At 43.0% G+C, this 288,358-nt stretch overlaps 1 protein-coding gene across 5 annotated transcripts; it reads right to left on the bottom strand.

Annotated features, from left to right (window-relative positions):
* Positions 1-86,887: 86,887 nt before the first annotated feature.
* SCN8A (sodium voltage-gated channel alpha subunit 8) lies at positions 86,888-209,454 on the bottom strand. Of its 5 annotated transcripts, none has more exons than XM_066584357.1 (26): positions 209,164-209,454; positions 187,900-188,018; positions 184,835-184,924; positions 178,534-178,662; positions 174,060-174,151; positions 161,706-161,927; positions 157,612-157,675; positions 156,454-156,595; positions 154,826-155,029; positions 154,336-154,626; positions 152,509-152,892; positions 148,808-148,943; positions 147,317-147,555; positions 144,814-144,987; positions 142,132-142,488; positions 140,077-140,541; positions 130,507-130,624; positions 128,696-128,850; positions 125,888-126,061; positions 119,434-119,556; positions 108,659-108,943; positions 106,963-107,016; positions 105,642-105,779; positions 104,703-104,807; positions 91,796-92,066; positions 86,888-89,491 (listed from the first exon to the last, which is right to left on the bottom strand). In XM_066584357.1, the coding sequence occupies exons 1-26, from the start codon at positions 209,437-209,439 to the stop codon at positions 88,344-88,346; spliced, it is 5,955 nt and encodes a 1,984-aa protein (XP_066440454.1). In that variant the 5' UTR covers positions 209,440-209,454; the 3' UTR covers positions 86,888-88,343. The 5 variants fall into 5 exon arrangements, with proteins under 5 accessions (XP_066440454.1, XP_066440452.1, XP_066440451.1 ...); XM_066584355.1 differs by having other exon boundaries at positions 152,542-152,892; XM_066584354.1 differs by lacking the exon at positions 174,060-174,151 and adding an exon at positions 173,855-173,946.
* Between the last annotated feature and the right edge of the window lie 78,904 nt (positions 209,455-288,358).

Raw genomic sequence — 288,358 nt, 5'->3', positions numbered from 1 at the left:
TAGAAAGGACCGTTGAGGTTCTTGAAGGCTACACTCACTCCTAACACTCTCCCTGCCTATGCAGCACTTCTGTCCCTAATGCCAGGTGCAACGCTCTGCAGAGCCGATTTTGAGAAAAAAAAAATGCCACTGCTAACAGCAGCCAACACACAGCTATCAGTGGCCCTAATAAGGACCTTTGGGGGGTCTTGAAGCCTACACTAACTACCAATTCTTTCCCTACAGCAGCTCCGGTATAAACAGCACTGTCCCTCATCTAACTCACCAGGCATCTGAGGCGAGCCGCGGGAGGGGCCGACTTTTATATTAGGCGAACACCTGATCTCGCCAGCCACTCACAGCAGGGGGGTGGTATAGGGCTTAAACGTTGCAGGGGGAAGTTGTAATGCCTTCCCTGTCTTTCAATTGGCCAGAAAAGCGCGCTAACGTCTCAGGGAAGGAAGTGAAAGTAACCAGAACACCGCATGGTGTTCGTCACGAATAACGAACATCCCGAACACCCTAATATTCGCACGAATATCAAGCTCGGACGAACGCGTTCGCTCATCTCTAAATACTATCCATTCTACAAACATTAAGACTGATCATATAATATGTGTATTAAAGAAATTAAGCTCTGTGTAAGAATGCGCCTATTTTTTAAACCAAACAAGAGGAGCTGTTTAGGTTTATTTCTCATTTTTGGTTTGTATGAGCAAAACTCAAGTGATCTTGAGATTTAAAAAAAACAAACAAAGATATTCAGGCAACATCAATGTCGACCAATAATAAAACATGCTAAGTACTGATTATCTAAAACATGAATTTCTGTAAACTGCTGATGTTTTTGAAAAGATTTTTGTTAATTATTTCAAGTGGCAAGGAACGTACCAAGGTAAATTATGGGTTAGCTTTTGCATTGTTGCTTGAAGAACAGGGATTCTGGAGTGATGACCATCTGTATCTCCCTGGTATAGAAGACTTGTGTTATAAATGGATGTCAATGTTGTCATTCTGGCTTTTTTCAGGTCTCTATTGCAGAACAAATTAGCAATGCTCATCTATTGAGCCTCAATCAGCCTTTCAATGATGTCATCAATAGAAAGAAAACCCCATAAAGTATATTTATTAGCAAGGGGGAGCTAGTAACTCATCCTAGTGTCTGTACATTGTTGTGTAGACTTAAATTATTACTCTCTGTGATTCCTCCCTTGTATTGGACAATAAAGGCCACTTATAAACAAAGTTGTGTCATTCTTCAAGTTAATAGGGCACCCTCTAAAGAGGAGTGAGAACTTTCATAGCGTTGTCAGAATAAATAACACACATAATAAAGACATTTTATAGATCTTTTATGTATAATTTACATATTTGAAGTCCTTTTTCATTATCGAGAGTAGTGATACGATTTTGGATTTCAATATGAATATATAGGATCCCCATCCATTAAAGATACTGAATTGAATGTAACAGATCACTGTCACATAGTCATTTGTAGGGAAGCTTACAAATCTAGAGTATACTTCATCTTTGTTAACATGTTATCTCTAGTTAGTGGGATGAGTATTATATTTATGTATTCATGTTACTTATACAGCGCCAGAGTATCGCATACACACACAGTAGAGTCTATTTCATGGGAAGCCAATTAACTTACCAGTAGGTTTTTGGAGTAGTGGGAGCGATTTGGAGTAACCCCATGTCAACAATTAAAAGTTCCATGCAGATTGGTCAGATTCAAACCCAGGGCCCCAGCATTATAAGACAACAGTGTGAATCCACTAAGCCACCATGCTGTGCTAACATATCATAATTACTGTGCCTAAAGAAAAACTCAAGTCATTACATATATTTTTGAAATCTTCTTTAAACACTGGTGGTCATTGACAACGATCACTGTAGAGTTGGAAACTGGAGCAGGATTCTTGCATAAGGATTAAATGAAGGGCTTGGGAAAAAAAAACCATCAACGTCCACTTTTTTGCTTCCTTAAGTAGAACTTGCCATTTTGTAGATTAATGTTATAGAATGCATTGGTGAAGGCAGATAAATGAAAAAATGAAAAAAATTACCATAGTCCATTTCAGAACCTTACAAAGAAAACATGGCTGATTGGAGAACAATGATGTAGGTAGGTACAAACACCACAATTTCCTCCAGTATCCGTATATAATATAAAAACTCAACCTTTATTGTATCTTCTTAAAACACATCTTTGCAGGACCAAAATGATAAAACAAGGAACGCTATTTACATGTTTCAAACCTCATATTCTGGGCTTTTCCTTCTTATGTCATTCCCAACCTCCTGCTCCAGGTTAAAAGCAACCACTCCTACACATGAGATGAATGATTAATAGAGATGAGCGAGTATACTTGCTAAGGCACATTACTCGAGCGAGTAGTGCCTTAGCCGAGTATCTCCCTGCTCCTCTCTAAAGATTCGGGGGACGGCGCGGGTGACAGGTGAGTTGCGGCGGTAAGTGGGGGGGAGCGGGGGGGAGAGAGGGAGAGAGAGATCTCCCCTCCGTTCCTCGCCGCTCCCCGCCCGCATCTTTAGAGACGAGCAGGGACATACGCGGCTAAGGCACTACCCGCTCGAGTAATATACCTTAGCGAGTATACTCGCTCATCTCTAATAATTAATTAATACATTACAGATGCAAATAATGTTCATCCTAAAATCGAGTCACATAAAGCATGTTGTCACAAAATATTAATATATTCAAAGCAAATCTGATCGATAATTCACACCTCTGAAATGGCGACTGGCCAAAATCATAAGCTAAAAGACTCCATAATTGTGCCTCCCAATCACAACTCTATGAGGTCTAGCAACCCTCTCAAGGACCAAAACTTGAAATGATGCAAAAATGACAATCTCTTTAGTAAAATATGCTTAAGTTTATCATCTGTATGTAAAATAGGTAAATACTTTTTGTTCTAAAGATTATTCTATTATATTCCTTAGAATATTGTGTTGTAAAAGAGAGAGTATTCCATTTCTCTTTGAAGTATGTATTAGATTACACTGGACAACAAAAATGCACTTTGAATTTTTTTCTTTTCTCAAAATAGTTAAACTACCCCAATTTTGGGTCGAGAAACACAAATATGACATTGGAGTTTGTCTATTAGCTCTGATTTTTAAGATATAGTAATCTAATATCCAAATACTTAAAATACTCTTTGAAGTTCTTTCTTTTCTCAAAATAACTAAACTACTCTTTCAGTTGAGGAAAATGTGACATTATATTTTGTTTAGTGGGCCTAACTCTGGTTTTATAGATACACTAACTTCAAATAAAAGGGCTTAATCACATGAATAGATTCTCTTTGTTTGCACTCCCTTTCTGGGGCGTCTCTTGTCACTGTCCAACAGTCGTCTGCAAGCGGAGAAGCTTCCATTTTCCCTGATACCTTCATTCCATTTTGGATATATCCTGATGGAATCGCTCTCCATGCTCGTCCCTCACGGCACCGCCGTTGTCAGGGAAGAAGTCTAGGTGAGAATGCGGGAAATGGATTTTGAGTGATGATGTGTTGTAACCCAATCGATGGTACTTTTCTAGAAGTTTATTCACAATCTCAACGTAGCTGTCAACTCTTGGATTTCCCACGAAGCCATGCACAACATCTTTACATGCCTCCCATGCTGTTTTCTCATGACCCTGAAGAACTTGCTCAAAGTTTTTATCTTTAAGAAGATTCTAAGATTTCTAAGAATTCTAAGATTTAAGCATTACAGTATCTGGTTTACATTTTAGTTATTCAACTATTTTACTATATATACTTTTTTTATTTAATGATTTCACTCATCTAACCTTGTGGATCTGAATACATATATTTAACTTTAGCCCTTTCCAATCGATTGTCTTACGTCTTCCTACATTCTGATTAAACCCTGTGCAGCTCCGATGTTGGAAGATGTCCAGCAGGGTATTCTTCCTAAATATTGCCGGTCACTCTGTTGTTGGGGGCCTCTCCGGCATGTCACATACTGCAGTACTGGCCCTAGCCAGCAGATGGCACCATTGTATAATGGCAGAAAGAGAAAGCCCCCTAGGAAACCCTGAATCCAAAATCGGATTGCAATGGGTTAATGGACTACATCTCAGAGCCAAGAGCTAGCTCAAAGTTCTCAATGTCATTTTCATTTCTTCCATGATGAAATAGTTAAAAACTACCTGTTTTCGAAAAGATTTTCACTATTGACCAGTGTTATCACTACATTTATTTGTGGCTACATACTGTCCTCGTTGAATCAACGTATCCCAATACCCTCTATTGCACAGACATCTCGTAACATACTAACATTGCTGCATGCAATCAATATCGTCACATAATCTCCTAGCTCTTATAAATTCCCCCCAATGTGGGATTCTTTACAACATGTGCCAATGACTGCGCTCTGCATGCAACAAAGAGTTGCTAGTAATTGGTTTCCTATATAATTTCATAGAAATTTCTCCCGACTGTGCATCGCCCACAAGCAATAAATCAAGAAAGCGAATATCCACATTTGATACATTATGGGTAGAGATGAGCGAGCATACTTGCTAAGGACAATTGCTCGATCAAGCATTCTCCTTAGCGAGTATCTCCCCGCTCGGGAGAAAAGGCTCGGCTGCCGGCGCGGGTGACAGGTGAGTTGCGGCAGTCAGCAGGGGGGAGCGGGGGGGAGAGAGGGAGAGAGAGAGATCTCCCCTCAGTTCCTCCCCGCTCTCCCCCGCAGCTCCCTGCCCACCACCGGCAGCCGAATCTTTGCTCCCAAGCGGGCAGGTACTCGCTAAGGGCAATGCTCGATCGAGCCATTGCCCTTAGCGAGTATACTCGCTCATCTCTAATTATAGGTGAAATGCAAATTCATGTTATTGCCGTTTGAGTGGGAGACAAAGTCCAGCATGGCAGACAAATGCTCTCCCCCAAATCAGTAGAAGGTCGTATATATACCTGCCATACAAGATCACATCCTCCACATGAACAGCATCATCAGAATTAAAAAAGTTCTTCTCATACTGCAATGTACAAATTAGTCAAAGATGTTAAAAAGAGGAGCGCATGGGACAGCCCCACACCTGGAGATAGAATTCCCTATCGAGAATGAAAAAAATATTCTGTAGCAAAAAAGACGTTACAGAAATTAGATACTCCTTCAATTGTAGTGTACCATGCAGGCTTACAACCCATTAATGACGCTGTATACAATTCAGCTCACCGGGTTCCCCTGCATCCTAAAATGAACCACACTGGACTGACAACCTGGGCTTCCCCGGCATCTAAAGCCTTACTTCTATATGCAAAAAGCAATGATAAATACTGATTAATATGAGGCATTAGCTAAGGACCTTGTACAAGCAAAGATAATCTTTCAAACGACTGAAACATTGAAAGATTTAGCGTTCTATTTGCATAAAGTATTATAGGGCATTAATGGCCATTAACACTCTATCATCTTCATTTGCATGTAAAAGGAAGTCCAGGAGCTGTTTTCACAGTCCAGGTTGTGTTGAAACATGCACACAGCTGTGTAAACAGCTGCCTGCACATTCCTTTTTTCTCCTCATGGCTGCCGGTAATTTGCATTGTTCTCCTCGTGGCTAGTGTAAACATACGGCGGGGAGAACATCTTGCAGTCTTTTGAAAGATGCGTGAAATACATTCAAATGTAGCGTATTTGCTCAGTCTTTCAGTGGCTGAATGATGGATTTTAAGTTTAACTAAAATCCATTGTTCAACTGAAAAGAGCGCAATGCCTGCATTTACATGTAATGATTAGCACTGATTTTTTGGACGTTTAGATGAATTTTGAGTTGTGTGTAAAAGGGCCTTTAAGCCCGCGTGGTGTATTACAAGTATCCATGGGACTTTGTATGCCTTATATATGTGCAGATATAATACTAAGCAGCCACTTCTCCCCAATATTTGGTTGGCGCCTCTCTTCACTCATTAGCAATTAACTAGAACAATATGGGAAGGGAAATGAAAGGCCAGATAAAAATATACATCTAGTTAATACATTTGAGAACCTCGCTATTAGACCTTAGTCACACGGGCGTTTTTTGCCGCGATTTGCGCATGCGTCGGCCGATTTTATAAAACCATTGCTTTGCAATGGTATCGGACACATGAGCGCGTTTATGCGCTCGTCCGATAAATTATAGAACAGAAATCGCAGATCGCACCTATCTGTGATCTGCGATTCCTGTTCTCTTCTGTATATGCGCTCAATGGGGTCGGCGGCAGCAGCGCCGACCCCATTGAGAACATATAGTAGACAAATCATTCTTCTCTGCCACAGCTGTAACAGCTGTGGCAGAGAAGAACGATGTTTGCCCATTGAATTCAATGGAGCCGGCAATACAGGCGGCTCCAATGAAAGCAATGGGCTGCCGGCGATCGCGGGATGAATTGTCGGGAAGGGCTTAAATATATAAGCCCTTCCCTGCAATTCATCCAGAAATGTGTAAAAATAAAAAAAATATATATACTCACCTTGTCTCGGCAGACGGAGTTCAGCCGCGGCCGGGGGCAGTTCTCCTGAACTGCTCTCTCTAGTATTCAGCAGCCGGGGATTTAAAATCCCCGCCTGCTGAATGAACTGCCTCTGATTGGTCACAGGGACCAATCAGAGGCAGCTCTCACTCACACCCATTCATGAATTCATGAATTCATGAATGGGTGTGAGTGAGAGCTGCCTCTGATTGGCTCAGCGCAGGGACCAATCAGGGGCAGCTCTCACTCACACCCATTCATGAATTCATGAATGGGTGTGAGTGAGAGCTGCCTCTGATTGGTCAGGCTGTGACCAATCAGAGGCAGCTCATTCAGCAGGCGGGGATTTTAAATCCCCGGCTGCTGAATACTAGAGAGAGCAGTTCAGGAGAACTGTCGCCGGCCGCAGCTGAACTCCGGCTGCCGGGACAAGGTGAGTATATATATATTTTTTTTTTTTACACATTTCTAGATGAATTGCAGGGAAGGGCTTATATATTTAAGCCCTTCCCAACAATTCATCCCGAGATTGCCCGCAGCGTATTGCTTTCAATGGAGCCAGCTGTATTGCCGGCTCCATTGAATTCAATGTGCTGGACAGCTCCGGGCCGTTTCTATTGAAACGCGGCTAGGAGCAGTATTTTCGGGCGATTTTTCGGCCCCGGTCATGCGATTTGCGGATGCGCATCCATCATGCGATCCGCAAATCGCAGGAAAGAACGCCCGTGTGACTAAGGCCTTAGAAGTAGAAAGAAAGTGCAAACACAAAAAAATCTGAAGGAAAGTACAGGAGCAAGAGACACCGATCACAAACTAAAACCTTTTTATACAAATGCACAGAGCATGGAAAAACATAGAGATTTGGAGTTCCTAACACAAAAAGAGAAATATGTCATATGCATCACGGAAACTTGGTGGAATGATACACATGATTGGAATATAAGGCTTGAAGAATACAACTTATTTATAAGGAACAGACCTTAAAAAAGGGGAGGAGGTACTGCGTTGTATGTTAGGAAAACATTCATCTCCACAGAGATTCAAGTTTCAGAGCATGGGAGTTCTGTAGAAACTGTTTGGGTAAGAATACAAGGAGAGATTAACAGAAAGGACAACATTGTAAGCATTTACTATAAGCTGCCTGTACAAGCAGAAGATATTGAGGAACTCTTTCTACATCAGATGGCCAAGCTCTCAAAAAAGCATGACATAGTGATCATGGGAGATTTTAACTATCCAGACATTTGTTGGGAATCTCTCTCAGGTAAAAGTAATGGATCCAACAAATTCTTGTCCGCTCTAGCTGACAACTTTATCTTCCAAAAGGTAGAAGAGAAAACAAGGGGATCTGCTATCTTGGACCTGATTCTTACCAACAGGGAGGGAATGGCTGAGGAAGTAAGGGTGGCTGGGACCTTAGGAGGAAGTGATCATGCTATCCTTGAATTTTGGATAAAAGAAGCAGGAAGACCTGAGAAGACTCAGATCTTAAAGGGGTTGTCCCGCAACAGCAAGTGGGGTTAAACACTTCTGTATGGCCATATTAATGCACTTTGTATTATACATCGTGCATTAAATATTGGCCATACAGAAGTTATATACTTACCCCCTCCGGCGTTGGCGTCCCCGTCTCCATGGCTCCGACCAAAGGCTTCTTCTGCTCCGATTAGACGCGCTTGCGCAGTCTTCCCTCTTCTGACCCGCTCCGGCGTGCTCGCGCCGCACAGGTCTTCTGCGCATGCCAATATTTAATGCACGATGTATATTACAAAGTGCATTAATATGGCCATACAGAAGTGTTTAACCCCACTTGCTGTTGCGGGACAACCCCTTTAAGGTTGGATTTCAGAAAGCCCGATTTTAATGAACTCAGAAAGAGAATAGCAAGAATACAATGGCTGGATATTCTTAAGGACAGAAATGTTGGGAAATATTGCGAAATGACATTCTCAAAGCACAATCGTTAACAATCCCTAAGAGAAGGAAGAATGGGAAGCATTTAAAGAGACCAGGATGGATGAACACAGAACTTGCACACATGTTAAAAATGAAGAAACATATGTTTATCAAATGGAAAGAGAGGGGAATATCTAAAGAAGAATATAATGTGGACTGCAGAAACTGTAGGACAAGTGTCAGAAAAGCTAAAGCTAATAATTATGAATTGAGGCTTGCAACAGAGGCAAAAAGCAATAAAAAAAATCAAAAGAAAAATCAAAGATGCTATTGGATGCTTACAGGATGAAAATGGTGAATTGGTTAAGAATGATATTGAGAAGGCCGAACTTTTAAATTCCTATTTTGTATCTGTTTTCTCTCAGAAAGTAAATAGAACAACTGATCTTCCCTGTGCTATTGGGGAAATAACAAAATGCTATCTATAACCAGAGAGATGGTGAGGGAACACATAGCTAACTTAAATGAATTCAAGTCTAAAGATTAAGATGAATTACATCCTAGGATACTCAAGGAAGCAGCAGAGGTAATTGCTGAGCCACTTGTCATAATCTTTGAAAATTCCTGGAGAACAGAAGTCCCAGAAGAGTCGAAAAGGGCAAATGTTGTCTCCCTCTTCAAAAAAGGGAAGAAGGTGGATCCAGGAAACTTTAGGCCTGTGAGCCTGACTTCTATACTGGGAAAGATCTTTGAACAAATTATTAAACAGCATGTATGCAAGTACTTGGATAAGAATGGAGTAATTAACCAGAGCCAGCATGGGTTTGTAACAAACAAGTTATGCCAGATGAATCTAATTTCCTTCTATGAGAGAATCACTGACTGGGTTGATCAGGGAAATGCGGTGGATATAGTATATCTTGACTTTAGTAAAGCATTTGACAAAGTATCTCATACTATACTTATTGAAAAAATGACCAAATATGGGCTTGACAAGGAAACTGTTAGGTGGATTCACAACTGGCTGAGTGATCGTACTTAAAGAGTGGTCATAAATGGCTGCACATCCAAGTGGAAGAATGTATCAAGTGGGGCTACCACAAGGCTCTGTCCTAGGCCCAGTGTTGTTAAACATTTTTATAAATGATCTGGAGGAGGGAATTGATAGGAAACTGATCAAATTTGTCGATGACACAAAGCTAGGAGGGATGGCTAACACTAGGGAAAAGAGAGAGAGTATTAAAAAAGATCTAGAAAAGCTTGACCAGTGGGCGGAAACTAACAGAATGGTATTTAACAAGGAGAAATGCAAAGTCCTACTTCTAGGCAAGAAAAATGAAAAAAGACCATACAGAATGACAGGAATTGGGCTAAGCAGCACATGTGAAAAGGATTTGGGTATACTAATAGATCATAGACTGAACATGAGTCAACAATGTGATGCAGCAGCTAAAAAGGCAAACACAATTCTGGGATATATTAAGAGAAGCATATAGTCTAGATCACGTGAGGTAATTATCCCCCTCTACTCTTCCTTAGTCAGACCTCATCTAGAATACTGTGTCCAGTTCTGGGCACCCCACTTTAAAAAAGACATAGACAAACTGGAGCAAGTTCAGAGAAGAGTTACCAAGATGGTGAGCGGTCAGCAAGTCATGTCCTATGAGGAACGGTTAAAGGATCTGGGAATGTTTAGCTTGCAAAAAATAAGGCTAAGAGGAGACGTAATAGCTGTCTCTACAAATATCTAAAGGGCTGTCACAGTGCAGAGGGATCAGCCCTATTCTCATTTGCACAAGTAAAGACTAGAAGCAATGGGATAAAACTGAAAGGGAGGAAACACAAACTAGATATTAGAAAAAAACTTTCTGACAGTGAGGGTGATCAATGAGTGGAACAGGTTGCCACAGGAGGTGGAGAGTTCTCCTTCAATGGAGGTGTGCAAACAAAGGCTGGACAACTATCTGTCTAGGATGATTTTGTGAATTCTGCACTGAGCAGGGGGTTGGACCAGATGACCCTGGAGGTCCCTTTCAACTCTACCATTCTATGAGTCTATGATTCTATGACCAATATGAGGTAGGTGTGTGAGTGGCTATTAATCAATATCTTGTGCACTGCTCCTCCGTATAGCAATCTGCTTGTGTGCATTCAGCTGGGAATTGATATATACCTGGCCCTGCATAGCTTTGTATTAGTATATAGGTAAATATGGTTGCTGGCAGTGATTATTGAATTGATTTTTCCTTTTGCAGTCATATGAGAACAATGATTTCCAGGCTCTAAAATACTTTGTACCAATGGAGTATCATAGTTAATATGACAATTTTCCACAATCGGGCAATGTTCCCGATGATAATTAAATGGGTTGTCCTGCGCCGAAACGTTTTTTTTTTTTTTCAATAGCCCCCCCGTTCGGCGCGAGACAAACCCGATGCAGGGGTTAAAAAAGAAAACCGCATAGTGCTTAACTGAATCCCCGCGCTCCGGTGACTTCTTACTTACCTGGTGAAGATGGCCGCCGGGATCTTCACCCTCGGTGGACCGCAGGGCTTCTGTGCGGTCCATTGCCGATTCCAGCCTCCTGATTGGCTGGAATCGGCACGTGACGGGGTGGAGCTACGAGAAGCCGCTCTCCGGCATGAGCGGCCCTATTCAGAAAAGAAGAAGACCGGACTGCGCAAGCGCGTCTAATCCGGCGATTAGACGCTGAAAATTAGACGGCACCATGGAGACGAGGACGCTAGCAACGGAGCAGGTAAGTGAAAAACTTCTGTATGGCTCATAATTAATGCACAATGTATATTACAAAGTGCATTAATATGGCCATACAGAAGTGTATACCCCCACTTGCTTTCGCGGGACAACCCCTTTAAGGGAAAGATAAAAACATTTTCTTTATATTATATAGCTTTCAGCCATGTGTTCAGCTTTACAAATGTTCATGCATGTATTACAGTGCCCAAATTTTCATTTCATTATATAGTTTAGGCTTGACGGGCTGTGAAACTTTCAAATTAAAATGAACAATTTTCAGTAAAAGTGGACCCTGAACATTCTTACGACGAGTCCTTCAAATTAGGTTTTTTTTCAGATAGACCCCTAAACTATGAATAATACATTGGGCAAATATAATTTAATTATTCATATTCTAGTCATGTCCCATGATGTGCAATTTCCAGCTTCCACTTTTCTAATCTTTTCTTCTTGGGCAGAGTTTAGTCACAAATCTACAGATAAGAGGCCTTTATACTGTGCCTATTGATTAGTATCTTTTGTCGGAACCTGTTGTCTAAGAAACTGGACCCATGATGTCTTCGTGTTTATTTCTACTATTTCCAGAGCACTCATCACTGGCAGTGGAGTGGGGCAATTGCATATTGATTCATGCCTCCATTCAATTAACATTAAGCAGAATAGATCTTGAATGGTGGTTGTATGCAGTTCATAAATAAATTGTGGCACGTTCTTCAAGTATGAGGGCAGACCGAGCACCAGCACCGGCACATGCAAATGGAAATGATGGAGATTGCAGGTAAGACACATGGAATGTCAAGAATATTACATGATGGAGGGTGGGCATTCTGATATCTAGATAAAGAATTTGTGGATATATTGTATCAGGTTATTTTATTAAGTAGACGGTGCAGTAATTAAAAAGTTGTGATGAAGTTGTAGAAATAGTTTTGGTAATAGAGTTTATAGTATTCCTTATCAGACAGGATTCCTTTGGCTTCTATGATTTAAAGGAAATCTTTTGCCAAGTTTTGGGAGCCCTAACGGAGAGGACCATAAGGTAGTGTCTGTCACACTGATTACAGTAATATGTCTGCTTTGAGTATCTGTGCAGTAGTTTTGGAGAAACTTGTATTTTATTAGTAGCAGCCAAAGCCAGAACTAGTCCCGCATATTTATGCGCTGTGAACTAGCCACACCCACCCTGCCCTCCAGCCAATGCTTGGCAACTCTGTCTAGGGTGGGTGTAGCTAGCCTACAGCTCATGAATATCCAGGGATACTTTAAGTACTCCTCTATGTATGTGCTGCCACTGATAAAAAGTAAGTTTCTCCAAAACTACTGCACTGATCCACACAGCAGACATATCACTGTAATCTGTGTGACTGTAACTATGCTATGCTGTGCTAAAAAAAAGGGTGCAAAAAGATTGAGAAAAGTCTCTACAATCATCCAAATTTTAAAAATAATAAAAACTTTGGCACAATTATGCTACTTTTAAAACTTCTTATTCATTTTTAGACAGGTTTATTTTTGGGAGGAATTTCATGTATCAATTTTCCTTTAGAGACCAGAAGATAAATAGACCACACCAAATGACATCTGGAAGATGGAAGGAATAAGAATGTATGACTTTAGGGGACAATGCAGGTTGTATATGTGTAGTGGTTTAATGTTTTTGTTTTTCAGACATAAAAATAGTTTTGAATTCAGTTTTCTAATGAAAGAATTAAGATTGAGAAAAATATCAAACTTGTTTACTTTAGTTGAGAGGCAAAAGGATGATCCCGTTTCAATAAGATTTTTTGTGTAAACCTAGAAGATAGCCAGATAGGTTAAACTTCTTAAATGTCTTGTTAATGCTCCTCTACTACATTCATTTTTTTCTTCCCGTTTTACTTTTTTACTCTTGCTTTTGTTTTCTTAATTCCACAAGGCTGAAATACAGAGTATTGCTGTTGGGGTTTGAGAGTCTTTTGAAATAAGGGAACACGGATGAAGCATTGGAGTAAGTCTGAAAGAACCCATGCATAAATTGACAGGGGTGAAGCTTAGAGTAGTTTTGGGTAAGAAGTATAGGCCCGAGTAGAGAAAAGAGATGTGAAGAACAAAGTTTGGGAAAATGAGCTTCTTCACAGAAGAGATTCTGCTAATGGTCGAGAGTAGAGATGAGCGAGCACCCAAATGCTTGGGTCCGCGTTATTGGAGTAGAGCTTTTCGTAAAATTCGAGAGCTCTACTCGAGTAACGAACCCCATTGACTACAATGGGAGACTCGAGCATTTTTGTATGTGGGACACCGGCTGCTGAGCTTTTTTTTTTCTTCCTAGGTTCATTCCCTCTCTCTCTCTCGCCAGCCCAAAAATTTGCCAATGACGCGCGCTGCGTCGTGGTGGGGCCAAAACAGGCACGTCACAGCGGGGAGGATCCAAAAACTGGGGCGGAGTCGAACACGGCTTGATGCTCGTTCGAGTAACGAGCACCATCGAGTACGCTTATGCTCGAACGAGCATCAAGCTCGGCAGAGTATGTTCGCTCAACTCTAGTATCTACCTGTTCTGTGTGATTGTTCTCAGTGAGAGAAACCAAGTAATTTTGTAGATATGATACCTTTTAATGGCTAACAAAAATGCATGATGTTACATCGAGCAAGCTTTCTGGGATATCTCGCCCCCTTTGTCAGGCTAATGAATGAAACTAGTTTGGATGGCACACAATTATAACATACAGATACAGAGGGGAGGGGGACACATTCCTCTCAATCTCAAAAAATGTTCACACACAGAAATTCGAACAATCACACATTGCTCTACAGGCTAACACGATACCAAACCTTTATTTTGTTTTACCTGTTCTGTATAACATTGGAAGTGTCTGCTCCTTTCATATGGGATGGAATATGCCGCACCACAGTAAATTCTAAATGCGGATTTCTGATACAAAATTGAAAATGGCTTAAAACCTGCTTGCAAAGCCGCATCAAAATCTGCAGGTAAACCGTAATTGTGTCCTATAGGAAAGGTCCCTTATACTAACCCTGTAATAAGGAATGTAAAATCACAATATATGTGAAAATTGTAGAATGGAAAGTACAGTAAAGTATATGTTACAATCTGGACTTCACAGAAGTTCTGAAAACGGACGTACCAAAACAACTTTTCTTAGCGTGAAAGTGAGAGGTTTGTTACTAGATTCCAAAAAGGTTATACTGTAATCCAATGGTGTCAGGACTCGGGGTCCGGGAAACTGGAATTCCCTGGAAATACCCACAACCCCTGTCCCTGCCTACTTGTCCCCCTGGGCTAAGCCCCAGGGCAACAACTGGGCGACGGTCCCTACACTCACTAAGGAAGGGGAACACTGGAACTAACAAACGGACAGACACTGGAACAAACAACAGCAAGGAGAGTCAGACTATCCGGGTCGGCAACGAGAGGGTACGCAGTACAAGAGGGTCGGGCGAAGGCAACGGCAGGTCCAAAAGCAGAGAGTCAATATCAGGAGTCAAAAACACGAAGTACGCTGGTGTAGTAGGAAGACCAAACTAACACTGGCACTGGTCGGCAGACAGAAGCAGGTTTAAATGCTGTCAGAGCTCCAGCCCCAGCAGCTGATTGGGGCGGGGAGCCTGACAGCAGCTGAGTGCACCCAGCAGCACTGGGGAATCCGCCACCAGCCTTGCAGCAGGCAGGAAAGGAGACACATGCCTGGTAGCTACGATACCGAGGACGCGACGCGCAGCAACACCCACTGCGTCTTTAGCAACCCAGCGGCGAGGAGGAGCTCGGCAGCCAGGGGAGGGGACGAGGACCGGGGCTCCCCTGCGCCGCACAGCAGCAGCTGTGTGACAGGACCGGCGGTGAGGGCACGAGGGACTTGCGAACCGCCGATCCTTACAAATGGATTATATTACAGCTATAAGTTTATATGGACTAGAAAGAACCCTATTTTATGTACCAAAATAGTGATTTTAGAAGAAGTTTTGCAAGTATCTTAAAAAAATTATATAGTATATTCCTAGTCCTAAAAAATTCTTAGACAATGATGGACCTTGTCATACCATCATGCAGTGATGAAATAATGTTCCTGTATATTTAGTATTAAAATAATAATATGATGTCCTTTGGTGGTTATTCGTAGCCACCAGCATCTCTTACCTCCTCTTGCTGTTGGTCACGGAAAGTGCTGTGCCTCCTTTGTTATCTGCAGCAGGCACAGTATCTCCTGTTTGTCTCTTGGTTTCCATTGGGTGTGCACATGTGGCCGGCCCACATCTTAAAGGGCCAACATGCACACCCATCATTTGGATATTTTAGGTACCCTCCTCTGCTAGCAGGTACCTGAGCAATTAGTTTAGTTTGGTTTGCAAACATGCTCACTTGTTCTGACTCCTAGTTAGACCTGTCCTTGTTCTAACGAGCTTTCCTGACTTCTCATGTATTGACCTGAGTTTGATATAGGACCACATTATCTCTGTTGTCTGCCCCAACCCTTGGACTCCTATATCATTATGCAAGAAGTCTGTTTGTCCTGGCCTCATCCCTTGTACAAAACCATGTCTATACCTGCTCCTCCAATACTGCGATACAGTTAGTATATCAGTGATCAGTTTGTATCAGCTGTTACAATACCAAACTACTTCTAGGATAACAGCTTGGGGGATCCTGCAGTGAAAACCAGATTCATTGAGCCCACACTTGCTTCTTGATACAATATCTAAACAATGCTGTTCTACAGTGTAAATACTGCCAAAAAGTGGCCAAATAAAACTTCTGCTGCTTGATTGGGCTGACTGGGTATGGACTTCCCCAGTTGTCCAATCCCCTGGATCTGCTGCTCATATATACCAGCTCCTCTGCTGTGTCTGCTGGTCTTTCTCCTGTTTGTTCAGCATGTTCAGTGGGAACAGTGTCATGTTCCTGCATGTCTGTGGAGGTTTCCATATATGTGGAGTGAACTGTGTCTTGCTGGTAATTATTTATTATCTAGGATTAGGTAGGTTCCTAGGTTGCAGCACTGGGGCCATCCCTATCAGGATGATCGCCCCACATGCAGGCAGGTTTCCTGGGGTTAGTTGTCTCGTTAGAGTAGGAACTCGTGGGACAACGAGGACCCTTGAAGTGCACTCACGGGCTTAAGTATCTTGGCCAAAATATGAACGAATACCTTGTACATTCTATAGTAATTTCATCTGCCTATGTATGCAGGTATGCAGGTGAGTGTTTTGAGTGCTTGTCAGTCATTGGTTTATGTATATCCGCAAGTGATTGAAGTTGGTTTCACAGGTCTGCAGTTCCATCTGAGTTTGCCTATTGGCATGTATGAAGTCTGTTTCGCAGTTCTGTTGTCCCTTCTGAGTTTGCCAGTTCATGGTTGTGAAAGACGTAACAGAATGTACACATCTCAGGTGGTGTGAAAGACAAGCTGTACACATACCACACTGAAGAAAATATTACTGCTCCCAACACTGCTCCAATGCCTATTAATGTTGGGGTCATCAGGGGAATAAAATAGGCAAAGGGGATGAGAGATTACCAGATTACTCTCCATTCCTAGGATGTGAACATCCAGAGAACCAGCAGAACCTACTTCTCCCAACATGAGATATTTAAGCATCCTGGGGTCCTTTCTCATCAATCAACCAATAACACTTCATCATCAAGCCCCATATATCAAAAGTGCCTATGCCAACTCAACGGACTTGCACACTGAGGTAGTGCTACTTCCTATTTACACTTTTAATTATAGAATTTTTAATTACGATTAATGATGAATAGAGATTAGCGAACCTACTTGGCCACGCCCCTTTTTGCCCAAGCGCCACGATTTTTGAGTACTTCCGTACTCGGGTGAAAAGATTCGAGGGGCGCCGTGGGTGAGTGGGGGGTTGCAGCGGGGAGTGGGGGGGGGAGAGGGAGAGAGAGAGGGCTCCCCCCTGTTCCCCGCTGCTACCCCCCGCTCCGCCACGCCTCCCCCCGCCCCCCGGCGCACCCGAATCTTTTCACCCCAGTACGGGGTGCTCGATCGAGTAGTTACTCGAAACGAGTACGTTCGCTCATCTCTAATGATGAAGTATTGCTTTTAAGGCCGTTTTCTTTTTTTGCAGTGTCATTTTGGTTGTGAACCTCCCATGTACATCATTCTTGAGCAGAGTTCCTCCCTGTTGAACAATTTCCAAAATATCTCAGTGGCATGTATTACATCCAACACCATTTCAGTTATCATATTCATTTGATGTGATTGCCCTTTTACTCTATCGTGTTTGATATTAAGTATTACAATGGTAACAATTCGTGGAACACAAATTATATCATACTAACAGCCTAATTACTTCCCACCTAATACACTATATTTTACCGGAAATTTTATAAACACTCAAGACATGTATTGTATGTTATTTCATAGAATAAACCTTAAAATTTGGTACGAAAGGACTTTTAGGGCATGATAAATTTATTCATCTGGCCATTGGTTAGATCTTGCCATTTATTTTTGATTGTGTACTCAGATGAAATCTAGGTCTTCTGATATTGGCTACCTCCCGTTCCACAACTTTATTGTGTGTCTTCTGGAAACTCATAAACTGCTTCATAATTTAAATGCTCTTTAAACATGGTCGCATAAAGCGTTGCCTAGAATATAATAAACATCTCCGTATTATAAAATGCCAGATGAAAGGAATTCATAATTTATTGTACCTTCGGGATACCTGGCCTTATAAAGCTTCTATTCTCCTCATTTCAGAAACGATGTGTGGAATTCTACAGACCTGCAAATAGCATGTTCTTATTCATAAATTCTTTATTGGTTTTCATCTAGATTTTGATGGGATGTTTGGCAGGTAGCATATCCGATAGATGAGAAATATGGCCTCGGTACTGTGGTGGCTTTAAAACGTCCCACCCTTAGTCCATAGAAGAAAGCTTTTGGTGTGTGAAGCTCTTTTAATTTACAAGGATGTGACAGGATGTTCACCACTATGATGAATAGGAAATTACATTGTCCCTTCTCCAGCTGGAGTCAGTTAGTGTTAGTGAAGTGAGAAAATGTCCTAGGCTATTTGTCTTACTCCAGTAGACCACGTGCCTTAGGGCAAAGCTCATAAACATAGGCATATAGGGTTTTAACCCTTACATCAGCAACAACTGCACCCAAACACATCTAGTCCTTTTTGTAAATGAAATGCAATTGAGTATGTTTGGATACTTGATAGAATAATTTAGACTTTCATAAACACCCAGAGTGTAGCAGATATCACTATCGTATGGATAAATCCTTACTTTTTGTATTTTAAATCAATATAGTTATACTACATTACATACTGCCAGTATTTATATAGGATAAATATATTTTCAGCACATGTACAGGTGCGTCCACCCTTACTTTAGCTTTAATTTGTTTGACGACTTCGATATCGCAACATGCTAGCAAAACTCTCGGTAGGCTGCAATTCATAACATAACCACTAGGTGGGCTGCATACACACATGCAGCATAGGCATCTTCGGACAGAATATAGCAAAATTGTGTACATTTTGAAAAGCTGATCATCTCACGCCGCACATTTACAGATTTGTTGAGCTAATAGGAAGGGTAAGGATGGACACATGTGGACCTCAGCAGTATATAGCCTTTTTACTGACTTATGTACAAACTAACCCCCACATTTCATACAGCCATAAAGACAGGCAAATACTTGTGCCTGGTAACTGAGACCTAAAATTATACTCTTTTTATACTTAGTACTAGTGAGGAGCAATGGTGGGCCCTGCAAACAGCTCCCGGAGGCCCTTTTACATGCAAATAAAGGTGATAAAGTGTTAATGGACATTACTGTCCATTAACACTTTATGCAAAACGATCGCTGAAAATGTCAATTGTTCAATCGTTGTAAAGACTGTCTTTGCGTGTAAACTGGCCTTAAGCTTCCATGGTCTATATACCTTGAGATACCCTGTCTTTTTCGACTACTCATCACTTAAATAGAGAATTCTGGGGGCTCACTTGCAGAATAGCAAAGTTGGCGGGCTCTGCCTGCTTATTCTCGAGGGTTTCTTCCCTTTTTTCTTCTCAATATTACACCTAACAAAATTATGTTTACCAAACATATTTTCGACACTGTGTGGATGTTGTGACTGATACTTACTATCTGCTATATACTGTTAAACCCCCTTTAAGAAGGAGGTTCATACTTTGCAACATTTTCCCGGCTGTGTGAAAATGGCCTTAAACAGATGGGCAGGATTTTGTTCCGCTATCTGGCTGTGAAAATCACGTCCACATAACGGGATCAAGCGAAACCATTGATTTTAATGGTTTTGTTTCCACTATCGAGATTCACGGGCTTAATATTAAAGGACTTGCCCTGTCTTTCTTGCATGTATTTAATACTACATACAAGGAAGATAGGGCAGGATCTATCTTCTCGATTTCTTCTCAAACTTGTGGAGTTTGAATGGTTTAAAAAAAAAAAAAACCTGTTTCATGCGCTACTATGCTTTGTAGTGGTGAGCATAGTTGCGCATAGGCCCATCTGTTTAAGCCCTTAGACTGTAATTGGATTGCACTAGGCTCTATTGGTCTGTACTTTATCTTTGAACATGGAGGTTATTTTATCTAAATCTGGATCCACACAAGCCTAACATTTACGAGACATTTCTTGGATTGGATCTCTAGGGTAGTTATCAGTGTTTGTTGGTAATAAATTTTGCCCACCTCCACCCAGTTGACAACGCAGTTTGACTGAATAAACCTCATGTAGCACATTTCCATTTGCCACATTTTATGTTACACAGAGCCCAAATGCTATCTTCCCACAGCCTCTACTTCTCTGCTTTTCCCAAATAAGTGCCATTCAATGCTCAGAGAATTATGCCATACTGTGTCCATGTTATAACACCGTATAGTGTCTAAATGCCAGTACCAAACAGTGCTCACTTTCCATTACCATTTAATGTAGTATAACTAGCGACCACAAATTATCTCTACACAGTTGTATATACAATGTAATACAGCTATACCTAGTCTTATATATTCACCAAGCAATGCCCCCAATATGTATTTTAGTAAAAGTTATTTCACATGACCAATTACCATAACAGAGCTATATTCCTTAACATCTCTGCTCATAAAACCAAGCATCCTGCCATTTTTGTAGGAATCGGCATTGTAAGTTCTCAAAGTTAAGCTCTTCCCCACCTCTCATTGGATGTTGTTCACTTTCCAACTTGATGAGTAAAAAGCTAGGAAGTATTTGCTCATTCACATATACACTGTAAGCATTAATGCATCTATATGGATAGATTAGATAGATAGAATATACCATAGCCAGATAGAATAGATCGATAGATAGACAGACAGACAGATAAATATGCCAAACGAGGGCCAATTGTATATGAAAACAACTTTAGGCTGGTTCTAGATGGGATGACTGTGTTGGGCAGTTGACCACCCAACAGCCATCGAATTCACATAGGAATGATAGTTTTTGGGTGAATAGAGATGGAGTGCGCTAGAGATCTCTTCCCACCACTCACCTCCATTCACTACAAACAATCATTCTGTCTATAATGAGTGAGAAGTCACTCAGTGACCTGAAACTGAATGACTAGTGACTACAGAGGAATGTCTCGCTTAGTATCTTGTCGAGTGCCATGTTTACATGGGCCAACAGTCGACTGTAATTGCTTGTTTGAGAGATTCTTTGAGTGATTATCGGCCATGTAAAAGTACCCTTAAGGCTTAGTCACACGGGCACATCGGCGCCCGTGTTATTGCAGCGAGAGGACGGCCGTACTTTAGGACGGACGTCTCTCTGCAGCGCCGGGAGAAAGAACATGTGACCGGCTTCATTGCCGGTCATGTGTTCTTTCTTTAGCGCTGCGGGGAGTCGTCCGTCTTGAAGTACGGCCGTCTTCTTCATGCAGTAAGGGCTCAGTCTCACGGGCGCATCGACGCTCGTGTACAGGTGCCGATGCGCCCATGTGACTAAGCCCTTAGGGTAGTCCATTACTGATTGGCAGTTGCCTCATATGGGTTTCTTCCTCCAGGACCTCAACGTCATCCTCTTGATTGCATCCCCGGATGGAGGCACCATCTTGAGCACATTGTTTCAAGCACGGTGGAAGGGGGAGTGAGGAGCAAGCTAGCGGCCGTTTTAGCAAGTGTCTTTATTACTAAAAGCAGATGTACATATAAAAGTATAAAAGAATAGACATTTTACTCGGTCCACTACAGGGTATGTTCACACAGGGTGAAAACGCTATGGAAGGTCCATTGCAGAATATTCCATGGGAAATTCTACAGCAATTCTGCATAAAAACCTGTGTCAAAATTCACAACATAAGTGCGGATTTTGACCAGAAATCAACTGTGTATCCACAAGTGACTTTAGGAGCTACATGACTGCCCTCATCTCGTAATTCATGGTGCTGTCAGCGTCGCAGAGCTCACTAGAGGGTGCCAGGGAGCCTGGGGGCTGACAGAGCCATATAATCCAACATAAGGGGAAGCAATGTATCTACTAAAATCAGCTGAAGATACACAACTGAGCCCTGGTCAAAATCCGCATCTACTGTACGGATTTTGATGCAGGGTTTTATGCGGGAATGCTGTGTAATTTCCCACAGAATTTTCATCCCCTATGAGCGTTTGGAATGTGAACAGAAATCCCAAAAATATGAAGAAAAAAAAAAGAAGAGTAAGGCTCTGCTCAAATCTGCCTCAGCCGTTCTGTTTTTATATCTTGTCATGGGAGCAGATCAAATGAAATCCAAGCCAGCGACGGACCCGTCACGGTCAGACAGACAGACAGATAGGTGGAGTATGAGATTGTGAGTTACACTTCCCCACGTCTATGGAACTCATAAATTGTTTGAAAATGTTTTTGAAAACATTTCAGTTTTCTCTGTAATCAGTTTTCGCTATAACACATCGGATCATATTTGGTTATGTCCAACACTCTTGACTTGTGGAATGCTGTTATAAATCATGTGAATCCATAAATATGAATTGCTTCTCCAGTATGCTGCTCTTAAAGTGTGGAGGAAAAAAATAACACCTTCTAGCTAATCAGTTCAGGCGCTGATCCTTCATGTTGGGAGCCAAGTTTAAGGCATACAATCGGCGTTTTCATGACATCCATTTTATCTCTCTATGCCGGAGGCATCATAAAATTAGATTGTAAAGTCCACTGAGAATGGGAGTCACAATACTTATAAATTGAGCTGTGTACATTGACCATTATGTAGTCACTGCTGTGACACATACCAGAGGTTGTCACATTAAGCTATGTACCTGAGGGATCTTTATTCAAGAGCAAACCTTCAAGTACTACTGGCTACAGACAGATTGGCCTTTCAAGGCCACAAAGGAAAGAATGATGGGATGTAGTATCTATTAGACATTTTTTTAAACGTGGAATTTGGATACTCTGACCAGAAGCCACCACCGTCTTCCTACACTTCAGTCTTCTTCTGGTCACACTATGTAGCAATGCTCCGAATAGTTACAAAAGTGGCAGTTTGTACAGTAAACTAACTTTCTAGAAAGCAAACTGACATCAGTGTGCTTTTGTGGTGTGGAAGGCATAACTTCATCAAGGTCAAAGATTCAGTTTGCTCCTCGGGTCCTATAGCTCTCTCTCTCTCTCTCTCTCTCCCCTCATCCCCTGTCACCTCTGTAACAGCACACAGTGTCTTTACGCACAGCTCGGACCTTACCAGCACGCATTATCAGCATGCATGTCCTATCTTTTGCTGATGCGAGTACTTTGCACCACTAACAAACGGACATGTGAACACTTCATAGTATGATTGTAATGGTAATGGTAATGGTAATGGTAATGTAATTGAGCACGCAGGCTTCATAGCTCAGCGGTTAGAACACTGGTCTTGTAAACCAGGGGTTGTGAGTTCAATTCTCAGTGTGGCCTTTTCTGCAACTCTAGGCTGATGCATACGAGAAGTACTTTGGAACCATGTTGGTAGTGCAACATGCTAATGCAAGTATATACTCTTTCTTCAATAGAAGTGTTCAGACCTGTCTGGGATGTTTTAGTGAATCCTGCTCTGAGCAGGGGGTCGGACCCGATGACCCTGGAGGTCCAATTCTATGATTCTAATAGATGCAATTTTTTATGAGCACATAGACGCACACAAAAAAAAAATCACTCGTCTGACAGCGGCCTAAGACACTACATGTTGCTCCTACTGGCCAATCCTGCTCACATGGGTAACACTAATCAATCAAAGTAGGTAAAGTGTCAAAGAGCTTATTTACACAAACACATTTGCACTGCGCATTACATGTGCAAAATTTGCACGTACAATATGCAGTAAATAAAACCCATTGATTTCAATGGGTTTCTTCACATGAGCATACTTTGCACATGCATTTTTTTCACGCCAAAAAAACACACAGAAAGTTCTATTTTCGTGCGTTTTGCACATGAAAATAACGCATATTAAACAAATAAAACTTAACTGTCCGTTGAAATCAATGGGAGCGTGCTTGCCTGATTTTTTCGGCGTGCAAATACTATAGCAAAATACACACGCACGCAAAAATGCAGCACCCATCACGTAAATATACATGCAATACGCTTACACCCATGTGTAGCCAGACGGAGTTTTCACAGCCGGTCGATATATGCTACCATCTGATGCATTGGAACTTGTGCGTCTCCCTTGACTTCTATGGGGACTTTTGGCGCAGGAAAATAGAGCATGCTGTTGGGGGCTGGGTTTGCATGACCTAAATGCGTAGGAAAATGCGCGCCTGTTACGAACCCATTAAAACCCATCAATGGTTTCTATTCACTATGTATTGCACACAGAAATACGTGCATACATACGCCCGTGTGAATCCGGCCTTAGTCTATCAGGTCGTCAGAGAAGCGGTTTGGCCAGCTTTGTCTGTCCATCCCCGGAGGATCGCATTAAAAGTGAAATGAAAATTGAGCATGGCTCACTGCCTGGTCAGGATTTAGAGACATGTATGAAAGGCAACTTTTTAAAAAGTTGCAGAATATCTGCTCAATCTCATTCCAGTTGATGGGTGGCATAAAAATTGTAGGAACATCTCTCGGCACATTTAAATTTGTGGCAGATTTATCAACATCATGCGACATTTTGATTAATGTATTGCAAATACTTTGCCTCCAGCAAGCCTGACATCAAAAATATCACGCATGATAAATCCCCCCTCCCCCCCGCCCGTTCGGTTTCAAGTCTCAGTGGTGGCTCGGTCTGCAATATTTTAATCAAAATCTTGAAATTCTAGAAGAGAATAACATAGTCCGGCTTGTATCTGTGTGGTGTTTGCTAGCACCATTCACCGTCGCACCTATGTTCCATGTAAAGCGAATGTAGTTGCAGCAGCCGTAATAGAATTATAAAACTCGCCAATAAAACGAACAATCAATTTTAATTTTTCGGTGAGCTAGGAATTAAACATCATAATTTCACACTTGTAATTAAATTATACATCAAAAGAGAGGTGCAGCTAAATGAGGCCCCATGTGTTCTTCCTGATTTAGTGTTAGGATGTAATGCGCTGGAAGAAATTCAGGCCCCTTCGCCTAGCAAGATAATTGTGTTTCTTAGTGCCGCAGATGGTCCAACTTCTTGAAATTCCCTATAAACAAGATGGATCACTGTCAGACGGAGGAGCAATCAGCAGAGCTGACAGAAAAGCCTCCCTCACTTTCATTATGGCCTGTATTCATCAAGCCACTTACCGCAAGACAGAAACTTAGCAGGCAAATATTCAAAACCTCCATGGCACCGTGCGCTCGCCCCTATTACGAATGCGCCATAGTTTGTATTATTACGATTTTCTTTACAATAAAAGGCCATAAATAGTTTCATGGAACGCCATAACAGCCGCAGCTCTCAGGGATGAGTTTTTATTAAAAATGGGCTGAGGTGGCTGGAGATAGCAAGAGAAATTTATGAGGCATAAATCCTTAGGCTCATGAGCGTTGTAACATGTCAAAGCTGTCTTTCTGTCAGTCGTCCAGCTTACACAACAGCCGTAATGGGAGGAGGGAAATGGGGAACTTCAGATCTTTTAACCCCAGCAGCAAATATTTATTAATATAAATACTCTTTCCAGTCATTCCTCCCTGTTAGGAAATATTGATACATTGATACAATGTTTGTTCATTCCAATACCAGTATATATATATATACACATATATATGTTGGGATGTTTGGGCAAAATTTTTTTTTCGGAAATCTACAATGAAGTACAGAAAATTGCAAATTAATGTGATTTTACAAGATCTGGTCACACAGGACTAATACACTCATTCTCCAGTTTCGTCATTCACTGCAATTGGATGTGACAGTGGGTGTTAAAGGCAGAATGGGTGCTGTGAGACCAAATGTCCTTCAGCCAAGTATCTGGAAATGGTGCCGACAGACGCAATGGCTGGTAATGGTGCTACCACCTGTCTCTGGACGGTGGACAACGAAAAAGTTGGAGCTTCTTGTGCTTGTCAGACAACCCTTTCTACTTGTAGTCTGTCGAGAGCATCCTGAGCCCGGTCGTCCTGTGTGTCCTCACACATCCACTGGTTCCAATACCTCCAAATAGCTAGTCAGAATCACCCAGGTGGCAGGCAATTCATTGATATGACCATCCAGCTTCTCATATTCCCATAATGCTCCCCCTCCAAACTCTGGTAACTGGGCGAAATCTCTTTCATTGAGTTGTACAGACAAGTGCAGTGGTCAACAAGCTCTACACAAGTGGAAAAAGTGGTCACTCCATGCAAGGAGCCTCTGAGAGCCTTTTTATAGGCCAAGGATAGAAGGGTAGTTTTAGGGCCTCAGATAGCAAGACCGACCATCTAATCACACCATTACCTGAAAGCGCTGTGGAATATGTTGGCTTTATACAAATAACAAGTCCCTTCCCTTTCCCCATAGTTGATTTTGCTGCAGAAATTCTGCAGCATTTAACATACAGAGCAATGTGGAGGAACCTTTAACATTTCCTTCGCATGGTGCATAAATTTTATGCTACAAATCAGCAGTGTCTTTAAAAAATGATGCGGATTCTAAAATCCTAGCCTGCCTATTAGTAACATAGTAGCATAGTAGTAACATAGTAGCATAGAATGTAAGGCCGGAAAGACACATGACCATCCAGTTTAGCCTATTACCTCCCAGGAAGGCAAAAAAATCCCAATGAGGTAGAAGCCAATTTTCCCCTATTAAGGTAAAAAATTCCTTCTTGACTCCAATCAGAATAATCCCCAGATCACTGACCCTTCAGAAGTTATGAATGATTATAGCGAGCATACTCGGTAAGGCGATAAACTCAAGAGACCATAACCTTTTTCAAGTACCTGCTGGATCGTCCCTGAGTATTCAGGGGGGGCGCGGGGTGAGTGGGGGGTTGTAGAGGGGATCGGGAGGGAGAGAGGGATCTCTCTTACTCTCCTCCCCGCTCCCCCTCGCTGCCCCGCGACGACCCCTGCGCTCCCCCCCGAATCTTCAGGGACGAGCCAGCAGGTACTCGAAAAAGGCGATGCTCTCTTGAGTATATCGCCTTACCGAGTATGCTCGCTCATCTCAAATTATAATTATTTAATATTGTATCGCTCAAGAAAGACATCCAGGCTCTTCTTGAACTCTTTTATCCAATTAATGCTGCGGGTTTCAACCCTTGAGATACAATAATTGAAATTCATAGCAGATCCACAACAAAAAGTGCTGCAAAATCTGCACCATTTAGTGGCAGATTTTGCCACTGTGGATTCCTTGCACATTTGCTGTAGAACATTTGTGTGCCAAAACAGCAAAATCTACGCCAGCTATGGGCTACAAAAGATTTCTGGTATCTTGGGCAAATTACAGTAAATCAAACACCACTGGTTGCCTCGCCCCCTATCACCCATCACTAAGCTCCACCAACTTTATAAAACTTGCCAAGGATAGTGGAAAAAAATAATGCCTCATTTTTCTGCAAATATGCTTTGCGTCAAAATGAGCAGCTAATTTACTCCAGAAACCTGGCACATTTGGAATGCTAAATTCGCCAATGTCTGCAGCAGAAACTATCTGCCACATTTCAACATGGTTGTGCAGCTGTTAATTATTAGCAACTATTAGCAAAATAGGGCATCAATAGTAAATCTGCAAAAGTCTGCTGCCTGGGATCCCTGTTGTCCAGCTGTTCAACAGGCCATTGTGCCCCAATGGAAGTAGACGGCTCCATTTCCACTGCAGTGGCCATGCTTGGTATTGCAGTTAAGGTTCCCACTGAAATGAATGGGAGCTTTGCCTGTAATACCAATACTGACCACTGCAGTGTGAACAGAGCTGTCTACTTCCTGCATACATCAACCCAGTGCACAAAGCACTGGCAAACAGCTGACCAGTGGGTTTACTGGGTGGCAGACCCCTGCCGATCTACTATTAATGTCTTAACCTGAATAGCTGACAGCTGCGCAACTATCAATAGCTGACAACTGTACAACCCCTTTAAATAATATATATAATAATAGCCACAATTTGCTCTTCACGGCTGATCTCAGGAACCACCATTACAAGAAAATGTTGGGTTGGGGGTAAGGAATAAATGTTATAATATAATGTCCATAATGCTAGGATGATAATAGCTTCATATGTTACATCTGATTCTTCTTGTTGCCAACAATCTCACTTGCAATTGCATTTTCCTCTGCTCATCATATAAAAAAACGTAGGTTCTAAGATAATTTGTACAAAGTACTCTGAGACACAACAAGTTAATTCAAAAGTCCCGAATTCTATAAACCAGTGCGAGGGAGTTGGGGTCATCCTAGCAGCTGAAGAGTATTTAAGTGTAATACTAAAACAAAGCTGTGGGGACGTCTCTGCAGGGTCTCGGGGTAGTAGGATGATTATTTCAGTGTATTCCCTCGCCTGCCATGTATCGCTGCAATAAAAGTCAGTGTTGTAAAGGTTAATATCATTTCTGCAGTTGGGGGATAAATTGAATAGTAGGAGGTAAGAGAACAATCCTCTAGAATTTGTTATGGCACTGGCAGCGGCTCCCGTATTTCTTGAATATCAATTTGAGACAAATTCTGTCACCTATTTTATTTTTCTTTCTCCCTATTATTTTTCCTTAAAGAAGAAAATCTGCATATTTATGAACAATCAACTACAGGGTGAAAATACTGAATTCTGATCCTGGGCCGTATGAATTGTATGCCTCCAACTGCAAATTTCAATTTATATGCACATGCTTTGTGCCTCCCAGTACCCTGCATATGTATTTTAAAGATGCATAAAGACACCATAAATGCCCTAATAGGAATCGGTTTCCCAGGGGAGATTCATCATATTAAAGGTGCGGTAATAGGTTTCTGTGCTGAGATTGGGTGCATTTATGGAAAAATAAGATATTCGATTATTATTTTCAGAATATTTATATGACATCTGTAGAGGGAAAAGTAACATTGTGCCACTGCTAAAGAGTGCCCATATGGAAGGAAGACGTATCTATAGACTACATGGTGGCATTGGAGTTGTGATTAAAACTGGGGGTGTCAATGCCTGTCATAGCCCATTGGACTGCAGAGACTACATTGTGACCTGGATTTGACCAGTAAGGACTGAGAAAGAGCTGACTTGTGGAGGAGCAGGGAAATACTTCAAAAATTGGAATATTGGTACATTGATCTTTCTAAGGCCTCATTCAAACTAGCGTGCATTTGTGCGCACTTATGTGTGTACTAATCAGCGATTCAACGGATGTCTTAAAAAACGGGTGAATGCAAATCCGTGCCCATTGCTTTCAATGGGGCTGCCGCTGCGGCCGGCAACCCCTACAGTGATTTTCGGGAAGGGCTTTAAATATAAGCCCTTCCCTGATAATCGTTCCTAGCATGTGTAAAAAAAATAAAAAATATATATATTCACCTCTCTGCCGCTGTCGGGGCTCAGGGGACTTTTGGTCCCCCTGCACTGCTCTGAAGCTCCTTCATCAGGCAGGGATTTACTCCTGGGGGGGAGTGCCATCCTTACTGAACACTGTGACAGTGCTGTCACAGTGTTCAGTGATGAAGGGACTCTCCGCAGGGAATATTTACACACAACATGGAGCATGCATGTCCTTTCTTTTACAGGTGCGCGCGTTTGGACGCCTGTAAAACACGGACATGTGAATAAATCATAGGAAATAAAATGGTTCTAATAGACGCACCGTTTTGTGCAGGATTGTATGCACATAAAAACACTTGTCTGAATGAGCCGTAAAGAAGAAAAACATGTGGTTGGTACATCCACATCCACAATCCAGATGTTTATGACCATTCAGACTGCAAAAGCAGTTTGATCCCCACCTAATATATCACAGGGGAAATATATATATATATATATATATATATATATATATATATATATATATATACACTACCGTTCAAAAGTTTGGGGTCACCCAAACAATTTTGTGCTTTCCATGAAAAGTCACACTTATTCACCACCATGCGTTGTGAAATGAATAGAAAATAGAGTCAAGACATTGACAAGGTTAGAAATAATGATTTGTATTTGAAATAACATTGTTTTTACATCAAACTTTGCTTTCGTCAAAGAATCCTCCTTTTGCAGCAATTACAGCATTGCACACCTTTGACATTCTAGCTGTTAATTTGTTGAGGTAAGCTTGTGAAATTGCACCCCACGCTTCTAGAAGCATCTCCCACAAGTTGGATTGGTTGGATGGGCACTTCTGGCGTACCATACGGTCAAGCTGCTCCCACAACAGCTCAATGGGGTTCAGATCTGGTGACTGCGCTGGCCACTCCATTACCGATAGAATACCAGCTGCCTGCTTCTGCTGTAAATAGTTCTTGCACAATTTGGAGGTGTGTTTAGGGTCATTGTCCTGTTGTAGGATGAAATTGGTTCCAATCAAGCGCTGTCCACTGGGTATGGCATGGCGTTGCAAAATGGAGTGATAGCCTTCCTTATTCAGAATCCCTTTTACCCTGTACAAATCTCCCACCTTACCAGCACCAAAGCAACCCCAGACCATCACATTACCTCCACCATGCTTAACAGATGGCGTCAGGCATTCTTCCAGCATCTTTTCATTTGTTCTGCGTCTCACAAATAATCTTCTTTGTGATCCAAACACCTCAAACTTGGATTCATCCGTCCACAACACTTTTTTCCAGTCTTCCTCTCTCCAATGTCTGTGTTCTTTTGCCCATCTTAATCTTTTTCTTTTATTGGCCAGTCTCAGATATGGCTTTTTCTTTGCCACTCTGCCCTGAAGCCCAAAATCCCGCAGCCGCCTCTTCACTGTAGATGTTGACACTGGTGTTTTGCGGGTACTATTTAATGAAGATGCCAGTTGGGTACCTGTGAGGCGTCTGTTTCTCAAACTAGAGACTCTAATGTGCTTATCTTCTTGCTTAGTTGTGCAACGCGGCCTCCCACTTCTTTTTCTACTCTGGTTAGAGCCTGTTTGTGCTGTCCTCTGAAGGGAGTAGTACACACCGTTGTAGGAAATCTTCAATTTCTTAGCAATTTCTCGCATGGAATAGCCTTCATTTCTAAGAACAAGAATAGACTGTCGAGTTTCAGATGAAAGTTCTCTTTTTCTGGCCATTTTGAGCGTTTAATTGACCCCACAAATGTGATGCTCCAGAAACTCAATCTGCTCACAGGAAGCTCAGTTTTGTAGCTTCTGTAACGAGCTAGACTGTTTTCAGATGTGTGAACATGATTGCACAAAGGTTTTCTAATCATCAATTAGCCTTCTGAGCCAATGAGCAAACACATTGTACCATTAGAACACTGGAGTGATAGTTGCTGGAAATGGGCCTCTATTCACCTTTGTAGATATTGCACAAAAAACCAGACATTTGCAGCTAGAATAGTCATTTACCACATTAGCAATGTATAGAGTGCATTTGTTTAAAGTTAGGACTAGTTTAAAGTTATCTTCATTGAAAAGTACAGTGCTTTTCCTTAAAAAATAAGGACATTTCAATGTGACCACAAACTTTTGAACGGTAGTGTATATATATATATTGAACCTGGACCATCAGGTTCAAAGCTTTCTCCATTAATTATGCATCAAGAATTGGTAGATTAGCTATAATTTCCAATACCATTTGCTAACAGAAGCATTTTGAATAAATCAAATTTAATGCAACTACAGAAGCAGGCCTACTTTTTCCAATACAGTGTTGAGTAATCTTTTCTGTGCTGTTGTACTAGAAAGCTCGTACTACTGTAAAGTTATATATGTCCCAATGTATCGCCAACAGAGAAAGTTACATTTACTTACAATTGTGACACATTTATAATAGTGAATGAGGATCAAAGCTAAACGCCCCAAAATAGAAAAGACTCCGCTGGAAAGTGGCGTGATCGAGCAGCTATCTGAGGCTGTTTGAGAGGCTCCTTTGAAGATAATGGGAGCCTCTGACAGCATTTAGCGCTGTCCTGAAAGTGCAGTGCTAAACGCTAAAAAAAGTCTGTGTGAGGGAGGCTTCGGCCATGTGGATTTTAGTGCAGAATTCCAGGACTGCATATTCTGTTGTGCAGGCTCAGTTATAGTTGCATAATAAAGTTGCTGTCTATTCTCAGTGTAAGGCCAGCTGTCCACGGGCGTAGCGATATCCCGCAGCAGATCTCCGCCGCGGAAGCCGCCGCCGGGGAGCAGGGGACAGCTGACAGTTCTCCGCACTGAGCCTATCTGACAGATATGTGTCCCTCACAGGTGTAATTAGCTCCCTCATTTGGTAGTCTGCTACCTGCATGCTGAAAGGATGCAGCTATCTGCTCTCCTTAGTCAGTAAGTATATGGCCATGTTCTGTGATTGTTTTTATGTCTTTATATTTTCCCTTCTGTGACTTAGGCCGCCTGCAGACGGCCGGGTGGGATCCCTTGCAAGAAATCTCGCAGCGGGACCCGACCCGCGCCCCTGCAGGGACCAGTGCAGCTCTCACCTTCTCCCGCGGCTCCGGCTCTGTGATGTGCCAGCTGCTGGCGCACTGTGAGTGACATTTCTGTGCGAGTCTCGCAGCCTTTTGTAGCGTCCCGTAGCGAGAGACATCGAACTGGCGGCAAGCCAAATTAGTTGGAAATCTTCCTCCAAGTATAATGGCGGCCTCCTGAGGGACGCTCCAGCTGCAGTCTCGGAGATAGGGCATTGTCTCAGGTGCCTGCACACTGGATCAATCTTGCTCAGGTGGAGGCTTGTGAGAATTTGTCTTAAGGAGTCTGCAGCCGCAGGTAACTCCTTCCCTTGGGGGTTGCATTCATTGAGTCCTCGTGGGGGTAGTCCTCCCCCCTACTTTGCGCCTGGCCAAAGTGCGGACTTTTTGGCACCAAATACTTGGCGGGAAAGTTTTGGCGGGAGTGAGCTGGGGAGAGGAGAGCGTTAAAGTTTGGGCAGCATTTTAAATAGTCCCAGTCGGAACATGCAGTTCAAACATTTGTCAACTGTTAGCATTCTTTTTTTGGGGGGCGTCATACCTCCGCATTACTGCAAGCATGACGGTGTGGTATATAGGATTCAATCCTGTTCATAGTGATGTCAAGAAGAAGTAGGGTCCTGCAGCGTCCCATAGGGTGACCCCGGACACATGGCATACGCTAAGGAGATTGGAGGGCAAGATGCTGGCCTGACACGGCGGCACTTACCACACTCCTTTCCGGAATGATGCATACAGCCAAGGCCAGGTTATCGCTGGGCCTCTTCCGGCCCCCGGGCATGGGGATGCCCAATAGATGGTAGAACAGGTGATGAGGTTTCCACGGGTGATGCCACCATTTCAGCACCCACTGACATGAACATCAGTGGCAAAATAATTCAGCAACAGACATTAATATAGTACCTTAGGTCCCCGGGAACGGTCAGGGCCTGGAAAAACTTTACTTGATGAACTCCAAACAATACAAGGCAAGACAGTCAATTTCCCAAGTGCAGACTCAATAGACTTGAGTAAGAGTACCTCCACACAGTGATCCTAGACTTCAGGATGTTTGGGTGTGAACAAGTAGAAGTAGAGTACCTCTGCACTGGGTTTAGGAAAGCAACACTCACATTTTCTCTCTCGCTTGGGGCTCACTCCATTAGCAGAACAGGCACATCCAGATTGGGAAACCTCACTTTCTCTTCCATACTTCACTACATGGAGGCTGAAAATGTCCCCATGTAGCTGGCACTCTTTAGCAGGAACCCAGAAGATATGGAACTGAAAAAACCTCAACCCGCTCTCAAGCACTCACTTTTTTAACCTCTCTCATACCACGTGACAGGACATAAACTGATACATTTACAGACAATCAGCTCACACTTTGCAAACATTAATCTTTCATTTGCTGCCGCTGTGCAATATACATGACAGAATGACAAGACAGTTTTGCATAGAGCATCTACATAAGACATACAAGAATGGCATTATAGAGGGGGCCAGGAAACGCATGTACTGGGCCACTACACTTTGGTTCAGGTACCATCATAGGGTCCTGATTGGTTTAGCTTCTGGTGATGTCATCAGAGTGACAGCTACTCAAACCACTCCCAGCGGTGGCCAGGAAAGTTTCTTACAATAACAAACTTTTCTGGCCTTTCAGCAATGGGAAATCCTTTCTCTCCTGTCAGTTTAAGATCAGAGGAGAAAGAGGCTGAGCCTAATGCAAAGTGGCAGACATTAACCCCAAATTCACCCCTCGTTTTAAAATCAGCTATACTTTTCAATTAGTATAGGTGATTGTATAGTGTAGGGTTCATTTTTAATAAATTTATAAGAGAACGTTCACACATAGTAGATTTTGGTGGAAATCTATACCAAAATCCTCATCATATTTTGCAGTGCTGATTTTTGTGTGGACTCACCCCACAATCCACATCAAATTTCACTTTACATCATTGTTACAAATTTTGACATGGTTTTTGAGGTGGAACATCTTTGGGACAAACTGGAAAGTTGAGTCAGGAAATATGAGCAGCATACATCTTGAAAAAACTCACCAGATGTTTGCAGGATGAATGGAGGGAAATACATGCTGAAGTGTATCAGACATTAGTAGAAAGCATGCCACAGAGATTATCCGATATCATTAGGGCCAATATTACTTCTGAGTCTTGCTCAAGTGTCTAAATACTTTTTGTAGAATAGTGTATCTTAAGGATATTAAATATATTTTACTTTATGAAACATATAGTAACTTTAAAAAAATCATTTATGCACAATCTATTATACTGCTATCCAACTGCCTTATTTTCCGTTTGTCTGCCTTCATACCATGTGAACAGACAGAATTTTATCAAATTTAGGCTTCCTCTATCTGCATCAGCTTCTCCTTCATGAGGTTACTCCTCTGATTAACTTAAAATGCAGATTTCTGCACAGTGTCCCTTTGACCTTGGATCTATTCTTCCTGCATTTGACAAACTGCAATTTTTTTCAATCACTACCGTTCTTGTTTGACATCTTTGGGACTCTTTATCACATAGGCAGATGTAAGAAAAACACTATCCCTTATTGGAAATTGCATATTTAACAGCAAACGAAAATCACAATTCTTGCCCTTCTGTTCTGTCATGGACCTTTTTCGAATAATTCAAGAAGGGTTGGTTCAGACAACTGCTCTAAAGCCTTAGAAAGTTTTTCTTTCCTTTTCAGAATCGAAAATTTATAGGAGGTCACCTTGTTGTCTACAAAGAAGTACTGTATAGCTAGTATACTCGTGGAAAATGCTGTCAGACTCATTAAAAAGATAGATCTCTTCTGCCTTACAAGGACCACCATGCTCTATTAGCCTCAATAAATCTATTGACCACAGCAGCCACTTCTCTTTCCTTTCACCGTTCAAGTACATTGACTTGTCAGAGTTTTGTCTCGGCCCCTTTCCTACTCTAGAGCCCCATATACTGACAGAGCGCTTTTTCCAAAGTTCTTAAGGTGGTTTGATTCCACATCTTGATGGATGCAGTCACGCTAAGCTTCCTATTGTTTACAAGGAGCTCTTTTTCATTACAGATGCAGATGCAAGGACCTGAGATTAAAGGGAGACAATGTGACAGAGCAGCATTCACAAATAATCCCTAGTGAAAATGCCTCTAAATTCTTTGACCACGCACCAAAAATTAAGCAATCTCTTTTTTTATAGGAATCGGGCATATAGAATAAATGGCATCTATATCGAACTGCTTTATGTCTTATTGTCATATTTTATTACTGCAATATTAATGATTCTTCTTCTTTTACTCTAAAAACTAGAAGGTTAAGAAGTTGTCTAAAGTTGAATGAAGAAGAACCCGTTGAGAGAAGACTTGAAAAATCCGTTATTGAGTGGAAAGTACAAGGAAATGCTCAAATTATTATTGCTCTCGGGAAGAACAATAACTGTATTTCTATAGGCTAATATGGCGCCAGACTATTTTTTGTAAGAAATGCTTAGAAATAGTTGTAGAGGTAAAACTTAAAGGGGTTTTCTGAGTTAGTCTTTTTTTTTAATACACTTCTAACATAGTAACATAATATGTTAGGCCAAAAGTAGACATATGTCCATCCAGTTCAGCTTATTACCCCCCAATGCTGATCCAGAGAAAGGCAAAAAAAAAGCCCAATGAGGTAGAAGCCAATTTTCCCTATTTAACGGAAAAAAATTTCCTCCTGACTCCAATCTTATTGTATAAAAAAAATCAAGCACCTAGAAGATATCACTTGTCCAAAACTGGGCATGCAGTTACATCTTAAACAGATATACAAATTATAGAGTTGTGGTATAATTAGATAAATGGTCTTGGCTAAAATTGGTTCCACTCTTGACCTGAAAAAAGGCTCTCAGAGCTACCTCTGTGTAGTGGACCTGTTGCATCTATGATGCCATTGAAGAGATTTTGGCCAGTTATCAGATTTTGAGAGGGGCGCATTATTGGAAAGCTCAAAGCTGGATGGTCGTAATGATGAATGGGCCATTCTCACCCGATTGTTAGGAGGTGTTGGGACCAGTGGATATGTGAGAGCACATACACAAGGCGACCGGGCTCAGGACTGCCTCAACAGACCACCAGTAGATAGGATCATCCTACAGTCTGACAAACACGAGCAGCTCCAACTGTTTCCTTGTCTGCAATACAGATACAGGTAGCACCATTGTTACAGGCCCCTGTGTCTGTTTGAACCATTTCCAAATGCTTGGCTGAAGTAAATGTACATGTACTACTTTTGACACCCACCATCGTCTCTGTTTGTTGTGGTGTCATGACCAACAAAACTGGGTTGTATTCACTGACTAATCCAGGTTTAGTTTGGGCACTGACGACCGTGTTCACGTCTGGAGACCTCGGGGTGAGCGCCTCAATCCTGCTTTTGCTGTGGAGTGGCAGACTGCCCCCATTGCCGGTGTGATGGTCTGGGGGGCACGGCATCTCCGTCCACACTGTAGAGACCTCAGTAGACAATAATTTGGTCTATGATTGACTGTAGTAGCCTCTGACATTCCATCAAAAGGCTGACTACAGTCTGTAAACATGGCCCCAGCGGGGAGAACAGAGATGTGGCGCTGGGGTGTGAAGACCTGAGTCAGGTGAGCATAAGCTTAGAAAACCACTTTTAAATCCAGTCTGGGCTTTTTTAGATCATAATTACATTTTCGTTGTGTGAATATTGTCAGTTTGTCAAAATCCGCAGTATCGGTAGTTTTTCTTACGGGTTTTCTTTTTTGCTATTTTTTATTGATATTGTTAATCAGGCCTTATTTATCAAAATAGTCTAAAAAATGCCATAGCTTTGCTTTCCTTTCTCCAAGGCATTTTCACAAATGAAACTTGAACTGTGATTGGTTGTTATGGTTGTTATGGACAACAAAGACATTTTTTCTTTTAGGTAATTCTGATAAATGAGGCATATGTTTTTATGTTTTTTTGCTATGACATAAGAGACCTAAACAATAGTGTTACAGCAATCAACAAAAATAATGAATAGGAGGCTAAAAGCTGAACAAGCATGCTGTAGCTACAGGAACGTCTAATTTGCAACACTGTCCCAAAACAGCATGAAGACCTTTAAAAAAAGATCTATCTATCTATCTCATATCTATGTATCTATCTAATATCTATCTATCTATCCATCCTATCCATCTTACCTTCAATCTTGGATATTTAGTTCCCCAATCACATCATCTATAAAGGGTAATCTAATGGAGGGGACTCCCTTTGTTACCTATTTGGGCACACTGGTAAGGGAGTTGCAGGGTACCCCCATACTTGGGTAGATAGAACAATGTTGTTTTACTTCATACTTGTTACATAACTATTTTTAAGTAATACTTTGTACTTTGGGTGTGCAGGATGAAGCCCCTTTTAAAGGGGTTGTCCCGCGGGAGCAAGTGGGTCTATACACTTCTGTATGGCCATATTAATGCCCTTTGTAATGTACATTGTGCATTAATTATGAGCCATACAGAAGTTATAAGAAGTTATTCACTTACCTGCTCCGTTGCTAGCGTCCTCGTTTCCATGGAGCCGACTAATTTTCGCCGTCTAATGGCCAAATTAGCCGCGCTTGCGCAGTCCGGGTCTTCTTCTTTTCTCAATGGGGCTCCGTGTAGCTCCGTGTAGCTCCGCCCCGTCACGTGCCGATTCCAGCCAATCAGGAGGCTGGAATCGGCAATGGACCGCACAGAAGCCCTGCGGTCCACCGAGGGAGAGGATCCCGGCGGCCATCTTCAGCAGGTAAGTAAGAAGTCACCGGAGCGCGGGGATTCAGGTAAGCACTCTCCGGTGTTCTTTTTTAACCCCTGCATCGGGGTTGTCTCGCGCCGAAAGGGGGGGGGGGGTTGAAAAAAAACAAACCCCGTTTCGGCGCGGGACAACCCCTTTAAGGGGCAGAGCCCCGTTATGGGTTTTGTCCGATGCTGCACCAGAAGACGGTGTAGTGTGATACAACATTGATAGTGAGAGGAGGTCTGAGAAGACTGGGCTTGACTACGTGCATCTGCAGGCCTGCATTGACCTACAAGCCCATCAAGCTTAGGCATCTGGGGTAAGACGTTAGAACAAAATTTCAACTCTCGTCTGCTGTGGGAGAGGACTGGGGCCATGACTCTCAACTGTCCTGCGCTAACTGGCCATGATGTAGGACAGCGAGAGACTGCTACCATATATGTTATCCAATTTGGTCCTGTACCAATAAACGGTTCATACTGTTTTGAGCAAGCAACATGGTGTGAGGTAGACCTTGTGATAGGGCATTTGCACAGTGATTTCCTGTGCCAGAGCAGCAGTTCAAGGGAGCAGACTATACCTTGTGCCCCTCTACGGTAATTCAAGAAAAGCACCCGTGGGTCTCTCTGCTAGGGGTATCCACACATTTTTATACAAATAGTCAAATCAGTGTTAGGTCCCCAGCACTTTCCAATGCGAATACCTATTAGGGCACACTTTAGGTATGCCCTAGCATGCACTTTGTATATTATTGTTTACATGTATGTTATTATGCACAGATGTAGAATACTGGCATACAAAGATTCATTCAGGGGCATAACTAAAGGCTCAGGGGCTTGCGTGCAAAAGGTCAGCTTCCCCCCCCCCCCCCCCCCCACACACACCTGTACCCATACCCATAGCTAAACCGTGCTGCATACAGCTGCAAAACAAATTTACATACAAGATCTAGCCACTTGGCATGAGCTTTCCAAACATGACTAATTTCTGGACTACATTTAATCTTTAGTCTGTGTTCATGTTTTTTGTTGCATTTTTGATCCACAATGAGGGCGAGCACCCACTGGCGTTTTTTTACCTGCGTTTTGCGTTTTTCCTGCACAGGCATAGAGATAACATGTGTTCCTGTCCACTGGCGTTTTTTTTGCGTTGCGTTTGCGTTTTTAACATAGGAACTGTCAGTTGCATATGTGTCCCTATTTTTCTCCTAATGCACCCATGAATGTCAATGGAAATTAACGCAAAACGCTGCGAAAACCGCGCGGAAAAACGCGCGGAAAAAACGCGAGAAACGCGGCGAAAACGCTGCATTTTTTTCCCGCGGAGAACGCAAACGCCAGTGGGTGCTCCCCCTTAAAAGTAAAAAAAAAATGCATGCAGTATTCAAAAACTATGTGGATTTTTTAAAAAAAACTGCATACATTAAAATATGTGGATTTAAACAATACATGTAGGTTTTTAATGCGCTTTTTTAATTGTGTGAAAAGTGTGCAATCATATACAGGAAATACCCAGGTTATACCAGCATGGTTCATATCACTATGTACAGAGAGATGTATAACTTATACCAGCTGTATATATATATATATATTATATATATATATATATATATATATATATATATATATAAAATCATATACGAGAGATACCCAGGTTACACCAGCATGGTCCAGATCACTATATACAGGAAGAAGTACATCTCCCAGTATATAGTAATATGCAGCATGCTGGTGTAACCTGGGTATCTCCTGTATATAATTATATATGTACAGCTGCTATAAGTTATATAGTATAACTTATACCAGCTATACATTAATGTTTATATGCAGTACATACCAGGTTACACCACATGGTCCGCTTTCCTCCGCTATCGGCCACCGCCGGACGGACTAATCACACAGCCGGTAGTGCATTGATCTCAGTGGAAGGGAGGACAGCGCTAGAAGAGTCTACAGTATGGAATTGGCTGCTGGGTAATACAATATATGACAGGATCCCCCCTAGCCAAGGGGCCAAGTCACAAATGCGATCCCTGCGACCCCAAGCGGTACACCAGTGAATTTATTTATAATAAAAAAAAGGTAATATTCTCAAATCCCCCCAAATTTAAAGGGGTTATCCAAGCGAATATATTCATCACCTATCCACAGGATAAATGTATTTGGTGGGATAACCCTTTTAAATAAATAAAAGTCTCAAAAACACATGCACACAATGAAACACACTCATGTATGCACTTCACAAGACAATCACAGTAATTTATGAACATAGGAGAACGGCATACATTTCTCTCTATATGTTGGACCGTAATATGCCAGATGGGACTATGATCTGACATTGCATTTCACCAGTTTGCTATCTATAACCCATTTAAAGGACCTTGTCAATAGTTTGTGCCTGTCTTATAAAAATGATGTTTCCTCCTCTAAGGCTCTGTGCACAAAGCTGTATTTGCATTGCAAAGTTCTACAGTATAATGACTGCCATATTATAGTAACAGTTGGCGACTCCAAAGCCACATGGCCAAGTATCATAGAACATTACGCAGCACATATATCACTTCTGAGAAATACAGATATTATTCTAAGATTCTAAGATTGGCGCATTCCCATTATTTTAGACAGAGGAGGCTGAGATGAAATTGAATTGCTCTGTAGTAACAGAAGAATGAGGGGATGACCTTCTCCAAGGATGACTTTCAATTAGCTTCAAATCCAACACAAATCTAAGGAATAAACGGAGAGGAGGATAGCAAAATCCCAAAGAATAAAGATGACAAGTTTATACATTGTTACGGTTAAGAAAAAAAATGATTAAAAAGTCAAATGGTTTCTTGACCTCAAGTCGAACAATAAAAGTTCAGGTCCGGGTCATGTTCAGATCTTGTACTCCGCTGTGTTATATGAACCTTGTCTAAAAAATGGCCGTGAGCACGCCGCACATAAAGACCACCACTGGTCTAGTGGCTGATTAACTGGAAGTGCGTACATTCACTCTATTGTACTACATTATACAAGGAAGACTGATTGCAACTGCGGCCTCGAAAGTACAATATATTACTAGCCACTTCATTCAGATTTTAGTTGTTAACAGCACGGACGAAACCTAAGAAATTACTGGTCTCATTTGATTTATGAATTTGCACATAACAGCAGTTCCCAAACTTTTTTGGCCCAGGGAGCCCCATACCAGCTAGGCATCCTACTAAGTAACTTTAATCAGTCCATTGGCATAACATTATATATATAGATATATATCTATATATATAGATCTATATAGATATATATATATATACATATCTATATAGATAGATAGATAGATAGATAGATAGATAGATATATCTATATAGATATGTATATATATATATATATATATAAATATATATATACTGTTAACTGGAGAAATTGTATTAGTACACTCTATAACTCAAAGTTGCTGTCCTTATATATATTAGCCTGCTGGTGAAACGTTTTATTTTGCTTGTAATTTTTTTTTTATTTTGTAGAGTTTTTTAAGTTGCTTTAGGATTTTTTTTTCTGATCCCATTATGTGAAAATCTGTAATGTGTAAATGGCAATTTAATGACTTTTGATTCCCTGATTTTAGAGCTCCTTCACACGGCCGTATTTGTGATACAAGGAGTGGGTCCAAAATATGGAAGAAATAGAAATCTTTTCATTAATTTTTTCTCTGTACGTTCAACTTCTGGTTTTGGCTTACAAAATATTGATGAAAAACACGCCCCAACACATAGTTGCAGTAGTAAAAAATGCAGCAGTAATAATACCAAAAGAGTATCTTCACAAATGGCGTATTTGCTGCAGGCTTTCCACAGCAGAAAACCCACAGCAAATGTGCAACAAAGCCGCAGTAGCCAAATCTACACCTAAAGGGCAGTTTCAGGCGAGTGTAGGCCCAATTACGCTTGCCAGTATGAAGCATAGTTGTCCCAGAACAAGAGGAATTTCTTCCCCTTCGCCCACCATTGAAACTCCGCACCAGAGCGCAAGAGTTTGAAAAAAGCCACGGGAAGATAGGTGTTGCTCGATCTTTTCCGTACGTAGTATTCACTACAAGCGGAAAAGATAGGACAGGTCCTAACTTTTCTCGGCTGTACAATTGACATTGAGAAAAGAGCTAGTGAAAGCAAAACCACTGAAATCCTATTGAAATCAGTGGTTTCATTTTGTCGCTATTTCGCTATGCGACCTATTGTATAAATTAAGTTTTTATATTAAACATCTTCAAGAATTTTTGGTGAATTGTTTTGAATTTTCAATGTCACAAGCTATATTTTTAAATAAAGTGATCCCTCAGGTTACAATGGTCTCCAGATATAATATTTTCAACATGCAATGGTCTTTCCCGGACCATTGTAAGTTAAAACCAGATTTAAAATACAATGTTACAGACAGTCCACATCTGTGAAACTTAAACTTTGCCGGGGAAACCACATGAACATTTCACTGTCAAAAGCCCTGCATTACTCGTGTAGCAATCAGGTCCCTAATCATAACTGGTATGGGTGGGTAGTGTAGTCAGGGACATGTCAGAAGTCGGTACACTGGTAGTATTGGTTGTGGTACAAAAGGAGCAGGCAGGTAGCGTAGTCAGGAAGAAGCCAGAGGTCAGTACAAAGAAGCAGCAATTGTAGTGAGAGGAGCAGTTGGTAGCGGAGCTTGACTATGGGCTGAGAGCACAATTATCATGCAGGAAGGGCCAGGACCAGGTTTATATAGTGTGAGCAATATAGGAAACAGGGTGGAGCAATCAGGAGCTGGGTTGCAGGAGCAAGAAACTGGGGAAGGTTAGGCAGGGATGCTATCCAGCAGGTGGAATAGCTCACCAGGGAGAGATGCCGTGAGGAGCACAGGAGTTCCCAGGTTTGAATCCTGACAACTCGAATACATGCATGGATTGGTAGCCTAGTAATGCCTCTTTACAGTACTGTATGGTGCTACATGTTATGTACTGCTCTTTACCTGTAGCAACATGGGCTGTTCCTAGTGACACCAAGTGAAGGCAGCTCCATTTTATTTTTCTGGTACACTGTGTACTTTAGAAGACCCTGAAGAAGCTCCTATCCTTTAAATAGATAGTGACTTTCAGCTTCCAGCAGCTCTTTTTGTTATATGTAAGTATTTGCTTTACGTATATTAGTTATATGCTTAATTTTCATTTAGATCTTCATTATGTATTACTTTTGGTTTACATTTTGGACCCGTCAGAACCATTGACCAGTTTTCCATAGAATTAGGGTTTCAACATACAATATTTTCAACATACGCTGGTTGTCACAGAAACAATTACTACTGTATGTTGAAGGAATCACTGTAAAAAAGGCTACACGTTTCAACCTTGGAATGGGTCTTCTTCAGGCTTGCCAGGATTGAAACATGTAGCCTTCGTAAATAAATAAAGTCCAAGTGTTGTTGAATTATACTGACATTGTGTGTGTAAGTTTCTTCTGAGCAGCGCCTTTTACTAGCTAGTTTCTTTTACTTTTTATTATAGAAATTAATAGTACACCTTGAAAAAATTCAAATTATGTTGCCATTGATCTGCAATCTTTACTGCTGTAGCATTGCAACAGGCAGAAGAGCGAAAATTAAATTTTAACTGAATATATTATTTATTAGAACATTGTCTGATAGTGAATAATATCTTCAATTTCTATGCATTTAAGTAAAAAAAAAACTTATTGGTAAAATCAAGAGCAAAAATGAGGCTGATTCACCAAAATAACACTGTATTTATTTATTGCTCCCATTTATCAGCCATGTGATTTTCTAAAGTGAGACTGAACCCAGTGCTTCTCTGAGCTGTCAATCACAGGATATTTTTGGTGAGAAGAGGACTGATTGTCTGTCACGCTCGGCTGGAGAATAAGGACTGGGTTCCACAACACTGCTCATCTTTACAAAGGGCATTATATTTTTGTGCATCGATACTACAGTCCTCTTTTAGTTTGACTTTCCCATGCAAAGTTAATTTACCTGTGCTCATTGTTGGCAACATGAAGGAAAACAAGAGTAGGGAGTAATTGGAAGAGCACTGTGGAGTTATGGGTTGCACATTATATTGCATGTGGTCAGCATATTAAGTTATTATTATATGCTTTGATTTAGGAGAATATTGTAGGATAACAATCACATAGTTGGTAATTAGAGGCATAACTGGACCCCATTGTCAAATCTGTGCTTACATAAAATTTACTAGCTTCCTCTTGTTTGGTAGTGGAATAGTTGGACTTCCTCAGGCATTAGTTCCATGTGTGAAGGCATCCTCTGCGCCCCATATACTTATGCCCCTAAAATATGCTTATTGATGGCACTGTACAAGAATACTTCTAACAGTGATGCCCCAAAGCTATAAAGGGGCAGTGCACAAAGTATTGTCACACAATAATAAACAAACACAATGATGTCACAGTATGTAAGAGGGGTACGGTTTGTGCTATACTGTGTTCATGTGCTTGGTACATGGTTGGAACTATGACTTTAAGAGGGGCGGGAATGAGGAGTATCTGTCTGAGTCGGAAGACACAGTAAGTGAGGCGCTCTGTGCAGCTACGCTGTTGAGTGAGGGGCATGCAATGCTCTCTGGCGTGAGGGAAACTGCAGTGGGTATAAACAGCACTATGGGCTTACGCTCCCTCACAGGACAGAGTCATTTAGAGAAAGTCCAGTGTATTTTCCAGAGCCACAAAGAGAGACTGCTTACTTCTTCCTCGCTTCCTTCCCCTTTCCATTTGCCTGACAATGTCAGTTGGATACTTTGCAGCTGCAAACAGTTAGACCCAGTACCTGGTTTAGACTGTTCTGAAGAACCCAATAAGTGGACATATAATGCATGTGATTGTTGGGCTCCACCCGACAGCCAAGTTAAGACTTTACAGTTTGTGCTTTTTCTGCTCCAAAACGGGAGTTTGCCGTATCGTTTGTAACTAGAGATGAGCGAGCACCAAAATGCTCGGGTGCTCGTTACTCGGGACGAAATTTTCGCAATGCTCGAGGGTTCGTTTCGAGTAATGAACCCCATTGAAGTCAATGGGCGACCCGAGCATTTTTGTATATCGCCGATGCTCGCTAAGGTTTTTGTTTGTGAAAATCTGGGCAATTCAAGAAAGTGATGGGAACGACACAGCAACGGATAGGGCAGGCGAGGGGCTACATGTTGGGCTGCATCTCAAGTTCACAGGTCCCACTATTAAGCCACAATACCGGCAAGAGTGCCCCCCCCCCCCCCCCCGCACTGTCAGCGTAAAGATCGTTCTCCTCTGCCATAGCTGTAACAGCTGTGGCAGAGAAGAACGATGTTTGCCCATTGAATTCAATGGAGCCAGCAATACAGCAGGTTCCACTGAAAGCAATGGGCTGCCGGCGATCGCAGGATGAATTGTCGGGAAGGGGTTAAATATATAAGCCCTTCCCTGCAATTCATCCAGAAATGTGTTACAATAAAAATATATACCGGCGTATAAGGCGACGGGGCGTATAAGACGACCCCCCAACTGTCACCTTATACGCCGGCAATACAGTGGAGCAAAGAATAAAAATCATTACTCACTTCTTCTGACGTTCTGCGGTGCTGCTGCAGGCTGTCGCTCCCTCCTGGTTCCCGGCAGAGCATTGCTTTCTGGACGCAGGGCTTGAAATCCCCGCCTCCAGAAACACAGCCAATCACAGCCATTCAATGACATCATTGTCATTGGCTGTGATTGGCTGAAGGCACGTGTGTTTCTGGAGGCGGGGATTTAAAGCCCTTCGTAGAGAAATCAATGCTCTGTCGGGAACCAGGAGGGAGCGACAGCCTGCAGCAGCGCCACAGAACGTCAGAAGAAGTAAGTAATGATTTTTATTCTTTGCTCCACTGTATTGCCGGCGTATAAGGTGACAGTTGGGGGGTCGTCTTATACGTCCCGTCGCCTTATACGCCGGTATATATTTTTATTGTAACACATTTCTGGATGAATTGCAGGGAAGGGCTTATATATTTAACCCCTTCCCGACAATTCATCCCGCGATCGCCGGCAGCCCATTGCTTTCAGTGGAACCTGCTGTATTGCTGGCTCCATTGAATTCAATGGGCAAACATCGTTCTTCTCTGCCACAGCTGTAACAGCTGTGGCAGAGAAGAAGGATTTGTCTTCTATATGTTCTCAATGGGGTCGGCGCTGCTGCCGCCGGCCCCATTGAGCGCATATAGAGAAGATTTATGGCCTTAAGAAGGACCGTTGGGGTTCTTGAAACCTAAAATCACTCCTAACACTCTCCCTATAGCAGCTCCACCAAGATACCACTTTCCCTGAACTAATGTCAGAATGCATCTGTGGCGAGCCGCGGGAGGGGCAGATTTTAATACTCGGGTGACACCTAATCTCGCCAGCCACTCACTGCAGGGGGGTGGTATAGGGCTTGAACGTTGCAGGGGGAAGTTGTAATGCCTTCCCTGTCTTTCTATTGGCCAGAAAAGCGCGCAAATTTCTCAGGGAAGAAAATGAAAGTAACCCGAACACCGCGTGGTGCTCGTTACGAGTAACGAGCATCTCGAACACCCTAATACTCGAACGAGTATCAAGCTCGGACGAGTATGCTTGCTCATCTCTATTTGTAACCACTTTACTTATTAAAGTTCCATGCATCCATGTTGGTGTTCAGAGGTTAGGAAAGCTATCTATGATAACTCCAGGCTACTACAACTTCAAGAGCCCACTTACGAACTCAGCCTTCCATCGAATCGGTCTGCCTGCAGCCTGTGCATGAGGCCTTGCTGATATCTGTACCCTTGTATGTTGACTGGGAGTCAATGGCCACCCTACAGGAATTGAGCTTAGCACTTCCAATCATGTCTCCCACCTCTAATGCTTCCCTCCTCCGAAGGATAGGGCAGATGCCGGACCTGATCCCGTTGCCTATTTACAAGGACATGGACAATAAACACTGTGATATGAAAGGATTATTGCACACAGTGGCATCACAGAACAGGGATAATAAACATGCTTATGTCACACAACAGGAGTAATAGTGTAGTGATGTCACAGAATGGATAAGGGCCGCGGTTATTTCACTGTAGAAGGATAATGGACCTGGTAATAAAGTTACATTATAATATACAAAATTTTGTAACATCACATAAGAGAAATATCGGTATTTCCTTATGTGGCAAAGTGTCTCAGGCCTCTCTGCTCAATGAGAATGATAGGAAGGGAAAAAGTTAATATTGACAAGCTGGGAGACCAAGGGGACAGAGGGAGGGTCTCTCTGGGTAACAAAGAGATAGATGACTTCCAGTAGAGTACTGTATACATGACTGACAATGGTACAGTAGCTGCGTGAAAGCCTCTGCCTGTCCTAAAAACCAAAAACGAAAATCTGGAGCAGAAATGGCTGATTATACAAGACGGAGACTACACTCAGCTACTTCACATTAAGAGTACAGTTGAAGGGGTTCTAAAGAAGGGAAGTTGGGTTAGAAAGTCGCACTATAATATATTCTGCATTAAAAATGGAGAATCATGATGGCTATTTATATTGTTGTCTTGCAGGTCTGGGTTTTGAAATTCAACCACAGGTAACATCGGCAGGGAGTCTTTATGTTCTCCTCATGCTGGGTTACCTCCAGGCACTGCGGTTTTCTCCTCCATTTCAAAAACATGCGGATAGGTTAATTAGTTTCTAATAAAATTAGCGCTCGCGTGCATGTGTGTATCTGCAAAACAGAAAATAAGTCACATCGGGAACAGGAGCAGATGTGTGATGCACGTTACTGCAAAATGTGTTGGTGCTGTACAAGTAACAGTAAAATGAATATTTATTGCCAAGAGCCAATATAGATTTTTTTGGGTGTCAGGAAGAAGCAATATAAGGGCTATAGGCTCATTCTTGTAGACACTTACAGACTAGCCTACACACTGTGTCAACGACACCAACAGGTTCTGGGTGTAGGCACAGGTCCAATGTGATGTTACAACATTAATGCTGGACCACGTGATACACCTGCCGACATGAGAACGATGTCATTCAGTGCTGGACACCAAGGGAGAAACATCTCTCTTCTGTCTTTGAGCTGATTTGCTGGTTGGCCTATCTATTTTCCCAGCCAGCCTATCAGTAACTTGTTTTGAGTATTTATTCCTGCTCCTCTGAACAGAGGATACCAGTAATATTCTTGCTATATTTTTGTAATATATATTCATATTCTGGTATTGTTAGTAGTTTTGTGTATTTGCCTTGGAGCTTTGGATTACTTCTCTTTTGTCTTTGTTTTTGGCCTTCTGTCAGTATTGTTTCTCGCTCTGACCTTTATGAATTTGTTATTCCTTTTTCTGTCTTGCTCATGTCTTTTGTATTACTTTTCCTCTATATATTACTTAAAGATATGTTAGGGAATCAAGTCAGATTCCAGCCGCAGGGTTGCCCTTTTTGGGGTGGGTGCTCTGCTTTACTGCCAGGGCCAGTTATGGCTGATATAGAGAAAGAACTCAGGCTTTGTTTCTGCTTCTACCTCAGTCTGTTACTTTATTTCACGTCTTCAGCATCACTCTTGTCCAATGCTTTACATGTTGTTTGCACTGGTAATCATTTACACTGACTGGACTGAATGATTGTGACAGTGCCCTCCTTATTACTGTATGTTGTAGCTGCTCTCAGTGGTTATATATTACATTACCATTATGGACTGGCAAAGACTAGTGGTCTGAAAAAACAACACCACTTTACTTTCCTGCATTTTAAATTTCATTATTGGGGGCAACTCTTTTTTAAAGATCCTCATACATAGGAGGAACTATGGCAAAGGGATTACAGATGAGTGAGCGTACTCGCTAAGGCAAACTACTCGAGCGAGCAGTGCCATATGCGAGTACCTGCCCGGCGGGGGGTGGGGGAGAGCAGGGAGGAATGGTGGGGAGATCTCTCTCTCACTCTCTCCCCCTCGCTCCTCCCTGCTCACTGCCGCAACTCACCGCTCTTCCCCGCTGGCACCCGAATCTTTAGAGATGAGCGGGCAGGTACTCGCATAAGGCCCTACTCGCTCGAGTAGTTTGCCTTAGCGAGTACGCTCGCTCATCTCTAATAGGGATGATCCTATAGGGGGTGCAGCGGTAGCAATTACCCCTGCAGCATGGTGCATAAGCAGATGCCACAAAAGAAGACATCAGTATAATACATGGCACGTGGTAGTTGAGGGCCCCGTTACATATTTTTCATTGACACTCAGGAGCTTCAGTGCTAGGACACAGTGCGCTGGAAGGATCTTAGAATATGGTATTACTATGAACGTTCACTAGTACTGTCACAGTTTCCAGAATTTGTATATTGGAAACACTCTTAGGCCGCTTCCACACGGGCGACACGTTATCGTTGCGCAAAAATTGCAGCGATATCGCGTCCAGTTTGTACAGTCTGCAGTAAGATGTTATTTTGCTTGAGCTGCTCACTTTTGTATGCAATGAATGCAAATGCTTCTACAAAAGGGGCAAAATCTGCAACATCTTCTTAGCAATCAATAATACTCAGTCAGTCTGTGCTCCTCCTGATAGCAGCATCTGCCGCCCAGTACATTACTCTCTGGATCATATTGCTTGTATATTGGCTGGGAGTCTCCAGATACTATGACAAGACATCTTCTGTATTCCTTATTTTCCTAGTAGAACTACTGTCCACAAAGACATTCTAACAGCTAAAGGACACTTGATCCACACTTTAATTGATTAGAAGGACAGATGGTATACAATATATGATCAATCAGAACATAATAAGCTTATTCCAGTAATGTGATATACCCCATCAAGCCATTTGTATACTGTCTGTTCCCTTGTAATCAGTCTTGTCCTCTGCGTCATGTTTACAGGGTGTAGGCTAAACAGATATCTGTACTAAATTCATGAACTTAACAGAAGAGGCAATAAAGCGATATAGGTTGGGCAGTAATAACATATTGATCTTCATGCTGTACACTGATCCACATACATCCTTGATTAATTGATTTGTATGGCCCATTATTATGTGATACATGGATGGAATTATTGTATTGTTGTGCTATTCCAATTTTCCATCATCACTTAAAGGGGTTTTCTGGGCAAAAACTATTGATGACCTATCCTCAGCATATGCTCAAGATCCCCGGCAATTAGCTGATTGCCCGCCTCGCTGTCTGTGCAGCGGACATCGTCATTGGGGATGGCAGTAGAAGTGCCATAGCTGATCTCATTCCCATTGAAATCAATGAGAGCTGAAGCTTCCTTTAACACTTCCATGTCCAACCGTGGTGTCAGAGGCGGGAGTGACGGAAGTGTTATAATTGGCTTCAAGGCACTTACGCTCTCATTCCTGATGACAACGTCCGGCACTACTGCACTGACAGCAAGCTGGCTGATCAGCCGATCACTGGATATCCCAACAGTGGGTTCCTGGCAATTAACTATTGATTAACTATCCTATGAAAATCCCTTTACTATCTAAGTTTACGTTTTTTTTTATTCTGCCTTCTCCTCTGTGGTTGATCTCGTTTGGTCTTATTATTGACATTTACGATCGGTGCTTAAAAAGTGCAACATTATCGGCATAGGCTGAAAAGAGGTTAGAGATAGATACCATTTTCATCAACTCCTTCTGTTTCTTTTTGATTAACTCCTTCAGGATCAGAGATTTTTCCTTTTGTTTAATTTTCATTTTTTCATTCCCTCTTTCCAAATTTTCCATTGACATAGCCATGTAAGGCTTGTTTTTGTGGGACAACTTGTATTTTGTAATAGCACCATTTAATGTACCATATAATGTATCGAAAGACTTTTATAAAAAATTTTAAGTTGGGAGAACTTTTTAAAAAAGCAATAGCGCCATTTTGGAGGGATTTCGTTTTGACAGCATTTACAGTTCAGTCAAAATAATATATGAACTATGTTCTATGGGTCAGTATGATTACAGTGATACCAAAAGTATAGAGGTTTTTAATGTTTTTCTATTTTTAAAAAGTAAATACAGTTTTTCCTTAAAAATAGCATTTCGTCGCCATATTCTGAGACCCATAACTTTTTAATTTTTGCATCGATAGGGCTGTATGAGGGCTCAATTTTTGTGTGGTGAACTGTAGTTTTTATTAGTATCATTTTAGGAAGCATATGTCTTTTTGATCAGTTTTTTGTTCAATTTTTGGGGGATCCAGGATACCAAAAAATATCACACTTCTGGCATTTCGTCCTTTTTTTATGGCCTTCACTGTGCAGGATAACTATTGTAATATTTTAATAGTTTGGACTTTTATGTACATGGCTATACCAAATATGTGGGGTTTTTAATTGTATAGATTTTTATGGAGAAAATGGGAATAGGTTTTTTTTATTACCGTATATACCGGCGTATAAGGCGACGGGGCGTATAAGACGACCCCCCAAATGTCACCTTATACGCCGGTATTCAGTGGAGAAAAAAAAAAAAATTTTATTACTCACCTCCCACGGCGTTCTGTCGCGCTCCGGCAGGATGTCGCTCGCTCCGGCAGGCTGTCGCTCGCTCCTTGTCCCCGCCGCAGCATAGCTTTCTGAATGTGGGGCTTGAAATCCCCGCTTCCAGAAAGCTAATACACACGCCGGCAGCCATGACATCATTGAATGGCTGTGATTGGCTAAAGCACACGTGGCTTCAGCCAATCACACTATTCAATGACATCATTGAATGGGTGTGATTGCTAACACGTGCGCCTTCAGCCAATCACAGCCATTCAATGATGTCATTGAATAGTGTGATTGGCTGAAGCCACGTGTGCTTTAGCCAATCACAGCCATTCAATGCTGTCATGGCTGCCGGCGTGTGTATTAGCTTTCTGGAAGCGGGGATTTCAAGCCCCGCATTCAGAAAGCTATGCTGCGGCGGGGACGAGGAGCGAGCGACAGCCTGCCGGAGCGAGCGACATCCTGCCGGAGCGCGACAGAACGCCGTGGGAGGTGAGTAATAAATTTTTTTTTTTTTACACTTTTTTTTTTTTGTATTACCGGCGCATAAGACGACCCCCGACTGCAGAGCAGATTTTTCGGGGTTCAAAAGTCGTCTTATACGCCGGTATATACGGTAACTTTCAATATTTTTTGCATTTTTTAACTGTTAAAAAAACTTTATTAAATCTTTTTTTTATTTAATCCCCACAGGGGACTAGAACTTGTGATCATTTGTACTATGTACTGCAATACTTCAGTGTATAGTGATTCTGGATGTTGAATAATTAGGCCTGCCATCGATAGGCTCCAGTCTGACAGCATCTGCTGACGATGGAGCACAGGGAGGGGTCCCCCACTCCCACTGACTCTGATCATGTCACTTAGCATCAGCTGTCAGAATCAGCTCATAGCGACTGGGTAAAGAGTGAACTCGGCTCTTGAGTCTTCTCCATACAGCCTTCACGACTGTCCAATGTAAATTTACATTAAGTGGTCGTGCAGAGACTTAGGCCTCATGTCCACGGGCAAAAGAAGAATTAAAATCCGCAGTGGATTTTAACTCTTTTCCTGCACGCGGATCCGCATCCCATAGGGATGCATTGACCACCCGTGGATAGATAAATACCCGCGGATGGTCAATAAAAGTGATTTTTTTTAAAATGGAGCATGAAAAAATCTGGACCATGCTCCATTTTCGTGCGGGTCTCCCGCGGGGACGGCTCCCGCGGGCTTCTATTGAAGCCTATGGAAGCCGTCCGGATCCGCGGGAGACAAAAATCGGAATTTACTCACCTGCTCCGGATCTTCCCTTCGCAGCGGCTCCATCTTCTCTCCGTCACGGCCGGATCTTTTTTCTTCGGGCCGACGTGCCCTGCGCATCCTCCGGGCCCAAGAAAGAAGATCCGGCCGCAACGCAGAAAAGATGACGCCGCGGCGAAGGGAAGATCCAGAGCGGGCGAGAGGTGAGTTAATTCTTATTTTTGTGCTTCATGTTCTCGGGGCAGGAGGGGCCGCTACGGATTCTCCATAGAGAATCCGTAGCGGGCCTGATTTTCCCCATGGACATGAGGCCTAAAGTGTCTTATCACTAGGTAGATGGGCTGGAGCACTGTGCAGTTGTCTTCATTCCTCTACGAATGTGACATTGCTCCTATCACGCAAAGCCCTGTCTGTACACAGAGAACTTCAGACCTGCTCTCTAAATGTTGGTAACACACACAGTGACATAAAATAGCCATATAGTATAATGTACAGCAAGAGCGAGCAGTGGAAAGTGTAGCTAAAACAGATATAAAAGTGACTTACTGTATGAGCATCTGTGTGAATCTTTGCTTCTCTCCTCTCCTGTCCTCTCCCCTCTGTCCTCTATACATTTCAATGAGCACAATGACTCATCCCCACCCTCCACTTCCTGTTCTGCCCTGGCTAGGTTTCCGCTAATGGCTTTTTTACACTGAATGAATCTTTCAGATTCTCGTTGGATCATGGGAACCTAATCATTCAGTGTAAATGTCGACAGCGATCGTTCATCCTCTGTTGTGGTGTACATGATACGGTATACAAGGTGCCCTGATGGTATATATATTGGAGAAATAATACAGAAGCTACAGTGCAGGATGAATCTACACAGACACACAATTATGAAGAAGCTGCACCCCCATAGGCAGAGGCGTAACTCTAGTGGATATAGAGGATGCGGTTGCACCCGGGCCCAGGAGCCTTAAGGGGCCCATAAGGCCTCTCTCCTCCATATAAGGAGCCCAGTACTATGAATAAAGCATTATAATTGGGGACCTGTTACAGATTTTGCATTGGGGCCCAGAAGCTTCCAGTTATGCCTCTGCCCCTAGGGATCTATTTCTCTGAGCCAGATCACAGTTTAATGGATCTAAAAGTCTTAATGCTCAAAGGAATTTTTAAGAATGACAGAAGAAGAAAAATATGGGAATTTAAATTATAAAGACTTTCCAGACATTAACACACGGTCTTATCATAGCCGGGGTATATGTCAATCACAGCCGGCGCTCGATAAACCAATCACAGCCATTCAGAATTACATCACTGGCTGTGATTGGTTTATCGAGCGCCGACTGTGATTGGCCGGCGCTCGATCCAATCACATCCCTGATGGCGGGGATTTTAAAAGCGAGCCAGGGAGAAGACAGCAGGGAGAAGAATGCAGCAGCTGGCCGCACCACCGGGGGGAGCATCGCGCTGGGGACACAAACGCCAGCTGATAGGTGAGTATTGATTTTTTATTTTTTTTTATAATTATCTTTTTATTAACAGTTTTCCATTATAATCAACAATAAAGGGGGAAAAAAAACAACAACAAATGGGGGGGGAATAACATTAGCATATTGTGAAAAACATACTGTGATAAGCTGTTACTGGAACAAACAAAAAAAAACAGAATAAAGAATAATAATAATAATAGTAATAGTAAATTCAGGAGGTACATTTGTGGGTGTGAATTATGCCTTATTTAAATCTGGTGTTACTCAAATATTATAGTACTACCGTATGTTTTGGGAGTTGGATGAGGGGGATGTTGAAGCTGAATGGAGGGGTTAAAACCCGTGAGATCTATTTAATCATTACTGGTTGGATTTAATAGGTTAGCTAGGTGTTTTTGCACTTTCGTACTTTTAGTCTGTCTCGGTTTTTAAGCGGTTTCCTCCGTTAACCTCTCAGGCCTCCATCCCTCTCATAAGGGGTTTTTGGTCGTATAATCTAACCAGGTTGCCCAGAAGGTCGTTCGTGGGACCCTAGAGGCAAATCTTCTTGAGTAGGCCTCTTCCAGGTGAAAGGTGCGGTTCACTGAGTTCCTTACTTCTAATATAGTGGGGGCCTCTTTTGATTTCCAATGTTTGGCAATTGCCATACGTGATGTTAGGAGGATGTGCGAGGTGAGAGCCGAGTAGAAGGGGGATAGCCTATTCGTGTTCAAGAAGCATAGTGCCAGCGTCAGGTCAGGAGTCACATATTGGTGGGTAACTGAATATATAAAGTTAAATACTGCATTCCAGAACGATCTTATAACTGGGCAGAGCCACCACATGTGAAAGTATGTGCCTTTTGCCCCACATTCTCTCCAGCAGGACTCTGGGGCTGAGTTGCTCATTTTGGATATTCTTGCTGGGGTAAGGTACCAGCGAAGGAATATCTTCTGGGAGGTTTCCCAGTGAGTGATGCCATGCGAGACCTTTTTCGTCCACGCAAGAGCCCTACTACAGTCCCCCAGACCAAATGTTTGTTTAAAATCTAGTTCCCATAGTATCATATGAGCCGATTTAGTCTGTGAGAACTGGGAGAACGAGCTCTCATAAAAAGTAGATATGCCTCCGGAGACCTCTGTGGAGAGCGAGAAGAAAGTGAAGGCCGTTTTGGGGAATATCGGTTTATCAATGTCTAAAGATTGTAGTGCGTATCTTAGTCTGAGATGTGAGAAACCTAGTTTACTAGGTAGGTTAAATTTTCCACTTAGTGTAGGGAAGTCCATCATGACTCTTTCTCTACATAGGTCCCCAACCTTCTTTACTCCGGCTCTCTCCCAAGTCCCGTATTCAAAATCTGGAAGTATGGATGAAAGGAATCTCAAAGGGAGGGATAAGACCGTGGTCTTTTCCAAATCGGAAGAAACTAGTTGGTTCCATATCTGAACCGACACTCGTATACTTGGTAAAGTATGGGCCGGGAGCGGGGGAGGTCTGACTCCGAGGAGGGAGATCAGAGGGGCTCCCAGGGCCGCTGTTTCTATGCTCACTCTGTTTTTGGGAGAAGGGGTGACCCACCAGTGTTTAATTTGGTCCAGTATGGTGGCTGCGAAATATCTTTTGATATCGGGCTTTCATATCTCCTAATTCATATGGTTTTGCCAAAGTGGAAAATTTTATTCTGGCATGGGCTCCTCCCCAGATGAACTGGTTAATAAGGGCTTGGAGTTTAGATATAAAATGAGACGAAATTGGGATTATTACCGTTCTGAAGACATATAAGATGTGGGGTAAAATCATCATTTTGACCGCTGCTATCCTGCCTGCGGAATTTGCCTAGGATACTAGGTATGCGATTAAGGAGTGGGAGGTAGTTTTTGGAGAAGGTGAGGGAGCTTGGGTATGTTATGTTAATGCCCAAATATGGAAGGGACCCGCTGCACCAGGTGAAGGGAAAAGATTTCGTTATAGTCTTGGTCGTCGTGGCGTCCAATCCCAAGTTTAACATTTGAGATTTCGCATTGTTAATTTTATAATATGAGACGTCTCCAAATTGTTCTAGGGTAGATTGGGCGTGTGGCAAGGAGGAAATTGGGTTAGTGATAGTCAGTATGACATCGTCCACGTATAGAACGATCTTGTGCTCTTGTGATGTTACTTTGATCCCTTGTATGCTTGGGTTAGCTCTAAACTTTTCGGCCAGTGGCTCCATTACCAGGGCAAATATTAGGGGTGAAAGAGGGCACCCCTGTCTTGTGCCGTTGGAGATGGTAAATGGAGAGGAGAGGCATCCTGAGGAGAATACTCTTACCCTCCGGTGCCTGTCTTTGGGGGACGAAACCCACTTGGTCCGCCGCTACCAGCATCGGTAGGATCGTGAACAGTCTTGTACTAAGGATTTTCGCGTAAATTTTTACATCCGTGTTCAACAGGGAGATGGGTCGGAAATTGGCCGGGGATGTATTCTCCTTCCCCGGTTTGGGGATTGTGACAATCAAAGCCTCCAGCATCTCGGCTGGGAAGGAGCCGCTTTCCATCGTCCCATTGAACACAGATGCCAAATGGGGCGCCAGGAGTGAAGCAAATTTTTTATAGTAGCCGTTTGAAAAGCTGTCTGGGCCAGGGGCTTCATGGGGCTTTAATAATTTGATCGAGTCCATCACTTCTTGCGGGGAAATCGGCATAGAAAGGCTGTCTATTTGCTCGGGGGAAAGGCGGGGGAGGTTCACGTTTTGTAAGAAGTTCTGAATTTCTTCCTTCTGGGGGTGGTGCATACTTCCGTTATTCTTTAGGTTATATAGGGAGGAATAATATGCAGCAAACGAGTTCGCCATCTTTTGAGGGTGGAAAATTTTTCCACCCTGTGAGTCGAGGAGGTATCTGACTCTTTCTTTAGCTCTTAGGTCCTTGAGTTGTTTTGCTAATAAGGCTCCCGTTTTATTGTCGTGTGCATAGAATTGCATTTTTAGTTTTTGAAACGTGCTGTCATGTTTGGTAACTAACAGATTTTGGAGCTTTGCCCGAAGGTTAAAGAGATCCATCGTTCTTTGTGGGGTTGGATCCTTTTTATTCAGGGAGTCTAGAGCTTTAATCTGGTCCATTAGGTGATTGAATTCCTTCTCTCTCTTTCTTTTGGCTCTTGCTCCAAGTTTAATAAACATGCCCCTCATAAAGGCTTTATGTGCGTTCCACACTGTGGACATGCTCGTGACCGATCCTATATTGTTCTCAAAAAATCTCTCTAATTCCTCCTTGAGGGGTAGTTCATGCTCAGGGTGGTTTAGATTATATTCATTTAGTCTCCATGGGAATGATGGAGCATAGTTGAATTTCTCTTCGAGGATCAGGGAGCATGGTCGGACCATGATACCGTTCCAATTTCAGCCCGCAGAACCCCCTCTAGGCCTCTCCGTGGCAGCAGGAATACGTCAATCCTGGAATAAGATGCATGTGGTGCGGAGAGAAACGTATAGTCCCTCTCCGAGCCATGTGTGCACCTCCACGCGTCATATAGTTCCTCGGAGTGAATGATTGGAGCAATGGGTGACATGTCCCTGCCGCCCGCAGTGGAGTCCAAGGCTGGGTCTATCACCGAGTTTAGGTCTCCTCCGATTACCAGGATGCCCTCCCGTATTTTGGCCACTTCTGATAGAACATGTCTAAAGAATTTAGCCTGTCGTTTAAATGGAAAGTAGACATTTGCCAACGTATAGGTAGTGCTGTTAATCTCACAGACTAGTATTAAAAAACCGGCCGTCTGGGTCTACGTATATATTTTTTTGGGAGAATGTTACATTCCGGCTAATGGCTATCATTATGCCTTTCTTTTTTTTTCCCTATTTGATGCTAGGAAGAGGTTTGGGAATTTAGGGTGGTTACAAGAGAGATGTTTATCCCTCAGAAAGTGAGTTTCTTGGGCGGAGAAGACATCCGAGTGAGATTTGAGAGCCTGTCTCCAAAGCATGCTCCGTTTGTAAGGGCTATTCAGACCTTTTACATTTAGGGATGTAATGTTAATAGGCATAACTAATAGGTAGTTTATAAGCTGGGGTGATGTAGCGTCTTTTCATGCTACATGTAGCAGGGGGATGGGGAAGTGACCTCCTGGGGAACCTTTTAAAACTATATTTAACCTCAGAGAGAAAAACATCTTTAACAATCAACATAATGTTCATCCAGCGCCTATGTGCACTGGGTGAATGGACATTAGAGGGGGGGGTAGCATTCCAAACCATCAACAATAGGCTCCGTAACAGGGAAACATACGCAGGGGGTACAAGACCTTATACTGCACCAGTTCATGCGTGTCGGCCGTGTTTATCTGCTATCTTCCAATCTTGTTCAATCCTAGGAGGGGACTTCTCTGCCGACCTCGGGGGTTCCCGGAGGGCAGTGATCCCCCACTGTTTTAGAAGAGAAACGCCTTCTTCTACTGAATTTGCGACCTGGAGAGTTCGATTTTTAGAAATCAGCAGCTTGGTTGGGAATCCACATCTATATTTGATATGCGCCTCTCGTAGAGCTGCTGTGACTTCTGCAAATTTTCTGCAAGACTGCAAGGTGGCGGCTGATAGATATGGGAATATTTGTATTTTTTCATATGGGGCCAGCAGTGTGCCTCTACGCCTTCCAACTGAGAGGATTTCGTCTTTAGTTTTGTAGAAATGTATTCTTGCTAGGATGTCCCGTGGTGCGGACTCAGGAACGGAGCAAGCTTTCGGGATTCTGTGAGCTCTATCAACCGCGTATTCTAGCTCAGGGAGGTCTGGAAGGAGCGTTTGGAGTAGTTTAAGTATATATTGTGGGATGTCTGAAGGTGGTACGTCTTCCGGAACTCCCCTGAATTTAAGATTGTTTCTTCTGGATCGGTCTTCCAGATCTGTAACCTTTTCTCTCAGATATGCAACTTCTTCTTCTAAGCTACCATGTGCGTCTACTAGCTCGTTGTGGGCTTTGGTAAATTCTCCCATTTTCTGCTCGATGTGGTCAGTTCTGGTGGCTAGGTGGTCGATGTTAGCCTGTAGTTGACCAGAGAGATTTTGGATATCTTTAGAGATGTCTTTTTGTAGCGAGATTAGCATATTCTTTAGAGCATTTACGGTTAACGGGCCTTCAGAGTCCGGGTAAGCTTGTAGATTGTTAATAGTATCTGTCTGCTGGGAGGTATCTTGTGGTTTGTCGTTTTGGTTCTTTTTTGTCACTGGACCTTTTGAGGCGGGGGAGGTTGATGATGAATCTTGAGCATTCCTTTTGTCACCACTCCTGGGAGGGGTATTGGGGCTGCCCGGGGTATGTGGAAGAGATTCCGGGGAGGAATTTTGGAATGGAGCCACAGGGCTTTGAGTGTTGGATCTTTCTTCGGTTTCAAGGTTGCTTGGATGAGGCGTAGAGGGTTTGTTTCTATTGCTCCGCAGACCAGGGGGAAAGTACTCTGAGAGTCTCCTGGGGACAGATGTTTTGATGCGTCGCTTAAGTGTCTGTGCTGTTAGTGTCTGAATATGCGTTATGAATTAGCCGTCACTTGTATATCTACTAGTCCGCCAATAGAAGCGTTATTTAAGGTAGTCGTTGGAAGGCGTAGTCAATTTGTATAAAGTTCCTCAGGGGCTCATTGGTGCTGAGTGGTCTTGTTATGTGCTGCCTTGGAGCCACATGTGGCGGGTCAGGTTACAACATTCGGTCCTACTATTCCATCTTGAGTGCCATGGAGCAGCACTCCTACGGAGTTCTGAAAGGTTAGTTAAGTATGGCTTTGCCTGATGAGAGTCTTTTCTTTAGCGTAGTCTAGATTTAGAGCTACTCGGACTAGGTGTAGATAGGCGCCTGTGGGGAGACGGATATTCTGTTTCCCTGGGGGTACGAGAGTCGGAGTTCCGATTTAGAGGGGTACTCTTTTCCTCTATTCAGACGAGTCTGTGCGGTGCCGAGAGAGGCAAGTAGCATTCTATGTCAGAAGCGTTTGGCGCAGCGTCTAGCTCTGTGTAGCTGTGGCAAATTCTGTGTGGCAATTTAGTTCAGGAGATTCTTCGTTTGTTAACTGTCTGTGGGACTTTTCCTCAGAGCACTGTAGGTGAATCCACTTTTGTGCTTTTCTCTAGTCACCCTTCTACAGGGGGGGTGGAGGGGTGGAAAGGGGGAGCTCCCAATGCCCCTTCTTCTGTGTCTTCTGCTTTTACGGGTTTTGGCCTGTGCAAGGGCTCAATACCCTGAGGTTCTAATGTCTTTTATTACTCCTCCAGGCTTATATGGCTGCCTGAGGAGGCCCCTGCTGTGCTTGGTGGGTGAGAGCGGTAGTGACCGGGTCGCTTTGGCGCTGTATCCTGTAACCGTAGGTCTCCTCCCTTCCCTCAGGCTTATAAGGCTGCCTGGGGGGGGGGCCCTGCTGTGCTTGGGGGGTGAGAGCAGGGAGTCACCGGGTCACTCTGGCGCTGTATCCCGCAGCCGCGGGTCTTCTCCCTTCCCTCAGGCTTATATGGCTGCCTGGGGAGGCCCCTGCTGTGCTTGGGGGGTGAGAGCAGGGAGTCACCGGGTCACTCTGGCGCTGTATCCCGCAGCCGCGGGTCTTCTCCCTTCCCTTAGGCTTATATGGCTGCCTGGGGAGGCCACTACTGTGCTTGGGGGGTGAGAGCAGGGAGTCACCGGGTCACTCTGGCACTGTATCTCACAGGCTTGGGTCTCCTCCCTTCCCTCAGGCTTATATGGCTGCCTGGGGAGACCCCTGTTGTGTTGGGGAGTTGAGAGCGGGGGGGCCGGGTTACTCTTGCGCTGTATCCCGCCGCCGCGGGTGGTCTTCTTCCCCTCGGGCTACCGCTGCTGATCGGCACCTGACTTCCCCTCTCTCCGTAGTGTCCCACCTCCCGTCTCACAGGGACTGGTGTTTGTTGTTTGCTCACCGGGTCTGAGGATCCTCTTCTGCTACTGCGGAGAACTCCCCTCTCCTCTCCCCCAGCCGTGCTTACTTCCGGTCCGCTCGGCGCTCACTTCCCGTCCACCAGTCCCGGCGAGTAGGCCGCACCGCGTTCCGCGGCCGGCCCGGACGCAGGATGGCTCTGACTGCTCCTCCGGTCTCAGGGGTGCCAGTCGTCTGCCTCTCAAGTCTTCTGAGTGGCCTCTCTCGCAGGTATGAGCCCGATTGTGCTAGGCTGCAGCGGAGCTCGTTCTCCTGCAACTTTCCTGCTGCTCGCCAAGCCACGCCCCGATTTTTTTTTTTTACCTACTATATACTCGAGTATAGCTCGGCTTATACTTGAGTCAATAAGTTTTACCAATTTTTTGTCGTAAAACTTATTGACTCGGCTTATACTCGAGTATATAAGGTAGTAAATTTACGCTAAAATAATGTATGGGTTCCTCATTTTGTTTTAATCGTTTTGATATATAATATGTATAGTTTTTAATTACAGGGTGCATACGGCGATGATTTTGGTTGGCGTCGGCTTAGGGTTATTTTCTCTTTTATGTTTATAATTTTATTTTATTCTATAATTTTTTTTTACATATTTTCGTAATTTTTTTTTACCATCTATGACCCTCATTACATCATATAAGACCTCTGGGGATCATTCACATTGTGTGTTTTTTTTAATTTAACACTTTCCCACTGTAGCTGGGGCATTCATGGAGCCACAGTTACAGGGAAAACTTCCTCCTGTAGTGACAATAGAAAAGTTTTGCACCAGGAGCACAGATGTAAGACCCGTTCTGGGTTGGGCTCCAAGAAGCAACAGCCAAAAGGGGAGACTCCAAATCTTTATCTCTTCAGAAGATCCTAATAGTAGGAGAGGAGCTGGCTGAGAGAGCCAGAGAGGCAGTGAAGGGAGCTGCATCAGGGACTTGGAGCCTGAGGTCCGGTGCGAACTAGTTGGGTCTGTCACCCTGTCTGACGGAGGAAGACGCCCAAGGAGGGGTTAGTTACAGAACCCTGTGGGTCGTGAACCCTAATGCTTATATGGACTGGATATGATGTTTGATGTGCTGTGAATAAAGGCTGGCAGGAGCCAGATTTAAAGAAACCTTCTAACTGCTGGAGCATATTTTTGCACAAGGTGCACCACTTCCTGACCGCTTGGCCAGCGATCTAGAGGCGAGTAAACCCTGAGTTGTCACAATATAAAGTTTAAGGTTTTTTTTTTTTTTACAGGTATATGTTGTTATACCCGCCTGACAAAGAAGCTTAATAGCCTCAAAAACTTACATATATAATTGTTCTGGTTAGCCAATAAATGCATCATCTCTATAATACTTTTTTACACAAGAGTATTTACCAGTATAGATTTTTGCTCTTCATCTCCCTAACTTCAACAACAATGGCTACATTCACACAGTGTTTTTGTCTACACTCAGCTTTTCCGGGGTTCTACTTAAATAGCTGAAAATAGTATTCAAACGGAACTTAGAACTGGACCATTGACTTTAATGAGGCAAACGGAGACAAAAGGTGCAAATTTTAGTCCCCGTTTGACTTGGTTTCTGCTTGTTTCAGCCTCTTTTGGAGAACACCTTAGCATAGTCCATAACGCTATTGTGTCCTCCAAATCCGATTGAAAAAAAGGAAACCAGAACAAATGGGACTAAAATTGGCACCTTTTGTCTTTGTTGGCCTCAATAAAGTCAATGGTCCAGTTCTAGTTTCAATTTGAATATAGTCTTTAACTATTTAAATAAAACTCTCAGGATGAAAAAGCTGAGAGTAGACCAAAACGCTGGGTAAGTGTAGTCTAACACTGGTGTGAGCTCACTGGAGTTTCCCTAAAGAGATACAAGGTAGGAGATAGCTTACTGTTCGGTGTGGGTCTAAGCTCTGGGACCCCATTGCTTTCAAGATATCGCCCTGACACATCCTGAAATTTTTATAGCAGCGGTGCACATGCTTGTCACTGCTCTCTTAACTGCAATGGGACTGCCAGAGATAGCCGAGCACTTGAACTTGACTATCTTTTGCTCCATTGCACTGAATGGGGCCATGGTGCGCATGCACAGCCACCGCTCTCAAAGCTTCAGGGCACAGAGTTGATTTATTGGGATCAGTGGGGGTCCCAGCTCTTGGACCCACACCAATTAAAAAGCTATCCTGTAGATAGGGGATAACCTGCAGATATGAGTCCTAATGGAGACAAAAAATATCAAGTCATGTAAAGTGCTGCGTTATATATGTGTATGCTATATAAATAAAGATTATTATTATGTACGAGTCTACTTTTAATTACATGTAATCTTTATTGTTATCACTGTAAAACAAGACATGCATTGTCATCAATAAGATATCTTAAGTTATTCATGAATGAGCCCAGAATGACCTGCACTGCTGGTCAAAAGTCTTTAGACGTCATGAACACTTACGGTTTAATGGCAAAAATATTCTATATTTGATTAAAACAAAAAAAAAAACTGTCCAAAAGAACTGTCTTAGCTGCCCGTGACAACAAATCCGAGCTCAGCTTTCATTTCACCAGAGCAGAATACAAAATGAAAGCTGCTCTGTGATTGGCTGCTAGGGGAAACTAAGAGAGTTTTTCTTTTAGACATTTCCATAAATGTCTCCAATTATATTTATTCATAGAGTAAAAGAAGCAAAACAAAAACATCGCCATTCAAGACCTCAATGACTGAAAAAAAAATCAAACTTCCTTTTCATCAAAGAAACCACCTTTAGCCTTTCAAACACTTTTGACTACTCCAGGCATCCTATTGACTAGATTGTGTGAAATGGTTGGCTCTAATTGCTTCCATAAGGCTCATAATATATTCCAGAGGTTTTCTTGAGAGGCTGTACATGGTTTCCTCACTTCACGGTTGAGTTCTGCCCACGACGCTTGATTGGGTTTAGATCAGGCGATTGCGATTCTGGTGGCCATTGCATTATTTTTAGGGTATACTCTTCTTCTTTCTTCACGAGGTAGATCTTGCTTTGAGATGTCCTTAGGGTCGTCATCTTGCTCCATAACTAATTCCTGGCCGATCATTATTTTTCCTGAAGGGACTGCATGGTGAACAAAGATTTTGTGACGTCCTTTGTTTGAGAATTCCAGTGATTTCATTAAGTGTACCCACTCCACCCTAGGAAAATGCCCCCAAAACATTATGGCCCCTCCACCATGTTTGACATTGTAACTTGGATGGACATCATCTTTACATTCACCAAGTGTCGTATATATTTTTATTTTGCTCCTAAACACCTCAAATTTGGACTTTTTAAAAATCTACGGTCCAGTTCTTGTGTTTTTGCGCCCATTTCCTGCTTTAAGAACTGATTCTGGTACAGTAACTCTACCGAAGAGGCTAATCTAAGTCTCGTCTTAATAGTTTCTGCAGATACCTATTTGACATGGCCTAAGTTGAATTCTGCATGGCTCTTAGGAGACGTTCGCTGTGTATCATGTTTGGATAGCAGCACGATGGACTTATTTCCTGCTTCCATAGAAACCCATCGACTCCGACTTTATAATCTTTTTAGTCCTAGTTTCATTAAACAGGCTTGGCCTGAGGATCCTCAGTTTTGGGGTAATGTCATGAATGGAAATACTATCTTTGTTATAGTTTACATTGATTATAGTGCTCTTCTTTCGGTCCACTTTACTCACAGCCAGGTAGCCATCTCCTACGATTCACCAACTGCAAATCTTATGACTATATTGGTTCCTAATGGCCATGTGATATTAGTAATAATGATAATGATCTTAACTAGAGATGAGCGAGCATACTCGCTAAGGACAATTACTCGATCGAGCATTGTCCTTAGTGAGTATCTCCCCACTCGGAAGAAAAGGTTCAGCTGCCGACGCGGGTGACAGGTGAGTTGCGGCGGTGAGGAGGGAGAGAGAGATCTCCCCTCCTTTCCTCCTCGCTCTCCCCCGCAGCTCCCCGCCGGCAGCCGAATCTTTTCTTCCGAGCGGGCAGGTACTCGCTAAGGGCAAGGCTCGCTCGAGCAATTGCCTTTACTGAGTATACTCGCTCATCTCTAATCTTACCTCATTATCAAATACTCACCGCTCACATTTCTACGGTTGATTTCAAGTTGCTAACGTACTGATAAGACGATAAAATTGCGCAGGAATATCTGTAAACATTCCGACAACAACACAGCGACAAGCGGGATGTAAATTGATCACGGTTTTCAACTGGTTGCTTACTTTTAGGAGGCTACATTCTGGATATGTAGCTTCAGTTTTCATCCATTTCTGTATTTTCCATCTCTATTCCATTTTTCACAGTGGAACAAAAGGGCTGATTGCTGCACTTTCCAGTTACAAAAACGGAATGCAAACTGATCTGCTTTTTTCTTGCCTTGTAGTCATTGGGAGATGGACGGAAAATGGAAAGCAATCCATTTTTCATTTCAAGTTTGGTTTCTTGAGCATGTACATCAGATAAGGTTTTATGCTCCACTTAGGTAAATGATGGCAGTGCCTTTTCAATGAACTTGTTGAGCGATGTTGCCTTGTAGTTCTGGGGTCCTAGGTTCAAACCTCACCAAGGACAACAGCTGAATGGACTTTGAAAAACTCCATACAGAGGTTGCTCTTGGTCAGATTTGAACCTAGAACTCCAAAACTGCAAGGCAACAATGCGAACAACCAAGCCCATGTGCTTGTTCTTCTTTATCTGGAGGAGCAGAAGAACAAAAAAACACAAAGGGAATTTACAAACTCCATGCAGATGTTGTCTCAGATTTGAACCTAGGACTGCAGTGCTGCAAGACCACCATGCTGGCTCCTTCTCCTCCGCTCAGTGGCTAGCACTAGAGTCTTAGGTTCAAATCTGATCAAAGACAACATCTGCATGTTTTGTATGTTCTATTTGTGGTTCTTCTCCTTTTCCTCCTCCAGAGAAGGAAGACCAAGCTGTTGCTAGAACTGTTGCCTTATAGCACTGGGGTTCTAGGTTCAAATTTGATCAGGGACAACATCTGCATGGAGTTTGTTTGTTGTCTTTGTGTTTCTCTTGCTCCTCTTGCAGAGAAGGAAGATGGAAGAACAAGCTTGGTGGCTCAGTCACTAGCCCTGTTGCCTTGCAGTGATGGTGTCCGAGGTTCAAATCTGACCAAAGACCACATTCAAATGTGGTCTTTGGTCAGATCTGAATTTATGTCCCCAACACTGCAAGGCAACAGTGCTAACTATTGAGCAGCATTCATTGAAGAGGAACCACCGGGACATCATGCAGGTGTCCTAAGGGAATACGAAAAGCCAAGGGCACGCTCATCTCTACCAGACTGCACAAGTAACCTGTCACTCATCCACCAAAAATAGGAAGGAATACTTTCCGGTTCACTTTGCTGATTTCTGTTTTTAGTAAAACTGGATCAGTTGAAAAATGCAAGTGTGACCTGTTAGTAAAACAATGTCCTCTCATTTTAGTCATTAGTATTTGCTCTGAAACCCTGAATGCTCATAGCATGAAAAGACTTTTGATTGCCAGAGTGATTAGTGCTAAATAAGGTTGTCTTCTCCTGGAACCTTGGAGCCCATTACTGTGAGAGTGCTAAAGCCCATCATGGGAATCCCCCGGTAGTCTGTTGGGCCAGCTCAACCTTGCATAGGATGATTTTCTGGCAGTGTTATATTTACTAGCAATGTCCCTCCTGTCTGTTCAGGCTATGATACAGAGAGTATAATAGGAAAATGGATGCAAATCGATTTCCGTACTGCACCTCTATGTAGTACTATAAATTGTGTGACCTGAAGTAAAGTTGGTCATACATGGATCAATTTTCCACAACCACACCAGAAGTACAAAAGTTTTTATTAGTGCAGCAGTTGTTAGACGGCCATATAAATGTGTATGGCTGCACATGCAATGTCTACAATAAGTAGCTTATTATCGGGCACATACCAAATGTTCACTTGTTCCTCTTAGAAGCCACCAAATCCATCCAAAAATTCCATCAAAAAGTATCAATTGGTTGCTTTTTTTTACGTAAGAACATAATAAATATATGAGTATATACAGTATTAGCTGTAGGGGACAAACAGGCTGTGAACAGCATTACCCTCACAAATACCAAGCAGCTACATGATGTGGTGTACAGAAGATGGACAAGTAGTTTTACTGCCACCACTGGGACAAACCCAAAACTCCTATTTGTCAAACTTGGACAATTGGTCCGAGAGAAAGATTGCCCATGTGAACGAACCCATTGAAATGCGTTCTTTTCCTGTGCAAATTCTGTCCATCTTGGAATCAGATAGAACCTGCACAGGAAGATCGCTCCTGTGAATAGACCCTAAGGGCGGCTCCAGACGAGCGTATTCCAAAATACGGTCACACTTGCAAAACGTTTATGCACAGAGAACGGGTGTATTTTGCGTGTGGGCTTGCACAAATACTATGTGTATTTGCGCACTTCCCACTAGATCACATGAGCGGGGAAATCACCCTGCCCTGATTTAAATGGATATTAAGCCAAACAAAGTACAGCGTTTTACGCATATCCACAAGCACATACACTACCGTTCAAAAGTTTGGGGTCACCCAAACAATTTTGTGTTTTCCATGAAAAGTCACACTTATTCACCACCATGCGTTGTGAAATGAATAGAAAATAGAGTCAAGACATTGACAAGGTTAGAAATAATGATTTGTATTTGAAATAACATTGTTTTTACATCAAACTTTGCTTTCGTCAAAGAATCCTCCTTTTGCAGCAATTACAGCATTGCACACCTTTGACATTCTAGCTGTTAATTTGTTGAGGTAAGCTTGTGAAATTGCACCCCACGCTTCTAGAAGCATCTCCCACAAGTTGGGTTGGTTGGATGGGCACTTCTGGCGTACCATACGGTCAAGCTGCTCCCACAACAGCTCAATGGGGTTCAGATCTGGTGACTGCGCTGGCCACTCCATTACCGATAGAATACCAGCTGCCTGCTTCTGCTGTAAATAGTTCTTGCACAATTTGGAGGTGTGTTTAGGGTCATTGTCCTGTTGTAGGATGAAATTGGTTCCAATCAAGCGCTGTCCACTGGGTATGGCATGGCGTTGCAAAATGGAGTGATAGCCTTCCTTATTCAGAATCCCTTTTACCCTGTACAAATCTCCCACCTTACCAGCACCAAAGCAACCCCAGACCATCACATTACCTCCACCATGCTTAACAGATGGCGTCAGGCATTCTTCCAGCATCTTTTCAGTTGTTCTGCGTCTCACAAACGTTCTTCTTTGTGATCCAAACACCTCAAACTTGGATTCATCCGTCCACAACACTTTTTTCCAGTCTTCCTCTGTCCAATGTCTGTGTTCTTTTGCCCATCTTAATCTTTTTCTTTTATTGGCCAGTCTCAGATATGGCTTTTTCTTTGCCACTCTGCCCTGAAGCCCAAAATCCCGCAGCCGCCTCTTCACTGTAGATGTTGACACTGGTGTTTTGCGGGTACTATTTAATGAAGATGCCAGTTGGGTACCTGTGAGGCGTCTGTTTCTCAAACTAGAGACTCTAATGTGCTTATATTCTTGCTTAGTTGTGCAACGCGGCCTCCCACTTCTTTTTCTACTCTGGTTAGAGCCTGTTTGTGCTGTCCTCTGAAGGGAGTAGTACACACCGTTGTAGGAAATCTTCAATTTCTTAGCAATTTCTCGCATGGAATAGCCTTCATTTCTAAGAACAAGAATAGACTGTCGAGTTTCAGATGAAAGTTCTCTTTTTCTGGCCATTTTGAGCGTTTAATTGACCCCACAAATGTGATGCTCCAGAAACTCAATCTGCTCACAGGAAGGTCAGTTTTGTAGCTTCTGTAACGAGCTAGACTATTTTCAGATGTGTGAACATGATTGCACAAGGGTTTTCTAATCATCAATTAGCCTTCTGAGCCAATGAGCAAACACATTGTACCATTAGAACACTGGAGTGATAGTTGCTGGAAATGGGCCTCTATTCACCTTTGTAGATATTGCACAAAAAACCAGACATTTGCAGCTAGAATAGTCATTTACCACATTAGCAATGTATAGAGTGCATTTGTTTAAAGTTAGGACTAGTTTAAAGTTATCTTCATTGAAAAGTACAGTGCTTTTCCTTCAAAAATAAGGACATTTCAATGTGACCCCAAACTTTTGAACGGTAGTGTATGTGCGCATTTGTGCAACTCCCATAGACCTCTATGGTCTATGGGGCTCTTTGGTGCGTAAATTCACACAAAATATAGCAGGTCCTATTTTGAAATCAGTGGGTTCTATTCTTTGCATTATAACACGGTCATCTGAAGGAGCCCTAAGGCCGCTCTCACACAGCCCGCTTTTTACCGCGATTATCACTAATCGTGGTACAATGCTCTCATTGATTTCAATGGGGTCTCGCAGACTAGCGCTTGAATGCGGCATTTTAACAATATGATTTTCAAGCGCTGTTTGCTCTATTTTCATGCATTTTAGCGCTTGTTAACGCACCTCCTCATCCATCACAATGCGCGGTCAAACGCTGCAGCATGCGTTCAAAAACACTGCATGAAATTGCAGTAAAATGCACACAGCATTTTGTGAATGCATGTGTGAGAGTGGCCTTAGGCTGGGTTCACACAAACCAGAATCTCGGCGGAAATGTCGCGGTTTGGCCGCAGCGAAAAACCGTGAGATTTCTGCCAGGAGAAGCGCTGCTTCAAAACCCGCAGCATGAACATGCTGTGGCCGGGGAATCCGTGCCGCAGCGCCAACTTCTGCTGGCTTTGCCGCGGCGGATTCACCGTCCTGTGTGGACGAGATTTCTGAGAAATCTCGTCAACATGGCTGGCTAATGCCGGGATTAGCGTCCACAGGAGGCTTTGCCGCGGAGAAATTCCGGATGGAATTTCTGCGGCAAATCCGCCCCATGTGAACCCAGCCTAAGGGCGCCCACCCACTGGCGTTTGCGATTTTCGTGCGTGAAAAACGCAGCGTTTTCGGCGCGTTTTCCGCGGCGTTTTTTGCGGCGTTTTCGCGGCTTTTTCGCGCCTTTTCCATTAATTTCCATTGACATTCATGGGTGCATTAGGAGAAAAATAAGGACACATATGCAACTGACAGTTCCTATGTTAAAAATCGCAACGCACCGCAAAAAAAAACGCCAGTGGACAGGAGTACATTCAATTCTAATTGCTCTTGAGAAAAAACGCAAAACGCAAAGAAAAAAAAATCGCCAGTGGGTGGGCGCCCTTAGGGTGCGTTCATAGGTCACTGATTTGCTGCAGATTTCCGCAATGTGTTATTTAACACATTAAAGTATCTGCAGTGAAACAATCACTTGCATCACATTGTAGGAAAGAATATTTAGTTATGTTGGTAATGTGTCTTTCCCAAGTGGTTATTACAATCCTTTAGACAACTAACTATTATTTGACCACTGATTGTAGGCTACTGCCAAGTAGATGATTTATTTCACCATTTAGTTTAATGCATGTTATATGAAAGCTTCCTGGTGAACAATAACATCCTGTATAGGTAGAAATAGCAGACACTGTGCTACAGTGCCACCTGCAGTATAGTAGAGGGATTGCTATAATGTATGATGAAATTAACAAGATGTTCCTTTTTACATTTTTATGTAAGAAAATAATATACTATTACCTTGAAAAAAAATCACGTTATGCAATATATATCTGTAGCATTCATGTCTCTTCAAATGTAGCATACCATTGCTTATAACTTTATGTACCAAGCAACATTTCAAGCAAAAATGTGCAGCCTACACTACTAGTTAACGCCGCCTGGCTCCCCCCACTTCCTATCCTGTGAAATCCCAACCCTCATCCTTGGCGATTTCAATATCCCTACTAACGACCCCAGCTCCTCACCTGTCTCCCGGCTTTTAACGCTTATCTCCTCCCTCAACCTATCCCTAATCTCTGACTCCCCCACTCACAGAGATGGCAACACTCTAGATTTAATCATTCTCTGTCTCTGCTCTGCCTCACACTTTACTAACTTCTACTCTCAGATCACAACCTCCTCTCTTTCTCCATCAGGCACCCTAGCATCTCCCCAGACCCTCCCACCTATCGCACCTTTAGGAACCTCCAGACCGTCCACACCCATCATTTCGCTGAGACCATCCAGTCCTCCCTGTCTCCTATCTCTCTCCTCTCCTGCCGTAATCTGGCAGATGAGCACTACCACACCACCCTCAGACATGCCCTGGATGAAGTGGCACCACCCGTGACTCGATCCGTCAACCGCAGACCACGGCAACCTTGGCTCATGTCCAAACGCACTTCATCTGGCAGTGCTCTAGGTGCACCAAGCAGTTGTGGATAATGTCAAAGATGCCTGCAGACTTTCTCCACTTCATATTCATGCTTAAAACTTATAACCTAGCCCTTCACCTCGCCAAAAAGGTTTCATTCAGCTCCCTTGTCTCCTCACTATCTTACAACCCCAAACGACTCTTCCACACCTTCCACTCCCTCCTCAGCCCCAAAGAACAGACCCCTGTGACAGACTGAGTGCTGCAGAACTAGCCGCCTATGTTAAAGAAAAAATTGACACCATCCGAAAAGAAATGTCCAAAAACTGCACGGCTAGCCCCGATCCCAGTCTCCTCAGCACTGCATCCATCAGCCAATCACTTTCAATGTTAGAACCAATGACAGAGGAGGAGGTCTCTAGGATGCTTTCCACTGCTCGCCATACCACCTGCAATAGCGACCCTCTCCCCTCTCACCTCATCCGGTCCCTCTCCCCGGCTGTCATTACCCACTACACCACCATCTGCAACCTCTCCCTAACCTCTGGCACCTTCCCCTCCTCATTTAAACATGCCATTATATCCCCGCTGCTAAAAAAAACAACCCTGGACCCGAATGACGCTTGCAACTTTTGACCCGTCTCAAACATCCCCTTCATCTCCAAAATACTAGAACACCTGGTCTACTCCCACCTCACACACTTTTTTCTAAGACAACTCTCTCCTCGACCCCCTACAGTCTGGTTTCCACCCTCTACACTCGACTGTAACCACCCTCACAAAAGTATCAAATGACCTGATGGCGGCAAAGTCTAGAGGCGACTACTCCCTACTAATCCTCCTTGACCTTTCCACTGCATTTGACACTGTTGACCATGACTTCCTTCTCACTAGGCTCTGTTCTATTGGCTTAAAGGACACTGGTCTCTCCTGGTTTTCCTCCTACCTCTCTGACTGCTCTTCCAGCGTCTCCTTTGTTGGCTCTATCTCCTCTCCACTTCCTCTCACAGTTGGGGTCCCCCAAGGCTTGGTCATTGGTCCCCTTCTCTTCTCTATCTTTACTGCCCCAATTGGGCAAACCATCCACAAATTTGGCCTCCAATACCATCTCTACGCTGACACCTAACTATACACCTCCTCCCGTAACATCTCTGAATCATTCCTCCAAAATATCACCAACTGTCTGTCCAATGTCTCTAATACTGTGTCCTCCCTTTTTCTCAAACTTAACCTCTCTAAAACTGACCTTCTCATCTTTCCATCTTCCAACCAACCTCCCCTCAATATCTCCATTCCAGTGTCTGGCACTACCATAACCAGCAGATAGCACACCCGCTGCCTTGGGGTCACACTGGACTCTGGACTTCTCCTTTACCCGACTCATCCAATATCTGGCCCGAACATACCACCTGCATCTCAGAAACATTGCTAAAATCCATCCGTTCCTAACCACAGACATGCTATAGACACTCGTTGTTGCCTTCATCCAGTCCCGTCTCGACTACTGCAACTCTCCACTCATTGGCCTTCCCTCACCAGACTCTCCCCTCTCCAATACATACTAAAAGCAGCAGGTAGGTTCATTTTTCTATCCAGCCGTTTCTCAGACGTCTCTGCACTATCCCAGTCGCTGCACTGACTGCCCATCCACTGAAGAACTAAATTTAAACTCATCACACTCACCCACACTTCCCTCCTGTCTGTACATCACCCAGCTCGCACACTCCGATCCACTGCCACACTCAAACTAAACACCCCTCTAATACGAACCTCACATGCTCGCCTAAAAGACTTCACCAGGGCAGCACCCATCCTCTGGAATGCTCTACCCCAAGGCATCCGGACAATCACCGACACACAGGACTTCAGACGCACCTTAAAAACGCACCTCTTCAGGGAGGCATACCAAATCTCCTAACCTAGTCCCCCGCCCCTCCCTATGGCTCCCCAGACCTTCCACCTTGCTTACCTTTGATTTCCAAATGTAATTCCCATACTGCCTGTGTTCCCCCAACGTCTTATCTCTCTCCTGTATCACCCCAACTCCGTTTGTTTCAAACTGATTGTATATCACATGTAATTGCTGTATTGGCTGTGTTCTCCCATGCTTGAAAGCGCTGCGGAATAAGTTGGCACTATACAAATAAAGATTATTATTACATTATTATAATTACACATTTTTGTAAAAATGTAAACCAGATTCTCATATCTGTGGAGGTTTTTTGTAAATTACACTGGTCAACATTGAAATTGTTACTGACTTAGGCCTCCTGCCCACGGGCGATATGTCACTGCGTTGTCCGCAGCGATAATCCAGCCGTGGGTAACACAATGAACGCTTTCCATAGACTTAACTATGGAAAGCGCAGCCCGACGTCCACGAGTAGAGAATCATAGTGATTCCCTGCTCATGGGATTCAAATCGCGGCATGCTATTAGATAGGCTCAGCACGGAGACCAGTCAATTCCCCCCCCGCTCCCCCGCGGCGGAATATCGGAGATTACTAGGTGCTATCTACTAATATCTGTAGTATTTTGGTGTGCTGAACACGAATATGACCATTAAAAGTTTTTATTGGCTCTTGTTTTGAAGATATTAACCATAGGCCTATTACTACCGTGTTTCCCTCAAAATAAGACACTGTCATATAAATTTTTGCCCCAAAAGAGGCACAGTGTCTTATTTTTGGTGGGTGTCTTAGACTTACCTAGCCAACGGCGTCCCGGTGCCTCGCGCTGGTCCCCGGCGCTGCTGCAGGCTGCCGTGTCCTCCAGGCACAACATTGTCCTTCTGTTAACTAACGGGGGTTTGAATACCCCGCCTCCAGCAAGCGAGTGCTGTAATTGGATCACGAGCGCCGCTGGCTCAGCCAATCAAAGCCGGCACTCGATGATCCAATCATAGCCATTCAGTGATGTCATTCACTAAATGGCTGTGAATGATCGAGCGCATTTTGTGTTGTAAACATTTATTGCAGATTACAAAAAAATAAAGCCAATTCTGCATTTTGCCTGTCATATTTGTGTTGAGCACATAAAAATTGATAAGAAAAGAATAATTTTATTTCAGTAACATGACTTTTGTGAAAATTTGTTGACCAGCGATACCATATACGTTTGTTATACGCATTTTGTACAATTTTGACAAGTTATGGAGCGCACAGACAAACACACACACAAGAAAAAAATTAATATTAACCCTGTAAAAATATGTACAAATAGTGAAAAGTGCATGGAAATTCATAACATATATATTTCTTCCACTCCCACGCATTATGTTTGATAACTTTGTTGTATTTCTAATTTATGTACGTCGGAGCGCACGCTTTGGCATTGCGTTCCATTGTAAGAGGGTACACTTTTGCGAGCGTTCTGGCATGGTGGTCCACCCTGTGACATACGTCTATCTAATCAGCTCATATAGCATTCATACTATGTTCATGCTGACAGGATGATTAGGGAGGTCTGACTATCTTGAGATAGTAGCTCTTTTATGAAGTTTTTCCATCTTATTTTGGTCACCTGTAGTGGAAGAGTGTATGGAGAAATCAAATGGTTGGGGAAGCTTGAAAGTGCCAGGAATTATGATTGCCAGTCTAAGATTTGCGAGAAGTGAGATTCTAGTGATAGCCACATTTTGTCGAGATGGATAGCGCATAGATGTTGGATTTGATATATCAAAAATGAATTGTGGTCATGCAACGTGCGACAAGCGGGAAGAGGCCTGCACTCTCTGAGCGGTTTCTAAGAGGTGGATGAGGAGCCGTGCCACGGTGGCGATGAGTGTAGCGCGCTCTATGTAATCTTGCGCACAGAGGAAGGTAAACAACAGTTAGGTAAGCTTACACTACTGTGTTTTTTATTTTTGGTCATAATAGAGAAGGCTACTCTAATATTTGTGGAGAGAAGTGAAGGTTGTAGTCAGGATCGGAATAGGTAGAGTCCGTAGATCGTAGAGGATCTTAGGCATCTTATATAGAATAATCCTGCCCATCCATTCTAATTCCGAGAAAGCTAGCTTGTCTACTTCTTTTTGAATTGAACTTAATAGGTGGGGAAATTTGGTTTTAACCAGATTGAAGTTGTCAGGGGTTGATAAAATGCCAGGAGATGGAGAGAGGAGGTCATCCCTTTGTGTGCGACTTGCATGGTCTCTACTCTGAGAGCATCCTATGTCTCCATTGAGGGGAGCAGTAGCACCAGCAAGAGGTGGTAAGAGAGGAGGGAGGCCACTGCTAGGTGCATGGCTCGCATGGTTCCTACTCAGCTCACTGGTGGGACCCTTCCTGCACCAGGTCATGTTCAGGTGGTGTATTCCGCTGGCTGCAGAGGCTGGGGAGGATGAGGGTGATGCTTAGAAGTAGCTTTTTTTAGAAGCCTGGAAGGAGCGGGTTTAGTGCGTGATCATACCGCTACAAGCCCAGGACACTCCACACACATGTGTAACATAAAGTAACAGTATGTAAGGACGAAAAAAGACAAATGTCCATCCAGTTCAGCCCATTATTGAATTCAATGAATGGCTGAGCGCTGCCTCTTATTGGCTGAGCGCTGTGACCAATCACAGTCAGTGCTCAGCTGTCATTCAATGTGCTTTAGATGAGTGCCGGCAAGCAAGAGAGAAGACGTGCCGGAGCCCGCACTGCGCTGTTAGGCGAGTCATGTTTTTTTTTTCTACACCTATGGACGATTTTCAGAGAAGGTCTTATGTTTCAAGCCCATCCCTGAAAATCACTGCAGGGGTTGACTGCATCCCATTGCTTCCAATGGGGTGGCTGCAACACCGGCCCCATTGAAAGCAATTGGAGAATATCATGATCCTCTGCCACAGCTGTGACAGGGAATTCTTTCGTCCCCGTGGGGAGTCCCATCATAACTGAACACTTTGACAGTGCTGTTACAGTGTTCAGTGATGAGGGGACTCCCCACGGGGATTCAATACGCACAGCAAGGACCTTGCCAGAGCACACATGTCATATCTTTTGCAGGAATAGGGCCTCAAACTGACCCCTGAGCTAGTTGCTTACCCACTTACATTTGCGCCCAGACCAAGCATTCTCATTTTATATACCAACCTTTTAATGCGGCACAGTATCAAACGCTTTGGAAACGTCAGATACACAATATCCAGTGACTCTCCCTGATCCAGTCTAGGACTTACCTCCTCATAGAAGCGAAATTTAGGTTGGTTTAACAGGAGCAATCTCTCACAAACGCATGCTGATATAGAGATAAAACAGCTTTTTTCCTTGAGGTCCTCCAGGATAGCATCTGTTAGAAACCCTTAAAACATTTTACCCACAATAGAAGTAAGACTGACTGGCCTGTAATTTCCAGTTTCACTTTCTGACCCCTTTTCGAATATTGGCACCACATTGGCTATGCGCCAATCCAATAGAACAGATGCCGTCCGTGTAGAGTCCTTAAATATAAGAAACAAGGGTCCTTGTATCATATTAATTAATTGTATGCCATCGGGACCTGGTGATTTGTCTATTCTAATCTTTTTAAGATAGTTCTGCACTCCTTGAGTTAGACTAGTGACGTTTAGTGGAGAGTTTACATTATCACTCTGTATTTCATCTGACATTGCATTTTCCTCTGTGAATACACTGCAGAAAAAACTATTTAATAGAATTGCTTTCTCCTCATCACCCTCTACAATTTTTCCTACATTATTTATTAAATGGCCAACACTTTCAGTATTAATCTTTTTACTATTTATTTAGTTGAAGAACAGTTTAGGGTTAGTTTTACTCTCTATTGAAATTAGTCTCTCTGCCTCCATCTTTGCTGCTTTTATCTCATTTTTACATAATTCATTTTATTCTTAGAGGTTTTTAGTGCTTCTTTGCTGCCTCCTTGTTTTACTAGCTTAGGCCTCGGTCACACGGGTGTTTTTCCTGCAATTTGTGGATCGCATGACAGATGCGCATCCGGAAATCGTGTGACCGGGGCCGAAAAATCGCCCGAAAAATCTGCTCCTAGCCACGTTTCATTAGAAACGGGCCGGAGCAGTGCAACGCTGTCCAGCGCATTGAATTCAATGGAGCCGGCAATACAGCCAGCTCCATTGAAAGCAATGGGCTGCGGGCGACCTCACGATGAATTTTCGGGAAGGGCTTAGAAATATAAGCCCTTCCCTGAAATTCATCCAGAAATGTGTAAAAAGTAAAAAAAAAAATAAAAATACTTACCTTGTGCGATCTGCGATTTCTGTTCTATAATTTATCGGACGAGCGCATAAAAAGCGCTCATGTGTCCGATACCATTGCAAAGCAATGGTTTTATAAAATCGCACATCGCATGCGCAGATCGCACGGACAATCGCCCGTGTGACCGAGGCCTTAAACGCTTTCTTTTTGCTGTTTATTGCCCCCTTTACATCGTTATTGAGCCACATTGTATTTTTTTCTAATACTGTCTTTTATTTCTGTAAGGTATGAACTTCTCAGAGTAAGTAATTAGGATGTTTTTAAACATTTTCCATTTATCGTTTGTACTTTGCTTTTGAGGACATTATCCCAGTCAATAAGGTTAAGGGCATCACCAAACTGTTTGAACTTGGCCTTCCTAAAGTTTGAACCCAGGGAACAAGATCGGGAAGGAGATGTGGTAACAAGACTGCCTGGGGAGGAATAGGTAAGTATTGATTTTTTTTTCTAATGACAGAACCTCTTTAAATGTTGTTCACTAGGAGTGACCTTCTAAATGACTGTTCACTGTCTGTTGTCACATGAAATCCATCTATATAGCAGCTGAGCCCACAATACAGTTAGTGGAGTGGATCTTTTCTTATTGCTTTATCATGCTTCATAGACGTCTATGGAGAAAGAAGGGGAGGACGAGTTGCTGAAGGGAGACAGAGGAAAGAGGCACAGAGAGTCATACTGTTATGTGGCTCAGTGTGTATCTCACCCCAGTGCTGAGTTCACATCTATACTGCTCAGTATTATTGTATAGGGTCTTCTATGCAGCTGCTGCTTCTCTATATGAAGTAATAGTGATAAGAGAGAAAGATCACCTCCTCATTTCTGTATGTGTACAGTGTATAGGAGAACTCAAAGAAGCAAGTCTCCACTCACCAGCTCAAGGAAAACTCAGAATTAGAGATAAGCATGCAGGAGGGAAACTGGCAAAAAATGCCATATATATGTCAAATAATGGTCAGAAATAGTGTTATTCTACAGATATACACATAACAGCTTATTCTGAAAAGTTACTTAAAAAGTTAGGTATACTTTAAGACCGGTCTCACACAGGCAGAATGTCATTGATCGTTGCCCACACAATATTCCTGAATGCAACATGCAATGCCAATAGCCCATTGATTGTTATTGGGCCATTCATACCTTAGTTTTTTTACGTGTGCTTTTACTTGTGCAAAACAATCATGGCATGCACTATCTTTGCATGGATACATGCCAAAATAGTGTATCGGGATTGCTGGAACGCAGTAAGTACGCCTGCTATTGGATACTTGCTGCATGCTCACACGTGGCATGCCGGCACACACATTTGTGTGAGCCCGGCCTAAAGCAGAGACAAAGCACATAGCATACACTCAAGACTGTACAAACATGTGACTCATTCTCTGTGACATCACATGTAATAAGAAGACTTCTGGTCTCCATTGCTTACATCGGTGGAAGGGATTCTTGATACACAGAACTGGCAGCTGCTAGAAACTAAACATCATTAAAGGGGTTGTCCCGCGGCGAAACGTTTTTTTTTTTTTTTTCAACCCCCCCCCCCCCCGTTCGGCGCGAGACAACCCCGATGCAGGGACTGAAAAAAAGAACAGCACAGCGCTTACCTGAATCCCCGCGCTCCGGTGACTTCTATACTTACCGGTGAAGATGGCCGCCGGGATCCTCTACCTCCGTGGACCGCAGCTCTTCTGTGCGGTCCATTGCCGATTCCAGCCTCCTGATTGGCTGGAATCGGCACGTGACGGGGCGGAGCTACACGGAGCTACACGGAGCCCCATAGAGAACAGGAGAAGACCTGGACTGCGCAAGCGCGTCTAATTTGGCCATTAGGCCATTTTAGACGGCGAAAATTAGACGGCAACCATGGAGACGAGGACGCCAGCAGCGGAGCAGGTAAGTGAAAAACTTTTTATAACTTCTGTATGGCTCATAATTAATGCACAATGTACATTACAAAGTGCATTATTATGGCCATACAAAAGTGTATAGACCCACTTGCTGCTGCGGGACAACCCCTTTAATACAAAGTATCTGTCTATTTCCTGCTCTTTTACCTCTTGTCACTATTAAGTGATCAATCACTTAGGGCGCCTGCAGACAAGCGGGTCGGATCCGGCAGCGAGGATTCTCGCCGCGGGACCCGACCCGAGCGCGTACTCACCCACGCCCGGCGGCCCCGGCTCTTTCATGTGCCCTGCACAGAAATAGAGCATGCCGCGGTTTGTTTGCCGCGCGAGATTTCTTGCGGCCAAACTGCGGCCGTCTGCATAGGATTGCGTTTGTTAACGCAATCCTATGCAGGCTTTGAGCGGCGGAAATCCCGCGGGAAATCCCGTGTGCAGGCGGCCTTAGGATAGAATCTCTTAGAAACCCTTCAAACATTTTACCCACAATAGAAGTTGGACTTACCGGTCCACAGTTTCCATGTCAGCTTTTTGAATATCGGCACCGCATTTGCTATGTGCCAATCTGGTGGAACAGACCCCATCAGTATACAGTCCTTAAATATAAGAAATAACGGTCTATCATATTACTTATTTGCCTTAGAGCCTAGGCATGTATACCATTGCCACCGGGACCTACAAATTTGTCTATTGTAAATTTTTAAAGCAGCTCTGCTCTTCTTCCTGAGTTAGACTGGTGTGTTTTAATTGAGAGTTTGCTTTATCACTCTGCATTTCACCCGACATTTCATTTTCGTGGGCAAATAAAGAAAATATTTAATAGATTTGCTTTCTTATCACCCTCTACAATTCTTCTATTATTTTTTAAAAGGCCAACACCTTCCATTTTAATATTCTTCCTATTTATATAGTTGAAGAACTGTTTAAGGTTAGTTTTACTCTCTTTGGAAAGGAGTCTCTCGGTCTCCACCTTTGCTGCTTTTTACATAATTTATTTTTTTCCTTATAGCTTTTTAGTGCTTCTTCACTGCCTTCTTATTTCAGTAGTTTAAATTTCTTTTCGTTGCTTATTGCCCCATTTCCTTGTTTATTGAGCCACATTGGTTCTCTCCTATTGCTAATCTAATTATTCCTGTAAGGTATTTTAGATGCTTTTAAACATTTTCCATTGATTGTCTGTACTCTCAGTTTGGGGGACATTGTCCAAGTCAATAAGGTTAAGGACATCTCTGAGCTAAGCGCTGCGGAATAAGTTGGCGCTATACAAATAATGATTATTATTCTTATTATGATCATACTTTGCCTTTCTCAAGTTTAATAATTTTGAAAGACGTGAAAATTTATTATATTATAGTCACCAATTCCCAGGTGCCCCCTGACCTGCATCCCTGTTATTCTGTCAGGTCTACTGGTAAATATTAAGTTCAAACTGGCCATCCTTCTAGTTGGGTCCTGTACAAGTTGGGAAAGATAATTATCTTTAGTTGCTGACAGAAACTTGTTTACTTTATGAGATCCGCAGGTTTCAGTTTCCCAGTTTATATTCGGATAGTTATAAAAAGTCCCCCATAATAATTACCTTCATCTATTTGCCTCAGCAATAGGTTTTCATAGAATTTTGTTATATAAGTTTTCTATATCCACAAAAATTCAGAACAGGGGGCCAGGTATAAAATTCTCAAGCTCCAGAATAGGGATTACCTTACTTATAAAAAGAAGCTAATGTATAGTATAAATATATGTTGGAGTCTAGGGCATAATGTTCAGGATAGGCCATCAACATCTTATCTGTGGGCGTCTGCTACATGGGACCCCTGCTGATCAACTTATTAAAGGGACTGACTGGCGTGTCAAGATAACTTGTTCCTTACTGTTCACGCATGTTTCTAAATATTTACACTAAACATTATATTGTATACCCCTGTTCCGAGAAGTCAATTATATGTGATTCCATTGCACCTGCGAGAAGTTTGCTTGGAATTTTAGGTGTAAAATTTTTTATCTTGCATATTTATATTTGTGTTTTAGTTTTACGAACCAACGGTAATAAATGAATTATAATAAATTTGAATTATTGTATTTGACGCATGTGCCTCTATAAAAACTGCTGCCTGTCAATTAAAGATGGATAACTTTTGATCAAAGCCAGTTGTGTGTGTATCTTAATTCTGCAAGTTATTTCCGAGCTCGGCTATATACAAACAACCTCATTTGAAACCCAAAGACATACTTTGGAAAGCAATCTTTAAGCTTTCACTAACAGTGGGAACGCTCTCCCTCTATTTATCCACTTTGATGTCCCAGTCAATAGTGACTGTAACATCTGAGGGGTATGCGCACCATCTGCTAGAAGTACATTTATAGCACTTTGCATCAAGTATATAAATGCTTTACTTCTACGCATTTACTTTATATTCATTCTAATATACAGTATTCTATGGGTTTTTCTCCAGCATGACTTGCCATATTAAGGGCGGTTATAAAAATTAAGTGCAAAATCACTGATTATACGCTCTTTGGCAAAAAAAATAATGCACCAAGAAGTTGTTGGAATTGAATAGAAGTTTATATGTGTGAACGTAATGATGATATATGCAAGGATGCTTTTCACATCTGCTTTGGGGATTCGCTTTCCTGCTCCGTTTGGGAAGCAGGAAAGGGGAATCCCCACGGTGGAACAGTTCCATCCCTGAATGGAAGCGATCAGCGTTTATGAATGGGGTTTGCCAACTTTCCGCCCAGCTGGCCATTTTTTTGACCGAAGAAAATGAGCTGCATGCAGCTTTTTCTTCCAGTATTTTCAGCCGAATCTATGATAGAACTGCCAGTCGGAGGTTCCGATGCAGATGTGAAACCACCCTAAGTGATATTATTATATAATATTAGTGCAAAAGGATATGTTTATTAGGTAAAACTATACAATTTAATACCTTGTTGGGCCACATCTAGCCTGAATACATGATGAGATATGGAGGCATACAGTCTCTGTACATTATCCTGGAGTACATTTGCCCGCAGATGTTGCAACTGGGCCTCTAGATCCTGCATGCTTGTAGGCTGCTAAAGTTGGCATTCCAGTGTGTCCCATAAATGTTCGATCCACCAACTGGGCAGGCCAAGTAAGTATGGCAACCTGAGAGAGACATTCCTGAGAAACCCTTGCATTATTTTTCTGAAAAATGACTGTTGAGAGCCTTGCCATGAGAGGCAACACATGTGGCTTTTATATTCAAACATGACCGTTGTGGGCTCCCAAACAGAACCTGGATACGATACAGTTCAAGTCTATAGCAGTACAGTTTTCTCATTCACGATACGACTGCCAACAAAGGCAATGGTGTTGGTGAGTTAATGGCAGAAATTTCCTTCTGCTAAGCATCTGGAAATGGTCCAGGAAGAGATGGGGTTCTGTTATGAAGGTGTCACCTGTGTCTAGATTGTAGACAACATTACTGTTGAATCTGCTTGTGAGCAGATCAAACGTTAGTTTCTACTGGTGGTCTGTCTGGGTAATTCGGAGCCTGTTTGCCATGAGTACATGCCCTCACATAACCACTGCTCCTAACAGCGTACTCAGAATGGCCTAGATGGTGGGCAGTTTGTGGAAAAGACCATCCAGCTTCTCTCATTACATTTATGTGCTCTCTTAAAGTCTGTTAACTAGGCAAAATGTCTTCAAGTGCGTCGTAGAGGCATGTCTAGCAATCTCTCAGCAAGATGTACACAACACAAAAGTAGCCTCTGAGAACCTTTTGATTGGGCAACAGGGTAAGTACTTAAAGTCTCTGGTGGCAAAACCCAGTGTCTAAGCAGACCACAACTGTAATCATTTACATATCTGCCTAAGACATAACTGAACGCTGAGTTTTGTAGTAATCTGGCATTTCTTTATGGGTATTGGGGGTTTTTTTGCCAAGGAGAGTAGTATAACAATGTGAAAATATAATAGTGGAGGTTGTTAGCCCCTTCTGGAAATTTTGACTAGTTCCCCATTATAAACTACAAAAATATCAGTAAATTACATATTTGAGACAGAGCTAATGTACTACTTTTCCTGATTTATAGAATATATTGATAATGGCCACAGACGTTATTGATCAAGACAAGACATTATACCCACTTTGTGTGTCTTTTGAACGGCTATTAGAAACCTTATCTACAGAGAAAACAAGTATTCTATACAATGTCTTCATATTGTAATTCATTGAGCTTGTAGATTTCTACTTGAAAAAAATAACTAAATTTAGAAAAACTTATAGTTTTAAGAGAGTAAAGAGACTTTGCAAAGCATGAAAAGGCACACAACAGACACCCTTTTCCTATACAGTAGAAAGACATTTATTTCATCTTCCTTTTGACTTGTAGTAGTAATTATTGTTTTTGTAAATCACGTCTGGGTAAGATGAGCATTAGTCACCATGCATTTTGCTAACACAACCTTAGCGTAGAGTAGCCCTAGATTCGCTAGTGTTCTTGTACATCGATAAACCCCTTGCCTCAACAAAATTAGAGAAAGAAAAAAAAAAAAAAGATAAAAGAAGAGGAAAAAATTAGTTTCCAGGGTCTGATCAAGCTATGTTTATATATAAATAATGTATACAAAGTGAACAGAGATAGTCATATAATGGTTAGGATTACTTTGTGAAATGCTCTAGATTAGTGACACAATAGTATATAGTTTTAGTTTCCTCCAGGCATTTTAAGATACACACCTTAGAAGAGTTGCCTGAGATTAGATAAAACATGGCTGCTTTCTTGAAAAAAACAAACAAACAGTACTGCACCTGTCCATGGGTGCTTCAATGGCGCCAAATTGCAATACCAAACACAACCTATAGACAAGTGTGGTCTTGTATTTGGAAGAAAACGGCTATGTTTTACCAATCCTGCTCAATTAGAAGGGCGAGATAGGGCAACACCAGTATATGGCAGATGATAACATAATGCTGATAATATGTAATTGTTGTAACAGGTATACAAAGCAACAAGACTTTGCATAAACCAGGTCATGGCCAAACAGCTACAAAGGATATTTAAATGGTTGTGAGAGATTAAAAGTGAAAAATATGGCTGCGGTATTGACCGTAGCTTGTATGTAGAATTGCAGCTTAAAGGGGTTGTCCTGCGGCAGCAAGTGGGTCTATACACTTCTGTATGGCCATATTAATGCACTTTGTAATGTACATTGTGCATTAATTATGAGCCATACAGAAGTTATCAGAAGTTATTCACTTACCTGCTCCGTTGCTGGCGTCCTCGTCTCCATGGTTGCCGTCTAATTTTCGCCGTCTAATGGCCAAATTAGACGTGCTTGCGCAGTCCGGGTCTTCTGCTTTTCTGAATGGGGCTCCATGTAGCTCCGCCCCGTCACGTGCCGATTCCAGCCAATCAGGAGGCTGGAATCAGCAATGGACCGCACAGAAGCCCTGCGGTCCACCGAGGGAGAAGATGCCGGCGGCCATCTTCACCGGGTAAGTAAGAAGTCACCGGAGCGCGGGGATTAAGGTAAGCGCTGTCCGGTGTTCTTTTTTAACCCCTGCATCGGGGTTGTCTCGCGCCGAACGGGGGGGGGGGGGGGGGTTGAAAAAAAAAAACCCGTTTCGGCGCGGGACAACCCCTTTAAGCCAATTGACTTGAATGTCGCCAAGTGGCAATTCTAGAAGAGTGCGTGTTTTTCAATTTTAGTACAACCTCACTAATGTGTACAAACAAGCATGGGTAATACTACTGTACCTCTAATGATAGCATCAAAATACATCATTTGGAAAATTCCCATATCGGCCAGGCAAACACCTACATATGTAAATACAATCCCTAGAGATGCAGTCATTCTTAACTTAAACTAGAGTGTTCCTGCTAGGACAGACATAGGTTGAAGGAGGCATTATTAGCCATTGTTGCCCTCCTGCCTCTTTTGACAGCTCTCTACCTTCTAGCAGTTTACTTCTATCATTGCTTTTAATAAATGGCAACCTCCAATATTGTAAATTATATCAATCTCCGGCATTTTGCAATTTCTCACAAACACAAGCATATTTCCTTGCTCTTCGTCTTTGAGTTTCAGAGAAACACTGCATCACAGACTACACAGTACGTTGGTACTTGTTTTTTTTTTATTTAGTGAAGCTTCATTTTTCATCACCCTTTCCCTTGCCCAAATTAAAGACATACAAAATGTAAGACATCAAATTTATCAGTGCCTCTTTACTGCCACATTTCTGCTGGTGATGGAGTCACTCTGCTACCCTCTACCTCAAATGAAGAAAACTATAATTCGGCATTTGCTTTGGTGATGTTCTCCTAAAATGAAGAAAGGAATTGTGGGTTTGCTGACTAACTCTAGCATTAATTGCTCGATATACTGTATGTGTAGCTAATGATAGAAAGTAACCATTTGCAAAAAAAAAAAAAAAAAGTAGCATTTTGATATCACCAGCCTCAGAAATTTGTTGCAAGTGGCTATATCTATATATATATGTATATAAATATAAAACGTCTTGGCTTCTCGCGGCATAAATATATTTATATGAACGTTAGCCAAATGTTGCATAGAAGTGGTCAGAATTTATTGCACACCGGAATGAGAAAAGACGACTCGTTCGTGTTGTAACTTTCAGGGATATACATTTCAAAGCTGAAGCATCTGGCATAGTACAAAAGAAATATAAAATAAAACATAAAGATGACAATGGCATACGCCAGAAGCCATTCTATTTAATTTGTCATTTTTGTTTGTATTTACAAAAAAAAACATGTCAATAAAATAATGATATTTTACAGCATTTATAGTATCCTCTTAAAAAGTTGAACCACACTTTTCAGCTTCTTGTGCTGTTTACAACATAGCCTGTACATATGTATGGCATTGGTTTATTATAATACATCCTATTGTAGCTGTAAATGGAAAAAAAATGCTATATCAAGTTAGAAATTGTTCCTTTTTGTCTAGATTCCCTTTTTTTTTTCCATGCTAACCAGCTTCACTTAGGCCACTGCTTTGGAAATTGAGTTCCACTTGGCACAGAGGTAATGATTTTTTTTTCAGTGAAATACAATACAATGGAGAACTTAGTTATGGTCTGATACCAAATGGTCAATGGACGACATGACATCACATGCATTCTGCGAGTCGGTTAAATATCAGGCATTATTTTGGTCCACGCCAAGAATGTCTTTCTTCATATCCTACGTTTATGCCCAAAACTCCTTAGCAGCATCAGCTAGTAAACAGAATACAGCATGCTTTTTTTTTCTTTTTTTTTTTTTTGCATAATGTTACTGCAGCACCAGCGAGGTGTTCTCTCCAAAAAACATTAAAACCAACAATAAAAGTTAATGAAATTATTCTTCCTGGAAATGTTTTAAAAAGACATAATTTTTGAAGGCTGAAAGGACAAAAGTTCGTTAAAAAAAAAAAAAAAATTTATGAACTTTATCAGTCTCAAACATTCCTAAGTCAACGTACATACAGTTCATTTCAAATCAGGTGACGATACAAACAACGGGTGAGAAAGGTTTACATGATTGGCGGCAAAAGTGTCTCAGTGCAATACCAGTGGTAAGGGGGGGGGGGGGCGGGGGTGCATTGTTTTAACGCACGGTGAGACTTTACTAAGTAAAAGCCATCGTAATTTGCATTCACACTAAAATTCAATGGGCGTTGTTGCCATGGTGACGATGGTACCAGATCATTATTTATTTCGAAAGTAAAGAAATGTTATGACAAAAAACAGTGATCGAACATGCCATATAAAGTGCTAAGCCGTGAAATGTCCCAAGGGAAACAAAATGACCTTCTTCGCAAAACCCTACCCAGATCATGTAAAGCCACCTGCACCGATAACTACCTAATGCAAACTGACTTAATTCTGCCACTTAAAGGCTTCTCTAAATATTGCAGCTTTGCTTCTGCTAAATATATGCCCTTTGTAGAATGGAGACTAAAAACATTGCAAAATACAAAAGCAGAATTTCATAAGCCCTAGATTTTGGTTTACAGTGACATAGTATTAGAAGCTATATTCTTGTCTTTTTTTTTTTTTTTCGTTTTGACTATTTATATTACCCCAGGAAAGGAAACCTCAAGCAGCAACTAGTAAGTTCTCATTTGTATGTAATATGTGCAAAAGTGACAATTTTTTTTTTAAAGAATTTTAATAAACATACACAAATCGTTCTGTCTTGCTTTTAATCCCTAGCCATGAAGTGTAAAAGTTTGAAAGATTTTGGTAAATATTGGTGAAGGGTATATATATACTAGGTTGCCTCCAGATACAGTGTTCAGTATTCAGTGGTGTGCCTCAAACTTATGGCTTAGCCACTGCAGTGGACAGAGTACTGATGTTTTGTGTTTTATGAGTCTTCATGCATGATTCCTGATCACAGCATGCCATCATGCAAGTCATTTCTATGCATTGAACGAGCACAATTTATTTAATTTTTTTTTTTTTTTGGAATCGGCCTGAGCAAATGCCCCTCAGTCCGAAGAATAACCTGATTTTCCCATCTCCCGAATCACATGAAGCCCATGTAGAAAAATGATGCAGATATATGAAAAAAACGGTGACAATTATGCAGCATGGGCATAATGTTTAGGTTTTTTTTGTGATTTTTAAACTTTTTTTTTTTTCATCATTTTTTTTTTAAGCCAGATATTTTTGTCTTTTTTTTAAATTTTGTCTTGTTTTGCTGCTTGACTAATGTAACGATGCAAATATAGTTTTGCATGAATAATCAAACCCCTAAGTGGTGCTTTTTTGTTGTTGTTGTTGTTGTTGTTGTTGTTTGTTTCATAATAATAATAAGAATAAGAATATGAGAAAATAAACTCCATTTGGCTGATTTGGAATTGGACTATTCCTTACAGCTCTGGTGGTTTCTCCTAAGTTGCATTGATTGATGGGAGACATGCAGTATCCACCTGCCCAACAATGTAACATCCTTGTAATAGTCCTTTAACCAGGTGGTGCGTCACTGCCATACAGTAAAATGCAACAATGTCACAAGAAGCAGATTGTTTGGTATTGATCTTTAGGTAAGTGTCTCCATAGCTGATCTGCATTGATAGATTTATTAAATTTGTAAACAATCTTTGCTTGCAAATTTGAAATGTTAACATTTTTTTTTTTTCAACACTTGGATTCCCTGACATATTTTTGTTTTTTCGCTCTTTCTCTAATTGCTTCTTGCATTCTTTCTTGTTTTTCCTTTTCAGGTTTAGTTACACTGTCATATGATGGCAGCGATGCCGTAGAAGGGGTGCCTTCTTTCCTGTCCATATTTGTTCCTCCGTTCTCCATTTTGGTAGAAGAAGGCTTTCTACAAACAAATCCTCTTTTTGCTAAATGGCGCCTGAACGCCTGCTGAATAACAACAGCTGATACATCCTCTTGTTTGCGCCTGAGCGTAGTAGTGATAGGCTCATAAGACACTTTTGAAGGGTTGGAAGCTACAAAGCGCTCTTCCATCTGCTGCCGCAATATATCAAGCTCGCCGCTCTCTCCAAGTACACGTTTGGTGAAGGCAAAGAGGATGTCCAGACAATGAATTCTGTCCCCACTCACCATAGGCAAATCCATGGCAATTAGTTCTATAGTGTTTGGCTTGGGGACTCTCAGCGGATGCTCCAAAGCATCTGCAAAATCTGGGAGTTTGACGAACTGGATGAACTGAGTTGCATCGGGGTCAAATTTCTCCCAAATTTCGTAAAAAGTTTCAAAATCATCCTCACTCAAAGGATCTGCGCTTTCTTCTGTAGCCACGCTAAAATTTTCTAGGATGATAGCAATGTACATGTTCACCACAATGAGAAAGGATATGATTATATAACTGACAAAGAAAAATATCCCTACGGAGGGGTTTCCACAATCGCCTTGCATTGGACTTCCAGGGTTCTCTTTTTTAGGATCGCAATCTGGGGGACGATTTAAGAGGGGTAACAACAAGCCGTCCCAGCCTGCAGAGGTAGTAATCATAAATAAGCAGATCATGCTATTGCCAAAGGTCTCAAAGTTGAACATGTCATCTATTCCTGCTTCTTTCTTTACATAGGCAAAGTTAGACATTCCAAAAATGGAAAAAATGAACATAACAAGAAACAAAAGCAGCCCAATATTAAATAAGGCCGGCAATGACATCATTAAGGCAAAAAGCAGGGTTCGTATTCCTTTGGCTGACTTGATTAAGCGAAGTATACGGCCAATACGAGCCAAGCGGATGACTCTGAAGAGTGTTGGGGAGACAAAGTATTTTTCGATCAAATCGGCCAGGAACATACCTGCGGGGGAGAAAAATCATGTTTTTTAAACTGTATTTTTTATTAAAACTTTTCCAATAAAGGAACAAATTTCAAACAAAACAATGTTCAGAGAGAAGAACAGCCCCATTCAGGGTGACAAAGACCATGTGCCACAACATACAGAAGACTAGTTTCATCTACCTACTAAACATCATTTGATAGACATTACAAACTCAGAAGAAAAGGCAAAAGGGTAGCAGGGAAGGAAAAGCGGGGAAAACTAGGCATTTGCAACACAGATGTCATGGATTCTGCAAGGATCAGGCATAATCACATTCAACCTAAAGGGAGTTAATTATATACATCAGTAGTCCCAGGGATCCCAGATTGCTTCAAAAGGAGTCCAAATTATTATTCAAGAACACTGTAAGATACTCCAGAGAGCGACTTCCTTAAGCCTAGTACATAAGTAGTCGAGAGCAAGGGGCAGTCTGTTTCCAGGATCACGCAATCAGATAAAATCATTATTACCACATAATACAGATATAACAAGAAAAAAGTACAAAAAAAAGTGTATGAATTCCATGCCAAAAACAGAATAAATATGATCTAAATGTTAATAGCTACATTGTACTGCATTAACCCCTTAAGGACCAGGCACTGTGTATACGTCCGGGGCTTTAATCCCAGCCGATAGCATAAATACGGTGCAGCATTAAAGCCTCTGTTCCTGCAATCAAGTAGGAGCAGGTCAGGGTCTCAGCTGTCAGACGCAGCTGAAAACCCAGAAGAGAAGGGAAAAGCGGTTTTTAACGCTGATCAGCTCTGCCAGTGACTATTGTCCCTACAGGGGATGTTTTCCCTGTAACTGGGGCTCCTATGGATGCTCCAGCTACAGAGGAAAAAGTATGTAATAAAAAATAAAAAAAAACCACAATGTGAATGGCCCCCAGGAGGTCTTATATCACGTCATGGGAGTCATAGGTGATAAAAAAAATTGCTACAAAAATAAGTTTAAAAAAATTACAGAATAAAATTAAAATATATACATAAAAAAATGACCCAAAACCAATGCTGTTTGCATCTTGTAATTTGAAACCATACATATTATATATCACATACTTTATTTTAGTGTAAGTATACTACTTAAAAAAAAAACTATGAATGTTAAAACTTCTTTAAGCTTTTTACCCCCAATAAAATCAAAAAACAGAAAAAGGTCACTTTAAAAAGATAGTCTTAAATGTCATGGAATAAAAAAACAGCAAAGATAATTTTGGTAGCTAAAAGAAAAAAAATACGTCACATGGGTAAAGTCTGGTCCTTTAGATACAAAACAGCCTGGTCCTTAAGGGGTTAAAGGAAGTCTGTCACTAAATTTATGCCCCATTTATTCCCAGTCCATTACTAGGTTAGTGCCAGGAAGGCTTTCTAGATTAAACCTCATTTAAAAGAGTACTCGCACTTCTAGGCCTTCTTCACACGGGTGACATGGCATCGCCGCACTGCTGGTCCGTGTGATATCGCTGCGTTTTCTTGTGGCGATACTGCGATTATGTAGCGTTATAAAGTTGCAAGTGGTGCTACAACGTCGGATGGAGAATGAATGCCCCAAAGTGAAAGTGCAATTACTCTTTAAAAGTGCAACCATCACGAAGATATCGCCTTTTTCATGCGCTGGGTGCTGTATGGAAGGGAGTTGCAAACTTGCGATGGGCATTCTTGCAGCTCAAAAAAACACTTGGCTTTCTATATTCAGACGTCTGAAGCCCCATCCCTTGCCTAATAATTAATGTCTACTGCTTCTAGACGTTAATCATTAGGCAAAGGGACTGCAGAGGACTAAGCAGAGAGAGCCAGGACCAGTACAGGCTGCAACATCTCTTCTCAGCACCTACCTATTTAATGACAGGCTTAGGCCTCGGTCACATGAGCATGAACAGGCGCGTGAAAAGAGGGCTTCTAAAAGAACCAATGAGTTCCTATAGAAGGGTTCACATAAATGATTTTTAGACAAGCAAAGTATTCGAACCAGCCAAAGATAGGACATGCGAGTGCAACTCGCATCTAAGGTCTGTGGTGCACGCAAAGATAGGACCTGACCTATCTTTGGAGCGTGCTTTCCATAGACTCTTATGGGAGATGGAAAACACGCACCACGCACCTCCGATTGTGAACGGGCTACTTCAAATAGCTGGATTTCACCCGTTCACACGATCTTTTCCACAAGTGAAGGGTGATCTTTTTGTGCGCCTATTCATGCACGAAAAAAACGCTCGTCTGACCGAGGCCTCATTGTAAAAAAAATACATTAAAAAGTATGCTAAATATATGAATACTTACCAACGATAGACAGAATCACAACAACAAAGTCAAAAATGTTCCATCCAATGGTGAAGTAGTAATGCCGCAAGGCACACAGTTTCAATACACACTCCGTGGTAAAAAAGCAAATGAAAACTAAATTAACCCAGTACAGGATATTCTCTGTATATTTGCTCTGATCATCTGTTTCCACCATCATGGTGACCATGTTGAGACAAATGAGTATCATGATCAATATATCAAATGCTTGTTGTGTGATCAAATCAAAGATGGCACCTTGGAATTTATTCTGTAGGAGAGAGAAATAGCAAATAGTTAAAAAGGTATTATGTATGTAACACTCATTGTCCTAAAAAATGCATCCCCTAGACGGATTTGTCAGAATGAATTAAACTTTCTCTGTTGACTGTAACATTAATATAAGGGATTATAATAAAGGATAATTTATTGCAGGAAACCGAACACTTAAAGGGATACTCTAGTACCCTGTTGTACCACCTCTCAGTTGGATACAAGATGTGATACAGGTGGGTATGGAGGCTCTTGTACCCTGTTGTACTGCCTCTAGCTTGTATACAAGATGTGATACGGGTGGGCATGGAGGCTCTAGTCCCCTATTGTACTGCCTCTAGCTTGGATACAAGATGTGATTCGGGCGGGCCCGAAAGCTCTAGTACCCTGTTACACCACCTCTCACTTGGATACAAGATGTGATACGGGCAGGCATGGAGGCTCTAGTACCCTGTTGTACCGCCTCTAGCTTGGATACAAAATGTGATATGGACGGGCGTGGAGGCTCTAGTACCCTATTGTAGTGCCTCTAGCTTGGATACAAGATGTGATATGACCAGGCATGGAGGCTCTAGTACCCTGTTGTACCACCTCTAGCTTGGATATAAGATGTGGTACAGGTGGGCATGGAGGCTCTAGTACCCTGTTGTACCACCTATAGCTCGGATGAGAGATGTGCTATAGGCAGACAGAGACTCTAGTACCCTGTTGGGCTGCCTCTAGCTTGGATACAAGATGTGATGCGGCCGGGCATGGAGGAACACAATTCTGTATGGTATCCTGCGGCATATCAGTTCACATTTGCTGTAACTGAGCCCCTAGGATCATGCAAACTCATAGGCTGTCAAAGTTGGCATCTCAGTTAGTCATACACATATTTTATTGGCGATAAATCTGGCAAGTGGGCAGGCCAAAAAAGTGCGGCAATGTTGTGGAGACATTCCTGTGAGGCCCTTGCTGTATGTCTCCAAGAGGCATTATTCTGATGGAAAATGCCTCTTGGAAGCCCTGACATGAGAGGAACACATGTGGTTTCAACATATCACTGAGCTGTCATTGTCCATCGTACCATTACTAGGGGCGACTGACTGTCGTATGCGATGGCCCCCAGACCATCACACCAGTTGTGGGGGCAGTGAGGCACTCCACAGCAAAAGCAGGAATAAGGCACTCATCCCGAGGTCTAGAGACACGAACATGGCCGTCGGCAGAGACAAACAAAACAGTTGGAGGTGCTTGTGATTGTCGGAAGATCAGATAATCCGCTCTATTGGTGGTCTTTCGAGGACGTCATAAGCCCAAACACCTTGTGTAGTTGCCCTCACACATCCACTGGTCCCAACGCCTGGACAGAATGGCTCAGGTGGTGGGCAATTTGTCGATGCGACCATCCAGCTTCTGCAATCCAATAATGTGCCCACCCTCAAACTCTGTTAACTGAGTTAAATCTCTTCTCTACATCGTAGAGACATGTCTAGTGGTCAACAAGCTGTACACAAGCGGAAAAAGATGTCCTCTGTACACTGAGCCTTATATACCAAGGGTGAAACCATTTTAAGGCCCTTAGGTGACAAGACTGTTCATCTAATCATGCCACAACTCTAATCATTTGCATATCTGCCTGAAATGTAACTGCATGCCAGGTTTTGCAGCAAAACAGCAACTCCACAATTCCTAGGTGCTTCATTTTTTTTTTAAATACCAAAATAAGTCACTTTCCATTTAATGTCAAACATTTATACTTAAGTCCCCCTGTCTACAGGCGTTGCGAAGTCCCACAGCGAATATCCGCCGCGGAAGCCACCACCCGGGAGCAGGAGCAGGCAGACAAATCGCCATGATTCTCCGCTTGTGGACACGGGGCCGGCGCTTTCCATAGCAATCGCCGGCGAAATCGCGTCCGTGGACAGGGGGCCTAAAATGTAATTGTTTTTTAATTTTTTTCTAATAAACAGAATAAGTAATTATAAGCATTTTTGCTATATGTTTAATCCAAACATTTTATTGTAATCTTAACATTTTTACTAGAAAACCTCTGTTAGGAGGTGGTGGTGCGCGGCCTGGCCGGATTGGTGTCGCCTGCTGTGGCTGGCGTCCAGGTTGGTGTGGGGCGTGGGGTCCGCGGCGCTGCTGGGCAGGGCCTCGGCGGCCGGGCTCGGAGTTCCCCTGGTAGGAGGCGCAGCCGTAGGAGGGCCGCACTTTATGCATTGCCGGCCGGCACGTCACTGGGCTCTGCCCCGACCTAGGCGGGGCCTTGGGTATATAGCTCCGCAGACTCTGTCAGCCATTGCCAGTTTTTGCATTTGTTCTCCAGCTAACACCCGCTCAGGTTTCTCTTTCCAGCCTGCTGACCCAGTTTGCTCTGACCTGGATCTTGCCTTTTCCTTGTTAGTTCTTTGTTGGTTACTTGACGCTCTTAGTCCTCTTGTTATTGGGTATATTCTGTCGTTCTGGTTAGTTGGTAACTCCTGTCCCTGTTCCTGGGATCCCTTCAGTGCTGTGTAGGGATCGCCGCCTAGTTGTCGCCCTGGGGTTTAGCCCAGGGGGGCAAGTAGGTAGGGACAGGGGAGAGGGTTGATTGTAGGGACTTTCAGTCTTTCGTTCCTAACCAGCCCTGACAGAAACACTGCCCATACAAAGATTCAGGGCTGAAGGTGAACCCCGAGTATCTGTGCAATATGGAGGCTGTTACAGCAGTTATAAATCAGGTCCAGAATTTGACTGTGGTGGTACAGGACTTGTCAGCTCATCTCTCGCACCAGGAACAGGCAGTGGCCGGGACTCCAGCAATGGTATCACGGGGGCCCATACCTATCTGTGAACCCAAGGTGACTTTACCTGACTTCTTTTCTGGTGACCGTAAGGCCTTTTTTGCATTCTGTGAGGGATGTGGACTATATTTTAGTTTGCGCCCACATTCCTCTGGGTCAGAACATCAGAGGGTTGGAATTGTGATTTCCAGACTAAGAGGGGACCCACAGAATTGGGCTTTTTTATTACCATCAGATTCCCCTTCTCGTCACTTGGTGGATGCCTTTTTCTCAGCCTTAGGTTAGATATACGATGAGCCTGATCGTGCAGATTATCCAGTTTCTAAGTTATTGAGCCTGCATCAGGGTAAGAGGCCAGCCGATGAGTTTTGTTCACAATTCCGACACCCGGGAGCAGGAGCAGGCAGACAAATCGCCATGATTTTCCGCTCATGGACATGATTTACCACCGACGAAATCAGGTTATGCGATAAGAGGACGGCCGAGGAGTTTTGTTCACAGTTCCGACAGTTTTGTGTAGATTTAGGGTGGAATGATCGGGCCTTAAAAGACCTTTTTTTGATCGGGCTCTCTGGGTCGATAAAGGACTTGCTGTTAGGTCACCCGGAGCCTAAGACGTTAGAGACGGCAATGACGTTAGCAGTACGGGCTGACCGGTGTCTGAGGGCTAGAAGGGTCACTAGATCAGAAAATCACACTTCGGCCTGTAAAGTTTAGCAACCCAGTTCCTCCGGCAACCAGATTGAGAAGATGGAACTAGGATACATGGCAGCACTGAAGCGCTGGGGTTTCCGAGAAAGAAACAGGTTGTGCTTCTACTGCGGGGACCCTGGACATCTTGTCGCCACCTGTGACCTGGGACGGCAGCAGAAAAACTTCTGCTCCTAGGCCATCTCTGGAAGGATCGTCTAGGAGCTCAGCTACTTCCAGGTTGCTTCTCCCTTGTTCCATTCTGTTGGGTTCCTGCCTCATTTCGGGTCACGCTTTTGTCGACTCAGGGGCGGCAGTTAATTTTGTGAATTTTGAGTTTGTCAAGTCAATAGCTTCCGAGTTGCGAGATTTAAATCCCAATTTACTGGTCTCCGGTATTGATGCTACCCCAGTGGCTGCGGGTTTGATAAAGAAGGTTACACCGGAACTAAGGTTCTCGTGGGAGCTTTACATTCAGAGATCTGTACATTTTTGGTTATGGAAGGCCTATCTGTTGATATCGTGCTGCGGTTACCGTGGTTGCAACTACATAACCCCGTTATTGATTGGGCCACTTCCGAGTTGATACAGTCGGGTACGGGATGCAAGGACCATTTGACAACTGCCCAGTTGCATTCCTCTGGTTGTGAGGTGGCTGGCCTACCTAAGTATTTAGAAGAATTCGCAGATGTATTTTCCAAACAGCTTTCAGAAGCTTTACCCCCTCACAGGGAGTGGGATTGCAAGATTAATCTCCTTCCTGGAAGTAAGATCCCAAAGGGGGGTATTTATAATGTTACGGTGCCCGAACGTGAGGCTATAAAGGAGTATGTAACTGAGAGCTTGGCCAAGGGCCTTATACGCCATTCTGAGTCTGCTGGGGCCGGTCTGTTCTTCGTGAAGAAGAAGGATGATAGTCTCAGGCCTTGTATTGATTATAGAGCGTTAAATATGATTACCATAAAGAATCAATACTCGCTTCCACTGATCCCTGATTTACTCAATCAAGTTGTGGGGTCTAGATGGTTCTCCCAGCTGGATCTGAGGGGAGCCTACAACCTGGTTTGAATCCGTGAAGGGGATGAATGGAAGGCCTATGTAATACTCCGTTCGGACATTTTGAATGTTTAGTAATGCCGTTTGGATTATGCAATGCTCTGGACGTTTCCGAGGGCTTCATGAACGCCATTTTTCACTATATATCTGGATTCTTCATGGTGGTATATTTGGATGACATATTAATTTTCTCTCCCAATTGGGAATCTCATGTGCGGCATTTACATGTTGTTCTTTCGCGTCTTCGAGACAATACATTGTTTGCCAAATTGGAGAAATGTCAGTTCGGGGTGCAGAAGGTGTCGTTTTTGGGCTATGTGATAACTCCTTCCACCATACAGATGGATTCCGATAAGGTTCGGGCCATAACTGAATGGTGCCAGCCGACCAGTCTAAAGGTACTGCAGTGCTTTTTTGAGTTCGCAAATTTTCACCGTAAGTTTATCAGGAACTTTTCTGTGGTGGCCAAACCATTGACGGATCTAACCAAGAAGGGCGCTGATTTAGTTAACTCGTCTCCTGAGGCAATAGAGGCTTTTGAATGTTTAAAAAAGGCATTCTCGTCAGCCCCTGTATTGGTACAACCTGATCTTAACTTGCTTTTTGTGGTGGAGGTAGACTCTTCCGAACATAGTGTGGGGGCAGTTTTGGCTTCTTTTCTAGGAAGTTCGGTCTGGCAGAGAGAAACTATGATATTGGCAATAGAGAATTATTGGCTATTAAATGGGCATTTGAGGAGTGGAGACATTTTCTGGAAGGGGCTAAGCATCAAGTTACAGTATTTACGGATCATAAAACTTTGGCATACTTAGTCTGCCAAACGTCTAAATGCGCGACAAGCCCAGTGGGCTTTGTTCTTTTCATGCTTTAATTTCATCGTTACAAATATTCCGGGTTCTAAAAATGTTAGAGCTGATGCCTTATCACGTAGTTTTGGAGCCCCTGAGCGTGAGGATTCCCACTCTGAGGGGATCTTGTCGCCTTGGATTGTGGTGGCGGCCTTGACGGCAGACGTATCAAATCAGATTTTGGCGGCTTAGGCTGATGCCCTGGTTTTTCCTCCTGAAGGGAAGCTTTTTGTACCCAGTGTCTGGCGGTTGCAGATACTGGAGGAGGTCCATACATCAGTCTTAGCGGGGCACCTGGTAATCCGTAGTACGTTAGAATTATGCAGACGTTTGTACTGGTGGCCGCGGATGGCCTGGGATGTCAGGAGTTTTGTGGAAGCCTGTACCATCTACGCTCGTGGAAAGAGTGTTAGGAGCACCCTAAGGGGCCTATAATGCCACTGCCTGTTCCATCTAGACCATGGTCGCACTTATCTATGGATTTTATTACCGATTTGCCCGTTTCTCAAGGGTATTCGGTAATATGGGTGGTAGTTGACCGTTTTTCTAAGATGACTCAGTTTGTTCCATTGAAGAAGTTACCGTCGATTCCTGAATTGTCATCTATTTTTATTAAGGAAGTTGTACGGTTGCATGGCATTCCCGATTATGTAGTGTCTGATCGGGGGGTACAATTTGTGGTTCGCTTTTGGCGTGCATTCTGTAAGAACTTGGGAGTGGGGTTGTCATTCTCCATGGTCTTTCACCCATTAACTAATGGGCAGACGAAACGCATGAACCAAGAACTTATTCAGTATCTCAGGCTCTATGTGAGCGATCGGCAACAGCAGTGGGCAGAATTTTGGGCGTTGGCAGAATTTGACATTAACCCCTTAACGACCAGCCCATAGTGTTTTTACGTCCTCCCGAAGTGGGCTCTATTCTCTGAGGACGTAAAAACATGCTTCCTGCAGAGAATAGTGCCCCTCGGGCTGTGGACGTGACAGCTCCATGCTGTCGGTGTCCGCAGGTAGCTGACAGCATGGAGCTGTCATCCCGGGCTGTTCGGAGCCCCCCCCCGGCATTGCGATCGGCGCTATGCAATGGATAGCGCCGATCGCAAAAAAAGTAAATAAAAGTACATAAAAGTTAAAGATTCAGCTGCTCTGATGGATCGGATCCATCGGAGCAGCTGAAATTACTCACCGAGGTCTGGCACGCTGCTTCCCGCTCTCCTGCCACTCCGGGGCCCGAAGCCGGTCTTCTGCGCATGCGCGCCAGGCGGCATTACGTCAGCCGCATGCGCAGAAGGCCCGGCGGCGCGGGAGATTTAAAATCTCCTGGCTCCCGGCTCCTGTAGGTAGCCGGGAGGCAGGAGATGTCAGCGGGGACTGCGGTGAGCGGTCCCCGGTACCGCGATCGCCGTTATCCAATGGTTAGCGGCGATCGCGAAAAAGTAAAAAAAAAGTTTTAAAAAAGTCAGTTTCACCTCCCCTCATGGATCGGATCCATGAGGGGAGGTGAAAATACTCACCCCCAGTCCTCAGCGGTGTCCCGATGTCCGGGGACCCGAATCCCCGTCTGCGCATGCGCGCCCGATGATTGACATCGGGCGCGTGAACAGACGGGCTCGAGCCCCGGGAAATTTAAAATCCCTCTGCTCCTGGCTGCCATGTGTAGCTAGGAGCAGAGAGATTATACCGGGGACATGATCACTGTCATCCAATGGATGACAGTGATCATGTAAAGTGAAAAAAAAGTGTAAAAAAGTTAAAAAAAAAAAAAAGTAAAAAAAAGTTTTTAAAAGTTTAAAAAGCGTACGTTTCATCTCCCCTCATGGATCATATCCGTGAGGGAGGATGAAAGTACGTACCTAAGGCCCCCAGATTTATCCGCGGACCTTACCACAGCTTCTGCACACGCGTCCGTCGCCAAAATGGCGGGCGCATGCGCAAAAGCTGTGGATTGCCAGGATAATTTAAATTCTCCCTGCTCCTGGCTACAAAACGTAGCCAAGAGCATGGAGATTTAATGGGGGTCCGCGGTGAGCGGTTCCTGGTCACGTGTTCGCCATTATCCAATAATGGTGATCACGTAAAAGTAAAAAAAAAAATTTGAAGTTTCATCTCCCCTCACTGATGCGATCGGTGAGAGGAGATGAATCTTTTTACCGGAGGCCTGCGTATTTGAATCCCGACGCGATCTTCCTCCGTGGACCTTCCCGAATTCTGCACATGCGATTGCCGGCAAAAAGCCGGACACATGCGCAGGAGTCAGGGAGCCCAGGAAATTTAAAATCTCCTTGCTCCCAGCGACCAACGGTCACCGAGAGCCTGGAGCAGTGACAGGTGGCCTTGTTGAGCGGTCCCCGGTCACGTGATAAAAAGGTAGCGATCTACCTTAGGCCGGTCTCACATGACCGGATAGGAATGACGGATTCCGCATGCGTCTGATCCGCGGTAATACGCAGATCAATCGCATTGGATTACACAATTCCGCTCACATTAGCGGGTCAGAATTGCGTAATCCACTCGCAGAAAAGAGAACGCAGCAGGTTCTATTTTACTGCGGATATCGGCAACATAGAGCCCATTGTGCTCCATGGTCGCGGATATACCCGCAGCCCATATGCAACTACATTGTATACGGGCTGCGGGTACCCGCGTCATCGCTAAGCGACGGTGCGGAAAATACAAACAAAGGTGTACTGTGCATGACCGCCTGTGTGAGTACGCAGTTATGCGCAGTACATTACGCAGCCGTACGCAGGGTCACAGCCGGGCTCACAGATGGGATCCGCTGTGGGCCTCCGCAAGCGGATTCCGCCTGCACCCGCGTGAGCCCGGCGTTATTCAGACCGCTACCTGTGATACGTATTTTACAAGAAGCCCCGGGAACGCTCGCTTTCCTGCAGTTCCAGGAGCACCTTGTTGAGCGCCTTCTGTGTGAGACCGCCGCACCTCATCAAGCTTACGGAGACTCACGGAACGCCACTTTTTACACCCCATACCCGCCACTGAGGTCATGAAATACCCCCAAAAAGCATGAGAGGAGGGGGGGGGGGATACCCGGTTTTATTGCCCCATGGGCCCATTCCAACCAGCCTCCGTAATTACCCCTGTCTTCGGAAATACTACACAGTTCACATTTTTACTTTTATCTAAGATTTGCGAACGCCAAAAAGGGCGTGGAGGGGGGGGGGGGGAATTTTTAGGGAGTCAATCTTTATTCTGTACAAATAAGCAATGGGGCCTGGAATTTATTCAGTTGTGCCCTAAAATCCAACAGGTGTTCCGTCCTTTATAGGCCTTGCCATGCGTCCTGTAAGTAGATTAGGGCCACAATGGGTATGTTTCTGAACTCGGGACAAACGGGGGTATCCATTTTGGGGTGAACGTCTTCATTCCTATGTGCACTGTACAAAAAAACTGTTTTTAAATTGAAAAAATTGCCAAAAAAATTGAAAATCGTAACTTTTTCCTTCTGCTTTGCTTAGATTCATTCAAATACTGTGGGGTCAAAATACGCAGTACACCCCTAGATGAATTCGTTAAGGGGTCTAGTTTTCAAAATGGGGTCATTTGAGGGGGTTCTTTATAGTTTTGGCCGCTCAATGGCTCTATAAGTGGGCAATGGGGCCTGAAATTTATTCAGTGGTACCCTGAAATCCAACGGGTATTCCTTTCATTGTAGGCCTAGCCATGGGTCCTGTAAGTCTATTAGGGCCACAATGGGTATGTTTCTGAACACGGGACAAACAGGGGTATCCATTTTGGGGTGAAAGCCTTCATTTATATGTGTGCTGTACAAAAAAAACTGTTTTTAAATTGACACAATAGCCCAAAAAATGAAAATCCTATTTTTTTCCTTTTGCTTTGCTTAAATTTATTCAAAAACTGTGGGGTCAAAATATGCAGTACATCCCTAGATAAATTCGTTAAGGGGTCTAGTTTTCAAAATGGGGTCATTTGTGGGGGTTCTATATGGTTTTGGGCGCTCAAGAACTCTACAAGTGGGCAATGGGGCCTAAAAGGACTTCAAGCAAAATCTATGTTCTGAAAGCCACCGATTACTCCTTTTATTTTGGGCCCCGTTGTGCATGCGGACATAAGATTAGGGCCACAATGGGTATATTTCTGAAAACAGCACAAACAGGGGTATCCATTTTGGGGTGTAAGTCTTCCTTCATATGTGTGCTGTACAAAAAAAGCTGTTTTTAAAATGACAGAATTGCCAAAAAAACAAAAATCCAAATTTTTTCCTTTTGCTTTGCTTGAATTTATTCAAAAACTGTGGGGTCAAAATGCGCAGTACACCCCTAGATAAATTCCTTAAGGAGTCTAGTTTTCAAAATGGGGTCATTTGTGGGGGTTCTCTATGGTTTTGGCGCTCAAGACCTCTACAAGTGGGCAATGGGGCCTAAAAGGACTTCAAGCAAAATTTGTGTTCCAAAAGCCACCGGTCGCTCCTTTCATTTTGGGCTCCGTTGTGTATCCAGACATAAGATTAGGGCCACAATGGGTATGTCTCTGAACACGGGACAAACAGGGGTATCCATTTTTGGGTGCAAGTCTTCCTTCATATGTGTGCTGTACAAAAAAAGCTGTTTTTAAAATGACAGAATTGCCGAAAAAACGAAAATCACAATTTTTTCCTTTTGCTTGGTTTGAATTCATTCAAAAACTGTGGGGTCAAAATATGCAGTACACCCCTAGATAAATTCCTTAAGGGGTCTAGTTTTCAAAATGGGGTCATTTGTGGGGGTTTTCTATGGTTTTGGGCGCTCAAGAACTCTACATGTGTGCTATGGGGCCTAAAAGGACTTCAAGCAAAATTTCTGTTTTGAAAGACACTGACTACTCCTTTCATTTTGGGCCCCGTTGTGGACTCAGATATAACAATAGGGCCACAATGGGTATATTTCTGAACACGGGAGAAATAGGGGTATCCATTTTGGGGTGTAAATCCTGATTTTCATGTAAACTATAGGAAAAAAATATGTCTTTAAAATGACAGATTTGCAAAAATATGAAATTTTACTTTTTCTCCTCTAAATTGAATTAATTCCTGAAAAAAAACTGTGGGGTCAAAATACTCATGACACCCCTCAGTGAATACATTAAGGGGTGTAGTTTTTAAAATGAGGTCATTTGGGGGGGTATCTATTATTCTGACACTCATGAGCCTTTCCAATCTCGGCTTGGTATAGGAAAACAAAGTGTTCCTCAAAATGCTAAAAAGTAATGTTAAATTTGTACGTCTCCTAAATAGTTTAAAAAAAACGAAAGTTTTTCCAATGTGCGCCCAAAATAAAGTAAACGGGTGGAAATATAAATCTTAGCAAAAATTTCTATATTATGTTTGCACATATTTAAGATATTGCAGTTGGAAATGTGAAAAAATGACGATTTTTTCAAAATTTTCCCAATTTTGGCGCTTTTAATAAATAAACACAATTTCTATCGGTCTATTTTTTCCGCCTAAATGAAGCACAACATGTGGCGAAAAAACAATGTCAGAATCGCTTGGATATGCAAAACCTTTCTGGTGTTTTTCCATGTTAAAGTGACACATGTCAGATTTGCAAAATTTGGCCTGGTCATTAAGGCGCAAACAGGCTTGGTCACTAAGGGGTTAATAACCATTGCAATTCTGCATTTGGTACCTTGCCGTTTTTCTGTAATGTGGGTTATCAGCCCAGATGCTCTTTGGGGGTTTCTTCAGTTTCCGAGAATCCCACAGCTGATGCTAGAATTGCCAAGCTTGAGGAGGTTTGGGGTGAGGTCCAATGGAATTTAGAACAGGCCAGAAGAATGTTAAGGGGTGGTGCCAACAGACGCACCCTCTCGGATTCCTTCTCGTTTGGTCAGTTGGTGTATCTTTCCTCCAAGAATTTGAGGTTGAAGGTCCCCGCAATGAAATTAGACCCCACGTTTTGTGGGACCTTTCCCTGTCACCAGGGTCATCAACACGGTGGCTTTTGAGTTGGCTCTACCAGAGTCATGGAGGATTCATGTTTTTCATAAATCTTTGCTGAAGAAATACGCCCCTCCTGTGGCATATAGCTCCGCAGACTCTGTCAGCCGTTGCCAGTGTTTGCGTTTGTTCTTCAGCTAACACCCGCTCAGGTTTCTCTTTCCAGCCTGCTGACCCAGTTTGCTCTGATCTGGATCTTGCCTTTTCCTTGTTAGTTCTTTGTTGGTTACTTGAAGCTTTTAGTCCTCTTGTTATTGGGTATATTCTGTTGTTCTGCTTAGTTGGTCTCTCCTCTCCCTGTTTCCAGGATCCCTTCAGTGCAGAGTAGGGACCGCCGCCCAGTTGTCGCCCTGGGGTTTAGCCCAGGAAGGCAAGTAGGTAGGGACAGGGGAGAGGGTTTGTTGTAGGGACTTCCAGTCTTCCGTTCCTAACCGGCCCTGACAACCTCCTATTAAACCGTTACTCATCTGTAACGCAGGCACATCCGTTTACATAGAAGAAGATGTGAATAAATGTCTGCATTTATTTTAATAATGTACTGTATATGCAGATTTCCCTCATAGTGTTATACAGACGTCTCCTCTTTATATCGCGCCCACTTCTTGCTATACTTGATGTTCTGTGACAGTGTCAACAGGTTGTGAGCAGCGGGTTCAGCAGGGAATAGGAGCAATGTAAAGAGGAGAAGCTGTCTATAGCACAGGGGGACGTATTCTGTCTATAGCGCCAGGAAACCGAGGCAGGAGCGTTCTAGAAAACAGACGCCAGGAGAATTAGAACACTATGAGGGAAATCAGTGTATAAATTAATAGTCAGCCATTTATTAACAAGCTATGTGAGCTGCTGTGTCTGTACTAGTGATAACAGTACAGACATAGTGAAAAAGGAACTTCTGTATTCCGCTATCTAGCTAGCAGAAGACGGTTTTTCTTAGCAATGGCTTCTTCTAGCTGCATAGCTGAATAGGCAATATTCTAGTAAAATGCACTGAATGAGGCTGACTAAACATACTGCAAAAATGCTTAGAATCACCTATTTTGTACATTAAAGTATCCATTTTTTTAAGTATCAAGGATTATAAAGATTTAAATGTTGTATTGATGGTCCGCATACATTTATAGACGAGTCTAAATGACTTGTAGACATTGCCAATAGAGGAGTAAAATGACTACTTTGCAGGACTACTAGATGCTACTGGCAGTTTCCCAATAAGCTTAGCAGTAAAGTTAAAAGTAAGAAATATTATATTTAAGGAGTAAAAATATTTAATTCCAATGTGAACTCCAATAACGACACAAAGTACAATGGTCTTACCAATGGTCTCGGTATAGGCTTCTGTGGTTTCTTGGAGCCCAATTTTTTCATAGCGTTGTAATATTTTTTCTGTTCCTCTGTCATGAAGATATCCTGACCTCCAAAGTGAAGGAGAAAACACAAAACTGGTTACAATCTCAATAAATATGAAGAAGTGTTTTAATATGTTTATTCGTTCTGGAATATTCCTCTATCTGGCCATGCTGCTAGATTGTAGCTACCATGATACCAGGCTCGGATTATATAGGTAGAGTTGTTCCAGTAACATTGGTGGTTAGATTCTAAAGCTAAATTTGGGGTTTTGACTGTCAGATCAAGACAGAGAATCCATTAGTTGGAGTCCCATCACCAGGAAGCTCCACCATGATAGGAGATTGAAGATTGAAAGACAGGAGAGAATCCCGACTCTTGTTTCAAACTCAGTAGCCTAAACATCGTAAAAGAAGCTTTATGCCAGTGAAATGAGAGACCGTTCCTTTTAGTATCATTGTATGAAGTTTTACTATCAACTGATACATTGTTTGCTATAGACAAGTGTTTCAGTGTAATTGGCCGAAGAGGAGAACATCATTAATTTATAGACAATGAAGGGATCATATATGTGCAGTACAGAAGCTCTCATGCAAGCAAATATGGGAAGGCCTGGAAATTCATGGGCCTAGACTCACCTGGCAGCAGATTGCTCAATAAAACAATATTAATGTCTCCTAAGATTCCATTTAAATACCAAAAAGCTTCTAATTGGGGGCCACTGTTTTCATGGCCTCCTGAGACAGCTGTCTGAATTGCCTACATTATATTGTCTCTGACTACCGCCACATTAACATGCCTTATATAAATAACTACAGCATTTCCTAAACAACCATGTACAATTTTATGAATTCTATGCAGCACTTATAATTACACGGCCAACCAATGAATTCATCCAAAAATACTTATCTTTTTCTTTTGCTGATTAAAGTTGTCAATGATGACACCAATGAATAAATTTAGAGTGAAAAAAGAGCCAAAGATGATAAAAATAACAAAATAAATGTACATATAGATGTTGTCTTCATATTTGGGCTGTTCTGTGACCTAAAATGGAAAATTATTATGTGATTGTAATATAATAAACCAATTTACATGCATAAATATAATAGAGCTGCATTACAACACAAGAATATTTATGGAAGTACTGCAAGTACCCATTACCACCATATGAGGGAGATCATGAATGAAATGGTTTTTCCGCAAACCCACCTCCCTAATTGATTTCAACCTTCAAATTGTGGATGCACTGCGGATCGTCTGCACCTATTGACTTCTATTGAAGTCGTCCACACGAAATCCGCACTGAAATGGAGCACGCTGCGATTTGTTTTTCGCACCAAACGGTCCGCAAATCAAATCTGCATGCTTAAATTCAGTTGCGGGTGCAATTGCTTCCCTATGGGCACTTTGAATTGCAGATCTTCCGCGGGGGTGTATCCTCATCCGTGGACCAATTAAGACACTTCCACTCATTCTGTTCTGTTGTTTTTAATGCACATTTATCACACTATGAGCCTCATTCATCAAGACTATTTAACAGTAAGACTGTTCTTGTTGCCTATAGCAACCAATTAGAACTCAGTATGGGCAACAAGGACAATCTTCATAAAAGAGTCCCTAGGGTTGCTGTCCTTTGTGTGTGTGTGTGGACAAAATGCATGCCTTAAAATTGGTCTCTATATGTCTTATTAAAATATGATTTAAAATCCCATGTAACTTAAGTGGAGGTAATATGACACAGATGTTGCCGGGCAGAAGTGAACAATTTCTGGTGCAACAAGGTTCCATTGGTCAGGGGTTTGAGCCACTCAGCTGCTGTTATCAGCTGGTTGCCAAAATCACCCAGAGCAAGGCAGGAGGTGAAGTGAACACACATTTGGCAGGAAAGTTCTCAGCCAAGCGGGGGTCAAAAGGGCAGCTCATGAGACCTGCACAGGAAATAACTCTCTGATGTGCATATATGCAGGGAGTGGTTTATTGTGAAGGGTCACAAATGTGCAGAAGAGACCTACAAGGAGATCCTGCCATCAACTCTGACTATGTAAGTATGGGGGCGCTCCTAGGTAAAAGATCATTTTTCACGTTTTTTTTTAACATCTGCAGAAAATCTGCATTCGGATCTATACATAATAAATAATCCTAGAGTCACTGGAGGGTATCTTCTGTTACCCTAGTGAATGTTTCTTAGGTCAGGTTTCAATCATTTGCTAATGACAGTACGTCTTACCCTTCTTGAGTCCACTGCAGCATACATAATGTCCATCCAGCCCTTAAATGTAGCCTATGTAAGATAAAAATATTGTAAAATATGCACTTCCCATAATAAAGTCTGACAAACATGGTGAATTTTATAGATAACGCTGCAGTAGAAAAGGTTCTAAACTACTATAGATTACATTTATATCATAATGCATACAAAACATTAAACATAACCCCATTCACGTCACACATACGACTATATACGTACCCCGTGCAGTTAGCACTTATATAGTTGTGCACAGCCTATGCTGTGTATGGAGCGGGCTCGGGAGCCGCATCTTATCCATACACGGCGGATTCACCCACCAGCAACAGCTGCCATCAGAGAGAACTCTGATTACGGCTGGTAACTTTAAATGCTGCTGTCAGTTCTGACAGTCTCCAAAGGGGGACTAACAAATTAAAGTAAAAATGAAGATAAAATATAGATTTTTTTTAATTATTGCCAAAATTTTTTAAATAAAAAAATGGTATCCGTAAGGGACCTTTCTCATGGCACAGACATTTCTGCATTACATTATTATCCCTATGGGTCTTGAATTCCACATTTAAAAACCTGAAAGGCCTAATGCACATGGCAGGCCCGGATTCCGGCAGTGGAATCCTGTACATAATTCAGCCCTGGCCGTAGCCGCTGACCCCACGTACCTGTCTTTTTCTTCTTCAATCTGTACTGCGGATGGTCTGGCCGTCGCGCCGATGCACATACGCAGTACAGATTTCCCAGTGCGATGATGCGGGTCCCACGGCCATTGCGGAATGTCAAGTCCAGAATGGCCACCAGTCGGACGGCTTCCATTGACTTCAATGAAAGTCATCCATGCAAGTCCCCCACGAAAATGCAGCATGCTGCGATTTTTCCTGCCCGAGCGGAAATTGATTGCTGCTTTTGGGCATGAAAAATCACTTTGCCATAGCATGCTATGGAGGGTTATTGCTGTGGAATCCAGGTGCAGACGCCAGCCCCAGATTCTGCAGCAAAAATCCGCCTGTATACGTGAGGCCTGAGTCTTTACTCCGAAGCCGCAAAGTTACATTCTGCAGCAAAAAGGTTTTCTGCTTCTGAATTCGGTACATCTTGTAGCTGTGGATTTCTAACATACGGGAGATGTATTTCTGCAATTAAAGTCCGTGGAATAAATTGTAAGAAAATTCCGCAGGACGTTCCGCAAAACGCATTCTGCACCTAAAAAATTCAACAAAATCCGCACAAATTATCAAAATCTTTATGTGCTCTGAGACCTGCAGAAAATGATGTGAAAGGTCCCTAATGGACCAGTTTATAAAATATCCCATTGTTAATCCTGCATGATCAAATCTATCAGAAGAAAAAATACACAATGGCAGAATTGTGTTTTTTCCCCCACTTTGCCCCACTTAGACATTTTCAAAAATCTTCTATTACATTAAATGGTACCATTGAAAAATACAACTCCTACCGCAAAAAACAAGGTCTCACCTAGATATGTAACCTGAAAAATGTAAAAAAATTATGATTTCTTTTGATCGTGGGAATACCAGAACTGCGGAACATGACCAGGACCCGCGCGCATCAATGGTTCTTCCTCACGAAAGGGTTACACAACTACAGAAATACCACAAGCCTGAATACATGTAGTAACTGCTGTATGAACAGACAATATAGACATATAGATGGCGCTTACTACTTGAAGCAAGGCAAGGTATCCAGCCCCAACGTTGTCAAAGTTGATTTTCACATTTTTCCATCTGACTTCTGTATAGTTTTGGAATATCAAATTCTCACATTCTGACTTGTTGTACACATCCTCTATCAAGAATCTGTCTTCTGCTGTCTCATTGTAACAGTAGTAGTATTTGCCAGCAAACAAGTTGACCCCCATGATACTGAAAATCAGCCAGAATATAAGGCAGACCAGCAATACATTCATAATGGAAGGAATTGCGCCAACCAAAGCGTTGACTACAACCTGTATTGGGAGGAGATAACAACATTGTAGTAAAACAATCTAATATTTTGGTAACATCTCATCTTACATGGGAATGGTTAAAATTTAAAGGCCACCATATTTTATCAGTATGCTGTGCGAATAGACTATAATAATAGGTGAGTCTCCTATAGGCCAATGTAACTATTATAATAAAATATTGCTAAGGCAACGATACACAAGAAGTCGTAAGAAGTTAGTGCCACGTTACTGTTCAAGAAGGCTTTCAATATATTATAGATAAGGCAAACGTAAAACATAAATTTGCTGCAAACATCATAGTGGTCACAGCTGAGGTGGATTGACCTTATGGCATTGTATGACATCTATGTGACTTTGGTGTCAGTGGCCTTTAGAAGGACATTCCCAAATATTGGCAAGACATTCATTAAGACGCAGAAGTGGACAGTGTCCATACAGAGCGCATTGGTGGCTATGCAGGTTATATATGCCTCAGGCAGCTGGCTGAGCATGCATGTAATGCAAGCTCAAGTTGTAAAAAGCCATATTCCCTCCTCTGAATCACAAAGACGTTTTGGATCACACCAAGGTGTTGCAAAAAATATTTCATCAGTTAGATTTTTGTCTACATTTTCTTAATCAAGCACAAGTATTATATAAATCTTAACATATTCAGTATTAAAAGTAGAGTGGAATAATCCATGCAATAACATGGCTGAATTTAAAGAGCAGTCACCATTTACTAACATTTTACAGTCTACACAGAGATACAATGTATCAAACAGTTGAAGAACTTCACAAATACGTTGCTTTGTTTACTTTATGCTGATCCTAAGTTACATCATATTGTTGCAGCCTGTCAGCCGCAATCATGGAGTGGAGCTGGGGTTTCGTCTATACTTCAGCCTGGTCCATGCTACCATGCCTTGGGAGCTGTTGAATGCCTCTTTCCTATCACTGCAGAAGGCCTTTTTGGTATCGCCTGTCGGAACCCCTCTGGGCTTCCTGTCATCGGTCTGGTATGCCTCCGTTTATAATGTCACTGCAGAAGCTTACTTGTTGCCTGTTAGCAATCCTTTAGGTCCAATGTCCACGGACGGACCTGATTTGTGGAATCTATGCGGGTGACCAACAAATCCACAAATCAAGCCACCTATAGGGATAAATGGGCGTCCGCAAGTAAAATAAAGTAAGCAGATTTGATTTGCGGAGCTTTTGGTCCAGAAAATAAAAAAATCGTAGCATGCTCCATTTCATTGCGGATCCTGCACGAACAGCTTCCATTGAAGTCAATAGAAGCCATACGATTCGCGGGCCATTCGTAATGGAATTGAATTTAAACAAAAAAACCTCGACTGCGCATGTGTGGCGGCGCAGCAGCTGGCGCTTCCGCACACATCCGCAGTGAAGAAGAGAGAAGACCCACGGAAGACCCGGACGGGTAAGTAGAAGTCCTGCAGTATCCTCTGCGATGGGCAGGGTCGGACTCCGCTGTGGGCTTCCGCATGTGGAATCAGAACCACCTGTGGTCTCTTTTCCCTACTTCAATTTTCCTGTGGTGTATGTACTGACTGGCTGACATGGAGGTGTTTCTCCTTGCCAGCCAATCACCCATAACTTGTGTGCATTTATTCAGGCCCTGCTCTCACATGAGTGCTGGCTATTCTGCAATGTGCATGCATATTGTATGGACATTTGTCTGGTGTTCTCTATGTTTGGTCTAAGTCCTATCCTGTTTGAGCCATCCATCCAATGGTGTTCGGACACTTGAGTCTAGTCCTGTCTGTTTCCTCCATCTGATGGTGGGCGGATGTCTGATATTTATGACCTACCTGAATCCCCTCCATCTGTTGGTGTGTGGATGCCTGAATCTCCACCATCCATTAGTGTGCGAGTGCCTGAAGTCCCTCTGCCCATTGGTTTGTCTGGAGTAGCTGTGGATTCTTGTCTGTTATGTGCCTTTTCCTAGCCCTGTTTGCACTTCCATCTGCTGTATGTCCTTCTCTATCCTCAATCTAGAGACAAGCTAGGTCCCCTAGGTATGAGCTGTGGGGCCATCCCTGCTTTTAGGCAGGGACTTCCAAACCAATGTTGGCTAGGGATAGCATTCCTATTCCTGTCTTTTAGTGTATCCCTTGATTTGGTGATGTTATACATGTATATATTGGTCCATTAAAACATTCTCACATCATGGTTTGATGCATTGGGGACGCCCGTGTAGGGCACTGTAGTTGCGCCCTGCAGGAATGTAACACATATATTATAACTCTTTCTCATCCACAATTGAATTCACAATTCTGCAGATTAAGGATCTGAAATTTCCCAGTGCCTCACAAAAAGCAAAACCTCATAGCACAGAATATATAACTAGGTGTATCTGTCGACTGGTTCCATCGGCAACCAGCAAAATTGTAAAATGACCTTGTGGTTAAAAAATGCTATCTTCTTCAACCAACTACAACAAATTGGCACCATATAGAGCAATCACCCTTCATCTTCAGTGAGGATGTGCACTACTAAATGGCCACTTCATTAGAGACTCCTGCCCTTTCATAATTGGAGGGTCCCTGAATGGAAGTTAGATATGTGATCCGGAATGCAGCATAAAATTAAGTGAGCAAGTTTTCTGTGGATCAAGTTCAGTGTGAATTCATATTAGAATGGGAAAATGAAGTAATCTGAGACACTTCAAAAGCGGCCTGGTCATCGGTGCTAAACTAGCCAGAGCCAGAATGTTTTCTGTAAAATCTGCCAACATTGTGGAGTTTTCTTGTGCAAAGACGATATGCAAAATATGATGGAAACTACTTGTCAATAAAAAGGGTCAGAGGAGGACGTCAGCATTGTCCTAATCATCAGGAGCAGCACAGTCAACCAAGGTGAAGCCGAATACAATGCTGGTTCTCCAACTAGTTCCTTAGCAAGAATGGGCTAGAACAGCAGACGACCAGTTCGAGTGCGATTCCTGTGTAATATACACAGAAAATGAGTAAAATAGCTCAAAAACTGGATCACTGAGCAGTGGAAATACATCACCAGATCAGATGAATCCAGATTTCTCTTGTACTATGCTGACAAGAGGGGGGGGGGGGGGGGGGTGATAAGCAGCATGAATTGATGAACCTTTCCTTTCAGCCGTTTTAACATGTCAGTACCCCCATCTAATTTGCAGCAGCTTCCTGTCCTCATGGGTCAATATTCCTGCAGAACAATTCCAACACCTACCATAGTAAAGTCTATTCCATGACAAACTGCTGCAGTTCTGACAGCCAACGCGAGTCCAACATGCTATTAGATGGGTGTCTCTAATAAAGTTGCCATTCGATGTACATCAGAATGCATTACTAACACTAACATCACTAATTACAGTGTTTCATCTCCCAGAAGAAATCTCATAGAAATGCTCTGCACTGTTCTCTAAATAGCTTATTTTATTCCCATTTTCTTATTAATGATGTTGATAGATCTTTATAACTGTGACCACAAATCATACCGTCATTTTAATAATTCCACTCTGCATTTAAACACAATCACCATTTATTATGAATCTTTAGAATGCCCAGATTTGTCATCAGTAGAGTGCCACCACAAGAGGGAACATGGCTTTTATGTGACTTTTTGCATTGGCAGTTAGTATATTGCATGCATGTATCATTGCATTAATATCACTTGGAAAACAAACTTAAAGAGACATGGTAGTTCTTTCTGAAAATAAGTTATCATGAAGCTGAGGACACAAAGAACTACAGAACATGTAATGATTCAAAGCTTGCACTTCACATGCTTTCTATCATTAAATGTGCCCACTCCTACTAACCTATATCTAGATACAAGAATAAACAGCTGGTAGAGCAGTTAGGATGTTCACATGAAGCGCGTGTTGTTACATACACTTGTAGTTACTTCTAGAAGTATTGCATCTCAACTTCAACTACAGTAGGCTTACTATTATTAAGAGTGTAAGAAGAAGGTATGGATCCTCAAGGTAAATGCCCATACAGGTAGCCAAACATGTCCTCTGCTATTTCTAGTGTCTTCTTGAGAAGCCTCTTATTTGCACTTAGCCATCATCACTATTTCTATTCTTCTCCCCAATTACAGCAGAGATTGAATAAAATTATATTTTAAGGACATTGTTACTCCTCAAGAAACTTTTTAATGAAATCCACAATGTTATTTCTCATTATATCTCGTTATATCTCATTGTCATTGTCCCCTTCCCCCTCTCCTTGGACATGGTAAACCGATCATCTCTTCCTCTGCAGCAGTCTGTCACTAAATTAGTCATATTCATTGCACTGAATGCCTTTTGATATGTATAGAATGCCCTAGAGTTAATGGCGCTTTAAAACTAAATGCCAGAGCCAGAAAACACTGGGGCACATTTACTAAGCCCTCTTAGACAAGCAGATTCTCGTGCAGCCTGTTTAGACAGGCAGATCGTTGAGAATTGTTCACGTCTCGTGCACTTCTCATTAAGTGAATATGCAACGATAAGTAAAGAAGCCAATACTGGCGGGAACTGAGCGCCGAACGAAAAGTGAACGATTCTGGTTTGGTGTTGGCTAGCGTTTAAACAGAAAGATTATTATTCTCTGTCAGTCGTTTGAACAAATTTTTGAACGATGACTGTTACGCCTAAACGCACCTTAAAGCAGTTCAATCTAAAACAGGCAGTCTTAAAATGCGCCATATTCATCTCAGCTGGATGGTAAATCTGACAAATTTTAAAAACTAGTTTGTGTTTATACTACCTATTAGTTTGCTTAGCTTGTGCAAAAACATTGTGCCCCAATTTTGGTAAAATTTACCACAATTGGGCACAATATTGGCCATTTTCTTTTTCAGAAAAGTCAGAAAAAGTGTTTGAAAATGTCTAAAAACACATAATAAATGTGGTGCAAAGCATGTAGGACAGTTTTCTGGTGCAATTTGCACCAGAAAACGGCAGCGTTTTCAATAGTAAATCTGCCCCGCAGAGTTTTAAAAACTTGAATGGCCAAGACCCACTAAACCCTTTGATCAATATACTAAACCTCAAGAATATAGTGAGTTACAGATGTAGCAATCGTTAACATGACTGATGCATCGTAAGTTCGTAACTCAATTTACAGCATTGTTTAAATTAATGTAATGCATTACCCCTTCAGTGGCAGGTTTATTATTACCATGTCATGCTTCCCTCTCTGACCGTTGGTATTATGACAGGGAAATCTCTGGGGCTTGCTGCGCTGAGTATGCAGTAAAAACCCTGGAAGATTTCAGATGACAGCTCAGTGCTCTGCACATTCCAATACTAGAGCTATCCACGGAAATCTTCCGGGGTTTAACGGCCTAGTCAGTGCAGCAAGCCCCGGAGATTTTCTGGGCATGCCATTAGAGGGGTCAGATTTCAAGTTACTGTTTGCTATATCTCTACATAATTCCTTATTAAAGAGTTATTACAGTCGACACCCCTGACATTCCTGTTTTAATAACTGTCGGGGTTACCATTCCCCTGTCAAGAAGATGCGTCCCTGTACAGTCTGCCCTGATTGGACAGTTGAACAGGGGCATAGCCATGGGGGACATGTTCCCCAGTCGCTGAGTGCTGGGTGGGAGCCACATTGTTCTAGCAATGGTGTTTACATATAAAACCTGGGCTATAAACTCAATACTTGCCTCTGGTAAATAAAGCCCAGCTATTGCTCTGCCAGTGTTAAGGGTAATGGTGGCACAGAGTTGTCAATTTATTCATTCATGTCTATTTCCAAGTCTTTAATTTTTGCCCATGAATGGACATTATATTCAGATGCTGAAAACATTTCCTGACCTACCCCTGCTTTTTGATCCATCGTTCGTTAGGCTCATTACAGCATCAGAGTTGTAAGAAACTTTAAGTATAACTTCAATTACCAGAGAGATAAAACTACTGAACTGTGGAGTTCCCTGACAATAGAAGTGGGGAGAACAATTCTTCAAAAATTAGAATAGAGTTTGGATGTAATATTTTGCTCAACTTATTCAAGGGAACCTGTCATCAAGTATAAGCACCATATAAACTACTTGATGACATCCTTCTATGGGAGGACACTGCAGGAATGGGAGACTGGGCAAGTATGAGACACAGCTCCCCGGCCTGCATGTCACCAAAAATAGAAGTACCATAACTGAGTTTATGGTGCCTATAGTTGATGACAGATTCCATTTAATGAAGTAACATTACAATAAATTGTCAAATGAACGGCCAACTATGAAATACACCAATGGCACAGGTCAACCAGAGAAGGATTTGCTCCTACTGAGTGTCTCTGCTCTGTCTCATAGAGAAGGAATATGGAAATGGCTTGTCTTCATGAGACAACCCAGTTACAGAATGGCATAACTAGCAATTTCTAGTACATGGTTACATTTTACAAAAAAAGGTAATCCAATTTTTACTGTGCATGACTGCTTGGACTTCAGGAGCCTTCAGGCACCATTAGAACATACAAGCATTTTTATTGCTGGATTCTGTCAATAGATGTTTGACAAAGCAAGTCTTATAACTACATTAATTTATAGACATGCCAATAATCCTATAATCCTAATATAATCATTACCCCCACCCCCATCCCCCTCCAGTTTAGGACGAGCTCTGTTCATTCCACTAGAAGGGGAAATTACAGTTTTGGACAAACAGAGCTTGATCTACTTTAGCTCCGGGTCTTTCTGGCCTACCAACATGGTTTTACTGTCATTTTAAAGAACTGGAGCTACAGCTGTCTGAATTGGAGTTGGGAATGCTGAATTTACAGCCGTCAGTTTTCAGTCAGTGTGTGCAGCGCAGAGAGGGAGGGAGAGGGTGGACGAGCAGGCAGCAGAGATCTGTGTTTTTCCTGTCTATCTCCCTTTCTCAGAGCAGGGAGGGACATGAATGTTGCTCATATTATCATTCCCCCCCCCCAATCAATCAATTAGAGAGCATATTTGGTCTCCGATTGTCACATATGGGGTTTTTCCCAGTAAAGGAATAAAATAATATGAGGGCTTGCTCATCTAATCACTATACAGTTTAACTCTGCAGAACACTTTTCCTCTACATAATGGTTTAAATCTTGAAAAGCAAAACACATAATTGGTATCGCCACATCAATAATAACCTGTACTATAAAATATTACATTATTCATCCAGCACAGTAAATTCTGTAAAAAAAAAAGCCAAAATAGACGAAAATCGTATATATCTCAAAATGGTATCAATGAAAACTACAAGTTGTCTCACAAAAAAAACAGGCTGACTGGAAAATAAAAATGCTCTGGTCCTGGAATGTGGTGCCACGCAAAAAGCCTTTTTGTTAAATTAAAAAAAAGTGTTTATATTGTGCAAAAATTTGGAGTTGTCATAATCGTAATGACTTGTAGACTAAAAGGTAACATAATATTTACGCTACACTGGAAATGCCATAAAACCTGTGGTGAAATTTTTTCCAGTGCCCTCAGCAAAAAAAAAATAATAATAAAAGTTCTTCAAAACATTATATGTAACCAGAATTGGTTCCTACAAAAAAAACAGAACTCATCCTGACTGTTGGGGGTTGGAATGGCTCCATACTCAGACTTCATACCCTTCTATGACTGTATTATATTAGTGCAGTGCATGGATTTGCATGATACAATTGTGTCTACTAAGAAACAGTAATGGTTTGCTCCAGAGAATAGGTAGACTTGCAGCAATCAACCAAATATCAAATTTCACCTTAGCAACAGAAAGCTCAGTAAACATGCAGGGTATTAAAGAGAACTAGAAGGAGGTAGCAGCTTAGTTACTAAATCAGTGCGAGACACAAAAATGTAATTATAAATGTGAAATGTCTAATTTTTAACAACTCCTTAGAGATTAGGTTATTTATTATATTCAAAGATGTCATTTGCTCATTCTTTATTGCACAAATTAAAGGAAACGTGTTCAGAAATTGACCTACTGCTTCAATCCAGTTTTTATAATAAACATATTTTTTATATTTTTGTTGATATTTCATATCACTATGTATATTAAAAAAATCCCAACATTTGCAGTTTTTACTCTGCCCACTAAGGGTGACTACCCACTACACTTCCTTTTCACTGCCTATGAGACTTGTTAATGTTAAAATCGCGATTTCGTGGTAAATTGCGATTTTAACATTAACAAGTCCTATAGACCCCTGGAGAAAAAAAAACGCTTGCGTTTTTGGTGCATTGCGTTGCGTTTTTAACATTAGAAAGTCCCATTGACAATTGCGTTAACAAAAAACGCAAACGCAAGTGTGTGGGAGCCCTTAGGCTGATAATAGTTCTGACACTTCCTGTTCTGAATAACAGCGTCGTAGACCATAGATACAAGATTAGAGGGAACTCATTGACTTCTATGGGGGAGTTTTGTGGGAATGCTCTGTGACCTGTGCAGGTAGGGGGAACAGGTGTGTTGTGACCATCTACAGCAGCTGATAATAGCTTAAAAAATAAAAAAATCGCTAAAAGGTGATTGCTTTAGCGATAATCATTGCGCCTAAATGTGCGCCCATTGGGTACTTTTCGGGCACTGCTAGGTGATCGTTAAATTCAGTCCAACCTAAAAATCGTCCTTCAGCCTTATCAGCAGTTCTGCACGGGTAGTGCTGATAGCATTGTTTCCCGCTGGAGAAAAAAGGAACTGAATGCAGATAAGAGCCCTCAGGCTATTAACTGCTTTCAGCTAAGGCTTCATTTGCACACTTTATTGCTCTTAAGTAGCTGAGTAGCTACTTAATAGTTTATGCAAAATGATTGCTCAAAGCTGTCATTTGAACAGTTGTTTGAGCAATCTTTGAGCAATCATCGGCCCGTATAAACCAGCCTTTACCTTTCATTGTAATCTTGCCTGTGATGATAATGAGATGCCTGCTGAGAAGTTTTCTCTACAGAACAAGGAGTGCCGGATTATAGTTCAGTTTATTGCTAGATTGTGCAAAACTGAGCGATAATCGTTTAGTCGCTGGCAGCGCTTACGTTGTTCAGTCTGTGCAGCCATAAGAATCAAATGACGATTGGCCGGTGTAAACAGGAAGTTCTTCATCTATGAACAAATGCCTGTTTACTGTGAATAGAGGAAGGTGGTGGTCAGAAGAAATCTCTCACGCGTTCTGCCTCCATTTGCTAAACAACTTATCACTCCTGTGTGAAAGCATAGGAGCAATAATCGTTGGGATGACAGTCATCCCCTGTAAATGGATCCTTCGTGGTGAAAATTGCAAGATATTAGGATTTTTTCTTAAAATATAGCGACATGGAAAATTAAAAAAAAGAAAAAAAAAATCTGCAAAACTATTAAAAACTATCATGAAAGCCTGATTTAGGCAATAGGCCATTTTCTGATGACAAGTTCCCTTTAAGCACAAAACAGTTATGGAAATTAATATAAGATCTTGGCAACTTCTAGGACTGCCAATAATCAAAGAAACAGAGTTTAAATAACTATAAATAGTGAATAAATGGCTGTTTAGTGGTGCAGCAGGCAGTCCTTGTCCCTAATTTTTTTGTGTGGATGAATTGGAGGAACTAATGCACAATGACCATGCAAAAGCATCAATTTCAATGCAGTTTGGGGATAAATTCCATTGTATTCAAATAAGTCTATCAGTGTTGGGTCAGGCATGGATGGATGCATTGTCTGAGTCAGGCACGGCCCACGCTACATTAACGCAAAATGGTTCCATTCCTTTCATGTAATTATTAGACAAGCTGCAACCAGCACCGGCATCTAAACAATCTACTTTTGCAGTTCCTATGGATATATGTATCAATACCATTGACTGCAAAAAATTGTTAGGTTTCATAATATTTAAAAGAAGCATTCTAGGAAATCGTTTAAATGATCCAAATCGGGTTCCTACAGCCAGAGTAATAGCACAGGGCACCATAAAGCAGAGAGAGAGAGAAAGAGAGAGAGAAGGAGAGAGAAAGAGAGAGAAGTGGCAGGAAGTGAAAAAAGCTTCGCTGTCAGACAAGCCCTCCAGTCTTCATAAGACTGGACTGAGAACAACAAGGTGCAGCAAGATGAATTAAACCAAAATGTGAAAGTCTCTTTAATTGGATGACTAGACGAATTATCTCTTCTATCTTGACCAAAGACAAGGTTCTTTAAATTTCTGCAATCTACACCCAGTTCCCCAGATAATATACAAAACAACTTATGAAGATGAGTTGCAAAGGGTTCAAATTCCTCTTCTTTGCACCTGGTGATTCTCCCTATAGAGATATAGCAGGGAAACCATCTGGGTGCTGGAGACAAGCCAGGCCACATGAGAACAGCCAATGTTAACGATGTACTACGAATGATATGTCATTTTTGGCCAGTATCAATGTGATGAGGCAGCTGAATGCATCTCCCTTGTTTCAGCAGAGGGTGCAGGGAATAAGGAAGTCAGCAGCTGCATCATGAATTCTGAATTTCAATCCAGTTTGATCAGTTCTAGCATGCTTAAAACTGCTCCGTACGCATGCAGAAGGATCAGCTGCTTTCAGCATCTTACCCTCATCCCTTCAAATCGTGACAAGGCTCTTAGGGGTCTCAAAGCTCTTAAGGTCCTAAGGGACTTAATGGCACCTAGTTCCGAGTAGCCCAAGGCATTAGCTATTAAGCTTACTAAAGATACCTACACAGAAACAGAAAAGCAAAGAGAGGTTCCAGACTGTTAGAATAAAAGCCTAACACTGATTGAACAGCCTGGATTCAAGACTGGTGGCCCCAGCTGTCTAAGTCACGGGACAGAAGCAACCTGGAAGGAAACATGGTTGAAAAGGTGTTAGCACGGGAAGGAGAAATATATGAGAGTGAAGCACGAACCACACGGATAGACATAAAAAAGGACTGTTCAAGGCGGAGCTGACAAAATTCTTACCCTGGCCCATCACCGTCTCCTGGTTACAGCTGCTCCCATTAAATTAAGCCAGACAAATTTAAAGGTACCTGTGAGAAAGAATACAAATAAACATATACAGGACAGGCCTCCTAAAAATACGGCAGCTGGAATTTAAGGTTACGGGTTGTGTAGCTAGGTCATGGTCTCCTCCTTATATTCTGCTATGTTAGTGGGGTTTTATAGGATGGGATGGTGGTTTTCGTGAAGGACTTCAAAAACTTTGTTGTCCTTAAAAAATACAAGAAAAGTGAAGAACTGATGTATGTCGAAGAAACTCCAGAAGTTCACATGGGCCGGATGTTCGCATTTGGCGGATTCCGTGTCAAATTCAATGATGATTGATTGGTGGATTTCACCTATGCAATGCAAAGGGTGAAATTCACAATGAAAATCAGTAACATGAACTGATGAGCTGTGGATTTAAAATCCACATTGCCTGTCAATTTCTGCACAATTTTTACCCAATGTGTAGATGATATTTGCTAAAATCTTGTGCCCTTTGGAGCTACTGCAATGTGTTGTTGATTTTTCAACCGCAAGTTTGTACAGAAAATCCAATGCATATATGCCTCGTGTGGAAGTACCCTTAGGGTGGCTTCACACGAGCGTGTTTTTGTTTGTGCATACGCGCCCACAAAAACACACTTCTATTAAAAGCAATGCATTCCTTATGGTGTGTGCACATGTCCATGTTTTACAGGTGCGTGCCTGTAAAGATAGGACATGCGTGCACCATAGGGAATGCATGCATTGTCTTCAATGGAGCCGCGGCTGTTGGCAGATAATGGTCTGCCGGCACCCCTGAATTGTTTTTTTGGGGAAGGGCTTTACATATAAGCTCTTCCCTGAAAAACAAGAATTTTAGTGTAAAATAAAAAAAACAACGTACCTGTCCGCCGGTGCCATGTCACCGTGGGGATGAAGAACACATCTGCTACATGCATCAGATGTTTCCATCATCCCCACGAGGAAAAAGAATTCCGTGCTGCACCTGCCACATCTGTGACAAATGCAGCAAAGGAATTCTTCATCCTTGTGGGGAATAAAGAATTCCCTACCACAGTTGCCTCTGATTGGTCCCTGCACTCAGCCAATCACAGGCAGCACTCACTCACCCATTCATGAATTGTCATTCAATAGCTGAGAGCTGCCTCTGATTGGTCACAGTACTCAGTCAATCAGAGGCAGCCCATTCAGCAGGCGGGGATTTTAAATCCCCGCCTGCTGAATACTCCTCCGAGCAGTGCAGGAGAAGAGCTAGCTGGACGCGGCTGAGCCCCGGCAGCTGAAGGAAGGTGAGTATGTGGTGTTTATTATTTTTTACACCATTTTTTCCTGTTTTTAATGGGATGGCTTATATTTAAAGCCCTTCCCTGAAAAACAATTGCAGAATGCTGGCAGCTGGATCCTGTACCGTAGCTGTCATCTGTGACAGCTGTGGTAGAGAATTCTTTATTCCCCGCAGGGATGAAGAATTCCTTTGCTGCATCTGTCACAGATGTGGCAGGTGCAGCAGGGAGTTCTTTTTCCTCGCAGGGATGAAGGAAACATCTGCCATGTGTTCTTTATCCTCGCTGGGACATGGCAGCGCCAGACAGGTAAGTTTTTTTTTTGTTTGCTTTTTTTTTACACTAAAATTCTTGTTTTTCAGGGCAGAGCCTATATGTAAAGCTCTTCCCTGAAAAATCACTTCCGGGGTGCCGTCAGACTATTGCCTTCAATGGAGCCACCGGCAGCTACGCAGCTCCATTGAAGGCAATGCACGGACCTTCATACACACGTGTTTTTGCGCGTACAGGGGTGCGAACTTATGTACGCACACGCTCGTGTGAAGCCACCCTTGGCTGCGTTCATACAAGCGAGCGCAATATTAGCTTGACACACTCAGACCAATATCGAGCTTGTAAATCTACAATCTTCCCTGCAATTGTAATGTGTTTAGCATAGTGAAAAATCACATGTTGTTTCAATAGGAAAAAGTTAAAAAACAAATTGCACTCGCATGAAAATTGCACTTCCATGTGAATGCAATTTTTTTTTTCCTCTCATAGAAAATTAGGGATATCGCCCAAAAATAGGACTGCATCTAGAAGTGCATGGAAATCGCGAGTGAAAATACAGCCTGAGGCCTCAGTCAGACGGGCGTTTTTTCGCGCGTTTTGCGCATGCGCATGCGTTTCGCGCATATATAGAACCAATAGTTCGCTATGATATCGGTCACATGTCCGCTTTTGCGAAAAATTATAGGACACGACGATTCGCAAATCGCGCCTATCTGCGTTCGCCGTTTTATGTGCGCACCAAAATCATTTTTTTTGCCGGTCAGACGAAGTTTCATGCGCATTTTGATGCGCACGGCGATTTTTCTCCGGTCAGACGGGCGTTTTGCAGTGACGATAAACGCGGGTAGGTGCAGATTTTTCCCGCGATTTTTCGCCTCCGGTCACGCGATTTACGCATGCGCATCCGACATGCGATGCGCAAAACGCACGAAAAAACGCCCGTCTGACTGAGGCCTTAGAAGATGAAGAAACAATAGAGCTAAATGGCAGGAGCCTTCTCTCAAATGCTACACTCAGCTGTGTGACCTAACGGACGTAGAGCTGTATATACAAAGGTTTACTCTGTGTCTTATATAGAAGTATTATCACCAAGTCTGTGTTGCAGTCTATTACTTTTGGACTAAACAGACTGAGTTCTGGGCTTGACATAGTGCATTCTCTGTAGAGTAAGACCTGTGGGACATAACAAAATATGGATAGTCCTGTAAAACGGAAAACGGCTGGTTAATACAATAGTTTATAGCTCATATTCTGAATAAAATTGTATTTCTAAAAATAAAAGGTCTATTCAAGCTTTGATTTACAGTCCTCAGATCTAAGGCAATAATGCACAGTACAGGGAAAGTATTGCTTTTATACCCCAAAAGTGCTTTAGAGTGTAATTATTTTTATTCAATACACTTCAGCATCAATACAACGCTGTCTTTCTCTATTGCATATACTGAGCCCAATTAACATAACATATAAAATTTCCAAGAAAATTCCCATTTTGCACATATTTACAGATTAAAGGGCCACTCCGGGAAAACCCACTTTTCCATCTCTACTCCCTGACCTGAGTGCCTGTCACCCTCTGGAGGTCTCCTGTATATATTGCAGTCACTTCTATGCAGTGCAGCCTCCTGTCTGACACTTGTTAGGCACCATTTTGATGCTGATATTTCTTTCGGTTCACTTTCTTTATAGTCTGCTAACACTTGGCACAGCATCACATGACCAGCTAGAACCAGTACCATCTCTGCCTGCTGCGAGGACAGTGCTGCTACCTTCAGTATTCTATATTCACCTAAATACACTACAGAACCTAATTTTACCAGCAGGTAACTGTGATAGCAGGTTCTGTGTCCACCACTGCATAAAGAGCTTGTGTGGTAGAGTCCATGTAATATCATCACACAGGACTGAAAAACTGAGTTATTGAGAGAACATAACGCCAAGTAATAGTAGCCAACATATAAATACTGGTGGGCTAGTTACATAATAAATGAAAACAAAAGAATTCACCGATTTGGCCCCTTAAATCTTCAAAAATTGTTTAATATATTTGTACTTATTTTTTTCAGCTTACATGATGTCCTGTTACCAGAGAGCAGTGTATACCGAGAGCTCATATGACAGTTTCACAGAGCAGAACTGCCTCCAAATAAATGAAATATTGATTCAAAGGAGGAAAGAAAATATATGGAGTTCTAAATCATTAAAAAATATAGGTAAAAAAATACTATTTAAAAAAATATATATATTTTAATATACATTTTAACTGTAAAAAATTGTGCAAAAGAGAAATTTTCTGTAAAAGTTATTCTGACTTAACTCATACATTAACTTAGTATTATCGTCATGTTCAGACACATGTAAATCATTATAATGAATTGCAATTCATTCCAGCTTCTCTTAACTGGACAATCCTTTTTTGTTAGAAAGGTCCCTGACCACAAGTAGATTTCCCAGCAATCAGCTGTAATCTGTGGAGAAACACGGCAGAAAGTGTTTCATTTCCCTGCAGTGCCTCCCCAGGGGAAATAAAGTATTACAAAGTACCTATTAAAATCAATGGACTGTCAAACTAATGCACGGACATGTAGGGCCTTTTTGAGGGAGAGGTGCTATTTCTAGTTGCTGTGTGTTCTGGCTCATAGATGAGGGTCCTAAAAGGTGGATCCCATCTATTAACTCAGAATTCTCTAATAGGATATTTCAAAGAGCAGCACATACTGAATTTCAACAATCCATGAAATTATTTAAATGAGCTATGTGTCATTACAACATAAAAGTAAATTTAAAAGAAGATATTTAGTAAGCAACTTTGAAGGGGTATCCCCATCCTCCATAGGATATGCATGTTTAGGTGAGGGTCTGTCTACATCGCCTCTTTCCATAAACCCCAAAAGCCTTCTCTGGAGGAAGTCACCTATACATTCAGCCTAGATGGCAGAACTCAAGTGTTTTTCCAACAAGTTAAATGCCCAGAGGAGAGCAGCTACCGTATTAGACATTCATGCCCTACCCTGTGGATAAGAAAGCCCCTGCAAGCACTTTAAGTTACTGATATGATACGATAATTTAAACTCAAGAATAGATGATTAAGATGCTGCAAAGTAAGAATCATTTCAAAAATAGAAGGTGCCTGATTGGCTCCCAAAATGTATTCTACAGCAGGACAACGATCCCAAACATCTAGCCAATGTTACTGAGAACTATCCTCATCGTAAAGAAGAACAAGGAGTCCTGGAAGTGATGATAGGGCCCCACGGAGCCCTGATCTCATCATCATCCAGTCTGTCTTGGATTACATGAATAGACAGAAGATCTGTGGTGAGTTCTAAAAGATGTTTGGAACAACCTCCCTGCAGAGTTCCTTCAAAACCTGTGTAGAAGAATTGATGTAGTTTTGAAGGTAAAGGGCGGTCACACCAAATATTGATTTGATTTAGATTTCTCTTTTGTTCATTCACTTTGCATTTTGGTCATTGACAAAAATAAACTATTAACACTTCTATTTTTGAAAGCAGCACTTTTTACTTACTTTGCAGCATTTTTTCCCCACACCTGCCGCTTAAATCTTTTGCACAGTACTGCATATCTGAGCATTGCTTGAATACTTGTGTTTGGGTTACGGGGGACAACTGTCGCTCCCTTGCTTTCACACAGGAGTGATAGTTGCTCACGGAATGCAGGCGGAGAATGAAAAATGACTGCCGGTTTACACGGAGGGAGAGTCGCTCACTAGTCGCTTCGTTTTGAGTGAGCTGAGACAAAGGGACTAGTGAGCAATTGTTCGCTCAGTACCCTGTCAGATCCCATGTTTACATGGGACAACTATCGCTGAATATTGCTCATTTGAGGAATTTTGGGGGACCAAAAGTTGACCCCTGTAAAGGCATCCTTACAAACGTTATCATCAAACTGGTTGCTCCACAACGGATTTTTATATGATAGTTGTGGGAGTCCTGAAGCTGAAACCTCACCAATCTAGTATTGATGGAGGTCTCAGTAACTCCAGGATGTGTGCGGGGCCTCTGTTGTAGGACCCCAATAGCTTTATTTGTGGGATAAACCTTTCAATCCACCATACTTCTTTCTCTATTATAAGGTTATTTAAATACTTGTTTGTATAGAGGAAAGCACTATTTTGCATGCATTTATCCGAACTTACAGTCACATCTTCCCTAAATATTCCTCTACACTAAACTCTCCAAGACATACATCTAACTGATTGCCTGCAAAACACAAAGCTGGGGCCTGATTATAGCATCTCTATCAGCACGGTTATTTGTTATCTTTCCATATATGATAAGGCTCAGGGCGTTATATGCATAATTATACATCATTACATTTCACATTTCATCTGTATAACCCATCATCTTCTGTACTAAAGAAAGGTTGCGTAAGTTAATGTAATAACATGGTTGGGTCGCAATAGCCTAAACTAGACCGTTCTAACTGGACTAAGCTATATTTTTAATGCCTCTTCAATAAAACAGAGATAAAATGATACATACATCAACTATGAGGAAGTCAAGCCAGCACCAGGCATTCGTGAAGAACTTGACAAATCCATAGGCCAGCCACTTCAGTAACATTTCCAGGATGAAAATGTAAGTGAAAACCTTATCTGCATACTCGAGAACTGTTCGAATGGTCTTGCGTTGTTCTATGTAGATATCTTCAAAGGCCTGTAAATAAAAGTGCATTGGATAAGATATTCTATTTTATGTAGATGCGGATTCAGACATTTTTCAATAAAGAGGAGGATGTACAAAAAATACAACGATTCGTTATGTCCTAAAGTCTGAAGTCTGCACAAAGAACTCAGTGCATTGTGTCAGTGCGGCATTTATTATCGGGTGATTGTTTGATTTGGTAAGTGAACTTACCCAAATATAGTTCTGGGGTTCTGTTGTATTTATGTTTTAAGCTTAGTTCTATGGTTGTATTTGTGTACTAAGCTTGGTTCTAGTGCTGTATTTATGTCCTGAGCTTGGTTCTAGAGCTGCATTTATGTCCTGAGCTTGGTTCTGGAGCTGCATTTATGTGCTGAGCTTGGTTCTGGAGCTGCATTTATGTCCTGAGCTTGGTTCTAGAGCTGCATTTATGTCCTGAGCTTGGTTCTGGAGCTACATTTATGTCCTGAGCTTGGTTCTGGTGGTGTATTTATGAACTGAGCATAGTTCTAGTTCTGAATTCATGTACTGAGCTTGGTTCTAGAGCTGTATTTATGTACTGAGCTTGGTTCCGGTGGTGATGCACAGTGTGACTGGCCACACAAACTAGCCTACATTCATCCGCGGAGACCAATGACTACACAATTTTGCCATTACTGTAATTTGTGTGGCCAGCCACACTATGCATTTTTACCCTTTAGGGTGGGCCACAACTCATGGGCTAGTGCTGTGCCCCCCCCCCCCCCCCCCCCCCTCCCAGGCTAAAATGTGCAAGCCAGCCTCTGTTGACAGGCTGCTGTGAATACACGTATACACAGCAGACCGTCAATTACCTCTGTAAGGAGTAGATGAGGAAAGAGGCAGTGGGGATGCTCCCCTCTAGAGTACAACTAATTCTATAAATCCACTGTATTCTTTCATTGCTCTATTAGTCAAACAGCAAGTTGCTATTTTAGCTAATATGAGAATGGAGCAGTAGCTGTAACATGCTGCCCTTACATAGGACAGTATATTCAGATGACAGATCTGCTGTAATGAGATACAATGTTCATTATAAAAGGTGAAACACTGCAATAGAAACTTCAGAAACAAACAAATTATTATAATTATCAGGAAATACAATTCTGACTCTAGAAATACGAATAGGGTAAATGTATTCTACAAAAATAAGCCAATTTTTTCACATTAATTTGCATTTCCAGTAATTATGTAAACTTAATACAATATAAAAAGTGCCACAAGAGATGCTGACATTGACAAACAAAACAAATAAAAAAGGTTGTAACACACTGGAGATAAGAAATGCCAATCCAATGGGACACAACATCTCTATTGAGGAACTTAAAGTAAAAGGAAAGTGACTTCTGTCTATGCAGCCATTTCTCAGGTTCAGGTAGTATTCTGTGCAGATACAGTTATCTCTACAGATCTCACAAAGGCTGGGTTCACACGGAAATCTCGATGAATGTCCGCAGCAGGACCGCACAGAAATTCCCGCAGCTGAAGTCCCGCAGCTGAAGTCCCGCAGGTTTTGGCGTGGGTTTTGAAAGCGGCTTGTTCCACTGTGGCCATCTCTCCCCATAGAGAGGAGAGAGCCGTCAGCGGAAATGGCAATAAAATTGACATGCCGTGGCTTTGAATTCCGCATGGCATGTCAGTTTCAGCGCGGCTTGGCCGCAGCGGCCTGTCCGTAGCGTGTGGACGAGATCTTGTCAAATCTGGTCCACTTTGCTGCTTAATCTCAGGTTAAAGATTGCCGGCGGAATTTCCGTCCAGAAAGTCTGCACGGAAATTCCACTCCGTGTGAACCCAGCCCAAATGCACTTTCCGCCAAGCCTACAGCTGGTGAGGTTACAGTATACAAAAATAGCAAGTACACACAAACAATGGACCTCAAACATGGCAACTACAGTATACAAAAATAACAGGCATTGATCATGGCAGCCAATCAGGATATACCGCTATTTTTCAAGTGGCGATAATTAGGTTGCCTTGAGCCATTGTTATTCCTTGCATGTGACACAAAGTTTTGCATATGTCATGCAGAGCCTGAGCCATATTTTAGGCCCAATGTCCACAGGCAGATTTGATGTGGGAGATCCACAAATCAAGCCTCCCATAGGGATGCATTAGCATCTGCAAAACAATTTAAATAAAGCATGCGGATGTGATTTTTTTACCCGGCGTGCAGATCGCATTTGAGGGTAGAAATCGCAGCATGCTTTATTTTCCTGTGGATCCCGTGGGACGGCTTCAATGGAATATTTTTCCTGTGGACGTGCCGCGAATCCGCAGAAAAGCAGGAGATTAAAAAAATAATAATAAAATTGCACCGCGCATGCGTCTGGCATGTCGCCGGCGCGTCCGGATGCATCCGCCCTGCTGAAGAAAGAAGATCCGACCAGCAGGCACAGAGGAGACCCGCGCTGGAGCAGGACAGGTAAGAAAATGTATTTTCCTATCCATGTCTGCGGGCACGGCTTGATTCCGCTGCGGGATTCAGCAGATGGATTCCGTGCGTGTAAGTGGACATGAGGCCTTATACTATACCTGAATGCAATGTGCTATGTAGCAACGAAGTGTGTGACACAAATAAACAACTTTTCAGAATGTCTACAACAGGATGAAGATAAATACAACACTTACCAAAGCCCCGGAGCTCAACAAGATCATGAAGATGATAAAGGTTTCAAACCAGTTGTGTTCCACTATAAGGAAACAGGTTTTCCGCAGGGTCCACCAACTCTTTCCAATCCCTTCTTCTACGCTGACTTGACAACACTTGAAACGTGCCACACACCCTATACAGAATACATAAAGCTTTTTTTTAAACTTTTAAAGTGCAACAGGTTTCAAAAATATACTTATGTTAAAGTAGATAATTGGACAAGCATCAAAGTGTATATAGAATATATAGGACATGTAGATAATTCTTGATCCAAAACATGTTTTTGCTAATACAGCAGTCAAGGAGCATTGCCGTGGCTGCCATCTTTGCTCACTGGCTTTTGGTGTCACCACAGCAGGTGGCCACTATTCACACTCCTGTCTGCCATGCAGTCCCGTACATCTGCCTGTAGGGCATGTCCACTCCCATACTTAAAGGGCTAGTGCGTGCCCAGTTTATGCCTCCCCAACCTGTCCTCTGAAAACCCTGCTATAGTTGGCATCCTACCTATGAGGATGATGTCTAAGCAATTTGCTTCCACCCTATTGTGAAAGCCTGATCAGTAGTTTGTGTGTTCATCAGTTTTCCTGTCTATTTGGACTTCTCCATCCCTGACTACGTCTATAGGACTACTCTCTCTGCCAGATGCCTGCCCTGACTTGGACTGTTTATTGCATTGCACTCGTTCTGCCAGTCCTGACCACAATCCTGATTCCGTACTGCCTGTCTTGATCTTGGCTAAAAGTACCTTCACACAGAACAACTAGCACTCAGATAGTCCCTCAGAAAAGTCGTTGAAGAACAAGAACAAGAATCATTGCTTTTAAACGGAGCAGAGAGAATATCCATCCAAAATTGTTCACAAGTCATTCAAATAGGAATGACTGACATTAGACCAGATGACTTCTGATCAACCAGCAACTTTTTTTGGTAAGAAACTTATTACTGGTCACCCTGTTGGTGGCCATGTTTGCACTGAATGACTGTTTGAATGTGTCCAATTGAGTGACTATATGGCCACGTAAAGGCACCTTAAATATTCCCTTTCTGTTCACACCCTCAGATACTGCACCTCGGTCTTGTTTGGCGTTCGCTGCCACATAAGAGAGGCTACATCTGCAAGTAGCTGGTTGGGGGTCCCCACAGGTAAGACCAGACCACAGTCGGTTGGGTGAAAGCCAAAAGGGATCCACATCCGTTCGCTGGGAACACCACTTTAACTGCTATACCTATATACTAGTGTATGTATGCCTATGTAACAAGACAACACTTGTATATTTCATCTAAAAACTCTTCAATCACCCCACAAAACAAGGTCTCATTTCTAAAGCAGGATTCAAAGAAACGTATATGCATTTGCGATGCATTTTTTTGGGATGCTCGTCGTATTTTTGAGTGTATTACAGTGTATTTTACAGTACTTTTTGACGCATAAGTGATGTGCAATTGTGCATGGCAAGAACATGTACCAATGCTCTAACCAATAAAATGGCCAATTAGTTTAATGAGTTCAAGATGTCCTTTTTTCCTGCAAAATTGCTTTGGAAAATAGAGCATGCTGTGTATTTTTTTGCATGGCCGAAATGGCTTCGAAATCAATGGGTTCTATTTTCTGCGCTTTACCACATTAGGCTGTATTCCAGCCACTTCCTTCTATCACTAAGAATACCATTTCCACCAAAAAGTTAAAGCCAATGTGTGGTGTAGCAATCTCATAAAAGGTTTTAACTTGTATACAGCAAAATTACCAACCCCATGCTAAAATACAAACAACAGTGTGGGAACCCACCATCTGTAAAGCAGTTATCTGGATCCAGATATTCTTCTGGCTGTTCTACTGGAACTTCTTCAGCTTCTTCCTTGATGTCAATGGTGCTACCTTCTGAGGAACTGGTGTCATCGAGTTTCTGCGGAAAATACGTAAAAATGTGAAAAAGAATGCAATTCTGATAGAGATTGTAAAGTATTCTGAAACATCCATAATCTGCCTAAATTATAATCTCTACTTTAGTCAATTCATGTAACATGATTTTGCACCATTTGGTTTATTTTACCACCAAATTGAAAAAGCAACACCTGTTTAGACTTTTCTAGAATTACACTGCCCTGTCTCAGAGGACTACTCTGAAGCTCCTGCTACAAAAGGCACAAGGTCAGAAGATCAACAAAAATTAAAGGTGATGGTGCATGCAAGCAATAGCTGTGACAATACAGTACAAGCAGAAATGTACCTGTTAGGACCCATCCGAAAGCATAGTGACTAGAGATGAGCGAACACCAAAATGTTCGGGTGTTCGTTATTCGGAACGAACTTCCCGCGATGCTCGAGGGTTCGTTTCGAACAACGAACCCCATTGAAGTCAATGGGCGACCAGAGCATTTTTGTATTTCGCCGATGCTCGCTAAAGTTTTCATGTGTGAAAATCTGGGCAATTCAAGAAAGTGATGGGAATGACACAGAAACGGATAGGGCAGGCGAGGGGCTACATGTTGGGCTGCATCTCAAGTTCACAGGTCCCACTATTAAGCCACAATACCGGCAAGAGTGGGCCCCCCCCCCTCCCAACAACTTTTACTTCTGAAAAGCCCTCATTAGCATGGCATACCTTTGCTAAGCACCACACTAGCTACAACAAAGCACAATCACTGCCTGGATGACACTCCGCTGCCACTTCTCCTGGGTTACATGCTGACCAACCGCCCCCCCTCCCCCCCACAGCGCACACCAAAGTGTCCCTGCGCAGCCTTCAGCTGCCCTCATGCCACGCCACACTCATGTCTATTTAGAAGTGCGTCTGCCATGAGGAGGAACCGCAGGCACACACTGCAGAGGGTTGGCATGGCTAGGCAGCGGCCCTCTTTAAAAGGGGCGGGGCGATAGCCCACAATGCTGTACAGAAGCAATGAGAAATAGAATCCTGTGCCACCGCCATCAGGAGCTGCACACGTGGGCATAGCAATGGGGAACCTATGTGCCACACACTATTCATTCTGTCAAGGTGTCTGCATGCCCCAGTCAGACTGGTAATATGTACCTTAACAGTAACCGCGTTGGTGGTAATGTGGTGGTGACTGCGGACCTAGTAGCACGGTTGTATTTTGTTGGTTTTCGGAATGCGGCCAGGATTAAGTGGGCCGTGGCGGGGGGATGGTGTGGGGGCTCTCGTTGTGTCGGTAAAGGTGAAATTCTTGGACTGCCACCAGACGAACCAATGTAAAGGCATTTGCCAAGAATGTTTTCCCTGTTGGAGGAGGAGGGGGATGTTTTTGAGGCACTACGTGTCCTCTCCACGTGTCCGTGGTTATATGCACCTTTACAGTAACCGCGTTGGTGGGAAATGGCCTCGCCGCTATCATGTCTTTGGGAAGCCTCTGTTTCCACACCCCAGAGACATACCATTAGCAGCGGTATAGGCAGAGGCCAGAATTCGTAACATTTCAGCCGTAGCATTAGGACAGGCCCCACTAACATATCACTAGCAGCATTATAGGAGGAGCGCAGTCTTCGTTCCATGTCAGCAATAGTAGCACTCAAGACAGGCCCCAGTAACAATTCCGAAGCAGTATAGCGGGAGCGCAGTCTTCGTTCCATGTCAGCAATAGTAGCACTCAAGACAGGCCCCAGTAACAATTCCGAAGCAGTATAGCGAGAGCGCAGTCTTCGTTCCATGTCAGCAATAGTAGCACTCAAGACAGGCCCCAGTAACAATTCCGAAGCAGTATAGCGAGAGCGCAGTCTTCGTTCCATGTCAGTAGCCTTAGTATAGCCAAGGCCCAAGTTACATTTATGTAGCTAAAGTGTAGGCCAACCCCACACACCTTTCTGTACCATGAGTGCAGGCGAAGAACATACAAATTGCTATGATTACACTGTAGGTGAGGGCCCCAAAAATTTGGTGTACCAACAGTACTAATGTACCTCAGTAAAAATTGGCCATGCCCAACCAAGATGGCAGGTGAATCGCTTTGGTTAATGTGGCTTAAGTGGTAACTAGGCCTGGAGGCAGCCCAGTGTAACGAAAAATTGGTTCAAGTTAAAGTTCCAACGCTTTTAAGCGCATTGAAACTTATAAAAATTGTTCAGAAAAATTATTTGAGTGAGCCTTGTGGCCCTAAGAAAAATTGCCCGTTCAGCGTGATTACGTGAGGTTTCAGGAGGAGGAGCAGGAGGAGGAATATTAGACACAGATTGATGAAGCAGAAATGTCCCCGTTTTGGATGGTGAGAGAGAACGTAGCTTCCATCCGCGGGTGCAGCCTACGTATTGCTTACGTATCGCTGCTGTCCGCTGGTGGAGAACAGAAGTCTGGGGAAATCCAGCCTTTGTTCATCTTGATGAGTGTTAGCCTGTCGGCACTGTTGGTTGACAAGCGGCTACGCTTATCTGTGATGATTCCCCCAGCCGCACTAAACACCCTCTCCGACAAGACGCTAGCCGCAGGACAAGCAAGCACCTCCAGGGCATACAGCGCTAGTTCAGGCCACGTGTCCAGCTTCGACACCCAGTAGTTGTAGGGGGCAGAGGCGTCACCAAGGATGGTCGTGCGATCCGCTACGTACTCCCTCACCATCCTTTTACAGTGCTCCCGCCGACTCAGCCGTGACTGGGGAGCGGTGACACAGTCTTGGTGGGGAGCCATAAAGCTGGCCAGGCCCTTAAAGACTGTTGCACTGCCTGGGATGTACATGCTGCTCGATCTACGCACATCCCCTGCTACCTTGCCCTCGGTACTGCGCCTTCTGCCACTAGCGCTGTCGGCTGGGAATTTTACCATCAGCTTGTCCGCAAGGGTCCTGTGGTATAGCAACACTCTTAAACCCCTTTCCTCTTCGGGAATCAGAGTGGGCAGGTTCTCCTTATACCGTGGATCGAGCAGTGTGTACACCCAGTAATCCGTCGTGGCCAGAATGCGTGCAACGCGAGGGTCACGAGAAAGGCATCCTAACATGAAGTCAGCCATGTGTGCCAGGGTACCTGTACGCAACACATGGCTGTCGTCACTAGGAAGATCACTTTCAGGATCCTCCTCCTCCTCCTCCTCAGGCCATACACGCTGAAAGGATGACAGGCAATCAGCCGGTGTACCGTCAGCAGCGGCCCAAGCTGTCTCTTCCCCCTCCTCCTCATCCTCCTCATGCTCCTCCTCCTCCTGTACGCGCTGAGAAATAGACAGGAGGGTGCCCTGACTATCCAGCGGCATACTGTCTTCCCCCGCCCCCGTTTCCGAGCGCAAAGCAGCTGCCTTTATGGTTTGCAGGGAATTTCTCAAGATGCATAGCAGAGGAATGGTGACGCTAATGATTGTAGCATCGCCGCTCACCACCTGGGTAGACTCCTCAAAATTACCAAGGACATGGCAGATGTCTGCCAACCAGGCCCACTCTTCTGAAAGGAATTGAGGAGGCTGACTCCCACTGCGCCGCCCATGTTGGAGTTGGTATTCGACTATAGCTCTACGCTGTTCATAGAGCCTGGCCAACATGTGGAGCGTAGAGTTCCACCGTGTGGGCACGTCGCACAGCAGTCGGTGCACTGGCAGCTTAAAGTGATGTTGCAGGGTGCGCAGGGTGGCAGCGTCCGTGTGGGACTTGCGAAAATGTGCACAGAGCCGGCGCGCCTTTACGAGCAGGTCTGACAAGCGTGGGTAGCTTTTCAGAAAGCGCTGAACCACCAAATTAAAGACGTGGGCCAGGCATGGCACGTGCGTGAGGCTGCCGAGCTGCAGAGCCGCCACCAGGTTACGGCCGTTGTCACACACGACCATGCCCGGTTGGAGGCTCAGCGGCGCAAGCCAGCGGTCGGTCTGCTGTGTCAGACCCTGCAGCAGTTCGTGGGCCGTGTGCCTCTTATCGCCTAAGCTGAGTAGTTTCAGCACGGCCTGCTGACGCTTGCCCAACGCTGTGCTGCCACACCGCGCGACACCGACTGCTGGCGACATGCTGCTGCTAACACATCTTGATTGCGAGACAGAGGAGGAGGAGGAGGAGGAGGAGGTTGCTTTAGTGGAGGAAGCATACACCTCCGCAGATACCACCACCGAGCTGGGGCCCGCAATTCTGGGGGTGGGTAGGACGTCAGCGGTCCCGGGCTCTGACTCTGTCCCAGCCTCCACTAAATTCACCCAATGTGCCGTCAGGGAGATGTAGTGGCCCTGCCCGCCTGTGCTTGTCCACGTGTCCGCAGTTAAGTGGACCGTGGCAGTAACCGCGTTGGTGAGGGCGCGTACAATGTTGCGGGAGACGTGGTCGTGCAGGGCTGGGACGGCACATCGGGAAAAGTAGTGGCGACTGGGAACTGAGTAGCGCGGGGCCGCCGCCTCCATGATACTTTTGAAGGACTCCGTTTCCACAACCCTATACGGCAGCATCTCAAGGCTGATGAATTTTGCTATGCGGACGGTTAACGTTTGAGCGTGCGGGTGCGTGGCGGCGTACTTGCGCTTGCGCTCCAACAGTTGCGCAAGCGACGGCTGGACGGTGCGCTGAACTACACTGCTGGATGGGGCCGAGGACAGCGGAGGTGAGGGTGTGGGTGCAGGCCAGGAGACGGTAGTGCCTGTGTCCTGAGAGGGGGGTTGCATCTCAGTGGCAGGTTGGGGCACAGGGGGAGAGGCAGGGGTGCAAACCGGAGGCGCTGAACGGCCTTCGTCCCACCTTGCGGGGTGCTTGGCCATCATATGTCTGCGCATGGTGGTGGTGGTGAGGCTGTTGGTGTTGGCTCCCCGGCTGAGCTTTGCGCGACAAAGGTTGCACACCGCTGTTCGTCGGTCGTCAGGCGTCTCTGTGAAAAACTGCCAGACCTTAGAGCACCTCGGCCTCTGCAGGGTGGCATGGCGCGAGGGGGCCCTTTGGGAAACAGTTGGTGGATTATTCGGTCTGGCCCTGCCTCTACCCCTGGCCACCGCACTGCCTCTTGCAACCTGCCCTGCTGATGCCCTTGACTCCCCCTCTGAAGACCTGTCCTCCTGAGTAAGCGTTGCACACCAGGTGGGGTCAGTCACCTCATCGTCCTGCTGCTCTTCCTCCGAATCCTCTGTGCGCTGCTCCCTCGGACTTACTGCCCTTACTACTACCTCACTGCAAGACAACTGTGTCTGATCGTCATCGTCCTCCTCACCCACAGAAAGTTGTTGAGACAGTTGGCGGAAGTCCCCAGCCTCTTCCCCCGGACCCCGGGAACTTTCGAATGGTTGGGCATCAGTGACGATAAACTCCTCTGGTGGGAGAGGAACCGCTGCTGCCCAATCTAAGCAGGGGCCCGAGAACAGTTCCTGGGAGTGCTCCCGCTCCTGAGCAGGTGTTATTGTAGTGGAGTGAGGAGGCTGGGAGGAAGGAGGAGCAGCAGACAGAGGATTCGGATTGGCAGCAGTGGACGGCGCAGAACTGCGGGTAGACGATAGGTTGCTCGAAGCACTTTCTGCCATCCAGGACAGGACCTGCTCACACTGCTCATTTTCTAATAACCGTCTCCCGCGTGGACCCATTAATTGGGCGATGAATGTGGGGACGCCAGAAACGTGCCTCTCTCCTAATCGCGCAGCAGTCGGCTGCGACACACCTGGATCAGGAGCTTGGCCTGTGCCCACACCCTGACTTGGGCCTCCGCGTCCTCGGCCGCGTCCACGTCCTCTAGGCCTACCCCTACCCCTCAGCATGCTGTATTACCAGTGATTTGATTTCACAGGCAGGAAATAAATTGGCGCAAGACTGCAGGCCAAATATAATTTTTTACCTTTTTTGAAAACGAAAGGCCCCACTGCCTCTAGTGAATGAATAATCTAAGTTTAATAACTGTGCTGTTTTCCTGCTAATGTGTCACAGAACGTGAGGGTAGCAGAGTTATTAACTGTGGCAGAGCAGGTATTTTATTTCCCAATTAAGGAAAGCAAATGGCGAAGCCAGGAGTAAAACGTAGCTGGGTGCGTATGATTTTTAAAGGTGTCACACGCAGCCGACACGTGTCCACCGCCCTTAGGACGGACAGAGGCCGGACAAATAGAATTATTTTCCGGTTTTTGGCACCAAAAGGCAGCACTGCGTATATTCTATGAACATGAGAAGTTTAATAACTGTGCTGTGTCCCTGCTAATGTGTCACAGAACGTGAGGGTAGCAGAGTTATTAACTGTGGCAGAGCAGGTATTTTTTTTCCCAATTAAGGAAAGCAAATGGCGAAGCCAGGAGTAAAACGTAGCTGGGTGCGTATGATTTTTAAAGGTGTCACACGCAGCCGACACGTGTCCACCGCCCTTAGGACGGACAGAGGCCGGACAAATAGAATTATTTTCCGTTTTTTGGCACCAAAAGGCAGCACTGCGTATATTCTATGAACATGAGAAGTTTAATAACTGTGCTGTGTCCCTGCTAATGTGTCACAGAATGTGAGGGTAGCAGAGTTATTAACTGTGGCAGAGCAGGTATTTTATTTCCCAATTAAGGAAAGCAAATGGCGAAGCCAGGAGTAAAACGTAGCTGGGTGCGTATGATTTTTAAAGGTGTCACACGCAGCCGACACGTGTCCACCGCCCTTAGGACGGACAGAGGCCGGACAAATAGAATTATTTTCCGTTTTTTGGCACCAAAAGGCAGCACTGTGTATATTCTATGAACATGAGAAGTTTAATAACTGTGCTGTGTCCCTGCTAATGTGTCACAGAACGTGAGGGTAGCAGAGTTATTAACTGTGGCAGAGCAGGTATTTTTTTTCCCAATTAAGGAAAGCAAATGGCGAAGCCAGGAGTAAAACGTAGCTGGGTGCGTATGATTTTTAAAGGTGTCACACGCAGCCGACACGTGTCCACCGCCCTTAGGACGGACAGAGGCCGGACAAATAGAATTATTTTCCGTTTTTTGGCACCAAAAGGCAGCACTGCGTATATTCTATGAACATGAGAAGTTTAATAACTGTGCTGTGTCCCTGCTAATGTGTCACAGAATGTGAGGGTAGCAGAGTTATTAACTGTGGCAGAGCAGGTATTTTATTTCCCAATTAAGGAAAGCAAATGGCGAAGCCAGGAGTAAAACGTAGCTGGGTGCGTATGATTCTAATAAGGACCTTTGGGGGGTCTTGAAGCCTACACTAACTACCAATTCTTTCCCTACAGCAGCTCCGGTACAAACAGCACTGTCCCTCATCTAACTCACACGGCATCTGAGGCGAACCGCGGGAGGGGCCGACTTTTATGTTCGGGTGACACCTGATCTTCCCAGCCACTCACAGCAGGGGGGTGGTATAGGGCTTGAACGTCACAGGGGGAAGTTGTAATGCCTTCCCTGTCTTTCAATTGGCCAGAAAAGCGCGCTAACGTCTCAGGGAAGGAAGTGAAAATAACCAGAACACCGCATGGTGTTCGTTACGAATAACGAACATCCCGAACACCCTAATATTCGCACGAATATCAAGCTCGGAAGAACACGTTCGCTCATCTCTAATAGTGACCTGAATGCGACGGATGGGCCCACATGCTTTGATCAAAATAGGTGCTAAGAACCTTGCAGCTTTATGTGGTTAGTGTATACAAGAGTTATGTATCCTCATTCAGATATTAAATGTGTATGAGTGCTGTTGCCACGTGTTTTTACTTGCACTGCATCGTTGCAGCCATGAATTACGTGCATCTTCATATTTAATTTAATGGTTGGATTTGCTGACCTTGTGCCATTTGTTGCCTCTGCATTTGTGGAGCAATGGCTGCCTCCACTTGCGTCGTGCACTCCAGGAGTCAAAAGAGAGCAAAAACTGGATGACTAAGCAGTAAAAAAATGTCGCCTGGTCAGAGGCACCCAGATTTCTGTAGCACAGTGCTGACAAAAGGGTCAGAATTTGGTGCAAGCATCATGATTTGATGACCCCTTCCTGTCAGCTGTTCACAGTATGTCAGTACCTCCATCTAAACTGCTAGAACCTATCTGGTCTGCAGGGCTAATATTCCTGTGGAATGATTTCAAAACCTAATGGAATATGCCAGGATGAATTGCTGCGGTTCTGTAGGACAAGGAGGTCCATTGTGCTACTAGATGGGTGTTTCTAAGCAAATGGTCATTCAGTGTTTGCTAATCTGTTTTATGGGATCATTATCTTGCCCTAAGTAGGTGACTGCAGATGGCAACACTTAAGGCTCTTTTAAACGCAATGATTATCGCTCAAAATTCGTCCAAACAGCCAAAAGTAAGCGATAATCATTACATGTAAACGCGGGTATCGTGCACATTTCGTTTGAACGATAGATTTTAGCTACGCATAAAATCCATCGTTCAGCCACTGAAGGACTGGGCAAATACATTCCATTTGATTGCATTTCTCTCATCTTTCCTAAGTCTGCGGGATACACAGTGTACTTCTTGTGTTTTGCTTTGCATACATAACGAGTACATTGTGTACTCTGCCAGGAGGAGAACAATGGAATCTGCTGGCAGATGTTTACACAGCTGGGTGTCTGTTTAAACACTCTCCCAGATCAGCAAACAACTCATGGAGGAAAAAGGAAGTTCTTTTACATGCAAATGAAGATGATTAAAGTGTTAATGGCCATTAAAGCCTCTAACACTTTATGCAAATACATTGCTAAATCTTTCAATCTTTTGGCCATATGAACAAATCTCTGTGCCTGTAAAAGGACTCTTAGCTCTCCATTATTTACAGCTTTTCTTCTCTCCAGTTGATCTGTTTATTGTGCTTTCACTGTTTTGCATGATAGGCTTTGTACTTGCTGTATTATAGCTTAGATTTTCTTGTTTTATGTACTTTTCTCTCACATGGGCATTTCTGACATTATACTGCATCACTCTTCCTGAAGTGCTGTAACTCAGAAAGTTGTTTTTTTTAGTTGAAAAAACAAAAAAACCTAGACATTTATGTTGTGCATTTGTTTCTAACTTGCAAATAAAGAGTGAGTGTAATTGCATACCAGTTTAATGTTCTTGACATACTTCTTAAATAATATGTCTGGATCTTTTACGGACTATTGATGACTTATCCTCTAGATAGTTCATCAATATGATTAGCGAGGAGCCACTGCTTGGGATCCCTGCTGATCAGCTGATTGCCGGGGCCTGTCAGTGCAGACAGCGCTGGAAGCAGATAGTGCTTCCAACATTGCAGCAGCCCGGTTTGGTACTACATGCACAGTTCACATTGAGAACTATCTGCACTGACAGTTGGCCCAAATATCAGCTGATTGACAGTGATCTTGAGCAGCAGACCCCCACCAATCAACTATTGATGACCTATCCTAAAAAAGTCGATAAAAGTCCCCAATAAGTCCTTTACTTTTAAGGGTCCTGTACTGCCGACAATTTCCTTTTTGGAGCAGATTGAAGTAAAAGTTAAAAAGAAAAAAGAAAAAGGGTAAAAGACTCACATCTTTGCTTCCGTCTTCATCAGATACACTGCTGAAATCCTCAGTATTCAGATTTTCAAAATCAGATTCGCCCAATGCAATTGGCACTTTGACTGTGAGGTTAGGGTTATGTATGAAAGACATGTGATCCTCATCTATGATATATTTCTCCATACTGCTTCCTATACCACTTGTTGTGCCATTGCCATTCTTCTGATATTCCATATCTCGATTGATATCCACCCCGGCATGATTAACTAGGCAATGCTTTTTCTCATACATGTCATCTAAAGGTTTTTCATCGGCGTCTTTCTTCTTAAAATGTGCTTGTATAAAGTTGTGGACTTTCAGTTTAATCCAAGCTATGCCTTTCTTAATGCGAATGACTGATATCTGAAGGTTGTTCATTTCTCCATCATCATCGGTGGCAGCCAGATTGTCTGCACTGAATGAGCTCAGTAACAAAGCAAGAAACAGATTCAGGACCTAGAAGAAAGTAATAGGAAGTGATATTTACCGCCGATACAGAGGATATATTCATATGTGCGCATAACACAAGTGCAAGAGATATCTTTCATGTTTCTGTGTATTGTGTATAAATCTATAAATCACATTTTATCTTAAGAGTCTCATAGAAAAACACACTGAGCCTTAACGCCCACTGAAAGCCTGCTAAGGACGGTTTCACATGACCGAGAAAATTGCGCAAGATTTGAGCATTGCAAGATGCACAAATCTCGCACGAATATGACCCCCATTCTTTTGAAAGGGGTCATATACATGAGCTGCATGTTCTAGCTTTTCGAGTTCCTTGGAAGGCATCGCCCATTGCTTTCAATGGGAGCTTTAATGCCTCACAGGACTCTCACATTTCGTGCGATGAGGATGCCAGTGTGAGCGCAATGCGAGATTTCCCATTGAAATCAATGGAAACACATCTGATCCTCCATCACACGGGAGGATCGGAACTTCACCGATGCAAGGTGTTTTTGCCAGAATACATGGCACATTCACAAGCATGATATGGGGCCGAGTTTCTTGGCCAAATCACAGAAGATCCCTTAAAACTATAATATTTTATTACTTTTACTTTAAAAAAAAAAAAACACACTTTGGGCTCAAGACACTCATCCACTGATGAGAAAATAAGACAAAGACAAAACAACAATGAGCAGAACAGACGTGCTGGTATAGGTCACGGTGTTACCACATAAAGGAAGTGTGATTTTAGACTCAGTTTGTACGTCTCAGGTATGGCTACGCAGTTTTTGTGCCATAGGAACTTCCCATTAGAGGGACAATATATACATGGGGGGATAGGGCGTTGTCAATCTCCCTAGTTGTGTCTCCCATATATATGAGATTTTGTAGTGTAATAGGTTAGAATCACCCCTCAGTATGAGATATTGTCCCAATTTAGTGTTTTCATTCACTGGTTTGGTTGATAGACGATCGTTCACTCACATACAGCAGTGCTGATTGCTCCATGAAAATGAAGTTGAGCGAGCCCCCATCGACTCGCTAAAAAGTTAGTTGGGTCTCGTCCCTGGCAGTAAATCTGCTAATGTAAAAGGGTCTTTATAGAAGGATACTGTAACATTTGAGCCAGTAGTGTTGGACAACAGAAGTTGTGATAAACAGATATGACTAAGGCCTCCTGTCCACGGGCGAATTTTCAGTGCGTTCCCCGCGGCGATAATCCGGCCACGGGGAACGCAGTGAACGCAGTCCATAGACTTACTATGGAAAGCACCAACCTGCTGTCCACGACGGAGAATCATAGCGATTCTCCGCTCTCGGGATTTAATTGCCGCAATTCTCTGCGGTGAGTCCATCTGTCAGATAGGCTCAGCTCGGAGAACAGTCAGCAAACCCCTGCACCCCGGTGGCGGCTCCCACGGCGGAGATCAGCCGCGGGATATCGCTACGCCCCTGGACAGGAGCCCTTAGACATAAGGCATTTATTAGGGTACATACTGTGTCCGCATACATTACTTGTTCTGTATATAGGCAAAATCTGAAAGTTTAAAAAAAATTTACAGATTAATAAAAGATGTAAAAACTGTATATACTAACCACCAAGTTGCCAATAACCATCACCATCATGAAGACAACTAAACACATAGCCTGTCCCGCGACCTCCATGCAGTCCCACATGGTTTCAATCCATTCTCCACACAACACTCGGAAAACAATAAGGAAAGAATGAAAGAAATCATTCATGTGCCAACGGGGCAGCACACAGTCTGGATTTATTTTGCAGACACAGTCTTTGTAATTTTTGCCAAATAACTGCATCCCCACCACAGCAAAAATGAAGACGATGATGGCCAGCACTACGGTCAGGTTACCCAACGCACCCACAGAGTTTCCAATGATTTTGATCAGCATGTTTAGCGTGGGCCAGGACTTGGCTAGCTTGAAGACTCTCAGCTGTTGGTAAAGCACAACAATCGCTTTAATTAGTGATGAATATGCATAACAAGCCTACGATGCATATGAGAAGATAGTCTTCATAAATGGGGACATTTCTTCCTATTTTTCCTGTGCAGCTTTTATAATTTGTGTAGATGCTAGGAACATACAGGACCTTCTTACCTTCACTGGTGGTATATTTCTACCCACTAAATATATGCTCACATTAGCATTTTTAGGGTTTTGCCAGAGATATTGATATTTTTTATGGCAGGAAAACCACAGTCTATAGCGCTATTCTTGTCAAAAATACAGAAACCCTGACAGGAACTTGATGGACCAATTAAAGTCTATGGAGTCGGACAGGAAATTTTTAGGTCAGTTTCAAAATAGGTCTGGCAAAGCTGGCACAGCGACTATTATGAACAAAAACCATAACGCTAATTTAAACAGAGCCTTGTTGGCTTATTGGATATATATCCTTATTTCCTTTCAAAACTGCCTAAGAAGGCAATGTTTTTAAAGGGACACCTTGGCAAAAACACATTTTTATCTCTGCTCCCCTCACCTGACCGCCTGTCACACTCTACAGGTCTCCTATGTATACTACAGTCACTTCCATGCATTGCAGCTCCCTGTCTGATGCTTATCAGAAACCATTCTTAAGGGTGAGATTTTTGCTTTCACGTTCACATCAATCTCATGATGCATCAGCACAGCATGACATGAGCAGCTAGAGATTGTAGCCTCTTTGCTGTAGGTAAAATATTGCCATTACATTCTGTATTCACCTAAATAGGCTACAGACCATAACTATACAGTCAAGAGGATCAGCTGTTATCTCCTCTATCATAACTGTGTGACAGGAGCTGTGGGATCATCATCAGTAACTATCATAGGAGTGTCTGTGTCCGCCTCTAAGCAGTTTCTGTGGTAAGGTCCATGTAAACTTCTGGAGTTCTTCTCCTCAAGTGGGTCATGTAATTTCAGTTCTCACCAGCTCAGATTTACTTTGGTTTATGTGCTTTAAAATTAGTTTTTCATTCAGCAAAACCTCTGTGTAAAGATATTACATGGACCATAACACAGAAGTGCTTTAAAGGGGGACACAGACACTCCATTCACAGGTACTGATGATATTTAGAGGCTCCTGTCACAGAGTTATGACACAGGAGCTTACAACTCACCCTCCTGACTGCAGAGTCTTCCCTGCAGGCAGGGATGGTGCGGGCTCTAACAGGTCATGTGATGCTGTGTTGATGCATCATGGGTTTGCAAGCACAGAATAGTGAAGAGAAAGCAAGAAGAAATCTACAAATCAATATGGTACGTAATAAGTATCAGACAGGAGGCTGCACTGCATGGAAGTGACTGCAATACACACAGGAGACATCCAGAGTATGACAGGCAATCAGATGAGGGGGGCAGAGATGGAAAAAATGTATTTTCGCTGGAGTTGCCCTTTAATTTATGTAGTGTAATTTTACACTATACATTTTTTACATAATTGATTAATAATATTTTGTTAATTTATTTGCAACGCAGTCAGTGTGCAGCATTTGCATGCGCCTGAGTAAAGCTTTGGAGAAACCTATAACTATATAGTGACTTGTAGTAGTCTTCAGTTTTTCTATAAACATTTCATATACATGTGCTACGCTTCCATTTATCTAGTTGCCTTCCTAAAACTTTAAGGCAGAGGGGGCTACTGCTGGCGATAACGACCTTCACTTCTTTCTAGCGCCTCTGTTAAGCAGCGTGTAGTGCAAAGAACAGATGCTACACTAGTAAAGGGATGATGCTTCACTGGCACTCCATACTATAAGAATGTTGCCTAAAAAGTCATGTTCTGAAGATCCAAACGGGTAAATGGTTGCGATGGGAATACCCCTCTGTATGTTCCAACTACTTCATCAGGATTACAGAAATTGCCGAGCTGACTGTGCTACCCCGTTTCTGTAATTCCCATAGAAGTTAATGTGAGTTATGGAAACAGTGTAATACAGTGAGTTAAATTGTTTCCATAGCTCAGCTGTGTCTGTAACCCTGGCCATTTCTACTGTAGCAGCGGCTATGGCATGAGACAGGATGGTGGATCCCTGTTCTAGAGATAGATGTGAGGGACCCATATCTAACACATTTCTGGCACATCCTGTATATAGCCTATATACCATATGCTAGAAATGTCTGACTGGGAATACCCCTTTCATACAAGATAAGCCATGAAAGTTTAACATGACTAGCAAAGAATTATGAACGCCTGCTAAAAATTATTGTACCAACAGAGGGCGCAATTTATCAAATGTAAGAGCAGCATGAAAAATAAGCATTATCATAACATACCAATCGGAAAGATCGCAATACAGAAAGTCCTTCGACACCTTGAAGACCCAACTCCATTAAACTGAGGGACACAATAAAGCTATCAAAAATGTTCCAGCCTTCCTGAAAGTAATAGTACGGATCCATTGCTACCAACTTTAAAAACATTTCTGCTGTAAAAATGCCAGTAAATACCTAAAAGAGAAGGAAAAGAGCATTTAAAACTATATTTTGTCCCATTTTTGATTTTTTTAAAATCTCATAAAACCCCTTTGAGGGCTCAGTCACACGGGCGTTTATACGCGCGTAAAAATGCCCGTGTGACTGAGCCCTAAAGGGGTCGTTTTCCTGAAAAATGCCAAGCGGCACCTGTAAATGCAGATGCTGCTCAACAATTAGTGCTGCTATAGATTGTTAATAGCCCTGATTCTGGGCAGCACCCGCACTTACAGATGCCATCCGGCAATTGTCAAGGAAATGTGAGTGTTAGCCGCTAGCGCTCATGTAGTGGCACCCCAAGGGTTTGTCTTTAGTGAATTGAAGTCATCACGGTAATCATGTGACCACAACAAGTGTGGATCTTTTTAAGTCCATTGCAATCAGCTGTTATCACTACGGTAAGCTCTGCGCAGTCACTCATTTTTTCTGCAGTGAAAGTCGTACAATGTGGAGTTCATTTAAATCAAACTCAGTTAGTAGATGGTTTCTTCATCTGTCAAAGCAGGGGTCCGTCCCTGAAGTAGCTTTCCACTCTTGCCCATAGAGGGTGCTTCCAAATAGAGGATCCCCATCTATAAAGACCATATGTGCTACTATGAGACAGCACCTTTAAGTGGTACCACGTCCCTTTAGATTACCATATTTGAAAAGTGTTCTATTGAAACTTAATAAGGTTGCACCAGAATTGACAGAATAGTCCCGTGTCCCCTTCTCTTCCTCACTGCACCCCCTATAGAGGGAGGAGGAGTTTGAATGGAGTAGAAGTCGTGCTTGCGCAGTACTGCTTCCTTATCATCAATGAGACTGCTGGACATAGCCAAGTGCTTGTACTTGACTATTTTCGTCAGCTCCTTCGAAATAAATGGAGCGGCAGTGCGCACATGTGATGGGTACTGAGAACAGAAGGACATGGGACTGTTAGTCTCAGGATGGGTGGAGGCCCTCCCCGAGCAGGCTTTTTATCACCTGAGCTATGGATAGGTGATAAGTCTATTCTGGTACAACCTGTATAAAGTACATGTCCCGGCTCCACCGTACTAAGGCTCTTTTTAGTCTTACTATATGTGTGACAATTACATGATAATTGTATTTTTTTCACTAGTGGTTTACTAGCCTATAAACTTTCTGCACTTGCAGTAATGAACTTTTTGTGCCGATTCTGGATGACTCTGGGAAGGCATTGTTTTAATACACAGTAGCTAAGGTGAAGTCACAGAGAACAAAAAACAAAATAGACAATCACCAGCAATTTGTAAATTTTTCCTCAAAGAATGTAATGGAAAAAAACACTCATGATAAGGGTGGCTTCACCTGAGGGTGTTTTTGTGCGTTCATAGGCGCACACCCATGTAGGTGCAAAAACTCGCGTGAATGCAGGTCCGTGCATAGCTTTCAATGGAGCCGCGCCTGTTGCCGGCGGTTCCATTGTAAACAATGGTCTGCCGGCACCCCTGCATTCTTTTTCAGGGAAGGGCTTTACATGTAAGTTCTTCCCCGATAAAGAAAGATTTTAGTGTAAAAAAATAAAAAAAATAAAAAATATACCTCTCCGCCGCTGCTGTCACCCCCGTCGGGATGAAGAACACATCTGCCGCATGCGGCAGATGTTCCCTTCATCCCCGCTAGTTAAAAGAATTCCCTGTTGCTACATCTGTCACATCTGTGACAGATGCAGCAGAGGAATTCTTCAATTCTCTGCCGCAGCTGTCATACATGTCAGCTGCGGTAGAGGATTCTGCTGCCAGCAATTGATTTCGGGGAAGGGCTTTAAATATAAGCCTTTTCCTGAAAATCAAGTAAAAGTGGTTTAAAAACCAAAAAAATAGATACTCACCTTGCCTCAGCTGCTGGGGCACAGCTGCGTCTTCTCCTGCTGTCCCCTGCACTGTGGTGCTACTCTATCAGCAGGCGAGGATTTAAAATCCCCACCTGCTGAAAGAGCAGAATGTGATTGGCTGAGGTGCTGAGCCAAATCACAGGCAGTTCTCGCCGGTCATTGATTTGGCGAATACCACATGGATGCCATTTTTTTTACGGGTCGACAATTAATTGAATGGGCGCGTTTTGTCCATAATTTGCATCAGAATAGTGCATGCAATTTTCTCATGCAGACCCTGTCTGTTTAAAAAAACACAATAGTATGTGTCATACCATAGAATAATATGGGTCTGTATGCTCTCTACGTGGCATCCAGATTTTAAACAGTCAACACAAGAGTGTGCCAAAGGCGTTATAATGAGAAATAAAAGTACTGTATGTGTCTAACTAGAGATTGATGAAATGAACACTACAGGAGATCACCTACCAGATTGCCTACATACAAAACTCCTTCAAACTGTGGAGTCATAGGGTAGTGTTCCATGGCCATGAACAGAGTGTTGAGGACAATGCAAATGGTTATAGCCAAGTCAACAAAGGGATCCATTACAATCAAGTTAACTATGGTCTTGATACGTATCCAGAGAGGGCAACACGTCCATATCAAATAGGTATCTGCAAACTTGTACCAACAAGGTGGACACTTCTTTTGAGATTCTTCCAGTTCTAGAGAGAGAAAAAAAATAGAAGACATTGTAAGCTAAGGTTCATGAAAGTAATAGGTTTAATGGGAGTTTCACATTACTAATGTTATATAGCTCCATTATTTCTTGAGAAGGTCATAGGACCCTGATCAGCTAACTAGTGTCACTACAGGGGGATGTTCTACCCTGTAACTCATGGTCCTATGGATGCCCCAGCTACAGTGGAAGGGCGTATTCAGACGTCTGTATCGGCGTGAAAACCCGGCCGATATACGCTGTTCCTCTCTGCAGGGGGAGGAGGCGGGACGGCCCGGGTCAGGAGCAGAGCAATGAGCTCCCACCCCCTCTCCGGTCCTCGTCACTGTTTGCATGGGGAGGGCGGGACGGGGGCGGAGTTAAGTTCCGAACCCGTCCGCCCCCTTCCATTGCAAATAGTGGCAAGGGGCAGAGAGGGGGCGGGAGCTCAGTGCACTAGCTCCCGGCCTGTCCTGCCTCCTCCCCCTACAGAGAAGAACAGTGTATATCGGACGGGCGTGAAATCCCCGGCCGATATACAGGCGTCTGAATAAGCCCAAAAAGTGTAAAATAAAAAAAGACACAAAAACCTATGTGAATGACCCCCATAAGTCTAATATGACATCATGGGAGACATAGATGGTAAAGAAAACTGTTACAAAATTAAGTTAAAAAATGAACAGAATAAAATAAAAATATATACATTTAAAAGAAAATGATCAACCGCCGACGCCAACCAAAATAGTTGCTGTATGCACCCTGTATACCAAAACTATACAAATTATATATCAAAACGTGCAAAACAAAGTGAGGAACCCATTCCCATACTTTATTTATTTTAGCGTAAATATGTTAATTTGAAACAACTATAAATGTAATGATTTTTTTTAGCTTTTTACCTCCAATAAAACTAAAAAAAAATCTGTGAAAAAAGATATTTAAAAAATCGCCCTATATCTCAAGGCAAAAAAAAAAAAAACAGCAAAAAATTGTGGTAGGAGATGGAAAAAAATAGAGCCTTAAAAGCACCACATGAGTAAAATCCCTAAAAAGTGTCTGATCCTTTAGGACCAAAACACCCTGGTCCTTAAGGGGTTAAAATTCTCTAATAAAAGTGCCTATTTACTGTCCGTGGAGCTGGATACTTTCTTTCTACTATGTACTTGCATATGTCTGATGCGTTTCGAGGTATACATTGGGAGATCCTGAAATGTAATGTGAACAGAGCCCTAAGCAGATAGCAGCCGAGGGGCCAGTACCTTCAACCAGAGTCTGCGTCAGGACAGTCAGGACACTGTTGGTTCTGTTCTTTTTCCCAAATGATGCATGCAGCTGATCCATAGACACCCGGAGAGACCCAGAAGGCTTCTTTTTGATCTCCACCTCTGTTGTAGGCTGTAAAATAATGCACTCAGTTAGACAAGAAGGGGGTGGGTCAGCTTTATATCCTCACTAGATTTTTGAAAAAAATACTCAAGAAAATGTAATTTTTTGACTATTGAAAATTTGTAATATTTCTTGCATCCACTAACCTGCCGACTAGCTCACTGTACTGTATTCCATACAGAGACTACAACTGGAGAGCTACTGTAGGCTATATACATAGATTAGAGGTATCTACAATGAGTGTTTCCACATTACCGATTATACAGTATATTCGCTTCTCATTCTTAATGCTTAGTTTATGCGCAGAATGAATCTGCTCCGTTATGGCCGTGTGTTATAGTGCAGAGCTGTATTCACAATTCTGCAGGCTTACAGCGCTCGTTGCTGGCTCAGTTTCTGCATAGAGAATACTCTTGTGTGTTAGAAAGTGTTGTCTTTGCACCAGGTTCAGTATATTAATCTCATTAAAGGGGCTCAGCTGCCAATAAGGGGATCTTCCTGTTAACAGTTTCCAATAATAATTGTGAATGAGTCATTGCACATAACTTGTAAATTGGTGATTTGAAGTGAATAAACACTTTTATTGTTTATCATCCAACCAACCACAATGGAAACTAACTGTACAGCAGTCACTAGGTGAGAAATACAAGTTCACAAGCTGCTCTTCTCTGTCAAGCTGCTAAAATAAAACTGTATTCAGTCATATCCTAGTTTTAGTAGTATACCCCCAATGGAAAATCTACCTCAGGGCTCATGTCCACGGGCGGGTCAGATTCTGCATGTGGGAGCCCGCAGCAGAATCCGAACCTGCCTGCGGCCGAGGATCCTGCTTACCCGTCCGGGTCTTCTTTTTTTTCTACTTTGAATGTGTGCGGACGTGCCGTCTGGAGCGCCGGCGCACATGCGCACTACAGTTTTGTTTTTTTCTCTCTCCAAACTCCTGCTTTCCTGCGGTAATGTCAATTACAGATGGGCCGCGGATCAGATGGCTTCCACTGACTTCAATGCAAGACATCCGTGCGGGAACCGCAATAAAATGGAGCATGCTGCGATTTGATTTCCACACCCAAAGGTCTGCAAATCAAATCCGCATGCTTTAATTCAGTTGCAAACGCTCATGCTTCCCTATGGGCGGCTTGAACTGCGCATCATCCGCGCAGGTACCCCACGCGGATTCTGCAATTCAACTCCGCCTGTGAACATTGAGCCTTATTGTCCAGGAATACATGTCCCACTTCCATATACCCTTAAAACAAGGCCATTTTGCCATTCAAGAGTCTGGGAGAGCCTGATGCCTGTGAAAGCTGTAATGACATTGGCTATTGGTAATCTAAGACAACTTTAAATTGGCATTTAAAGGGTTTTTCATAGCAGAAATGGGAAACTGCTGCCATAGTGACCAGCCACCCGGAAAGAGCCAGCCTAGAGAAGGAGCCAAGCGCTTCAGACCAGCGCTTTTTCTGTAGCTCTCACTGAAGTGAATGGGGGCTAGGGAAACAGTAGTAGGGTGCGCTACGCCGTTTCCATAGCTCCCATTCACTTCATTGAGAGGTATGCAAAGAGCGCCAAGCTGAAAGAATGCTTGGCTCTTTCCGATAGGTGTTGGAAACAGCGCGCCGGGATCTCCCATCTCGGTCATGAAAAACCAAGATGTGACTACCCCTTTAACACAACAAAATGTACTGAAAAAAAGTAAAGTGAAAGTTTTCAGTAACTATTTGTTGAATTAACGTGTGAAGTGTCAAGTTCACATTTGCTACATCTGTACCTCGAGTTTGCAGATTTAGTGAAGCTAAATTATTGCTGTTTTCTTATTATCTACTTGATTTGTATTCTTATATTTCCTAAGCATGCACCATGCTATTCTTGAGTACCCATGCCAGGTTAGAGGAGGAGATCGGAGTAGTTATACACTAGGCTAACATGCTATCTTGGTAAATAATGGAAAAAGTGAAAGGTTATAGAACAAAAGAAACAGTGAAAGATTATAGATTTTGGGTTAGCAGAGACAAAACCAGACTGGAATTTACAGATATATTACTAATATGAAGAACTGCCATTTATAAAAGCATCTTCTGCACACTTAGCTATTATTCACTGGACTATGCATGATGTACAAGCTTAATTATAATATATAAAGAAATGAAGGGGTAAACATATAAGTATTGAAAGGTAGGGAACCCCAAGAGAGCAACATTTGTTGGGGTTTAACCACTTAGTCAAAGTTCTCCATCAACTTCTATTAGAAGCTGCATGACCACTTGATGGCTTATGGGATAACACTAATATATAAACACATGAAAGACCCATTATTTTGAAGGAGAAGCTTTTTAAATGTATCGCTCGTGCATATAGGGGTAAGTTAGCCTATTAATTCTCCAACAATACAAATATTCACATATGTATATTGTAGGTATTTGTAGACTGCGGGCTCTCGCTAGCTGGGTCTTCTCTGCCGCTCTAATAGTCCGTGCTTATTGTTCCTGTCTTTTTCCATATGTACACAAATACTAATACAATCCACCAAAGCCTGGTCCCTCTGTGTATAAAACAATGAAAAATGTGTAGGAGTAAGCCCTTAAACAGGAGAGGTCAGCTCTCCTGACATTTCCGGGGTTTTCACGTAAATATTTGTAGTCACTATAAAATAACAATTCTGCAGCACTTTTTCTGGCTGTCTTCACACGGGCCGTAAACACTTCCGGGGGGAATCCCCGTGGAACTTCAGCAGCATTTACAGTACAAGCCATGTGGATGGTATGAAATTTTCTGCAACGAATCCACATAATCTTTGAAAAATGTTGCAGATTCTAAATTCGCAGCGTGTCGATTTATGATATGGATTAATGCTGCAGAATTTAACACTGGCAATATAAGGGTTAAAGTCCACAATTAATAACGTGGCCAAACCTGCACCATTTATGTATGGATTTGCCACCACGGGTATCTAGCATAACTGCTGTAGGTATTCTGTTGCAGAATGCCCGCAGCACTTTCATCATGTGTGAAGCCGGCCTCGCTCTGCAGTGTACAGTTCCTCTGTTATTCCTCTTAGAAATGTATAAATATGTTGACAACGGGGTGTTACCAAAAGCTTTCTCAAAGGGGTGTGTCCCTACACAATCTAATAGGTCAGCACTGATTGGACAAATCAAATGACAAGTTCGCTTTAAGCATATTTACTAAAGATATATAGCCTGCATTGCTCCTTTTTGGTCCTAGGGTGGTTAGGCATAAGTGCTTTTGTAGGTACTTAAAACAAATTTGCGTTTGTTGACCTGAATGAAACATCTGAGGTTGTTATGCAAGTATAAATCCATAAAAGTAAATTTCCAGCATGTTTTTGTCTCCTTATTAGACAAGGGGAAAAAAATAGTATAATTTGGGAAAAGACATAACATAAAAAGACTAATCAAAATCTTTTTACAGGTTTAGAAAAAGGTTAGAATAAGGTTAGGAGAAAACCAGTACTCATTCCACCGGGGAAGGATCCAACTGAGTATTTCAGGGCGGCATACAGGAAGCAGAAGGGTGGACCGCCATGCCTAGACTAAACTACTATAGACTTTCTTACGCTGTCATCAGTAGCTGCCTTATCTATTTTCACCTCAGGCAGAAGACGTCCACCAGGGATTTTGGCACCCGGACCACCAATTAATGAAACCACGCCGTTACAATCCACGGTGCTGTTCCTTTTAACGTTCCTTCGCAGGTTTGGAAAGATGCGAGAGGATCTGCTGCCCTGGCTGTACCCACTGTTGTAACTATTCTTCCGGTTGTGTCTGACTGGGATGAACAAGGAGTCTCGTCTGCCTTCACTTTCTTCCACTGTACTGTGTTCATCATCTGCAAACTCATTTTCGGAAACAGGATCTCTGAAACTTCTTCGAAAACTGAAGATGCTGCTTTTGCTGTTGTGTCTAGACAGATAAGGAGAACCTGGGATGCTCAGTAGCGACTGCAGAGAGAAAACAAAAAGACATCTTAGCCTCTATCTTAGGAAATACAAGAAGTCAGATGTGTTTATTGTTGCTGTTGTGATCTTGTGTTTATTGTATTTGTGTATTGTATAAAGGTTTGTATGCATATGTTACAATTGTCTTATTTTTTCCTTTGTTTTCCCCCATAGCATCAAAAAATATGAAAAAGCGAAGAGTATCCAAAAACAAACTAGGACACTAATGAAAACAGAAAAACTAAAAAGTATGCAGTTGTATTGGTACACTACGGCTGTCCATCACTTCATACACAGGTGCTGTTGTGACCACAGATGGCTCGTTTGCTTGGCCCATTTGTCACCCTTCTGTGATCATCATTCTAAAATTTGAAAGCACTGAGCATGCCTGACCAATAAAACAGCGGATCATACAGGTCGTAACCATTAGATACTGATGGGGAACTAAGCAGAGGGGAGACCGGAGATAAACCTATATCTTTGCAACTTTATAAAACAAGTTATAACATTATATTACAAACTTACATGCTATCGCTTTATGAAGCTTTCACTTTGAATCGCCAGAATATCCCTTTATGCCTCATGTCCACGGGAAAAATCAGGCCCGCTACGGATTCTCCATGGAGAATCCGTAGCGGGTCCCTCCTGCCCCGCGGACATGAGGCATAAAAATAAGAATTAACTCACCTCTCGCCCGCTCCGGATCTTCCCTTCGCCGAGGCTTCATCTTCTCTCTGTCGCGGACGGATCTTCTTTCTTCGGCCCGGTGGATGTGCAGGGCACGTTGGTTGCGTGCCCCGCGCATGCGCCGACCTGAAGAAAAAAGATCCGGCCGCGACGGAGAGAAGATGAAGCCGCGGCGAAGGGAAGATCTGGAGCGGGTGAGTAAATTCCGCATTCCGCACTAAAATGGAGCATGGTCCAGATTTTTTCATGCTCCATTTTTAAAAAAAATCACTTTTATTGACCATCCGCGGGTATTTATCTACCCGCGGGTGGTCAATGCATCCCTATGGGATGTGGATCCGCGGGCAGGAGAAGAGTTAAAATCCGCTGCGGATTTTAATTCTTCTTTTGCCCGTGGACATGAAGCCTTAAGCTCCTATGTGAAACACTGAATGGGGAGCATTTAGACACAGTTAGAACGGAGCGTACCTACGATGATTTTTATGCGACCAACAAAAAGTAAACGAATAATACAGGATGGTTTTGCGTTTAGATGTAACAATTATCTTACATTTTTGTTCCTTTGATCGAATTCTGCAAGACAATTGCCTTAAGGCAGCTGTAGAGTCACAGATGCTCCTCTGTAACCTGTTTGCCCCATATTACTACTCAGGGGCAAAATCAAAAGAGCATTGAGAGCCATTCCTGTATTCAGTAAGAAAAAGGCAGAATGTCATAGTGAACTGCTGTGAAGACCACCTGTGTTCTGGTTTCCATTACCTGGTCCATAATAGAAAACTTTCGTCCCAGCCTGTTGTCGGGGTACCAAAACCCTTTTCTTTTCATACCATCTTCTGATTCAGATTTATACACTTTTTCAGAGTCTCCTTTCTCCTCCCCTTCCGATAATTCTTTCTGCCTCTTCTTCCTTCTGCGGTTTCTTTTTTCCTTTGCGCTCTTAGTACTCAACTTTGAAAGTTCGGAAGATGTCTGAGACATCCGGGCATCCCCTTCGTCATCTTCCACAGCATCTTCAGTAACGGTGCCAGCAGAGGTAGCCATAGCTGCTGCCTAAAAGGCAATAACAGATAAATAACAATATTGCATTGTGTGGTAGGAACAAATGTGGCGGAAACAAGTAGGTGAATTAGAGGAGGGTGTGGGGGGGATTCATTCTACTACCTAATCTTTACTCCCACTCATAGCTCAACCTTTTCGCAATATGGGTCACATATACTTATTTGTATATTTCTTCAGATTGAGGTCACACCTGCTCCTCCTGATTTTTCTTCAGCTGCTCCAGCATGGCTTTGAATTCATTTTCCTTCTGCTCGGCTTCCTCAAGAGTTGCTTGATTCTGTTCTTCATAAGCCATGGCTACCACAGCCAGAATCAAATTGACCAGATAAAATGAGCCAACGAAGATGACCAAAACAAAGAAGATCATGTATGTTTTTCCAGAAGCACGAAGGACCTAAACGATATTAAAAAAGAACAGTGAGAATGTGCTGCTATCTTATCAGGTAAAATACAGTATGAACAGCCTCAGTCTATGTTACAATACAAGGACTTAGATGTTATCACCATCAAGCTTAAGTCTTTTTCCTGAGATCTACTGCTAATTAACTGAATGCCAATATGCCTGCAGTCCCAACATCTTCAACATTTGGTAGCTCCAGAACTACAGTTATATATAGAAGTGAGTGTTGAGCCACATCAGATATTTAAAAAGAGCTCAAAGAAATGAAAGGGGTTTTCTGACTAAAGAAACATTGGTGGTGGTGGGGGCTGCTGGGGGTGAGGGGTGTATAAAATAAAAGAAAACATACTCACCTCACGCTGACCGCCGCTTCAGTCTTCTGTTTACATCGGCATCAGTGGTCACGCGGGTTGTTTACCCATGTGAAGTCTACAGCCAATGGGGGGCCAGCAGGAATGGAATTAGTGATGTTCCATAAATCTTCCTCAGGGCTTCTACCTTAGAAGCCTTTATGAGATGTCACCATGCCTTCTGGCCAGGTGATGTCACCTGTCAGATGCCGCAGGGCCAGAATGCCAAAATGTCGGTCTGGAGCTACGGTGAGTATATTTTTTTATATAGTTTTGGGCATAGGGAGCCCAAAATTGTATAAAAATAAATAACTCAGAAAAGCCTTTTAAGTAACATCACAATTTGAAACCATTTTCTAAAACGGGGCTCATTTTTCTATCCAACTGCTACACAAATGCCTCTACCCTCTGCCAGTCACTGCACTGGTTGCCCGTCCACTATAGAATTTAAACTTATAATTTAAAGCCATCACTCTCATCCTTCAAGCTCTCCATTGTGCTGCACCATCCTATATCTCTGGCTACCACCCTTCCCAATGCTCTCCATACTGCTAATGATCTTAGACTATGTTCCTCCATAATCCAAAACTGCCTCTTGCAAAGTAACATTAAATAATTTGGAAGCTAGGGGGCTGCCCCACAACAGGTTTTTGCCTGTCATGCAGAGAGTTCAGCCACAATGCCTTCCAAAGTGTGTGGCGGTGGTGGCCGCACATGTGCACTACTGCTCCATTCACTTCAATGGGACTGCCAGAGTTAGTCAAGTCGGCTAACTCCAGCAGACCCATTGAACTGAATGGCCAAAGATATTCCAACGAGCCATGACTGAAGTCTCTGCATACCAGATATAGTTTGCAGTGAGACAGTCCCTATAACGTAGTCACTCACCCTAAGACGCAGCAAATGTACTACACCGAAGCCACCAACAACTTTCACTCAGCTTTACTTGCAATACTAGGACTGATAATTCTTTCCTATTTTTTCTCTTAATTTACAAGGTCAAAATACAACAATATCAAATAAAATACATTAAATATTACATCAAATGTACACAACTGGCTTGCTTACCAATTGATACAAGTTTTCCCAAAAATCCTGAGTCATAAGGCGAAATAAGGCCAAAAAAGCCCAACTAAAGGTATCAAAGTTTGTATAGCCATAGTTTGGATTCCTTCCTGCTTTCATACATGTGTATCCTTCCGGACATTGCCTGGGATTAGAAAAATTAAAAAAGGGAAGAAAATGAATGCAACATATAGATACAAGGGCACCATGTGTTATTTAGATTTTTACACATATGTTGGTCAAGGCGGCATGAAGCATTGGATGTTACAACTGAATTAGCTATTAATTAAAGATGTAAACAAACATGCTGCACTGTTGGTTTGAATCTTGCAGAATATAGATTAGTGATAATATTCCTATTAATTGCAAGTGCCCCTGATTATGTTCTACACCTGATCGAATGTTAACACTTTGTGCTCCAACTTGGTCTTGCACAAATTCCCAAAACATAGCATGAGATAAGAATGGATCGTGCAAGTAAAACATCACTGGTAAAAAAATCTGTTCGCTATAAGTAAATACAATAAGACCATGAGATTTTCTCTTCCCTCAAGATTTGCCATTCAACATCTGTGACAACCTATGTAAAGCTGTAATGACTTTAGTGAAGCATGGAATAAATAAGGACATACTGCAGTCTTTACTAAAGAGTTATAATGTTATAATCTGAGTGACTTTCTTCGGGGCTACTACATTTGACAGCCTAGTGTTTTTTTCTGCATTAAAGGCTACAAAAAAATATTACTTAAAAACGAATTCCTCTACATTAATATACGTAATCAAGTCTAGGGGAGAAAAGTTTTGAGTATGTAAATAAACTTTCATCCTAGAGAAAGAAAGTTGGCTCTCTAGTGCCACCTATTGGATATTAATAGGTAATTGATGTAAGTACTCAAATCATCCAAAATGTAAACATTGAAGTATGTGGTGAATAAGATTGATAAAATGTCCCTATGATAACCCAAGCAAAATCTCGGAAGGATTATCGTAGAGATATCAGAGTAGAGGAATTGCAGGCTTAAGGCCCAAAACCTCAAGTGCCAATAATTAGAAAATGAAGGAACTTATTAATAAAGGTTTTTTGTTGTATACAAATGGACTTTTCTATAAATTTAAGATGAAATACAAATTGGTTTAGTTCAGTCATACTGGGATACTTACCCCGCGTCTGTGCCATTGCCGCATAGTATTGGATCTATGGCTCCATGCAGTTTATAAAAGTTTGCTATAGAAAAAAATAAGGAACAAATCAATTACAGAATACAAGTGAAGAATGAATGTCATGTGCAACAGAACTATTTCACTCACTGACTTATAAGATAATAAAGCATTTTTTAATTATTATGACAAATGTAATCCAAGATAATAACACTGCTCAAATTTCACATAATTAACTAAAATGCTGATAAAATATTAAATATTTACCATATATACTCAAGCATAAGCCTAGTTTTTCAGCACATTTTTTAATGCTGGAAAGCCCCCCTCGGCTTATACTCGAGTGAGGTAAAAAAAAACAACAACAAAAAACCCAGCAATACTCACCTCCCAGCCTAGTATATACTTGAGTATAGCTAGGCTTATACTCGAGTCAATAAGTTTTACCAGTTTTTTGTGGTAAAACTTATTGCCTCAGCGTATAATCGGAATGGCTAATACTCTAGTATATCCGGTAGCTAATTCAAAGCAATGAGTGTGCTTAAAATGCTCACATTTTTTGTGCCAACAGGTTTTATGCTCCAGTCACAGAGCCCTTTAATTGTGAAAAACAGTAGTGGATTGAGATCTCTTATTTTTCCAATGTGGTATACGGGGTTATTACAAATGATCTTCCTCACTGGAAACCCTCATAACTCACATTTAGGCCTCGGTCACACGGGCGTTTTTTCCCGCGATTTGCGGATCGCATAACGGATGCACATCCGCAAATCGCGTGACCGGGGCTGACAATTCGCTGAAAAAGCAGCACCTAGCAGCGTTTTCAGTGAAACCGCCCCGCACTGCCCGCTATCCTCTGCCACAGTTGTGCCACAGCTGTGGCATAGGAGAACGATGTTCGCCCATTGAATTCAATAGAGCCGGCAATACAGCCGGCTCAATTGAAAGCAATGGGCTGCCGGCGAGCGCAGGATGAATTTTCGGGAAGGGCTTAAAAATATAAGCCCTTCCCTGAAAACCATCCTAAAATGTGTAAAAATAAAAATTATACTTACCTTTTCCCTGCAGCCAGAGTTCAGCTGCCTCCAGCCGTCAGTTCTCGTGAACTGCTCTGTGTGGTATTCAGCAGGCGGGGATTTAAAATCCCTGCCTGCCCAATGGGCTGCCTCTGATTGGTCACAGCCCTCACCAATCAGAGGCAGCTCTCACTCACCCATTCATGAATTCATGAATGGATGAGTGATTGCTGCCTCTGATTGGCTCAGCGCAGGGACTATTCAATAGCTGAGAGCTGCCTCTGATTCATCCCGCGCTCACCGGCAGCCCATTGCTTTCAATGGAGTCGGCTGTATTGCCAGCTCCATTGAATTCAATGGGCGAACATCGTTCTCCGATGCCACAGCTGTGGCACAGCTGTGGCAGAGGATAGCGGGCAGTGCGGGGCGGTTTCAGTGAAAACGCTGCTAGGTGCAGCTTTTTCAGCGAATCGTCGGCCCTGGTCACGCGATTTGCGGATGCGCATCCGTTATGCGATCGCAAATCGCGGGGAAAACCGCCCGTGTTAGTCACTTTTACTAAATGAAAGATTTAGAGTTTGTTTCCATTGATATCAAATTTATGTATCCGTGTGTCATTAAATGTGAGTTATGAGGGTATCAAATCGGGAAGATCATTTGCAATAACCCTGTAAAATGTAACCATGATAGATGAGAAGATCACTCTGACTTTTACATACATCTGTATGGTCATGCCTGAAATTGCAGCTTAGTCCCATTCACGTAAATGAGACGAAGCAGCAGAGAGCTGTAGTGCTAGGGACTGCTACTACAAAATGTATGGCGCTGTGCTTGGTAAGCAATGAAGGTGACGTGGCACTTCTCACTAGGCCATGACTCCTTCAGTCAGATGATTCATGGGATCTGTATTCTCTCTCCATCTCTCCTTGTTCTACCTCTCCCCTCCGCCAATGCTTTCACTGGCTACCCATTACCCTTTAAATTTATTTCAAAGTATTAACAACAACACTAGGCCACCCACAAACTGTGTCCTCCATATAGGTTTACAGGGGTACTCTGGAGACTTAATGTTTTTTCACATTTTCACCCATCTACTGGATAGGTAAAAACTGATATATTGGTAGGAATCGGACCACTAGAACCTCACCATTCCCAGGAAATAGTGTTCAGTTGTTCTTCAAGGTACTGGAATGGAGGTCGTACAGGTGCACCACCGCTGCATTCATTTCAGTGAGCATGCCAGAGATTGCAGAGCTGAAATGAACGGTGTGGCGGTGCAGCTGCGCAAACTCCTCTTTGTTTCCTTAAAGATCAACCAGACCTCCTTTCCCAATTGAAAAGGGGTGTTCCCTTCTTGGCTTTTCATGTCCAAGATGCGAAAAACTAAGCCTCTGTTTCTAACCACCTGTCAGAAATAAAGCCATACACTTTAGCGCAGTGCTGTTTGCTTAGTGCTAATTGAAGTGAATGACACCTATGGAACCAGTGTATAACAGTGTGCTACGCTCTTTCCATTACTCCCTGTAACGTCAATGGGAGCTACACAAACCACTGAAGTGCTTGGGTGTTTTCAGAGTCGACAACCGGGCGGCTGGTAAGTATAGCAGTGAATTCCCATCTCTGTTATGAAAAGCGGAGATGGGAATACCACTTTAAATCTGTGTCTCGGCAGATTTGGGTCTCTGTATAAGGAAATATTAAGAAACTAATGAGCACAGAATTTAAAATTTTTAAAAATGGAGATTCACTTTAGGATGATGCGATGCCATCACACAGGGTTCATTTTGCTAGCAAGGAATCTATTTGGTTGGCATATGGAAGTTGAAAAGAAATTTAGGTCTTCTGTATATCAAATAAAACATGGCACAGCATCAGAAAGGTAAGAAACTATATGTAAACCTGGACCGGCTGACCCATTACATTGTCTGGTGGCAGAGAGCAGGTACCTCATCTGTGAACAATGTCATTGCATGCATTTCATTTTAACCATCAGTCCATTCTTACAAAAGAAATCCCACTGCCAAATAAAATGACAATAACTTTTCAGACAACTTCTGCTCATGTGTCTCGTTAATCTTGAAATACATTTTCATTTAAAAAAGTTTGTTTTAGCACTGTAAATCAAGGCTGAAGTGGCTGCCACTAGGTATCTCCCTTCCAGCCTCTCTGCAATACGCTGACTGTTGTTAGGTATTGAGCTTCTGTAGTAACTTGGATGCTGGAAGGTTTTCTTAGCAGTGGGAGGACAGTTTTATCTTCACAGCTTCTCTCATGCACTAACAGGTTGACAGATCTGCAGACACTGTGTAAACAATATCCACATCCTCTGCCTCTTCTGCAGTTACAGCACCTATGTGTGCCCATTATTTTGGGTTTACTAATCATTTGGCCAGAATGTCTGTGAATGCCCAACTCCTACAATCGTCCCAGGACAGCTGAGGGGTGGGCATTCAGAAACAGCCTTCCTGCTGGGAAGTGAAGGAAAGGAAGTACAGGACAGTGAACTACTGGCAAACTGGCAGGCTTGCAATATGCCCTCTGCCTGAAAATGTATTGCAAACAGCAGGGCAGAAAAAAAATGGGGAAAGCCACCTAAAAATCAGAATTGAAACAGGTCTAAAAAGCAGCAGATGAGTGAGTAGGCTGGGTTCACACAGGGTGGATTTGCCGCAGAAATTCCGTCTAGAATTTTGCTGCGGCAAATTCACCTGCGGCCTCTAATCCCGGGATTAGCCAGCTGTGTGGATGAGATTTTTGATATGCCACAACATGTTAATTTTTTTTTTTCGTTTAGGCCACGTTCACCTCTATGGGAGCGCCGGCCTCAATGGAAAAGCATGCAACCAAGCCGCTCCAAAACCCGCGGCTAAGTGCCGTGGGTTTTGAAGCAGCACTTTCCTTGTGGAAATCTCACGGTTTTTCGTTGCGGCCAAGCCTCGAGATTTCCCGCGGGATTCTGCCCTGTGGGAACCCAGCCTTAGGAGAACCTGTTATTTAGACAACTTGTTGAAAACTCAGGTACATGTTAACCATAACAAATAATAAAACAAGATTTGCTAGTATTGACACTGTACTACATACTTTCGTTGTTTATATATTCATCAAAGTCAAACCCTTTGCTGCCATTAGCCAAGTATTGGTCATCCATGTCGATTGGCCAAACAACACATTTCCGCCGTAAATGACCCATGAAAAGCTGTAGACCGATTAAAGCAAAGACACTGAGGCAAAACACCGTCAAAATCATGACATCTGACAACTTCTTCACAGACTGAATGAGGGCTCCCACAATTGTCTTCAGACCTGCAGAATACAATGAAAAAAAGATGCTTTTAGGTTCTGCACCGCCATACAATATGTAAAAAAAAGAAGAAAATTAAAATATGGATCTTTAATATTGGGAAGTCAGGGATAAGCTTTAAAAGGCGCTGAACAGGATTGAAAAAAGATGGATGCTTTCTTCCAAAAACACCGACACCTGTCCGCAGGTTGTATGTGGTAGTGGATCTCAGTCCCATTCTGTTCAATGGAGCTGAGCTGCAATACCAAACAACACAAGGGCAGGTGTAGCGCTGTTCCTGGAAAAAGGCAGCCATGTTTTTAAATCCTGTACAACGCTAGTAACTAAAGTAGCAACTCAGCAGATATCAACTCTATGAATGTTGGGTCTTCTTGACTTATATATCTTGCTGATTAAAATAGGTTTGGTCCAGCAGTCAAATGTTTCAAGATGTTTCCACTGTTTTATCTACAGAAAGAAACAAACAATCTATTAACCCCTTAGTGACCAGCCATAGCTTTTATATTATTTGTCTACATAGCTATATTAGGGCTTGTTTTTTGCAGCAGTTGTATTTTTAATGGCACCACTTTGGAATATGTATAATGTGATGTAAACCTTTACATTTTTTTAGGGGAATTGTTAAAAAAGTCCGGAAATTCCACTACTGTTTTTTCTTACTTTGTTCTATTGACCTTTATTGTGTGGTAAAAAACCATGACAATGGTATTTTCTGGATCAACACGATAATGGCGATACAAAGTTTATGTAGTTTTTCTTTCATGTTACTGCTTTTGTACACCATAAACACTTAGAGAATAACAGAAAATAGTTTCTCTGCTGCTGCATTACAAGACACAAAACATTTTAATTTTTCCATTAAAAGAGCTGTATAAGATCTTATATTTTTGTGGGACCACCTATAGTTTTTCTTGGTACCATTTTGGGCTAAGATTAACTTTTTAGTCTTTTTTATTTCGCTTCTTAGGGAGGTAAGAGCAGCAAAAAAAAAACAGCAACTCTAGAATAATATTTCAAGTTTCTTTCTTCACTGAGTGGCATAAATAACCTTTCAATCAATCTGCGGGTCAACACAATTACAACTAGACCAAATTTATGTAGTTTTTTTTAAACTATTTTTACACAATAAAGACACTTTATAGAAAAAATAAATAAATTTGCATCGCTGCATTCTGAGATCCATAACTTTTTAAAATTTTCCATCTCTGGAGCTGTCAGGTCTGTTTGTGGGAAGAGTTGTACTTTTCATTGATACCATTTTTGAGTACATGCGACCTTTTAATTGCTTTCATTTCAATTTTTAGTGAGGAAAATGGGCGAAAAATAGCAATTCTGCTCTTTTTTTAAAATTATTTTTCACATGGTTCACTGTGTGGGATAAATAACAGAATACTGCAAATGTTTAGGTCATTAAGAGCAATTGTTTTGCAGGGGAATTTTTTTTAATCTACAAGGTTTTTTAATAACATTTATTGAACTTTATTTTGAAGTTTTTTTTTAGTCTTTCAAGGTGACTTGGCGCAACGATTGTTTGATTACTAAGAAAGTACACTGCATTACTTCTGTAATGCACTGTACTATGGATATGCACTCAGTCAATTGGACTCTGCCAGAAGCAGAGTGTGATGGGGTAAGACACCTGGCAGATGCGGAGGTCTTTGTCAGGCCTCCACTCCAGTCACCCGCCACCATGCCGCGATCGCTACTGATTGATGCATTGAAGGGGTTAAACAGTTGGGGGCAGAGGTTTTTCCATTCTCGCTGTTCTATCAGGATATTAGGAGCTCAGCTGTCAGTAGACAACCCTGCACCGGGCCTGCTCCTGCTAGACTGCAGGATCAGGTGCTTTAAACCCATGCCGTATATTTACTATAGTGCAGGTTTAATGCCCAGCACCGATTGCTATATATCTACAGCACTTGGTCACTAAAAGGTTAAACCCACATGTAGTTTAAAACAAAGTAACCAATTTAATGAGCTCCATGCTGGATAGTAGAGCATAATGCAGACTGCCTTCTTTAGGCCTTAGTCACACGGGCGTTTTTTCACGCGATTTGCGCATCGCATGACGGATGCGCATGCGCAAATCGCGTGACCGGCGCCGAAAAATCGGCCCAAAAATCGCCCGAAAATCTGCTCCTAGCCGCGTTTCATTAGAAACGGGCAGGAGCTGTCCAGCGCATTGCATTCAATGGAGCCGGCAATACAGCGGCTCCATTGAATGCAAGCGCTGCGGGCGAGTGTGGGATGAATTGTCGGTAAGGGGTTAAATATATAACCCCTTACCTGCAATGCATCCTTAAATGTGAAAAAATAAAAAAAAAGGATGTACTCACCTGCTCCCGACAGCTGGAGATCCCGGCGGTCGGCCTGCAGTGGGTGTGAAGGAGGTGTGACTCAGGCTTGCCCCTGATTGGCTCAGCGCTGAGCCAATCAGAAGCAAGTCTCAGTCACACCCATTCATGAATTCATGAATGGGTGTGACTGAGATCAGCCTCTGATTGGCTCAGGCTGAGCCAATCAGGGGCAAGCCTGAGTCACACCTCCTTCACACCCACTGCAGGCCGACCGCCGGGATCTCCAGCTGCCGGGAGCTGGTGAGTACATCCTTTTTTTTTATTTTTTCACATTTAAGGATGCATTGCAGGTAAGGGGTTATATATTTAACCCCTTACCGACAATTCATCCCGCGCACGCCGGCAGCCCATTGCTTTCAATGGAGTCGGCTGTATTGCCGCTCCATTGAATTTAATGGGCAAACATTGTTCTTCTCTGCCACAGCTGTTCCAGCTGTGGCAGAGAAGAATGATTTGTCTTCTGTATGTTCTCAATGGGGTCGGCGCTGCTGCCGCCGGCCCCGTTGAGCGCATATAGAGAAGAGAACAGGAATCGCAGATCGCAGATAGGTGCGATCTGCGATTTCTGTTCTCTAATTTATCGGACGAGCGCATAAAAAGCGCTCATGTGTCCGATACCATTGCAAAGCAATGGTTTTAAAAAGTCGCCGGACGCATGCGCATGCGCAAATCGCGGCAATAAACGCCCGTGTGACTAAGCCCTTATGAGACAACATTAAAGGAGTATTCTGGTTTTAGTAAATAGGTTATACAATTTTCTAATAAAGTACTTTCAGGATCTCTACTTGAAGTCACTCGATGGAAACATTTATTCAGTTTCCAGAGCTAAAACTTTGTCCTGATCAGGTTATAACACAGAAACTCAGACTGCTACAAGACAGAGCCCCGACAACTAAGCTGTAAAAAGCTGTGCCGTTATGTGTCCATCATGTGATCAGGACAGATTAACTTCCAGTGGTAAACAAACAATTAGAGGCACTGCACTTACAAAAAAACTTGTACTTATATGATGGCCAGTGTGATAACTAGCAAAAGTGCAGATCATTTCATTTACATTTTTGTGCTAAAAAAGCCTTCCAAAGTACTGGCCACTACTGGTCACACTTCCTTCCAACTTGCTGTCCACTGCCTTTTGTCAAGTGGACTGGGTGTTGTCTCATGCTGCCCATTTCAATCTATGGAGAGGAGATGGGGAGCAGGAAGTTAATGACGGGACAGAAACTCACACAGGCGTGCTGCTGCTGATAAGAGCAGGTGTTTACTACCCTACAGCTACTGGATTCACATCTACACTGCTCAGTATTACTGTGCAATATTGTCTATGATGATGTTACTTATGCGGGTGTGGTACAGAGAGAAAGAGAAGATATTCTGCTATGCTATTTGAGACATCTCCAGCAGATAGTCTCCACCCACCATCTCTTGGAAAAATCAGAATTAGATATGGAGCTTGCAAAAGGGAAAGAAGTGAAAAATGTCACATACAAGTCATGTACTGGTCAGAAATTCTGTTACTCCTCGTGTACACACACTGCGACTAATTCTGAAGAGTCACCTGCAAGTATGGATAAGCTTTAACAATGAAGGCTCATATTCAATGTCTGCAAGCAGAGATGTTGCAAGTAGGAAAGCTGAAAAATAGTGTATTGGAAAATTGCATAACTTTTCTTTCAAAAATACATTGGCTATTTTGCTGAAACTGCAATACTCCTTAAGAACCCAAATTTAAAAAATACTATCAGTCTGTGAAAGAATGGGTCGTGAAGGGTATCGTTTTTCCTTAGGGAGAGCACCTAAAAGGTGTGAGACTTAAAAGGCCATCCATGCTCTTCTGGGAAATATATGCAAATGAGAAGATGGAAGAAAAGGCATTGTTCCATCTTCCCATCTGTGAAAGAATAGTTTGCTACCAAATATACGACTGTTAATACAAGTCACTGATGTCCTGTGTCATAGTCTTGCAGAAGCTCAGTATAAGTCTTATAACAAGATTCAAAAGTCTATTCCACACTTGCTCGTTTCCTAATGTCTCGTCGCGAGGACATATTTAGTTTCCAAAGACAATAAGGTTTGGACTTCTGAAGTGATTTAGAAATTTCACTCTAGAATTAAGAAATAACATTTGTAAATAATGATTTAACCCCATATTAGAACATTTTTTGGACCTTTGTCTCCAGGTGTTAATGCATAAATTATGTAACACTGCATTTTTTTCAAGAGTGGAACAAACTTTTGCAAAGACACAAGGCGGAGCTCTGCGTATACATTACTAGAGATCGCATAAGTAGCGATGCAAAAATGTGCGCACAGCATAAGCAAAGCATGCGCATTAGTTTGAACATGCTTAATCAAATATAAAGCATTGCTGTATTTTTTTTCTACACCAGAAAACCTAGGGATCAATCTCTGACAGAAAATAGGACTAGACATGAAATAGAATTAATGGTACCTGTTCACATTTAAAAGAAAAAATATATACTTTGAGCTTCAAACATATACTGGTACTATAGCTTCAGAAACTTAAGCCTGACAAGCCCAGGAGCCAATTCGTGCCGATTGCAGATAGGGCAGTTTAAGACCTTGTAGACACAATACAGTGTGCATGTAGGCATATCATGTGCCGCTGTAAGGTGCCCCTGTATGGAGCCATACTACAGAGGTGCATGACTTCTAGGGGACAATACCTCACTTAGGCCCCGTGCACATGGGCGGAAAATCCACGGCGGGATTTTCCGCAGAATTTCCGCCCGTGCCCGTCTGCATAGGATTGCATTACAAAACGCAATCCTATGCAGACGGCCGCGATTTGTCCGTGTGAAAACACATGCGGAAAACAAATTGCGGCATGCTCTATTTCTGTGCGGGTCTCGGCACATGACAGAGCAGACGTGGAAGAAGGTGAGCCACGCTGCTCCCTGTAGGGGCGCGGGTCGGATCCCACTGCAAGAATTCTCGCAGCGGGAACCGACCTGGGGGTCCGCAGGCGGCCTAATACAGCAACATGTCATGATTGTTTCCTGTATGCCCCTATATGACAGCATATACAATAAAACAAAGAAGGGTCAGCCAACCTGCAGCCTGTGAGTTTTTATACTTTGTTCCATGAAACACAAAACACTACTGTGATCAATCAATAGTAGTAGTAATGTTTTGCCATAAGCCTACTGACGGCTTTATGTCCGAAACGGTGCCACTACTAACAAATGATCAAAGTGTTGTTTTGTGATATGAAACAAAAAAGTATACACTGAGGCCTTAGTCAGACGGGCGCTTTTAGCCGCGATTTGCGCATGCGTCCGGCGATTTTATAAAACCATTGCTTTGCAATGGTATTGGACACATGAGCGCTTTTTATGCGCTCGTCCGATAAATTATAGAACAAAAATCGCAGATCGCACCTATCTGCGATCTGCGATTCCTGTTCTCTTCTGTATATGCGCTCAATGGGGCCGGCGGCAGCAGCGCCGACCCCATTGAGAACATATAGAAGACAAATCATTCTTCTCTGCCACAGCTGTAACAACTGTGACAGAGAAGAATGATGTTTGCCCATTGAATTCAATGGAGCCGGCAATACAGCCGCTCCATTGAAAGCAATGGGCTGCCGGCGTGCGCGGGGTGAATTGTCGGGAAGGGCTTAAATATATAAGCCCTTCCCTGCAATTCATCCTAAAATGTGTTAAAATAAAAAAAAAATTGTATACTCACCTTTCCGCTGCAGCCAGAGTCCAGCCGCGGCCGCTGTCAGTTCTCCTGAACTGCTTCTCGGCACTAATCAGCCGGCGGGGCTTTAAAATCCCCGCCTGCTGAATGATCTGCCTCTGATTGGTCACAGCCCTGACCAATCAGAGGCAGGTTTCACTCACACACCCATTCATGAATTCATGAATGGGTGAGTGACTGCTGCCTCTCAGCGCTGAGCCAATCAGGGGCAGGTCTGACTCACATCCATTCATGAATTCATGAATGGGTGTGAGTGAGATATGCCTCTGATTGGCTCAGCGCTGAGCCAATCAGGGGGCAGGTCTGACTCACACCCCCTTCACACCCACTGCAGGACGGCCGAGCGGAGCTCCGGCTGCCGGCAGAAGGTGAGTATATATATATTTTTTATTTTTACACATTTTAGGATGAATTGCAGGGAAGGGCTTATATATTTAAGCCCTTCCCGACAATTCATCCCGGGCTCGCCCGCAGCGCATTGCTTTAAATGGAGCCGGCTCTATTGCCGTCTCCATTGAATGCAATGCGCTGGACAGCTCCGGCCCGTTTCTAATGAAACGCGGCTAGGAGCAGATTTTCGGGCGATTTGCGGCCGACTTGCGCGCACCGGTCACGCGATTTGCGGATGCGCATCCGTCATGCGATCCGCAAATCGCGTGAAAAAACGCCCGTGTGACTAAGGCCTAAGAAGTTCCCCTACAACATGGAGTGTTGGCCATTCTTTTCTTTATTGCAGTGCGTTTGTGTAATGTGTGCTACCCTGTTTCCCTGAAAATAAGACCTATCATGATTTTTCAGGATGCTTAAAATATAATCCCTACTCCAAAAATAAGCCCTGCTCACAGTTCATAAAAAAGTCAATTTAAATAGAGTCCAGGCAACTATGCATGTAAAAAAGTAAAATCAATTGGCAATAGAATGCAGCAGGACAGATAGACCTTTCACCAAAAAAGCAGACCTCTGCAAAAGAAATGCATTCAAAAGACTCCACTTGATCCAAAACAATAAGGTTTGACAAGTGGCGGCCTTTCAGGTAGTCCTGCTGGTGTCATTCCACTTCTGAACTGATTATATTGTGTTGTGGCTGCTTCCGGGCCACCAGGGGACGCCAACCGCTACACTTGGCTGCAGTGAAACGCCGAAGAGAGCAACTGGAATGTCAAGGGACCTGATAGGACGTAACGCGCCTGTGACAGGAGTGACGCCAGCAAGACTACCCGTTCTGTGTGTGAGAGCCCAGCACTTGTCAGCCCTTATTGTTTTGGGTCTGTGGGGTCTTCTGAGTGCTATTCTTTTGGGGGTGTCTGCTTGTCTTGGTGTAGATTGTTGTACATGTAAAAATAAGAGATCCCCTGAAAATAAGCTCCAACGCATCTTTGGAGCAAAAAATAATATAAGACCCTGTGTTATTTTCTGGGAAACAGGGTATAAGCACACAGATATATTTTTAAGTGACTAAAGAATCACTATGATCATCATATGGCTAGTAATATGTAAAAAATATTGAGTCCCGATGTCAAAATTGGCTTCTGAGAAAGGGTTATGTTCCTCTGTCCCCTCTTCTGTCAATGCTTAGGAATCAGTAGCACTGCAGGGAGTGTGCACCACAGCCCCAGTTTTTCTATAGCTCACGAGGCGTAAGGAGCGGGGAGGCACACTGTATGAGAACGCGCCACACAAAAATATTATTCTTTATAAAGTGCCAACAAATTCTGCAGCACATAGTAATAATGAAAGAACAGCACTCCACGGGCCAAAAATATTTAGCTGAACACAGTATATCAAGGCACACACAGCTACTGTATCCTTAAAGGGGTTGCACAAAAATATAAGGCTATCCCATATCCACAGGATAGGTTATAACTTTATGATGGTCCCCCCACCAATCTTAAGAATGGGGGTCTTGACAGACCCCGCATTAATGAAATGGAGGTCACACATGCACATCACAGCTCCATTTATTTTAATGATTGCACCGGAATATTGCTGAGTTACGCGCACTTAACATCCTCCGGCACTGTAACTGACATAAATGAAGCGGTGGCGCACAAGAGCGACACTAAATTATGCGCCAATTCTACCAAGCACATAGAAAACGTTCAGTAAAGTTAATACCCCATTGGAAAAGCCATAAAAACTTGCACAGTTTTAGGGCTTATTCACACGTCTGTACATATAGGCCAGGTTTTCACGCCCGTCCGATATACAGTTTCCTTTTCTGCAGGGGGAGGAGTCGGCCGGGCTGGGAGCAGTGCACTGAGCTCCTGCCTCTGTTTGCAATGGGAGGTGCTGGATGGGGCGGAGCTAACTTCCACCCTGTCCCGCCTCCTCCCATTGCAAATAGTGGCGAGGGGCGGAGAGGGGGTGGGAGCTCAGTGCACTACTCCAGACCCGGCCCGCCTCCTTCCCCTGCAGAAAGGGTCAGCGTATATCGGCTGGTTGTAAAAATCCAGCCGATATACGGACGTGTGAATAAGCCCTTAAGTGGATGGCATGTGCAAGAACAAAGCACATCACTTACCTTTTTCTCACTGTTTATGAGAGTTAATTAAATATTGCATTCGCAATGTTTTATATAGTATACCAAACCCATACTTGCAAATTAAAGTAGATGCTTAAAAATACATAAATACAAAACGTGATATTCATGGTTAGCATCTTAACCATGAAACTAAGTATCACAGATAAAAACATAAAACAATCATAGCAAATAAAGGCATGCATCAGTCTTCAGAAATAAGCAACATTTTTCATGTTGGGAATCAAGCTTGGGATTTCAGTATTTTCATGCAAACCATTTAAACGCCAAGGCTGAGCCACATTCATGTATGAAATTTGCAAATGCCAATTAAATAAAGTAATTATAAAACATGAAAAACAATTCTACAACTTGCCTTTTTATGACAACAGAATCTCATAGTTCCGAAGAAGGAAGAAGACTGGGAATAGAATCTAAACTTTAGCAACACTTTTCTAGTTTTCCAGCACCAACTTCTTGCTATGGAGCCAAGTGGCAAGTGGAAGTGTCCTAAATAAATGAGTGCAGCATAGTGCACTATAGTAAATAATACATCACACTAGTACGGTACTATTTATCTCGATAATAAAGTATATTTCTAATACTATTTATGGCAATGTAGACATAAGGGGATACTTTCTTTCAAGCACTACATTTTGAGTGAAGCTATTATGCTGGAAATACTGGAAAAGTACTATAATCAGCACAATCTGCTTGTATCAAGTCCTATTTCAGAAGAATTTCTGAGTCACATAGTAATGTCGGCCTCATCTATGTTCATGCGTCAGATGCATTGTAGTATTTGGATACAAACTATAGAAATGCTCAGACCTAGGCCTGAAGAAAATCCTTATATTTCATATTCCTGGATGCTGAACACACAACACCATGCACAGTCTTGCAGAAAAAGTCTTCTCAATTTCCTGTTTTTATTCCAATAATGTCTACTTTTCTGATTTTCTGCCCAGTATTCTCTTACTAATACAATTAACCTTGGTTCACGTTGCGTTTGAGCGCTACATTCTCCATATACACTGAGAAAGCTCCCGATGTGTGTCTAAACGTGTCTATAAGCTCCATTTAGCCAACCGAGGCCAAAAGAGAGTCCACATGGTTTCTATTGGACTTCCATACGTTGGTATTCTTTTTTTACTGTATAGAAAAGCAGAGTTGACTATGCTGTTCTATGCAGAAGCATCCTGTAGAAAAAAACGTATGCTGTAAAGCATTCATTATTTTACAATGAGTGTCAGCAGAGGATATATGCCACCATGAACCTATACAGTGACATACCTCAGAGCATTCCATTAGAAGTATACAACATACAAATACCAAAGTATAAGTCTGATGGAAAGCTGAGATGTGAACAGATCCTTAAAGAAGCACTCCAGCAAACACACTTTTTTTTTCATCCCTGCACCCCTCACCTGATTTTAGCACACTCTGGACATCTCCTATATATTTTGCCTCCTGTCTTACTTAGCAGACACTGTCTGGATTTTTAGATTTTCCCCTGCTTTCTCCTCCTCCAAGCTGTTCTATCAATCCCATGATGCATCAGCATAGCCTCACACAACCAGCTATAGCTAGTACTATCTCTGCCTGCTGGGAGGTCAGTGTGATTCCCATTCCCCTCTATAGTTTCCTAAATAAGCCAAAGACCATAATTATACAGTCAAGAAGGATGTACAGTGATTTTCTTCATTATAACTGAGTGACTGGTGCCTTTAATTAAGTAATTATGATAGCAGTTTCTGTACCCCCCCCCCCCCCCCCCATGAATAGCCTGTGTGGTACAGTCCATCATAAAAAAAAAAAAGTTTGTACAGTCCATCATACAATTTCATCATACAAAAGGTTTTAGTAGTAGCCTTCTTGAGAAAACAGAAAGACAAGTAATTCCCAGAGGTCACTATGAGATCAAATAACCCATCTGAAGAGTATTTTCAGATAGAAGGGAATAACTAAATAAGGTAAGGGCTTATTTACACGTCCGTATATCGGCCAGGTTTTCACGCCCGGCTGATGTACGGTATCCCTTTCTGCAGGGGTAAGAGGCAGGCTGGGCCGGGAGCAGTGCATTGAGCTACCGCCCCCTCTCCGCCCCTAGCCACTGTTTACAATAGGAGGGGTGGAACAAGGGCGGGGCTAAGTTCCACCCAATCCCGCCCCTCTAATTGCAAATAGTGGCAAAGGGCGGAGAGGGGGCGGGAGCTCAGTGCACTGCTCCCGTCCCGGCTCACCTCCTTCCCCTGCAGAAAGGGAAACTGTGTGAGTAAGCCCTAATACTGAGTTATTTATTTTGGGTGACCAGTTGCAAAATCAAGGCCTTTAAATAAGTGGTGCAATGTGTAAATGTAATTTATTCACTGCTTGTGTGATACTTCATATATAAATAGTCCTCTCAAATTATTTCTTGTTAATATTTGCACAACTGGTTTTTTTTGTCAATTCTGTATTAACAATTTTTTTTATTTATCTCTTAACAAATGTACAGAAAAAAAGATATGATCAACCAGTTCACTCCTTTTCCCAACCAAATACTTTATTAAACCCCCCCTTCCCCCACACACCCCTCCTGTTTCCCCAACCTCTGTTATCTCTGTCCTGGATCCACCATCATATCATAAACCCCAAAACATGATCATAAAAAGGTATACATTAAATTAAAGTACCACATATAACTAACTTCATCTAAAAATTGTTGTTATGAGAAGTTTCAAAAAAGTTTCCATTCCATAACTTTTTCTTCCGATCCTCAGAGTGCAATAATATGGATAACAGTTTGCCGATCGGTGGAGTTGTAAAACAAGGGCATTGTGTAATATATTTTGATGACCAAAAGTCCTTCTTTTAACATCCGCTCCTGTTGGTTAGAAGGCGGACAGCGTAAAAATTGCTATATGTCCGTGAATGCAGTCTACAAGTGCTGTAGTCAGGCTACCTGTCAGTAGGAAGCGATCACGTTTCTGCTGATGCTGAAAAGGGTGCTAATGAGAGCGATCATTAGCTTCATGACCTACACATGTTCAGAAAGCCGGAGCACAAGGTGTGCAGGGTGCTGCAGCGTCATGCATCCAGAAGCTAGGAAACGTAATAGGCTTTATTAGTCAAACATGGGTTAACAAGAATATAACAGGTCGTAAGTAACCCTTTATTTTTTCATTGCATCTAAGTTGCTGAGTTGGACGTGGACACTATATGCATTCATGTTATCATAGAAAGGCACGCTGCAAATCCTGTCAAAAATGTATCTGCACCATTTTTGCAAGAAAAAGGAACATAATAACATCTACGCGAGATCAGCCTTAGTGTTTAAATTTTTTCTCACCTGGAATGACAGAGATAGTTTTCAAAGCTCGGAGAACTCTGAATGTTCTCAGCGCTGAGACATTCCCAAGGTCCACAAACTCTGTCACATATCTGCAATAAGGGAGGTCACACACAAACACAATGACAAAAACACAAAACAGCTACAACAGGAAGTACGTCACAGGGCCTAATCAACACCTAACATCAACTGCAGGCCACCTTACCTGGTATTACAGATATAGTTTTCAAAGCTCTCAGAACTCTGAAAGTGCGCAGAGCTGAAACATTGCCTAGGTTTACAAACTCTGTTATATACCTGCAGAATCAAATCAGAGTTACTTGTAATGGTGTGGATTGCTTCGTTAGAAGCACAACATCAACCAATCTCTTCCCAGGGCTCGTAAGACCACTATGCCCAAAAAGCAAGTGGTTCTCTATGAGAAAATTAGTGATAACATTGATAGAATGTATATGGAAAAGTTTCCATCCTCAGGAGGTTTGGCTTTAGCTCTTCTTTCCTGGGATTTCTCAGCTGCCTTATGCTGGCTACAAAGTCTTCCGTTGTCTTGTCTATTGGGTATACTAGAAGAAAGCTGTTAGAAGTGAGCTATTCTGGTCAGTTCCTGAAGGGTTAAAATATTTGCGATTGTTATTTAGAACTAATCTTGGGAGTTAACTTGAGTTTTGGATATAATGTATCTGTGGGGATTTAGCGTAGGGTAATTACAAAAAGAAGGGTGCAAAAGTAAAGAGGATGCATTGATACATGAAGTTACATACAACAGCAAGAATGACAAGAAAAGATAGAAGAAAAAGGTTTTAATGCACCTTACGGATGTTTAATGTTGGCGCCGTTGGTGACACTAGATGGCCAGGAACAACGCATCTCCGCTGCAGTGGAATGGACAACGGAGGACTCGTTCGCACAAAACTGGACGACTGACTTCTGCCGTATCACCAGCTGTCCCCACATTACACATCCATAAGTTGCATTAAAAACGTCGAGTTCTTCTAACTTTTGAAGACATTTTGGCTGTTGTATGTCAATTCGTGGATGACTAAATCAGCTTCAGGCTACAATCACACGGGCAAGCATGAAGTTGGGCTGAGAAACCCAGCCTGATATCATGCTTGTCAACACGCATTTTACTTATGGGTGTGAGGCGTTCTTCATGCAAAAATCTCTCGCATCACTTCAATGAAAATTGCGATCCTCTGGCACTTGTTTCACATGCGTCAGAGGATCGGCAAGCGTTTCCCATTGATTTCTATAGGATACGTCATATTTGTGCAAGATTCGCGCTCGTGTGAATGTAGCCTAAAAGCTCATTCACACAATCGGGATTTCGGCAAGTATTATGGCCGCGGTGTATGGGCGTGGGGCACATGCTGCACGGAGTCGATGAAAGTAAATTAGACTTTCATTGATCCATTCACATGTATGTTTAGAAAGGAAAAAGCTGGAGGGGATTTGAAGCTCTGTGTCAGAAGATCGAAGGTCTAAATGTAGATTATGAGGGGAATAAGCACTGAATTTTGGACCTAAAAAGGTGTTAAAAGGTGGAGATTCACTTCAAGTCATATGATTTAGCTCTTTAGTTCCTAGTGGCTAGATGGGTAGCACTGAATGTATATTTTTAGATACAATTTTTCTGTTTTTCAATTTATTTCGAATCAATAAATACCCATTTTCTCTGTGGTCCTAAGGAAGAACCTCTGGACACCAGAAATAAAGTATTGTATGGGAGAAGCTTCTATCTGTAAATAGATATATATGTTGCTACCAAAGGAGAAGCTGTACTGCCCTGCTTCTGTGAAAACACAGCTTTTGGCCTTATTCACACGACCTTGCGGCTATTTTAGCTGCGTGCACAAATCACGACCATCTGAAGCATTGGACTCCAATGTATCCATTCAGATGAGTGATTTTTAGGCACATAAAAACTAAAACGAATAATAGGGCATCGGTGACCGAAAACGCTGATCGATTTTATACGGTGCATGAAAAGATAGGTCTTGCTCTATCTTTTGCCGAGATACGGCGAAGGCTCCCATAGACTCCTAGGGGAGCTGAAAAAAAAGGGAGAGGGAGTTTAGCTGGAGAAAGATTACAGCTGCCTCTAGTTAACCATTAAAAGTCATTCCGAGGATTTCTGCCAACTGAGGGATTTCCACGCTGCAGCGTATATTTTCGCTAATACACCACAGGAGTCTGTGTGAATGGACAAGAAAATGCAAATTGAGATCGGGACTTGATTGCAGCTATTTGTGTTTTACAAGATTGTTGGCCACGATGCGGTCCACGTAAAATCGCATGTTGTCGTGTGAAGGAGGCCTTAGGCTAAGTTCACATAGGAGAGTGTAATATCGCATTTACCAACATGCGATTTCCCCACAGATGTGAGGCATTTTAATACCAAAACCGCCTTGCATCACTTCTGGGAAGTAGCGATCCTCCGCCATGGTTGACTGCCGTGGGAGAGGATCGCAAGTGTCTCCTGTCGCGGTACAAAGCAGGGGGGGGGAACAAAAACCTTTGTGTATGACCCCATTCAAAAGATTTTCTCGGCCGTGTGATAACGGCTTCAGAAATATGTTGCAGGATTAAGTGTGAGATGGTATCTAAGTAGAGATGAGCGAGCACACTCGGATAAGTCAGTTACTTGAGCAAGCCTTACTCTTCTTGAGTATCTACATTCTTGTCCGAGCGTGCTCGGGGGGCGGGGGGAAGAAAGAGATCTCTCTCAGTCTCTCCCCCGCTGCCACTCCGAGCACGCTCGGACAAGAATACACTTACTTGAGAAGAGCGAGGCTCGCTCGAGTAACTGACTTATCCGAGCATGCTCGCTCATCTCTATATCTAAGTATATGGTACTAGTACTGCTCTTTAGGGAACCTCTCAGTAGTATGTTTTCAACTCCTGACCTTAAAGTTTGTGATCATTTTTTCCTGGAAATGGTTTATATCAGTTTAGACTTTTTTAGCACATAGTCATAGGACTTCTACATGCAGCGTCTCAGTTTTAATTTAAGGAATGAATCACTTATTAGGTAATTTCCTGATTTTCTATGACTCGGTCATTTAAGAATAAAGCAGGTTTCTTTACCATAAATAGCACAAAATGGTACAAAGACAGACATTTCTCTTATTTTCTTAAATGAATAGAAAGTCCTGACTTTGTAACATCGGGAGATACGATTGGTCGGTATTACAATACTTTTATCTTCAAGTACTGTATTAGTTAATAGAGTTGTCATACATTGATATGGAGGGCCTGAAAATGTCCTTGCGTTCATCATATCTTCACAGATACAAGCACAATCTCTAGAACACTTTGCTCAGGACAAACAAATCATGATTTACTGTAACAAAAACCCTTGAAGGCCTGCAGTTACATTAAGTATATTCTCCTGAGGCAGGAAACACCTATGATCAGCTATCGATAACAGAAGATTTGGTCACTGACTAGTACTAGCACAGACAACTATTTGATTTGGTTACTTTTTGTTCAAATATACAGATTAAATCTGTAGCAGAAACACAAAGTGGATTGCTGTAACACAATCAATGCAAATAAATATACACTAAAGGCCCTTTATAGAGATGAGCGAACCAAACCTGTAGAACCAGAATTTGGGTTAAATGCTACTAAAACCTCAGTTTGGCAAGAACCCAAACCTCAGGTTGTTCATTTCTGCTAATTCCAAAGTTCTTAACAACCCTTAAAACTAGTATTGAACCCCATCTAGGAGTTTGAAGGTGATGGTTGTTCTTCAACGGATGTAGCTCATTGGTTAGCACTGTTATGCTGGGGTCCTAGGTTCAAATCTGACCAAGGACAACATCTACACGAAATTGGAAAAGTCCACCCCCACCGTTCACCACTAGTTTTAGAGGTTTTTTTAAGAAGTTTCGATTAAGTTTAAACTAATTTGGACCGGACCAAACGTTTTGACGGAATTCTGAAAACCGGTCTAACCAAATTAAAAGTTCACTCATCTCTAGTCCTTTATATTGTAAAGTATAAAAATCGAAGCACCAAAGCTATTACATTACACACAATTGCATAAGGAAATGTCCAAATTCTGCTTTTGACAATGGCCCTGGGAACTCTGATTTAACTAAAAAATGTCTATATTTTCCTCTAATACTTTCTATTCTAATAAGATGAAGAGAATGGTTTGGGAGAGCCTCATTTATTCATATAACCTCTAAATTATTCTACATTTCTATATAGCAAATGATCACAAGGGAGTACATCTACATCTGGAGAGCCACATGTTGGGGAACAATACTGCTAATGTATGCATACCCTTGTATTTAAGATATCTTGGGGCTGCGGAATATGTTGGCGCTATACAAATAAATTAATAAAGATTATTATCTACTAATTACTAGATAATTACCCGAATAAAACATAATTTGAGACCAATGTATACACCTCCAATGCAACGATGCAGCTCCCTGGGTTCTTTTGTTTTCATTGGTTTCTTGTAAGGAAATGAATGTAAATATGAAGATATATGAATGGCATCACAGCCATGATGTAAAACCCACAAAACAGGCTTTTGCACTGGTGTCCTGCTCATTTGTTTCTATAATTCTCAGACTATATTGTACCAGCTACCTATGCTTGACTGTGACAATGAGAACCAGACACAATAAAGAAGAAACAGATGAAGAAATAAGGAAACTTACGCCATCATGATGACGCTGAAATCTAACCAGTTCCATGGATCCCGCAAAAATGTAAAGCTGTCTATACAAAAACCTCTTGCAATGATTTTCACAAGTGATTCAAATGTATAAATTCCAGTAAAAGTGTACCTGTGAAAAACAAACAGCAGACATATCATTAAGTCAAAGATTACTACAGTTCAACATATCTTCATATTAATCTCTGAATTAAAGGGGTTAAAGTCCACCTCTACACTATTGATTAGCTAACCTTAGAATAGTTCATCAGTAGTTGATCAGCAGAAGTCCACCACTCAAGTTCAGCAAGAACAGTGTCTGCGTTACCAACCCGGGCTGCTGCAATATATGGCGACTTACCTGCTTCCTGTTTTATACACACTGACAACTCCCGGGAGAACAGCTGATCAGTAAGGGTTCAGTGCGGAAGACCCCCACCGATGAACTATTGATGACCTACCTGGAGGATAGGACATCAATCGTGTTGAGGTGGACAAACTGTTTGATCTTAAGTAGTACTGTATTTAGCATTTGGCTAAAATGCTATTTTCCAATGGTGTGTATATGTTAATACACTGGAACAGCTATGTCTTAAAGGGAACCGATCACTTAGGAAGAACACCATAAAATAAGTTATGATGCTGTTCGGTGTGCTGACAGACAGTCAGGAGATTTTTTTTATACTCACCTGTTCGACTCTTCCCGCACTGTCCAATAGTAGGGACAGGAAGTGGAAGAGTATAAAAGTACCCCCCCACCCCACCTGATCACCAGTGCGTCCCAAATAACTACAGTAACTACGTCCTTAACCAGAAGGTCTTCCAAATTGTGCTCAAACACCTATAAACAGAAAATAAACAGACACGTGGGAAGGTTTGAAGAATGTACAGGTAAGGAGGGGAAGACCGTATGCTGTCATGATGATTTCAAGAAAGGGAATTAACGGTAAGATAAATTCCTATGTTCCCCTCGTCATCGTGACAGCATACACATGGAGGAATACCATATCAAGAGGAAGGACTTAGGGTGAGACTACAGCCTGTAACACTTTCCTTCCAAAGGCCGTATCTCGACCGGCCTCCAGATCTAGTCTAGAATGTTTAACAAAAGTGTTGTTGTTAGACCACGTGGCGGCTCTGCAAATTTGATTGGTGGAGGCATGAGCTTTTTCTGCCCATGAGCAAGCTATGGCCCTGGTGGAGTGGGCTATCAGTCCTTCAGGGGGGAAAACACCCTGAGATTTGTAGTCCTCCTGAATAGCTCGTCTAACCCATTGGGTGATCATATCCTTAGAAGCGGCCTTTGTCCTGGCCGGCCCCTGAAAATGAACAAAGAGATTATCAACATTTCTGAAGGAATGTGTTGCTTCTAGGTAAGCTAGTACTACCCTCCTGACATCTAAATTATTCCTTCTCATTCCGGGAGTCCTGGTAGAAGGAAAGAAGAGTTATTGATTGCCCCCTATGAAAGTCCGTTAGGGTTGAAAAAAGGGATCTAGCTTAAATACTATTTTGTCCAGATGGATCAACATATATGGAGCCTTATGGGAGAGGGCCTGTATCTCTCCCACTCATCTAGCTGATGTAATTGCTACTAACAGGGCTATTTTATACGTGAGAGTAGAAGTAGGCAAATCCGCTATAGGGAGGCTCACAAAGCGATTGCAGAACTAGGTTTACATCTCTAGGAGGGGTAATATTCCTAATAAAGGGGTGAAGCCTGCTAGCTCCCTTAAGGAATTTCTTGACCCACCTGTATCCTGAAAGCCCCCAAGGCCGCAACTTGACTTTTAGAGCATTTAGGCTTAAACCTTTATCTAATCCTGCCTGTAAGATGAGGATTTATAAGTTAAGGATTTTGGGCATCTCTGGCTGAGGCAATTCCTGGATATCCTGACCCATCCACTCAGAAAATCTTCCCCAAACTTTTGAGTAAATTTTCCTAGTTAAGGGTTTAAGGCTTTCGCAGACGGTTGATACGACTTTATTAGATAGACCTACATCTAAGAATTTAACCTTCTCAGCATCCAGGCGGTTAGCTTAAAGGGGTTGTCTCGCAGCGAAAGCGTTTTTTTTTTTTTTTTAAATGGACCCCTGCATTATGCCCTGTGAAAAAGAAAGCATGTGTTAGTTTTTAACAAGCACATTGCACTTACCTGCATCAGCGTTCTGCAGCTTCTTCTTTTCAAGATGGCGCCGCTGGTCTTCTCCCACGGTGCACCGCGGGTCTTCCCATGGTGCACCGTGGAGTTTCTTCTTCTGTCTTCCGCGTTCCACTGCCAGTACAGCCACCTCATTGGCTGACTGGCACCACGTGATGGAGGCGGAGCTACGATGACGATGCGGTGACCAGCTCTCCAGCACAAGCGGCCCCATTCACCAGGCAGAAGACCGCACAGTGCAAGCGCGTCTAAAAAAGCAAGAAGCCAGCGAAATTAGACGGAGCCATGGAGACGGGGATGCTAGCAACGGAGCAGGTAAGTGAATAACTTCTGTATGGCTCATATTTAATGCACGATGTACATTACAAAGTGTATTAATATGGCCATACAGAAGTGTATAACCCCACTTGCTTTCGCGAGACAACCCCTTTAAACCTTAAAAACTCTCGGTACTCTAGCGGTCTCTGGAGTAGAAGGTCCTGCCTCATCAGTAGGTGAATTGGATCCCTGACCAAAAGGAAGTTTAGCAGTGGGAGTCGGGGCCTCTTGGGTCCCATACGTGTGAGAGGGCACCTGTGCCTACAGCCCGAGCATTTGTGCCCCGGAAGAAGAATAGGGGCCATTTGATGGTTTCCTTGGAGGCAAATAAGTCTATTTGTGGGGTTCCCCATTCCACGGTGAGCGTTTTAAACGCTTAAGGATGCAGAGCCCATTCTCCGAGATTCTCTTCCCTCCTGCTGAAGTAGTTTGCGTGACATTCTCTGATCCCTTTAAGTGAAAAGCTGATAGTGACCGGATCAGTTGTTCTGCCCAGAGTACGACTTCTGCTGCCACCTGCTGAAGATGAGGATTCCTGGTGTATCCCTGGTGGCGAACAAGTGATACAGTAGTTACGTTATCCGAAAAGATTTTGACATGTTCCCTCTTATCTCTGTTTTAAGGTTACAGAGGGATTTGCAGACTGCGCTTAATTCTTTGAAATTTGAGGTTTCAGTTACTTCATGAGAAGTCCCCTGCATATACTTCCCGTGTAGGTGGGCTCCCCAGCCAGCAGAGCTAGCATCGGTCGTAATGACGACTGAAGGATCTTGATTCCACTCTGTAATTTTAGTAATATTATCTACAGACAACCACCAGCGAAGGGAATCCTTGACCCTAGGTACTGTCCCAGGTCCTGTCCTATTTTTTAAGGATGAAAGATTGCAGTCCTCTGCTATGGAATTGGGCCCCAGGCACAATTACCAATGCAGGAGGTCATTAGGCTTTCATGGCCTCTCTAATGGATATCCGTGGAACCCTGTAGAGGGCTACACAGGCTTCCAACACATGTTGCCTTTTGGAGGGGGCAGGGAGGAGCCCTGGAGGTGGGAATCCAGCATGACTCACAAAAACTTATTTTTGCGCTCGGGTTCTAGGCTGGATTTTTGTGTGTTATTAAGCCACCCCAATTTTAATAATAGAGCGAGTGTGAATTCTAAATGTGAATGCAGACTTGCTAGGGATTCTGCAATAAAAAGGAAATCATCTAGATAAGGAATAAATGTGCCACCACCTCCAAAACCACTTCAGAGAAAACTCGAGGGGCAGAGGAGATCCCAAAGAGCAAACAAACAAACTGGAAGTGGCGGGCTGAACCCTCTATCTGCAATGTGAACCTCAGATACTTCTGTGTTATGATGGATGGGGATGTAGTAACAGGCATCTTTTAAAACTATAGTGGACATGACACTGTCTACATTAATCAAGGGGGTCATTGTTTTAATGGTTTCTATCTTAAATTTTTTGTATACAATGAATTTATTTAGGATTTTTAAAGTTTATTATGGTTCGATAAGAACTGTCTGGTTTCTTTACCAGGAATAGCAGGGAATAAAACCCTTTCTGGTAGTCCTGTTCGGGAACAGGAATAATGGCCCCTAGTGCCAACAGATTCTGAATCCCTAAACATAAGGCCTGTTGAAGAGAGTGACTGGTGGGAGATTCCCACAAATCTCCTAGTATGTAACGTGGAGAAGTCGATCCTATAGCAGTCTGCTATTAGTTGCAAAATCCACTTGTTCGATGTAATGTTCTCCCATGCGCTGTGAAAATGGGACAGTCTCCCGCCCACTCGTTGAGTGGAAGGACTAGAGCGATTTTTGGATGGATACTTACCCATTCCTCTTTTAGGGTAAGACCATTGTCCAGTTTTCCCCCTTCCCCTTGTATCCTCTAGATGAGGGATGGGGTGTGTATGGTCTCTTGGGGAAAGGGAGGGGGGAAGGAGTCTGTTGACCGGTAGCCCCTGGCTTTTATCGGCAGCTTTCTCCAACAGAACAGCAGGGTTCAGAGTCTGCTCTTTGACGAGCTATCCCCAGACCAGGTCTCAACCCTGCGCTTGAAGCTGCGCCCCCATGCGGGAGTCTGATGTCAGTATGATGTCACCTTGAGCCCTGGCCTGCACAGACACCGGCGAAGCCCAGGTAGGCTATTCTCCTCCTGGAGAGGACGGGCTGCAGGGATGGTAACCGCCTGGATAGCGGAGACAGCAGCAAGGGAACCCTTCCTTGGGTCCCTGACCACGCTGGCACAGGCGAAGGCTTGGGAGGGTAAGCTCCCCCTGGGGAGGACAGGCAGGATTCATGGAGGTTTCCACTATGGCTGTCAAGTAGGGACAGGAAGACACTGGTGATCAGGTGTGTGTGGGGGGGTGAAGAATGTTTATACTCTTCTGCTTCCTGTCCCTACAGGACACAGATAACTATCTTTTACAGATTGTTGGCAGTGTATATGTTCTAATAAAGATTACTTTATATCACTTTTGCTATATTTTGTACTTTGAGTGTTATGTACTCCTACACAATTTATTTTCTCCTCTTTTTAAAATTTCGTTTTATGTGTATGGTACATTGTGCACCTATTATGGTTAATATTGCTGGCTGCGCTCGACTTTTCTCATTCAGACCACTGTGCGTACACTCCCATAGACTTCAATAGGAGAGCACGTGCACTGCGATCTGAAAAGAGTGAGATTTTCTGACTGCATGAGGACTTCACCGGCAGACAGCACAACAACGGTGGAGTGGGCGAGTATAAAAAACGCTTCCCCCATTTCCGTTAGTTCTCCGAAAAGCACCATAACTTAGCTGTTCCTAGGTGGCAGGTTCCAGTTTCAAAGCCACAAGAAGTCACAGCAAAATCAGAACTGCAACATAACGGCAATTGGTTTCTATGGGGACAAGGTGCTAGCAAGCATTACAATATTTTTCTACATGGCCAGAATCCCTGTAATAATCTCAAGATTGTTTGTCTTTCTTCCCGCCACAGAAAGCAATTGACGTCATGGCTGCAATTTTACCCAACTTTGTGTGTGACTTCAGGTCCATATGGAGCCTAAGAGTTAAAGACAATTCAAAAGTTCATAGTAACATAGTAACACAGTGGGTAATGTTGATCCAGAGCAAGGCAACAAACCCCATGAGGTAGAAGACAATTTTCCTAATTTTAGGGTAAAAAAATCCTTCCCAACTCCAATCTGGCAATCAGAATAATCCCTGGATCAACAACCCCTCTGTCACTACAGAAAGTGTATCAAATATGGGAACCAAATACAGACAAGCTAATATTAAGGGATTCTTCTCCATTACTAACAATAAGTAGGTCTCATCAATTGTTATTACAACTTGCAAGGTGTCTTCCGGCACTAATATTAAAGTGATACTCCAGGCCTAGACCAACACAGATGGCCACATCACTTCTCCGACCACCTGATGCACACTGTGCATGTGTGCACCATTAATATAGGTCACCGCACAAGCTGCTTTTATTGGCCAATGCTGTCCATGTGGACAATACTGGCCAATCAGAGTAGCACATAGTGTCTTAGCCTACCAAACTGTGCGCATCAGGTAGTCAGAAAAGCATTGTGGCTATCTTTGTTTGTCCAGGCGCAGAAGGCACTTTACTCTATCCATGTAGACATGCATAGGTTTTATTAAAGATTTTAAATCACGTTTTACAGAAGTCTAAACACCACAAGATACATCTAATCAGTTAAAAAAAAATATATATATTATATATATATATATATATATATATATATATATATATATACACACACACATGCAGACTTGGTTATTTAGTATAGAGATAATGCATACTTACTCCACTTGTTTAGACCAGTCTGGGGGATTACTAAAAGTCATGAATACGCAGTTGGTCAAAATAGTGCACATAATGATCATGCTAAATACTGTAAATTGTTGTCAAGGAAACACAGTAGAAATTAGGAAAAAAACATTAAAAAAAAATTTGATAACTGCAAACTTATTACCATATCTGCCTCTTATTACTGATAGGTGTTAAACCTAGCATACAGCACTAAAACAGTGTATAGTCCACAAATAGTACAATGGTGCAAAACGTCTTCATGGGAGAAGCCAAACTTTACATAAAGTTCCATTTGTGAATAAGCAAGAGTAACTTAGGGAAGTATAACTACAGTATCTAACACAAACACAAAATCATCAGAAGTTATGTCAAGAATTACAGCCATTAAGGGTTATGGATTCCTTTGAGTGTTTTTTTCATTACTTTTTAGCTATTTTGTGCTAAAACAAAACATTTTTCCAATTAGTTTTTATTACAATTCTGCAGCTTGCATGTATTATCATCCGTCAGTGGAGCTCCGTCATGGTTTGGTCTCTAGCCCCTCACTTTTCTCTCCTGAACCCTCATGTACTGTAAATCCGGATTCACACCTATTAGTCGGAGGTTCCACTCAGAGCCACTGCTTCAGATCCGCTATAAAATCCCAGAAACTACAGCGCAGCATGCTACGTTATTTCATCTTAGAAAATGCTGGTTGCCTGAAATTGGACGGTCCACATTATAGTCAATGGCGCCTCTTCGGGGCCATTTGGTTTCGGCACATGTCGAATCTGGTGGGTACGATATTTTTATTTTTTTGGTGGCAGAGCCGAACAACAGAAATAGACTGAAACGTGTCCTAAGCTGAATTGCGGTCAACCTGTTTTTACTTTGCTTCCCCCTGATTTCACAGTGCAGTGGGCTATGATAATGCCTCATAAATAAACGTAATGAGTTCAGCATTATTGTGCACAAAGTAAATGGAGAACATATAGCGTCAGTAAATGAAACTATATGGCATATAGCAGCATACATTGCAGACGGACTCCCTGAATATATGCCTGCAGGCAGATCATAGGTTGTGGCACGTTCGGTATATAAATCAAAAACATTTTCTAGTGCATACAGCAAATGTAAACCACAAACTGTGGTGTGAATTCAGCCAATGATCAGAAATGTTTTATCCTTTGTCAAAAAATATTTTTTAAAAACACAATAGTCTAAATTAACAAGAAAAAAATGGTAAGTAAACAAGCCAGAACATTGCTTCAAACCTCAAACCAAAATGAAATATTTAAGTAATAAAATGTTAATTATTTTGAGATGACAAATTAAAAGGGTCAGAGTTTTCAAGTCTCACTAATGGATTGGATGCATTAGCTTTGTAAGCAAATGTTCCAACAGATCTGCAAATTAGAGCTACAATAATATGGACCTACAAGGGTTATCCAGGGACAATGTTTTTTTTGTTTAAACGCTGCTATCCATGCTGCACCAACATAAAAGAAGCCATACTTACCTTGCCTGCGGCTCCCGTTCCCTTGGTGCCCAACACCACTCTGTCCCAAGAGGTAAAGACTGTGGCATGCTCTGACAGTCGATTGTTTCTTTTTAACCCCTTTAGGACCAAGTGCAGTAAATATATGGCGATTGTTCCTGGGCTTTAATCCCGACTGATAGCAAAAATATGGAGTGGGGTTAAAGTCTCTGCTCCAGCAAGTCAGGTCCTTGGGTGTCAGACACAGCAGAGAACCCAGAGGAGAAGGAAGAAGTAGTTTTTAACCGCTTCTGCCTTCTCCTTCCCTGGCTACATAGCACTCAATGAGCGCTACGTACTAAAAAGTGGAAGTGTTTCTTCCACTATGCGACCCGGCGATCACGTGACCGCTGGGTGCCCTCTGTTACAGCTCAGCTAGCAGACCCCGAACAGCTCTGTTAGTGACTATTGTCACTACATGGGGAGGTTTTCCCCTTTAACTGGGGGTCCTATGGATGTCCCAGCTACAGTGGAAAATATTAAGTAAAAGTTTTTTAAAATAGAATGTGAATGACCCCCAGAGGCCTTATATGACGTCATGGGGGCATAGATGATAAATAAAATAGTTACAAAAATAAGAAAAAAATTTTAAATAAAAATCTATACATTAAAATGAAAAAGATCGACCGCCGACGGAAACCAAAACAGTTGCCATATGTGCCCTGCAATCCTAATAATTTTTTTAGCTGAACAAAAAAAAATTAGGGCAGTAAAACCACCACATGACTAAAATCCCTAAAAAGTGTCTGGTCCTTTAGGACCAAGGCACCCTGGTCCTTAAGGGGTTAAAATAATCAGAATACTTGTTAGGATAGAGACATACATGAAAAGATATTTTTCCTTTGCTGCCATATTATTCTTGACGATTATGTTGATGACATATCTCTATGATCCCCACTGATCAGCTTATTCTTGGTGCCGCTGTCAGCATGGACAGCAGATTGCACTCTCTGTATTGCATTGGCCCGAGGTTGGTATTGCAGGCATATCTCCCATTGAATTCAAGGTAAGCTGTGCCTGCAGTACCAAACTGGTCTGCTGTAATGTTGCCAGCAACATGTGCTTCCGGTGCTTATCACATCGACAACAGCGCCAGGAATCAGCTGTTCGGCAGGGATTTCAAGTGGCGGACTCCATTGTCCTGAGCAATAAAAAAGTCTCAGACAACGCCTTTAACTTTTTACACTAGGTTATACAGTTTGTCACAATACTAAGTCAATACAATGTTGCACCATCCAATAGCAAACGTATACGTTAAATGTATGATTTTTTATATGGGTGACAGATGGCCAACGAATGGTATGCATTACAACCCTTTAATATGGGGCGGGGCCCTACGGTGGTGGATGGCTGACAACATTTCAATGGATAGTATCCATTTAGGCATTCGTCAAACATTTCGGGTTTAACATCTCACGCAATACATCTTGGGATATGTTGGGTTTAGAGTCAAGTTGGTCACGGACACGTCTGTAGCTCAAGATATTTTTGTCACATTTAGAAAACAATACATTTATGACTTTAATTATCTGAAAAAGGATATGAATGTATCAAAATTTTAATAGCTATTCTCCTTAATAGGTTAAAAGGACTTAAAATATACAAGGCAGGATTGGCACTAAATCTGAAGATTGTTTTTCCTTTGTTTAGTACTATAAAGGTCTGCAGGGAAAGAAAAGAGAGAAAGTAGTTAGGAAGTTACAAAATGAAATCATTATCGAATACATTGAGCAATCGCCTGTTGTACAATGTCACTGTATAGTATAAAGGAGAAATCCACAACAATGTATATACAACCCACTTTAGCAGGTTTAAAGGGGTTTTCCAAAAACCAAAAGCATTGGTGGCAGTGGGGAGGGATACATTGTATAAAAAAAACAAATAAAACACAGTACTTACCTCCCCCAACACCCCTCGCCACCGCTCTGGTCTTCTGTTTACTTCGGCTACAGTGGTCATGTGATTACCCATGTGACCACTGCAGCCAATAGAAGATCCTCCATGATGTCCCATAAACCTGCTGGGTGCTTCAAAGAAGCCCACGTGCCTGTTTTATGTGACGTCACTGGGTTTTCTGGCCCGCTAACGTCACTTGTCAAACTAGTCTTATTGCTTGTACTCAACCTTTAAAAAAGCTGGGCACATGATGCAGCTTTTTTAGTTGGAGAAGCACATTAACAAAAAAGCATCAAGTACATTGATCATGTTGTACCTTTACATGGATACATTAAAAGATTACCTTACATATACATATAAGACAATTGAATTTAAATCAAATTGGGTTCCCATTTTCCCAAAACTCACATAACATTTTACTGTCCCTCAAATTAAATCTGGCTAAGGCCGATCTCACATGACCGGATTTAAATTGTCCGTGTGAAAGAGCCCTAAGAGTGATTTCACACCTGCATTGAAACCTCGAGTGATACTAATGTATCAATAAACCTTGGGCGCTATTGACACTTTCACCGACTGTCATCCTTTGGACCACTTTTTGAAGCCATTGCACACCGGGAACACCACACAAGACCTACCATTTTGGGGGTGCTTTGACTCAGTTATCTAATCATCAAAATTAGATTCCTGTCAAAACAGCTCAGAACCTTAGACTTGCCCAATATTCCTGTTTCCAATATATCATCTTCAAGTACCGCCTTATCACTTACTGGATAATACATCAGACCCACTGACAGATGCTATTGGCACAAGAAGAAATAACACTGGTCAACATGATTTTTTTTCACAAGAACATTTAATGGCGATTCTAGTACTATTTCACCTCTTGTATTCAAATGTGTTCTTAGAATTTTTCCATCAGGCAAAGTTTTTGGTGACACCTATTTTTGATTTAGGTATTCTTTATGGTTTGCCATTGGATGAATTACTTTTATGTTTAGTATCCTAAATGTTTTTATGTGAGTGGGACAGCGGGGATAGGAAGTCTCACTATATTAAAACCAATGGCCTAAACGTGCAGCTCTTATTCCTGGACACAACGTGTGACAAATGTACCTTTAGTGAATCCTGAAAAAGTGCATTCGCCTCCATTGCATATAAAACTGGGACGGGTGGAACAATTTGTAAAAGTAATTGATAGAAATTCTGCAGCGTTTATGCATTTGAAATCGAAATTTCCCAAATTTAGTGAAGCGTAACCAAAAAAGAAAGAATTTTTATAGAGCCACAAATAAGATCAGTGATGGATGATGAAAGATGTCAGGAACTGTTAAATCCATTACAACAACCAGCCCCGTTGTCATTCAAAAAGGTCTCCTTTTCTTGGAAAACATAAATCAGAAAACTATCGTGATCTAGTGAGTGATCTGTGAAATCACACCAAGCTATGGGATGCAATATGTCCTTAAAGCTTCACTTCTTGGACTCCTACCTGGACTTCTACCCAGAAAATCCTGGGGCGGTCAGTGACCAGCATGGTGAGCGTTTCCATCAGCAGCTTTCTACGATGGAGCAGATGTACCAAGTGGAGTCCCACTATGCTGGCGGACTATTGCTGGACCATAAAGAGAGACATCCCAGAAGCAAAATATTCTCATCAATCATCAGCAATAACTTCCTAGTAAACTGTATCTCACATAATGTTGTCTTACATGAGTACTAATTATATAAAACTTGAGAGGTGTGTCAAAAAAAAAAATTGGTCTGAAGGGAAAATTCTGACAAAATGTGAATTCCGGAGGTGAAATACTACTAAAATCACCATTAAATATTCTTGTGAAAAAAAAAAAAAGTTTTGTTTTGTAGGCCAGTGTAATCAATGTTAGTCCCTTATTAACGTCACACCTGTCACCTGACGTTATGGCTTATAGCGTGCATTTGTGTTTTTGTTTTTTTTTTCCGTTCTCCGATTTGAAAAAGTCCCAAACTGCACACGGTGCATCTCTGCTTCCTGTAAGACTTAAAGGAAAAGTCAGCAAAGCAGAAAGCAAAATCAATAATATTTTTTGCTGACGTGATAACACGTGCGGAGGAGAGAAGCTTCAGTATGTCCCTAATGCACACATCTCAAATGCATTGCTTTAAAAACTGCACTAGACTGCAAGCTTTACTGCAAGAAGAAATCCCCAATGGATAAAACAACAACAGAAAAAAAGTTACTATTCTTCTAAACCTATGGACTCTATAGATACAGGGGGGGGGGGGGTCACGTAGGAACTCATCAATTTAGTAATGAGTTCTGGAGAATGGTAAAATGACACTGCAAAAATTGCAATACTTCCATCTTAAGTGATGGGACTATCCCTATAATTTGCATATTACCCAGAGGAGCATGAATGACCTTTTGAGTCTCCTCACTCACCGTCTAGCTGCTCTCCCTAAGGAGAAAAGATAGTGTTTCTGACCCCTGTCCCAGGCCTCTCTCTAGTAAAACCAGACTCCTACTGAACACTGACAAAGAGCAAGCACACTGGGACAGCTGTCTGTGTATAGAGTCTGGCTTTGCTTTTAATTCCCAGTCATTGTAACAAGGCTTGTATAAAGAGTCGGACTTTGGCTTGAAGGAATGCTGCCTTCCAATAGGTGGCACTGTGGAGGTATTATTCCATCGCCCTTATTTAGAGGAGCTAAAATACACTTGTGTGAAAGCAGCCCAACTCTATGTATACCTCCAGTACCATTCAGGGACGTTGCACAGTATATGGTGCAGCGCTACATCAGCGCACAGCAGCTTAGACAGGTACAGACGGCTGCAGCAAATGACTGATCGCAGGGGGTGTTAGACCTCACTGATCTTGTACTGACAATCTGTGCTAACTGTAGGTCATCAATATTAAAGTCCAAGAAAACCCCATTAAGCGCTAGCATCACCAAGCTTGGATTGGTGCTCTTCGCAGATATTACACACAAATATGGAATTTAGACTTTAGAAATTGCAATCTAGACCAGTGTGCGTTACTTTGAGGAGCAGGGCACCCTGCCGGGCTGGACCATATGTGGTGTCATTAATAGGTTGCAAGCCTGCATGGTGAACTATACATATCAATGGGACTTGGCACCCTTTGTATGCCTTATCTATGTGCAAGTATAATACTAAGCAGCTCCCCAATATGTGGTAGGTATGCGAGTGCTCCTGCACACTGGCGAGAGCGATATCAGGATGTGATTGACCCCCCGATATCGCTCTCACAATCCTTCTGAAGCCCTGGATGCGAGACGTTTCCGTAGGGAAACAGCCACCCATCCCTGCAGGGCTGAAGGAATCTCCTGTATTCTTCTTTTTCATTTATTTTTTTAAGTTATTGATTATTTTCGGGGTGTGGGAGGGGGAAGGGGGGCGCACACTTTTTTACACGATAAAGTCTTACATATTTAAAGCCATTCACACGGGGCACTGCTATGCGTATGTAAAAAAAACACGCAGAAGCGGTGGCAAGCAAGATCGTAAAAGAATTCTCGGGATGGCATTAAAATGCCTAATTAGGGCGAGCTGTCTTCTTTTCCCAGCGTTGCATACACGGTAACTTCCTCCCCCTCCCTTTTTTGCAGCTGCCATAGAAGTCCATGGGAGCTTGTTGCGTAAAAGACCAAAAGATAGGTCTTGACTAGGGATGAGCGAGTATACTCGCTAAGGCACTACTCGCTCGAGTAATGTGCCTTAGCCGAGTATCTCCCTGCTCGTCCCTAAAGATTCGGGGGCCGCCGCAGCTGACAGGTGAGTTGCGGCGGGGAGCGGGGCAGAGCGGGCGGGAGAGAGGGAGAGAGAGATCTCCTCTCCGTTCCTCCCTGCTCTCTGCCGCAGCTCCCTGCCCCGACGGCGGCACCCGAATCTTTCGGGACGAGCGGGGAGATACTCGGCTAAGGCACATTACTCGAGCGAGTAGTGCCTTAGCGAGTATACTCGCTCATCCCTAGTCTTGACCCATCTTTTTACACGCCGTATAAAGAAAAAAAAAAGATGTCCGAAAACTGACGCGTAGGTCCTATTTTTTCAGGTGCATATATTTTAAGCGGGAAAAAAATGTTTGTCTCAATGAAGCCATTGAAATCCAATCCATCGCATGGTCGCATTTTAGGTGCTACTTTTACACACCGAAATACCTGCATGAATACGGCCTTTGCGTGCTTTCACAGGGGCGGAATATTTCCACAAAATGCTCCTAAAGACACAGCCCAATCTGCTAATGCGGATTTCTGCTCCATAACCAACAATGTACACATGCAGACTTTGATGCAGAATTTTCTGCTTCTTTAGGGTGACTACCCACTAGCGTTTTTTTTCACTGCGAAAATTGCAGCGTTTTTTTTTTCTGCAGGGGGTCTATGGGACTTGTAATGTTAAAATCGTGATTGCGCTAAATCGCAATTTAGCGCGATCGCGATTTTAGCTTTACAAGTCCCATAGCCCATAGACCCCTGCAGAAAAAAAAAACACTGCGAATTTTGCAGTAAAAAAAACGCTAGTGGGTAGTCACCCTTAGGTGCATTTTATGGAATAATTATGCACGGTGTGATAGAACTCTAAGGAACCTTTTATACGAGTGGAATATTTCTGCAGGATGCACCTTAAGGCCAAGGTCAGACAAGCGTGGTTTACACGCTGCTAAGCAACGTGTAAACCACTCTGCTGTCATCCTGAAAAAGATTGCGTGACATGGCTGTCTCTAGCTCCGTGGAGCAGTTCGGTCACGCGTCCGTGGTGTGGCCAGATCAATAAAGTTTTAATAATTATTACAAAATAAATAACAATAAGGCCTTAGTCAGACGGGCGTTTTAGCCACGATTTGCGCATGCGCATGCGTCCGGCGAATTTATAAAACCATTGCTTTGCAATGGTATCGGACACATGAGCGCTTTTTATGCGCTCGTCCGATAAATTATAGAACAGAAATCGCAGATCGCACCTATCTGCGATCTGCGATTCCTGTTCTCTTCTCTATATGCGCTCAATGGGGCCGGCGGCAGCAGCGCCGACCCCATTGAGAACATATAGAAGACAAATCATTCTTCTCTGCCACAGCTGTAACAGCTGTGGCAGAGAAGAACGATGTTTGCCCATTGAATTCAATGGAGCCGGCAATACAGCCGCTCCATTGAAAGCAATGGGCTGCCGGCGTGCGCGGGATGAATTGTCGGGAAGGGCTTAAATATATAAGCCCTTCCCTGCAATTCATCCTAAAATGTGTTAAAATTAAAAAAAATTGTATACTCACCTTTCCGCTGCAGCCGGAGTCCAGCCGCGGCCGCTGTCAGTTCTCCTGAACTGCTTCTCGGCACTATTCAGCCGGCGGGGCTTTAAAATCCCCTCCTGCTGAATGATCTGCCTCTGATTGGTCACAGCCCTGACCAATCAGAGGCAGGTTTCACTCACACACCCATTCATGAATTCATGAATGGGTGAGTGACTGCTGCCTCTCAGCGCTGAGCCAATCAGGGGCAGGTCTGACTCACATCCATTCATGAATTCATGAATGGGTGTGAGTGAGACATGCCTCTGATTGGCTCAGCGCTGAGCCAATCAGGGGGCAGGTCTGACTTACACCCCCTTCACACCCACTGCAGGACGGCCGCGCGGAGCTCCGGCTGCCGGGAGAAGGTGAGTATATATATATTTTTTATTTTTACACATTTTAGGATGAATTGCAGGGAAGGGCTTATATATTTAAGCCCTTCCCGACATTTCATCCCGGGCTCGCCCGCAGTGCATTGCTTTAAATGGAGTCGGCTCTATTGCCGTCTCCATTGAATGCAATGCACTGGACAGCTCCGGCCCGTTTCTAATGAAACGCGGCTAGGAGCAGATTTTCGGACGATTTGCGGGCGACTTGCGCGCACCGGTCACGCGATTTGCGGATGCGCATCCGTCATGCGATCCGCAAATCGTGTGAAAAAACGCCCGTGTGACTAAGGCCTAAAAAGGTAATAAGTAAAAAAAAAACCTTTTGCCATATTTATAACAAAAGAATCTATATAAAACAAAAATACATATTTGGTATCGCTGCGTCCGTAAACATTTGATCTATTAAAGTAACGCATTATTACCCTCGCAAAACCATGTCGACAGAAAAATAAAGAACCTATGGCGGCAAAAAATAATTTAAAAAAATTAAATATCTTTGAAAAAAAATACAAGTAGTACAGTGGGAAAAAAAAAACTTTCTAAGTTTGCTATAGTAATGGTACGGACCCATATAATTTTTTTTGATGTTTGTGCGCTATAGAAACAAGACGCACTGAAATATGGCGGAATTTCATTTTTTAAAATATATTTCTCTCCACTTAGAATTTTGTAAAAGTTTTTCAGTACATTATATGGTACATTACATAATACCACTGAAAAATACAACTCGTCCCGCAAAAAACAAGCCTTCATACAGTTACGTTGATGGATAAATAAAAGGAGTTACGCTTTTTTAAAAGGGGCGGGGGGATGGAGGATAAACGAAAAAGCTTGGTCATTAAGGGGTTAGAGTAATTATGATAAGTTCTCCAAAATAATTGGAATAAACTGCCCTGACAATTTCCCCTGCTACGGTAGACCTACACTTTACCCATCTACCTCATTTTAAAACCTTAACGTCCCCTTGTAAGTCTCTGCTTACAAACTTTAGAAATCTTACTGAATTTGAAACATGGGTCACTTGGTCTCCTCCATCATAACATTTGTTATCTAGGGTCTATGGCTACCTCCAGTCCTCTGAATTACATCTTAAAAGGCACTTTACCTCCTCATGGGAGTCTGAACTAGACACCTCCTTATTCAATAAAGGAATCCTGCATATCTATTCTCTATCTCACAGTTTGTTTCACTGTGATAGAATACAGAAAAACTCCTACAAAATTACTGCACACTAGTACCTTACCTCCTCCAGACTCACAAAGCGGTTGTTTACTTCTGAACTAGTGATACCCTCAGAAAAGGACATGAATAGTTGATCAGAGAGGGTCTGCCGATTAGGACACTGCAATACCAACCCAGTCCACTGCCAAATGTACGGAGCTGTTAGCGTGTATGGAGCTGGAAGCCAAAAGCTACCCAGAAAAAAAAAGCTGATCACCAAGGGTGTCACTGCCAAGAGGCTGGCCACCTCTGAACCCTGCCAATCATCTATTGATGACTTATCCTAAGGAAAGGTCATCAATAGGTCAGAACTGGACAGCCCCAATAAAGTCAGATAACTGCTGGAGATATCTATAAGAGCCTGAAACCTAGTTGGTAGCATTGCTCGATTATAAGGGTACATTCACATGTAACGGAAAACGGTGCAGATTTGCTACAGCAGAAAATTCGCAACAAGTTCTACATCAAAACTGAGACAAAAGGAAAAAAGTGTCAAAATCTGTGCCATTGGAACAGATATTGATACAATTCTTCATGTGCATCCTCAGTAGATTTCACCCTTTCAATTCAAGTAAAATCTGCTGCAGATCTGTAAAAGAAAAAACATGTCAAAATCCACAACGATAGCCCAGATTGACACTTTTTTGCTGAGATTTGATGCAGAGTTCGGTGCAGATTTCCTGCTGCAGGAAATCTGCATCATTTCCCATTATGTGTGAACATACCCTAACAGCTTTCTGGAGCAATGTTCCAGTCATCAAACAAGCAACTTGCTCCATGGGTATAGCTTACACAACTTCTGAACACTCACCTGCCTATTATGCGTAAATTCTATGAATACCTTTGGGGGGAAATGTTTTCTTTTCACTTAAATGCATGCATTTCGTACTGGCAATCCATCAGTGAGACTGGACTGCCAGCTTGATTTTCAGCCCTTTTCTCTTCTTTCCTGCATGCTCTTTTCAGATAATTTATGACTTCAAGAAAGATAAAAACTTTGTTGTGCTCATAAATTAAAGGCCCTTTTACATGCAAAGATAATCGCTTAAACAGCCAGAAGATTGAACGAATTGATAGCATTTTTGCATAAAATTACACAGACAGATAATGGCTTGAATCATCTCTATTTCCCTAAACTCAGTATCATTTGTTTTTATAGGTGGGCGTGCGATTATGAAAGGGATTATCTGGCGGGAGGATTCCATTATACAAGCGGCTTGATGATGGTTTTTATGCAGGCTAAAAACCAGCGGCAAATGACAAGTGAAGAAATAATGCCTGACTTCCCTTTATTTGTAACAATTATTGCTCACCTTTGGTCGCTTGAACGAATTTTGAGCAATAATTGTTGCGCGTAAAAGGGAGTTTAGGGCCCTTTTACACTGAAAAGATAATCATTCAAATTCTTGCTGGCTTGCATGAATCTGAATAATAGTTCACTGTAAATGCTGGCAATGACTAAATAACAAACAATAATTCGTTCATCCTTCTGATTTAAAAAACAAAAAATCTACGAACAGCCTGTGTAAGCCGGCCATTGTTCATCAATGAATGACTGCCTGTGCACTGTGAATGGAGACAGGCAGCTGGAGTGACCTCCGGCCTACGCTACCTCGATTCACCGAGCGATTCATCATCGCTCCTGTGTAAAAGAATAGGGGGAAATTATCGGTATAAGGTAAAAGGATCCTTAGACTGCAGTTTCTATTTACAGTGATATGTAGAAGCTGCAGAAGACAAACAGTGCAACATTTTTAATTAAACGCCATCACAACAATGATTGTCACCTCGAAACATACATTTAAAACGTTGCCCCTCCTCAACCCAAGGTGTTCATAGCCTTTAAGCATGCTCGGAATTTATTTGGTATACAAGTAGAAGAAAGACCATGTGATCAAATTTCCCAGAGGAGCACTGCATGGTCTATAAGTCTCCTTGCACTAACTTGGTGCTCTCCACAAAGAGAAACAGCAACACCTCCTGATGGAAATTATTTGTTATGTTGCCCTCAGCAGCCAAAACTTTGATCCCACTTAAATGGAATCAAGCCTCAAATCAACAACAGCCCGATGGCTTCAAACTGTGGAACTTATTTTCCAAATGGAGAATTTGAGACTGTCCTGAACGGCGAGAACAACAAACAGAGAAGTCCTGAATCGTATAAATCCCGATATATCACTGGATGGCATGATGACCAAACTCAGGCTCATGGATTTTGGCCATGTAATGCGAGGACAGTCGCTAGAAAAATCTATACTGCTTGGGCATAAGTGGTAAAAGACCACCCAGCCACCAAAGAACACGATGGCTGATGCTGTCAAAGTTGATACTGGCATGGATATCACACAACTGAAAGAAGCAGCGCTAAACCGAAAAAACATGGAGGGAGCCTTTAGGGTCACAGAGGGTCATGAACGACTAAACGGCTAACAACAAACACAGGACTAGACAGGTTACGGGATAGAACAACAAAGTACAGGACAGAGTGGAACTCCCTAAACCTGCCCAACTGGACTCAACATAGCACTCGCCCTGAGAAGGGAGACCCCACTGTTTGCACGTGGCAAGGTCTGAAGTCAGACAGAAACCAGGGAACCAAACCAGAGGACAGACTGGAGAATTGGACCGGGGACTATACACGGACTGGTTGCAGAACACAGAGCACTGGACACAGACAAACAGAATCTAACAACCTACAGGTAAGTAGAGTACAAAAAAGACAGCAGACAGAAATGTAGAGTACAAGACTGACAACAGATGAGTATGCTGAGAGTCCTGATAGGGCCAGAATACAAGGAGCAAAACAGACACCCTAAGCAAGGAAGAGACGGTTTTCAGATCACAAGAAAGTTGCAGCAGTGTTTAACCCTCGATGACCGGGACTTACTGAAACAAGCGTGCACCAGCAGGCACTCAACATGATCCGGAGCTGACGTAGTGCCTTCACCCATGACCCGATCCCAAAGCAAGGAAGAAACCGGTGCTGCACCGTGACACAACATGGCTGGTTCTCCTTTCCCTGACACCTACCACTGGAGACTGTAAAGCTGCCCCAGTACACATTGGATTGCTGTCTGATCCCAACGATATCCATGTAATCTGTTTGACCTGCAGCTGACAGCTCAATGTCATTGTCCCCCCCATAAGATAGCAAGAGGGGAATACACATCCATAAAAAAAAAAACACACTTATCTTTTTATATCCAGATTATCTGATCAATCTTGATATATAATTAAGGATTATTTCATTCACATCAATAGTTTTAAAGCTAATGACATAAGGATGATTCAGTGACATATGGCAGGTGATCAATAGAGAGGTTATAACTGTGGACAGCTCAGTGGGTTCCACAATAGGAATGCCAGTCATCCGTCACAGTACTGCCAGTAAACGAACATGTATAGTAATTAATACAATGGGATGAATCATGAATGAATCATATTTACTAACTCCAGTTGTTCCTAGATACAGTAAGGCATTAGTTCCGGAGGGGTTGCATCATCTACGCAGTAATTACTTAAAAAGCAGCTTGCCATTGATAAATCAGCACTTAAAGGGATATTCTTAACATAAGACATAAAATCAGATCCCTTGGGCGTGCCCTCACTTCATGATCAGCGGGGTTCAGATCTCTAGGACTTCTTTTCTGCCACAAGCTGTAGTTTTTATTGGTACTATTTTGGGCTGCATATAATGTGTTTGGCTTTGTTTGCTTTGTTTTATTTTATAGTTTTTATTACTGAATTTGGATTTACAGTTAGGAAAATGAGGCAAGCAGCAATTTTTCAATCTCGGACCTGAGGTCAGAGTCAAATAATTGCTCAGGCAAGGCCGCCTGCTCACAAACAGATTTGCATTGCGGAATACTGTCCATAGCATGCTACGGAAAAATGCTTTTTCATGCAAACTGCAATTGGTTTCCACAAGCGGAGGAAAAATTGCAGCAGGCTCTATTGTTGTACGGTGTCCGCAGTTGACAATCTGACAAATCTCGTCCACATGGCTGGCTAATCACGGGAGTAGCAGCCGCGGGCGGATCCGCCGCAGTGAAATTCCACAGGGAAATTCCGCGGTAAACCCGCCCTGTGTGAACCCAGCCTTAGACTCTCACCCACCTACAAAAGCAACCTAAAAAAAAAATAACTATCACTTCAGAAATCCTATAACTTAGGCCTAGTGCCCACGGCCGTGACGGGCTCCGCACCCGGAATTCCGCAGCAGAGCCCATCACGGCGCCCCCCCAGAGATCCCATACTTACGTCCGGATCCACCGCCCGACGTCCCGCATGACGCTCCGGCACGCATGCGCAGTAGAGCGCATGACGCGGCCGTCGCGACATATGACACGCCCACAGCATCACATGACGTCCCGGCGGGGAAGTGTTTTCACATTATCTTCCACTGTGCTACAGCGGAAGATAGCGTGACGGACGGCTTCCATTGACTGCAAAAGAAGCCGTCTGCGCGTACGCCCGCGGCAAATAGAACATGCCACGAGTAATTACATATGAATTCACAGGGCGGAATTCTGCAGTGGAATTCCGCACTGTGAGCATTGCACTATTAGGTTCAATAGAACCCGTGGGAATTAGCCCTTACAATAAACCTTCTACACTACACTACAAAAGGAGCACCTTCCATCCCCACTTATTGCCTACTCTTCGCTCCCTTTTAGTATGTAAGCCCTCACGGGCAATGTCCTCTCTCCCTCTGAGCCAGTCTGCCACTCATGTAGTTCAAGGTTATTGTACTTGATTTTGCCTTTTGTACATAAATCCTTTTCATAAGTACAGCACCCTGGAATTAATGGCGCTTTAGACTAAATACATTTAGGGTACATGCACATGGGCTTTTTTCCCGTGTGATTTTCAGACCAACGAATTGGTCTGGAAATCGGTTAGAAAAAGCACCCATTCATTGGAATAGCTATACGCACACTGACTGACTGTCCGAATAAAACGAAAAATCACAACATTACTTATTGTTGTCTGATTTTTGAATGAGAATAGCACCCGTCAATGTGCGGTGTTCAGCACAGAGACGGGAAGCCTGGGTGCTGTCCGATGCAAGTTGCGCCCAAGAATCTCAGGAGCAACTTTTAAATCCCCCCTGTACATGTTTACTTAGATATGTAATTTTTTTCATAAGTGGGAAAGAAGGCCAATTAAAGAAATTATTGCTAGGAAGTGGCTATAGCTTTAAGACTACTCAGCGTGCTGATAATGGATAATATGATGATAACATAGAAGTGACCTTGTACAACATGTATTGTGTGGTGGAATAACGCTGTCATAGAATGAAATTGGTACCAAGGTCTAATGATGAACTAAAAATTTGGGCCAATAACCATCCGCTTTACAAAATCATACGTATGATATAATCTTAAACGCACAGCAATTCCACTGCTCTAACCATTAGACTATTAAAAAAAACTGCCAGCCAGCTGAATGAACACAATGAAGAATTATAACAGAATATCATATTATAATTACTTCAGTTGAAATTAAAACCATTGTGAATCACATTCAGCAGGGCTTACCCTTGTTAAACCTGTGCAAAGAGAGCAAACCGCAACTGAACATTGTGTCTGACCCAGTCAGCAGGATTCTGCTTCAAGCATGCTTGGTCAGACTGAGCAACATCTCCGTCTATGCTACAAAGACAAGAGCCTTCCATCTATAAGATGTTGCTCAGCCGCTTACCACATGAGGGCTAGCTCAAGAAGAAAGTCGAAAAGCACATTGGTAACCCTGTCCATACAGGGATGTAGACTTCCTACAAATAGTGAGAAAGCTGATGCTAGCAGATGGCCAGACAGGGATGAATCACCGGGAGACAATGACACACTCTTTAGAATGTTAGAAACTTTCCAGGAAGTTCACGCAGTCATACAGTTTACAGCAGGTCCCTCCCTGTGGGTGTCAAAGCCAGCAATGGCACTGTGAAACATATATGGAGGATATAGATTATGCAGAGATGATGTAGGAATAAATGGAGAATTCGGCAGTCAGCTTGAGGACGATTTAACTTATAGCAATGCAGCTGCACCACCCCGGCTGGGCAATATGTGGGACTTCAATGTACGTGAAATGGCTGCTACACAAACGCCTTTCTGCGATGCATAATTGTTGAATACATCAAACAAACTTTGAGAGAAGCCACTTCGTCTCAGGTACAGATTTAAGCACGGCCGTGTTTCTCTGAAGATAAGCCCTACCCTGATTTTCACGGTTGGAGGCTTCAAATATAAGCCCTTCCCCAAAAATAAGCCCTACCTACACTACCTGAAAAAGAAAAATAACAAACAATACTCATCTATCAGGTGCCATCCGGGTCCCTCCCGCAGGGACGCGGCGCTCCGGCAGGCTTCCATGTAGTCCTCAATGCCAACAGAGCATCTCTTGCTGGTGACGGGGCTTCAATACCGCACCTCCAGCAAGCGATTGCTCTGATTGATTCAGGAGCACTGCCTCAGACAATCAGAGCCAGCATTCAATAAACCAATCACAGTCATTCATTGAATGCCATCATTGAATGGCTATGATTGGTTCATCGAGCGCTGGCTTTCATTGGCTGAGGTGGTGCTCCTGAACCAATCAAAGCCAGCACTCAATGAACCAATCACAGTTATCCATTGAATGGCTATGATTGGTTCATCGAGCGCTGGCTTTGATTGGTTCAGGAGCACCACCTCAGCCAATCAAAGCCAGCACTCAATGAACCAATCACAGTTATCCATTGAATGGCTATGATTGGTTCATCGAGCGCTGGCTTTGATTGGCTGAGGTGGTGCTCCTGAACCAATCAAAGCCAGCACTCAATGAACCAATCACAGTCATCCATTGAATGGCTATGATTGGTTCATTGAAGCCGGTTTTGTTTGTCTGAGTTGGTGCTCCTGAACCAATCAAAGCCAGCACTCAATGAACCAATCACAGTTATCCATTGAATGGCTATGATTGGTTCATTGAGCGCCGGCTTTGATTGGCTGAGGTGGTGCTCCTGAACCAATCAAAGCCGGCACTCGATGAACCAATCATAGCCATTCAATTATATCATTCCATGAATGACTGATTGCTCTGATTGGTTCAGGAGCACTGCGTCAGTCAATGTCTTGCTGGGTATTCAAGCCCCGTCACCGGCAAAAGCTGTTCCATGGGCATTGAGGACTACACGGAAGCCTGTCGGAGCCCTGCAGCCCAGCAGGAGGGATCCGAACGCCAACTGCTCTTTTGGGGCAAAAATTAATATAAGACAGGGTGTTATTTTCAGGGAAACACTGTATTGCAAGGTTTACATTGTTCCTGGACTGTTTTATTGTTGACAGTGCAGTTAGCAGAGTGACCAGCAGAGGGCTCCAAAGCGGTCATTCTGCTAAACCGATGAGAGGGAACACCTGTGTGGTGTGGCAGGAAGGAAAGCTTTGATTCCTGCCTCACTCATAGCTTCTGAGTTCTCCTCAATGCTGTAGGAGACTGCTGTCTCTGCAATGAGGACATGTTAGATCCCAGAGAGGGGGCGTAGAGAGACCTGCGAATTCCTGGAATGCGCATATGTTTGCGTCTCTAAAGGCCAAAGATCTCGACAGGGAAAGATGACCCTGAGATGACTCCTTGAATGGAATGATAATGATGGACTGTGTATAACGTGTATGCTAGAACGGCAACAATAGAATGAAGTCTGTACTGATAGCTGCCTTATGTTAAAAAGAAATGGACTTGCTGGCCTGGATGTGGGTTTTCTTAGTGCCGCCACATGTCTCAGAGTGAAAGACGGCGGTTCTGAGCGGGTGATAATCCCCCAGATTGCCACACCATGAATTGAGGGAAAGCGCTTTGGTTGAACAACACTAACTCTCTCATTTTTGTCTATGACTGTAGAATATATTAATTGTCCTAAAAGGACAAAGATGAAAAGGGGTTTACCAGGGAGAATCCGATTGATGACCTTTCCTTAGGGAGCTGCCGGCAAAGAGAGGGGGTTTAGCTGAGCTAACGCTGCTAAACTGCCACCTGGCTCTATTGAGCCAGTTGAAGGATTTCTCCTCGGCCTACGGAATTCCGGGCTGTGGCGTATATACGCCTTCTGGCCATGTTAATTAGCGAGAAAACGCAAGATTTAGCCTTGACTTGGTGGCGGCTTTCCCTTGTTCATGCAGTTTTCGGCCACAATGAGGCCTTATGGTGTATGGACTGATTGGTTGGCCAATGAGCCATGGTGTGAGAATATTTAAACGGGTCACATCCATTCCTGGGTGTGGTCCATTCTGTAGTCTAGCTGTTTGTGTTAGGATTATGCTGTGAAGAGCTCTGTCTAGATCCAGTTTGGTGTTCGAGTTTGCCTCTATGCTGTAGCATATTGGTGTCTGCCTGGATCCAGATTAGAATTCATATTTGGGGTTATTTGTATCCCCCTCCGTCTGTAGGTGCACGGGCGCCTGGTCTGCATGTATTTCTTCTGTCTGGATAGGTGTAGGTGTGCAGACAACTAAATCAATGTCGTGTTGGGGGTGTGGGGCGAGTATGCGGCATTGTGTGTTGAGTAGCTATGGGGTTTATGTTACAGCTGTCTAGATCTGTTATCTGTCCTGCTTTCCTGTAGGGACAGACAAGGCCCTTAGGTATGAGATGCAGGGCCATTCTTTTTAGGACAAATTGCTCTGCTACTGATAACTTTCCCAGTTATGTTTGTTTAGTGTAGTCCATTGAGAACACAACTCTGTCTTGGTGTGAACCCCCCTTTTTAGTTCATTCGGGCAGGCCAGATACATAAGCCCTTCAAGAATGCTTTCTTCTCTTTCCACACACTGATCCGCAGTTCCTTTCTGGTACCTCCAACACTGGTCTACTGTGAATGGAGGTAGTAGAAGAGCAGAGAGCCCACACAGCCAGGAGTAATGTGTAATGGGTTCTAGGTCAGATGCAGTAGTGCATGCAGCTATGTACAGGAGTTGCACAGACTCTACAGCAAAAAAATGATGACTATTCATAAGTTATTCATTTAGTTATTTGAAAAGTAAATGAACAAAAGAATTTCAGGGCAAAGAGGTCAATAGCCTTTAAGGCCAGCTGCACACAAGCACATTTGCATTGCGTTAGAACACTTCCACATGGCATTAGTATTGGCAATACAAAAATACAACTAGGAGTGGGTCCAAAACACGGAAAGGGTGTTATCATTACACCTTTTCTCTGTTTATTATCTATCCACTCCTAGTTAAGGGCTCTTTCACAAGGGCATCAAAAATGCTCAGAAGTTAACCACACAAAAAAAATCACAACTAACTCCCTAGAAAATCGAGTGAATGGACAATTTACAACTATCAAGCTTAATTAGCAGTAGAATTGCCCATTTACACAATTGGGAGCTGCGTGTTGCTTTAAAAAAACGCTGCTGCTCTGGGGGAAGAAAGAGACATGAAGGAAAGCCCCAGGGGAACCCCCTTCTCCATGGGGTTTCTCTTCATTTTACCAGGGCTGGAGGGAAATCTCTGCTATGGGGAGAGAGGTTCTCCTGCAGGGGAGAAGGAAATCCCCAGCTGTGCAATGCCGGGTTTCCCCAGGGTAAGGGGGGTGTGGGAGAAAAAAGGGTTCCCCGGCTGTTAGGGATTTGCTCCTTCTCCCCTGCAGGGCAACCCTGGCATCAGGCTGCTGGGGATTTCCTTCTTCTCCCCTGAAGGGCAACCTCTCTTTCCCTGCAGCTCCCCAGAGATTAAGGGAGTCCCCAGCAATAAAGGGGGCTCCCTGGGGACTCCCTTAATCTTGCTCTCGCTCTCCCCCGAAGCAGGAGTATCCCTCCAGTCCTGCTGAGATGAAGGGAAGCCCCGCAGATAATGGGGTTCCCGGGGGGGCTTGCCTTCATCTCTCTCTCTCTCCCCTGCTGTGGGGAAATCCCTTATTCACCTTTTGCCAGCTGCATCGCACAGTCTCCCATAGGAGCCATAGAGGCTTCTGTGCTTTGTGCACCAAAGATAGGTCAGGCTCTATCTTTTCACGCAGCAGGGAATTTCACTCCCTGAGGTCATATCTTTTTAGGTGTGATTTTTTTCTTTTTTTTGCGCGTGGCTAAAAATTCTTTCGTCTGAATGTTTCCATAGCAAATAGAGATGAGCAAGCGTACTCGCTAAGGAAAATTACTTGAGCGAGTATTGCCTTTTGCGAGTACCTGCCCGCTCGTCTCAAAAGATTCAGGTGCCGGTGGGGGAGAGCGGGGAGTTGCGGGAGTGAGTGGGGGGGGGGGGGGGAGAGTTCCCCCCGTTCCTCCTCGCTCTTCCCTGACGCTCCCCGCCGGCACCTGAATCTTTTGAGACGAGCGGGCAGGTACTCGCAAATGACAATACTCGCTCTAGTAATTTGCCTTAGCGAGTACGCTCTCATCTCTAATAGCAAACCATTGGTTCTAATAGTTACATTTTTTTCCCAAATGTAAGTTAGCTGCGTGAATTCCCTCATGTAAAAGAGCCATAATGCTTAGAAAGACTGTTGCTAAATACTGACCAAAATACAGAAGTGTGAAAGTGGCCTTACTGCACCTATCTAAGATAATTTCACACGGGCAACTGTGATAACAGGCCGTGAAACTCTGCCCGATATCGTGCTTGCCAACATGCGATGCCCCTGCAGATCCAAGGCATTCTTGTGATAAAACCGCCTTGCATCACTTCACGAAAGTAGAGGTCCTCTGCCGCAGCTTTTACGATTGCTTAGTGTTTCCCATTGTTTTCAACAGGTAAACCTCGCATTAAACTAGTGTGCACCTGACATGCCGTGCGATGCTGTGCCGGCCCCATTGACAACAATGGGCAATGCGTTCCAAGTGATGGCCAAAAGATAGGATATGCCAAATGAGTGTAATTCGCTGCGTGCCACCTTGCATGAGACAGTCGGAGGGGAGAATTTTCCAATTTTGCCACCTCATATTCTGTCAATCATATAGTAACTTTTCATTTTTAGGACTTTGTAGCTATTTGTTGTCTTGTTTGTTGCTAGGCAAGCTATAAATGTTTTAAATCATTTTAAAGTACAGAGCATTTTCATTTCCATAGGACATAACAACATAGCCTGTACATAACTGTAGGGCGCTGGAGGGACTTTGTTTGGCCTCAGACTGCTGGTATAAAACAGTCAGCCCCCGCTATAGCAACACTCTTAAGGGGTAAACAGCTCCAAATTCGGCTATTTTTGTGACATGACTGTAAATGTCAATCAAAGCTGCCCTGCCACTAGAAATTGCGCAGGTACACATGATCACCATGTACTGCACCTCTACTACATTTTGCACCAATGGTTCACTTAAACACATTCTAAAATTGAATATATAGCATTCCAAACCTACTTTGCTTGATGACAGGCTTAGAGTGTGGATCACTATCATTGGTTAGGGCTCATTCAGATAAGCGTTTTTGTGCATGCATGTTAGGTCCATTACAATTCGCACTTGTTGTGCGGTCACGCAATCCTAAAATTCGCACATATAGTGCGGCCCCATTGAAAGCAATGGGAGAGGATTGCTATCCTCTGCTGCGGCTGTGACAGCTGCAGCAGGGGATTCCTTGGATATGAGATTCCTGGATGTAGTCACATCCAAGGGTTTCACCTTGTTGTCTGTATGGAGAAGATCATGATCCTCTGCAAGCAATGGAAGAACATCGCGCTCCTCTGCCAGTCACAGGGGAATTCTCCATCCCGTAGGAAGTTCCCTCATCACTGAACACTGTAACAGTGCTGTCACAGTGTTCAGTGATGAGGGGACTCCCCGTGGGGATGAAGGCATTCCCTGCCACAGCTTCTCCGTATGTTTTCAATGGGGCTGCCGCTGCTGCCTGCCAGACTGACAACAAGGTGAAACCCCTGTATGTGACAGCATCCAGGGGTTTTGACCTCCAAGGAATCCCCTGCTCCAGCTGTCACAGCCGCAGCAGGGGATAGCAATGGGGCCGCACTTTTATGTGCGAATTTTGTCATCGTGTGTCCGCACAACAAGTGAAAATTAAAAAATGTGTATGACTCTTCAGCCACGTAACTTTTATACATGCATTTTGCCAATGCGTTTCTCGCAACTAAATGCGTACACAAAAATGCTCGTCTGACTGAGCCCTCTTGCAGCATATGACCCATGGGATGTAAAGCTAACTAAGGGTGAGTTCACACAACGGCGATTTGTTGCAGGTTTTAGCGCAGATATTGGTGCAGATCCACAGCAGATTTCATTGAACTCAAATTGAAGGGGTGAAATTAGCTGCAGATCACCCGGGGCAGACAGTTTGTCTCATTTCGATAACTAAGCCAGCGCCTGGCTCTTCCCCAGCAGATAATAGAGGCAGAGAAGGGAACTGGCTTGGCTATTGAAATGAACCGAACACCAGCCTCCTGCAAGGATGTCATTGCAACAGAAGCATCATACCGTGCGACTAAATGTCAGAACCAGGCACAAATTCAACACCAATGGACAAGGTAAGAATTTTCCCTCCCTGGATAACCCATTAAGGGTATGTCCACATGTAGCCGAAACAGTGCGGATGTGCACCAAAATCCATGTCATGTCCATGTTAAAATCAATGGTGCAGATTTTGACGTGGATTTTTGCGCGGATCTGCAGCCGATTCTCTCCATTCACTAGAAGGGGTGTGGTCTGCTGTGGATCCGCGCCAAAATCTGCACCAATTCTGCCACATGTAAATATATCCTTGAGGCCACTTTCACACGGGCGACAAAAGCACGCGATTTTCTCGCGATGCGACAGTGCTACAAATCGCATATATGTGAAGCCCATGCTTTCCAATGGGTTCCTTCACATTAGCGATGTTTTGTAGCCTGCTACATTGCGAGAAAAAAAATGTAAAAATTGCAGCATGTTGAATATTGCCACAATTTGCGATGTCTTGTACCCCATGTTTCCTTCGTCTTGCATCTCATGAAATTGCAACTTTTACAGTAGGAAGTTCTACTGTTTCCCCTAAAATAACCCCTAGCTGTATTAGAAATTAAAAAAACCAATTCTTTACCTAACAGGCACTGTCCGCTTGCTCCGCCGCGCTTCTCCTCCCTAAGCTCCGACACACTTGTTTGCAGTCTTCAGGCACTGCTTCCTGGTTAGGGGGTTCAGACATCCCACATCCAGGAAGCGTTGGCTCTGTTTGGTTCTCGAGCGCCACAACTCAGCCAATCAATGCAGCGCTCAATGAACCAATCACAGCCATTCATCGAGCCCTGCAGTGATTGGCTGATCCGCGGCACTTGAGAACCAATCAGAGCCAACGCTTCTTGGAGGTGGGATTTATGAACCTCCTAACCAGATAAGCGGCAGCTGAAGACTACAAACAAGTGTGCCCGAGCTTCGGGAGGAGAAGTGTTGTGAAGCGGGCAACACCTGTTAGGTAATGTATTGTTTTTTGTTTTGTTTTTTTAAGTGCTGCTAGGGCTTATTATCGGGGTAGAGCTTATACATCAAGCCCACCTAAAAATCCTGGCAAAAGAGCACTACAAAGTTGCGATTTCGCCGCGAGAAAACGCAGCGTTATCAAACAGAAATCGCGGTAACACAGCTGCAATATCACCGCGATTTTCTTGTGGCAATATCACTCGTGTGAAAGGGGCCTAAGTGACATTTAACCGCGGCCACTTATTAGTGAAAGAGAAGCGGTTGTTCATATTAAAAACAAAACATTTGCCGCAATAGAGATCTGGCATTGCATAAATGCGTTTTCTAAAACAATATTCGGTAAAACTCATCGTATTCTCTACAAATATGATTTACAAATTGCAAATCTGCCCAAACCAATACATGGAAGCCCTGATGGTTGTGGGGTTGTGAGTATAATCTCTCTCCGCAGACTATCAATACTTAGTGTTGCAGATAATTCATATCCATAAATCCAGTATGGTTGCAAGGGCACCAATTCTGAAAAACAAAAACCCAAAAGGAGCCTATCTCCACTCTTACTAACTCTTTGGCAGAAAGCATGTGAACCACAAGAACCTGTAATCCCATTGATTTTCACTTGGACTCACTTTCTGGTTTAAATAAAAAGGGTCTAAGTCTTGGATTGGCTCAGCAATAAGTTTTGAAGGAATATCACCATAGATAAACGGCACATTTTTGCCAGCTTCCAGGTCAGTGTTTGGTGTTGGTTTATTGTCTTCATCATCGTCTCTGTGGCTACTGTCCGGCTTTGGTGGCTTTTTCTTCTTCTCTTCGGCTATACGTTTTTCAATGGCAGCCAAAGATTCACGGGTAAATGCTTTGAAGCTATCAGGGCCGGGTGGTGCAATATACGGAGCTGCCATCTTTTCATCCTGCAGCAACTTCTTTATTTATATAACACCCAAGACAGTCAAACTCTGAAAGGAAACAAGACAGAAAAGTAAAAAAATAATCAAAATTCCAAAAGCTATAAATAACGACAAAACTATAAATTGGAAGTAGAACTGGGCAATTTAGCCAAAAATCAAAATATCAATTTTTTCACAATTTCATTTCGATATTAATCTTGATTTTCTAGTTTGTGTTGCTGAACAAGCTAAAAACACCAAGTCACCTCTTTATACATAAGAGAATCGCATACACAGCAACCTTAAAGGGGTTGGGCCAGTTGTAAACTATTGATGGCCTAGCCTCAGGTTAGGCCATCAATTGTAGATTGTTAGGCGTCCGCACTTCATTACACACCTGCGGATTTGTTTTTGTTTGATTTACAGATGCCACACGCGAACGATCAGCATGCTCCATTTTAGCGCAGATCACGTGCACATGTGGCTCCATTCATCTCTATGGGAGCTTACGATCCGCAGTGCATTCGCAAATACATTTGCGGATTTGAAGGTTAAAATCAATTAGGGAGGTGGGGGGAAAGGCTGGGAGGTGGGGGTTGAGAATTTTTTCTGTGCGGATGATCCGCAGTGCAATCCGCGATCTAACGCAAGCAATTAAAAAAAATCATTTTAATAATGACTCGCAGTTCATCCGCTGCGGAAATCCGCATGAAAAATCTGCGCGTGCCGTGGACATGAGGCTTTATAATTAGGGCTCTTAGGGATTTTAAATGGAATAAATGCTTCCTTTTATTCCCCATTGATTTAAATTAGTTCAGGTTAAAAAGCAGAAACCAAAAGAAATGCAAACAAATGGAAACTTTTTGGATTTTTTTACAAACCCAGTGAAATGGAAAGAAACAAAAGTGTTTAATTCAGTTTCTCTGCTACAAAAACAGAACAAAGGAAATCCCTGACATGGGTTAATGCTGGCGGGAACGAGCCCTTACCCTCCCGGGTTCTTCGATGTTCGCCGACTAAACTCCAAGATTATCATTCTAGCATTGTGAAAAGGAATCCCCAATTTTATATGTTTTTATTGCTCTAAGTAGTTACTCTCTATGTATTATTTATTCAGATAACCCCCCTTTACAAGAAGCAACAGGCAATGATGAGCAGAGGGGCTGCCAGCAAATTCTGCCAACTTTTGCTCATTTATTTTTGAGATTACTTTGAATACTGACTATTACATAGAATTTGTTTACCCTTCCAAACTTCTCAGGCACTTAAGCAATTAATATCAGCAGTTCTTGTCATAATTTCTTTAAAGGGGTTGTCCCGCGCCGAAACGGTTTTTTTTTTTTTTTCAATAGCCCCCCCCCCCCCCCCCGTTTGGCACGAGACAAACCCGATGCAGGGGTTTAAAAAAAAAACCGGATAGTACTTACCCGAATCCCCGCGCTCCGGTGACTTCTTACTTACCTTGCGAAGATGGCCGCCGGGATCTTCACCCACGGTGGACCGCAGGTCTTCTCCCATGGTGCACCGTGGGCTCTGTGCATTCCATTGCCGATTCCAGCCTCCTGATTGGCTGGAATCGGCACACGTGACGGGGCGGAGCTACGAGGAGCAGCTATCCGGCACGAGCGGCCCCATTCAGAAGGGAGAAGACCGGACTGCGCAAGCGCGTCTAATCGGGCGATTAGACGCTGAAATTAGACGGCACCATGGCGACGGGGACGCCAGCAACGGAGCAGGTAAGTGAATAACTTCTGTATGGCTCATATTTAATGCACGATGTATATTACAAAGTGCATTAATATGGCCATACAGAAGTGCTTAACCCCACTTGCTTTCGCGGGACAACCCCTTTAATACTTTTAAGCCTGTTGAGGGCCCAGTAAGCAAAACCCACTAATTATACTTGTATGTGCCTGCTACCCATTCCTTTTTTCACTGGGGACTTGTTGATCATGGTTGGATTCCAATACATCTCCAATACATGGAGCTGATAGGTTCTTCCTGGGTTTCCAATAGGTACTGCCGCTTTAACTAACATTGTAAGGCCTCAGACACACCAGCAATTTTGCATGGTTATTTAGCCATGTAAAAAACGTCGGCTAAAAATCGCAACCATGTGAAGCATCGGATTCCAATGTAAATTCACATGGGCAATTTTCGGCCGTGTGGTAAAAAAAAACGCACCGCCAAAACAACGACCGTTTTCGGTTGCCGATTTTTCTCGCTGCTTCAAAAGATAGATCTTATGGGAGCTGAAAAAGGGGGGGGGGGAGGAAGTCTACCCGAGTCTGGCGCTCGGAAAATTAGACAGCTGCCCCAATTTAAGCTAATAGAGGTCTTTCTGCCGATCAACGTATTTCCGCGCTGCAGCATATTTTTCACGCGAAAGGCCCATGTGCGTGGACGAGAAAATGTTAATTAATCTCGGGACTCGATGGCAGCTACTCATCATTGTTGTGATTTATGGCCACGATGTGGCCGGCATAAGATTGCATCGCCTGTGTTAATGATGCCCAAGGGCGGTTTCAGACGACCATAGGCACAACTATGCTCGCTGATAGGTGCTGCCATTCTTTTCCGCACAATGTATTCCTATTGTTTCTCGAACACACAATTAGCAGTTGAGAAAAGAGCTAGTGAAAACGAAACCGCTGAAATCCTGTTGAAATCAGTTGTTTAGTTTTGTCCTGCTATGTGGCCTTGATTAGCACGGCCGCATAACGGGAAAAACCATGCTTGTCTGAAACCGCCCTCTGGCGCAGAGCCTGAAAAGGTCAGCGAAGGGGAAAAAATCTCCCTGATTCAGGCGCAACTACACTCCATACCGGCAAGCGTAGTTGCGCCTACGGCTGACTGAAACCCCCTTCCTACAGAATCCTGAGCTTAAGGGCTATTTCAGACGACCGTATATCGGCTCGGTTTTCACTAAGAGCCGATGTACAGTGTCCTTGTCTGCAGGGGGAGGAGGATGGAAGAGCCAGGAGCAGGAACTAAACTCCCGCCCCCTCTCTACCCCTCTCCACTATTTGCAATAGGAGGGGGCGAGATGGGGCGGAGCTAAGTACCAGTGCTTAGCTTAGCCCCGCCCCTCCCATTGCAAATAGTGGAGAGGGGTGGGGAAGGGGCGGGAGCTCAGTTCCTGCTCCTGGCTCTTCCATCCTCTCCCTGCAGACAAGGACACCGTATATCGGCTTGGCGTGAAAACCGAGCCGATATACGGTCGTCTAAATAAGGTTAATTGGCTTGCACTGAATTTCGTCCTAGTGTAGGTGTTGACATACGTGCAGCAAGTGTATGTTTGAGATAACGGAATTTGCTGATGTGTGATTGTCAATACCCCCCAATATGATACAATATACCCTCAAACACAGATGTAAAGTATCAGACAAACAAGTACAGTTAAAGGAACTGGATGCACAGAATCCTGTATATCTGATGTGCATCTGCATAAGGGCGCCTACCCACTGGCGATTTTTTTTCCCTGCGAAATTCGCAGCATTTTTTTCTCTGCAGGGGTCTATGGGACTTGTAATGTTAAAATCGCGATCGCGCAAAATCGCGATTTCGCGGTAAATTGCGATTTTGCGCGATCGCGATTTTAACATTACAAGTCCCATAGACCCCTGCAGAGAAAAATCGCGATCGCGCAAAATCGCGATTTCGCGGTAAATTGCGATTTTGCGCGATCGCGATTTTAACATTACAAGTCCCATAGACCCCTGCAGAGAAAAAAATGCTGCGAATTTCGCAGGGAAAAAAAAATCGCCAGTGGGTGGGCGCCCTAAAGTGGATTAAAATGTAGTTAAAGTGTAACTTGAGATCATAAAATACTTGGAGATAATACAGGAAGATAATGTAAAACATTCCACTGAGTACTAATTACATTTAATAGGGGTCGGAGTATGAATACAGCAATGCTACAAGCGGTAGAGTCCTTAAATGCCTTTCCCATCGTTTACAATGAAACTCACTTCCAAGTGTAAATCTTTCACCCAGTTAGAACAATGGGGCAGATGTAACAATGTATTTGCCGCAGTCTTCTGCATTTGAGCTGAAGGCCTTATTTAAGAGGTTACCGCTCCACCTTTATGACTGTGTTGCAAAAAGTAAGGTTTCACAGTAGTAACAAGTATGGTTTCGTTTACACGGAATGATTACCTTCAGAAAATCGTTCAAACGAGTAAAACTGAACGATAATCGCTCAGTTTAAATGTGAGCCAACGACTGAACAATCAACGAGAGTTTAAACTCTGATCGTTGAGTGTTTCACATAGGAATATGAAACCCTGAACAATTAGTGAACGAAGATTGCGCGATTCTCAATGCTGTCCAACCACAAACAAGCTGCTAGTGACGTCACCAGCTCGTACGCGTCAACAAACGATAACCGCTTGATTTTTGTTCAGTGTTTAAAGGGGCAGAAGACTCATATGTTTTCATAAGTAGCAAAGTTTCAGAAAACAACGCAAGGTCCAACGTGGCACTGCTTGTACCCTATGCCAGGTTCATCAGCAGTGGATGCGTCCTGTTGAATTTGGAGCATGCTGGGAGTCTTTCCGTTCCTGCAGTGCACCAGTATTAGAGGAGTTAGCAAAAAAATAAACCCTAACTGCTGTTTTTCGCTTTCTAACAGGTGGCGCTATAGAGGCATTATTTCATCTTTCAATTTGCATACATTTCACAGAGGAGCATGCACGGTCTTGTAAATCTCACACCTACTAGGTGCCCCCCACCCCCAATGGAGAAACTCTATCTCTTCTGATCCAAATACAACATGTGTTGTCGGATATTGTTGTTTAGAACCATTAACTTGAATAAAGAGGAGATGCAATACAATACACAGCCTATGGACAGAAGTGGCGCTATTTCTGGAAAAACGGCAGACCCTTTTTACTAGCCCCTTTAATAAATCTTCCCCCTAGGTTTCCTCTCAGCGGTAACAGGAAGTAAACAGCTACTAATAGCGTGTTGGGAGGGAATAAAGCCATACGTTACCTAACAGGTTCGGTCAGGGTCCTTCCGCTGCTCTTCGGGAGCTCCAGCTCTCTTGCTGCAGTCCTCGGCCACCCACCGAAGATAGATTTCTGGTTACGGGATTCATAAATCCCGCCTCCAGGAAGCGATGGCTCTGACTGGTTCTCGAGCGTTGCTAAGCCAATCACTACAGCACTCGATGAACCACTGCGATGATTGCAATTGGTTCATGGAGCGCAGCAGTGATTAGTTGAGCAGCGCTTGAGAACCAATCACAGCCATTAAGCGCTGCATTGATTGGCTGAGCAGCTCTTGAGAACCAACTGGAGCAATCGCTTCCTGGAGGCGGAATCTATGAATCCCGTAACCAGGAAGCGATCTTCTTTGGGTGGTTGAGGACTGCAAGAAGTGTGGTGGAACGCCAAAGACCTTCTAGGTAAGTATAATAAGACATCCCCTGAAAATACAGACCTAGTGCCTCTTTTGAGGCAAAAATTATTATAAAACAGGGTCTTATTTTGGGGGAAACTGTACAAATTTTATGCACACAAAAGTGAGGAAGAAGAGGTGGGAAATTCACTCTGTACTACCACAGTACGTTCCAATAGCAGTCTTGGCTGCAGTTATTAGATTAGGAGGGCCATTAAAATATGATGTAACCTATTTAGTTGTACCTTTGCATGACATACACTTACAATAAACACACATCATCACAGAAACAAATGCATTAGAGAAGCTGCCATTTGTTATCATAAAGTGCGAATATGCATTATGTGGTACTACTAAGACTCCAAACGGGAGGAAATGCAGCGCATCGATTCACAAGATCTAATAAGAAAAAGTACATTGATTATAACATCTCCCTGTGTAAAAGGAAGATTTCCCAAATATTCCAAATGAATATGAAGAACAGGCTGAAATATTGTACTTACTTCATTATAAAGCTGTACGACCATCCAATAAATCATAACGAAAAAATTATGACAGTCAGGCCCGTCTCACATAGGCATTTGTTAAAACGCTGCGTTTTTAAATGTGGCATTTTACAGTATTTTATAACGGCGTTTGTAAACACGTTCAACACCTTTTTAACGCACCCTAATGAGTCAACAATGTGATGCAGCAGCCAAAAAGGCAAACACAATTCTGGGATGTATTAAGAGAAGCATAGAGTCTCGATCACGTGAGGTAATTATCCCCCTCTACTCTTCCTTAGTCAGACCTCATCTGGAATACTGTGTCCAGTTCTGGGCACCACACTTTGTAAAAGACATAGACAAACTGGAGCAAGTTCAGAGAAGAGTTACCAAGATGGTGAGCGGTCTGCAAATCATGTCCTATGAGGAACGGTTAAAGGATCTGGGAATGTTTAGCTTGCAAAAAAGAAGGCTGAGAGGAGACTTAATAACTGACTACAAATATCTGAAGGGCTGTCACAGTGCAGAAGGATCAGCCCTATTCTTATTTACACAAGGGAAGACTAGAAGCAATGGGATGAAAATGAAAGGGAGGAGACACAAAATAGTTATTAGACCACTGATGGGCAATCTTTTGAGCTCGGTGTGTCAAAATTCGCCAAAAAAAACTAACATAACTCGGGTGGTGTGTCACTTCAAGAAAAAAACATAAATTTGCGATAGTTATAGTTTAAATAACAAAAATGTATAATTGTAATATATAACTGTATTTAATAAACCCAAAACACCCATAGCACAGGCCCTCGCCTCTCCCCCTCACTTATCTCAGTAATGATGAGCCCCCAGCAGTGACAGTACCCCCCCCACAGCGGCCCCCAACAGTGACTGTAGCCCCCAGCAGTGACAGCAGCCCCCGTAGTGACAGCAGCCCCCCACCGTGACAGTGGCCCCCCACAGCGCCCCCCAGCAGTGACAGCAGCCCCCCACAGCGCCCCCCAGCAGTGACAGTGCACCCAAGCAGTGACAGCAGCCCCCCACACTGACGTCAGTGTGCTGCCGGACGCCTCCTTCCCCGGACACTCTCGCAGAACCAAGTAGTAAGAGACGTTGGAGGAGGGGAGAGGAGGATCCTGGCTGCAGACTGACATCATGGTGTGCACCGGGATCAGCGCTGCTTAGTAAATACTGGCAGGGGAGCCGTGGCCCCTGCCGCTATTCACCACTAACGGGGTGAACAGCCGATAGCGGCCGCGTGTCAGCAATTATGGCTATGCATGTCAGTGCTGACACGCGTGTCATAGGTTCGCCATCACGGTATTAGACAGTGAGGGTGATCAATGAGGGGAACAGGTTACCACAGGAGATGGTGAGTTCTCCTTCAATGGAAGTGTTCAAACAAAGGCTGGACAAATATCTGTCTGGGATGATTTAGTGAATCCTGCATTGAGCAGGGGGTTGGACCCGATGACCCTGAAGGTCCCTTCCAACTCTACCATTTTATGATTCTATGTGGTGTGTTAAAAAGCGCTACAACGCACTAAAATAGAACATACAGCGTTCGTTCACCTAAAGTGCTCGTCTGAGAAGCCCAATTGCAATCAATGGAGGCTCGGTACAGCGTTTTCAAACAAAATAATACATATGCTGTAATTTACAAAATTTACATAAAACATAATTTTTGTATAAGAAAATGGCTAATCTCTGCAGTTATGTAGTAATATATCCCACTGCTCACATGCACGACTAAGTAGATTTCACAAAACTGTGGGAACACAGGGTGACAAGCTCCGTGGGTATTGTGTAATGGCGACATATTCATTTCCGGGTATGACCATGTAACGTCCCGCAGCTTCATTCCTCTGAAGCAAATAATCCCGGAGCTCAGGCTTGCACCGCTCAGTCCCAGCGGGTAATGAGCAAAAAGGTAGGAGAAGAAAAGCCGGCTTGAAATATTTTTGGCTATGCAAATGGGAAAATATAACTTTGGAGTTCTTAAGTTTTAAGGGGCTTAACGAGGAAAAAGAATGTCTCCTACGTAAACAGTTCTTTTAAAACTTGAAAACAGGTTTTTGGTCGAACTATGTAGTGAACTGGAACTGACTCTTCATATTCGGAGTCCATTGTCCAGCCAGTGGGCGTAGGTAGGCAGACTGCCCCAGGAGCTGACAGACGAGGGACAATCAGGATCCCGGACACGTCTGGGCAGTCACCTATTCAGGCAATGCAATGTTTGCAGCACAGTATGCCAACTGAGGTTCCAGATTATTCCCTCGATTAGGTGGCCCCATGGCAGGCGGGCGCAATCTCCTCCACAAGTGCAGATGCTCACAAGCATGAAAGAGAACTCTCACCCGAGGGTTCTCAAAGTCTCTGATGAAGGGACACAACCCTGGGAGAATGGCTGAAAGTGCCACTTTGTTTTCTTTGTGGATAATTATTCAGGGGTGGATCAGTGCTCCTTCCTAATGGGGAGGAATCTGGTGAAACGCCGGCAGGGGATCCTCCTTTTCTAGAACTGCGGGTGATTTCCTCCTGGTCACAGGCCATATGAACGTCTTCTAGGGAACTCCTCCAGTTGCATCCCCTGACAAGACATCGACATGGTGGAAAACTTAACATGGAGACTTTACTTCAGTTCCAAACTCGACAACATACATTTTCCTAAAGTTTCCTTGCGGTAACGCAAGTGTAGATGTGGCACATAGGCATTTTATCCTGTTTGTGATTCCAAAAGAAGAGGGCGCTACTGTAACGTCCCGCAGCAACCAAGACACAAGGCCCACGCTGAGGAGCTAGCGGGGTAGAGATAGCACTTGTCATGGTGGCTCTACCAAACTCCTTTCCGGAAGGACACATGTACCTGTATATGTGTAGCGGATTTAAAGTTGTCATGTGTGACGCCACCATTCCTGTTCCCACTGGCAAATCCTCGGCGGTAGAAATAATTAGAGTCCACACACTGATAAACTTGCAAATCTCAATCACTGGGAATAGGTAGGGACTGGAAACTTTATTGTGTACTTGAAGAAATACAGCTTACTCGTACGTGCAGGAAGGACAGTGTTTGAGTAGATGGTCAGGGAGGAGAACACAGGATGAAACCAGGCCCACAGTCTAACTTATCTGTAGTGATCCGCTTCTGGACACACACACAGTCCGGGACTCTGAATACTTCCGGAGGGGAACACAACACTCCACTGACACTCAGAACTTGTTTGTAGAGCACTGCACGATGGACTCCTTCACTTCTTGCACTCCTCAGAGGTGGTTTCAAGAATGGTGGTAATCTGGATACCTTTCCTCTTCTTCCATACTTCACTACATGAGGGTTGAAGGTACCCCTATGTGGCAGGCACTCTTCCTTCTTTCTTTACCATTGAAGTAAATAGAAGACCCCACTTTACTCTCTATCACTCATACTTAGAGGGTAAACATCACATGACTAGACAGAATTGTTACTTTCCCAGACATATCCCTGCCACTTTCAGACATTAACCTCTTGCATACTGCAGCTGTGCGATCCACTTAACAGCAGACAAGACGTGTATGACAATTATAGATGGGCCAGATATATACGTTTCGGACCACTACAACTATACTACAACTAAGTAATGCCTGTTTCCCCCAAAAAAGACCGGGTCTTATATTAATTTTTGCTCCAAAAGCTTTTGCTTTTTTACATGTATAGCTGTCTGGACACTTTTTACATTGACTTTTTTTATTAACTGTGACTTGGGTGTATTTTTGGAGTAGGGCATATATTTTAAGCATCATCAAAAATCCTAAAAACTCATGCTGTATCTTTAAAAATCCTGAAAATTCATGCTAGGGCTTATTTTCAGGGAAACGGGTAAAAGCAAAACATAGAATAAATACCAACACCAATAATACTGGACAAAAATACATTCCTTAAAGCTCCACCTCTAAGCATTGTCAATATAGTCATAATTACCAGACTCCGTACACTCAGAACAATACACCCTAATGTAATCTTAAAGGGAATGTGCACCAGAAAGTGTGTTAGCCCCTTAAGGACTAGGGTGTATTGGTCCTAAGGTCATTCGCACACATGCGCTTTTTACTGCAATGACCACAGCATTTTGAACTCCGTGGTACAGAGCTCCCATTTCTTTCAATAGGGCGGCGATTTTCAAACGCTGTCTGCTCTATTTTGGCTCGTTTATGCACTTATTAAACGCACCTCGTCACCCTTCGCAATGAAGGGGTGCGTTAAAAAGCACTGTGAACGCTGTGACATGCGTTTTAAAAACAATAGTAAAAATCGTGGCAAAACATCACAACAAAAATCATTTAGTGGTTTGACTGACGCATTTTTTTTTCTTTAGCTACCAAAATTATTTTTGCTGTGATATAGAAGGCTATTTTTTTTATTTATATTTTTTTCTCTTTACTGCCTTATTTCTTTTTTCCTAGTTTTATTAAGGGCTTAAAGAAAGAAAAAAAAAAGGAATTTTTTTAATTTATAGTTTATTAAAATTTGTATATTTAAGCCACAATAAAGTGCAGGACATTATTAGGCTGGGTTCACACAGGGCGGATTTGCTGCAGTTTTGCCGCGTTTTTTCCGTTGCAGTTTTGCCGCAGAAGAAATGCTTCTGTGGCAAAACCGCTTCAAAAGGTTAATTTTGGTTTGCGGATTTTCCCGCGGAAAAATCCGCAGCGTTTTTTTACTTTTTGCTGCGTATTTTGCTGCGTCCATAGAGGTCTATGGACAAAAAAGCGCAGCGGAAAAGACAGAAGAATGGACATGCTGCATCTTTGAAAACCCCGCCACAGTTGCATTTTCGCACTGCGGCTGTGTGGAAAAAATCCGCCCTGTAAGAACAGCTTTTTTGCAAATCTCATTTGTGCTGCATTGCACTGCAAACGCAGCGGTTTTGCCGCAGTGCGGATATGCAACGGCAATCCGCGGCAAAACCGCAGCAAATCCGCCCTGTGTGAACGCAGCCTTAGACATTTTGATACACGATTTGTATAGTCTCAGATTACAGGGCACATATTTTTTTATGTATATATTTTTATTTTGTTCTGTAATTTTTTAAAACTTATTTTTGTAACTTAATACTTTTCCATTGTAGCTGGGACATCCATGGCAGTTCCAGTTACGGGGGAAAACATCCCCCTGTAGTGACAATAGTCACTAACAGAGCTGATCAGGGTCCGCAGGAGCAGGAGCTTTAATCCCATGCCGTACTTCTGCAATCGTCCGGGATTAAAGCCCATGACCACGCTTGGTCCTTAAGGGTTTAATCATGCTTTTATGTTATAAACATATTTTTTTAATGTTGGTGATATGGACGGAAAAAAAAATCACAATGTATGTTAAAAGCTTAATATCTTGCAGTTTTCATTCTGACCACTGAGCATAATAGTCTGACACTACCTGTTCTGCAGAGATCATCTTTCAGCAGGCATCTCATTATCATCGCAGGCAGTATTACAATGAAAGCTAAACACCTATATATAGATAACATAGCATCCACCATTCATAATAGCTGATGGTCACAGCTCACCTCCTACCCTCCCTGTACAATGGCTTCTGAGGACACATTCAGATTAACAGCTCATACATAGAAGGATCTGCATTGTACTGTGCAGCCAGTGATATATTTTAGCATATTCTTTGTCCTGTGTGCCATAGAGGGTTTTTTTCTCACTGGGACCATGAGAAATAAAATCAGCCACAGACTATAGGGTCCCATAGGCCGGGTTCACAAGGGTATAAGTATATTTGGGTTACCGGTATATTTACTGAAACATTTTCTGTCCTTGATTTTAATGGCAGATATTTTAAATGTATTAAAGGGAACCTATCCCATTGCAAATGCAGTTCATTCTGCAGACAGCATGTTATATAGAGAAGGAGGAGCGGAGCAGATCGATATAAAGGTTTGTGGGAAAACATTCAGTATAAACTTTGTTCATTAACCCCCAACAGTCACATTAAATTTGGAAATAATCCTATTGAAAATGTCACTTTTTAATTTTAGATTTTGAATGTATGCCTAATGTAAATATATTTGGCGCAGAACTTCGTTACCTTAAGTGCATTTTTAACTCTAAAGTGACATAACTAATTTTAGCCTTAAGAACCAGGAAATCATTTACCCTTTTGTGTCCCAGCGGTCATCATTTTTTTATTTATTTCGTTTTTGTCAATGTAGCTGCATGTAGCTCTGCTCTGTACATACACTGAAAAGTGACAGCAGGAAATCCAGTATTCTCGACCACATGTCAAATGGCTGCAGCTCCAGACCTGTAAGTGCTAGCTACATACTTTTGAATCTTGGTTTTAAAAGGACCTCAAAAGCATGTCGGTGGCGCCGAGAGATCCAAACTACAGCACTTTGAAATAAAATGAACACAGCTCGTAAAAAACTGGGGATTTAAAGCTCTGCTCATTCTGAGCTTAGAGGTCCAGTGGGCGGTCTTATCAGTGATTGACAGCTATTTCAGTATGCACAGATAGTGGTCACTGATAGCACCGCCCACTGGACCTCTAAACTCCCAATGAGCAGAGATTTACAGAATTATAATACAAGTTATACCGAATCTCTTCCCACAAACCTAGATATCCATCTGTTCAGCTCATCCCGCTCTATAACACGATGGCATTAGAATGGGCTACATATTCAGGCAGACAGCCTCCCTTTAAATAAGACATAAGCTATAAATTACAGTTGTGTGACATTAACTTTGTGTTCATTAAAGTTAACCAGAATGTTGAATTATTTTTAAAACTACCTACTACGTAACTTTGAAGTCACATTACACCAATATTTTCTCCCAACCATGGGTAATTTGGGTATAGTCAAACTTTCTTCTGTCATTTGTGTACCAAGCAATTAGCAAATTTAAAACTGCAATAGAAATTTGCTAGAAGGTCCTAAACCTAAATAAGGTCCTAAACCTGAATAAGGTCCTAAACCTGAATAAGGTCCTAAACCTGAATAAAAATGTCAAATAATTTAGTAAGATGAGAATAGTGTCAGCACTTAAAAATGCTGTATCCTATGCCCAAAATACCGCATCTCAGCCTATACATTATGCTATCAAGTCATGCCACCGGCTTCTTCCCTCCATAGGGAAATGTTGTGAGAAAGAGTTAACTTCCAGTGAGTAATTATGCAGGCATAATTCCCTACCAAGGTTATAGTAATGTAGTTGCCGCCACACTTGTGTATACCTATGCAAGTCTATGGGCTACAAATTGACAAGTATAGATGTGTGACTTAAAGCATGTTACTGCACAGGGTGATTTTAAGGCAGATACTCTGAATGTGCCCACAGTAATGCATTTTATGGACAGTATGGATATAGGAAATTGATTTCTATTATTTTTGCTTTTTCCTTTCATTTCATTTCATTAACGTACTTTTAAACATAAAAACAAGGCAGCGACATATCAAATCATCTACTGAAATCCTACAAGATTATTAAATGACCATTGGCTTGTGATACAGTACTACAAATACCCTGCTCAGCATTGAAGAAGTTAAGAGATTAATAAATTATTTATCCGCTTAAGCTTTACAGGAAATGGGCCTTAATTTATGAAACCATTTTATGAACAGCAGTTTTCGCACTTGCTTTAGCTGTGCCAAGAGATCCTGTGAGATCATCAAAGATGAGCAACGTTCTTTTACCCAAATTACACTTAAATAACCACAGAACATACTGGCTGTCCTGTTCATATCCAAGAATATACTGACTAGAGTAAAAAGATACATTTCCACACCAGGGTGCAGCTAAAGGTTTATGGGGCCTTGTGCAAAAGTTCATCTAGAGCCCCCTCTTTCCCAACTACTCTTCATGATGGCCATGGCCCACCAGAAACTTTCTGCTGCATATCTGGGTCTTTTCAGTGATCTGTTGATTAGCAACCAGGTGTGTTCTTAGGGTCTGAAGATTTTTTGGGAATACAGGTATGTTTTGACTCCCCCTCTCTCCCCAAACAGACAGCATACCTATAAGACAACTTTTATAACACAGTGGGCAGACCTTTGTGCGCCATTCAGTAATAATTCCCCCATAGTGCCAGCAACAAGAAATAATGCCTTGTGACCTACCGTAATAGTGCCTACCTTTGTGCCCCCTTTATGTTCCACATGGCAATATTCCCTTTTTTTATCACCCACAAGATAATAATGCCCCTCTATGTCCCCTCAAAGTAATAGTGACTCCTTCTCTGATTCTCAAAGTGGCCCACTCTGTGCCTTGTAAGGTAATAGTGACTCATTCTGTTCCCATCAAATATTTGTCTCTGTGCCTCAATTTAACAATAACGCCCTCTGTGTTTCTCAATGTAACTGACTCCCTCTGTGCCCTGTTGTGTGCCCTTCAATGTAAAAGTGGCTTATTCTGTGTCCCTAAATGTATTAACCCCTTGAGTGGCACGCCCGGAAAAGTTCCGTGACGAGCTCCACTGCTCATAGCAACATAGCCCGGAAGATTTCCGGGCTATGTATCACTATGGGAGCTGCAGAGCACAATGCCACAAGCTGTGACAGTGTGCTCTGCCTGCACAGACCCACAGAGAACAAAGCAAGGGCTTTGAAAAACCAGCAGAACATATTGCCGACATGTCGGCAATGTCCTGCTTTGTTTACAGGTTGCCATAGAGACCATCGGCTTGTCAGACGCAAGCCGATGGTCTCTGTGGCAGGGAGAGCTGGTTGTTAGCTATCAGAGGACAGCTAGGTACTAGCTCTTACAGCAGAGATCAGAGAAAACCTCCGATCTCTGCTGTGTTAACCCTTTACATGCTGCAGTCTATGTGACTGCAGCATGTAAAGGGCTGTCACTGCAGCATGTAAAGGGCTATCACCATCGGACCCCTGGAATGTGATCAGGGGTCCTGATGGGTCCCTGTGGAAGTCCCCTAAAGGGACAAAAAAAAATAAAAAAATTTAAAAAAAAAAATAAAAAAAAAAAGTAAAAAAATTATTAAAAAAATAAAAAAAACACTTGTCTCCCTTTACTTTGTAAAAAAATCAAAAATACCACACATGTGGTATCCATGTGCGTCGTAATGACCCAGAGAAGGAAGTTAATACATTATTTAACCCCTTAATGACATGGCCCCTTTTTTCTTTTTTCCCCATTTCTTTTTTCCCTCCCCCCTGTTTAAAAAATCACAACTTGTCCCGCAAAAAACAAGCCCTTATATGGCCATGTCAATGGAAAAATGAAAAAGTTATGGCTCTTGAGACGCAACTGCAAAACTAGTTTAAATTCAATGATTAGACCATTTTAAAAAACCTGCCCTGGTGGGCACGACAGGGTGGTAGGAAACCTGCCACTCAAGGGGTTAAGGGACACAGTAGTAAGGGCTCATGTCCACAGGCGGGTCGGATTCCGTATGCAGGAGCCTGCAGAGGAATCAGACCCTGCCCGCAGCCAAGGACCCTGCATATCCATCAGGGTCTTCTTTTTTCTGTACTGTGGATGTGTGCGGAAGCGCCGGCCGGCGCGCATGCACAGTAGTATATTTTTTAAACTCCTGCTTTCCCACGGAATCCGCAATATCAATTGCACACGGGCCGCAGATCGGACAGCTTCCATTGATTTCAACGGAAGCCGTCCGTGCGGTAAACGCACTGAAATGGAGCATGCTGTGATTTGATTTCTGGACCCAAAAGGTACACAAATCAAATACGCATGCTTTAATTCAGTTGCGGATGCCCATGTTTTCCTATGGGCATCTTGAATTGTGGATCTTCTCCACGGGTGCCCCACGCAGATTCCGTAAATCAAATCCGCCAGTGGACATGAGCCCTTAATCAAAGTAATAGTGACACCCCTTGTGCCCTCCAAATAATAGTGATCCTGTGTATGACTCTCAAAATCATAGTGACCCATTCTGTTCCCCTCAAAGTAATACTTACCCCTTGCGTGCCATTCAAAGTTATACTGTGCTTCTCAAAGTGCTACTGGTCCCCTTCTTACCCCCTGCAGTCTACAGCCTCCCAAGTCCCGCCCAGTAGAGTAAAACAAACTTTGTTACTCATGCTGCTGCCGCAGCTGAACCAGCGCTGCTCCGCATACAGCATATTAGTAAGACTTCTCTTCCTTCTCAAGCGCTCAATCCTATTGAATGCTATGTAAGCTGTGCTTGCACTACCAAACCAGGTCGCTGCAAAAAGACCGCACATCAGCTTCCAATGCTGCCCATACTAACAGAGGTGCCAGAAATAAGCCAATAGGTGAGGATCCCAAGCAGTGGATGATCGCCAATCATCTCTTATAGCCCTATCCCGAGGATGGGTCATCACCACAAGAAATCCCCAAAGTCTCAGATAACCGCTTTAATGATGAGTGAAAATTACCTATTGGAGAAATAGGGGACAATATGGTGTCATTTTACATGAGACCTCTTATATCCATACGTGTGCCCCTAGTCCAGCTGCAGTATTTAAAACGTGTCCATGTTAAAGGCTATGTTCATCTTCACAAGCAATTTTTTTTAACCAAAGACAGAACTGGTTACAGCAAGAAGTAATAGAAATCCTTCTGTAGTGCACAGGATTTGTACACTCCAAAATAATGTGATTACTTCATTAATGTATGCATGACTTTAAAAGGTTCAAATTTGGTTGTTTTAGCAATGACTCTATGCTTAGAAAGCCTTATTTTGTCCCCATTGGTCAGTTAGCTATATGGAAGGTAGCTGCCCTGGGAATGGAGGATAGTACTCACGCACAGATTAGCTTAGGAAGAACAGATAAAAGCAGAGAGGGCAGAGTTCGAGGGAGAGAGTGAAGATGGAGTGTTAGCAGAGAAGACCTGGAAGACAGTGCAGTGAGAAGGAGCAAAAGTGTGAGTACAAATGGGGTATTATTTAAAGAGAAGAGAATCAGTTTAAGCAAACACAGAAAGAAAGAACAGCTTGAGCAAATAGTAACTAGAAGAGAAGAAAAGATAATATTCATACTTAAGGAAATAGAAGGAACAGTGAGAGAAGCAGGAGGACAATGCTTAGGGGATAGAAAGGAATCCTGTGCTTCTCACGTGATAGAGTGCCCTAGCCTACAGATGAGTTTCCTGTACTTAATGCCTGAATATAAAATGGAAATGTATACCTACCTAAGTAACATAAAATGTATGAAGTTGTTGAATCTGTGCATCTGTGAATAAACTGTCCTACTGATTGAAAGTTGAATCCTGCTTCCTGGAGTCCCTTCTCACCATCATAACATCTGCACTGAGGTACCACACTACTTTCCAGGGAAAAGGATAATTCCTTTTATTTTTCCCATTTTTATTATTTTGTCTGGCACATGTTTGGACAGTATACGGACTGGCATCACAAACTTGACAAATTATCATCTTCCCCTATCCAACTTCACGGGTAAACCCTAACGTGCCACAATTTTATGTTTTAAACTGCTAGTTGTGTCATCGTTGGAGAGGGAAGCAGCCAGGCCACCGTGATAACCACCATTGTTGCTGCCCAGCCTCCTGTGGTCTGGCATGCTGCACTTCCTTTACAATTCCCATTCTTTTGTAATCCAATTCTAGTTCTGGTTCAAAAAACTGCATCAAATTGCTCTCAAAAACAATTCTGGGACGTTTCTCATGGAGAAAGTAGCGTAAACTGAGTTGCAGATCTTTTTGCAAGCCTAGATTGCACAAAAAATGTTTAACTTTTTAAGATTTATATCGCTTTGGTAATTCTCAAAACAGGGGGCATGAGTTTTCAGGAGGGGGAATGGCTGAACCAGTCCGGCAGATTTATGTATTATTTACAACAGAAATTGGCATAAATTATACTAGTCATCTACTCATAGTTCATAGCTGAGGTAGTATCTATGTTTATGGACATCTAGAGATGAGACTAATGCCGTGGTGGCGAACCTATGGCATGCGTGCCAGAAGGGGCACTCAGAGCCCTCTCTCTGGGCATGCATGCAGTCTGGTCACCATGAAAGGGATTACCAGCAGAGGTGCTACTGAGGCTACTGTGGGGGTCACTATTATTACTGGGGCCACTTTGCACATTGCAGCATACCTCAAGCTGACTTAAAGGGGTTGTCTCGCGAAAGCAAGTGGGGTTATACACTTCTGTATGGCCATATTAATGCACTTTGTAATATACATCGTGCATTAAATATGAGCCATACAGAAGTTATTCACTTACCTGCTCCGTTGCTAGCGTCCCCGTCGCCATGGATCTGTCTAATTCTGATGTCTTCTTGCTTTTTTTAGAAGCGCTTGCGCTGTGCGGTCTTCTGCCTGGTGAATGGGGCCCCTCGTGCCGGAGAGCTGGTCACCGCGTCATCATCGTAGCTCCGCCCCGTCACGTGTGCCGATTCCAGCCAATCAGGAGGCTGGAATCGGCAATGGAATGCACAGAGCCCATGGTGCACCATGGGAGAAGACCTGCGGTGCACCATGGGAGAAAACCGCAGTGCATCCCTGGGAAAGGACCGGCGGCCATCTTTGGGAGATTTTTTAAAGTCCTTATTTCGTCGGATCGGTGAGTAGCAAGCGGTTTAAAAACCGCTTTAATTTGCTATTTTATGCCAGGGGGGTGACAGGGGGAATGGGGTAAGGTAAAATTTTGAGGTGTGCCACGAGACAACCCCTTTAAGGTATGTTTCTACGTGGCTGAAATACTGCAGATATTTCCACGGCAAATTACGCAGCCTTTCTACAGCCAAAAAAAAAGCCAAAATCTGTACCATCAGAGTCTCAGCGGCCTTCCTGGAAGCCATCGGAGGAGGTGAGGGGAGCGCCACATAGTATGACATAAGCTGTGTGTACTTGATTATTTGTATAATAACCAAAATAAATATTGTCCTCTGGTTTGCATTTTGACTTCAGATAAAGTTGTATGGAATTCATAGGTCCTTTTATGGCTGGTTGGGCTAATTATTTTGTCAAAATCTGAGTCCATCACAAAATCCACTAGTCTTTGGTGGGTCAACAAGCCCTGCCACCTAACATAAGAGTAAAAGAAAAATCAATAACTATAAAGTGGAACAGGATTTTCTTTTGGGATCGTAAATTATAAATCTCTTGATTCTTAAAGCTTCTTACCACCTTGAATACAAAAAGTATAAATGGCTCTTGTTCAAAGTCTTATTGGCCTACCAGAGCTCAGTGGATTTTGTGATGGCTTCAGATGTTGACAAAGTATTTGGTCCTTAACATCCACAGCTGGCCCAATCCTTAGAGTAGTACATCAGTGGAGGTCAGCCACCTGGAATTCCTACCCATCAGCTGTTCACTAGGCTCATGGTTTCCTGCACTGAACTGATTTTTGCAGGAAGCAAACAGCTCTGTTCTCACTGCAGTGGCCAGATTTGGTATTGCAGGCCAATCACTTCAATGGGAATTTTGCCTGTAATACTAAGCATGGCAACTACAGTAACAATGGAGCTGTCTGCTTTCTACAGAAATCAGCTCAGTGCATGAAGACATTGGCTCTGAGAACAATTGATCGGTGGAGATTCTGAGCAGCGAACCTCCACTGATCTATCGATAACCTATCTTGTGGATAAGGCTATCAATAGTTCACAATTGGACAAGCCCTTTAACTCCATGTAACTCCATCTGGAAAATATCCAGACTACATCAATTAATTCCAAATATATTCTATTCTTTGGCAGCAACTGATCATTTTCTAGTTATAAGTATGGCTGATATGGCGTTTGGCAAGATAAAAATAATGTTTAGCTGCACTTTTATGCCGTTAAATGTAACCTGCATGTTTACAATGCAGTAAAATAATATAAGAATATTCGTTTGGCCTGATTTTTGTGTCTCACTGCAACGTTTTGATCAAGATTTGGGGCCTAGGTTCGTGCAATAGTGGGAGTGCATGCCAAGAAGGACAGGACACTAGTGTAAAGCCTTAGAGACATCCACTGGAATTCCTGATTATTAGTACAACGGATGACATGAAAATAGAGAAATGCATTTCTGCTGATGAGAACTGTATCAAGGCTTCCATATAGGTAGGAAGAGATCAGTAATGATTAATGAGTTACGGACAGCAGTGGAATGATTACAGTTCCTCCAACTATAATTTACAAATGATAGCAGTAAAATAATGCACGTGGGACTTTTAAATACAAAAAATAAAAAAACGATAAGATAAATGTGATTCATGTCCACTTTAGAGGACACGTTAGCCCTTGTAAAACCATTCTCTAGCCTTGAGGTCAACATAGATTTTTAGGAATGCTGAATATTATAGGAGACCTCATGCACAATGTTTGCTGCCATATCGATGGAGAATAACACAAAGTTCCATTAAGTTGGTTTTGTACAAATAGTCAGCAAGAAAAAATATTTTTGAAATTCAGGGACTGCTGTGCAGTAAGGTCGCCGTCACGCGTAGCGCAGTGGAAAAACCCCAGCAATTGTGCTAAAAAATAAAACACTACAAAAAAACATAGCGGCCAATTCCACAACTGAATGGTATGGATCTGTCCGTGGTTGTTCTTGTGGACCCACTGGGATTTAACTCTTGCATTTCAAAGGTTAAATTCCGCAGCAGAAATCTGCAAACTAAATAGGCATCCTGTGGATTTAGAATCTGCAGCATTTTTCAAAAACGTTGCAGATTCATCGTGGAAAAATTTCCATACCATGTGAAGATGATTTCGGAAATGTCCTCCAAATGGCCTGTACTGTAAACACTGTGAAGAGGACTTAAGAACACAGTACAGTAACACTACGGGTGTCTAATGAGAGCTGTGTACAAAGCAGAATCGCTATATAGCTGTGGGCATGAAGCCTTATTCACACGACCGTATATGTGCAGCTATTTAGCCGTGTGAGTACCTAAGAAATGTATTCCAATGTACTCATTCAAAAGAATGATTTTTGGGCATGTAAAAAAATCACAACTGGAAGAAAAGCACATTTATACGCTGCATAAAAACATAGGTCTAGCCCTATCTTTTGCCGAAATATGCAGGAAGCTCCGATTAACTTAAATAAATAAATCTTGGTATTTGTATAGCGCCAACTTATTACGCAGTGCTTTCAGCTAATTATTACTTAATTACCCCCCACCAAGCTGGGTTCTCATTTTACCGACCTCGGAAGGATGGAAAGGCTGAGTCAACCTTTAGCCGGCTACCTGAGTCATGCGGGGATGGAACTTGCAACCTTCAGGTCGTAGGCGAGAGCTTACACTCTGCGCCACACGAGGCTTCTATGCAAGTGGGGAAAAAAGGAGGTGGAGGGAGTTTAGCTGCGTCCAATGCTGGGAAAAAAAAGACATCTGGCTCTATACTCTATAAGTAATTCAATGGTTTTCTTCGCTTCAGCGTATTTGTCTGTCGATACGCAGCAACTGCCAGCGTGAATGGCTGAAAACGAGCCAATCCAAGATTGGGACTTGATCGCAACTATTCTTTATTCATGCGGTTTTACGGCGCTCACAGGTGAACATAAAAACGCATATGGTCGTGTGCAAGAGGCCTAACGTATACTGATGGCTATATGATTCATTTTGGCTCTGTTCATATCTGCATTGTAATTTACACTTATATTGGAAACGATGACATGGTGCCAAAACTATTGAGTACTGGTGTCTTCAGAAAAAAAGTGACCCCCTAAAATACAAATTTGTGGACCTAGGCTAAGTATGACGAAGCCTTTGGCCAGTGTTACATGGGCGATCATGATATTGCAGCTTTGTCTCCTTGATTTTTGAGCGCCAGCAATGCTTTTTCTTTAGAATAATCTTGCATTGCATTGCTGCTACCTGCAATACAAATCGTGCAATTTTTTTTTTGCGCAAGTCAATCAGACTTTCTAATGTTAAAAACGCATTGCATAAAAATTGCAATGCGTTTTTAACATGAGAAAGTCCTATTGACTTTCGAGTAAAAAAAAACAAAAACAAAGCTTCAAAATTGCCTGCCAAAAAAAAAAAACCGCGGAAGAAATATGCAAGTGTGGAGGAACCCTCAATCTGGCTGACATCACAGTTAAGAGAAACCAGGGAGATCAAAGACAGTGAGGCTACAAGAAGAAATACAATGTCTGTAGGGGAATGTGTGTCTATTATACTCGTTATCGACAACCAATCTCTGTTGGGTAAATGGCCTTGTCCAAGCCGTATCCTGGTTTGTGGTCAGAAATCATGTGCCAGCTGCAGAATCAACCCCATTCTGGTGCGTTCACATGTCGGCGATTCGCTGTGGATTTGGTCATAGCCATAACCCTTTCAATTGAATTCAAATTAAAGGGGTGAAATCAGCTGCAGATTTGTACCAAAATCAGCAATAAAATCTGCAGCAAATCAGCCAAGTATGAATACATCCAAAAGGGTTTGTTCACATGTCGCAGATTTGCAGCAGATTTTGGTGCAGATCTGCAGCAGATATCACCCCTTCAATTGATATCAAATTGGAGGGGTGAAATTTACTGCTGATTATCACAATCTATGAGAAAATCTGCAGCAACTTAGCGACGTGTGAACCTACCCCAAGGCCTCCTTCACACAGCCATATGTGTTTATACAGTCGGCCACACGTGCCATATAATCGCATGAATGAAGATTTGATGTTATAGAGTCCTGATCTTAATTAGCGCATTTTCAGCCATTCACACTGGCGATTGCTCTGTCTTGGAAAAAAAATACGCTGAAGTGAAGAAAACCATCAATCAGCAGAAATCTTCAGAATGACTTATAATGCTAAAACAGAGCCAGCTGTTTTTTTTCCCAGTGTTGGACGCAGGGTAACTCCCTCCTCCTCCCTTTTTTCCTACTTCCATAGAAGTATTTGGGAGCTTGCTGCGTATTTTAGTAAAAGCTAGGGAAAGACCTATCTTTTCACGTGGCGTATAAAATAGACAACTGAAAACGGACGAAACACCGCCTCACGTTCTTATCGGGATTTCACACGGATGGCAGGCACGATATGAGGCTGTGATTCAGGGCCCGATATTACGCTCACCTGTGTGAAAGTAGCCTACGGGAGCTTTCACATAGAATGCAATTATGAGGGTAGCCTGTGGATGTTGGTTCAGAATTTACCATGGCTTACAGTCCATGCTGCAACATACCGTAATTTCATCCCATGTGAAAGGTCCCTTAGGGCCTAAAAATAACTTAGCTGTGTTTTTGTCCCATTTTGTGGATGTGAAAATCAATACTACATTAATTCTACGCACAGGAAAAGATATGGCAGGGCCTATCTTCCCATTTTTTAATTTATTATTTTTAACCCGTGCAATAGCGCAGTTTGAACAGTCCAAAAACCCCTAGTTCATGCGCTAATACACTCATGTACCCATGTGTTTAAGCCCTAAGGCCTTATTTACACTAAAAAAGTCATGTTGGGAAAAATACGCCATCGGCGATCGAAAAGGGCAGCTGACTTTATACGGAGCGTGAAAAGATAAGCCTTGCCCTATCTTTTGCCGAGATACGCTGGAAGCTCCCATATACTTCTATGGGGGCTGAAAACAAAGGGCAGGAGTTTAGCTACATCCAACGCTGGAAAAGAAGACAGCTGGCTCTATTTAAAGCATTAGCAGTCATTCCGAGGATTTCCACCGATCGAGGGATTTCCGCACCATATTTTTTTGCCAATACACTGCAGCTGCTCATGTAAATGGCCGAGAATGCATAAATAAGATCAGGACTACATTGTGGCTATTCTTTCATGCGATTTTTGGGTGCAACCAGGCAAGCGTAAAAACGCATGCGGTTGTGTAAAAGAGACCTCAAGATGATTTTCAACTGCACAAATTTCTGCAAGATGACTACTACATGTGAATATAAGGCTTCTTTCACACGACCGTATGAGTTCACATGCTCTCCGCATCGCGGGCGAAAAACACGTCAGAGGAAAAAGCCGCGATCAAGTCCCGATCTTAATTCTCGTTTTCTCAGCCTTTCACATGGGTGGCTGTGGCGTATTAGCGAAAATATATATGCTGCAGCGTGGAAATCCCTTGGCTGGCAGAAATCCTCGGAATGACTACTAATGCTTAAATACAGCCAGCTGTCCTGTTTCCAACCGTTTAGACGCAGGTAAACTCCCTTCCCCTCCCTTTTTTTTCAGCTCCCATAGGAGTCTATGGGAGCGTACAGCGTATGTTGGCAAAAGACAGGGCAAGACCTATCTTTTCGGCAGCGTATAAAATCGGTCGACCGGTTTCAGCCGCCAATGTAATGTTTTTATGTGACTGAAAAATCGCTCATCTGAAGTAATCCAATGCTTCAGATGATTGCAATTTTTATCACAGCTAAATTAGCCACATAAAAAGTTTGTGTGAATAAGGGCTTATTTACACGAGTGTATATCGGCCGGCGTTTTTACGGCGGACCGATATACGCTTCCATCTGCGCAGTCCTCCCCCTTCCCTCCCCCTCACCAGCTCTCTGCTTCTTTCCTCCCCTCCGAGCAGTTTGCAATAGGAGTGGGCGGGACATAGCTCTGCCCCCTCCAATTGCAAACACCGAAGTGGAGGAGAGAGGCCGCCTGCAGACGGCCGGGTCAGATCCGGCTGCGAGAATTCTCGCAGCGGGACCCGACCCGAGCCCCTGCAGAGAGCAGCGCGACACTCACCTGCTCCTGCGGCCCCGAATCTTTCATGTGCCGGCTACAGGGCAGCCGGCGCATACGCAGACCAGAGCCGGCGGCTCTGCGAGCCCCACACAGAAATAGAGCATGCCGCGATTTGTTTTCTGCTCATGATTTTACGCAAACAATTCGCGGCCATCTGCATAGGATTGCGTATTGTAATGCAATCCTATGCAGGCGTGTACGGGCGGAAATTCTGCGGGAAATCCCACCACGGAATTTCCGCCCGTGTGCAGGAGGCCAGAGGCAGAGAGCTGGTGAAGGAGGCGACTGCTCAAATGGAAGCGTATATCGGCTGAGTGAAAAACGCCAGCCAATATACGCTCGTGTAAATAAGGCCTAAGGCCTCGTTCACACGAGCACTGTTTTAGCGCATTAGAGGCGCGCAAAGAAAGCGCTGCTATTAGAGCCAATGGTTTCCTATAGAACCGTACAGATGAAGGAATTTTAGACACGCTAAATCCTCACACCTAACAAAGATAGGACATGCGACTGCGAAGCTCACATCCGAGGTCCGTGGTGCAAGAAAAGATAGGACCTGTCCTATCTTTGGGGCATGCTTTCCATAGACTCCTATGGGAGCCGGAAAGCACACACCGCACACCTCCGACCCTGTGAACTGGCAGTTTCACAGCTAATTAAAATAGCTGGAAATCACTTGTTCACACAATCTTTAGTGCAGTGTAGCTGTGATCTTTTCACGCGCCTATACTCCACTAAAACAGCGTTTGTGTGAACGAGGCCTTACTCTGAAAGTCAATACCCGCCTTGGAGCTTCCCAAGATCTTACTGCAAATAACTACTATTATTAGGCCTCCTTCACTAATAGTTTTTGTTCTGTTTTAAAAGAAACCTGTGATGTTTAACATCTGGCTCCCTCCGTGGACAGCATGTTAAAGAGCTTTTATTGAAAAAGCCAATCAGGGGCAATCAGGGGCTGAGCCAATCAGGGGCAAGTCTGACTCACACCCCCTTCACACCCACTGCAGGCCGACCGCTCTGAAATCCATCTGCCGGGACAAGGTGAGTATATATATATTTTTTATTTTTACACTTTTCTGGATGAATTGCAGGGAAGGGCTTATATATTTAAGCCCTTCCCGACAATTCATCCTGCGCTCGCCGGCAGCCCATTGCTTTCAATGGAGCCGGCTGTATTGCCGGCTCCATCGAATTCAATGGGCAAACATCGTTCTTCTCTGCCACAGCTGTTACAGCTGTGGCAGAGAAGAATGATTTGTCTTCTATATGTTCTCAATGGGGTCGGCGCTGCTGCCGCCGGCCCCATTGAGCGCATATAGAGAAGAGAACAGGAATCGCAGATCGCAGATAGGTGCGATCTGCGATTTCTGTTCTATAATTTATCGGACGAGCGCATAAAAAGCGCTCATGTGTCCGATACCATTGCAAAGCAATGGTTTTTAAAAATCGCCGGACGCATGCGCAAATCGCGCGAAAAAACGCCCGTCTGACTAAGGCCTTAAAGAGTTAACAGCTCCACTGAGCAGTGCAGCTTATCAGAGCTGTTGTGGGCGAGTGCCGGCTGCAAGAACAGCTGAAACCTGCGTTGTACAGAGGGAGATCGCCCCGCGATCTCTCATCATACATACCCCATTGCTGCATACAATGCTGTATGTCCTATAGTGTTAAGAGGTTAAGAAGCCTATGGAGAAAAGTGCCTGAAAAAATGCCAAACTTATATTTTACTGTAAATACCTTTAACCCCTTAATGTTTAAGCACAGTAAATATACGGCTCTTAGTCCTGGGCTTTAATCCTGTCCAATAGCAGAAGTACAGTGCAGAATTAAAGCCTCTGCTCCTGTAATCAAGCAGGAACAGGTCGAGTCCTCAACTGTCACACGCAGCAAAAGCAAAAGCTTCTGCCATCTCCTTTTCAAGTTACATAGCGCTCAATAAGCGCTATGTACTAAAGAGTGAAAGTGGAAGTATCACTTTCACTATGCGACCTGGCAATCAAGTGACTGTCAGATGGCCCTCTGTCACAGAAGAGCTGCAGTGTCCTACAGACCCTGATCAGCTCTGTTACTGACTACTGTCACTGCAGGGGGATGTTTTCCCCTGTAACGGGGGGGGGTCCCATGGATGCAGCACCTATGGAGGCCCCAGCTACAGTGTAAAAGAAAATGAAAAATGAAAAAAAAAATGTCCCCCAGATGTCTTATACAACGTCACGTGGGACATAGATGTTAAGGATTAGAGATCTTGTCCGAGCAGGCTGGGGGGGGGGGGGGGGGGGTCGGGAGGCGGCGGTGGTGAGCGGGGGGGAGAGAGATCTTTCTCACTCTCTCCCCCACCGCCCCCCTGAGCCTGCTCGGACAAGAATGCAGTTACTCGAGAAGAGCAATGCTCGCTCGAGTAACTGACTTATCCGAGCGTGCTCGCTCATCTCTATTAAGGATGTTAGGAATATTACAAAAATACCGATAAGTTTAAAAAAAATAAAAGATGAAAGAGTAGAATAAAAAAAAAAAATATATATATATATAATATATATATACATATATACACACATAAAAAGGAAAATGGCCAATGGCCAACGCAAACCAAAAAACAGTTGCCAAATGCGTCCTGTAATCCGAAACTATACAAATTATCTATCAAAATGTCCGAAACACAATGACGAACCATTCCTGTACTTTACTTTAACATAATTATACAAATGTTAAAAATAAACAGCTACAAAAAAGCCAGTGAAAAAAAGCCTAAAAAATATATGTCATGGAGAAAAAAATGCAGCAAAAATAATTTTGGTAGCTGAAGAACAAAAAGAAATAGGGGAGTAAAACCACCTCATAGGTAAAATCCCTAAAAAGTCTCTGGTCCTTTAGAACCAAAACACCTTGATCCTTAACGGGTTCAAAAGGACCCGTCACCTTCCTAAAGCACTATAAATTATCTTCTGGTGCTGTTAGGACAGGTGACACGAAGCTGTATTTTTCATACACACCAGCTTCCTGGTTCCTGTGATCCCCACCTGTAAATTCCGTGTGCCAGCCGAAAATATGACTCTTTTCAGACTCCCGTGCGCGCTCTCCCATAGACTTGTAAAGGACTCTGAAAAAGTCTAAATCAAGCATGCAGACTTAACAGTCGAGCACTGCGGGATCCAGGAAACGGGTATGAAAGATACAGCACTCTGTTCCCTGTCACCTCGCCCAACAGCACCATAAGATAATTTATGGCACTTTAGTAAGGTGACATGTTACCTTTAAAAAGGTTCTAGAATGGGAGCATGCAGGAGTCTGCAGGCGGGGGAGGAGCCTATAACTGCTCTTTCCAGAACAGTGTAGCATTAGGCTCCACTCCCTCCCACGGTCTTGCCTCCTATTCCCTCTGGTCTATAAATGCAGTCTCCTGCTCTTGGGCAGATTTCCACAGGCTGCACAGATCGCAGCCATTTTGCCATTCCTGCACAGGGGTTGCCCAGTTATAAACCACTAGCTGATATACCCGGCTTTGACCGAGTTAATTTGTTACAGGTGTTTTACCTGTTCGCATGGAAAATTTTTATTAAGTTGTGGTTACTTCAGAGGAACCAAGGAATAAAATATGTATAGCCATAGAGGAGCGTTAGATTCTCCTCAGACTGCAAGTACTGATGTCCCTCTGCAGCATGTGCCACCCATCTCTCTCTTCTCACTTTTTACCCTTAAAGATAACTCCCCTTTTTATTCAAATTTACACCCAGACTAGAGGTTGCAGCCTCTTCTTAGCTTTAAATGCTTCATCCCTGCCGTCCATGGCCGCTTCCTTATGTACTTTACAGCCTTTCAGTGTATACACCTAGAGGTGAAGTAGATTCTCCTCAGTATATGCACACAGAGGTCAGTTAGATTGTTGTGCCAAATTTCATACTTGTATGACACTGGGAAGTTACATTACATAGTAGTGCACTTACGTTTGCAATTAGCATTGAATAATCGAGTTGTGACCCCAATACTTTTCCTATTCAGGACCTATAGAATGGTCTTGCCAGATTTCATATTTGTACGACACCGGGAAGTTAGAGAATTAGTGGCGAGTCAGTCAGTGAATCAGTCAGTGAGAGCTTTCATCATATATATTAGATTGATGGCCTACACTCTGAATAGATCATTTATAGTAGATGGGTGGGGTTCCTGACATTGAACCCCTGCTAATCAGCTGTTCGGAGGACCAGAGTGATTACATGTGATATAGAGATATTGATAAAGTGTTCCCCAACTATCCATATCAACTTGCCGTACAGGACCCTGGGAAAGCTGAGTAAACTCAATTGTTTAATCCCTCCCTTCCTCCCCTCACATCCCTAATATGCATTCTTCCTCAGGAAGTCTTTTGATCATGATGACAATAAGGTTAGCTAGTGACAGGTAGATGTTAATTGACCTCCATGCCAGTGAGGCAGAGTAGTTCCCACAGACTCCATGTCACCAAAAGCCAGATTAATAGAGAATCTTTTAATATGGGTTATTAGTCATGCGAAGGTCCTCTCCTGATAGGAGTTATATTTTTGAAATCGGGCGGGCCAGCTGAATGAAACCCATCTAGACACATTGAGGTACGAAGCCCAGAACATTGCGAATGGTGTATCCGAGTACCTGATTATAATTTAAGTATCATGCTTGATGTCACTGAATAGATAAAAATCATGACCAGAAATATTCCAGGCCTAGATTCTAGATCGGAGGGCCTTCCACAGAGATATGGGAAATTATGATTTCTCCACAAGGGATGCATGGCCCACCCCATCCTTCCTGAAAGACATCAGAGGGGGTGAGGGGAGCAGTGTCCTGAGGGGTCCTTTAGAATTCGGGGCTCCACAGACCCTGGCTGCCAGACCATGGTGTGGCATATGGACTGTCCCGTTTTGTTTCCAGGATCTCCGTCCTGGAAATATATATATATATATTTTATTTTTTTTTTGCACTGCTAGTCTGCAATTTATTAGTCAAGCCTTGTCTGTTTTAAAACAAACCATAAACTCCGAAGATTGTGTTCATATTTCATAGTCTAATCTTCCCTTAACAGCTGTTGGTGACTGTGTGTGTGGATATTGCAGGGTGCTGGGCTGTTAGAACAGAGCAGGGGGTGATCTGAGCTCTTGGTCTCCATGCATGCAGAAGCTTGGGAAAGCTGGATATAGATCCACCTGTATTCTGATACACTGTACTCCATGCTTGCAATCCTGCTAGAGTCATTGGGGCTCTGCCACGACAATTGGTAGTAATGAGAGCGCTCGAAACAGTGGATCTGTGCCAAATCGGTGATAGTGGCGGGATCTGTCGGGTCTCCCCTCTCCCATCTGTGGCATTATGCACTGAGCAGATTTCTGCAGGAAGCAGACAGCTCTGTTCCCCCTGCAGCAGCCAGGCTTGGTATTGTAGGCCAAGATTTCATTGAAGTGAATCAGAACTTTGCCTGTAATACCAAGCCTGGCCACTGCAGTGAGAACATAGCTGTCTGCTTCCTGCAGAAATCAGCTCAGTGCATGAAGACAACAGTCTCATGGTGGTGTTCCCATGCGACGAGCCCCCACTGATCTACTATTGATGACCTATCCAGAGTATCGGCCATCAATAGTTTAAAGGGGTTGTCCAGTAATAAGCTAATATATGGCCGCGGCATTTTATAGGAAAAGGAAATGCAGTAGACTCTACTGACCCTCTGATTCCCTGCACCAGAAAGAAAAGACACCGCAAATTTACACTTCCCATGTCACAATCAGTTCTGTAGGAAGAAATTAAATGGTCCCAACATGTCATGTATATAAACTATGACGAAGTGGTGAAGATTTCATTATCCTGTATGTTTGACTATCCATTTCCAAATATGCAAAAATTTGGAAAGAAAGGAAAGAAAAAAAAAAAAGGAATTCTTCAATCTAACTCGGAGAAGAAAATTCTACAGAATTCAGATCAGATGAATCTTACTTCTGTGCTGATGGAGAGGACTTTGGTGCCTGAAGTCTTATCGTCTTTCTAAAGCAGGGAGTTTTCAGATTAATCTGTGTTAAGTGCATTGGCCCAGCTCCATTTCTGCATTTAAGGTTATCCAGTTCATTTATATTTAAAGCATGAGGATCAGAATGTCCAATACTTTCATTACATATTGGTGAAGTGAGATGAGAAAGCCACATATTCTTTCTGGCATGAACCTTATGCACCAACAGTATACTGGGGTTCATTTCACATTTTCTTATCATGTATAATTACAGGCGGTTATATACTTGTAATAAACCCATCCGCATGCCGTCATCTGAACACACACACAAACTGGTGTCAAATGGGTCTAATCAATGTAAAAAGATAAACCTTTGCAAAAACTTGATTAACCTTATCCTGTACTGATGAGGTTTTGAAGGGGTTGTGGCACAATGGATATTTATTACCCATCTACACGATACAGGGGGAGGACAAAAATATGGCAACACTGTACGAAATGCATGGTATTTTAGCCATTAGCACTGAGCTGCCCTTTTGACCCCTGCTTAGCTAAGAGCTTTCCCACCAGATTTGTGTTCACTTCACCTCTTGCCCTGCTCGGTGTGGTTTTTGGAGCCAGCAGCTGATTGGCTTAAACCCCTGACCAATGGAACTTGTGTCCAGCAGCATCTGTGTTATATTACCTTCATGTAAATTACATGGGACTATAAATCATATTTCAATAATGTAGAGACCAATTTTAAGGTATGCATTTCGTACGGTGTTTCCATATTTTTGTCCACCCCCTGTAGGTAATAAGTGTCTGATTGCTGGGATTACCGCCCCCCCCCCCCCCCGATTACTAGAAGAGGGGTCCCGAGTCATACATTCCTCCCCAATGAATGACTTCAGTCAAGAGTTTGAATGGAGTGGTTGTCCACCATACAGGTCAATATACAGAGTCAAGCGATGTACTCAGCAGTTTTTTTTTTCAGCCAATGAATGGAACAGCGGGGTGCAAACTCAACCGCCACTCCAGTCAAACCCCTCCTCACTACCATTATTTTGTTTCTCTAAGTCCTCCTTCACACGACCGTTTGAAGTCATGCTAAACCTTTAACAGTGCTGCTACTGAGATTTCCTTATTGCTACTTGGTTATAAACTCCATGCCCCGATACCATTACAATCTGCTCTTAAATTAGTCGATCATTGGATTATAATGATGGCGTTGATTCCCTCAGCTCTGCGCCAGGCACACCCCTGTTCTTGATTGGCATGCACACTGTTTTCTCTTTTTCGTTGTAATCCCGCGCAGGTGCTGTAGCAAACCCTGCCCGTCCTGCTCAGCTCAGCTCTCACCCGCTCGCCCTCCATGCCAATACTTTTATGTAACAGCCCAGGACAGAGCATCACTTGGTCGAGTATTGGGCACCATTTGCCCAACAGCTCATCCCGTGTAAAAGGACCAATAAAGGTTTATCGGAAATTGCACTGTAAAAACTTGATGAAAGGTTCCCTTTAAGTCAACACCAGAAATCTGCTTTAAAATGTATAACTCTTTTTGCATAATATGGATTCATAATCTTCTGGCTTAGTCTTAAAGGAGTTGTCCGGTTACTGGACAACATTATCCCATAGCCCCAACTGTGTTAAAGCAAAACATCCTCTGGTGTGTGGATCCAGCTGTCTTCTACCGTAGGTGTATTGCAGTGATATAATCTCCCAATCAGAGGCTGCAGCGTCACCACCTATTCTCTTGGCACATCCTGGGCGCTATGGGTTCAGAATGGTGACTCTCCAGCCTCTGATTAGCTGCAGCTGTTGGGTGATTGCCAGTGATGAAATCTTCCACAACCACAATTTTAACACAATTGGAGCTATAGGGTCAATGTTGTCTGGTAACTGGACAATCCCTTTAAATTGCCCATACACATTAGGTAAACGTCAGCCGAAACAGCTAGGTTCCATTGCAGATCCGGCTGAAAATACCAGAAGAAAAAGCACTGTATGCAGCCCTTTTTTTTCCGTACAAGTGCCAGGCAGCTGGGCGGAAAGCGGGCAGACCCCAATATAGTCAACGGGGTCCTTCTGGCGCTGTTCGGTTCTTTCCAGAGACTGAATATTCGGCCGCGGGGATTCCCTTTTCGGAGCAGGTAAGCAGAATCCCCAACGCAGCTGTAAAAGCCCCCGTGTACCTTTACACACTGAGCCGAGCATGCATGTGTATGGCAGAGATGGGAGGTATAGCTGTGGGCTAAACAAGTGTTCAGCCAACAGATATCTAAAGTGTAAAAGCAGCTTTAACTTTGAACTTTTAGCTCTGATCACAGCATTTTATTGTTTACAAAGAATCGGATATGATCCGATTTGCATTTTGGGCAATGTAGTGTTTAATACGAGGGAATGTAGTGAAAAGATGTAGAATTAACTCTTAAAAATTCAATTATCATAAAGCAATGCATTATGGGAGCTTAACGGGGTTGCTACTTTTTACTGGTTCTAATGTGAAGCATTGGGAATGCAGCTCTGGGGTGCAGGGGATCTGAAGGGGTTGTGCGGCTATTATCTGCATGATACAACATGATAGCGGTACTTTGTTAGGAGTCTGCATGCTTTTGTAAGGACACAGAGAAGTGTTGTGATGGCGTATGCCTGTGCATGAGAGGGCATCTCACACACGTGTCTCACATTGGCTTCATGTATTCTTTTTTTTAATTAGATTCTCTTTGTTTCGTTTCCTAGCACCAAGTGTATAAAATGCCACACATACACAATGTAATTGCGTATGTATAACAGTTTCGTACGCACTCGTAAAAAAACAATACGGCTCCATCGCGTGTAAGTAGAAAACGCTGCGGTTTTTTTTTTTACGTTCGTATTATACGCCATAAATATACACAAGTGTGAATGGTTTAATGACAATTAATACACTTTCATTGACCCTATTCACCACGTTTTATGCGCACGTACATTGCAATTACTTTACGCTCGTGTGAGCTTGGACACACGGACAAAAAAAATCTCGCACGAATATGAACACGATTCTTTTGAAGGGGTCATACACGAGCGTTTTCTTCCAGCATCGCGATGTGGGGGGGGGAGGGGAGAAAAAAAAATTGCGATAGTAAATATGCGATGTGAATGTGAGTGCGCTGCAAGCTTTCCTATTGAAAACAATGGGAAACAATCGGCGATCCTCCGTCGTGGCTTTTGGAATCGATGCTTCCACGGGGACATTGGCTCGATATTGCACTCGCTGGTGTGAATTTAGCCTCAGCTTACACATGACAGGCAGTGCAGATGTAAATGTATTTCATAACATACAAATAAATGATATTAGCTAGAGAAAAGTTTAGGCCGCTCTCCCACAGCCCGCTTTTTATCGTGATTATCGCGGTTCAGCGCCTCCAATGATTTCAATGGGGCCTCGCAGACTGGAGCACGGACGCGGCGTTTCTTTCCGAGCGCTGTCTGCTCTAGTTTCATGCATTTTAGCACAATAATTGGGTGAGTTAAAAACCGGCCTACAGCCAATAGCGCAGCCTTCAACACTGCATCTAGAAAGTATCCCATCTATATCCACGTATTATGTAGCAACCGTTAATCTACATCACAGATATACAACAACGATACAAATAAATCATCACAAAGCGACGAGGCTAAACTAGGACTAACAAAAAGTGTCACTAGTAAGACGACCTGTTTGGGAGCCACTTTCATAGATATCAAATACTAGAACTGGTTTAGCCACGGTCAATGCTGTAAGTAAAGTGCATTTATTACTCCATGCTGGTGTTACTAATATATCAGTCCAATATTACATATATCCAGTAATAAAGTCGTGCCAGTTGTAATGTAAGAGACTATAAATAAACTTCTCCCAAATATTCAACAATATGTGATCGCCTTCGGCCGGGCGCACACGACAGGGTTGGATTCCGCATGCGCTGGAGCAGTACTGATTCTACTACTTTACATGGGACAACTATTGGGGACTAGGCAGCCACCCCACTGACTATTGCTTTCATACAGGAGCCATGGTTATTCAGAGAATGCGGCGGAGCGCGGCGCAAATCTCTTCCGACAGCCATCTCCATTCACTGCAAACAAGCAGTCATTCATTGATAGACGATTTTTCTCTGAACAGCCGCGTCAGACACGCTCCCCCCTTCCGATTTTGGTGGACAGGTATATTTATTTTCTGTCCTCTGATGAAATCCAAGCATGCCAATGCTTGCGTACCAACATCCACCTATACTTGCGCTCACTTCATGTGCTGAATGACCTTTCTGACGCAAGGTCACCTGATATCATAGGCGGTCCGGCTGCGGAGCTGAATGCGCACGAGCTTTGCGACCATTACTTGCAGGGTCACCAGACATCAGATGCTGTCCAGCCGCTTAAGCGCATTCAGCTCACCGGCCAGATGGTGTCTGATGTCAGATGACCCTGCGAGTAATGGCCGAGGAAGCGCATGCACATTCAGCACAAGAAGTGAGCGCAGGTATAGGTGGACATTAGTGCGCAAGCATGGGCATCCTTTTACGTCGCGCCTACGCGGGATTTCGTCAGAAGTTAGAAAATTAATATGCATGTCCATCAAAACCGCGGGACGTGCCTGGCGTGGCTGTGCGGAGAAAATCTCATTTATTTTGCTTAATTTTAATACAGCATTGGAAAACTTCAAAAGAGAAGCAATATGGCGATCTCATCCTCAAAACATGGTGACAGAATTAACGTTTTAGGCAACTTTCCAAACATTGCCATTTTTTGGCTGAAACCAAATGACTCCTTTGATCCTACATGCAATCTAGTGAATGGGCAGGCGGACCTCTGAGGCATTATTTATCTTTGATCTACATCTGTGTGTTATGGCTTATTCGGGAGAGGTAACATCACTCCTTATGGAGGGAACACCAAAAAGGTGAGCGAGGAGACTTATAAGGCCATCCATGCTCCTCTGGGTAATATGCAAATAGGGAAGATGGAACAATACCTCTGCAGCGCCACCTATTGGAGGGCAGCATCCCTTCACATCAATGCTTATTTACATGAGTGATATTGTCGCACGTTTTATGCGATTCGCACAAAAGTCGCACAGATATGAGCTCCATTCTTTTGAATAGACTTATTCACGTGAGCGATTTTTTTTTTCCCCTCACAGCGATGCTGCAAGGAAAACAAAAATCACGTCGCGTTCTATCTTTGGGCACCCCCTTGTTTTTAATGGGACCTTAAAAAACCATCGCATGGCACTCGAATGTCGTGCAATGTGCATACAAGTGCGATGCGAGGTTTCCCACTAAAATCAAAGGGAAACACTTGCGATCCTTTGACGCGCATGAGGATCGGCATTTTACATGAGTAATGGGAGGCATTTTTGAAAAGCGTCCGTTGACAAGGGCGTTTCTCAGCCCAATATAGTGCTCACCCGTGGGAAGCCTGAGGGCTCATTTTGGTGCAGAGTTTTAATAGCAGAATCTTGCTGGCAATTCCGCATCAAAATCTACAGTTAGCTCTGTGCATTTTGGTGTGGAATTCAGGAACGGCGTAGCCTGCAACATTGTTGCGGAATATTCCGTCCCGTGTGAAAGGTCCCAAATACATTCCAAAAAAATATTTGGCTGACCTGCTCCCTTAGCTACAATTCGTCAGAGAAAAAAAAAATCATTGTTTCTCTCCTTATCAGTTCTGCAGACACCACCGCATTATCAGCAATTCCCCAATATGATGTTTAATACCCATTGCCACAAAGCACATGGCAACAGCCCATCAGCGTATCGCAACATCTTCCCTTCTCAGGAACTAGAGGACCATAAACCTACCTAGATAGCAGCCACATGGCGTTTGCTTTCCTCACTGTTGTCCGATCGCTTCCTTTACTAGTAACTATAGGTTACATAATAACAAATCATGCCATACCCTAAAATAAAATATATACTGAAAGATGCCGTATCACTAATTGCAGCCAAATGTGGATAGTCTACTCTTAAGGGCAGCCTCAGAAGACCGCAGTTGCGGCCGCAATGCCTAGCAAAAAGAACCCATTGACTGCAATGGGTTCCTTCGCATGTTTTTCCCGCGGGGGTGGAGGTGGGGGGGTGGGGGGGGGAGGTGACACGACCAAAACTGCACATCAAAGAATCCCGTTTGCACGAAATCGGGCACAGAACTGTGTGATTTCACGGTGTTAAACAACGCCCACTTATCGAGTCAGCTGATTCGCCTACTCACACATGGCACTGCTGGGACTGCGCTGATTTGAGCGGTCCCAATGGTGCGATGAGGTAAAGTAAAATGCGCCAATTGTGCCTCCGTATACACCTCCCAATAGTGAGCATATATACACTTACACCCTAAAGAGATTTGTCCAGGGCTGTTTTTCCAGAAATAGCGCCAAATCTATCAATGAGCCGCGTCCGGTATTGCATCACATCCCCATTTTAGTGAATGGAGCTGAACAGGAATATGAGACACAGCCCACCCCACGGACAGATGTAGGACTGTTTATGGAAGAAAAAAAGCTACACCCCCTTATTTCCTAGTCCTTTAAAAATGCGATTTCAGCATAAATCCTTGACAATTCAGATAAATCAATTGCACACAGTAATGCTTCATGCTTTCCTCATGCGGCCGTCAATGACACCAGATTAGGACTCAATGTAAAATAAAAGCCTAAAAGAGAAATGTAAAAAAAACAAGAAAAATATTTTGCGTGCATAACCCCTGCAACATTTACACCTGCTTTACTGCAAGGCAAGGAATCAAATCCGATCCCTGTTTGTGGATTTAAGGCAGTCAGAGTGAAGGAGGGGGGGGGGGGGGAGTAAACAACAATCCGCAGCTGCGATGATGTCGGCCACGAGTTCTGGGGAGACTTATGACTATTTACTTGCTGCTACTACAGTAGATTCTTCACAACTGCAGAACACATTTGTTCTCTGCCATCAGCAGTCTGGCCCTGGTGGGTGTAAGGCTGCCCATATACATTAGACCAAGGCTTGCCAACATGTATTCTTCACAGGGATGCGAAGCGTTTTTCATTCCAAACTGCCTGGCATCGCTTCTGTGAGATTGCGATTCTCAGGCACGCGTTTCATGCGCATCAGAGGATCGCAAGTGTTTCCCATTGATTTCAATGGGAAACATCACGTCTCACTTGCATTTGACATCACATGGCATGCCAGTGCCGTGCAATGTATTTAAAGGTCCCATTAAAAACAATGGGCGAAGCGTTCCGGGAAACGCCAAAATGATAGAACAGGCTGCAATTTTCATCCTTTCCGTACAAAAAAAAGACAACTCATGTGAAGAAGTCCATTAAAATAATGCAGGACATATTCGTATGCGTTTTGTGCGTCTCACTCGTATGTATGTAGCCCAAATTTGATATAAATGGACTATTTAAACTAAAATGATTGTTGTTACGTTTTACTTGACAAACGATTGTTTTAGAGGAGTGATCTCAGACTATCTGTGTAGAAACAGGTCAGCCGCTCATCCCATAGTCACATGAAAGAGGTTTCATCCCCGAGCGATTGTCATTGAACATGTATGGCCAGTATGAACAACTTTAATGGCCAATATGGACTAAAGTGTCTACCCCTGCACCAGTTGTTCGACTATCAAGCTACTTCTAATGTGTACGGGCCCCCTAAGACGTCGTTCACATAGGCATCATTTTCACACCATGTAAGCGTGTCAAAAAATCACGTCTAAAATCACCAATGGTTTCCTATGGGTTTCTTCAAATGAACGATTTTTTGATGCACCAAAAAAGGTTGTGCGTCAAAATATCATAGGCATGTTATTTTAACACGATATTCCTAATGCGTCATAAAATAGGTCTTGTCCTATCCTTTGATGACAAAACGCCGGCAGTTCCATAGTCTCCTGTGGGAGTCTATGGGGTCTGGTCGACCAAGGAGGAGGAAGGAAGTTTAGCAGCGGGGAGAACTACTAAACAATGACAGGTGTCTCTAGGCATTTCATGTCATTTTACACTGTTCTGGCGGCCGAGGGAATTTGGGGACTGCGGCGTCAGTGCACTGCAAGATTCCGCAGCCTGCCATGTAGAGCCGCGACATGGTTACGACTATTCTTAGGTCACGTGATTTTAGGCTCCAATAGCCTTGATTTTTTTTTTTGCGCGGCTACTGGAGTGGTAAAATGACATCCGTGTGTACAAGGCCCAAGGGTCTCTAATGTACTTACACTGTTTACATGTTACTAACAATTCCATTGTAGAAAGCAACATTGTAATATCAGTATTCCTAAGTTCTGTATTACATTGCAGGATCTTAAGTCATGGAATTTCACAATACTGTTTAAGGCTGGGTTCACATGGGACAGAATTGTTGCGAACTTTCCGTACGGAAATTGCGCCTTCAATCTTAAGCAATCTCCAGCAAAGTGGATGAGATTTGCAAAACTCTCATCCACACGCTGCCGACAGTCCGCTGTGGCCGAGCCGCGCTGAAACTGACATGCCGCACGGAATTCAAAGCGGCATGTCAATTGTATCGCCGTTTCCGCTGCAAGCTCTCTTCTCTCTATGGGGAGAGATAGCTACAGCGGAATAAACCGCTTTCAAACCCCGGGGCCAAATGTCTATGGACTTCAACTGTGGAAATCTCGCAGAATTTCCATGCGGTCCTGCTGCAGGCATTCGGCGAGATTTTTCACCCAGCGTAAACCCAGCCTAAGGATGCGTTTGCTGATTTGCTGCAGATTTTATCACAGTGTTTGGTGCAGATCTGCAGCCATTTCAACCTTTCGATTGAATTCAAATTAAAGGTGTGAAATCTGCAGCTGGTCTGCACCAAACACTGCGACGAAATCTGCAGCAAATCAGCTACTTCTGTGCACATGCTCAAAAAGTAATACTTCCTTTGTCAATTTTTCCATCATACTCAGGGCTCCTTCACATGGGAATAGCGTTTTTGTGTACGCCTAAGCCTAATGTATTTGCGCTTTGAACGAGGAGTTTATTTTGCGTACATATTGGCCCATTTTACTGTACTTTAATGCACGCAGTTAAACAGCTACTTAACCTAATGAGTTCCAGATGTGTTCTTTTTGTCACAGAATTGCGCAGCGTACTGCACGTCTGTGCGCACGCTGACTTCTCCGGGGAACTTTGATACGTAAAAAAAGAGGTTTCACTTTTTTGTGTGTGTGCACAAAGAATGCACACAGAAAAGCTGGATACATCTTCTATTCTATCTATTCTCTGCGTATTGCAGGCACAAATTTTGCGCTAGCAAATATGCCCGTGTGAAGTAGCGCTTAGGCTACGTGTTCATGCTTTCTACAGTGGGTCTGTTTTGCTCACATTGCTTGCTGTTTAAACACTCAAGCTCACCACAAAGTCATGGAGTGAAATGCTGCTTTCCAGGACAGCAAGGACAGGATCATTATAAGCTATAAACAACAAAACCCCCAGTGAGAAAAAGAAGGTCACACTTACAGTATCAGGCCAGTCTGAAATATATTACTGTCTGGTCACCAACATAAAGTCCAAATTATTACATATAAAATGGCGAAAGTATTTACACTACATTGTAGACTTTTTCACTGAACGATTATAGTCGTTCGGATTCTGGCTAGATTGCGTGAAGCAGCGATAATCGTTCAGTGTAAATGGCGGCAGCGATTGAATGGCAACCGATCATTTATTCGTCATTCAGTTTCTGCAGCAATAAAATCAAACAACGATCGTGTGAACAGGTAGTTGTGCATCTATGACCGAATGACGACCCGTTTACTGTAAATAGAGGTTGACGTCTGGAAGCGATTCCCGTCCCTCTCTGCCTCCATTTCCTTTGTGAAAGCACAGGAGCAATTATCACCGAGAAGACTGTTGGGTGCTGAGGCGGCCCACAGTCGTTCTGTGTAAGAGGATCCTATGGCTGGCTTCACACAGGCGCAAAATACACAGCATGCTCTATTTTTCTGCGTATTTCTGCACCAAAGGCCCCCATAGAAATCAATGGGGACGGGGGGGGGGGGGGGAGGGTAACGGACCGCAGTATTTACATTAGACTGCCTCTTTGGACTGGTTGACCGGAGGAAGCATTTACATAAATGATGTGCTTTACTTTCTGGCTACTTCATCCACCACTAGAGGGAGCACAGCTACTTGGTACATATTGTTGCACACTGAACTGAATGTAAGCCCCCGTGCTGCCTATAATTGCAGCCAGAATGCTACAATTAAAATCTATGTCTATGTGGCTGGATAAAAACATAACTTGGGTGTCTTTGGCTCCCAAGTCCAAAAATCTAGGAGCCAAATGATATTTTTGGTGATTTCGTAGACTATTTTAGTCACCATTTGCAGCCTTGACACACTGTGGAAAATAAGCCCCAGTAAAGAGTGATCCTCTTTGAGGAAATGTTCTCATTAAATGATCATTAACTTTTCAACAAACTTTTGTTACTATAATAGCAAACATGAAAATTAGCAAAAGTGAAAATCACTCATTTACCTAAAATGACCTCTTTCTGGCTGAAAAAAAAATCACTCTAAAATGTTGTCCATTAGATGAATGGAGCTGAATAGAGGGACCCATACAGATGTTTCTGTAGCTTCTAGTGGTTTACGTCACCCAGTGGTGGATGCACAGTTACACTGCTCATTACTGCTGTATAATGTCTTCTGCTGTTTCTGTCAGAAGAGCAGGATCTCCTCTACTCTGTGTGCAGTGTGTGGGACACATCATAGCAGCTAGTTTCCACCCACCAGCAAAGGGAAAACTGACAATTAGGAGTAGAGTCTGCAGAATGGAAAACTAGTAAAAAAAAAACACTAGTAAAAAAGGAGATTAAAATCAATAAATCGAGAAGATATTGAAAAAAAATATTTTGATCTTCAGCCAAATCGCCCAGTCATAAGAAACTGATTTCGATATCACCTTCATGTTTTCAAGTGATACCCTTGGAGGGAGGATAGCCTTCATTATTGACTGGAATTGTGTAACCTGCACATTTTAACCCTATGTAAAATAGCACATAACTAATTAATTGCAGTAAACTATTTGCCTTGGTCATGACATAGCAAACTATTTCTCCTTGCTCACGGCATTGATTATGTGAGCTCAAATATTTATGTACCGGCTGGAGGTTCAGTGTAGAGATGGGGGCAGTAAGACACATAATGTGGTTCTGGGTGTCTGTAAAGCATTGCACTCTAGTAGTTTAGAAACATAGTAGATAAAGTGTGAATATGTCTAATGGAGAAATTATCCTCCTATCTGCTTTAAGAGAAAAAAAAAATCCTGCTTATTTCTTACAATGTATTTCAAGAGAATGCAATACTTGTTTTCAGAAACTGGACAAAACGCTGCTACAGTAGAAATAAAAGGTTGCTACTTTGAAAGTGTAATTATTATACATACAATGTATCAAATCAAAGCTGTTAAAAAGTACATAAGAACGTACATACGGTTGTAGATTACAAATTGTATAAAACATCCTACAAGCAGACGGCATTAAGAAACAGAAGACGATCTGAAAGTAAAATAGAGAAACGCATTGTTTCCCGCTCACTTAGTAAATTTGTCAATGTCAGGCTCTCCTTATACTAATGTCATGGCTTCCTTTATTACCAAAGCTATGATGATTATCTATAGTACAACAGATCCTTGTGGATCTATGAAGAGTCTATATTATTCTGGTTGTCAAAAATCAATGAAAATCTCAAATAAGACCTGTGAGTGCATAAACTGCAACGCTGTAATATATATGTATTCATGTAATCCTTAATGGGAGTTTTTCGATAAATTCTCATGGAATCTGCAGTTCCTGGGAATCCCACATCTTCCCTAATACATCAACTGTAAACTATACATCCCATTTACTATGAAGATTATAGTTCATCCCATCAACTCACTAAATTGACAGAACATTTGTAACTGGAATTTCAGTGATATAGAGAAAGGACCCCTCTCACTGCGCCCAAAACACTTGATCATGCCCACCCAGATTTACAGTGAAGGACATTTGCTGTAGTTTTCATGCTGTTCTCAGATACTTATGTTTGTCCAATCCAATGCACAGCAAATAAACTATAAAGTTACATCAAATAAATAAGCATAAAATCAAAATATGATACTAATTCTGGCTAAAAGACAATGTTTGTTTGTTTTTTTTATTCTAGATAAGTCAGCATTTTGCATTACTTTTGTGTGCATTGCTTGCTTGCAAGGACCAGCCAAACCCCTTGTGGAAATAAAGCAGCCTTTAAAGGACACTTTATTACTGTATGTTCAATCTCCTACCAAACCGAGTTTTCATTTTTTTGTGCTTTTCTTTTTTTTATTTTACTGTTCAGTGCAAATTGCACTAATAGTCTAGTCAATCAGAAGAATGAATTTATTCCTCGACATGAAAAAAGGGAGGAATTTAGCAATAGTGAAATGGGATGCATGCACTTAGGAGTCCGGGAAGATGGAAAAATGGGCCAAATTGATCAAATCAGCACATGTGGAATCTTAAATATAGTTTCCTTCCTCAGAGCAGCTTAGAGCAGGCATACATATACACCAATATTTTTTTAGTTTTTAATGTAATGCTTAATAAGCCTGGTGTATTTTTGACCCCTTTTAGTGTAGAAGTTAAAAGTGTCTAATAAACATAATAAATATGGCGAACACCGTTGACTCCACAATTTTTGGTGCAATTCTCTTAGTGAATTTGCTTATTTAATTCTCAAATATAATTTTAGGTATTAATATTAAAAGAAATTACATCTAGACCTAAATCAGATTTTAAAGCAACATGATTTCCATACATATACTGATCGCACTGAAGAAAATCCCCATCAAAGAAACACTAACAGTACTACTGCTCCTACTACAACGTCTACAGTACTGTGTGATAGCCATAGGCAGGCGTGGAAAGTAAAAAGGCTTTAAAAAAATAGAAGTGTTAATAGTTTTTTGGTCAATTAACAAAATGCAGAGTGAACATAAGAGAAATCTAAATCAAATCATTATTTGGTGTGACCACCACGCTTTGCCTTCAAAACTGCATCAATTCTTCTAAGTGCACTTGCACAGTTTTTGAAGGAACTGCGCAGGGTTTTTTTTTTCCTTCAAAAATCTTGGATATAGACTTGCTCAAATCCTTCTGTCTCTTCATCTAATCCCTGACAGATTCATCATCTAATCCCAGCCACATCATCACTTTGAGGATCCCCTGTTCTTTATGCTGTAGATAGTTGCTAATAACATTAGCTTTATGTTTGGGGTTGTTTTTCTGCTGCAGAATAATTTTAGCGCAAATCAGGCGCCTTCTATTTTTTTTTTTTTTTTTTAAACCTTTTAATTTGCTGCATTTTTTTTCCACCCCTGCCTAAAACTTTTACACTATTGTTTATTTTTCCTATCTGGATACAATAAAATTGTCCCATGTGTATTTAATTTTATTACTACCTAATTGGCAAACTAATAACAGCTTAGTTTTTGTTAAGAACTTTAAGTTTCAAATGTTCTGTATCACATATCTTCCTTTCTATCAAACTATAATATGGGTAAATATTATATTTATGATATAGAAGACTATGACTGTCTATAGTATGGTACTAAAAGTAGAAAACAGGAACCTTGATATAGAGATATATAGATAATCTAGAAATAGGCATATGTGTATAGAAAACAATCAAGGATATAACTTTAGTTTATTGTATTTTATAATGATTTTTATCGTGTTATTAAGTACCTGCAGAGCCTTTTAAATTCATTTAATTTCTGATCTTTCATAATCACAAAAAGAAATATAAGCGAAACCACCCGAAGTGGACTACATGCATTAATAACCGCTCTGGTTGTAAAAGCAAAAAAAAAAGAGTAAAAATTAGTGAATTTTTTTTAATTAACCATTTATAAAAAAAAAAATCAATACATAACAATAAAACTAGAACAATTATAAATAATGATAATGTAATCATCTGCCGTTCCTTACAAGAATATCATATGAATACTGTGAATATACCAAATCCATAAACACAAAAATGCCACTATAACAACGATTTATGAAGGCCTATACACCATGTTCTAAAACAGGCACATAAGTGCATGAGCAAAAAAAAGAGAAGTAAAGTAAACAGAAAACTTTTAAGAATAAAATTCAGAATAACCGTCGACAGAACATCCAGACATTTAGAAGGAATTTTCTTTGCACTGAAAAAGAATCTGCCATTCCCATAAAATGTGACGATTCATATACAGTGTTAAGAGTCCGTGCCCTAAAGGATGTGGGAAGTGTTTTGTTTTTTTTTATCTCTTAGATCAGTTATTAAAAATATACTACAAGACTTTTTTTTAATCTTTCCTTTCAGAAACTTTACAGAAAAGGGTCTCAGGCATGAATCATTCATCCAATAAATTAAACATATGTGGAAATGCTAGTCTGAAAGCTGAATTTTAATTGAACAATATAAGGAAGGTCTTCTACTAAATTCTTCATCAAACAAAAAAAAAGAAGAAGATCAGAGAACAACACACTTTAGGTTTAAAAAACCTGCCACACAATCATCCGGAGACGGGTAAAGCTGCCCACTCAGCACATCAGTGTCATGGAGCTGTCCATTCAGCACCGTCCTGCGAGGCTGGTGTAGTGCATGCTGCAAGTATACAGAGGTGCCCACTGAGCAGCCACGCTATATACGTCTGCACTGTTCATTTAGCATCACACTAAGTGACAGACTGTGCTGCACTGCCCTTTGACCCTTAGGTAACACCTATGGATTACTGCACAGAGCTACTAATTCGGCACTGCCCTACAGGACAGTAAATGTGAATGAACTGTCAAGTCAGCACCATTCGGCACTGAAATGTTGCACTGTGCCTTCAGGTCACCTAGGTTGCCTATTCCACATTGCTTATCATTCATATCCATTGGTTTACCCCATGCAAATGCATGTAGATGCTAATTTAACACCCCATTTAATGGTCAGGCTCACGTTAAGTAAGTGCTCATTCACACCATCCTGTAAAGCAGGCTACTGTTAAGCAGCTGCGTATTCAGCAGCACACTGCAAGGCCAGGCTGATGATAGGGAGCTGCCATTCGGCAGCATGCTGTTAGATTGGAGTATTGATAAGCAGCTGTCCATTTAGCACTGTAAGACCAGTGTAATGATAAGAGGCTGCCCATTCAGCACTGTAAGACCCAACTGATGATCAAGAGCTGCCCATTCAATGCAACATTGTTAGGGTGGCTTTACATGGGCCAATGATTGGGCCCAAAAAAATTGCTCAAATGTGCAATTTTGAGTGATAATTGCTTCATATAACGCTGGAACCGTTAGGGTATTAAGCGGGGAAAAAAATAAAAAAAAAAAATTAAATAAAAATCGCTCATTAGTCGCTTTGTTGACATGATGCAATTAGTGAGCAACTCCTCTCTGTGTGAACAGGCGGTCGCTCATCTTCGAACGACTGCCTGTTCACAGTTAATGGGGGTGGGTGGCCGGAAGACATCTCTGTGAAAGCACAGGAATGATAGTCGTTGGGATGAATGTTGGGTGCAAAAGTGCCCGACGGTTTTCCTGTTTAAAGTACCCCTTAGACTGGTCTAATGATAAGACGTTTTCCATTCAGCACTACACTGTAAAGCCAGACTAATGCCTAAGAGCTTCAGATTAAATGGGTTGTCGAGTTGCCGGACAACATCCCTTTAATTAGGGCTGCCTGTAGTAAAATAATAAACACTTACCCCTCCATTGCCACCGGGATCCAGCGCTGCAGACCCACTATGGTCCCATTGTTTGTTGTGGCAACGGCCATTACCAGAAGTCAGGTGACTACTGCAGCCAATCAGAAGATGCAGCATCACATTTCTGAACTCCTAGCATCAATGGCGCCAATGTCAGAAGAAAGAGCGATGATGCTGCAGCCTCTGATTAATTGCAGAGGTCACCTGACTTCCAGTGCTGACCATCGTCACAATAAATAGCGGGACCACAGCGGGCCTGCAGCGCTGCATCCCAGTGGCAGCAGAGGGGCAAGTATAGTGCTCTATTAAAGGAATGTCGTTTGGTAGCCCCTTTAAGAAGCTGTCCATTGAGCACCACACTGTAAAGGCAGACTAATGTCAAGGAACTTCCTATTAAGCAACACATTGCAAGTCCAGACTAATGATAAGGAGCTGCTGTTTTAAGCACCACACTGTTAGACCGGACGAATGATAAGCGGCATCCCATTCAGCAGCACACCGCAAGTCCACACTAATGATAGGAAGCTGTCCATTCAGCACCGTAAGACCAGACTGACGAGAAGGAGCTGTCCGCTCAGCACCACACTGTAAGACTGGACTAATAATAAGGAGCTGTCCGCTCAGCACCACACTGTGAGCCTGGACTAATAATAAGGAGCTGTCCGCTCAGCACCACACTGTGAGCCTGGACTAATAATAAGGAGCTGTCCGCTCAGCACCACACTGAGACTGGACTAAAAATAAGGAGCTGTCCGCTCAGCACCACACTGTGAGCCTGGACTAATAATAAGGAGCTGTCCGCTCAGCACCACACTGCAAGTCCACACTAAACTTAAAGGGGTTGTCCTGAGTTAGAAAAACACAGCGCCACCCTTACCCTTAGGCTTGTGTCTGGTATTGCAGCTCAGTTCCCATTCACTTCAATGAGCTGCAATACCATACACAACCCTAAGAACAAGGGTGGCGCTGTTTTAGGAAGAAGAAAAGCATCCATTTTTTTTTTTTTTCATTTCTAACCCCGGAGAACCCTTTAAAGCGGTGCCCATTGAATACTACACTGCAACACCAGACTGATCTGCCCATTCAGCAGCACATCGTTAGACTGGAGTAATGATAAGCGGCGTCCCATTCAGCACCGTAAGTCCAGACTGATGAGGAGCTGTCCACACAGCACCACATTGGACGAATAATAAATGGGCAGCTCCTTAGCACCACACTCAACTTAAAGGGGTTGTCCTGAGTTAGAAAAACCCAGCGCCACCCTTACCCTTATGTCTGCTCCCATTCACTTCAATAGTGCTGAACTGCAATACCATACACAACCCTAAGAACAAGGATGGCGCTGCATTGGAAAGAAAGCATCTTTTTCTTTTTTTTTCTAACCCCGGACAACCCTTTAATACTACACTGCAAGGCCAGACTGATGTCAAGCAGCACATTAATAGATAGGACTATCCTCCAGTCCCTGCATAGGCATGTTACCATCAATTCCCCAGTCCCACCTTAATGCAAAAAAAGCCATAAACCCATAAGGACCCCCCTCCTGCCTGCCTCACCTGACTGCCCCCCATCAGGAAGCTTGCTGACTCAAGAAGTCCCTGCATGCATTTATTTTGCAGACCCCTTTAAACTTCCCCAAAACTGCCTAGGTGAGACCTTGCAAAAAAAACCCTCTCTCGGTGGTGTAATAATCCCTGATGCAAGCGGAGTTATAATGCAGTCATCCCAGCAACTTGTCCCAATGCTACGTAATGCATCCCCGGCGCTGGCATCCCCCACGGCGTGCCTGGCATCCCCCGTCCCTGGGCACATGCCCCCGCTGCCATCCCCTCCTGCTATTTTTTCCTTGCAGATCGGGCCACAGGGAGGAAGGGGGAAAAATACTGCAGTGTAGAGCAAGGAGCACCCAGAGGAAAGCCTGCACAACTCACCGCCCAGTCATCCAGCACATTGCAGAGACGACCACCCACCACACCCGCCATCCTGCAGGGGGGCCCCGGCTGCCAACTCCGGCCAGCCCCCTAAAATGCCCACAGAAGGCAGGGAGGGGCGGAAAGTGATGCCACCTTGGGGTTTTGTACGGCCGGTAAGTTGTCGGCACCGTCCGCAGCACCCCGGCCTCCTACTAGGAAGTTCAGGGCAGTAACGTCTCTGCGGCAGTTTCCTGAGCCCCCTCCCCCATCCCGGGCCCCGCTATCACCAACGGCCGCCGCTCGCGCTCTGCACTTGTGCTCGTCACTCCTCGTCCTGTCCGCCCGACGCTTTATCCCCACCTTTTCTTCCTTTCCCCTGTCTGGAAGTTGTCTGCATTGCACTTACTTGCTCGACTCTAGCGAGAGTCCCCGCAGCCTGCGCCGCCGGACTGCAGAGGTGGGGAGGCTGCAGCAGGAGGAACTGCGGCCGTCGCCATCTTGGAGCCTCCGCAGCGCGCGCCGGCCCCGTACATAGAGAGCTTGTGAGGAGAGCTGCTGTGTGAGGACTTGGGGGAGCGTGGTGAAAGAGCGCGCACACGGGGAGAAGTGGGGAGAGGGAGGGCGGCGCACACAGTCACCGCTCAGGAGGGGACGTCGCTCTTTAGCAACCTTCCCTACTAGTTATTTAGGATTTTTTAAGAGAAAGTTCTTTAAAATTTTGCTCTTTTTTTTTTATAAAAGCGGGTAATAAGGAGGCAGTTAGTGAGGAGAGGGGGTCATGGCAAAATAACATATAACTTTATAATAAGTCTATAGAATAAGACAGGGTGAATGTCGTGGGGTAATCATCCTACCCCAGGGGCAGGAGCACATGGTAGTCAGCAGTACTGCTCCTCACACACAAGTGTTATGGCCAGGACTACTATATGGGGGGGTTAGATAAAAGAGCTGCAGATGTCATTCACAACTGTCTCATGGAGTTTCTGGAGTTGTAATCAGGAGGGGAGAACACTTACCGTAAGGGGTCCTTTACAGGAAGGGTTAATTAGTGTAATTAGGATAGAAGGCAGAGGGGGTTGTTAATGGTACATTCTCTGATTGGGTCACCATTACTAGTGGGGTACCATAGGGGGCAGTATTGGGGGAGTCATCATTACTAGTGGGGTACACAGGGGGCAATATTGGAGGAATCATCATTACTAGTGGGGTACCACAGGGGGCAGTATTGGAGGAACCATCATTATTAGTGGGGTGCCACAGGGGGCAGTACCGTATTAGAAGAGTCATCATTACTAGTGGGGTACCACACGGAGCAGTATTGGAGGAGTCATCATTACTAGTGGGGTACCACAGGGGGCAGTATTGGAGGAGTCATCATTACTAGTGGGGTACCACACGGAGCAGTATTGGAGGAGTCATCATTACTAGTGGGGCACAACAGGGAGCAGTATTGGAGGAGCCATCATTATTAGTGGGGTGCCACAGGGGGCAGTATTGGAAGAGTCATCATTACTAGTGGGGTACCACAGGGGGCAGTATTGGAGGAGCCATCATTATTAGTGGGGTGCCACAGTGGGCAGTATTGAAAGAGTCATCATTACTAGTGGAGTACCACACGGAGCAGTATTGGAGGAGACGTCATTACTAGTGGGGTACCACAGGAGGCAGTATAAGAGGAGTCATCATTACTAGTGGGGTACCACAGGGGGCAGTATTGGAGGAGTCGTCCTTACTAGTGGGGTACCACAGGGGGCAGTATTGGAGGAGTCATAATTAAAAGTGGGGTACCACAGGACAGTATTGCAGGAGTTATCATTACTAGTGGGGTACCACAGGGCAGTATTGGGGGAGTCATCATTACTAGTGGGGTACCACAGGGCAGTATTGGGGGAGTCATCATTACTAGTGGGGTACCACAGGGCAGTATTGGGGGAGTCATCATTACTAGTGGGGTACCACAGGGCAGTATTGGGGGAGTCATCATTACTAGTGGGGTACCACAGGGCAGTATTGAGGGAGTCATCATTACTAGTGGGGTACCACAGGGCAGTATTGGAGGAGTCATCATTACTAGTGGGGTACCACAGGGCAGTATTGGGGGAGTCATCATTACTAGTGGGGTACCACAGGGCAGTATTGGAGGAGTCATCATTACAAGGGGCAATATTGGAAGAATACTTGAATACTGAAATCAATGAGAGCCATGCCTGAACTTACCTGCACCGGGACATTACTTCTGCGCCAACCTCTGTTACTGCCGCGCTGACAGTTTGTGCTCGCACAGCTGATCGGTCAGGCTCCCGAGCAGTGGACCCCGGCCGATCAGCTATTGATGACATATCCTTAACTGTAAGCTTAACTGGAGCAACCAGTGTCAAGCAGCTGCTGCCAGGGCAAATAGGATCCTGGGATGCATCAAAAGAGGTCTAGGAGCACATGACGAGAACATTGTTCTTCTTCTTTGCAAGTCACTGGTCAGACCACACGTGTGATATTGTGGACAGTTGTGGGCACCGGGACTCAAGAAGGACATATCAGAGCTTGAGCTGGCACAAAGACAAGCAACTAAAGTAATAAATGGAATGGGCGGACTACAATACCCAGAGAGGTTATCAAAATTGGAGTTATTTAGTTTAGAAAAAACAGGCTGAGGGGCAACCTAATAACTATGTATAGATATATCTGGGGACGATACAGAGATCTCACCCATCATCTATTATACCCAGGACTGTAACAAGGGGGTGCTTTAATAACTATAGATATATCAGGGGACAATACAGAGATCCCACCCATCATCTATTATACCCAGGACTGTAACAAGGGGGCGTCTTCTACATCTAGGAAAGAAGGTTTCTACACCGACATAGAAGGGGCTCTTTACTGTCAGAGCAGTAAGACTATGGAACTCTCTGCCTGAAGACGTGGTGATGGCGAACTCACTAAAAGAGTTCAAGTGGGGCATGGATGCCTTTCTGGAGCAATTCAATATTACATTTTATAGTCCCTGATTACCCTGTTTTTTCCTTTATAAGACACACCAGATGATAAGACGCACCTAGGTTTTAGAGGAGGAAAATAGGAACTCACCCAGGGACTTTCCTTTATCTTCCACAGCAAGACCAATGGAGCTCTGTAACAGTGGTGCTCTCTGTAACAGCAGCGCTCGTGGTAAGGCAGGGGGAAGGGAGTTAGCTGATTGGCTGAGGGGGAGGAGCAGCAGCACTTCCTGCTGGCGCTCACCACCAATCAGTACGGGCTCTCCTCTCCTGCTATGCTGTCAGGTGATGGGGTGAGCTATCAGTGCAAAGTATTGCAAGGTGAGGGGGAGCATTGTAGCTACTAAAATTAGCTGCAGATACAATGGTGCGGATTTTGACTCAGTTTTGATGCGAAAATGCTAACGCACCCTTAAGCTGCTTTCAGACAAGCGTATTGCAACACGTTTGTAATACGGATGCATATTACGGACGTGTTGCAGATTACATTACTTCCGTATATCATCAGTATTTGATCTGTTTTTGTCTCTGTATATATATATATTTTCTACTGGGCAAATACTGATCCATATTTACCCAATAGAAATAATACCAATCCAGAGGCAAAAATAGGTCATGCTGTAATTTAAAAAAATGGTTGTAAATAATACAGCCATGTGAATAGATACATAGATTTACATTAGCTCTGTATTATGGTCCCCAAAACATGGACAAAATACGGAGCAAAAATACACTAGTCTGAAAGCACCCTTAAAGTGTAAGCCTGTCCAGGCGCACATTTCATACCGCATGATGCGAACTATGAAGTTGGGTAATATGAGTAACATCAAGGCTGAACTTTTCATGTAATATATGTCCCCCTGTACGGAAGATCTTCAGACACAGCACTTTAATGCTACGGATGCCAAGGTAGAAGTGAGCAGAACAGCGGATTATCAAATTAGAGGTGCAATTTAGCCGACAAGAATCCGATTTCAGCCCCTCCAGCAGAATCTAGACATGAGAATTGGCAAATTGAAGCAGGTCTATCAGACAGCAACTTTAAATACAGTGAACTAGCTCACCTCACTAATCCACAGGTGTTTCTTCTATTCACCAGGTGGATACATAATAGTACTATATGGCAGAAAAAAAGGTAGATCTTGGCACTCCAAACATAAAGTTCAAAGCAAAAAAAGAAGTTATTCTAAAGAGCAAGTGAACAAACTGGATACCTTTGGTCAATGCAGTTGGCCCTTAATCATAACATACAGGATAGGGAATAACTTGCTGATTAGTGGGGGTATCACTGCTGAGACCCCCGCCAATCTTAAGAATAGGGGTCCAGTGTCACTGTCATCTTCACTGCAGGGTCACTGCGGTAACTGCATCCCCTGCAGCAAGCAGGAGACTAAATAAAGCGCTAAGCGCACCAGCACTCCATTCACTTACAAAGGGACTGCCAAGATCCCCAAGCGGCACCTGCTTGGGTATTTCCGTCAACCCCATTAAATCAAATGGAGCTCTGACCGCGCATGGGAGTTCCATTCTCAAGATTGGCGGGGGTTTCAGCAGTGAGACCCCCACTGATCACCAAGTTATACCTTATCCTGTGGAAGTTCTAGTACAACCCCTTTATAGATAAATGGCCTGGCCCAAAACCACCCAGCTTGTTCACTTTAAAATTTTCAAAAACCTTTTTTTTCTTTTAACTTTATATTTGAAGTGCCAGGATCTACCTTTGTTCTACTATTTAGTTAAGCTGGTCTGTGTATTACCAGTGCAACAGTTTGCATTGGTAATACACAATTAAACTAAGCTAAGCTAAGACCAGAAAATGTTATAAATAAAAAAAATATTCCTTAAAGGGGTTGTCCAAGTTATTTTTTTAATTACTGCTCGCCATGCCGAAACATAATAAAACATCCTACACTCACTTCTCCAGGGTCTCCCAGCTCCAGTGCTGCATCTTCCAGTCTTCTCTCTGCTTACAGACTACAGTCAGCCTTTGTATGGGACGTCACAGCATGCTGCAGCCAATCACAGGGCTCACCGTTGAAACTTCCGCTTCATTCATGTGGGGACCTCTGGGACACATCTTCTCAAGATCGGTGGGTGGTCCTAGCTGTTGGACCTTCACTGATAATACATTCATGTGGGGACCTCTGGGACACATCTTCTCAAGATTGGGGGGGTCCTAGCTGTTGGACCTTCACTGATAATAAAGTTATCCCCGTTGTGGCAAACCTATGGCACGCATGCCAGAGGGGGCAATTAGAGCTCTCTCTGTGGGCACGAGCGCCGACGTCTGGTAACCATTAAAGTGATTACAAGCCTGGGTGCTGCAGCTCCCTGGCTGGTAATCACTCATCGGCACTGTTACATGTGCACAAATTGATGGCAGTCAACTTTCGGGCACATACTTCCACCCGCAGCAGTGGCTCTTTGAAGACCAGGAGGAGGTCAGTATATCAGTCTCAGGGTGCGCTATGATGTGTTGGAACTTTGCGATAAATGAGTGGGTTGTGGGTTGCAGTTTGGGCACTCAGTCTCTAAGAGGTTCGCCATCACTGTCCTATCCTGTGGATAAAGGATAACATAAAAACTTGGCATAACCTCTGTAAGTTGTAATAAGTTATGTCAGCTGCATATTAGTACATATTGTGATGCATTTATAAATATATAAAAACATGGAGAAAATAAAATTTATTTCCTAATTACAGGAAAAGGATGTGCTGTTCTATGATCCAAGACTAGCCTTAGTTTGGATGGCACTCTATGTGATGCGATCTAGTACATAAGAATATCTAGAAATATAGAGAACTAGTGTGGAATGCCACCAACCACATTTTAAACTCCATTACAAGAAGAACCTGTACTGTAAATCCAAATATTGCATTACTTCTGATAGAATTAGATAGCTTCCCCTCAAAAACAAAGATTAGTGGTAGCCCACCTCCTAATCTGTACCAAATTAGTGATCTCTAAGCACTGGAAAGTCTCTCATCAGGTCGTATACATTGTTTCTCGAAGACTTTGTAATCTATACTTTAAAAAAATCCAATAAAATTCTCGGAAATAAAAAAAAAGAAAATTGTTGGCAGAAAAAAGATCACATGGTCCATCTAGTCTTACTTTATATTATTTCCTTTGTATTTTTCTCTTAGATACATATAGGCTTGAATCCATCTATCCATGAAACCTTCCCTGATTGGCATCATACACTTTTCTGCTCTACCCAGCCCAAACCGCCATGAAGACTCCTTTCAGCATTTAGTTGTCTCTACACACAAGCTCCCAATATTGCTCCCTAAATGCTCTTCTCATTGTCCCCTACACAGTACTAGTGCTCTAATTTGTACCTCACAAAGTAATAGTGCCTCATATAGTAATAATTTCCCTATTGCCCCTACGACAAAATAATAATGCCTCCTTTGTGCCTCATAGTTATAGTGTCCTCTTTTATACTAACACCCAGTAATAATACTCCCTTTATGCTTCCACAATGTGATAGATGCCCTATTTGTGCTGCTATACAGTAAAGAATGCCTTATTTGTGTCCCTCACATAGTAATAATGCTTCCTTAGTGCTCCATTATTATAGTGCCTTTGTTTGTAATTCCATGCAGTAATATTCCCCCTCTGTGCTTCTCACAAGATAATAATGCCCCATTTGTACCCACAAGGTGATCTGTCCTCATTCCTCCTGACTGCACTGTTGGTTGTTAAATGATCTTCCTTCCATGGGATGATGTGAACCAGTCTGTGCATCTTGAATCCTCCTCCTCTGTCTCCTTCTCCCTGGTGTCCTGAGGCACTATAGTGAGTGCATATCTTGGCACTCCACACGGTGGAAGAAAGGACATCATTAAACTACTAACAGTCAGTAGAGATGAGTGAGTGTACTCGAGCGAGTATCGTCCTTTTCGAGTACCTGCCTGCTCGCCCGCAAAGATTAGGTGGCGGCGGGGGGGAACAGGGGGGAAGATCTCTCTCTCTCCCCCCCCAGCTCCCTCCTGCTCACTCCCGCAACACAGCGCTCACCCCCGCCAGCACCCGAATCTTTGCCGGTGAGCAGGGAGGTACTCGATAAGGACGATACTGTCCTTACCAAGTACGCTCGCTCATCTCTAATAGTCAGCTTTAAGGCGGCTTCAGACTGGCGCATGTGCGAATACACTTGCCACTACGAAGCGTATAAGAGCATGAACCAGGGTTTTTGATTTTCTTTTTTACTATTCAAACTCTCCGCTATTGCGTGCAAGTTCTAAAAATAAAGCAGGAAGATAGGTCCTACCCTATCTTTCTCCTACATAGAAAAACTACGTGCGAGAAAGATAAGGCAAGTCCTTAACAAAAACCAATGTCTGGAAGGATTCTAATTTTAGCCATAATGTCATATGTGCCTGTGATTTCCAAAAAATAACCTAAATGGAGGTCTAAAAAAGTTACATACATGTATGTGGTTATAAGCATAGGACAAAGTCACAGAATTGTCACAGTCTTTCCACCAAATGACAATGGAAGGTAATAAAGGTTTCCTCATTTGGGTAAAGACCCATGAAAGGAAGGATAGCTAAAAGTATAAATCCGCAGAGAAGTCCTTACTGTGATCTGGTCTGGTTCTCGGATTATATCTTTTTAATTATGCCTATAAACATCAAAGGAGCAAAAGAGAGGTCTGCATGTAATTTTTATAGGAAATATTGTGGTTTTTTGATGAGGTGCCATTTTTCTTAAAAAACATATTTTTTTTATGGTGCCATGTTAGCCCAACCAATTGCACAATATAAAACCATTCCTAGAGAGACACATATATACAGACATATACAACATATGCATACAGTTACATACTGTATATGATGTTGGCAAAAGTCAATCTGGTGCTGTCAGGTGAAGGGGATATCCAAAGTGATTGTGTGAGCACTAGGTATAAAACAGAGTATTAGGCAGGTATAATATCGTAGTACAGAAACCATCAGGAGGCCACCAGGTCTAGAGTAGACAGACTGCCAATGGTGTGTGGGGGTGGGACATCACCTGAGCAATCAATCAGTATGGGATCTCCAAAAGTCCACTACTGGCAATGTTATTCAGAAATGGAAACCATCTGGTGTGTGCCGTGCAGCCACATTTAGGGAGACCTCGTAAACTGACAGAACATGGACAACAAAGCCTTGTCTGCACAAACACTTGCTCAGGATGTCTCACAGGCTATTTTAACATCCATTAGCACCACAACCATTTATAGGGAACTGCATGCGAAGGGTTACCATGGACGAATGGCAAACAAGTCCAACATCAATGCAGTGAATGCACTGAGGCGCCTGCGATGGTGCTTGGAGTGTCAGTCTTGGACTGTAAATGAGTGGAAGCAAGTGTTGTGGACAGATGAATCATGGTACACCATCTTTCAATGGCCACACTTGGATGTGACAGTTGGCTAGAGAGCGGTTTCTACTGCATCGTCCCAACAGTGAAGTTTGGAGGAGGTTCTGTTCTAGTGTGGGAGTGTTTCTGCTGGAAAGGACTATGGCCATTAGTTATAGTAAAGTCCACCCTCAATGACCATGGGTAAAGAGATATTTTGGACAATGTGGCATTACCTGCCCTGTGGCAATACTTTGGTACAGCTCCATGTCTCTACAAACATGTCAGCAGTATGTCATTCAGCACACTGTTTTGAAGCTTGGTTTGAGGAGCAGAACGTCTGCAAACTTCATTGGCCAGCCTAGAGTCCAGATCCCAACCCCATCAAGCATCTTTTGGATGAACTAGAACGCTGTATCCATGCACACCCATCATCACCTGCATCACTATCTGAGGCTCTATTTGAGGAATGGAGCCAAATCCCTCCACACATCTATGAGAATTAGGTGGAAAGCAATGCCTAGTATGGCTACTGCAGTCATTCATGCCAAATATGGCCCCAAACTATTTTTAAAAATGTGAATAAAATCGAATTTACTTACCTTTTATGTGTGTCCCCATACTTTTGTCAAAATAGTATATATATATACACACTCAGAGGCATATAGCTGTATGGACAACACATACTTATGTACAGGCAGAAATGCACAGAAATATAGATAGATATTGTCACACAAGCACATACAAGAGCATACACCTATATATACATAGAGCAGCATATACACTTAGTGCAAATACACTTACACTCATACAACTTATACACAGGTGCAAATACACTGACATGCCAAAAGTCATGGGACAGCAGAATGTATATTGATTGCACAGTGGTGTTACTTCAGGGAATGACTTGAGAATGGCTAGGCTCTCATAAGTTGTGAGGTGTTATCTTGTGAGTGAGGTTGAATATTAGCCAACGTTCTCATCATAAGGCGAGCAGAAGAACCACCAGAGTGCATCTGTTAACACCATGACACTGGACACAGTGCCTTACCTTGACTCATGAGGTTGCTAACTGGAATCTAGAGGACTGGCAACATGTGGCATGGCCCATTGAATAACAGTACCAATTGTTTTAGACTGAAGGTAGGGTTTGAGTGTGTCGCAGAGCCCATGAAGCCAAGGACCCCAGTTGTCAACAAGGCACTGTGCAGGCTGGTGGAGACTCTATACTGGTGCAGGGTTGTGTTCTCATGGCATAGGTTGGGTCCACTGGTCCACCTAAACACATCATTGACTGATGATCGCTACATTTCACTGCTTGGTTACTATTTGCAGCCCTTCATGGCCTTCATGTACCCCCACAATGATGGGATATTCCAGCAGGATAATGCACCATGCCATTGGACCCAAGTTGTCCAGATTTGATTCAAGAAGCATTCTGCAGAGTTTCTATGAATGGTGCGGCCTGCATGTTTGAATGACATAAGCCCATTTGAGTTAATTCGCAATTGATATCCTGCACCTACAAATATCGGAGCTGTGGGTGGCTATATAGACGGCATGGCTCAATATTCCTCCAGACATCTTCCATCCATTAGTAGAATCGATGGCATGTCGAGTTACTGTACTTCACTGGGCAGAAGTGGGGACCTACACAATATTAGTTCCTGTCCCATGAGTTTTGGCACACAGACGTGCGTGCGCATTCGCACATAGGCACATAATCACATATATAGGCACATACTGTACATAAACACACATATACACACATGTGCAGATACATATATGCAAACTGGTATATTTACACATAGATGGACATATATGCACACACAAGCAGATATATAAAGCACACATAGACATATGTAGTACAGAATAGACATCTGTATATATATATATATATATATATATATATATATATATACACACACATAGACAGCTCTATTCCTGCCTTTGTCCTGCTTGGTATTACACACAAACCTCCCATTCACTTCAACAGGAACTTCACCTGTAATACCAAACCTTAGCACCGTAGTGGTTATGGAGCTAACTGCTTCCTGCAGAAATCAGCTCAGTGCACAAGTACACTGACCTGGTGTACAGCTGATCATGGAAAATCCTGACAGTGGGCCCTGCTGATCTACTAATGATGACCTATCCTAAGGATTGGCCTTCAATAGTTTACAACTAGACAATCCCTTTAATACCAGCACCTGGCTTGCCTGTGAGGAGCAAGAAAACAACTGATTTGACGCATAGCATTATCAGCAATGCAGTGCCCTGTTGCATACCCTTATTGCCAGCCCTGTTTTTCACTTTGATTAAGAGGTAAATAAATTAGTCACACCATGAGTGCCAATGTAGCTGGCCCACAATCCCAGAGTCATTTCTAAGATCACACAGATTTTCTTGGAACATTATTGAAGAAATTCTATCTTTAACTACCAAGAATAAGAGAGGATTAGTTTTCTGTTGTGCAGCTTCTATATTTAAATAGCATTAGTTTGTGGGCTTGATTTTACATTTTAGAAAGTCTGAAAATCATTTTTATATATGGTTAAATGAACTTCAGTAGTGAACAATGACATTCAGCATTGGATAGTTTACCGTATGAACTGCCGGTCTAAGTAAATATGTCCCAAAGTCCCATTCAGAGGCTCTTCTCCTGATTTCTTCTTGCTTGATAAGGTTATTAAACCGAAGAAGAAATTATAAATGTATCACTGCCAGGGACTATCGTAACTTTTCCCCACATTACCTTTGATTCTCTCATCTGACACCCTTTGAATTAACATCCAATTGCGTCCGAAGCCGCATACTGCTGACAAAGTCTACATGATTGAGATACACTACAGATGTAGCAAAGCTTGACATGACTTGTAATGCAGTACGATAACTTGCTGTGCCACAGCTTGTTTACCTGTTCAAGGCTTTTGTTACATTAAAACAAGAGAACAATAGTTTTGTTTTTTTTTCTTAAGTGGCTTAAGATTACTCTCTGCAGCACGTTTTCACAGACAAGTTAAAAGCCGCTACATCAGTATGTGCATAGCACCAACAGGTGTACACATACCTGTATATTCCCACTAGCTGATATACCCGGCTTCGCCCGAGTTAATTTGGTACTGGTGTTTATCTGGTGTTCACACGGAAAATCTTATGAAGCCGTGGTTACTTTAGAGATACCGGGAAAAAAATATGTTCACCATTTTGCATGGTTCTTTGTGTTGCCCAGGAAACAAAACATGGAGGTAACCATGCGACGTTTCCTGTATATAAAATGACATCAGGAAGTGAGAGAATTAGATTATGTACATAAAATTTGGACGCTAATTCTTTTGCACTTAGAATTGAATAATCAAGTTGGGACCCATTAACTTTTCCTATTTATGACATAATCAATGCTCGTGCCAAATTTCAAGTCTCTATGACATCGGGAAGTGAGAGAATTAGATTACGTACATAAAATTTGGACGCTAATTCTTTGGCGCTTAGAATTGAATACTCGAGTTGGGACCCATTAGCTTTTCCTATTTATGACATAATCAATGCTCGTGCCAAATTTCATGTTTCTATGACACCGGGAAGTGAGAGAATTAGATTCCGTACATAAAATTTGGACGCTAATTCTGTTGTGCTTAGAATTGAAAAATCGAGTTGGGACCCATTAACTTTTCCTGTTTATGACATAATCAATGCTCATGACAAATTTTAAGTTTTTATGACATCGGGAAGTGAGAGAATTAGATTCTGTACATAAAATTTGGACGCTAATTCTTTTGCGCTTAAAATTGTTTAATCGAGTTGGGACCCATTAACTTTTCCTATTTATGACATAATCAATGCTTGTGCCAAATTTCATGTTTCTACGACATCGGGAAGTGAGAGAATTAGATTACGTACGTAAAATTTAGACGCTAATGCTTTTGTGCTAGAATTAAATAATTGAGTTGAGACCCCTTTACTTTTCCTATTTTGGACATAATCTATGCTCGTGCCAAATTTCATGTTTCTACGACATCGGGAAATTGGAGAATTAGGAGCGAGTCAGTCAGTGAGTCAGTGAGTCAGTGAGTCAGTGAGGGCTTTCATCTTTATATATATAGATGTCTGCTTATATACACAGGTGATGAATTTTGTGTTTCTTTTTACATCTTAAAGGGACATGCACATGTCAGCTGTTGCTGCTCAGTCTGTAGCTGAGTACAGTACATCTGATTACTTAAAGAGTACCTACACTTTCACTTTAGAGCGCTTCTGCTCCGCCAGCCATTTTTGGAAGCTATATAGGGCAGTCTTCAGCTGCCGGAAGGAGTCGAAAACGGCCGAAGGAGCAGAAGCACTCGTAAGCGTAAGTGCAAGTACTCTTTACACCTGCTCAAAACTGCCACATCCTATCTGAGGGCAGTTTCAGACAAGCATAGGTGCAACTACGCTTGCTGGCACAGAGTGTATTTGCGCCTGAACGAGTGGAATTTCTTTCCCCTCGCCAGCTTTTCAAACTCTGCTGGAAGATAGGTGCTGCCTGATCTACTATGTGCGGGAAAGATAGGGCAGATCCTATCTTTTCTCAGCCGTACAATTAACATCCAAGAAAAGAGCTAGCAAGAATGAAACCATTGAAATCCTATTTAAATCAGTGGTTTAGTTTTGTCCCATTATGATTATAATGGACACATAACGGGAGAAAAAGACGTTTGTCTGAATCTGCCCTAAACAACAAGTTCCATTCATTCCTGTTGTGAAGTTATTGGCTATTTTGCATTTGTCACAGACTGTTTCCTGATTTTGCCCTTGGATCACTGCCTGTTCTGACTTATATCTGACTATTGTGTTGCATGACTTCTGCCAGCATTGACCTTGGGTTTGTATGACCATGCTTCCATTTATTGATTCCGGTACTGTGCTTTAGAAATACAATCTACAAGCTGTCAGGGATTTCTATTAGAGACCTGGGGATTCCCTGCACAAAGTCCATACCCCTGTAAGGGGTACTTTATAGTGAAAAGCACAAAATCTCTAAGACTTTGTCCCTGGTTTAGCACTAAGGTACACTATCCTTCCACGATACCTGAGCAAGAATCAATATTTATTTCTGTCTCTTAATACTTCACGGGGGCCTCTTCTGGTCCTAATGAGATTGTTAACTCTCTGTGGTATACTTTCTGCTAACGTCTGATACACTTCAGTTGGTATTTCCCTCCATTCATCCTGCAAACATCTGGCCAGTTTTCTCAAAAAAGATACATCAGCTCATCTACAATGGTGCAAGGAGCGTCATCATTGGATGATTGAACAATGGAAGAAATTTTCTATGGCGTGATGGATCACACTACTGCATCTTCAAATCAAATGGATGTACCTGGGTGTGGAGGACGCCTGGAAAATGCCATTTGCCTGAGGGTTTTGTATTAACAGTTAAGTATGAAACAGCTTCCGTTATAGTATGGAATGTTTTACGTGGCATGGTCTTGGTCCGTTGGTTGTAGTGGCAAGAACCATGAACATAGAGGTGTTCTTTGACATTCTCCAAGAAAACGTCACAATGTGACGTCACCCTAGGAGTTAGTCATAACTCGGTGCTTGCACCAGGGGACTTTACCATTACCTACCTGTCCAGTCGCCTGACCATGGAAAGATGTCATGAATGTTCACTGTACAGGACAGTCTATAAATACAAAGTTAACATGATTCTGTTTGGGTTTTTGTACAATCATTCTATGACTTACTATTTTTGTAGGATGCCTCCTGTTATGACAGTCAGATTAATTTGTAACCTAGGACATGATAACTTGGGAACTAGGACTACTTTTCAGAACAGTTGTAGTTTTTATAAGAAATTCCTTCCTTTGTTGACTTTTTCAAATGTTAGTGAGAAACATTTTAAGAGTTAACCCCATTTAGTTATACAATTAGTTATTTTGCATAGGGTTAGAGCTTTTGGATTAAGGGGAACTGGTAACGTCCCTTCAATTGGATAAACTTATTTATGATGTTGTTAGGGAATGTGACAGGGAGCCGGTTGAGCTATTTTTTATACTTACCCATTCGCTGGTTCCTGCATTGTCCTCCTCTGAAGATCATGCCAGCACTGAAAACTCAACTCTTTTCATAGTCCTGTGTGTGCTCTCTCCCATAGACTTGTGGGACATTTTAAATAATAATGTAAAAATCTGAAGCCGGCTGTAAAGCAGCGGTGGTGCAGGTCAGCAAAAAAAGCCACTGAAGTTCAGTTTGAGGATTTACATGGATGTTTAAATAATAGCAATAAGTGGAAATGTTAAAGAAGTTTTGAAAATGTTGCCCAGTCTCTGGAATACTCCTTTAACCCCTTAAGGTCCAAGCTGTTTTGTACTTTAATTACCAGACACTTTTAAGGGATTTTACCCATGTGGCGGTTTTACTGTCCTATTTTGTTTTCTTTAGCTAACAAAATTATTTTTACTATCTATGTCCCCTACGATGTCATAAAAGACCCCTGGGGAACATTATTTTTTTTAATTTGACACTTTTCCACTGTTGCTGGGGCATCGATAGGAGCCCCAGTTACAGGGGAAAGCAACCCCTGTAGTGACATTAGTCACTGGCAGAGCTGGCTAGGCCCCAGTTTAACCCTCCAGCTCTGCTGTAGCAGGAAATACCGGCAGTCACATGACCCTCCGACTCCCGTAGTGAAAGCTACACTTCTGCTTTCACTTTCTAGTACATAGTGCTCAATGAGCGCTGTGTACTTGGGGAAGGAAAAGGCAGGAAGGGTTAAATACTAGAGATGAGCGAGCATGCTCGGATAAGGCAGATCTCTCTCACTCTCCCCCCCCCCAGCTACCACCCACCGCCCCCCGCTCACCCCCGCCCCCCCTGAGCCTGCTCAGACAAGAATGCAGTTACTCGAGAAGAGCGATACTTGCTCATCTCTATTAAATACCCCTCCTGCCTTCTCCTCCAGGTTATCAGCTGTCACTAACAGATGATAACCTGTCCTGCCTCTAATTGGTTGCAGAGCCAGGAGGCTGTAATTTTACTATCGGCGGGGTTTTAAGCCCAGGACCAGGCGCCGTATATTTACAGCGCCTGGTCCTTAATAGTTTAAGTATTCAAGTTCCCTTGCGGTCCTTGACAAATAAAGACTACTTGATACACACTGTGCATTAGTATGCATCACTAATCTAAGACACTACTTTCTGCTCTGACTAGTGTAGCTAAAAGCTCATGGGCCTGGATGCAAAAATACAGCATTGGGGCCCTTCTACAACTTTCCATTGCATTGTTTGGTCTCTAAAGAAGACCATTTTAGGGTAGGGATCCCCAAAGCTAAATCTGTAACATGGCCCCCCAACCATCTATGTTCCATTTGAAATACTGGTGTTTTGTTATATGATAGAGGGGCCTTTGCACCCTCTATGACAGTGACGGCGAACTTATTAGACGCATACCAGAGGCGGCACACAGAGCCCTCCCTGCTGGCACATACCATTGTCAGCCACTCACCATGTTAGTGAATACCGTCAGGGGTGCCGCAGCTCCCCTGCCAGTATTCACTCAGCTGCGCTGATCCCGGCGCACACTGTAACGTCAATGTGCAGGTGGGATCCCCCACCCTGAAGATCCATCCACACTGACATCACAGTGTGCACCTGGGAGCAGCGCCGAGCAGAGGAGCAGTGGCGCTTTCACGAGGAGGGGGTGAGTATATGGGTCTCAGGGGGGCATTATTAGTACTGGGGCCACTGTGGGATGTCACTATTACTACTGAGGCCGCTGTGGGATGTCACTATTTCTATTGAGGGCCACTGTGGGATGTCACTATTACTACTGGGGCCACTGTGGAGTGTCACTATTACTACTGAGGCCACTGTGGGACGTCACTATTACCACTGAGGGCTGCTGTGGGATGTCACTATTACTACTGAGGTCGCTGTGGGATGTCACTATTACTACTGGGGCCACTGTGGGATGTCACTATTTCTACTGAGGCCACTGTGGGACGTCACTATTACTACTGAGGGCCGCTGTGGGATGTCACTATTACTACTGGGGTCACTGTGGGATGTCACTATTACTACTGGGGCCGCTGTGGAATGTCACTATTACTACTGGGGCCGCTGTGGGGTGTCACTATTACTACTTGGACCACTCTGGAATGTCACTATTACCGCTGGGGCCTTTGTGGGATTTCACTATTACTGCTGGGGCCACTGTGAGATGTCACTATTACTACTGGGGCCGCTGTGTGATGTCACTATTACCACTGGGGCCGCTGTGGGATATCACTATTACCACTGTGGGATGTCACTATTACTGCTGGGGTCATTGTGGGATGCCACTATTACTACTGGGGCCGCTGTGGGATGTCACTATTACTGCTTGGACCACTATGGGGTGTCATTGTTACTACTGGGGGCTGCTGTGGGGTGTCATTTTGCTACTGGGGGCCACCGTGGGATGTCACTATTACTATTGGTGGCCGCTGTGAGATGTCACTATTACTACTGAGGCCTCTGTGGGATGACACTATTACCACTGGGGCCACTGTGGGATGTCACTATTACCACTGGGGCCGCTGTGGGATGTCACTATTACCACTGCGGCCACTGTGGGATGTCACTATTACCACTGTGGCTGCAGTGGGATGTCATTATTACCACTGGAGCCACTGTGATGTGACACTGTTACTACTGGGAACCACTGTGGGGTGTCACTATTACTACTTAAGGGTCACTATGGGATGTCACTATTACTACTGGGGCCGCTGTGAGATGTCACTATTACTACTGGGGCCGCTGTGTGATGTCACTATTACCACTGGGGACGCTGTGGGATGTCACTATTACCACTGTGGGATGTCACTATTACCGCTGGGGTCATTGTGGGATTTCACTATTACTACTGGGGCCGCTGTGGGATGTCACTATTACTGCTTGGACCACTATGGGGTGTCATTGTTACTACTGGGGGCTGCGTGGGGTGTCATTTTACTACCGGGGGCCACCGTGGGATGTCACTATTACTATTGGTGGCCGCTGTGAGATGTCACTATTACTACTGAGGCCTCTGTGGGATGACACTATTACCACTGGGGCGGCTGTGGGATGTCACTATTACCACTGCGGCCACTGTGGGATGTCACTATTACCACTGTGGCTGCTGTGGGATGTCATTATTACCACTGGAGCCACTGTGGTGTGACACTGTTACTACTGGGAACCACTGTGGGGTGTCACTATTACTACTTAAGGGCCACTATGGGATGTCACTATTACCACTGGGGGCACTCAGACTGACAGAGAGAGACTGACAGCATGCGCCCACTCAGCTGATGGGTTGGGGTCCAAAGCGATGGACCCCAGCCAACCACCTATTGATGACCTATCCTGAGGATGGGTCATCAGTAGTATTCTCCTTGAAAAAAACCTTCAAACATAATTTCATTTATTTGTGTTTGTTTTCAGTGTTAAATATGCTAATCAAACATAATTACAGCATATTCTGTAACCGTGTATATAATATCCAGTTGTCTAAAGCAGATTTAAAGAACTGCATACTATGAGACAATAGTGTATACGTAATAAAAGACAGATGGTATGCTATTCATCCAATGTTTACAATACACACAGTATACTAACATAACACTTTTATTACAGCCCACATAAAGCAAAACACTAAATACAATTTAAAAAGCATCAATGTGCGACAATTACACAGAGGAATGTTCACTGAAAATAACGGACATTCTTCTAACTGACCCTGGAATAGTAGATGCAAAATATGCAGAATTGTTCATGTGTGCTATTAACCCTTTCCAATCCACTGTCTGACGTCTAAAGAGATTCTGATTAAAGGCTGTACAGCTCCAATGTCGGAAGACGTCCAGCAGGGTATTCTTACTGTAGATTAAAAGGCCACTCTGTTGTTGGGGGCCTCTCCAGCATGTCACATACCGCAGTACTAGCTCTAGCCAGCAGATGGCGCCATTCTATAATGGCAGGAGGAGAAAGACCCCTAGGAAACCCTGAAACCAAAATTGGATTGCAAATGGTTAATACTATATGTGATCAATAACACCTTTAAAAAAATAAGTCTGAAAGAGAGAAAAAGCAATCAAAGTTCACTGTGCAGAAGCATTGCAGTATATTATACAGCCAGTCAAATGAATGCCAGTTCAATTCCCTACTGGGACTGAAAATGGGTTTAATAAAAATAACTTTTAAATATTATAAAAAATAAAAAATATTTACTTAAGAACAGTGCCTTTACTAATTTTCCATATAAAAGAATCAAAACAATATAAAATATATAATTACAAGCATTTAGTATGGTCTTTGTATGCGGTATACTGTAAGTGGGGAGGGTGGCACCAAGAGAATGTACCACAAAGGCACCATCTAATCTAAGGCCAGCTCCGCTATGTAATGGCCTGATACTCATTCTGTAGTTAAGGGTTAAACGGACATGAAAAGAACTTTAGAATACTAGTAACAGACTTTAAACTGCGTTGCAAAAATCTCAGCCAAGGTGCCGCTGCCAAAGCTAGTAAGATTACAGTGTGTACAAAACAAAGCATAAATGATCAAGATGAAATGATAGTTTTGAGGTTACAAATAATATACACTGTGGAGATTTAGGTTCCAATGTACAATAAAGTGTAAGGTACCTTCACATTAAGCATATCTGCTGCGGACTTACAAAAACCCACAGCAAATATGCTTTATACCTAAATGGTGCGAATTAGGCTGCACTTTTAATTGTGGAAATGCTGTGAAAATCCACAGTATAAATAGGCATGCTCTTTTTTAGAATCCACAGCGTCTTTCGAAATACTGTGGATTCATTACAGAAAATGTACATACCTTGTGAAGGAGATTTCTGAAATCCCCTCCACTTGGCCTGTACTGTAAACACTGCAGAAATTCCACAGAGATTCTTGTCATGTGTGAAGGCGGCCTAACTGTGCTTTCTGAAAACATTTATGAGATATTAAAGGTTTTGATGACTGGGGTTCCAGATGCTGAGACCCACACTGATGGCTAAATGAGCTAGCTAAAGCACCAGTCACTTCTCGCTAGCTGAAGACGGGCCCATAGACTTTTTATTGAGCCCTTCTTTATCTACCCTGCAACATCGACCCCGGCCAATGTCTAAACTCACAATGACAGCTGTCAGCTCTTGCCTGAACCTTTTGTGCCACTATGAGTCTAAAGGCCACTACCTCATAGCACAGTATACCCACCTTGTATACCTCATGGGGCTGCATGAGCCACCTATGTATGATGCCCTGGAGCCTCCCAGGACCTTTAAGTGACTACTAAGTCACTGCCCATTTCCAGTATCACCCAGACCAACCTACTCTGCATGCCATTAGTGTGGACATCAGCAGAGGCGTAACTTGAAGCTCCTGGGCCCCAATGCAAAACCTGTAATGCTTTATTCATAGTACTGTGCTCCCTAAATGGAGGAGAGAGGCCTTATGGGCACCCTAAGGCTGCCTGCAGACGAGCAGGTCAGATCCGGCGGCGAGAATTCTCGCCGCGGGACCCGACCCGAGCGCCTGCAGAGACGAGCGCGTACTCAACTGCGCCCGGCGGCCCCGGCTCTTTCATGTGCCGGCTGCCGGGCAGCCGGCGCATGCGCAGACCGAAGCCGGCGGCCGGGTGAGTGACGTATCTGTGCGAGGCTCTGCGAGCCCCGCACAAAATCAGGACATGCCACGGTTTGTTTGCCGCGCAACATATCGCGCGGTCAAACCGCGGCCGTCTGCATAGGAGTGCGTATTGTTATGTACTCCTATGCAGGCTTTGAGCGGCGGAAATCCCGTGGGAAATCCCGCCGCGGGATTTCCGCCCGTGTGCAGGCGGCCTAAGGCTCCTGGTTTTGGGTGCATTATCGAAGGATCATTATCTAAGGATCTTAATTTAAATCATTTTTTTTTTCACATCTAATAGAGAGTTCTATTCCCTTCAGTCAAGACCTTCTGTTTTAGATCCTTTTCAGGATGCAGTGGAGAAGGACTCAATCGCATTGCATCATAATACTCAGTACACTAATAGATAATAATACGGTCCGTCTAATTTATCTAGAAAGAAACGAGAAGCCCTTAGTACACGATTAAGGATTTGCTGAGCCATGTGGTCTGAGTAGAAGGTATGATATCACGTTGCATTATTAATCTGCGGTTATCTGATGTTTCATCACATTTAAGCTTTTCCAATGCATTATAGGTGGCATTGCATGACTGGTTTTAATTGGACATGTGATCAAGGATGTTTCCCCTTTTTTTTATACCTTATACTGGATTACTGGGATAGCCATCATTAGGGATACTTAGTTAGAAACATATTGGCCAGCTTAGAGGTGTGGCCTTGTGTTGTACTTGTTTTAACATAGATTTTTCCGAATAAAGTGGTTTTTATTCTACCGACATCTGGTGCTGGATTCTTCGCAGTTGCTGCTACAAGATTTTGGAACTCTAACCTCTAGAGCTCTGAAGTTATATCTGAGCACAGAAGTTCTGTGTTTCACTAAGGTGAGTCGACCAACCTTCACTTGTTCTACTTTAAAAGTCAGATAGATGTGGGTTTCTCCTCCTGGATCTTCAACTATTTCCTCTTCTGGCACCCACTGCCCCCAGCCTGGCTTTTTGAGGTGGCAAAGAATAGTCGGGATTATGGAAATAGTCAAGAAGGGCTCACTACGTTGTTCCCATTGACGTCCCACAGACGTCAACAAGAGTGACAAAAACAGCCACGCTTAACTGTTTCTATAATCGCAACCACCCAGCCACCTTGTACAGCGTAGTGTCTTCATCTTGACCATCCCTTTAACTGTAAAGATACTATTTTTAAAGTCACTGGCAAACAAGTATCAGCAATTATCTTGTTCCTTCCATGATCGCTCCTGCTGAACAGTCAACCATATCTCAACTTTCTGATCTCCTAAATCTATGACAGAGGAATATTTGGTTTGAGCTGCAGTTATACAGAAATTGTCAGGTTTTAAGAAGAGTTAGGTTTTAATAAGGGTATTAATTAGTTTAGGCTAATAATATAAACAGTTGAAATAACTACTGCTTGTAATTTTGCAAACATTGAGAAATACATTGAAACATTTACTCCATAATTTGAGATTTTAAGCATACGAATGCAATGTAAACCCACAGTAATGCCATACGGTATAATGTGACAACCTTGTGACTACTAGCTGTGCAGGTGCACTGTAGTATGCAAATGGCTTGAATAGACAGGATGACAAGATACTGCTTAAACTTGTTTTCTCCAGCAACCCCAGGTGTGCAAAAACATTATATAGTACTTAGAAGTTTGGGGATGATTTATCTGTCTTCCCAAACTCCCAGACATCTTGTGTGGTATAGTGTAGTCTGGAAGAAAAAAGATACACATAGAGAATTGCAGATTCTGCAGAATTTATACCAAGTTTGGAGTTTTCACTTTCTTGTACATCTCACCAAATTCGCTCTTCTAATTAGAGAATTTTCAGATTTGCCAGGGCTGGACAGCGGAAAGTGGAAAGACAACTTCTTAGCATGAAGATGCCAGTAGTAGCAGTCCAACAGTGAGCATAACATGTTTGTATTATTTCAAAATATTTATATGATAGCATTTGTTTGGAGGCCAAGAATGATACAATTCCTCATTCACTGGTTGAAGGAGTTCATCTTTTGGCTGGAGTTGAGAATATTCTAAGCAGTGTGAAATGGGGTTTTGGAGAACGCCATGGTACCATTCTACCAACATGGATTGCAATTTTGTGTTGTGACCCCTGTAACAGATAGAGAGTAAATTCCAATTCTATCCATTGAGTTGTGTCCGACTCTTGGATACTCTATAGGCCAGTGTTCTCAATATTTCTCTTTTCTCTAGAGAGTAAAACCCAACTGCAAAGTTGAAGAGTAGCATGTAGGAAACAGAAATCCACATTTCTCATCTCTTTAAGTGCCATGGGACTTGAGCGAGCATTGCCCTTAGCCAGTACCTGCCCACTCGAGAGAAAAGGTTCGGTTGCCGGCGGCAGGCAGGGAGCGGCGGGGGAGAGCGGGGAAGAACGGAGGGGAGATCTCTCTCCCTCTCCCCCCCCCCCCCCGCTCCCCCTGCTCACTTCCGCAACTCACCTGTCACCCGCGCCGGCAGCCGAACCTTTTCTCTCGAGCAGGCAGGTACTCGCTAAGGCCAATGCTCACTCGAGCAATTGCCCTTAGCGAGTATGCTCGATCATCTCTAGTGCCTACTATTGTGAACTATTGAGAGTGTCCATGGAGTTATGCCAGGCCTGTTGAAAGAGGCTGTAAATATAAAGAGACTAAAACTTGATTCCATAAGGGCCAATAAGCCAAGACAGTGCTACAGTGTAGCAACGTCAGTATTGCCAAAGTGTTGAAACTGTGTTGCAATATTCTGAAACTGTGTGCCAAGGTAAAGTAACGGATTGAATTCCGCAGCATAAATAGATATACGGAAGTTCTCTACTGCATGTGAAGGAAATTTTTGAAATCTCCTCCTTATGCATTTTACTGTAAATGTTGTGGAATTTCCACAGTGATTCCACCAGCAGAAATTCTGCAGCATTTCTGCCATGTGTGAGGGCAGTCTAATTGTTGCATCTTAATTATCAGAGTTAAAAAATATATATTTAGAACATTAACCCATAGGTTGCCACACATTTGAACTAGTAGTTCTCTACATAAAGGTTAGTTAGTTTTTCCCATTCACTTGTTTTAAATAGCAGCTTTTTTTGTCATCAAAGAACATGCAATTACTGTGCCAATGCAAAGCAATGTTCTCACCCCCCATTAACACCCACCCACTTCACCCGTCTGTTCTCATTCTTACCCAGTGCTTGCTGTTTTTGTGCCTAATCTCACTGTATAAATGGTATGTGATTTTACCTTTATTTCAGTATCTGTATTGTATCAGTCATACTTTGAGAATGACTGTACATGCAATCCTTGACATGGCTCATTTTGACTAACACTGAGCATCTTTTTTTCACTTAATAATATTTACATATTTATACACATTTTAATACATAGCTCAAAGACTGAAAATGAAAAATGGGCTTTTTAGTAAAAAAAAAAAAAGAAAAATGGGAAAATAATATAACTTCTGTGTGACATACTTGCTATATTTTCCAAATGGCGTGGAAGGCCACTGTATAAAGCAGTGTTCTGCAGTGGAGGGACATCACAGATGAAGGCTGGACAAGCTGTCTTTTTTTTGCTGCACCAATTTCCAGTGATGGAGACAGATACAGGCTTCATTCACTTAAGCGTATATCGGACCAGTTTTCACGGCCGGCCGATATAAGCTACCCATCTGATGCATTGGTTTATCCGTCTGATGCATTGGTTTCCAATGCATTAGTTCAGATGGGCATTTTTCGGTACATAAAAATGGCCAGCCAGCAAAGATAGCGTGTATGGTGCACATTCCGGCTGTTCGTTTTTATGCTGGCCCGAAAAGATAGTTCTGGATCTATCTTTGCTGGCCGGAATACGCCGATCGGAGCCTATGAGAGCTGCCAGAGAAGGGGGGGTGGGAGGGAGTTTAGCAGTGGCTCTGCTAAACTCCCTCCCCCTCTCCGCCCCTTGCCGACTGTCGGCAAAGGGAGGGGGTGGGACGGGGTGGGATGGGGTGGGAGATTAGCACTCTAAATTCTCTCCCCCCACCTGACGGTATCCTAGGCTTGGCATATACTTACCGGACCCAGGCTGTCTGAACAAGTGCATAAACGGGAGATGCATACACTTTTCGGTCGCACTGTGGCCATGACCTGGCTGGCTGAAAATCACAGTGCCCATATGAAAGAGCCTAAGGCAGAGAAAATTACCTGCAAGCAACCTTTTAACTGTTAGGATCTTAATCATTAACTTGTTCACTACATTACCCATACATCAATACCCTTAGCGATCAGCTGGTTGGGGCAGTCAGTAACATAGTAACATAGTTCGTAAGGCCGAATGAAGACAATGTCCATCTAGTTCAGCCTGTCTAGCCTCCTGTGTTGTTGATCCAGAGGAAGGCAAAAAACCCCAAGAGCAGAAGCCAAATAGCCCTTTTGGGGAAAAAATTCCTTCCCGACTCCCTAATGGCAATCAGACTGTTCCCTGGATCAACCCCAAATAGTTCCTACCTGCCTATATACCCGGATTAACAATTAACCTAAGATTTATAACCTATAATATCCTTCCTCTCCAGAAAGACATCAAGTCCCCTTTTAAACTCCTCTATGGATTTTGCCATCACCACATCCTCAGGCAGAGAGTTCCACAGTCTCACTGCTCTTACAGTAAAGAACCCCTTTCTATGTTGGTGATGAAACCTGCTTTCCTCTAAACGTAGTGGATGCCCTCTTGTTACCGTCGTAGTCCTGGGTATAAACAGATCATGGGAGAGATCCTTGTATTGTCCCCTCATGTATTTATACATAGTTATTTGATCACCCCTTAGCCATCTTTTTTCTAGAGTAAATAATCCCAATTTTGATAGCCTCTCTGGGTATTCCAGTCCCTTCATTCCGTTTATTAGTTTAGTTGCTCTTCTTTGAACCCCCTCCAGTACTGTAACATCTTTCCTGAGCACCGGTGACCAGAACTGTGCGCAGTATTCCATGTGGGGCCTGCCAAGTGCCTTATATAATGGAAGGATAATGTTCTCGTCCTTCTCCCCTATGCCTCTTTTAATGCACCCCAAGACTTTATTTGCGTTTGCAGCAGCTGACTGGCATTGGTTACTCCAGTTTAATCTACAATCCACTAGTACCCCCAGGTCTTTTTCCATTTCACCTTTCCCTAGCTGTACCCCATTAAGTGTATATTGGTGACATCCGTTTCTCCTACCCATGTGCATAACCTTACATTTTTTAACATTGAACTTCAATTGCCATTTTTCTGCCCAAGCCCCCAGCTTATCTAGGTCCGTTTGTAGCCGTATATTGTCCTCCGTTGCATTAATTATATTGTATAATTTTGTGTCATCTGCAAATATTGATATTTTGCTGTGCAGCCCCTCTATCAGGTCAGTGATAAATATATTGAACAGAATGGGGCCTAATACTGAACCCTGTGGCACCCCACTAGCGACTGTGGTCCAATCAGAGTATGAACCATCTATTACCACCATCTGCTTTCTATCATTGAGCCAATTCTTTACCCAATTACACACGTTTTCACCCAATCCGAGCGGTCTCATTTTGTATATTAGCCTATTATGAGGCACGGTGTGAAATGCTTTAGAGAAGTCAGGCTCTATGTAATGTAGGTTAGGTGTTGAGAATGGTGCGGCAGTGGACAGACGGAATTGACACAAGTTTTTGCAGTAAACTCAGAACTTTTACTGTACATATCATAAATCCTCTTCATAGGACAGCATTGATGTTTAAAATATTGCAAACACAATACACAGTCATGAACAATAAATGAATAACACATTGGCCCAGTGCCCACTGCATAGACAGTCTGTTACAATGTGTTTACCGACTGAAAGGATACATTCTGTTGCTGTACCTGATCCTGAGAAGAACCTCCATGGTCGAAGGGTGTGTTAGGTAGCTATTTCCAGCTTAGGCTCTATCTCTGTAGCGATGTCCATTTACCTGGGGCATTCTCTCAACTCGCAGCTCAACAGGACATAGGGGCTGACACACAGGCCTAAGTATTGACTCCCATGACCAGACAGAACTAACCCTTTTTGATGCCTGATCTCTCTCAACAGCCTCTGGCATTCAGCTTGGGTTTCAACTCAGGTCGTGTCATCACCGCAGTCGTTGTCATGTCTGGTCACCTCTGATCATAGCAGAACAGAGAATCCCTCTTCTCCCATATGCTTTGCTGGCCTGGACAAGCAGTCATCCATGGCCATCGCTTTCACCTGTGCAGCAGGCCTTTATACACAGGGGTATTTACCTTGCGCCATATCTGGTCTGCTTGGACCCCACTCTGTGAAGGCTTCTTTACTACTAGACCCTGCTGAGTCTACGGGAGGGGCCTCTCATAACACCTCCAGCACCCAGCAGCCAATCACTGTCCATTTCTATGGACTCTGCCAATTCACTACTAGAGTTGCATCTTAGAACTACACCACACTGATTCAAGATGGCCTTTAGGTACAGTTGACCCCAGAAATATGTCACTGTGATGCTGACCTTATACTATTGGGGTGTTGCTTATGATAATGTGAATCGCATAATTAAAAGGGGTGGGCTTAGTCAAAATAGGACAGAGCTTCGCAGGCAGAATTTATTTCTTCAATGAAGGGAGCTGGGAGTTCTTCCATGACTTCACATCTATATGCTCCCACCAACTGGCCACATATTTCTCCTGCAGCGACTGTAGTATAATATTAGATTACAGCAATTCAAACAAATGGCCATTTATGGATGACTGAAGTCCACAGGAGTGGGATCATCTGTTTTTATCTATTATTCTCTCTGTGTAATGAATAAAGCCCCAAGCATTGGGTCCATTCTATGACATAATGTCCTTATGCCTTAAAAAGCTTGTTTGACTTATTCAATTTTTATTCAAACAGGCTCCTCATGTGTAAAAATAACAAACAAGCTGATACTCACTTCTCCAGGCTCCCGCTGTATCCAGCGCCAGAGTTCCTGGTCTCTTCTGTGACGTATTGTTTACAGTCTATGTACGGGATGTCACAGGCTGCTACAGTCAATGACAGAGCTCAGCAGTAGACAACCCCTTTAGTAAGGCAAATGGCAAATGGAAAGTGGCTGTGTTAATGAGACATCCCCTTTAAATTTAAATTGTCACTGTCATTTCAACAAACTTCCAATAATTAATAAAAACAGAGAAAAAAGGAAATATATCTTACTAGAGAAAAATGCTTCTTCCTCCACTTATCAGCCATTCCTCTTCTCCCTACTGCCTCCTGCACTGGTCATTCACTCTGAAATACTATTAAAATACAGCTCCAGATGGAACAGCTCACTGAGGCATCAGCTTACGTGCTGCCCATAAATGTCTGTGAAGAAAAGAGAGGGAGGGAGCAGCTGCAGAGTAAGAGAGATTCAGTTGCTGAAGGCTCTAGGAAGCATTTTAGCTTCTGCTTAGTATGGCTGTACAATGTCCTCCATGCTACTGCTTTTGAGGGTGTGCTAAATATATAATAATACATTGCTACAGAAACATAGGACAGTGAGATCTCCTCTATGTGTGCTATGCGTGGTTTCCCATCATGGCAGCAAGTTTCTCCCCACCAGCTCATGTAAAACTAACAATTAGAGATAAAGACTTAAAAAATAGAAAACTGGTAATGAATTCTAAATACAAGTTGTATAATGTTTAGAAATACTGTTGCAACTCATGTACATATGCATGATAACTTATTCTGAAATGTCATCTGAAAAGTAAAAAAACTCAGTGCTATTTTGCTGCAGCTTTATTTGCAAGAACAAGACAGTATCTTTCCCATGTGACAGCAATAAACAAGCCTTCCAGCATGCTAACTTCCTGCATTAGTGGTATGTTCTCCACCAAGCTGTTACATACAAAGTATTACAAAATTACCAACATAGAAAAAAAAAAAAAACATGTACAGCATATATATAAGGCTGCTTTCACGTCTTTGTTAGGGTCAGTTCAGGGTTTTCGTCTCTTTGCTCCGTTTTTGGAGGAGAGATACTGAAATAAAACTCATCCGTTTTTTCCCCCCATTGATTTCAATGAAATTTCAAAGAAACGGAAAGCAAACGAAAAGGCTTCTACTTGTTTGTGTTCCATCAGGTTTCTGTTATTTTGGAGAAAAAAATAATACTGTGTTATACAATATGGTGACAGTATTTTTGGTAACTGTGAAGCATTATTACTTGCTTACTACATTGCAGAATTATAAATACCGAGAAAATATCCTCGAAAATCTCTGGCACTCTCATTGGAATATTATCAGTGATTTATCACCTAAATTGCTCCTGCTGCAGGCAGACACGATCCAAAAGTAGAGTAGGGCTGCCCTGAGATCCCATCCGCAGACTTCTTACTAGGCCAGCATTAATAATGCAGTTTGGTCTGGAGTTTTTCCTGATCTGTTGAAATGGAAACTGAATGAAAGAACTTGCATACACCACTAAAATGAAAGCAGCTACTACTTCAGATTTTCATTAAATATGCTACTGTCAAATAGTGTTCCAAAGGCCGAATTTGGTAATTGGTAAAATGTTCTACATCTCTTCCCCATTCTGCTCTTACACGTTCCATTATGTTACTTCTCCTATGCAAATAAGGAAGCTGGAACAATACCTCTGCAGCGCCACCTTTTGGATGGCAGCATTCCTTCACATTAATGTACGACTCTTTAAACAAGTCTTTACAACAATGATTGGGAATAGGAAACCAATCTAGAAAACCATACACAGACAGCTGTTTCAGGGTGTTTGCTCCTCATCAGTGTGCAGTACGATTCTGGCTTAGTCTGGGAAGAGCCTATGACATGGGTCAGAAGGGGTGTTGTCTCTCCTGAAGGAGAGCACCCGGAAGGTGTGTGGAGACACTTAGTAGGTGAGTTGGTTGGGGAGGGTGAGGGGCATCGTCACTCCCCAAGAAGAGCACCCAGAAGGGGTGTGGAGACACTTAGGAGGTGATTGAGGAGACTTACAAGGCCATGCGTGCTCCTCTGGGTAATATATGCAAATAATGAAAATGGAACAATACCTCCTCCAACAGCATAGCACAGTCCGCTCAGTTGTTTCTGTACTCTTGGCAACCACATACAGCTAGATATAGAAAATCCATTTTTCCAGTTTGCTCTAATGAGTCCCAATGCAGAAGACTCTACGCTGAGTGTGCCCTGCTACCCCCTGAGCCGTCATGATATTACATTACTTTGTTTGTAAGCAGCAAACAGATATGGCGTCTGGTAACAAAATAAGTTATAATGCATTAGTTGGTGACAGTTGAGGGGTCTCATCTAACCAGCCACGAACATATTGTGTAATGAGCTGGGGCCCCGTCATAGTGTCATCACATGTTGTTAAAAACATTCCAATCCTAGCTGATGGGATAAACAGTGTATTGAAGCAGATCCAAGTAACTATTTCCTGTCATAGATCCAGCAAAAAAGCATGGGGCTATCAATCCGTGATACGAAATTCTGTCCGACACCATCACACCACCTGAACTGCTGTTATCCACCTCAATTGTCACTTCAGGGTTTTCAGGTCATAATTAGAGATGAGCGAGCACCCAAATTCTGGAGTCCATGTTATTCGAGTTCAGCTTTTCGTAAAATTCGAGAGCTGTACTCGAGTAACGAACCCCATTGACTACAATGGGAGACTCGAGCATTTTTGTATGTGGGACGCCGGGTGCCGAGCTTTTTTTTTTTTTTCTAGGTTCGTCTCTCTCTCTCTCCTGCCAGACAAAAAATTTGCCAATGACGCACGCTGCGTCGTGGCAGGGAGGGGCCAAAACAGGCACGTCACAGCGGGGGGGAGCCAAAAACTGGGGCGGGGTCGAACTCGGCTTGATGCTCGTTCGAGTAACGAGCACCATCGAGTACGCTAATACTCGAACGAGCATCAAGCTCGGCAGAGTACGTTCGCTCAACTCTAGTCACCAATAAACACAGTTGTGTATGTTAAAGGCTCCGGACACATGGAACTCGGCCTCATCAGTCCACAGTACTCATTGTTGCAACTCTGCGTCATTTTCAAGTTTTTCAACCCAGGTTTCAGCAAACGCAACACACTTTTTATCCCATCATTCAGGATTGGGATATTTTTTTCATTCAAAAAGATTTTATTGAGACAAAGGAGTCAAATCTCAGATGACAACAATATATGGTTATGCAACATGGAAGGTTATGAACCAGAGAGTACGTCTGCTATAAAACCTTAATGTCTAATCAGAGAAGACACCTCTATGTTCCATTTTCCAATAAGTAAGAATACTGCTAATCATAAAAGGAAATTGGAGAGGATTGGGATATTTTCAAAAACAAGTGGTGGCAGCAAGCTGGGGTCCTAGTGCATTACGCAATGTGTTCAAGGCTGGATAGATGAGATGTTTCCAGGCGTGGGCCAGTGGACTGGAAGGCTGTCTGTCCAGATCTTACCTCACCCTTTTCCTTTGGGACTACCCTAAGGATAAAGTATCCGTGCATCCCTTTTCAACAGTCGATGAATAAAGCTTGCTATCACTGAGGAATTCAATAACATTCAGGGATTATTCTGACGGTCATTATGGAGTCGGGAAGAAATTTTTTCCCCAAAATGGGCTAAATTGGCTTTTGCCTCATTGTTTTTTTTTACATTCCTCTGGCTGAACTGAATGGACATTGTCTTCTTTTAGCCTAACATACTGTGTTACTATGTTAAATGTTAGGGATGCATATGAACATGAGACTTAAGGCCCTTTTACACACAATGATTACCGCTTAAAATTCACTCAAAAGCCATCTTTTGAGCGATAATCGTTGCTTGTAAATGTGTGCCATTGTGCACTTACCGTGCACTTTTTGCCCATCACTGAGTTCAGTTCAGCTTAAAATTTGTCGTCCCTAGTTAGAGGGACCGCATGCTGAGTTCTCTGCAGGCAGCACTGATAA

The sequence above is a fragment of the Eleutherodactylus coqui genome, chromosome 1, assembly GCF_035609145.1.
Source record: "Eleutherodactylus coqui strain aEleCoq1 chromosome 1, aEleCoq1.hap1, whole genome shotgun sequence".
NCBI classification, from domain to species: Eukaryota; Metazoa; Chordata; class Amphibia; order Anura; family Eleutherodactylidae; genus Eleutherodactylus; species Eleutherodactylus coqui.
Note: the sequence above shows the minus strand (reverse complement) of the source record. Positions and strands in the feature narration are given on the sequence as shown.

Bases quoted from the DNA above. Each gene is read 5' to 3' on its own strand.
- SCN8A (XM_066584357.1), bottom strand. From the start codon at position 209,439: ATGGCAGCTCCGTATATTGCACCACCCGGCCCTGATAGCTTCAAAGCA. The intron at 174,152-178,533 runs GTAAGTTTCCTT...TTGATTCTGCAG, and splicing joins TTCAGCGTCATCATGATGGC to GTATATAACAGAGTTTGTAA. The intron at 152,893-154,335 runs GTAATGGAAACC...TTCTCTCTGCAG, and splicing joins AGTTTTCTATTATGGACCAG to TCGCTACTGAGCATCCCAGG.